General features: G+C 39.3%; 3 protein-coding genes, 1 long non-coding RNA gene and 3 other non-coding genes across 9 annotated transcripts in view; 4 read left to right on the forward strand and 3 right to left on the reverse strand.

Moving 5' to 3' along the window:
- SNX3 (sorting nexin 3) overlaps positions 1-9,310 on the reverse strand; it is a 41,246-nt gene extending 31,936 nt beyond the window's left edge. Inside the window, exon 1 of the mRNA XM_039237403.1 lies at positions 8,892-9,310. Coding sequence (XP_039093334.1) covers positions 8,892-9,053 — 162 coding nt within the window. The 5' untranslated portion in view covers positions 9,054-9,310. The remainder of the gene's footprint in view (positions 1-8,891) is intronic.
- LOC120235243 lies at positions 3,867-3,973 on the forward strand. The gene has a single exon (XR_005529347.1). It is a non-coding gene; the product is annotated as a U6 spliceosomal RNA (small nuclear RNA).
- Positions 9,311-26,558: 17,248 nt separating the features above from the next.
- AFG1L (AFG1 like ATPase) lies at positions 26,559-220,267 on the forward strand. Of its 2 annotated transcripts, XM_039237448.1 has the most exons (13): positions 26,559-26,984; positions 59,250-59,473; positions 86,377-86,428; positions 97,039-97,140; positions 98,314-98,444; positions 108,179-108,278; positions 131,163-131,221; positions 166,785-166,867; positions 186,017-186,087; positions 186,344-186,444; positions 216,106-216,246; positions 219,149-219,262; positions 220,102-220,267. In XM_039237448.1, the coding sequence occupies exons 1-13, from the start codon at positions 26,849-26,851 to the stop codon at positions 220,228-220,230; spliced, it is 1,443 nt and encodes a 480-aa protein (XP_039093379.1). In that variant the 5' UTR covers positions 26,559-26,848; the 3' UTR covers positions 220,231-220,267. The 2 variants fall into 2 exon arrangements, with proteins under 2 accessions (XP_039093379.1, XP_039093380.1); XM_039237449.1 differs by lacking the exons at positions 219,149-219,262; positions 220,102-220,267 and adding an exon at positions 205,688-205,823 and having other exon boundaries at positions 216,106-216,222.
- On the reverse strand, positions 85,447-85,580 carry LOC120235240. The gene has a single exon (XR_005529345.1). It is a non-coding gene; the product is annotated as a small nucleolar RNA SNORA70 (small nucleolar RNA).
- A 25,161-nt stretch (positions 220,268-245,428) lies between the features above and the next one.
- Positions 245,429-256,827, reverse strand: LOC120235233. The gene is made up of 3 exons (XR_005529344.1): positions 256,677-256,827; positions 253,601-253,733; positions 245,429-245,938 (listed from the first exon to the last, which is right to left on the reverse strand). It is a non-coding gene; the product is annotated as an uncharacterized LOC120235233 (long non-coding RNA).
- On the forward strand, positions 250,510-250,613 carry LOC120235244. The gene has a single exon (XR_005529348.1). It is a non-coding gene; the product is annotated as a U6 spliceosomal RNA (small nuclear RNA).
- A 698-nt stretch (positions 256,828-257,525) lies between the features above and the next one.
- Positions 257,526-288,358, forward strand: part of FOXO3 (forkhead box O3) — a 125,332-nt gene continuing 94,499 nt past the window's right edge. The window contains exons 1-2 of one of the 2 annotated variants that reach the window (XM_039237377.1): positions 257,526-257,639; positions 260,416-261,161. In XM_039237377.1, the coding sequence (XP_039093308.1) occupies positions 260,544-261,161 (618 nt within the window). In that variant the 5' untranslated portion in view covers positions 257,526-257,639; positions 260,416-260,543. Of the gene's footprint in view, positions 257,640-259,143; positions 259,331-260,415; positions 261,162-288,358 lie in introns of those variants that run through there. The other variant, XM_039237376.1, reaches the window with a different exon arrangement.

Here is a 288,358-nt window from a genome sequence, read left to right on the forward strand (position 1 = left end):
TCTCTTATACTCAGGTGAAAAAACAAAACTGCACTGGTCATTAATATTATTAATCTTGACCTATGTTGGGGTAGCCAAAGTGACTTAATCTTTTAGTAATTTTCTCTTCAGTTTGGAAAAATAATCCTCTACAGCCTATTTAAGGCACCCAACTTTTTTTAAAGTAGACTCTAAGACCAACATGGGGTGCAAATTCATAACCCTGAGATCAAGAGTCTCACACTCTACCAACTGAGCTAGTCAAATGCCCCTTTTTAATTAAACTTTGAAATATTGTTGACTTTATGATGAGTTTACATATCTTAAGTCATTGCATTTGTATGTCTAAGTGGACTGCATTTTTCAAAATATTGTTTTTTTTTAATGTTTATTTACTTTTGAGAGAAAGAGAAACAGAGCATAAGCAGCGGAAGGGCAGAGAGAGGGGCAGACACAGAATCAGAAGCAGACTCCAGGTTCTGAGCTGTCACCACAGAGCCCGATGAGAGGCTTGAACTCATGAACCACAAGACCATGACCTGGGCCTTCGAAGTTGGACACTGAACCGACTAAGCCACCCAGCTGTCCCAAAATGTTGTTGTTTTTTACTATACAACAGGGTAACATACCACAAGGCAGGAATGGGGAAAAATAGCAAGCAAACAATATATAGGTGGCAGGTATGGAAATAATTTAAGGAAAGCCAAGGAAACACAGATGCTACATCAGTGATAAAATCAGTCTAAAGAGCAAAGAATTAGACACTGCCCATTCTGATCTTATGAGACAAAAAGTAATTTTATAACAATTATTTTAGGGGTACCTGAATGACTCAGTCAGTTGGGCGGCTGTCTTCAGCTCAGGTCATGATCTCACAGTGAATTTGAGCTCCATGTTGGGCTCTGTGCAGACAGCTCAGAGCCTGGAACCTGCTTTGGACTGTGTCCCCCTCTCTGCCCCTCCTCCGCTCATACTCTATGTCTCTCTGTCACTCAAGAATAAATAAAACAGTAAAAAAAATATATTTTAAGTCTTCCATGATTCTCTGGTAAGAGATAATGATCTCACTTATCTTTTTGGCTCAAATTATACACTCATTCAATACTATCAATTAAAATGCTAGTCCTAACTACATAGTTTTAAAGAGCCATTAAAGAAAAAAGTTAATCATCTATTTTCAGTACCTCTAATCCAACCCCAATCTCATGGTACACCCCTATATCAGATATGCCATATCTTCATGTTTGTTTCCTTTCTCAATTCATCAAAATTACTTCTCAGGAAGAGATCAAAACTCATTCACATTTAAGACTGTCAAAACTAATGAGAACTCAATTTCATTTCTTACAAATCAAATGAACTTTCTCTAAACTCTGAAGTATTAGGCATAGGCAAAAAAAAAAAAAAAGAAAGAAAGAAAGAATGAATGAATGAAGAGAGATGATAAGAATGTTGCTAAAGCCACACCCTAAAAGGGCTGATTCCAATCACTTATTTGCTTACTGTGGCAAAGCAGAGTGTTCTTTTTTCAGTCACATGGCTGCCCAGATATACTAAACTTCCCAGCTTCCTTTGCGGGAAAGGGCACTGGGCAGGAATATGCCTTCCCCTTGGCTACAAGATGGATGTGATGCTGGAAGCAGACAGTTAAGTCATGATACCAGCCCAGGACCTGCCCCTGAGACCTTTCATGTAAAAAATGAACTACTGTTGAAGTCTCTGTGAGAAAAGTCCAAACTGTATCCTAATTGATACAACCTTTCTTGCAAAAGTTATATCAAATGTCCCATTTTACCACCGTGTCAAAATTCCTAGGCTCTAAATTAAATATTTCCTGGGGCGCCTGGGTGGCTCAGTCAGTTAAGTGTCTGACTTTGGCTCAGTACATGATCTCACGGTTCATGGGTTCGAGCCCCGTGTCAGGGTCTCTACTGACAGCTCAGAGCCTGGAGCCTGCTTCGGATTCTATGTCTCCCTCTCTCTCTGACCCTCCCCTGCTCACGGTGTCTCTCTCTCTCAGAAATAAATTAAACATTCTAAAAAATTAAAAAATTTAAAAATAATAAATATTTCCTTAAGGAAGTAAAACTTTGGTTGAAAGCCTCAAGTCATTTAACTAAGATATCAGTAAACAGCTGTACCAAGATTATAGTACCATATTTCTTATCTGATATTTAAAAAATGCTAGCTCTGCTTATGTGAAAGCAGCACAATATGGTACAACATCAAAATATCTAAAAACAATAGTTCAGCATTTTTTTCTTTTGATTATGAAGGTGAAGAGAGGGAAAAATATTACAAAGAATCACCAAGATAGCTAAAAGTTAAACGCTTTTAGACTCTTCTGCTTTAAAGACAGAATGGCTGTATTAATAAAACATATGAATTTTTTTCTTATATGGAGATATATATATATATATATTACATTTTCTTGACTCCTAGCTTACCTCCATGATTATTATGTAGTGATACAGAGAATAGTACAAGGGGGAAAAGATCTGTCTTGGCCAAATGCAGTAAAAATCCTCCCCTTCTTCCCCAAAAGCTAAGTTGTGCAAGTTGTTATGCTTTCAGCTACTATCTAAATTGCCTCCCCTCCAAAAACAGTTTCTATCTGACAAATGTCATTGGCTTTGCTCTCTGCTTTCAGATCGTCGTCAGGATGCGCTGTTTTGGTTAGTTGGTTGATTTGTTTATTTCTATTTATTTAGAATTTGCCTTTTTAAATCCCATCATGGCTACTAACTACTGTGGTTCCATAGATTTTTCTCATCCTTTTCAGAGATAGAGAGCACGGTACAATGAGGAACAAGCCTTGCTGTGTGTCAGTTAAGTGCTCTTGCTGGGGTACTTTTTAAAATACTATTTCCCAGGGTGCCTGGGTGGCTCAGTCATTTGAGGGTCCAACTCAACTAAGGTCATGATCTCATGATTCATGAGTTCAAGCCCCATGTCAGGCTCGGTGCTGACAACTCAGAGTCTGCTTGGGATTCTCTCTCTCTTCTCTCTCAAAAATAAATAAACATTAAAAAAAAAAAAAAACACCTACCACTTCCTATATCTCACCCCTACCTAATGAAATGAGAATCTGAATGGTTTCCAAAGCTACAGGTAAAATGTTCAGTACAGGCTCTGAAGGTCAGAAAAATCTAAGTACAAATCCCAGTTTTGCTGTTTAATACCCGTGACTTTGGGCAAGTTACTTAACCTTCTTAAATTTAATTTATTCATAACGCCACTATGTGCCAAGCGCAGTGCCGGGTGTCGAGTAAGGGTGATTATGACAGTCCCTGTCCTCTGGGAACTTATAGTGGACGATACAGGAACTAAAGGAAACAACAGACAAACAAACAATGTAATCCCAACAGGGATACAAGGGCACACAGGAAGGAAATCCAGTCTCAATTCCAAGAATAAGCAAAATCTCTAAAAAGGTGACAGTAAGGCTAAGTCCTACAGAACAAGTAATAGTAGCCAGATGAGGCCACTAAAGTAAAGATGGTTTTTTGTTTTTGTTTTTTTAAGATTTTATTTCTTTAAGTAATCTCCACACCTAACGTGGTGCTCAAACCCAAAACCCCAAGATTAAGAGTCACATCTTTCATCAAACCAAGCCAGTTGGGCACCCCAGGAAGACTGTTTTTAGCAGCAGAGTAAGTGTGTAGATACAAGCGGCCTAGATAAAAGAGAATTTAGCTTATTCAGGAGATACAAGTAGTTCAGTAGAACTAGAACAAAAACTAAGAAGAGGCAGGGACAAGAAAGGATCAACAGGGACCCCAGCTTTTACAATTGCAAAGCAGGATTATCTGTTCCTTCTCTTTAGTTACCTCAAAGATCACATGATATCTATATATATCTATACATAGATATATATATATATAGCAGTGCTCACTTTGGCAGCACATATACTAAAATTGGAAAGATACAGAGAAGACTAGCATGGCCCCTGCGCAAGGATGACATGCAAATTCATGAAGCGTTCTACATTTTTATATATATATAGCACAATGCCTTGAACAGAGTAAGTGCTCGTTATAAATCTCTTCAGTTTCAACACACAGAAAAAAAAAATCTCGTCTTTTATAACATCACTAGTCAGCCAGTCAACAACACTTTCTCTTCAGGTCATCTTATCAGAGCACAAAATTTAATAGCAAGCTCTGTGCAGTTGCTCATTTCTCCTGTGTGCATCTGACATACTGTGGATTACTGAAGAGTCAATTCCCAAGTGTCAAGATGGCCAACTATGGGATTTCTTTCAAAAGGTTCAGACACCTGAGGGTGCTCCAACAGCAGTCTGTAGATAACAAAGGTTTTAATGTACTACTTTAAATTAAATGAACTGTGGCTGTGAAGCAGTTCTAAACCAGGACCAGAATACTTCAAATCTAATCTTGGCTCTGACACTAGATAATTTACTTTGGGTGAGAAACAACCTTCTGTGCTTTGGGTCCCTGATGTACTAAAATGAACAGAGATAGAACAGTCCCTAATAACCCAATATAGCAAGGCCACTCTTTAACTGTCACTGCCTCCTTCTCCCCAACTTACGGGATGGATTAAGTAAGAACAGAATCTTCAATGCTAGTTATATACCATTCCTTTAAAAACTTTTTTTTTAATGTTTATTTATTTTTGAGAGGGGGTAGGGACAGCGAGGGAGACACAGAATCTGAAGCAGGCTCCAGGCTCTGAGCTGTCAGCACGGAGCCCGATGCGGGGCTCAAACTCAGACTGTGAGATTACAACCTGAGCTGAAGTCGGTTGCTCAACCGACTGGGCCACCCAGGCACCCCATATGTCCTTATTTAATGGAGATACTGGATATAAGCCATAGCTAGCAGCAAAGATGTGTATCAGATACCTCATGGCCAAAGGATAAAGCTGTATAGATCCTGCAGATGTCCTTTGGCACTAAAATACCTTGATTCTTGAAAATATTACTTTGACCCTTTAATAATACATTCTTATAAATCCTAAAAACAAGCCTAAGAATTAATTTATTTTTCAGCTTCCAATCTGGATATTAATAACTCCCAATTTAAAATGAGAGGACTCACCTAGAGAAAAATCACCAATACAGGATTAGAATGGCAAACACTATCAAGATGCTACTTTTACTGACCATCTTTCTTGTCAAAATGTTTACCAAACTTTACTATTCGGCTTGATGTTTTAATAAGCCTCAACTTTAAAAGGCTATCTCTGTAATTACTTGAGGGGAGAAATGTTAGCTAAACTTATTGTGGTAATCATTTCATAATATATACACAGAGCAAATCATTCTGTTGAGCACTTTAAGCATACATATTATATAGCAATTATATCTCAATAAAACTGGAAAAAATACTAGTACCATCACAGGAAATGTGGTACCTTAAAATATGAAATATTCTATTCAGTATTTTGGGGCTTAATAGGAAATTTACCACCTTCCAAAGGCATCACAACTTTCTACATGGAATCACACAAAAAATAATAAGAAATTAAAACAAAAAAGTTACTTGGTTAAGTACTAAACAAGGCAGCTTCTTTTATGCCACATCTGCCTCAATGAAAGTATACTTCCATGCCAAGAAAATCTAACAATTTTATTAACCCAACTGTACAGTAAGACAGAAAATACAGTTAACTGATCACTGCCTTTTAAATTAGAAGATACTCACATTCAGAAAAAGTTACCTTTCGAATGCTCAGTATGTATCAGTCAATGCTCAGATTTACATGCTTTATCTTATTTAGTCTCATGATGCAGGTGTTATTGTTAGCATATCTATTTTACAGAGTGGAAGTGGAACTTCGATCACGTACCTTATTCTAATAAATGATAAAACTTTTCTTTGAACTCAAAGCTCAAGAAAGATCTTTAACTTCATTCCTGTTTGAAACAACTGTCTGTAGTTACAACAGAAGATCTAAACTAATTTAAAATCCCCAAAAAATTAAGGTTACATTATAGTACAAACTTCATAAACAGTGACTGAATTTCCCCTTTAGACTTCTCTTTAATATAACAAAATAATTCTAGACCCTGAGCTTTCCTAAACCTTTCATCATTTATGGTGCTCTCTGCTGTACCTACCCATTAGAACAATTTTTAAAAACATTAACAATGTACCAATTATTTTCAAAAGCCCAGAGATACTAATCAAGTGATCCTAATGGTCTTAAACACTACCCTCAAACCGAAAGATAAATGGAGATTGGGAAACTTGCATTCTAAAGTGCTACCATCTAGATAAAATTACTCCGTGAATTAGAGTAATTTCAATCAGATCCTATAAAATTGAACATTTTCCTCAAGACCAGAATTAGAGAGTAACTAGAAGATAGTTTAAGGGCCCAAACTCCATATGGCAATTCAACAGCAAAAGGCAGGCAGCAGGGACAGCAGCAACAGTTTAGAAAAGTAATAATAAATAAATTTACAAAATGATTTACCTATTCACCTCGCTGGTCTTTCTCCCTTAATAAAAGATTGTAATTACTCTCAAAAATCAGGGGCGCCTGGGTGGCTTAGTCGGTTAGGCGTCCGACTTTCGCTTAGGTCATGATCTCGCGGTTAGTGGGTTCGAGCCCTGCGTTGGGCTCTGTGCTGACTGCCAGCTCAGAGCCTGGAGCCTGTTTCAGAGTCTGTGACTCCTTTTCTCTCTGACCCTCCCCTGCTCACGCTGTCTCTCTCTCTCTCTCCTAGAACTAAATAAAACATTAAAAAAAAAAAATCATATGCTCCTTGGGGCACCTGGGTGGCTCAGTGGGTTGAGTGTCTGACTTCAGATCAGGTCATGATCTCGTGATTTATGAGTTTGAGCCCCAGTTGGGCTCTATGCAGACGGCTCAGAGACTGGAGCCTGCTTCGTGAATTCTGTCTCCCCCCTCTCTCTGTCCTCCCCAGCTCTCTATCTCTCTCAAAAAGAAATAAACATTAAAAAAATTTTTTTAAGAATCATATGCTCCTGAAAACCTATTGTCTTTACTATACGGTATCCTAAGTTTTAAGGTAACACATTATATATCAAGAAAAACCCCAAAGGCATTTCATAAGCATTAAAAACCCACATCTTTTTAGAGGATACCTGCAATTCTGACTATAAACATCATTACCCACCCCAACCCAATGTGTGTGTATACTTTGTTAATTCCATAACTCATTAACTAATATTAAAAAGCATTATTCTTAAACATGCAAATGAACACATTTGTAAGTACTACATCAGCTATTCAGTAAAGTATCAGATGTATTTTTTTAAATAATTAAGTTATACTAGTATAAGTAAATACTAGTGTATTTAACACCATGCACTCAACAACATAAACACAAAGTTATTAAACAGAGGAAGTGTAGGCAGGAGATTTTGCTTCACTTGCATGACAGGAAGTACAAGCTATGGAAGTTTAGAAACAGGAATACCAAGTTCTGTTTTAGCACAAGAAAGAAAGACATGGTGGTGAATAAGGGTAAAAGAGGAAGTTCTTAGTGAACAATCTGTCATATATCTAAAATCATTCCAAAAGTAAAAAAAAAAAAAAAAAGAAAAGAAAGGAAGGAAGGCCTTTTTCACTAGGTTTATGTGGTAAAGTACTTCCCTAAGTATGCTGGAGTCTGGAGTTTGCAATTTCACTATAATAAGACTGCTGATGATCCACATTTTATACATCCATAAGGACACAAGGGTGGCTTGTTAACATTAAACAGTTCGTTTCACATCTTAAAGTATGACTATTAACATTTCCTCAGCAATACGTGATATATCATTTTTATGTGCATAAGTGTCACAACATGAATATACTTAACACTACTGAAGTGTACACTTAAAAAGAGTTTAAGATGGTAAATTATAGGTTTTGTTTTTTTAACCACATACCCCAAAATGCACAAGTTAATGAGAAATTACTCCATTTATTTATAGTAACTTGTTATGTAAATTTCGATTACTCTAAAGTGAAATTCTTATTATACTTAATTTTTAGTAAAACAGTTTGTTGTCGTTAACAGCTAGATTCGTTTTATGTAATTAATTTTTAAAGATACTTCCATACACGAGCAAGTTCTTTACTCCTAAACTACAGTGAATGTGAAGCACTATTCTCAATTAGCATCTTTCAAATCATCTGAATTACTTATTGCCATCAAATACTAGTTATGAAATTATAAGTATGTTTCTACTTCAGCTGATTCCTTCATTCAGTGAAGTGCAAATCTCGAAATTAAGAGAGCAAGATCCCTAAGTGATAGGTTTTCTCAAAGCAGTTGTAGTTTTGGATTGTGAGGTAGACAACACTTGCCACACCTCTGCCTTTAGCACGACTGTGGGCCAGAATGCTTAGGTCAATCTCCGTCCTCGCCAGGCTCAGCCCTACCAAATTCGTCAGGCTTTTGTGAACTGCCACTAGATTCTGATCAGAAAAGGTACAACCTAGGTTACTTTGGTAGCTAAGGAAGGGTCTGGAACCACCAGCTTGGCCATCTCTGGAAAAAGTCTCCAGGAAAAGAAAACTGGAAAAACTTCAACTTTGCGCAAACCCCCTTTCTTAGTTACATGTAGCTCCCCTCCCGATAAAACACAGTGTTCTCGAAAGATCTACACCTTTCCAACTCAAATGTCATTCCCAGATCAGCTGCTTGAGGGGCAAGCGGCGCTCAACCCACGCCCTCTTCTTCGAACACCTTCTTCCAGGACCAGTGCTGGGCTGAGCTCACACCGCAGCCCCCTTCCAAACCCTACACGAAGAAGAGCCCTGGCCCAAGACCCCGCCCATGGACAAGGCTGCCCGACCGAGTCAGCGCGGGGATCCCGGCCAAGGCGGCTGTAGCCACGAGGGGGAATCCGCTAGTGGGTTGGCTGGGGGAGGCCACGGACAGCGGGGGGTGGGGGGTGTCTCCCTGGAAGGGGAAGAGACGGCCTCACCTTGACTCTGATTTCGTAGGTGGTGAAGCGGCCCCGGCCGACCCCCACCGTCTGCGGGTTGCTCACATCGATCTCGAGGAAGTTGCTGGGCGGCCCGTAGGCATCATTCAGGTTCTGGGGCTTGGTGATCAGCCGCCGGGTGTCCGCCACGGTCTCCGCCATTTCGCTGCTGCAGCCGCCGCCGCCGCAGACTCCCTCCGCCCCCTCCGAGTGCCACCGACGCCGCCGCTGCTGCCCGCCGCGGGGACACCGGACTCGCGCACAGCGGTCGCGAGGCGAACGAGCACGTAGGACGGGCGTTCACCCCGCGCGCGAAGCCCCTCCCTGCGTCCTTTCGGCTTCCGCCTCTGGTGCCCAGGGGAGAAACAGCTGACTAGCCGGGACGCCGCGACCTGGGCCCGGGAAGCCCGGCTGAGGCCGCGCAGAGGGACTGCGGGCTAGACGCCGGAGGAGCGGCGGCAGTCACGGGACTTGCGGTCGCGAGCCAGTTCCGGTCAGACTACAGTACCCACAATGCATCGGGCGCGCGCGTCGCCGCCTGGCTGCGGCCGAGGTGCTGAGGGACCTAGGGGTCCGGGGGTGGGCGTTTCCTGTCTTTCTGCCAGCGGCCTGGGCCTGGAGCGGTGTGTGGAACAACGGAAATGGTCTTCGCGGCCTTGCTGCGGGGACAGAAGTTAAACGGCGAGTATTGAGGGGTGTGCGCGCAACCGAAACAAAACTGCTTCCTGTAACTCTGTCAGCCTACCAAATGTCTCACCGTGAACCACTGAAAATGCCTTTCTAGGTAACCATTAGCAAGTGCCACACGTCATGATTCTGATGTCATCTTGAGAGTTTGACCATACATGTGTATGGATTGATAAATGGAAGAAGATAAAAAAGTAGCAGAGTGGCATACAGACAAAAGACCTTGGCAGATCACAGCACTGAGGTCAAACCATATGGGGACTGGTCGGCTCTCCAAAATAATGTAGTAGGCTGAAATCTGCCTTTAATGACTTATGTTTGGGTGACCTGCAATTTTCTTCCCTCATTTCCCACAAAGTTCCAATAGGGAAAGAAAAAAAAAAAAGTAAACGTATTTTTATAGCATTTGAAATGAAACTCAGATAAGCCTTTATAAGAAATGAAAAAAAAAAAAAGCTAAAACAAGTAGATAGTAGTTCATCTCTAGCAAATGCAGATTTCGAACATTAAAGTAGGATAAATTTCTAGCTAGAGAGTTGTCTCTGTTTATGTCATAGTTCTGCAACTATATCGACATTTTTAAAATTATGTTGAGTTTCAGAAACCTCATTCACTTTAAGTAATTGGATCTGTCCCTTTAGATGAAAAATCGCCCAGATCGTTGACAACCTAATGACACTAGGAACAGTTGGAATAAAGAAATTACTCCAACATGTTATAGACTATTTTCCAAAAAACTCAACATTCTTTGATTCAACAATTGTTTATTGAAGGTCTAGTAGGTGTTTTTCAGTTGTACGTACTAGAGAGCTAAGGGCAAATAAGACTGGAGATTCTCTAAATTCATCAGGTTTATAGTGTAGTATATGGTCTACCCTGGGGGGACATAAGTCAATAAATGAGTCAAATAAATAATAAATTTGCCAATATGTTTGGTGCTATAAGGAAAATAAAACTGCAAAAAAAAAAAAAAAAGAAAGAAAAGAAAACTGGGATAATGTGATAGAGAATGAGACAAGCTCTTTAGGCAGGGTGGTCAGAGAAATCCTCTCCAAGAATATCCCTCTTTCAGAGAGTAAGGGGACTATCAGAATAAGTATGCTCAGAGAGGACTCCTTTCTGGGCCTATCTCCTGTTGCCAGAGACCAAATGGGAACTTGGCTGGTATTATCACAGCAGTGAGTTCAAGAAATGAGTATAGATTGTGGGGGAGGAAAAAATTTCTTTCTACCCTTTAAGATCTTCCAGCTGGTTTAAGAGTCAAATTGACATGAGACAGATTAACAGGAAAAAAACCACGAAAGTTTAATTACATGCTCACGGAGATCCAAAGCTCATGGAGATCTCAATAATGAAATTGAGATCCAAAGAATTGACCAAGGCAGGCAATTTTTATACTTTTAAGACAAAGAGCCAATAAATCTGTGAGGAATTGACAAGATACAAAGCTTAATTAAGGCTTGTGAGCTTTAATTAGTAAGGAATTCTGAGCAGAATTGGGGCTGGGATGATAGATTAGTAAAAAGAAACAAGGTTTTTTCTATAGTATTCTAGGCTTTAAAATCCCTATCTCTGGTGATAAGGATTTTTTTTTTTTTTTTTTTTGCATTTAGTGTAAGAAGGATACGTTTCAATTGGGAGATTTATTTCCTGCTTTCAGGGAGCAGAGAGAAGGGTCTGACTGTGCTTGCACCCACTGTTTCCCAAGTAACTTTTATTTAAAATAACATGCCAGGGACGCCTGGGTGTCTCAGTTAAGAGTCTGACTCTTGATTTCAGCTCAGGTCACAATCTCACCAGTCACGAGTTCAACCCCAGCTTTCTGCTGTCAACACAGAGCCTGCTTCGGATCCTCTGTCTCCCTCTCTCTGCCCCTCCCCTGCTCATTCTAAACAAACAAACAAACAAACAAACTTAAAGTGAAGTATTTTGGGTGGTGTGCTCTTGGCCCCTACAAGATGACACTTTGAATTAGAGTATATGAGAACTAAGAGACCAGGAACCACTGTATTGTCCTGTCATCTGTGACACTTGAACAAAATATGGGATATTCTTATAGAAAGCTTCTTTCTCATTCATTGAAGGCCACTCAGAGCAGCTTTGGGCAGCAACAGCAGTTGCCTGCAGTGGGAAGTAGTCACAGAGGATAGTAGCCCAGCGATATAGTAGCCATGCAGCTAAGAAGAGCTTCCTGGTATAAACATTGGGAGGAAAATTGTTTTTTAGGAGATATGATTGTATTGTTAGAAAGACCCAAAAAGAATAAGCTACTAGAATTAACAGAATTTAGTGGCTGAATGAAAGTAAAGACCCTATTTATAGTTTATCTCCGTCCAGGTAATGTCTAGTCAGAATGAAGACTATATCTATTCTTAGTTATTGGAATTAGAACAGGAACATCCATGCTCTATTGGTGAAGATCTTAGAAAAATCTGTCCAATATATCATCTCATTTCGGTAAACAAATGGAACAAAAAAAATACAAAGATCTGTACATCTGTATGTGCATATTTTTATATGCTCATGGGAAAAAGTCTGGAAAGACCTAGAACTAGGGTATTAAGACTGGTAACTCAAGAGAGAGTGGCAATTCCGGTGGAGATAGGAATGGGAAGACATCAGCATGTTTCAGGGATAGGCTAAGATGTTAGAAATCTATTACCAATTTTTTATCTCCCTAACTGCCTAATATTAGAAAGATAAATTGTTAGCATGCTTGTATTACTATGAGGCCACAAAAGATGAAAATTGTGTCCTTTGAGTAGTATATTAGAATGTATATAGCACCATAGGATGCAGAGTTTTGGATCTTATTTCAGTTAACAATGTATTTTGAAGATAGTTCCATATTTGTTCTGCAGCAAAGTATTCCATTACATGACATGCCATAATTTAACTTGTCCCTTATTAACAAATATATGTGGGTTCTTAACCTTTCATTATTACAGTGTTGTGAATATTCTTGAATATACCATCATTACACACCCGGTACTGTATTTGTAGGATAAATTGATGTAAATGGAATTACTGGGTCAAAGGATATGCAGGTATATATATTTATCAGAGATACTGCGAAATTTCCTCTCTACAGGTTTAACCAGTTTACACCCTGTTCAGCAATGTATGAAGGTACCTCTTTGTCCATAGGTTCACCAACATAAAGTGTTAAAAAAAACTTTAATCTTCAGTAATCTCAATGGTATTTTTATTTGCATATTCTTTATTCAGCTGAGCATAGTTGAGCATCTCTTTACAAGCTTTTCATATTTCCTTTTTTTGGTGATATACATGTTCAGATTCTTTGCCCATTTTTTCATTGACTTGCCTTTTTCTTAATATGTGGAACTTATTAAATATTAAAAGGTAGCCTTTTTATGTGATATAAATTGCAAATATCTTCCCCAGTTTAACTTTTGACTCTGCCAATAATGATTTTTACCATGTAGTTTGTAACAGATTTATGTAGTGGAATTTATCAATCTTTTATTGCTCTGAGTTTTGAAGCATGCTTAGAAAACACCCCCTCCTCTTATTAAAAAATCCATTTTTTTCTAGAATATTTATCATATTTTTAAAAAAACATTTGGTCCATCTAGAATTTCTTTTAGCATAAGAGAAGTATGGCTCTAAATTTTCCCATTTGACTACCTAATTGTTCCTACACCATTTATTAAACAATCTACTTTTTATTTATATATATGTATATTTATTTTTTTTTAATGTTTTATTTATTCCTGATAGAGAGAGGGACAGAGTGTGAGTTGAGGATGGGCAGAGAGAGAGGGGGACACAATCCGAAGCAGACTCCAGGCTCTGAGCTATCCGCACAGAGCCTGATGCAGGGCTCAAACTCACAGAATGTGAGATCATGACCTGAGCTGAAGTCAGCCACCCAACTGACTGAGCCACCCAGGCACCCCAACAATCTATTTTTTAAAAATCTATTCTTTACTCAATGATATGAGATGGTTGGATTATTAATTTTTGTTCATGTTTATTTATTTTTGAGAGAGAGCACAAGGGGGAGAGGCAGAGAGAGGAGGAGACAGAAGACCCGAAGCAAGATCCACACTGTCAGCGCAGAGCTGGTTGTGGGGCTGGAAGTCATGACCTGAGCGGAAGTCAGATGCTTAACCGATGGAGCCACCCAGGTGCCTGGAGATGGTTGTATTATTACACTTAAAGTCACATGAGAATTGTATTTCTCATTCAATCCTGTTTCTGTGACTGTATCTGGTATAATAAAAAACATACTGATTTTTATCCCTGGATCCTAGCACTGAGTTCCTAAAACCTTTGGAATTTTTGAGTGGTAGGAGTATCTTTTGTTATTTATTCTTAAGGAGCCCCTTTTGACCACACCCGAGTTTCTGCTAAGGAGGCGACCCGGGGCAGATCTCCTAGATAGCTTCAGGATGGGAGCTGGTCACCAGAAAGACCAAGTACTTGCAGAGAGGTGGGAAATTTCACCCTCCTCCCCCACTCCCACCTCCTGGAAGGTGGCAGGCAGGAGAGGTAATAAAAAAATTCCACACATCCCTTCCCCAGACCTCACCCTTTGCATCTCTTCCATTTGGCTGTTCCTGAGCCAAATGGAAGAGACAAACTGGCAAACATAAGTAAAGTATTTTTCTCATATCTTTGAGTTGAATTATCAAACCCGAGAGGGAGGAGATTATGAGAACCCCCCAAATGTGTAGTTGGCTGGGTAGAAGTGGATAGCTTTGGCACCCCATTTGAATAGGCTGGTGTCTGAAGTGGAGACAGTCTTGTGGGACTGAGTCCTTAGTCCGTCCCGTCTGTGCCAACTTCAGGCAGTTTGTGTCAGAGTGGATTTGAATTGTCGGACACTGAATTGGTGTTGGAGAATCAAAGGCTTTGGAGATGATGTTACTCTGTTCTAGCAGCATGTCAGACAGACCCTTCCCCTCTCAAAGGTTAACCTCTCTACTTCCACAGTCAGGGAGATCAGCATGTGGTTGCTTCTTAAACAGTGTAAGAGTTTGGAGTCTCTGGGAGGCTTATACTTTAGCTAAATACATCTTCACACTGATTTTCTTTGTCTATTTGTTTACAGTTTTATTTAGAGGCTAAGTGTTGCTAGAGCTGGAGCTAGTGGGGCAGGCCCCGGTCGCATACCCCACTCAGCAAAGAAAACCTACCGGTACAGTGACTCTCAGTGTCAGCAGGCAGGTTAGTGAGCACCTGCTGGATTGTAACCATGCTGTTTGAGGAGTCTTAATTCCCACCCTGAGGTCCTGTACAAAATATCTCTTCCAAAACAAATAATTTTGCCTTTTTTTTTTTTTTTAGTGCCTCTTTTGTTTTGGTAAAGCAGGCAGTGTCCAGCTGGTTGTATTACCATCAGAACCACTCTCTCTTGTTTTGGGTTTTGTTTTTTTTCTTCCAAGTTCTTCTCCACTAATTATTCCTTTTTCCTTGTATCTTCTCCATACTCTTTGTGGTAGCCATGCGAATGTGCCTCTCAGATCTCCAGCCTCAGGAAACATAATTAACCCATGGCCTCAGCTGCTGTGCTCTGAAATTCATTACTGCATTTGCTCTAAGGCCCCATTTCCCACGAGCTGCTCCCAGCCAATGGCTGAGGACTGCACAGACATCAGGGATATAAGTCCTATTGCTGAGAAAGGAGGGATTCTTCTGACAGATAGCACTAGATTCAATGCCTAGAAGTCAAAAGCAGCCATGACAAGGAGCTATTCCTGTTTTCAGTTGAGTGGTTGATTTCCGGGGGGAGGGCGGAGAGGGGAGGCAGGCACAGGATACCTTTTGAGATAAGGCCCCTGACATACAAAGTAACTTATTTCAAACACATAAGGACAGGCAAGCTTGGTATACCTCTGGATCAGGGCAAAAGTAAGTCCTCAGCTGTGGGAGCACTAGAAACCAGACATTTGCATTCCTTGTCTTAAGAAAATGGGTTACTGACTTTCTGAGTAAAGAACTACCAATTATCTAGAGCAGTGTTTCTTAAATATTAATGTGCGTACAGATCACCTGGGGACCTTGTAAAATGCAGATTCTGATCCAGGAATTCCAGGATGAAGTCTGAGGTTTTATATTTCTAACAAGGTTATATTTCTAACAAGGTAATGTCCTTGCTGCTAGTCTCCAGACCACAATGAGTAGCAAAGATCTAGATAATTTCAAGAATGTAAGATACATTGATGAAATGGTGGGGTGGGGAGAGAGTCCCATTCCAGAACCAATGACATCATGTGGTTTCTTTAGGTGAACAGATAAATTCCTCTTAGGACTTTTAGGCCCTTCTGGCCATTCATGTGACCAATATGTACCGAGCATCTACAATAAATCAATGTTTTTGGTGCTACGGGAAGGAGGAGTATGGGGAAGAAGGAAGGTGGTACATAAGACACAGTTTTTCTTCCAGGATCTTTTAGGATGATCATAGAGATATAAAAATGAACAAGCCATGTCAGTGGAGTGTGATAAGAGCCGCATTGCTCATTCTTGAGGGTAGTTAGGGAAGAAGAATGCCAGAAGGAAGCAGCAAGAAAACTAAGAAAGTTGGGGTTTAACGGGCAAGGTGCCTGTGATTGGGGTGTGCATATGTGTAGGAGGTGCCTTCTGGAAATAGAGATAAACACATGCAGGGGCCCAGAGGAAAGAAAGACCATGGCATAGCTAGGGAGCCACACGTAGTTCAGTACTACTGGGATGAAAAGGAAGTAGAAAGGAGTAAGGCCAGAGGGACAAGGCTGTGAGGACCATACAGTCCATGTATATGGTTCTGGGTGTTATCTAAAGACATTCTACAGGAAACCACTGAATAGGAGTGATTTGATTTGATTTTTAGTTTAGAAAGATCACTCCAGCAGAACTAAGATGGTTAACAGTGGGAATGTAGAAAAGTGAAGAGACTTGAAAAATATTGGCCCCTGCTTGACCCTAAGAAAGTACTGGACTAAGCAATTGAAAATTGTTCAGACCAAAAATCTGTGAGATTCCAAGTCAAAGGAGGATGTCAGGAGGCAAACAGCACCACAACTCCTATTGGGACATGGAGAGCCAGGCAAATATCCGTGAATTGGTGCTAATGTTCTAGTGAAAGACATTAGCCACTGGGACACACACTCCCAGGCATACCAGGTTGATTCCTAATTATATTTGCAAAGGAAGTAAACTCTTCTAACTACTCATTTGGAAACATATCTGCATAAGAGATGTATTTGTCCAGAACCTGTGGTTTGCCTTTTGTAGAGAGCTTGACCAAACCTGCTGGAACAGGGCTTGATCCACTAAGCTGTCTAATGCTCCCAAATCTATAAAAATCTCAATTCGGAGTGGGTGTATCACTACAATACTTACCACTCATCACACCGCACACTCACACAGATACCCATATACTATTTGTTGTCTTATTGGCTAATTCAAACTCAACGTGTCTAAAATCAATCTCATCCCATTTACCCTTAAGCAGCACCTCTAATATTTTAATCCTTTTTCTGTAAATATTATTTTTTGCCCACCCTTCACCTCCCTGCCATAGCTTAGTTTTGGTTAACGTTAGATTGCAGAGATCTTGTACTTCCTTTTTTCTCTAACCTATCCTATCCATTATGCATAATTCTAGCATGATTTAAATATTACCATTCTGTTATATTTTTATATTATAAATATCCCTTGGCTGAATTTTATATAAATGTCTCTGACTAGAAGACGATACTACAAGCAAATCAATTTAATCAGGGCTCAGAGGAGATGGGCAAAATACCTATAGCTGTGTAACCCTGGAAAAGATACTTTGTTTGTCTATGCCTCCATTTCTTCATGTATAAAATCAGGAAAATAATAGTACCTACCTTACAAGGTAGTTATGAGCGTTGAAAGAGTTAATATTTGCAAAGCATTTAAAACAGTGCTAGAAGAAAAATAAAATAAAACAGTGGTAGAGACTTGCTAAGCCTTAAAATCTATGTAGGAGTCTATAAGGAAATCAATTTATCTGGAAAGAAAGAATGTGGGTGGAAAGTCATAGGATGAGGCCCTGAACACCATTCTCAGGAATGACTGATTGCATGTAGCTAGGTTTGTGAGCAGAGGATAGGGAATGTTGTATCTAGATGAAATCTAGGAGTGGAAAGCTTGATGATCCTCTTGACCAGAAACCAGAGCTTAAATCTACTGGCTGAAATTTTCAAAGCCTTGATTTATTTACTGTTGTTTTAGATTCAAAACATTGGTCACAGGCATTTCAGTGTAATGTCAGTTAATTAGGTCCCAAGTAAGACAGCTGTCACAGGAGGTTTACATTACCAATAGCTTACATTTGAGAAAGTCACAATTTTCAAAATATGATTGGATCCAAAGTATATTTTTGATAAACCAGCTTGGATACCGCATTGTGGATAACAAGGTTAAATAAAGGTTCTAATAAGACAAACAGCGACAATTTAAATAAATCAGATGTTTTTGCCGAAGATTACTCTGTGATTTTCTCCAATTATTCATGACATTTCACCCATTCATATTGTGATCTGCTTTAATAGTGGAAAGAAAAAAAAAACCTTGTCTCCTTGTTTATTCTTTGTTCTCAAGGAGATAAGCTGTTTATAAAGATATGTTATTTGTTATTTAAATCACTTTTACTGAAGTTGTTTATTTCCTTGTTTCAGTTTCTAAAAATATTGCAACAATTGTAATGCTTCATAGAGATGTCTATTCAATTCAAAAATGATTTGTACTGAAATTCTTTGCTAAATGGGCACAGGTGCTGATGTGTATAGCATGCTAGAGTGAGTCAAAACTAATAAATGCTAAAAAAAAAAGATAAGGGGGATATATATGGGTCAACTTTTGAAATCTGCAATTAAAAACATTTTAGACCTAAAGTCTCAAGTATTTGTAAAGGTTATCTCTATATTTGCCACTTCATAACTATTTAATAATAATAATAATAATGATAATAATAAATTAGATAACACCAAAACTCTAAGCAGAAAAGTTGCATAATTTAAATCCAGAAATCTATTTAAAGAAAGATTAAAGAAAATGCCCTTTAATCACTTCATAGACTTTCAAGATCATAATTATTATATAAAAGTAATTACATTAGAAGATAATTTACCAGGTAGTAAAGTATCAAATTAAAGCTGGAAAACAGTACTTGTAAACAGAATTATATTTTTAAAAAATTGTTGAACAGCAAACATGGTAAATTGTATCTCCTGCTTCTCTCTTTGCTATGCATAAAATTATCTCCAGAATAAATTTTGGTAATAGGATATTATAATGCTACAGAGTAGTATAGTATATAGCTGTGTACTATTACAAGTTTTGCGTATCAGTATATAAACTCAAACTATGGCATATCCTAGGTAATCAACAGGACTAATGTGTAAAATAAAACCAAGTGGATTTGATATTTTAAGGGACAGTTGATTATTTGTAAGAACTCAAGCTTCAAAATCCAGCTGAGTTGATTTGGACTAAAGAAATGAAGCCTGGTACCATAAATTATAGTATGTATTCCTGCTGAGTAAGCCCTGGATACTGCAAACTTGGATCTGTGGATGCACATCTCTCCCCTTGAAGCTGATGAGAATTGCTTGGCCTAAGTGAGATACATGCTGGGAAAATTGGGCCCTTACAATTGGTGTGTATAGACATTAGAGGTCTCATGACACTTTCCACATCTGTTCCCTTAGTTTTCCACACACAGTCTTGGTTTTGGCGGAAGATACTCAACTTTGGAATGAACCTTCTTGAATTAGATATGTCCCATGATTAAAAGATACTCAGGTTTTATCATCTAGAGAGTCTAGATTAGTCTGTTGTCAGTAAAGTTGGGTAAATAAAAACTCACCTTGATTTAGACCTTATCCAAGTTATCTCCCCAAGATGTCCAATCGAAAGCAAAACAAAACAAAAGAAATACCCAGCTGATTCCTTTGAAGTCTAGGCCGAATCATTGCTAATTATGAGACTAATCACCTGCTACAAGTACTAATATTTATTTAAACAAATGAGCTCATAGAATATTATGATTGCATCTTTGAGTTTTAAAGCTTGGCTGCATTTCAGGCCAACTTGTATTCCTCTGAATAAGCAGTCTATAGAACCGAAAAACATTTGGTGTATTTGATTGCCTGCATGCATTGCATCAACCACCTAACCAACTGACAAAACTACATATGTTATTACCATCACTGAGTGTCAATCAAAATTCTGTGTAGCATTGTCTACCTTTTTGTCTGTATATAGATCGGATTTTAGGTCTATTTAAAGAACTATCTCATTGAATAGACAAGCTTTCAGCCTCTATTACTACTCAGTTAACTTTTTTTTTTTTTTAATTTTTTTTTTATTTATTTCTAGGAGAGAGAGATAGACAGCGTGAACAGGGGAGGGTCAGAGAGAGAGGGAGACACAGACTCTGAAACAGGCTCCAGGCTCTGAGCTGGCAGTCAGCACAGAGCCCGATGNCAGACTCTGAAACAGGCTCCAGGCTCTGAGCTGGCAGTCAGCACAGAGCCCGATGCGGGGCTCGAACCCACGATCCGCGAGATCATGACCTAAGCGAAAGTCAGACGCTTAACCGACTAAGCCACCCAGGCGCCCCTACTCAGTTAACTTTAAGAAGGAGTAATACCTGTGTTATCCTGGGTAAGTTACTTTTTCTCACTAAGTCTGGATATCCATCTATGTGAATATTTTGTGTATGTGTGTGTATGAGAGAAAGAGAGAGAGAGAGAGATGAATTCTGAACACGTATGCAATATTAAACCTGGAACATCCTTGGAGTTGTCTGGAAGTACTCAATTTCAATTTTTTTGGTAAATTAATTGTGTAATTATTTTATTAATGTGATCTTTTTCCAAATTACAAAAAATACCAGAACATACTTTATTCGAAAATAAGGGAAGCAGGTAGGGAGTTGGGGCTGGGATCAGTTTTCCAGTTTTTCTAAAATAATGTAGAGAGAGGTTCATGAAAAAAAAGGAGATATTTAGTAAATAACCCAGTACATGTTTTCTGAGTCTAAATCATTTGACTGGTACGAGAAAATGGTAAGTTAGGTAGGAGCCAGAGTTTGATTTTCCAAAAGCTTATAACAAAGAAATTGTGTTTTATTCTGTAGATGGTAGGAAGGCATTGCGAGTTTAGATTCTATGATGGGATGTGGTCAGATAAGTCATATTTTTGGAAACATTTGACAACAGGCTGGAATAGAGGAGAAAGATGTAGCCAGTTGGGAAATGACTGCATTTAGCCTTGGAAAGACAGGAGGAAGACCCAATGTTAGTGGATGGATTTAAGTCATATTAAGATGATAGGATTCGGGCATATCTGGTGAAAGACTGGATGTGAGTGCTTGAGGAACAGAAAATAATTGAAGGTGGCTACCAGATTACAAATTTGCATGTGGAGTTGGGGGAGGTTAAAATTGGTTGGGAGTCACTGCTCTTTTAAAAAGAAAGATGACAGAGAGGGCATGTGGAGAAATTGTTTAAGGAAAGCTTCCACTCTACCCTCAAAGTTCGGGTTTGGAATATTTAAGGAGGAAAGATATAGGTAAATATATACCTATATATATGTTGTCATGTGGTTCAAATAAAAAAAAAAGAATATCCCAATATAGGATATTGAAAACTGAAAAACAGAACCAGTTTTTTAAAAAAGTTTTTTAATGTTTTTATTTATTTCTGAGAGAGAGAGAGAGAGAGAGAGAGAGACAGTGTGAGCAGGCGAGGGTCAGAGAGAGAGGGAGACAGAATCTGAAACAGGCTCCAGGCTCTGAGCTAGTTGTCAGTACAGAGCCCGATGCGGGGCTCGAACCCAAGAACCATGAGATCATGACCTAAGCTGAAGTTGAACGCTCAACTGACTGAGCCACCCAGGCGCCCCAGAACCAGTTATTTTTACTCTGTTGTTAAAAATAAGTAGAAAGGAAATAAAGATTTGAGCACTGGACTTGACTTCAAGTGTTTTGTCTTTTGGTAGTCTCTCGTTACAGGTTCAACAATGTTTCAATAAAGGAAAAAATAGTAACTTTTGTTGGCAAATAGTTGGCAAATAGAGTTGGCAAAGTTAGCAAATATAGAATTCATACCTATTAGAAAGAATGGACTGCTTGCAACAAAATTTATACTTTATGTAAATTTATGTTACTGAAGTAGGTACTGTATATCGTGTTTATAAGTTTCCATAGTTAATAAAGCACTTAACTGTATTTGATTAGTTTGTTGAAATTAAGTAACTGAAATTATATTAAACATTTTTTTAAATTATTTATTTTTGAAAGAGAGAGAGAATGAGCAGGGGAGGGACAGAAAGAGAGGGAGACACAGAATCTGAAGCAGGCTCCAGGCTCTGAGCTATCAGCACAGAGCCCCGGTGCAGGGTGCAAACCCACGAGCCTAGCTGTGAGATCATGACCTGAGCTGAAGTCATATGCTTAACAACTGAGCCATCCAGGTGCCCCTGAAATAATATTTTTGGTTCAGAATCTGTGTGTGTGTGTGTGTGTGTGTGTGTGTGTGTGTGTGTGTGTTTAAGTTTATTTATTTTGAGAGAGAGACAAAGCGAACAGGGGAGGGGCATAAAGAGGGAGAGACAGAGAATCCCAACCTGGGGGTCAAACCCATGAACTAGGAGATCATGACCTGGGCTGAAATCAAGAGCTCAGGGCTCAACTGACTGAGCCACCCAGGCGCCCCTTGGTTCAGAATCTTTTAAATATGAATGTTGGAATTTAGAAGCTAGATATTTAACTGTACTTTATAAAATGAGAGTTTTAAATCATTCCTTATGTGTCTTTGAATGAATCATAGTGTTTCTTATAGCTCTGAAGTATTTCTTTATTAAATTAGAAAAAAACCGTAATTATGAGGAGTTGTAGTTATGAGGATCTATGTGTAATTACAAATCAATGAGTAAATAAGTGGAAAATAAGAGCTCTTTGGTTATATTCTACTTCTGTGATACTGAGTTTGATGGTGGTTTTAATAAATCTTTAAAATGGGCTCAAAATCTGAGTATCATTGATTTCATGAAGCAGGTTATTTGCTTTTTTGCAGAGACTAAAAAAATAAATTTTGTATTTTTACCAAGACTGCTTACTCAGTCATTCAACAAACACTGAGTGTCTGCTAACCTAGGAACTCTCCTAGACTTTGGGGATACAACAGCAAACAGACATAAAGCCCTGTTCACGTGGAGCTTAAATTCTAAGAAGAGCAGATAATAGACTAATAAATTAGGAATGTATGTATTATGCCATGAGAGTAACTGTTATGGAGAAAATAAAGCTGGGAAGGAGGAAAAGGAGTGCTGGGTGAGACTGTAATTTTATATAGGTAACTAGGGAAGGCCTTAACTGAGAAGATATAAAGAAGTAAGGACATGAAGAAGTGAACTAAGTAAATATCTGGGAGGAGAGCATTCCAGGCAGAAGGCACAGGAAATACAAAAGTTTTGGGGTGGTAAGCAGGCTTGTGAGTTCCAGGAATAGCAAGAAAGCCAATGTGGATGAACTGAGGGAGAGTAGGGGAGAGGGGCTTGAGATGAGATCACAAAGCCAGTTGGGGTCCAAGTCATCAGGCCTTGTAATAAATATTATTTATTTAAATAATATTTAAAAAATATTTTAATAATTGAGTGACCAGGGAAGTCACTCTAGTGGATGTTAAACACAAGAATGGCACGATTCAACTTAAAATTTTTAAAAACATAAATCTGGGGGTGCCTGACTGGTTCAGTCAGTAGAGCATGTGATCCTGATCACATGGGTCATGAGTTCAAGTCCCATGTTGAGTGAGGAGTTTGCTTAAAAAAATAAACAAAATATTTGAAATAAAATAAAACATAAACCTGGTTGCTGTGTGGAGGATGGACTGTAGGGGACAGGAGTGGAAGCAAAGACACCAGATGGAAGGCAACTGCAACAATCCAGGAAGGAGATGATGGTGACTTAGACCAATTTTGGTGGTAGCAATATTGACGGTGTAAAGTAATGGGATTCTGAATACTTTCTAAGGTCAAGTCATTGTTGGACTGGATGTAGGATGAGAGAGAGAGAGAGGATCACTCTCTTACGATAGAGAAGAAAGTAGCCTTCCATTTGTCATCTCTTGAGATGGAGGGGGCTACAGATAGGATAGTGGAAGTGGGAATCATGTATCAGGGTATCCTCTTCTTCCAAAGGAATTGGTTTTAGAATAACAATAATAACTGTATTAGATTTATATTGGTATCCTAGCTGGTTCCTGCCAGTGGCCTATTGGCAGTGGCTAAAAGGCACTCTCTAAAATGGCAACTCATGAACTTAGGGTTGGAAAATTATAGTGTATTAGAGTTGGAGAAAAACTGAATATTACAAAACACCCATATTTTTTATGGATTATTATCTCATTTATTTAAATCCTACCTGATTTTTTTTGTTTTAGTAAGTTTCATAGATTTGCTACTTGAAGTATTAAGGTTCAGTAGAACTTTCTTCTATTTATTTTAAAAATTCTCCCTACATTTTGCAAGCTTTAGAATACATTCCTTATTTTTACAATTCTTGGATGTCATGAATCCATGCTGTCCTAGACTCATTGTTTTATTTTGACCTTATCCTCTTTCAGTTTCTGTTTAAAAGTGTATTTGATTAACCCTTTGTGTATATTCAGTCTCACAAAACCTCTGGATGGTAGCTAGGATAGATGTTATCTTAATTTTATAGATAAGGAAAACAAAGGGAGAGGCTAATTTAGTGACAAAATCAGAACCCAAATATAACTTCTGACTTCTGCTACAGTATGTTTTCTATTGACTATTTTCTTTCCCATTTTCTTCATTACTTTATTTGTCCTCTGGATACTTTCAGTTTGGTTTTGACCTTGAGATTAGATGCCAACACCACTTGGCATGTTCCTTAGGGGGATTTTAAAAATAAAGACACAATAGGGACACCTGGGTGGCTCAGTCAGTTAAGCATCTGACTTCGGCTCAGGTCATGATCTCATGGTTCCTGAGTTCCAGCCCCGTGTCGGGCTCTGTGCTGACAGCTCAGAGTCTGGAGCCTGCTTTGAAATCTGTCTCCCTCTGTCTCTGCCCCTCCCCCACTCACATTGTCTCTCAAAAATGAATAAAAGTTAAAAAATTAAGAAAAATAAGAATAAGGACACAATAATGCTTTCTGATTTCCTTCTATTTTTCTGATAATGTTCAAAAAATTTCTTTCAAGTTATTTTTGCTTTTTTATTTGTTTTAGCAATTGCAGGAACTGCAGGAATACAGGATTGATGTTTTAATAAAATGGTTTATAATGGCTACTTAATTAGTCTTCTGGTCATAATGAATTCTCTTGAATACAACAGATGTAATCTAAGTTACCTCATACTGGCACACAATACTGGCACACAGTGAAGTTTATTTGCCATGTTTCTGTTCACTTGCACAGCCATGTGAAAATTTCCTGTAGATCTTCCTGCCAATTTGGCATTAAACCGTCTACAAGTGCTTATTTCACTTCCATAATTGTTAAGCTGTTGGAATCTCTAATAAAAAGTAATTTCAGGGGCTCCTGGGTAGCTCCATTGGTTGTGTCCGACTTCGACTTGAGTCATGATCTCATGGTTCATGGGTGTCAGCCCTATTCCTGGCTCTGTGCTGACCGCTCAGAGCCTGGTGCCTTCTTCAGATTCTGCGTTTCCCTCTCCGCCCTTCCCCTGCTTGTGCTCTGTCTCTCTCTGTCTCTCAAAAATAAATAAATGTTAAATGTAAATTTTATTTTAAAATTTTAATAAAAATAAATGCAAAATTTATTTTAAAAAATTTTTAAAAAGTAGCTTCATTGACCAAGGGAAGCAACAGATACTCTCTGAAGGTCTTGAATGTGATAAATATGTAAATCAAGGAAGAATAGTTCGATTTTTTTCAAAAAGTCTTTTTTCAAAAGTGTCATACCTCAAATTAATAGCATTAAATGCACAAAAGAAATACTCGTTTTAATGTGGAGGAATAGTTTGTCATATCAGACAGTAGAATTAAAGACATAACAAATACTAAGTGTAAATTGATTTATTTTGAAAGATATAATCAAAATAACTTTTCCATAAATAATTTGACAGTAGGGAGTCTACAAATTAATATTTTATGCTGTACTCTTTTTCCTGTTTCTTTGGAGTCTTCCATTGTGGGTGAACTGTTTGACTTCCTAGAACTCTTTCTAGTGTAGTCTTTTTTAATTTTCCCTCAACTGAAACGTGGCTTTATCCTTCCTGTAATTCAAACTTTCTTGCCTGTCTTAGTTCACTCTATTTCCTGTTCTTGGAATGTCTTCATCGCCCTTAAAAGTAAAGCTTCCAGAAGGTCTTCCTGATTTCCTAGCCAGAGTGTTCTTAAATGCTCTCCTTTCATTGATTCCATAACATCTGATAGAATCTTCTGTTGCTTTTTTTCATGCCTTCTGATGGATTGCCAGCCTCCTCTGGACAGCAATTTGTATTCTCAATACACTTAAAATAACTGAAACATTTTTTGTTTAATCAAATTAGGGCAATCACTTAGAGAAATTCCTCTTCGGATACACTATCCCTTGGGCACTCCATCCACTCATTGTCTATCTTGGGCCATTGGCTTTCCTATGCCAGTTACAAATTCTTTAAAAACATTTGAGTGTATGCCATATTGAAAATGATTTATGCTATTCAAATGTAGAAAGTAAAAGTGGAAGGAACTCATTTCAGGTACTCTGCCAAAGATGAGTCGGACGCCGGAGGCCAAAGAATTAGGGCTACCGTTTAGGGAGGTGTGACCAGGTAAACAATATTTCGTTAAAACATTAAGTGCCCACTGGGTCAACCTACATTTTATTTAGGTTTCGAAATCTCGGTCAGGTACGCAAACTGAAAATGCTCAGGGGTGGTGACGTGACCGCACGTCACTATCGCGTTCCAATTCCCTGAAAACGTTTTGGGATCCAGTGCCACGGACGTGGGCTGGCTCTGGGCGCAGCCTTGCCCTTCTCCCCGAGCCCTTCCCTCCCTTAGCTCTGCTCCGCCTCCGGCGCTGCCGCATTTCATTCTGGGAGTCGTAGTTTGGCCGGCAGCGCCCGGAAGGACGGAAGGGCACCGGTGTCTAGCCGGTCCTCTTGCTACCAGGGGTCGCGTTTCTTCTTCTGCTCCCTTTCGTTCTCTCCTGCGTACCTTCTGTGAGCACGGCTTCCTCTGTCTGTGCCACCGTTTCTCTTTTGGGTTCCAATAAAGTTTTCCTCTTCCTCCCTTTGTACAGAGCTCAAGATGGCGGCCTCCTGGTCGCCCTTGGTTACGCTGCGCTTAGTGCAGAGCCGCCTGAGAGGGAGATGTGTTGGGTGCGGGGCCTGGGCTGCTGCTCTCGCCCCTCCGGCCACCGCCCCTGGAAACACCTTTTGGAAAGGTCAGTGACTGTGCCATGAGTAGGCCGAGCCGACTGCATATGACCGGGGAAGCCTCGGGTCAGTCACCGTCTATCTCCCCCAGTTGCCTCCTGGTTTCACGGTTTTCGGAACTAAGGGTCCCTGGAGAGGAGTTTCAGCCTCTCTTGTCTTTGGGTGTCCATGAAGGAGCCCTGAGCAATGAGGAAGCTGACCCAGAGCGACTTTCATTTTGAGGTCAGAGGTCAACTCAGAGTTTGTTCCTTACAGGCTGTCAGAGTTACCACTTGGTGAGCCCAGGTGTGGGAGTGCCTGGCTGGAATGGGTGCAAATACGGGATCGGGGTCTGGGGCCCCTTATACCTGCGCCTTCCCTATTCTCCAGGCTGGTGACCCTGCACTGAATCTAAAGCCGAACGTGGGACTTAGGCAGGCCCCGCTGGCCCTGGGGATTCTGGGAACGCAAGTGTGCAAGCTTTCTCAGATTGAGGGATCAATTCTTGTTCTTTTCAAGTCACTAGAGGCCTTAGTGGGGTATATTTTGTTACCAGGCTTGCTCATTCATTCATTCATTCATTCATTCAAATTGTTACGTGTTCAGGAGTGAATGAACATATATTATGAGTAACCAGGTCCCAGGAGTACTGATTTTGCTGCTATATTCATATACTCTCATTAACCTACAGCCTACTTAAAAGCAAGGACCAAGTGTCTTGTTTCTTCAGCATAGTGTTAGTTCCTGATGGGCAAGATACATTTTTTTGAATGAATGAATGATTTTATTCTTGTTGTCTCTTCCATCCACATACTGTTTTCTTTTCTCTCATCTCCACCCCTTCTTCTGTGTCTTAATCAAATTGATTCTCATTGGCTCATTTAGCTAAACCCCTATCAGTCTTAAGTTGTTACCATCAATAGAGTTGAAATTAATACTAGAACTCTGATTAAGTCACCTTAGGTGGTTTTTTTTTTGGCAGTTTCACATAATCTGCTTACTACATAATGGAATATTTTGGTAGCATAAAGGTTGGGTCATAATATAAGCTTTATTATTTTTATTTTGGGAATAGATAATAAAAACAGATGATACAAGAAATATAGTAAAATATTAAGACTATTCCATCCCTGTCCCTTAGCCACTTAATTTTTCTCCCAGAGGCAACCTCTAATACTAGTTTCTTATGTATTCTTCCAGAGACATTCTGTGTATGTACAAACATATATGTATATAAGCATCTATATTTTAAAAATAAAATAGAAGTGGTAACATATACACACTCCTCTGTACCTTTCTTTTTCATTTAATATATCTTGGAGATCATTGCATATCAATACATTTAGAACAGCCTGATTTTAAATGGTTGAAATAGAATTCTATTCTGTGCATGTACCATAATTTATGAAAATTAAGATGTAAGGAACATCATCACAATAATATGCAGTATCCTAAGTGCTTTCTACATTCATTATCTCATTTAATTCTCATTATCCTCATTTTGGGGATGATGAATCCACGGTTGCAGAAGTTATGTGGCTAGTTAAGTGTCAGAACTTTTGGTTTCAAGTAAAGGCTGTATTTGGATTTATATCTGACTGCAAAGGCTTTGCTATGAACAAAGCCTGTACTCAAATTTTTAAAAAAATAATAAAATCAAGATTTTATTTTTATTTATTTATTATTATTTATTTATTTATTCAGAATTATCATTTGGAATTTCAAAACTTACCAGTAACCAAGGGGTTAATGGGACTAATTACAGCTTCAGGCTAATAAGTGCTGCTGCAACTTTTCCTCCAGGCCTTTTCCCTTTGCCTTTAAATTTCCCTCCTTCTTTGGGGAAGTGGATTTGAGGCTTGCTCTCCCATTTCCTTGTTTGGTTACCTTTCAAGTAAACCCTTTTCTCGCTGCATACTTGATGTCTCAGTGATTGCCTTTGCTGTAAGTTGGGTAGCCAAATCTGGGTTCGGTTACAGATTTGGCAAGTGAGCCAAGACTTTTTTGCCTGCCCCTGTTTCGTTTGTTGGCCCCTAGCTGGTGATGGGGGCCCGGTGACAGGTTCTTTGCCCTAGGGACTGTCCCTGGGTCCTACTCTACTTGGGTACCTCTGACCTTCGGTGTCTAATTTTCACTCTTGTGGCAAGGAAATGTTTTTTTGGCTTCAGTTTGAATAGATGTCTCTTGGTGACTACTTCGTGTGTGTGACGGACAGCATGTGAGTTTCTCCATTTGGTTTGGCTCTCAGATTTCTTCCTCCCATTTGGTTGCCTTCAAATAGTGGGATTTGATTCTCTTAGCCTCCTTTCTTGCTTAAGAAAAGCCTGACTAGGCAGCCATTTGGTTCAGTCAGTGAAGCTCTGATTTTTAGGGAGGAACTAGAAACTAAGAAGCCATTTGATTCAGTCTGTGAAACCTCAAATTGTGGGGAGGAACTGATGTTCCTCTGGACTTAATTTCTGCTTTTGTTGTTGCTGTAGATTTTGGTATTTTTGAATAAAACCAGCCGTGTTCTAATTGAAAAATTGGAAATGACAATTTGATCCCCACATGCAGCCTTTTGGGCTGGATTCAAAATTGGCCATTCTTCAAACCATGAGAGACTCTTGAATGCTGACAAAAACTGAGGACTGATGGATGTGGGGGGGAGAGGGGGATGGGCATGGAGGAGGGCACTTTGGGGATGAGCACTGAGTGTTATGTGGAAACTAATTTGACAATAAACTATTTGTAAAAAAAAAAAACAAAAAACAAAATTGGCCATTCTTTTTTTGCAACACTGCTTGGCCATATCCATTAATTATAATATCATATTGCAATTACGTTTGGGTTGTAAAAGGGGATATTTGGAAATTGGGCCTTTAAGATTTTGTTGAATCGTGTCTATTTGTATGTGTGTCCATGTATGTTGTACATGTGAGATATTTTGTCTACCTCCGGATGTTATTGCTGAAGTTAATTTGTAAAAGGGCTCTATTTAGTTGGTTTAAAGGCAAGTGCTTATAAGAATTGGGCATTCTAAGACTCAGAAAGATAGACTGTATGCTAACTAACTTGGATGTAAATTAAAAAAAATTAAGGAGCGCCTGGGTGGCTCAGTCGGTTAAGTGTCCGACTTCGGCTCGGGTAATGATCTCATGGTTTGTGGGTTTGAGCCCCACGTCAGGCTCTGTGCTGACAGCTAGCTCAGAGCCTGGAGCCTGTTTCAGATTCTGTATCTCCCTCTCTCTCTGACCCTCCCCTGTTCGTGCTGTCTCTCTCTCTCTCTCAGAAATAAATTAAAACATTAAAAAAAAAAAAAAAAACTCAGAAAGGTAGAAACTAACCCAGGCATCTTTAAAGTTCATGTTATCTTGTAAAATATTCGGTGTTAAGGCTAATTCAAGGTTATTGGTTTAAAAAAAAAACAGACATGTCTTTAGAGTTATCAGATTAAATGTAAACTTTTTTTCTGCCTGTCTTTACTGAAAGTCAAATCAATTCATCCTCTCTCCATTGCAAGACTTGTCAGAAAAGAAAAAATTAAAATTGAACTTTGTCTAATGCCTCATGAAGTTTTATGAGTATTCTAATAAATAGATATAAATAATTTTAATAAATGTAATTAGGACTACTGGAAATAATAAGGTAGGCAACTCTGTGAGGAAAGTGAGACTGGTTATTATTATTTTTTTAATGTTTTATTTATTTTTGAGAGAGAGAGAGAGAGACAGCATGAGCAGGGGAGGGTCAGAGAAAGAAGGAGGCAGAGAATCTGAAGCAAGCTCCAGGCTCTGAACTAGCTGTCAGCACAGAGCCCAGTGCGGGGCTCGAACTGCGAGATCATGACCTGAGCCAAAGTCAGACGCTTAACCAACTGAGCCTCCCAGGTGCCCCGAGACTGGTTATTTTTTTATAAGAAGAATTAAAAATAATTTTTTTAAAGTTTATTTTTGAGAGCGAGGAAGAAAACATGCATGCTAGTGGGGGAGGGGCAGAGAGGGATACAGAAGATCTGAAGCAGTCTCCCTGCTATCAGCACAGAGCCCCATGTGGGTCTCAAACTCATGAACTGTGAGATCATGACCTGAACCAAGATCAAGAGTTAGATGCTTAACTGACTGAACCACGCAGGCACCCTATTGTTATTATTTTTAAATGGTTATTTATTTTGGGTGAAAGGTCGGGGGTGGGGGTTGGGGAGAGCAGGAGAGCACACATGCACTGGGGAGGAGCAGAGAGAAAGGGAGAGAGAGAATCCCAAACCGGCTCCATGCATCAGCACAGAGCCCAATGTGGGACTCAATCCCATGACCTTGAGATCACGACCTGAGCAGATATCAAGAGTCAGACACTTAACTACCTGAATGGATGCAGGCACCATCCAGGTGCCCTGCAAGAATAGTTATTTAAAGAGGGAAAACTTAGGACAAAATATGAATATGAAAAGTTAAGTTGTAGAAGGTTTATGAGAAAGACTTTTTGGAAAAGAATTTTGTGCATGGCCTGGACTAAGATTAGTAGTAGATTAGAATGTAAAGAAGTTTATCAGAGATCAAAATCTGGGGAAAGAGAAGGGACCATAAGAGAGCAAGATTAGGCAGAAGTTGAGCTGTGATAAAACATCAACAGAAGCCCTAACTGATTCTCTGAGGAATTCCAAAAGTTGGATTATCCTTCAGAACCATCCCAAATTGGGACAAAAGGGCTGGACTTTTATAACAGTGATTGAACATGACCACCTGGGGAGAGGGTGTATCTTTGGCAATTCAGCTGTCTTCAGTCAAGGCAATCCCTGGTGGCCTCTGAGAGTTGAGGACTGTTGGGAGTACTCTTACAGCTAAGAGTCCTTCATTCCTGATGGAGATATGTTTATGGATGGTAACAGTTTTAATAACCAAAGACCATGAAGAGCTGGATGCAGCGATGACCCATCAGCTATTGTCCATTGCTGAAGACATCAGAAATTGTACTGATTGCCCAAGCGAACAATTGGGCAGAGTAAGTTGCCAAGTTACCAAAGACTCTAAAACCTTCTATAATGACTTCAGTACCAGACATAGACTTAACTAAATATCAACCTAGTATTCCTGGGAGAATTTCAGAAGAGCTAAGGAATGGGAATTTGGACACTATGTTGCCATAAAACCAGCTGGATGAATCCTAATCTCAGAATATTTTATGGAATGATTAACCATATTCACCGAAGCACCCACTGTAGATAAGGTGCTACTCTTTAGTGGATCCAGAAGTATACTGTGCGTCCCAATCCTCAGAGAGCTGTTAAAATGTCATTTGTGCTAAAAACAATCCTGATATTTGTGTTAAAAACAATCCTAAGACTGGCCCCCACCAGTCCTAAAAGGTGTGCAACAGGCACCAAACCTGGAGAAACCTGGCAAGTAGACTTTACCATTATGCCAAAAACAACAGGTAATTTTTTTTTTAAGTACTAGCTTCATTTATATTTATTTATTTTTTATTTTTGAGAGAGAGGGAGAGAGAGAACTTGTGTGTGCAGTGGAGGAGCAAGTGGCAGGAGCAGAGAGCAAATCAGAATTTTTTTTTTTAAATGTTTTATTTATTTCTAGGAGAGAGAGAGAGAGAGAGACAGCGTGAGCAGGGGAGGGCCAGAGAGAGGGAGTCACAGACTGAAACAGGCTCCAGGCTCTGAGCTGGCAGCACAGAGCCCGATGCGGGGCTCGAACCCACGAACTGTGAGATCATGACCTAAGCGAAAGTCGGACGCTTAACCGACTAAGCCACCCAGGCGCCCCACAAATGAGAATTTTAAGCAGCGTCCACATTCATTGCAGAACCTGACTTGGAGCTCAGTTTCTGACTGAACCACGTAGGTGCCCAAGGGCAGGTAGTTTTTGATATTTGTTAATATATGTAGACGCCTGTATAAGTTGTGTTGAAACTTTTCCATGCTGTTCAGAGGCCTCGTCAGAGTTCGTCAAAAACACTTTTAAGCAAAATTATTCCTAGCTTTGGACTGTCACTAACAATTCAGAGCAACAATGGAGCGGCATTTGTGGTAAAAATCATACAAGCAGTGTTGAGTGTTTCCTTTTAGATCTAAGTGTATCTTCATTTAACATAATGTTTAACATCCTTCTAGTTAAGGGGAAACATTTATTAGTGATTTGAGTGGCCATCGTGTGGGTAAAAAATGCCTCACATTTGCTAATTCAGTTGGAGTCTTGTGTTTAGAGTATGTGTGTTGAGTTGGGAGGAAGTGAATGAAATGGGGTCCCAAGCCCTTGAATAGCTCACAGTCTTGGAGGGGAGATGAAATTTTAAGAGCCAACATTTATTGAACCTTTTCTGTGTTCCAGGTCATCACTGGCCATTTCTTTTCCTCATAGTTTAATCTTCATAAAAGTCCTGTAAAATACTTGTTAGCTCTATTTCATAGATGAATAAATAGGCATGGCCACCCAGCTGAGATTTGAACACAGGTACTTTTTGCTCTAGAAGCACAAACTTAATCCTTATCTTCCAGCTCTTTAACATAACAGTGAACATTAATGACCCATCATTTCGGTTCATCTTAAGTATTGAAGGACTACAGAGGACAAGCAGTTCTGCTTGGAAAGGGGAGGGTGCTGTAGCACAAGCGTAGAAGTGAGCTGTACATGGCCCTTATTGGTTTATAGGCCCTCAGGGAGAGTGGCTAGAGATGAAACTGGGAAGATGGGCTGGCTCTGGTTAAAAGTCCTGTATGGTATGCGAAGATGTCTAGGCTCAATGAGATGCTGGTGGAGGTTTCATATGAAGAAAAGTGATCAGATCTGTTTTAGCATGATTATTCTTATTGCCGCCTGAAAACGGATCAGGAATGCCTAGGTGCGGAACATTGGAAGCATGATGGTTATTTAGGAGGAAATTGTGGTTCGGGAGAGAACCTTTCAAGGCCTGAATTACTGCTGTGGTGAGGTAGAGAGCTGGGCATCAAAGTGGGGGCGGAATTCAGAGGCACTTGCTTGGTAAAATTGCCAGGTTTTGGGGGAGATGAGGAAAGAGAAGGGTTAGGATCAATTCAGGTTTCCTAGTTTGGGTAATGTGATGGCATCACCATCCATCAAGGCAATCAAACCAAACAAAAAGTAGGGCTAGAGGTATTTTAGGGAGAGATTCCATTTTGGACTTGTTAAATTAGAGGTGGTTATGACAGTCCCAGGTAAATAAGTTTAATTAGTTGGTGGGAAATATAGAGGCCTGAGACTGAGAAAGGAAATATGAGGTGTCAAGAACCATGAGAATGTTCTAAGTTCTAATGTTCTAATAATACTAAGCTGGACGTATTGTTTTTGTAGAGTGCAAAGGAGAAAAGTTTGAGGATGAGTCCTCAAAAGAAAACTGACATCTTATGAGAAGAAAATGGCCTTATCAGAGAGCATTAAGAGAGGTCCAAGGAAAACTAGAAGAGAAGCCAAAGAGGAGAATGTGTTTCTAGGTTTTCTAAAACTGAAAATTAGCATGCCTGAAAATTCTATTTAAACTAGCTTTGGAAATTAAGTTTGTTTCATAGAGGCAAGGTAATCTGAGAGTCACATCTTGTGATTTCTTCTTATGATAGAGTCTTTTTGTATCTCAGTGTTGTATTTTTAGGTGTCTGTTACATGATGACTCATATTTACCTTTGGCTCCACAATCTCTTCTTTACTACACGTATACACGAGATCTCCATTAGGGATCAATATGGGAACTAATGTACCTCAGCCACACGAATTGGTATAATTTATTTGTAGTATATATTAGTGATTAAGAAAATGGGCTCTGGACTTTACTACTCAAATAGATGAATACCCTTATGTGAAACTTCATGTTTCTTGGATTTTCATTAACATCTATTATTATATTAGGGAAGAATGGTCATGCCTATTCCTGAGACTAATAACTTTATAATAGTTGTTTCTTCCAAATAGTTTTTAAAAAGCGTAGCACAGCCTATTACATAGGCATAGCTGGTGCCCTAGATGTAGTTCTGGAGTGGTAGGAGGGGCAGATGAAATAAGGTGTGTCTAAGAATAGAACCGATAGAAAGGAATGTAAGAGGTCCAGAAATGGGTGATTGAGCCACTGTAGATTAGCACTGCTTTATACCTCAAGAGCGTCATTGTCTTTGCTTAAGAAAATAATATTTAAATGGGGTATAACTGTTTTTATTGATTTGTCTTTTTACAAAAAGTACCACAGAAATAATAGGTGTTAAGACTCTGGAAACTGGTAGTTCAGTCTTGGGCTCAGTATAGTGATATGCTCCATAAATTCTCTGGCAAGTGACTTAAGCCTCTGCTTAAAAATATCTAACACTTGTTTTCCTAGGTCACTCATATTTTTCATTGACCTGTATCTAATATTCGTCCTAATTTGTCTCTTATAAACCTTTTGAATATGTCAGTTCTTACTCCTGTGTTACGTCTTCCTTACCTAAGGTCCTTGATTGAGGCCCCCTTTCTGCATCTACTCTGCTGCAGGTACCAGATACTTTAATCTCCAGAATCGTTTTTGTAGCTTTTCTTTACTGTCCTGCTCATGCTGCCTTATTTCTTCTCTTCATTGAACCCATTCTGGGAGTTACTTTTTAACATATTATCTATTCATATACTTTTTAAAAAAATGTTTATTTATTTTGAGAGAGACCGATGGAGTGCAAGCTGGGGAGGGGCAGAGAGAGAGGGAGAGAGAGAATCCCAAGCAAGCTCTGTGCTATTAGCACAGAGCCTAATGTGGGCTTGAACTGACCAATCGAACCATGAGATCATGACCTGAGCTGAAATCAAGAGCCAGACACTTAACACCGGATGCTTAACTGACTGAACCACCCAGGCACCTCTATCTATCCATATTCTTCTTCTTTTTAAAAAAATGTTTATTTTGAGAGAGAGAGAGAAATATATAGATAGAAAAAGAACATGAACCAGGCGGGGCAGAGAGAGAGAGAGAGAGAGAGAGAGAGAGAGAGAGAGAGAGAGACAAGGAATCTGAAGCAGGCTCCAGGCTCTGGAGCTGTCAGCACAGAGCCCAACACAGGGCTCAGACTTGTGAACTGGGAGATCATGATCTGAGCCAAAGTCAGACACTTAACTGACTGAGCTGCCCAGTCTATCCATAGTGGGTAGCCACCCAGGTTATTCATAGATACCCACGTGTTTATCCATATTCTTGACTGGGTGGCAGTTTTCAATAACTTTTATTTTTATTATTTTATTTTATTTTATATTTTTAAAATTTTTTAATGTTTTTATTTATTATTGAGAGACAGAGCATGAGCATGGGAGGGGCAGAGAGAGGGGGAGACACAGAATCTGAAGGAGGCTTCAGGCTCTGAGCTGTCAGCGCAGAGCCCAATGCAGGTCTCCAACTCACAAACTATGAGATCACGAGCTAAGCTGAAGTCAGAAGCTCAACCGACTGAGTCACACAGGTGCTCCTTCAACAACTTTTAAAGCCTGAATGTGTAATTCTTTTAGAGTAGTTCTTTCATAGCTTCATAATGCAGCTATATCTTAAATGTAAACCATGTAGATTACATTAAAAATTCTTATATGTATGTGTGTGAGTGTATAAAATTTAAAGTAAATGAACATAACAAATAGATGTTATTTTTCTTTATCATTTGAAAGAAAATAGATCTCTTAAGTCTCATTATTAAATAGTGTATGAACAGGGTGAATATTAAGGAGTTACTCAGTATGCTAGGCCATGCCTATAATTACTTCAGAATAGCTTTATTCAGATTTTTAGGCGGAATTTTACTGATTTGTTATCATGAAATTTAAAGTACTGTTTTTTTCCTTTTGTAAAGTTATACACTGGCACATTAAGATTAACTAGCTTCTAAAGGAAAAGAGTGATAACCTGCAAGCATTTAGTTTTAATTTTCATAATTTTTCTATTTAAATCAAAAGCACCCTTTTAAAGCCCCTAAATCAGCCTTTTATAAATAAAGTAAATCATCTTGTGATGCATTCCTTGATGATGGCTTATGTTGTTTTTCTAAAGAAAGAGTTTAATTAAGATTTGATTTTCTTCTATTCTGCACTTTGTTTATTCATCACTAAATCAAACATAGGTCTTTAATGTCACTGGTAAGTCTGACTTTTAGGGTCATTGATGACCATTGCAGTTTTCAACAAAACAGCTGAATATTTATCTTTCAGATATGATTTAGAACATAATAAAGAATAAGTGGGCTGCCTGATGACCTTAGTATGGGCTTCTGTCATTGTAGGAGAAAATTTCTGGTCAGTGGCCACTGTTTACAATTTGTTAAAATCAACACAAATGTACAAATAACTCATGAATAATTGTGAACACAGTATTTGGTTGTTTAATAAATATGCATTAAAAATCTAATTACAGTAATGAAGTTTACAGCTGAAATTTTAATCCAGCCCTTTAGAAATATTAAATGTGCTTTTCCTGATTGTGCATTTTCCTCACAGCAGTTGGGTAAACATTTTAAACTGGAAATCTAAATTTCTTATATAGTTTTGATTTCATTTAACTAAGCATGTGTTCTTTCTGGCACCAAGCTTCTTCCTCTTTGTGAGGAAGTGAAGCTCCTTTTATTCTATAACTGTTACTTTGAAGAATTTTGATCAGTTCTGTCTTAGGGCTGATGAACATATGGAATACCAGATGAATAATAAAATGTGGCCTGGAAAGACTAGATGGTGATTTTGGTTTCATTTGTTGTATTGAGACAGTCATTTAATTGGTATTTCCATTTTCTCATCTGTAGAATGGGATTAATTATCCTAAATCTACCTTCCTTAAGGTCATTTATGAGGCTCAAATAAGCTACTACGTGAGAAAGTAATTTGAAAACTGTAAGAACGGTTATATAAATGTGGAACTATGCTGGCAGTAATTGAAATATTATTAAAATACCAGAGGTGGTAGATTCCAGTCAGTGAACAGAAATAGAATGAATTCAACTCTCGATAGACTTACTGGAATCATTTTAACTTGAAGGGAAGACTCTGTTATATTAACAATGGCAAAGAACCCAGTCTGATTTCAGTGCTTTGAATTCTAGAAAATAAGTGTTTGATTTTTTTTTTTAAAGATTGTGGAAAGGGCCTCTGTAGGTAATCAGGGATGGTTTTTGTCTTCCTGGACTTAACTACCTTTTCTCTGGATACTCTGAATACCTCAAGGTTCTTTGTTATGAACCTGTTGAAGAAACCTTTTGAAGTTTGATTTATTAGTATGCATGTAAACTGTTGTCATTTAGTAAGAAATTGATACTGTTTTCAAAAGTAACTCAATTAGTTGCAAATTATTTGCTGTGAAGAAGATGTAAAGATAATATTCTATAGAATCATAGAATATTAAAGCTGAAGAAGACCTCTGGGTCATGTAGTCAAAGGATGTTAGATAGCCTTGTAGTTTCTGCCTTAACTGTTTCCTTAATTTTTGGAGAGCCCTACATGTTACAAAATTCTTTTTTTTAAGTTAAATTAAATTTATTTCTTTTAAGCAATCTCTGCACCCAACATGGGGCTTGAACTCACAACCATGCGGTCAAGAGTTGCATGCTCTTCTGACAGAGCAGCCAGGTGCCCATAGAAAATTCTTTAAGTAGACTGGGGTGCCTGGGTGGCTCTGCTGGTTGGGTGGTTGGGCATCCGACTTCAGCTCAGGTCATGATCTCCTGTCTCCTGGGTTTGAGTCCTCATCGGGCTCTGTGCTGACAGCTTAGAACCTGAAGCCTGCTTCAGATTCTGTGTCTCCCTCTCTCTGCCCCTCCCTGGGCTTGCATTATGTCTGTTTCTCTCAAAAATAAACATTAAAAAAATTATTTTTAGGGGCGCCTGGGTGGCTCATTCGGTTAAGCATACGACTTTGGCTCAGGTCATGATCTAATGGTTGGTGGGTTTGAGCGCCACATCGGGCTCTGTGCTGACAGCTCAGAGCCTGGACCCTGCTTCACTCTCTCTCTCTGACCCTCCCCTGCTCATGCTGTCTCTTTCTCTCTCTCAGAAATAAATTTAAAAAAATAAAAAAAATTCTTTAAGTAGACTGAAATTTGAGATTTTTCTTTACTTTCTCTCCATTCATCTTGAATCTTTCCCCAGGTACAACCTGTATAACTCTAGTCCTGATTGCACATGTGACAGTTCTTTAAACATATGAAGACTGATAATATCGTTCACTTATTTACTCATTTTTTCATTTATTCATCAGATTATTGCATGCTTCTTTGTCTTGATTTCATTTGACAACCTTTCAAACATTAAAGACTTAGATTTCCTCCATTCATTCATTTATTCCCCCAAGTATTTCTTAATGCCATCTATATGCTAGACCTAGGATGCTGAGATCTTGTTACTGTCTCTTCTCAATGTCAGCTGTCCCTTGTCCTATTGGTCAACTCTTATGAAATAGTTTCTAGATTCCTGGAATGACTTCCCTTCTTGAGATTACAGTCTACTTTTTTCTTTTTTTAATGTTGTTAATGTTTATTCTTGAGAGAGACAGGGCACAAGTGGGGGAAGGGCAGAGAGAGAGGAGACACAGAATCTGAAGCAGGCTCCAGGCTCTGAGCCATCAGCACAGAGCCCCACGCAGGGCTCAAACCCATGAACTGTGAGATCATGACCTGAACTGAAGTCAGACGCTCAACTGACTGAGCCACCCAGGCGCTCCTATAGCCTACTTTCTGAATGTCACTCTATAAATATGGCCCCTGTATCTCAATATATTCCTTCAGATCTGTCTGGCTGGAGTACTGTTGTAGGTTACCTTTCCTGTGTCCTGTTACATTCATGTCTCCCCTGAAGGCTCCTAGGGCTGTTAAGACCGATCTCCCCAATTTGTATTTGATTACCTTTTTTTTTTTTAAATGATATTTAATTACAAAATATAGTACATGTGCATAGTAGAAAATACAGAAAAAACAACTATTAAGTATACTTAAAAATTAAGTTACTGAGGTATAATATTCATTTAGAAAAGTACACAAATAATACATGTAAAGTCTACTGAATTTTCAAAAAGAGAATAGATCTGAAATAGAGGGCTGAATCAAGAAATAGAACATTTATAGAGCCCTAGGCAATTGTTGTAGACCCTCTTAGTCCCTAGCCTTTTACTTGCAATGGTAATCAACATCCTGATATATACATATATATTACTACTGATTTATTTTGCCTGTTTTTGAATTTTATGTAAATAGAATCACAATTCTAGCTTATTTCACTTAAAATTATGTTTGTGAGGTTCTTCAATCTTTTTTACACATATCAACTTAATTCATTTGCTGATATAACATGATATTGTATGATTATGTCACAATTTTCATAAAGGTCTTTTATTTTTTTAATTGTAGTTAAACATTAACACACAACATTATGGTAGTTCCAGGTGTACACTATAGTGATTAGACAACTCTATATGTTATGTTCACCAAAAGTGTAGCTACTATGTGTCATCATACAATGCTATTACAATACCATTGATTATATTCTCTGTATCTTTCGTCTTCATGACTTATATGATCGATAACTGGAAGCCTGTACCTTCCAATCCCCTGCACTCACTTTGCCCACCTTCTCTCCTTTGGAAACCACCAGTTCTGTGTTTATGGGTCTGTTACTGCTTTTTTTGCTTGTTCATTTGCTTTTTGGATTCCACTCATAAGTGAAATCATATGGTATTTGTATTTCTCTGCCTGACTTGTTTCACTAAGCATAATATTCTCAAGGTCCATCCATGTCATTGCAAATGGCAAGATCTCATTCTTTTTTATAGCTGAGTAATATTCCATTGTGTATATATACACCATATCTTTTTTATCTGTTCATCTATTGATGGACACTTAGGTTGCTCCATATTTTGGCTATTATAAATAATGCTTCAATAAACTAGGAGTACATATATTTTCTCAAATTAGTGTTTTTGTTTTCTTTGGATAAACACCTACTATGGAATTAACTGGGTCAATATGCATTTCTATTTTTAATCTTTTGAGTAACCTCCATACTGTTTCCCACAGTGGGTGTACCAATTTATATTTCTACCAACAGTGCATGAGCGTTCCCTTTTCTCTAGATCCTCACCAACACTTGTTATTTCCTGTCGTTTTGATACTAGCCACTCTGACTGATGTAAGGATTCTACCACAATTTTTAAATCCATTCTATAGTTTTAGATATTGGGGTTTCCAGTTTTTGGCTACTGCTATTCATAGTACTGCTGTGAATGTTTGTACAAAGTTTTTGGTGTATATATGTATGCTTTTTGTTGGGCAGATGCCTGAGAATTGGTGAATCATATATGTTCATCATTAGTAGATAAGGCCAGTTTTTCAAAATTATATCAGTATATATTTCTAGTAGCAGTATATGAGATTTCAAATGAATGCATCCTTGTCAATACTTGGTATTCTTTTTAATTGTAGTCACTACTAGATGTGTAGTGCTATCTCATTGTGGTTTTATTTTGCTTTTCCCTGTTGACTATTGAGGTTGATCACTCTTTTACATATTTACTGGACACTTGGATTTTGTAGGTGCTAGATATATAGTGAATTGAACAGACAACCTACCTGCTTGTAGCTTGCAGTCTAGTTGAGAGGGATAGACAAAATCGATAACAAAAATGTAAGTTAGGCCATGAAGACTTTTTTTTTTAAAGTATCTACTCATTGATCTTTTGGTCATAGTGTTTTATATTTATTTTCACATCCAGCAGGCAAGATTCCCTGCATTAATTTTCATGATTTTCTAAGGATTTTGGTAGAACTGCATTTAACCGACAAATTGTGAAGAATTGGCAATGTTGGTAAACTTGTGTGTGTTTCTAATATTAGCTTTATTTTTTCAAATTTTCATTTATGCCTTTGAGAAAGATTTTTATATGAATCTTACAAATTGATAATATTGTTCATCTTTATTGTAGGCTTTTTATTGTAATTGTAAGTAGCATCCTTTTTTTTCTCTTGTATTTTCCAACTGGTTATTGCTAGCATGTTAAGAAAATGAAACTGCCAAAATATTTTTCCAGTATCCTCCTTTTTTGGCTTAAGAGGGGGCATAATCAAGCTACTACATTCTTTAAAACTCCTAAGTGGCTTCCTATTGTTTTTGAGGTTAAGTTCAACCTGCTTATCATTGCAAGGCCCTGTGGCACCCAGTTCCTTTATAATTCTCTAGTAGCTCATCTCTTGCCCCATTCTGCCTTCTACTATATCTTAGCCGTATTGAACTTGTTTCATTTTCTTTAGTGTGTGCCATACTCTTGTGTTTCAGAGCCTGCTCAGGCCAATGCATCTCATTCCCTTCCTTCCTTCGTTCCTAACCTGGCTAACTCCTATTCATCCTTTTGCTCTCAACTGAAGTATCATTTCCTGAGTACCCTTAACTCCCTAGGCTAGGTTACTAGTTTTGGCTGTGATCTCCTAGCATCCTCCTCTTCCCTTTAGGTACTGTACTGTGTTACAGTTGTTTATCCACTTGTTTGTATCTCTCCCAGTGCACTGTCAGTATTTTGAGTGCAGTTACTGTATCTTTCCAGCTCACCACTGATTGTATAAGAAGTTTTTAGCACAGTGCTTTGTACTCTGGATGCTTTATAAATATTTGTTTATTTGCTGGTGGCTGAATTCTTCCCTTTGATAGGTTTTCAACTGATTCTTTTCAGTATAATTAAGTTTTTGAACTTAAATTCACCTTAGTTAAATTTTATGGTGGTACTTCATCTGATTTTGTAGCACATTAACATCATCTTGAATCAGGATTATGATCCAGCATTGATTTGTCTCCCAACTTTGTGTCCTCATCCTATTTGAGGGCTAGGTCATCATGTCTTTATTTAGTGCCAAATACATTAGTGTTTTGTTATCAAAGCTCAAAAAGGTACATATTTAAACCTGGCTTGTCAAAATTCTTGAAAACCCAACTATGTGAATTAGAAGGGCTTTTAGATTTATAAGGAAAGGAACTTCTTTCTTGTAACACTTTGTTTTGGGGCTTTTAATAGAAAAGGCTGCTGCTGGGACATTTTGGAAATGCCGTTTATTAGCAGAGGCAGGTTGAGCTCTGGCAGGGCCTGAGAGGATAGAGATCTAGGAGGAAGGGGGTTGGTGTTTGCTCCAGGAGGCTTGAGAACGTCATATTAGAGGGCCTGAGAGATGTTTGCGTTTTGATTTTCTGTTGCCTGGTTATGACAAGTGGGAGCACAGCCTTCACTTATCCATAGTATTATGGTTGTTTTAATGAGCGTGACGTCCTGGTGGTTTGGGTCACTTAGCTTCAGATCCTGGGTTGGCCATTCACTTAAGTTTTCTAACCTTTTAAGTTATTTTAGTTTCCTTATTTGTAAGGAATAATAATAGCTACCTCACCTTTTTTGAGAGAAGATAATGTATAGAAAATGCTGCCTGTGTGCTACCTACATAGTAGGCACTTTATAGTGTTAGTTTTCTTTACCATTCAGAATTCTGTCACTCATGAATTTTCAAATGAATCCAAGTTTCACAAAGAAAGCTTGAAGCTGTTAAAATCAACATAAAACTTACAGCTTTTCTGGGTTATATAACTACCTTTTCTAGTCTGTTGATTTTGTACAACTTCTTTGATTATTTTACTGCAGTAAACATACATAAAATATGTTTGGTCAGATTCATCACATTGTATTGAGTATTTCTAGATATATAATTACTTAGGTATGAACAATGCAAAAAGATTGTTACCTTGGAGACCCTGTATTTGTATCGTCGTGTCACCTTGAGTATCTTCGATTCTTTCCTTTAATCATAGGATTTTTTTTTAAATATTTTTTATTTATTTCTAGGAGAGAGAGAGAGAGAGCGTGAGCAGGGGACGGTCAGAGAGAGAGGGAGACACAGACTCTGAAATTGGCTCCAGGCTCTGAGCTGGCAGTCAGCACAGAGCCTGACGCGGGGCTCGAATCCACGAACCGCGAGATCATGACCTAAGCAAAAGTCGGACGCTTAACCGACTAAGCCACCCAGGCGCTCCAATCATAGGATATTTTTGAGCTGAGAAATCTTTACAGAAGGTTTTTGAGCTGTACCCCACTTTATGGACAAGTTATATGTAAAATTTCTGCCCATTAAACCACATTTTTACTGATTTTGAATATAAAGTTAGGGATAGATTCTCAAAAATTATTTAACTTCAAGGATTGAAAAAAGCTAGACTTTTTTTTACTAGATGAAGTAGACTTTTCAAATAAATTTTTTTTATTTTAAATTTTTATTTAAAAAATTTTTAAATGTTTATTTATCTTCGAGAGAGAGACAGAGCACAAGCGGGGGAGGGGCGAAAAGAGAGGAAGACACAGCATCCGAAGCAGGCTCCAGGTTCTGAGCTTTCAGCACAGAGCCTGGCGTGGGGCCTGAACCCATGAACCATGAGATCATGACCTGAGCTGAAGTCAGATGCTTAACTGACTGAGACACCCAGGTGCCCCTTTCATTTTTATTTTTTAAGTAATCTCTCTACCCAAGTGAGACTTGAACTCACAACCCTGAGATCAAGAGTCACATGTTCCATGAGTGAACCAGCCTGGTGCCCCTAAAATAACATTTCTTAAAGGAAAAATGCTTGCCTTCTGCTGAAGCAGTCTGGTCCACCATTTTGCTTAACTATCTACAGAATATCTTTTAAGATATTCTCAACTATCTACCTATGTGTAGACTTAGAAATCCATTCCAATTTAAAGCACCAAAGAATACAAAGGCCACGTATCTCCTCTGCTTTTATCACTCCAGCAGTGTCAGTACAATTAAGCTTTATAACCTATGTATTAATCAAGGTTCTCTAGAGAAATAGAGCAAATAGAGCATATATACATTTAGAAAGAGATTTATTGTAATGAATTGGTTTATACAATTATGGAGGCTGACAAGTATCAAGATCTACGGTCAGCACATTGGAAACCCAGAAACCCAGGTGAGTTGCTGGTGTAATTCCAGTCCAACTCTGAAGGCCTGTGAACCAGGAGAGCAGATAGTGTCGTTTAAGTCTTTAAAGACCATCAGGCTTAAGGCCCAGGAAGATCCCGTATTACATTTGGAGTCCAAAGACAGGAGAAAACTGATGTGCCAACTTAAAGGCAGACAGGAATTGTCTCTGACTCAGGCAGGGTCAGCCTTTTGTTTTATTTAGGCTTTCAGCTGATTGGATGACGCTCATCCACATTAGGGATAGCAATTTGCCTTACTTGGTCTACTGATTCAAATGTTCCATCTCATCTGGAGATACCCTCCCGGACACATCCAGAAATGTTTGACCAAATGTATGGGCATCTCATGGTCCAGTCAACTTGACACAGAAAATTATCAGAACATATATCAAGACTATGATTGTCCTCCATGTGTCAGCATTTTCCCTAATGTTCTTAAGATGCTTGCAGTAGTCCAGGATTCCCCATTTGACAAAGTACAAAGGCAGGAAGGAATGAGTTCTTGTTCTGGTCTCCTTTTAAGAGCACTGGGGGACTTGTTGGGATGAGCACTGGGTGTTGTATGTAAGTGATGAATCATGAGAATCTACTTCCGAAGCCAGAGCACACTGTAACACTGTATGTTAGCTAACTTGAAAATAAATTATATTTAAAAAAAAAAAAAAAAGCACTGGGGGAAACTTTGGCAGAAGCTGACTTCCTGTTAGGCATCAGTCCTCATTGGTTAGGATGGTGATCATGTGTCCAGTCTCCCCAGTTTGCCATCCGTGGTTGAGAGTTGACTCCAGAGCCATCCTGCCTCCCTGATGTACCTGTGGGGACAGATGTTGGCTCTGCCACTACCTTGACTATGGGAACATGGGCAGGTCACTTACTTAGCCCCTTTGTGCCTCAGTTTCTTTGCCTTTATTTATTTACTTATTTCTTATTTAATATTTTCATTATTTTGGGACAGAGAGAGCAAGTGTATGTGAGCAGGGGGAGGGGCAGAGAGAGAGGTAGAGACAGAATCCCAAGCTGTCCCAAGCTGATAGCACATGAGATCATGACCTGAGCTGAGATCAAGAGTCAGACCTTTAGCTGACTGAGCCACCTTGGCATCCCACCCTTCTTCACCATTAGAGGTACTGTTAGTACCTTTGTCATAGAGTAGTTGTGAATATTAAATAGGTTAATATATGTAAAGTACTTAGAAAAGTTCCTTGCACTTAGTAAGTACTTAGTAAAGGTCAGCAGTTCTTGCTGCTGCTATTAGCGACATGATCTTCATTAGTTTACTTAAGTTGCAATGGTCACTCTGGTCCAAAGTATGGGGATTTTTGAACTAGACTATTGTTATAGTTTCCTAACTGGTCTCTCTGCTTCTACTTAAAAATATATAGGTAATAGCTTTATTTTTTTATTTTAATTTTTTAGAGAGAAAGAGAGAGAGAAGAGAGAGGGAGGAATAGAGGAAGAGGGAGGGGGAGAATTTTAAAAAGGTTCCACGTGAAGTGTGGAGCCTGAGGTGGGACTTGATCGTAGGATCCTGGGATCATGACTGGAGCCAAGTTGGAAGCTTAACTGACTGAGCTGCATAGGCACTCCTGTGCCTCTTAAACTTTAATGTGCATATGAAACACTCAGGTATTTTGTTACAATGCAAATTTTGATTCAGACTTCTGACGTGGGGCCCGAGATTCTATATTTCTATTAAAGTCTCTGGGAATGCCCAGGCTGTTGGCCAGAGACTCTAGAATATCCCTTTTATTTTCATCAGTGTACAGATCACTGTCTGCTCCTTTCTTTAATTTTTTGTCTCTTTTCCCCTTGACTGGAGTGAAGGCTCCACAAGGGAAGAAATTTTTAGTGTTTTTTTCCCATCGGTGTCAAGAATACTACCCCAGATGTAGCTGGTTTTCAACAATAAATAAATGAATGAAAAATTTATCCCTAAAGTTTTAATTATTTGTATAATTGTCATTACAGTGAGTGCTCAATAAAAGTGAGCAGCTATTAATAGATTTTCCTTCTAAAATTTTTAAATTTTGGCAATTCTTGAAAACAATGGTTCTTTCTTTTTTTCTTAGTTTATTGTCAAGTTGGTTTCCATATAACACCCAGTGCTCATCCCAGCAAGGGCTCTCCTCCATGCCCATCACCCGTCTTCCCCTTTCCCCCACCCCCCTCAACCCTCAGTTTGTTCCCAGCATTCAAGAATCTCTCATGGTTTGCCCCCCTTCCTCTCCCCAACTATTTTTCCCCTTCTTCTCCCCCATGGTCCTCTGTTAAGTTCCTCCTAATCCACCTATATGTGCAAACATATGGTATCTATCCTTCTCTGCCTGACTTATTTAACTCAGCATAACACCCTCAAGATCCATCCATGTTGCTACACATGGCCAGATTTCATTCTTTCTCGTTGCCATGTAGTATTCCATCGTATAGATAAACCACATCTTCTTGATCCAGTCGTCTGTTGATGGACACTTAGGCTCTTTCCATGTTTCAGCTATTGTTGAGAGTGCTGCTATGAACATTGGGGTGCATGTGCCCCTATGCATCAGCACTCCTGTATCCCTTGGGTAAATTCCTAGCAGTGCTATTGCTGGGTCATAGGGGAGTTCTATTGTTAATTTTTTGAGGAACCTCCACACTGGAAAACAATGGTTCTTAACCAGTTTTCACAAACTCATTTGAAAATCTGCAGGAGGCTGTAGTATGTTTAGAGATCTTGCCTCAGAAAAAATACACAATTAACACATATACACACACCTAATTTGTTTTTAATAGGCTCTCAGACCTCCCCACCCCCACCCCAGTCATGGACCATAAGTTAAGGCCTTATTCAAAAAACAACTGTGTATTCTATAATAGCTCTTGTCAGGACTATTGGCGATAGTTTGCCTTTTTCCAATTTCTTTTATACTTGTGCTGTGCAGTTGCCTCTTCTTTCTGCATTATATACTACTATGTGCCATTAAAACTGGTGTAATAGTAGTTTAGTATTTATTAATGTAGTGGGATTAGTGAAGTGGGGCATATTAGCTTGTTGATCACAGAATTTCAGAAGATGTGTTTTTTTCCAAACATCTCTCTTAAAAACAAAAACTTAAAAATTGGGGAAAATTGTTTTCCCTGCTAATAGTGCCCCAGCAAACAAACATGGTGAACATTCCCCAAACCTGTGGCATTTCCTGTAAGAAATGGGGCACAAAGTGACATGGACAGGAAGGGCAAGGAGTTTTTTGTAAGCCTAGGCAAAGTGGCCTTATTACAGGAAGCAGAGAGGCTATTGTGGGCAGACTAGACAAATTTTCTGAGAAAAAGCTAAAACTACAAAGGAGATTGTAATTGATGCCTGAATGCATTGAATCGAGCTGCAGATCTCGGCAGGCATTTTGAACTGGGAGGCACTGAGAAGAGAAAGGGCCAAGTGATCCAGTTCTAAGCTTCATCTTTTGCTTGATACGAAGACCATAGAATTCTGAGGTTAGGTTCACTTCAAAAACAAAAAGCAAGAAAAGGAAACTTGAGTAATCACAAATGCACTCAAAGGGGAAACTATTTTTTCTTGGGATGGGGATTGATAGAAATAATTGTTAAAATACTGCCTAGGAAGTTATAATCACTCAGACAGAAGGACATCATGATACTAAGTCTTATACTCTTATATAGAGTATATAGTGAGATCTTAAAACTTACTTAAGAGAAAATAAAATACGGTACAAATTGAGGCATTAGAATAGTGCTGGCTTTATGGGCCTCTAACATCATCCATTTATGTTTCTAGATCGCTGTGTAGATCTTCAGAATGGCATTTTCCCACTGTCCATTTGGAGTACAATAAGACAAATTAATACAAATCAAAATACTATGGCAGCAGCATCCCATAATTTGTGTACACTGATGTAGTAACAGATTTAATTTAGTGCAGCTTTTGAGGAGTCTTTTGTGTTTCAATTTATACAGCTGCTATCCAGGCCTAAGCTGGCCAATCTCTCAGCCTTGAGTGTCTTGTCTGATTCTCTCTCTCTTTTTTTAGAATTTTTTTTTTCAAGATCAGTGTAAAAAAAGATCTGTTTTAGGTTCACAGCAAAATTGAGAGGAAGGTACAGAGACTTCCCATATTCCCCCTTGGCCCCACATTGCATTGATTCCCCTATTGTCAATATCCCTCACCAGAGCAGTACATTTTTTAGAACTGATGAACCTACGTTGACTCATAATAATTACCTAAAGTCCATTTGGGTTCACTCTTGAACAATGGGTATGTATGTGTAAGGATGTGTATCCATCATCATTATAGTATCATATGGAGTATTTTCTACCCTAAATACTACCATAACATCCTCTGTGCTCTGTCTATTCTAATACCTCCCCCAATCTTTGTCTAACTCTGGATCTTTTTATTGTCTCCATAGATTTGTCCTTTCCAGAATGTCATATGGTTAGAATATCTGATGTTACAATATGCAGCTTTTTCACATTGGCTCTTTCCCTTAGTTATATGCATTTAAGTTTTCTCCATGTGTTTTCATGGCTTGATACCTAATTTATTTTTAGTGCTAAATAATATTCTATTGTTTAGATGTACCAATTTATTTGGCCATTTGCCTACTGAGGGACATCTTAATTGCTTCCAAGTTATGGCAGTTATGAATACAGCTCCTGTAAACATCTGTGTGGTGTGTGTGTTTGCGTGTGTGAATTTAAGTTTTCAACCTCTTTAGGTAAAAACCAGGGAACATGATTGCTGGATTGTATGATGACAGTATGTTTAGTTTTGCAAGAAACTGCCACACTGTCTTCCAAAGTAGTTGTACCACTTTTATATTCCCACCAAGAATGAATGAGAGTTCCTCTTGCTCCATATCCTGGCCAGCATTTGTTAGTACTCTGAATTTTGGCCATTCTAATAGGTGAATAGTGGTATCTCATTATTATTTTGATTTTCATTTCCCTGATGACATATAATATGGAGACTTTTTCATATGCTTCTTTGCCATCTGTGTATTTTCTTTGGTGAGATGTTTTTGGCCCACTTTTAAATTAGATTATTTTCTTGTTATAAGAGTTCTTTGTATATTTTGTATAACAGCCCTTTATCAGATGAATCTTTTGCAAATATTTTCTCCTGTTCTGTCTCTTGTCTTCCAATGGCACCATGACATTGGCTTTCACAGAAGTTTTAAATTTTGAATGAAGTCCAGCATATCAATTATTTCTTTCATGGATTGTGCCTTTAGTATTGTAGCTAAGAAGTTATCACCATACTCAAGATTATGTAGGTTTCTTCTATGTCTTTTATAATTCTCCTGTGTTACCTTCTAGGAATTTAGTATTTTTGTATTTTACATTTAAGTCTGTGATCCATTTTGAGTCAATTTTTGTGAAGGGTATATGGTCTTGGACATTTTTCTTGAGATTTCTTCCTTAACCCATATGTTAGTTAGAAGTGTATTGTTTAATCTCTGTATGTTTTAGAATTTTCCCGTTATTTTTTGCTACTGATTTCTGGTTCAATTCTATTGTTGTCTAGAGCAGATGATTTCTGGTCTTTTAACTTTCTTAAGATGTGTCTAATGGCCTAGATTGTAGTCTGTCTTGGTGAATGTTCCATGTGAGCTCGGGAAGAATGTGTATTCCCTTGCTAGATGAAGTATCCTGTAAATGTCAGATATAGCTAGTTAATTGTTAATGTTGAGTTCAGTATGTCCTTACTGAGTTTTCTGCCTGCTGGATCTGCCCATTTCTTCTAGTGGGATGTTGGAGTCTCCTACTGTGGTAGTGGATTCATCAATTTCTCCTTATATTTCTGTCAATTCTAGCATCCTGTAGTTTAGTTTGATATTTTGCTGTTAGGTACATATGCATTAAGGATTGATTCTTCTTGGAGAATTGACTCCTTTATCATTATCTCTCATAACTTTTCATGCTTTGAAACCTCCTGTGTGTAAATTAATATAGCCACACCTACTTTCTTTAGTGTTAACATGTATATTTTTCGCCATTCATTTACTATTAATCCATATGTTTTTATATTTACAGTGGGTTTTTTGTAGATAACATATGCTTGGGTCTTGTGTATTTGATCCACTCTGACCATCTCTGTCTTTTAATTGATACATTTATACCATTGATATTCAAGATGATTATTGATATAGTTGGATTAATATCTACATATTATTATTTTCTAGTTGTTGCCATTGTTCTTCTTGTTTTTGTTGTCTTCTTTTTTTCTGTGTTCTGTGGTTTTGAGTATTTTATGATTCCATTTTCTCTTTCTTAGCATGTCAGTTATATTTCTTTTTTTATTTTTGCAATATGCATTCATAGCTGATCCAGGTCCACTTACAAATAACACTACACCACTTCAAGGGTAGTGCAAGGACTGTATTATAATAACAAAATAATCCCAACTCCTCTCTCCTGTCTCTTGTACTATTGTCATTTATTTCACATATATATATATATATATATATATATATATAAGCATACATAAGCATATATATGACCTATGGCTAAGCATAAATGATTGAATACATTATTGCTGTTATTTTGAACAAATTGTTATGTGTTAAATCAATGAATAATAAAGAAAGTAGGGGCACCTGGGTGGCTCAGTTGGTGGAGTGTCCAACTACGGCTCAGGTCATGATCTCACATTTTGTGGGTTCGTGCCCCATATCAGGCTCTGTGCTGACATTTCAGAGCCTGGAGCCTGCTTCAGATTTTGTGTTTCCCTCTCTCTCTCTGCCCTTCTGTCTCTGATGCTCTGTCTCTCTCTCAAAAAAAATTAAAATAATTAAAAAAAAAAGACTAAAGAAAGTAGGGGCATGTGGGTGGCTCAGTCAGTTCAGCATCTGACTTCAGCTCAGGTCTTGATCTTGTGGTTCATGGCTTTGAGCCCTGCATTGGGCTCTGTGCTGATAGCTCAGAGTCTGGAGCCTCCTTTAGATTCTGTCTCCCTCTCTCTTTGCCCCTCCCTGCTTGCACTCTGTCTCTCTCAAAAATAAATAAACATTAAGAAAAAAAGAATAAAGTAAAAGTTTTTATTTTACCTTAACTTATTCCTTCTTAGACATTCTTTATGGATCTGAATTTCGTTTTTAAAAAAATTGTTAAGCTTATTTATTTATTTTGAGAGAGAGAGAGAGCGAGCGAGCAGGTAGAGTAGGGACAGAGAGAGAGAGGGGAGAGAGAGAGAATCCCAAGCAGGCTCTGCATTGTCAGCACAGAGCAGGACACAGGGCTCAAGCCCATGAACTGTGAGATCATGACTTGAGCCTAAATCAAGAGTCAGACACTCAGCCAACTGAGCTACCCAGGTGCCCCTATGGATCTAGTTTCTGACTTACGTTATTTTCATTCTCTCTAAAGAGTTTAACATTTCATAGGGCGCCTGGGTGGCTCAGTTGGTCAGGCGTCTGACTTCACCTCAGGTCATGGTCTCACAGTTTGTGAGTTCAAGCCCCACCTTGGCTCTGTGTTGACAGCTCAGAGCCTGGAGCCTGTTTTGGATTCTGTGTCTCCATCTCTCTCTGTTCCTTCCCCACTCACACTCTGTTTCTCTCTGTCTCAAAAATAAACATTAAAAATTTTTTTTAGAAAGTTTAACATTTCAGGGTGCCTGGGTGAAAAATTATAATATATACTGAAAGACCAACAATTTGGAGAGATGAAGCATCAGAACCAAACATGGCAAGGATGTTGGACTGATCAGACCAGGACTTTAAAGCAACTATAGTTAACATGCTGAGGGCTCTAATATATAAAGTAGACAGCATGGAAGAACATATGAGCAATATAAGAACAGAAAGGGAGACTTCTCTTACCCTCTGTCCCTGACAGTCCCCAACTTACACCTTCTCTCTCTTCTCCAAATAAATGAATATACTAAAAAAAAAAAAAAAAAGAATTTAGCATTTCTTCCAAGGCTGATCTACTGGCATCTTTTAGTATATCTTGTAATTTTTATTTGTCTGAGAAAGTCTTTATGTCTCCTTTATTCTTGAAAGGTAATTTTGCAGGGTTCAGGATTCTAGATTGGTAGGTTTTCCTCTCAATACTTTAAGTATTTCACTCTACTGTCTTCTAGCTTGCATTCTTTCTGAAGTTAGATGTAATTTTTATCTTTGTTCCTCTATAGGTTAAGGTGTATTTTTCTTCTGGCTTCTTTCATGATTTTTTCTTTACCTTCGATTTTCTGTAGTTATTAAGTGATATGCCTAGGTGTAGTTTTCTTGGTATTTATCCTGCTTAATGTTCTCTGAGCTTCTTGGATCCATGGCTTGGTGTTTGTCACTTATTTGGGAAACTTCTCAGTTAAAATTGTTGCCAAATTTTTTGTTTCTTTTCTGCACAGCAAAGGAAACAACCCACAAAACTAATAGGCAACCAACGGAATGGGAAAAGATAGTTGCAAATGACATATCACATAAAGGGTTAATATCCAAAATCTATAAGGAACTCACCAAACTCCACACCCGAAAAACAAACAACCCAGTGAAGAAATGGGCAGAAGACATGAACAGATGCTTCTCCAAAGAGGACATCCAGATGGCCAACAGACACATGAAACGATGCTCAACATCCCTCCTCATCAGGGAAATACAAATCAAAACCACACTGAGATACCACCTCACGCCAGTCAGAGTGGCTAAAATGAGCAAATCAGAGAACTCTAGATGCTGGTGAGGATGTGGAGAAATGGGCACCCTCCTACACTGTTGATGGGAATGTAAACTGGTGCAGCCCCTCTGGAAAACAGTGTGGAGGTTCCTCAGGAAACTAACAATAGAACTCCCCTATGACCCAGCAATAGCACTGCTAGGAATTTACCCAAAGGATACAGAAATGCTGATGCATAGGAGCACATGTACCCCAATGTTCATAGCAGCACTCTCAACAATAGCTAAAACATGGAAAGAGCCTAAGTGTCCATCAACGGACGAATGGATCAAGAAGATGTGGTTTATCTATACCATGGAATACTACATGGCAACGAGAAAGAATGAAATCTGGCCACGTGTAGCAACATGGATGGACCTTGAGGGTGTTATGCTGAGTGAAATAAGTCAGGCAGAGAAGGACAAATACCATATGTTTGCACGTATAGGAGGATTAGGAGGAACTTAACAGAGGACCATGGGGGAGAAGAAGGGGGAAAATGGTGGGGGAAAGGGAGAGAGGCAAACCATGAGAGACTCTTGAATGCTGACAAAAACTGAGGACTGATAGATGGCGGGGGGGATGAGCACTGGGAGGGCACTTGGTTGAGCTCCTGGAGGTAAAATTCAGAAAAGTGTGGGAGCCCCTCTAGGCTGGAGTTGTGTTTTTTTTTGTTGTTGTTTTGTTTTTTTTAAACTCTGAGTTGTCCACATTGAGCTTCCAGCAATTTGTCAGGCTTTCCTACCCTGGCACTGGTTCCTGGGGTGGTTTCTACTTATGAGTCTCTGCTCTGGTGAGCGATTACTCCCTATATTTACCTGTCTTTCTCTTTAATCTTAGGGGCAGTGGTTTGGCCTGCATTCACCCTTGTCCTATGGATCTAGGAAGAGATACTGGTTTTTAGTCTGTTCAGCTTTTTCATTGTTAGGATAGCGTGGCACCTTTCAGGCTCCTTACATGTGGAAGTGGATAACTGCTATTTCTCTTTTTATGCCTGCTAACACATCAGTGTGCCTTGGTTCTCTTTTTTGAAAAATGCAGGTGAAGTATATATTACTAAATAAAGATGTTAGGCTAGTAAAAAAAAATAGAAGTAAAGAATTCTAAGCCTCTCTACAGACCAAGAGAAACAACATACTTTGCCCACAGCCCTGATCTATCTAATGACTATCTTTAAAAAAGATATTTTATGATTGTGAAAAGGAATATGAAGACTGAAGAGTAGCTCCTGGATTTGGCAACAGTAGGCCTTGGGTGAACTTGGCAACATCTGTCTCAGTAGAAGCTTGACCACAGTGGGTTGAGAACTGAGCAGGATGTGAAGGACTGGCCAGAAAAAGTAAAGGTAACTCAAGTGGTTTGGCTTGTGAAGGAAAGGAGGGTTTTGTTGTTATGACTGGTTTTGTTGTTATTATATAATTTGAAGATAGGAAAGGATTGAATTGGTATGAAACTAATACAACTAAATCTAGTAGTTCTTAGCACATAGCACATATATAGGTCACATATTTATATATAGTAAAATATTATTAAAAATACCAGAGTATATCATGCATAGTTTTCTTTTTAAATCATTTTATACTCTTACTAAATATCTTATTTCATGAAAATTGCTTTTCAGTTATTTATACATGAGTGAATATTGGTTCATGATTATTAAAGAGGTTTCAAAAATTTGAAAGCCTCTGATTAGAGGACAAGAAGGCATTAATATCCTTGATGGAATGAGAAACAACTCTTAGGCTAAGGAGAGAGAAAAGGATGAGGTAAATCTAGGTGAGTTTGGAGGTTTTGATGGTAGGGAGCTGAGGGACTTTGAAGGATAGTGAGGTTTTGCGAGGGAGAGATTAGGCTGGCCGAGGTAGGAAGAGGAGGATGTCCAGCCAGGGAATCTGTATGAACAAAGGCATGACTATGAAATGAAAGACTATTTGAGATGTGGTAAGTAATCCACCTGACTGAAAGGCAACTCCCATTATTGAAGCTGCCTTTGCATTTTCCATTCTAACCAGCTTCCTGACATTTCTACCATTGCCCATCCCAATTTAGGCCTTTATTATTTCTCGCCTGGAATAGTTTCATAACCAGTTTCTCAGTACCCAAATTTCTTTTACTTGCTAGTGCCAGTTGATCTGATATATTACTGCTGCATTTTTTTTGCCCCTCCACCCCCACTTAAAATTAAAAAAACAACCTTGATATTCTCTATTACCCTGCTACCCATTACATGTGATAGATAATCTTTTTTTGTACCAGTGGATGCCTTTTGGAGAGTAGAGGGAGAGTAGTCTGGAAATGCAGACTGGGGGCCTATTCTGGATTTCTTTTTGTTTGTTTGTTTTTAATGTTTATTTTTGAAAGAGAGAGAGAGAGAGTCAGAGTACAGTGGGAGAGTCAGAGAGAAGGAGTCACAGAATCTGAAGCAGGTTCCAGGCTCTGAGCTGTCAGCACAGAGCCTGATATAGGGCTCGAACCCACAAACCATGAGGTCATGGCCTGAGCTGAAGTCAGACGCTTAACCGACTGAGCCACCCAGGTGCCCCCTGGATTTCTTGAACTCTAGAATGGGGATTCTCTGTTTGGGGATTCCCAAGACTGCTTCTAGGTTTGATGACTTGCTAGGAGAATTCACAAGACTCAGCATGTAGTTGTACTCATGACAGCAAAAGGATACAAACAAAGGGGAAAGGCACATGGGACAAAATCTGGAAGAAATTAGGTGCAAGCTTCCAAAAGTCTTCTCCCAGTGGAGTCACATAAGACATGCTTAGTTTCTCCAGTAATAAACTGTGCCAACAGATGTGAAATGTCTGTTAGGGAAGCTCCTTAGAGACTCAGTGCCTAGGGTGAGGTGAGGGCGGTCACATAGCTACTTTCTGCTTAGCATGTACCAAGATTCTAGACGTGTAGAGGGAAACTAGGTGTTCAGCATAAACCGTGTTGCTTGTACATGGTATAAACAGTTCAGGCACAGTGAGTCACTCTTTCCATTTCTGGAAATGTTGGGAACCCTCTTGGAATCCAAGTTCCCAGCCAATGGCCCACCGTGCATGCAGACCTTTCCAAGGACAGTAATCTCAGGCCTGCTGTGCCAACTCTTTTCTGTACTTAATGTGATTCTATAAGCTGGACAAGTGGTTTCAGGGGCTGCTTTGGGAATGGGGGTGGTACAGTTGTGGAAATTAGGGAGATATGAAGAGGGTGGGATTTTGTGCCCCCCTCCCACTTTTCTTTTTAATAAATTTAGGATTCCATGGAAGATTTTATATATTTAAACAAAGGTGCTGCTGTTAAAATTATGTTTGAAAACCATCCTTTAAACAGTGAGATGAATTTCAAGAAAAATATTGATAAAATCACATTGGGATTTTAGCAAGATCATTTCCGTAGTTGATGGAAGATAATTTAGAGATGGTGGTAAATTTGGGGGCAGTGGAGGTGATCAGAGGCAGGGAGGCCAAGCCAGAGACCATGAGAGCCCCAGCTAGGGTGGTGGTATGAGGAAGAGTGGGAGGGAATGGCCTAGAGTATTTCCTATATAAAATGAGTAGTATTGATGGATGATTGGCTGAGGACCTGGTTGAAGAGCGAGACAGAAGTTTATTATTCTTTTCCATAAAAATCCAATAGGTGGTCCAGAGCTGGTTTGGCAGCTCAGCGTTGTTGGAGAACTTTGCTCTGCTTTGCTCAGCATTCTGTGGGCCTCTCCTTGCCAGGTTGGCTTTTTCAGCTGCAGTCGCTATACTTACATTGCAGTTAGAAGAAGGAGTGGGCGAGGAGGAAGGGCTTGCCCTTTCTCTGTAAGGGCATGTACCAGAGCTGCATGTTTCAGGTGATATCCCATTGTTTAGAACTGGTCATACGGCCGTGCCTGGCTGCTTGAGGGGCCAGAAATGGGTTATTAAGCTGGGCAGCCTTCTACACAGCTAAAACTTTTATTCAGAAAGGAAGAAGACAGCCCTGCACTGTCCCCAACATTCATGGTTTATTTAGAATTTTTTTCTCTCTTGGGAAAAAGATGGAAATAACCTTGACTATTAAGTTTTTTCCCCAAGGTAAGTAATTTTCATGTTATTGAAACAAAGGAAACATGGTATTCAGTGAAACAAGAATAATACTTGCAGTGTATCTTTGCAAAAGTTTTGTTGGACTCAAAGATGGGAACCAGCCTTATCTAAAAATGTGCCAGTTTGCTGCTGTTTATTGTTGCTTTTACAAAATAGGGAGAGAGATATCTAGTCAATAATATTATAACTTTGTATGGTGACTACACTTATTGTGGTGAGCATTGCACAGGGTACAGAATTGTTGTCTACTTGAAGCTAATGTAACATTGTATCTCAACTATACTTCAATAAAAGAATAAATAAAATAAAAATAGGGAATTTCTGCTCATTGAACCTGCCCCAGATAAGGAATAGTTATGATTGATCTTGCCACAGCCAATCATTTCTCTTCCAGGAGAAGCTAAAAAAAGGATCAGAAAAGCTCACTGCTTTGAAATAGACACTCTATTGTGTTTCAGCTCTTTATGTCCAACTTAAAAGTTGTGGAAAAGGGAAGGAAACTTATAAGCAGAGGGCTGACATCAATGTGGCAATATCTGAATGCTGTGTGTTTTTGGAGAATAAAGAATAAAGGGCCAGTAGAAAACCCTTTGTGACTAGTCTCTGTGTCTCTGGTACTTAAGAGCCACAATTAGGCCTAATTCAGAGGGGCCAGCCCTGCTGTGGGGAAGGATCTGATGAACCCAAGTGACTTATTTAATGGCGTAGAGACAAAGCAGGGACTCTGTGGCAGGTTAAGTTTTCTAGAAGAGAGGTTACAGTGATACTTTATGGGGTTTGGAGTTTATTCCTTTTTATTTTATTAAAAAATTTTTCTAATGTTAATTTTTTTTTATAGTTTTTTTGTTTGTTTGTTTTATTTATTTCTAGGAGAGAGAGAGACAGCGTGAACAGGGGAGGGTCAGAGAGAGAGGGAGTCACAGACTGAAACAGGCTCCAGGCTCTGAGCTGGCAGTCAGCACAGAGCCCGACGCGGGGCTCGAACCCACGAACCGCGAGATCATGACCTAAGTGAAAGTCGGATGCTTAACCGACTAAGCCACCCAGGTGCCCCTCTAATGTTAGTTTTTGAGAGAGGGAGAGGCAAGAGTGCGAGTGGGGGCAGGGCAGAGACAGAGGGAGACACAGAATCCGAAGCAGGCTCCAGGCTCCAAGCTGTCAGCCCAGAGCTAGATGTAGGGCTTGAACCCACGTACCGTGAGGTCACAACCTGAGCCAAAGTTGGACGCTTAACTGACTGAGCCACCCAGGCGTCCCTATTTTATTTTTTTAATGTTTGTTTATTTTGAGAGAAGGAGTGTGATCTGGGAAGGGGCAGAGAGAGAGGGAGAGAAAGAATCCCAAGCGCACTCTGCACTGACACTGCAGGGGCCTGATCTTGCAAACCATGATATCATGACCTGAGCCAAAATGAAGAGTTGGACACTTAACTGACTGAGCATCTCAGGTGCCCCTACTCCTTTTTATTAAAAGGAGATGATTATATTTATTGAACATAATGTGTTTTATTTTCATCAAAAAGAGATTTACAATAACTGCTCACATATACATGCTTGTAACTGAAAGGTTTTAATGGGACCATTAAGAAACATGTGGAGTACTATTAAATACCTTCCTCTAAGAAAGTCTATATATTTTTGTTTATAGCCTATACAGTTCAAGCAACTGAGATTATGTCTCCAACTGCGGCTACAGAGGTTTATTCAAAAGCTTTGGCTGTTTGCCATGGACCACTGGACCACTATGACTTTCTGATCAAAGCTCATGAGCTAAAGGATGATGAACATCAAAGAAGAGTCATACAGTGTTTGCAGAAATTACATGAGGACCTTAAAGGATATAGTATAGAGACAGGAGGCCTGTTTTCAAAGGTAAGGTTTGTATGATATTAAAGACCGGTTAAAAGTGAAGGCATTTTATAAAATGGATTAAGTGCAGTTGGTACAATCATGAAACCGCTTCAAGATGTCTCACCAGTTCCTTTATTTTTTTTTATTTTATTTTTATTTTTTTTCACCAGTTCCTTTAAACAAGCTCTATTGGATCTCTATTCCCGATCTCTTGATGCTCCATAGCTTTCTTTTACCTTTGTGGGGGATTCAGATGGCTTCATATTTAGGTAATGACCGACGTAGTCTAGTCCAAATGACAGCTGTGGAATTCAAAAACTTGCCCTGTCTTTAGCTCAGGCCTGTCCCAGGATCAGCAGTGCAGAAGGTGGAGTGATTTGTTCTTTCCCTTTCTCTCCTTCTCCCCCTCCTCCTTTCTCTGCTTGCCTGGCTTCTCCAGGGTCAGGATGAGAAGGATGGAAGATTAGAGCGAAACAGCGGAGTCTTAAGTGACCTGTTAAGAGCCTTTGGTGTGGTAGACACTGACATGCTAGCTCTTTGTTGAGGGGCACAATGGTGAGTTCTTTTGGACCCTGGGAGAACTTCCCCACTGCTCCATTTTTGGACCTCTTAGGACTCTAGTTGAACACCTTGCACCACTGCTTTCTGCTGGCTCCCCTTGCCTTTTCACTTAACTTTCTTTTTTTTTTTTTAATGTTTTTTTTTTTTTATTTTTTTTATTTTTAGGAGAGAGAGAGACAGAGAGTGAGCAGGAGAGGGGCAGAGAGAAAGAAAGGGAGACAGAGAAACCAAAGCAAACTGCTCTGAGCTGGCAGTCAGCACAGAGCCCGACGCGGGGCTCGAACCCACGAACCGCGAGATCATGACCTAAGTGAAAGTCGGACGCTCAACCGACTAAGCCACCCAGGCGCCCCTTCACTTAACTTTCTTGTCCTTTCAGGACAGCTCTAGCCAGGACACCCTTTATGGTGTCCACTTAGGTCACATCTCCTTTCTCTAATCCATACTCCAGCTTCAGTCAGCCTCCTGGGAACACGTGTCAGGTACTTCCACAAACACTTCCATAGCCTGCTTTGGTAACTGCCTGTGGATTTCCTCACCTCAACAAGCATCCGACTGGGGAGGGGGATGTCCATTTTGTCATACGCTCAATCCTAGTCTTTTTGGATATTTCTCTTAGGGACCACCTCTCTTAGCATGAGGTTAGTCTGGGGGAGATGGATGCCACAGCATTCCTTACTTAGCTAATAGCTTTCCACCTTGATTACTTTCTTTGGTTCCACTTTGTTTTTAGGGAGATTTTTGCCTTTTGTTTTTATTTTTAAAGTAATTCCTGCACGGATATGACTAATACTCTCTTTAGAATGTAGGGGAAACTTGCTTCTCCTTATCCTTAGCTTTGAACTTTTGCAGAAATTCTGAGCCAACAGGAAAACTCCCATTCCTTATCCCATTATAATGTTTATTTTTGAGAGAGAGATAGAGACAGAGCATGAGCAGGGGAGGGGCAGAGAGAGAGAGAGAGGGAAAGAGAGAGAAAGACAGGGAGACAGGGAGGGAGGGAGGGAGGGAGGGAGGGAGAGAGGGAGAGGGAGAGGGGAGAGAGAGAGAGAGAGAGAGAGAGAGAGAGAGAAAGGAGACAGAGAGAGAATCCCAAGCAGTCTGAGCCATCATCCTGGAGCCTGATGCAGGCTAGATCTCATGAACTGCGAGATCATGACTTGAGCTGAAGTCTTCGACGCTTAAACAACTGAGGCACCCAGGTACCCCTCCTTATCCCATTATAGAAGCCATTGTCATCAGCAGTGTCATCTTCAAATTATGAGAGATATTAATAGTAACAAGAATTAGAATATGGTTCAGAGAAACTAGTTTTCTTTTAATTAACTGGCCAAACCATCTTTCCCCCACCAACACAATTATTCTGTTTTTATAAGGCCTTTAGCGAAAAGGTTCTGTATTACATACGTTAGTAGTACTTTATTTAAAAACTCTAGAGGTGTCTGGGTGGTGAAGTTGGTTAAGCATCTGACTCTTGATCTCGGCTCAGGTCATGATCTCATGGTTTGTGAGTTTGAGCCCTGCATCAGGCTCTGTGCTAATGGTGGAGAGCTTGCTTTGGATTCTGTCTCTCCTTCTCTCTGCCCCTCCCCTGCTTGTGGACACACACACACACACACACACACACACACCTCTCTCTCTCAAATAAATTTTTAAAAACCTGTAATCAAAGTAATTTTACTTAAAAAAATCTTTAGCGTATACTTAGTTTTATTTTTATGGAAAGAAAAAGGCTGCCATTGTGTGAATATCTTTTGGTTAAATGGGGAAGGGATTCATTTAGGTTACAGAGAGAAATAGAGATTTAGAGTAAGACTACATATGCAAATAACAATGAAGGGCATCTCCACTGTACAGCCAGGCCTCAGCGGGCTTTGCATCAGTGGCTCTGAAAGCCACTGGTGGCTTGACTGGCAGTGGTAGCCGGTACTTGCCGAGTCTTTCTCCAGTGCTCTGCCATTCATGTCATTCACTTACTTTGTTGTTCCTTTTCCCATGTCCATTCCATTTCTGTTTGTTCTCTCAGCTTATTAATTCTCTTCCTGTATCAGTGGTTTAAATTCCTGATTAAGTACCTGATAGGACATCCAATCACATTATCCCTGTTTGGGCAGAGCTTTCACACCAGGTTTTTCAGAGGCCACTAGCCAGATCTTATACAGATCAGATCTCTGCATAAGGTACCATCCAGGGCTCCTGTGAGCATGGTGGTTCCCCCTCTAGAAGTAGACTGTGAGTGTGGTGGCCACTGTGGCCAGTCCAGCACACCGGTTATAGGAAGTAATAATGAGTTATCCCTTTAGATGGCCACCCCTTCTTTTTCCAATATTTTCCAAAAATTTATAGGTGAGTAAAGAACCAAAAAGTTTGGAAAATGTAGACTGCTTTATGTACTGTGTACCTAATTATAGTTTGTAATACAGATGGTCTTCTAAATAAAATATTGGCATCGTTTTGTGTCATAGCCAGGAAATAGGATGTTTTACTTAACTGGGTTTTTGGTTATCTGAGAGTTAAATTGCTTTCATGAATGTTCTACTTTGTTCTCTTTCTAGTCCTCCCTCTCCCTTTTAGAAATACAGTCCTTTTTTTCCCCCTCTTCTTCATTCTGTATCATCCTTAGGGTTCATTTTACTGTGACTGGTGAACTCACATCTAGTAAAAAGTATCCTTTAAAATCATTAATGTATCTGGTTGCCAATTCAACATGGTTTTGTTTTTTCTTTTAATTGTTGTTTGGCTCTTTTTTGGGGTATTCTCCCACACTTTCTCTTTTGATTTCTGAATTGGCAGTGATGGGTCTGCCTAGTAAATTGACAGCTATTTAGCAGTAAGTAAATGTAATATTTAGTATATAGGATTCCTGGTTTTAAGGTGTAGTTGTAATCTAATAGAAGTAAGAGATTAGACATCTTGGGTAGTTTTAAACATGTCTGCTGAAAGCTTGTATTTGTTAAATCCTAATGCTACCATGAATAAGTCTTTTGTGGACAGATCAACATCTCATTGTGGTTGTATTTGTCCTGTAGTTTCTTAAGCTTGCCAAATCTTTAACGTTGAAAAAGACCCAAACATCTAATATAATTAGAATAAAACATATATAAAAGCTTTAGTTTTTTTTTTTTTTTTTAAGAGCTAGAAGTTTATTGAATAGAGGAGAGGGAAGGGGTCCTTCACCCTCAGACCTTCCAGACCACACCAGGGAGCTGCCCTGGCCAGAGACCTTCAGTCGTCCGAGGAGTACTAGGGTTAGATCACTGAAGATCCGAAGAGAGAAAGGAGAGGGAGGGAAGGATCCCTCCGAAGGGCAAGAGAGGAAATCCCTGATGGTTCCCTCTGGGGCATTGGATCCTTCACTGAGGAGTAGCATCAGCCTGAGGGCCAGTTTTTAAAGACAGTATTTGTCTTTTTCTGACTGACTTATTTGATTTCGCATAATACACTCTAGCTCCATCAAGATTTCATTCTTTTTTTATGGCTGAGTAATGTTCTAGTGTGTGTGTGTATATATATATATATCTTCTTTATCCATTCATCAGTTGAGGCACATTTGGGCTCATCAAGTTGCAAGTATCCCTTTGAATCAGTATTTTTGTATCCTTTGGGTAAATACCTACTAGTGCAATTGCTGAGTCATAGAGTAGTTCTATCTTTAACTTTTTGAGGAACCTTCATACTACTTTCCAGAGTGACTGCACCAGTTTTCACTACCACCAACAGTGTAAGAGGGTTCCCCTTTCTCAGCATCTTACAACACTTGTTTCTTGTGTGTTAATTTTAGCTGTTCTGACAGGTGTAAGGTAGTATATCACTGTGGTTTGATTTCTATTTCCCTGATGATGAGTGATCTTTTCATGTGTATGTTAGCCATCTGTATGTCTTTTATGGACAAATGTCTATTTATGTCTTCTGCCCATTTCTTAACTGGATTATTTGTTTTTTGGTTTTTTTTTTTTATTTTAAAAAAAAATTTTTTTTTAATGTTTTATTTATTTCTAGGAGAGAGACAGCATGAGTAGGGGAGGGTCAGAGAGAGAGGGAGTCACAGACTCTGAAACAGGCTCCAGGCTCTGAGCTGGCAGTCAGCACAGAGCCCGACGCGGGGCTCGAACCCATGAACCGTGAGATCATGACCTAAGCGAAAGTCGGACGCTTAACCAACTAAGCCACCCAGGCGCCCCAGTTTTTTGGGTTTTTGAGTTGTAGAAGTTCTTTATGTATTTTGGGTACTAACTCTTTATTGGATATGTCATTAGCAACTATCTTCTCTCATTCTGTAGGTTACCTTTCAGTTTTGTTGATTGTTTCTTTTGCTGTGCAGAAGCTTTTTATCTTGATGACGTCCCAATAGTTATTTTTGCTTTTGTTTCCCCTGTCTTAGGAGACATATCTAGTAAGAAGATGCTACAGCTGATGTCAAAGAGGTTACTGCGTATGTCCTCTTCTAGGGTTTTAATGGTTTCGTGTCTTACATTTAGGTCTTGAATACATTTTGAATTTATTGTGTATGGTGTAAGAAAGTGGTCGAGTTTCATTCTTTTGCATGTTGCTGTTCAGTTTTCCTAACACTGTTTGTTAAACAGACTGTCTTTTTTTCCATTGGGTTCCTGCTTTGGTGAAGATTAATTAACCACATAGTTGGACACCTATTTTATCTAAAAATAAGCACTGATATGCCAAGTATCAGAGAAGGAAAATTTGGGCTCCTGGGTTTTTTTAGTGAAAGGAGAACTTTATTTTTAAACTTGTTGATTTTGGAAAGTAGGATTTATGATTTTATTTTTTTTCTAAGCATATTAAGAAATTACTTACATATAGCTTATGAAAGTCCAAGGGGTACAATGTGGTGATTTGATACTCGTGTTTTGCAAAAGATGACCACAATGAAGTTAGTTAATATCACCATCCTCTCACATGATTACCATTTTTTTTGTGATAAAAACATTTAAGATCTGTCTTAACTAATTTTGGGTATATAATATAGTCTTATTGATTTTGGTCTCCATGCTGTGCATTAGACCCCTAGAACTTATCCTGTAGCTGACAGCTTGTACTCTTGGACCAATATTTTGCCATTTCTCCCACCCTCCAGCCCCTGGTAACCATTTTACAAATTTCACTTTTTTAGAAGTCTGTGTATAAGTGAAAAAATGCAACATTTTTCTTTCTCTTTCTGACTTATTTCACTTAGTAATACAGGTATTTGTTTTTTATTTAATTTTTAAAAACGTTTTATTTATTTCTGAGAGACAGAGAGAGACAGCGTGAGCAGGGGAGGATCAGAGAGAGAGGGAGACATAGAATCTGAAGCAGGATCCAGGCTCTGAGCTAGCTGTCAGCAAAGAGCCCAATGTGGGGCTTGAACCCATGAGCTGTGAGATCATGAATTGAGCCGAAGTCTGACGCCCAACCAACTGAGCCACCCAGGCGCCCCTGTTTTTTGTTTTTAATGTAAGCTCTATGCCCATCATGGAGCTGGAACTCATGACCCTGAGATCAGAAGTCCTGTGTTCCACCAGCTGAGCCATCCAAGTGCCCCTGGGCAGTTGTTAATGCAGATATTTAAACATTCATTATAGTGGACTTCCCCCCCCCCCATAGTACTCTTAAGAAATTTGCTGTAAAGCTAAGCTATAATATTAAAATAAAATGCATCTGAATTATTGATGAGAAAAAAACTGGTGGCAGTCTATTAGGCTACTTTGATGTACCTGTATAATGATGTTTTCTCTATTAAAAATTTGAAAAAGTTATGAGCAGATGACCATTGTGTAGAAGCAACAAACTATGAAGAATGAGCATTTATGAACACTTTACCTTTGTTATCAAATAAAACCTACCACCAGGTTAATCTGACACATTTAATGTATGCATAATTGTTATTGTGCTGTGAGGTAATTAGGCATAAATGGTAAGTAGTTCATGTAAATCACTATAATTAGAATTACTTTTACACAGCCAAATCAAGCATTTCTAGAGTCAGGGAGGGAGAGAATTAAATAGAGTTGTGGAGCTACTGTGAACATCTCTGTTTCCATTAATCAGGGGTATACAGGCAGCCAGGTTTTTTCATCTCTTGGGAGGAGACATCATAGCCTAAGAGACCTGGGAATAGGAGTGGAAGGCACAGCATTCCTTTCCTTTTCCTCCTGCTCTCTACAAAAATAATTTTCAGGATTTCCCTAATAAGAAGTTACTTCCAACTTCCTCTTACATCCTATCATCTTTTATTTGGCTGCCTGTCAAGAACAATGCATAGATCACATAGAAAAGACCTGCCCAGCCTTTAACGCCAGCTAATCTCAGGTCTTGATGCTTTTCTTGTTCTGGCTTATAGGACCTGGAGGCTATAAGCAGGGTACCTGGAGGGCTGGGCTGTAGCCTTTCCTCCTGGGAGATGTGGGAACCCGACTTGTCTGGATCCAAGACTAGGCTATTTACTGTTTATCCTCAGTTCTTCCCTTCTCTCTTCCACCTAAAGGAGTGAACACTTATCCTCTCCATTCTTCTTCTTAGAACCAGCATTTCCTATAGGTAAAATAGATTGAGCAGTATGATTTGGGGAAAGTTTCCCTGATCCCTTTATTAGAAAACCATAAGCAACATTGAGTACTAAATGGGCAACATCTAAAGCTACGGCTTTTTTAAAGATCAGGAATATTTTTAAATGAATGTTTCTTGTATCAAATTTTTATAAAAGCTGAAGCAAAATCATGTCCTAACCCAATGTTGGCATTGTCTGTGAGAAGTACGATCAGGAGTCAGACCAAGTTGTTTTTTGAGAACTAACACATCTTAGACTCATTTAAAATCTGAAATTCAAGAAACAGAGTGTAACAGGCCTGTTTCCATCTACAGAATAATTAACCAGTACATTCCATTATATTTTAAGTTTTGTCATAATTCCTAAGGTGAAATTATGCCATCAACATAGATGAAATGTCTTTAATAAGTCCCTTGAAATGAATTTAAAGGAAGAGATATAGCCCTATTTCATAATGTTGAGGATTGGAATGTTTTCTGTCTTTATCAACCAAAGCTGACTACTTTGGTTGTGGAAGCAAAATTTCATAGGCCATAAAGAGGAGTCAATACTGTGGGATCTATGCTGAGGTGATAGTCAAATCTCTAGATCACGGGTTGGCAAATATTCACTTTAAAGGACCACATAGGAAACCTTTTAGGCTTAGGGGGCCATATGACCTCTCTCCCAGTTATTCATTTCTCCTGCTGTAGTCAAAGCAGCCACAGAAATACATAAATAAATGTACTCCAACAGACCTTTATAGAAACAGGTGTCGGGCTGAGTTTGGCCCACAGGTCATAATTTGCTGATTCCTGTTCTAAATTAGTGCTGCCTGAGCAGATTTAAAGGCTGGTGGGAGACCATTCATTATATTCACAATTCTAAAGGTGTACTTAGTGTAGCTTTTCTGTCTAATTTCCCATTACTTCTCTTTATATATACCTGCCTCTAGTCAACAGAACCATTCAGTGTTCCATCAGACAGACAAATGGAACAAAGTAGAAAGTTCAGAACTTGCATGAAAACTTGATGTACTATTGACATGGCAGTGAAAATCAATGGGGAAAAAGATGGTCTAGTCAATAAATATGTATGTGAGGCTGAGAACAATTGATTATGTAAAAAGTAAAATAAAATTAGGTAGATTTTGTTTAAACATAAACATAAATTACATAGAATTAATGTCTTAAACCTCTTTAAGAAAATATAGAGGAGTACCTTTATGAACCTGGGAATAGCAAGAATTTCCTATACAAGATAGGAAAGCCTAAATTATTATGATAAAGATAGATACATCTGACTTTACTAAAATTTAAAACTTTTAGCCAAGAAAAAGCATCCTAGAAAAAGTGAAAAGGCAGAACATAGACTGGGAGAAAATACTTGTATTAAAAATAATTGATTATAGGGGTGCCTGGGTGGCTCAGTCGGTTAAGCATCTGACTTTGGCTCAGGTTATGATCTCATGGTTTGTGGGCTCGAGTCCTGCGTCGGGCTCTGTGCTGGCAGCCAGCTCTGAGCCTGGAGCTTGTTTCAGATTCTGTGTCTCCCTCTCTCTCTGACCCTCTCCTGCTCACATTGTCTCTTTCTCTTTCTCTCTCTCTCTCAGGAATAAATAAAACATTAAAGAAAATAAAATAATTGATTATGGATTGTTATCTAGATTACAAAAAGAATTATCAAAAACAGAAGAAAAAACACCTCAGCAGAAAAATGGATGAAGAGTCTGTTTTGTGGGGATAACTAGCAGATGCCACAAAACTGGATAAATGTAATGTATTTCTATTTTTTTTTTAAATATTTTTATTTATTTCTAGGAGAGAGAGAGAGACAGCATGAGCAGGGGAGGGTCAGAGAGAGAGGGAGATACAGACTCTGAAATAGGCTCCAGGCTCTGAGCTGGCAGTCAGCACAGAGCCCGACGTGGGGCTCGAACCCACGAACTGTGAGATCATGACCTAAGCGAAAGTTGGACGCTTTACCGACTAAGCCACCCAGGCGCCCCTAATGTATTTCTAAAATGGACTGTTGCATAGCATGGGGATAATTTCTCTGAGGAAATAGGATACCAAGGGAGGCTTCAGCTGTATCTAATGTTTTATTACTTAAGTTTTGGAGTAAATATGTTAAAATATAAAGATTTGATAAAGCTGGGTGGTAGGTAACTAGCTATTCAATATTTTATCCAGTTTAGCCTATTTATTATATTCTGTAGTAAAAATATTTTTAAGTGTAATTGTTAGATATTTCAGCAGTTTTCTTAAAATCATTTTTCGGGGCACCTGGGTGGCTTGGTCGGTTGAGCATCTGACTTCAGCTCAGGTCATGATCTGTCTCATGGTTCGTGGGTTCAAGCCCTGTGTCGGGCTCTATGCTGACAGCTTAGAGCCTGGAGCCTGCTTCAGATTCTGTTTCTCCCTCTCTCTCAGCCCCTCCCCCACTCATGTTCTCAAAATAAATAAACATTAAAAAATAAACATTAACAAATTTTTAAAAATAATTTTAAAATAGTTTTTAAAAATACAACTTAAAAATCATTTTTAGGAAATTACAACTTGATGATGTAATTTTAGACCCTACTAGTTCATTATTTGCTTCTTACAAATAGACTAAGGAAGGGGAACTATTAGCACATAGCTCAGAAAGGCCTTGAAAATACTTTAGATTTTTTAGCAATGGAAATTTTTTTCTTTTACTGGAGTTCTGTAAGCTGCATTGTCTTGGCTTAGATCTTTTTCACAAATGCCAGATGTTTCTGAGTTGTATATATGTAGTTAGGTGTTCATTTTTTTAATTTATTTTTTTTAATGTTTATTTTTGAGAGACAGAGAGAGACTGAGAGAGAGAGAGACTGAGAGAGAGACAGAGTGCAAATGGGGGAGGAACAGAGAGGGAGACACAGAATCTGAAGCAGGCTATGGCCCTGAGCTGTTACCAGAGCCTGATGGGGGACTCCAACCCACAAACCACAAGATCATGACCTGAGCCAAAGTCAGATGCTTCACTGGCTGAGCCACCCAGGCACCCCTGTAGTTATGTGTTCATTTAATATTGGCTTACTCTTGGGGCGCCTGGGTGGCTTAGTCGGTAAAGCGTCTGACTTTCGCTTAGGTTATGATTTCGCGGTTCATGGGTTCGAGCCCCGCGTCGGACTCTGTGCTGACTGCCAGCTCAGAGCCTGGAGCCTATTTCAGAGTCTGTGTCTCCCTCTCTCTCTGACCCTCCCCTGCTCACGCTCTCTCTCTCTCTCTCTCCTAGAAATAAATAAAAATATTAAAAAAATATATTGGCTTACTCTTACCTTATGTTTGGTAATGTTTTGTCTTTTTCAGGTAATGTGCCCATTTCAAGTACTGGGGAAATAAAGAGCCAAGTGTTTTCTTTTTTTTTTCCCTCTTAGTTTTATTTTATTTTTAATTTAAATCCAATTAGTTAACATGTAGTGTAATAACATTTTCAGGAATATAATTTAGTGATTCATCACTTACATATAACACCCAGTGCTCATTCCAACAAGTGTCCTCCTTAATGCCCATCGTCCAGTTATTCCATCCCCCCACTAAACACCCCACGAGCAACCCTCAGTTTGTTCTCTGTATTTAAGAGTCTTATGGTTTGTCTCCCTCTCTGTTTTTATATTTGCTTCCCTTCTCCTATGTTCATCTTTTTGTTTCTTAAATTCTACATATGAGTGAAATCATATGATGTTTGTTTCACTAATTTCACTTAGCATAATACACTCTAGTTCCATCCACATTGTTGCAAATGGCAAGATTTCATTCTTTCTGATTGCTGAGTAATATTCCATTATGTGTGTATATATATATACCACATCTTTTTTATCCATTCAAGAACAATATTTCTAACACATAATCTGATTATAGCGTTCTCCTACTTAAGGGTTCTTGATGCCTTCGGGTGAAAGTACAGACATATTAGTGTGTTCTACAAGGTGCTTGAGGGCCCGGTCCGTGTCTTTTTTTTTTTTTAAATGTTTTATTTATTTTTGAGAGAGAGAGAGAGAGAGAGAGAGAGAGAGAGAGAGACAGCGTGAGCAGGGAAGTGTCAGAGAGAGAGGGAAACAGGCTCCAGGCTCCAATCTAACTGTCAGCACAGAGCCTGACACGGGGCTTGAACCCATGAACCGTGAGATCAGTGACCTGAGCCGAAGTCCATTGCTTAACCAACTGAGCCACCCAGGCTCCCCGGCCTGGTCCATGTCTTTTGCCAGCCTCATCTGTCTCAGTTCTCTGCTGTTAAAGCACCAGCTGTGACAAACTGCTTGAAGATCCTCGTATAAGATTAGGACCTTCTCTTGCTTCTGGGTCTGCCAAGGCTACATCTCATCCTATCCTTTTGTTTAGCTCCACTCATATTGCCCACCTGGTGACCACATGCTCCTTTAGTAAATACTTCATTTTCTGAATCTTCTGGCTGTCAGCCTATCCATGTGTCTGTGTGAGTGTTGTGTCTCTGTGAATTTCTGTATCCCTATGCCTCTCTGTGGATGTGTTTGTGTTCTCATTTCCTCCTTAGCATCAGTTTTTGATAATCCAGGAGAAGCCTAGAAGGTCACCTCAATTTCAGACTGAGGGATATTTTTCACATTTTTTTTTTTGATGAATTCCAGATTGGTTTGAGAATTATGCTTGTGTCTTGGACATCCCTCTGAACTGGTAGTGGACCGGAATAGATCACACCTAGTATAGCTTTGTCTAAGCCAGTTAGAATCAGACTGCCAGTTAGGAGGGAATGGACAATGTAGATTTGCTGAAGAAATTTCCTCCTGTCATTTGTTTCCTAGTGGCACATGTAGGCACTTATAAATGCTTGTTGTTTGAATGCATGAGGCATTAAAAAGTCATTTGCATCTTCAAACTATGTTATAATCAGAAATGGAGCCATTTCTTTTGCTAGTTGTTCTAGAGGTTTAAGCTCATCCCTCCCCCCACCCCATACACACTTGCTAGTTATTTACGTACTTAAATAAGCTTAATTACAGGAGTAAACTGAACAAATTGGTGTACTTTAGGTTAGGAGGGTTCTTTTGCAATTCAGCTGAAGGCATTTAAAAAAAGATTTTCATTTAAAGAACATTTATGGGTGCTAACATATAGTTCAGCCTTTTAGTTTTTAAAGATCTTCTTAGAAACCTGAAGTGATCTACTTTTATCAGAAAGTGGTCTATGTTGAGAATGATATAATGCTAGTTTTTAAAAGATGTAATTATGCCCAGCATTCCAGCTGGAATCATTGTCCCTGATTCTATCATTTTTGGAGATAATAATGGAATGATGAGGGGAGTGGGGAGAAACAGGAAAAGTAGTATTCCTGCATTTTAAACAAATTGAAAACAATCCTTTTTATTTTAAAGCACCACCCTTATTATCTAATTGTCCTAATGGAAATTATGCTGGAGTAGCAGGTGGGTAATAACCCGGAAAGGTGGAGGACATGCTATTTCAATTTATAACTTTGATGAAAATCACCTTGGATTACTTTCTAATGCTAAAATTTTTATTTTTATTTTTTTTCTTAAATAGTTTATTGTCAAGTTGGTTTCCATATAACACCCAGTGCTCATCCCAACAAGGGCCCTCCTCCATGCCCATCACCCCCCTCCCCCTCCCCCCCCCCCCCGCCCTCAGTTTGTTCCCAGCATTCAAGAGTCTCTCATGGTTTGCCTCCCTCCCTCTCCCCAACTATTTTTCCCCTTCTTCTCCCCCATGGTCCTCTGTTAAGTTCCTCCTAATCCACCTATATATGCAAACATATGGTATCTGTCCTTCTCTGCCTGACTTATTTAACTCAGCATAACACACTCAAGTTCCATCCATGTTGCTACACATGGCCAGATTTCATTCTTTCTCATTGCCATGTAGTATTCCATTGTATAGATAAACCACATCTTCTTGATCCATTCGTCTGTTGATGGACACCTAGGCTGTTTCTATGTTTTCGCTATTGTTGAGAGTGCTGCTATGAACATTGGGGTACATGTGTCCCTATGCATCAGCACTCCTGTATCCCTCAGGTAAATTCCTAGCAGTGCTATTGCTGGATCATAGGAGAGTTCTATTGTTAATCTTTTGAGGAACCTCCACACTGTTTTCCAGAGGGGCTGCACCAGTTTACATTCTGACCAACAGTGTAGGAAAGCGCCCGTTTCTCCATATCCTCGCCAGCATCTACAGTCTCCTGATTTGTTCATTTTAGCCACTCTGACTGGCATGAGGTGGTATCTCAGTGTGGTTTTGATTTGTATTTCCCTGATGATGTGGGACACTGAGCATCGTTTCATGTGTCTGTTGGCCATCTGGATGTCTTATTTGGCGAAGTGTCTGTTCATGTCTTCTGCCCATTTCTTCACTGGATTATTTGTTTTTCAGGTGTGGAGTTTGGTGAGTTCCTTATAGATTTTGGATACTAGCCCTTTATCTGATAATGTCATTTGCAACTATCTTTTCCCATTCAGTCCATTGTCTATTAGTTTTATTGATTGTTCCCTTTGCCGTGCAGAAGATTTTTATCTTGATGAGGTCCCAATAGTTCATCTTTGCTCTTGATTCCCTTGCCTTTGGGGACATGACAAGAAAGAAATTGCTGGGGGTTGAGGTCAAGAAGGTTCTTTCCTACTTTCTCCTCTAGGGTTTTGATGGTTTCCTGTCTCACATTCAGGTCTTTTATTCATTTTGAGTTTATTTTTGTGTATGCTGTGAGAGAATGATCTAGTTTCATTCTTCTGCATGTTGCTATCCAGTTCTCCCAGCACCATCTGTTAAAGAGGCTGTCTTTTTTCCATTGGATACTCTTTCCTGCTTTGTCAAAGATTAGTTGGCCATATATTTGTGGGTCCAATTCTGAGTTCCCTATTATATTCCATTGGTCTATGTGTCTGTTTTTGTGCCAATGTCTTGATGATGACAAGTTTGTAGTAGAGGCTAAAGTCTGGGATGGTGATGCCTCCTGTTTGGCATCCTGTTTTGGCCTGTTCTTCCTCATTACTTTGACTATTCGGGTTCTTTTGTAGTTCCATACAAATTTTAGGATAGTTTGTTCTAGTTTTGAGAAGAATGCTGCTGCAATTTTGATTGGGATTGCATCGAATGTGTAGATTGCTTTGGGTAGTAATGCCATTTTAACTATATTCTTCCAATCTATGAGCATGGAATGTTTTTCCACTTCTTTCTGTCTTCTTTAATTTCCTCCATAAGTTTTCTCTAGTTTTCATCATACAGATCTCCTATATCTTTGGTTAGGTTTATTCCTAGGTATTTTGTAGTTTTCTTCTGCAATTGTGAATGGGATTAGTCTCTTGATTTCTCTTTCTGTTGCTTCATTACTGGTGTATAAAAATATAACTGATTTCTGTATGTTGATTTTGTATCCTGCAACTTTGCTGTATTCATGGATCAGTTCTAGTAGGCTCCTTGTGGGGTCTGTCGGGTTTTCTATGTAGAATATCATGCCATCTGCGAAAAGTGAAAGTTTGACTTTTTCTTTGCCAAATCTGATGCCTTTTGTTTCCTTTTGTTGTCTGATGGCTGATGCTAGGACTTCCAACACTATGTTAAACAGCAGTGGTGAGAATGGCCATCCCTGTCGTGTTCCTGATTTCACGGGGAAAGCTCTCAGTTTTTCCCCATTGAGGATTAATGCTAGAATTTTTAATATAAGGAACAAAACATAAGTTAAACTGATTAAATCAAAATATTCAGAATGAGGATAACAAATGTTTACTTTGCAGCAGTTAAAGGAATAGTTTTGGTAACAGATTTGAAAGCAGTTGTCTAAAATGTAAATATGCAGATACTTTTGGGATTTTTTTGTCTTATTTTTTTAAAAGAAAAAATATTTTGGATTTTATTGTGATTAGTAACTTTTTCATAAATGGACAACATTATCAAGATGGCAAAGACAAACCACATATAAGAGGGTATGAATGATAGATATATTTGACATAGAATATGTATTTCAAATAGATATAGATTTCTACAAATAAATAATAAATAAAACAACATCAGAGATCATTCAAGTGGTTAGATTTGGAGCTGCTCAGCAACACACTCATTAGGAAAATGCAAATTAAAATCTCAGTTATATGCCTATACACACTCACCAAGATGGTTACAATTAAAAGTACTGAAAGTTTCAAGTATTAATGAGGATGTGGAAGGCCTGGAGCATCTATACATTAGTGTAGCTGTTTTGGAAAACTGGATGTTTACAAAAGGTAATACGTTTGGTAGGTGGTCTCCAAAGATGGCCCCCAAACCTAGCATTCAAACCTTATCTTTGTTCCCCTTGATTCGGCCTGCCCTTTGCAACTGGCTGGAACTGTTGAGTAGGCAGAGATAATGTTTTGAGACATCTAAGTCTTGGCCATCAGAAACCTTTGCAACATCCTGTTGGATCTCCTGGAATCCTCATTTTGGGGACGCTTCCTCATAGATCCCACTGTCCATTTTGTGAGAATCCCAAACAACATGCAGAAGCAAAAGTAATGTGTAGATGATTTGTTTGAAATAAGTCCCAGCTGACAAAGAGCATTAACTGTCTGTTACGATTGAGTCATTTTTTAAAATTTTGAATTACATTATTATTATTTTTTAAATTTTAATTTATTTTTTAAATTTATATCCAAGTTAGTTAGCATATAGTACAACAATGACTTCAGGAGTAGATTCCTTAATACCCCTTGCTCATTTAGCCCATCCCTGCTCCCACTACCTCTCCAGTAAACCTCTGTTTGTTCTCCATATTTAAGAGTCTTTTATGGTTTTGTCCCCCTCCCTGTTTTTATATTATTTTCGCTTCCCTTCCCTTATGTTCATCTGTTTTGTATCTTAAAGTCCTCATATGAGTGAAGTCATATGGTATTTGTCTTTCTCTGACTTACTTATTTCACTTAGCATAATACTCTCTAGTTCCATCCATGTAGTTGCAAATGACGAGGTTTCATTCTTTTTATTGCTGAATAATACTCCATTATATATGTATACCACATCTTCTTTATCCATTCATCTGTTGATGGACAATTGGGCTCTTTCCATGTTTTCACTATTGTTGTTAGTGCTGCTATAAACTTTGGGGTGCCTGTGTCACTTCGAAATAGCATACCTGTATCCCTTGGATAAATACCTAGTAGTGCAATTGCTGGGTTGTAGGGTAGTTCTATTTTTAATTTTTTGAGGAATTTCCATCCTGTTTTCCAAGTGGCTGCACTAGTCTGCATTCCCACCAGCAGTGCAAAAGAGATCCTCTCTCTCTGCATCCTCGCCAACATCTATTGTTGCCTGAGTTTTTAATGTTAGCCATTCTGATGGGTATGAGGTGGTTCCTCATTGTGGTTTTGATTTGTATTTCCCTGATGATGAGTGATGTTGAACATTTTTCATGTGTTGGTTGGCCATCTGGATGTCTTTTACAGAGAAGTGACTGTTCATGTCTTTAGCCCATTTCTTCATTGGAATATTTGTTTTTTGGGTGTTGAGTTTGATAAGTTCTTTATAGATTTTGGATAGTAACCCTTTACCTGATATATCATTTGCAAATATCTTCTCCCATTCCATCGGTTGCCTTTTAGTTTTGTTGATTGTTTCCTTTGCTGTGCAGAAGCTTTTTATTTTGATGAGGTGTCAATAGTTCATTTTTGCTTTTGTTTCCTTTGCCTCTGAAGACCTGCTGAGTAAGAAGTTGCTATGGCAAAGGTCAAAGAAGTTTTTGCATGCTTTCTCCTTGAGGATTTTGATGTCTCCCTGTCTTACTAACATTTAGGTCTTTCATCCATTTTGAGTTTATTTTCTTATTTATTTAAAATTTTTTTTAATGTTTTATTTATTTCTGAGAGAGAGAGAGCATGAGTAGGGGAGAGTCAGAGAGAGAGGGAGATACAGAATCTGAAATAGGCTCCCTGCTCTGAGCTTTCAGCACAAAGCCCAATGTGGGGCTCGAACCCACGAACTGTGAGATCATGACCAGAGCCGAAGTTGGACGCTTAACAGACTGAGCCACCCAGCGCCCCCAGTTTATTTTTGTGTATGGTGTAAGAAAGTGGTCCAAGTTCATTTTTCTGCATGTCTCTGTCGTTTTCCCAGCACCACTTGTTGAAGAAACTGTCTTTATTCCATTGAATATTCTTTCCTTCTTTGTCAAAGATTAGTTGACCATATGTTTGTGGGTCCATTTCTGGGTTCTCTATTCTGTTCCATTAATCTGAGTGTCTGTTTTTGTCCCAGTACCACACTGCCTTAATGATTACAGCTTGTAATACAGCTTGAAGTCCGGGATTGTGATGCCTACTGCTTTGGTTTTCTTTTTCAAGATTGCTTTAGCTAATCAGGGTCTTTACTGGTTTCACACAAATTTTAGGATTGTTTGTTCTAGCTCTGTGTAGAATGCTGATGTTATTTTGATAGGGATTGCATTGAATATGTAGATTGCTTTGGGTAATATTGACATTTTAACATTATTTATTCTTCCTATCCAGGAGCATGGAATATTTTTCCATTTTTTTGTGTCTTATTCAATGTCATAAGCTTTCTTACAGTTTTCAATGTATAGATTTTTCACCTCTTTGGTTAGATTTATTCCTAGATACTTTATGGTTTTTGGTGCAATTGTAAATGGGTTCGATTCCCTGATTTCTTTCTGTTGCTTCATTGTTCGTGTATAGTAATGCAACCGATTCCTGCGCGTTGATTTTATATCCTGCCACTTTACTGAATTCATGGATCAGTTCTAGCAGTTTTTTGGTGGAGTCTTTTGGGTTTTCCATATAGAGTATCATGTCATCTGCGAAGAGTAAAAATTTCACCTCCTCCTGGCCAATTTGGATGCCTTTTATTTCTTTGTGTTGTCTGATTGCTGAGGCTAAGACTTTCAATACTGTGTTGAATAACAGTGGCAAGAGTGGACATCCCTGTCTTGTTGCTGACCTTGGGAAAGTTCTCAGTTTTTTCTCATTGAGGATGATATTAGCCTTGGGTCTTTCATCTATGGCTTTTATGATCTTGAGGTATGATCCTTCTATCCCTACTTTCTTGAGGATTTTTATCAGGAAAGATGCTGTGTCTTGTCAAATGTTTTCTCTGCATCTATTGAGAGGATCATGTGATTCTTGTCCTTTCTTTTATTGATGTGATGAATCACATTGATTGTTTTGCGGATATTGAACCAGCCCCGCATCCTAGGTGTAAATTCCACTTGGTTGTGGTGAATAATTTTTTTAATGTGTTGTTGGATTGGTTGGCTGACATCTTGTTGAGGATTATTGCTCAATGTGCATCAGGAAAATCAGAACATTTTTTTTATTGGGCAATTGGCAGTTTAGCCACATTGCTTTTAAAAATTTTAGGGGCGCCTGGGTGGCTCAGTCAGTTAGGTATCTGACTTTGGCTCGGGTCATGATCTCATAGTTTGTGGGTTTGAGCCCTGTATCAGGCTCTGTGCTGGCAGCTCGGAGCCTGGAGCCTGCTTCAGATTCTGTTTCTGGCTCTCACTGCCTTTGCCCTGCTTGTGCTCTTTCGCTCTGTCTCTAAAAGAAATAAACATTAAGAAAAAATTTTTTAAAATATAATAAATAAAAAATTTTAATGACACTCTTTTAACACCTGCTTTTCCTAATCCTCCCTTTCGATTGGGGTTATTACAGCAAGTCTCCTAAACTTAAGAATACTCTCTGTGGAGTTTTTTGTTTGTTTGTTTTGTTTTTTTAGATACCACAGGTAAGTGATATCATTCAGTATATATTTTTCTTTTCTTTTTTTAAAGTTTATTTTTAACTTTTTTAATGTTTTCTTTATTTTTGAGAGCAAGCGTGTGAGCGGGGGAGGGACAGAGAAAGAGCAGGACAGAAGATGAGAAGCAGGCTCTGCACTGAGAGCAGCAAGCCCAATGAGAGGCTTGAACTCATGAACTAAAAGATCATGACCTGAGCCGAAGTTGAGCCGAAGTTGGATGCTCAACTGATTGAGCCACCCAGGCACTCCTGAGTTTATTTATTTTAAGTAATCTCTAAACCCAACGTGGGGCTAAACTCACAACCCCAAGATCAAGAGTTGCATGCTCTGCCAAATGAGCCAGCCATGAGCCCTAGTATATGTCTTTTCCTGCCTGATTTATTTCACTTAGCTTAATGCCCTCAGGGTCCACCCATGTTGTTAAAAACGGCAAGATTTCCTTCTTTTTTATACCTCAATAAGATCCCGTTGTAAATATACACCACATTTTCTTTATCTGTTCATCGATTCATATACCCTTAGATTGTTGTCATATCTTGGCTATTGTAGATAGTGCCACAGTGAACAGGGGGTGCAGATACCTTTCTGAGTTAGTGTTTTTATTTCCTTTGGATAAATATCCAGAAGTGGAATAACTGGACATCTTTGGGGTGTCTTCAAAAGTGTGCAGTGTGACATTAAAATTCACTGTGCGATGAAAAAAAAAAAGATTATAGCAATTCATATTCTTACCAGTTTATGAGCCTGCCTGTCTCCCTACATTTTTGACAATAACTGTATTCTCTCAGAGTTTTAGATTTTTGTCATGGCAGTATTTAATTGTTATATTAAATCACACCTCTTTTACTGTGAATGAGAAGTATTCTTTCAAATGTTTAAGCCATTTGTATTTGTTTTTCTTATTGATTTATAAAAATTCCATTTACTAAGGAAATACATTCTTGTCTCTATTGCAGGATTTTTTCCTTGTCTTTTACCATTAGCATTTTTCCCCCAAGCAGAAATGGTTAATTTCCCTGCTTTAAGTCTTTCTGTCTTTTCCATTATGGTTTTTGGGTTTATGTCTTCCTTGTAGGACATTACACTTGAAGATTATAAAAATGAATTCACAGGAAGGCCTATATAAAGTTGTTAATGAAAAGGATTACTGGAGAAGTGAAACACTGAATTGGGTGGGCATGTTCCTGAGAAGTTGGTGGGGGTGGGGGTAAGGACTGAGATCCAGAAATTGATAAAAGGTGCATAGGAAGAGAAAGCCTCCTCCTTTGTCACAGGAGGGAGAGAGGAAAGGATGGGTGCTGATATGGGTGGTATTGCAGTCTCATATACAAAGTTGAAAGATTTCCACCTCAATACCTTCTGTTTTCTCTCTAAGGAGAAGTAGGAGACATCTGCTGAAAGTGATGGGGGAGGTGTAGTTCAGCTTGAAGGGAGCTGAGAAGGTTCCAGAGAATCATTGCAGAGCTGAGGGGGTTTCAGAGAATCAGTCCATTCCAGAGAAATGGAACTGCTGGAAATATGAAGGGACTGGTGAGAAGCTACACTCTGAAGGGCTTTCAGACTGTTTCAGCAATATTCTGAAGGCTGGGTGAACATGATGGGAAAGTTGATTTCTTAGTATAAGATTTTTCTGTTTTTAGCTATCTTTCCATCATTTATTTCTAATTTTATTTCATTGTGGTCCTACTAAAGTGATTCTTTGGAATTTATTGAGGTTTCCTTTATGGCTTAGCATATTGACTATATTTGAAATTGGGCTACATGCTCTTGAATACATTCTTTATTTGTTGGACGTAGAGTTTACATAGATATAAAATAGCTTGAGTGCACACTGATGTTCAGATCTTTGAGAGAGATGTTTCTCTCCTTTCTTTCTTTCTTTCTTTCTTCCTTCCTTTCTTTCTTTCTTTCTTTCTTTCTTTCTTTCTTTCTTTCTTTCTTTGGTGCAGACGTTTCGATGGAAACAGACATCAGTAAAACATAAAATTTGCAGTCTTCAGCATAAGAGAGTGGACTTTGTGATTAGTTATAGAGAGGGTGGCCAGTGAGTGGGAACTCCCTGTGCTCTGCCCTGTACTCAATAGATAAGGAAATGGCAGGTTATTGAGTTGATAAGTCTTACCCAGGGTCACAAAGCTAATAAGTAGCAGAACCAGCATTTTTACCCAGCCCTTTAGGGTTTATTTCCAGTACTCTTATGCTCTATCTTTTATGCTTATTGGAGGTAGATCATAGCTTACCACTATCTTTCAACCTCATCTTGATTTTTAATTATTTTTAATTTTTTTGGTTAATATTTATTTATTTTTGAGAGACAAAGAGAGACAAAACATGAGCAGGGGAGGGTAATAGGGAGAGAGAGACACAGAATCTGAAGGAGGCTCCAGGCTGTGAGCTGTCAGCACAGAGCCAATGCAGGGGCTGAACTCATGAACTGGGGGATCATGACCTGGGCCAAAGTTGGAAGCTTAACCAACTGAGCAACCCAGGCACCCCTATTTTTTATTTTTTTAAAGTTAATGTTTATTTTATTTTTGAGAGAGGGAGGGGGATGGGCAGGGGAGAGGGAGAGAGAGGATCCGAAGCAGGCTGTACACAATTAGAGCGCAATGCAGGGCTCAAACTCATGAACTGCAAGATCATGACCTGAGCCAAAGTTGAGTGGCACCAACTGAGCCACTCAGGTGCTCCCCAACATCATCTTTAAACTTACCATCTGCACAATCTATAGTATAATGTCATTGGATCCTTACTATAAAGCCCAGTGGAGAAGGTGTCATCATCCTACTTTACAAATTTCTGAAGATACAAGTAGCACAGCAAATCTTACAACTGGTCACTAACGAAACTTGTTCATCTTCACACTTTCAGGCCTTTGTCTAGTGTTAAGTGTGTGCATTTCAAGGATAGAGCGTGTATCAGAGTCCTGGCAGGAAACCATTCACAGCAGATGTTTCAAATAAAGACTGAATCAAGATGACTTAGTCATGGGCAGAGCAGGCCTATGACAGCAAAGAAGAGATTGAGAGCTGACGGAGGAGCCTGCAATAGGGTGGAACTGTGGCCTGAGGACCTGATTGATTGTCCTGAAGGGATGCAGCTCTGCCAGAGACCTAGCAATGAAGCCAGGAGGGAACAGGAAGGAATGGTCTGACTTTCTCTACGCCCTCTCTTCCATCGCCTACAAGTAGTATGTTGCAGGGTCTGAGGCCAGCTAGCAGTCACCTCCTGGGCTGCAGAGCTGGTAGGAGGAGATGGTTCAGGGAGGGGAATAAATGGAGAATATCAGCACCTAAGAATGATAGCAGGGTGGAGTTTTCTGAGACCTAAGAACAAATAATAGAAATGAAAACATAGGGATACGTGGGTGGCTAGGTCAGTTAAGAGTCTGACTCTTGATTTCAACTCAGGTCAGGATCTCAAGGTTCATGGGTTCGAGCCCCACTTCAGGGTCTGTGTTGAGAGCCCGGACACTGCTTGGGATTCTGTCTCTCTCTCACTCCCTCTCTCTCTGCCTCTCCCCTGCTCACGCTTGTGGTCTCAAAATAAACTTAAAAAAATTAAAACATCATAAAGGAAATTTAATGGAACTGAAAAATAGGGTAAATTGTGAGAAAATGTAAATTAGGAGCATGTAAATGATGTGGGTTCCTCTCTAAGTCGTTTTGAAGAAAACTGTGAACCTCACTTTCTGTGAATTCACTGCTATAAATAATTTCAAAACTTCTTTAAGACCTGTTTTAGTCTTACTGTTCACCATTCAATCCTGAGTTTCCTCTTAAAATACAGATTTTCATCTTTTTATTTTTATTTTTTAAAAAATTTTATGTAATCTCTATACCCAATCTCTACTTGGGGCTCGAACTTACAACCCTGAGATCAAAAGTTCACGTTCTACTGAGCAAGCCATCCTGGTGCCCCAAAATATAGATTTTTAGGGGTGCCTGGGTGGCTTAGTTGGTTGAGCATCCAACTCTTGGTTTTGGCTGAGGTCATGATCTCACAGTTGGTGGGATCGAGCCCCATGTTGGGCTCTGCACTGGCAGTAAAGAGCCTGCTTGGGATTCTTCCTCTCTCTCTCTCTGCCCCTCCCCTGTGCACATGTTCTCTGTCTCTCTGTCAAAATGAATAAAAATTTTTAAAAACTTTAAAAAATATAGATATTTAAATCCCTTGAAATAATTTCAGTAATTTTTGGATGACTGAAAGTATATTAGGAGAAAATTAGCTTACCACTACAAGTGAAAATACTTGGAGTATATATTGTTTAGGTAGATGATATCTAACATGTTATAATATGTATATGTAATACATATTATATAATTTAAAAATATGTATGTAATATATAGTGTAATACAACATTTGCCAAAATGCTTTTTCCAAAATATGTTGAGTTTGAGTAAAACAGAAGATAGGACCATATACTATTTTTTTTTTTTTTTTTTTGGTCAGCATTGAGTTCTCTCTGTGTCATCTTTTCCCTCCAATCTTTGTTAAATTTTTGCCTTGAACTCCATTTATTTAGTATATATTGATGATCTCATGTGAATAATACTAGAGTAGATCCTAGACTGTTCCTACAAAATGTGAAGAACTATGAATTGCTATGACCTGTGGAGTTACCTAATACAGAACATTGCTTTCAAAAGATTTTTAAAATTTAAGTTTATTTATTTTGCGAGAAGGTGGGGAGGAGGGGCAGAGAGAGAGGGAGTTGGGGAAAGAGATTCCCAAGCAGACTCCATGCTGTCAGCACAGATCCAGATGCGGGGCTCCGTCTCACAAATCATGAGATCATGACCTGAGCTGAAAGCAAGTGTTGGTAGCTTAATTGACTGAGCCACCCAGACGCCCCTCAAAAGATTTCTAATACATAGAATATACTTAGAGATTATGAAGTTCTATGTAGGCTTTCAAATTTGAAGCTGTTCTAAAATTATTTAAAAGCGTAATGCTTTTTTTCTGGCAAGTTGAAAATAGCATAACCAGTGTACAAGAATGGCTCATGTAAGATCTTAAAACAAAACAAATTAAGAGGTTTTGGCAGGAGTGGAATCTGTTTTCAGTTGAGATTTAAGAATAGATTGAGAGTTAATGTGCAGAGGAACACCGGGAATGCAGTCAGCTCGCAGATTCAAAGCAAAGAACACCCCTTTGCCTCAATGGTTGGGAAGGGGCATGCTAGAGTCAGGAGATGGATTTATAGACAAAGCTGAGAGGGACAGGAAAGCAAGAGAAGTTTCTGAGACATGCTGGAATGAACCCACAGATTAAAAACAACAGCAATATATACTAGATTATATCTAGCCCTTGAGTATGCTCTCTGCCAAACTCCTGACTGCTCTGGTTTGTGCTAAGAGGCATAACCTTTGCCTCTTTCTGCTTTTATCCTACCTGAATTCTCTCTGTTCTTGCTTACCTTGGTTTTTGCACAGGTGTCTAAAAACTGTTGCAGAGTTTGAAGGTTCCTCTTCTAAGTGGAACAAAATTTAGTATGGTTATTTGGGTTAATAACAGTATTAGGCAAAGAGAAGTTCCAGTTTGTTTCTTCCTTGGAGCCCTCCATCCTCCTGTTTTGATCTGGACTTGATTGCTTTCTTGATATGCTTGTGCCTCTGCTTCCGGAGCAACCCTCTCTCTTACCAGTGCTTCCTTCCCAGGACCCTTTGTCTTTCCCGGAGCCTGGGAGTTCCTATCTCTGTTAGGGAGACTCTCTATGTATGGGGACGCCTGGGTGTATCAGTCTGTTAAGTGTCCCAACTTGGGCTCAGGTCATGATCTTATGGTTCATGAGTTCGAGCCCTGCATGGGGCTCTATGCTGAAAGCTCAGAGCCTGGATCTTGCTTCAGATTCTGTGTCTCCTTTTCTTCTGCTCTTCCCCCATTCATTCTCTCTCTCTCTCTCAAAAATAAACATTAAAAAAAAAAAAAACCTTCCATGTATGGAATGTCAATTTCCATTTTCGTACTTGATGGATACATTGGATAGATTAGATTGGAAATCATTGCCCCTCAAATCAATTCCTTATCTGTTTTTTGTGAGCTGTTGCCCTACTCCTTTGTTACTTGCCCCAGTGGCCACCTCGGACATTTGTGGGATGTTCTTTCTATCCCTGGTGTCTAAAATTTCAGGATTATGATTTGGTATTGGTTTTATTTCCCTCCCTGTGCTGGGCACTTACTCTTTCCTCCCAAATCTAGAAATAAGTCCTTTAAATCTGAGAAAAATCTTGGCATTATTCCTTAGATAACTTCCTCCTTTCTTTTTTCCCTCTATTTTCTCTTTCTGGAATTCCTTTTTTGTCAGATATTGGACCTCCTAATGAATTAATCCAGTAATCTTATATTTCCCATTTATTCTTGTTGCTGTTTATTGTAGTTTCATTTTTTAAAAAAATGTTTATTCACTTTGAGAGAGAGAGAGAGGAGGAGGAGGAGGAGAGAGAGAGGGAGAGAGAGAATACCAAGTAGGCTCAGAAGCTGTCAGCACAGAGCCCGATGTGGGACTTGATCTCACAAATCATGAAATCATATTCTGAGTCCAAATCAAGAGTTGGAGGCTTAACCAACTAAGTCTCCTAGGCACCCCTAAAGATTTTTTATTTTTAACTAATCTTTACACCCAACATGGGGCTTGAACTTACCACCCCAAGATTAAGAGTTGCATGCTCCACTGTCTGGGCCAGCCGGGTGCCCCTCTGCTACCATATTTTATTTATGCATGTATTTATGTACTTATGTATTTATGTTTTAGACAGGAAGTAGGATTTATTGATGGTCATGAATAGGGAGGGCTCAGTGCCAACATTCTTATGAGTGCAGAGCCTGCCATTTTTCAAGGGGCCATTATTAGAGATTATTTGACCCCATAGCCATCTGGATGAGCTGTTTTCCCACCACCATGAAATTCATCCAAATTAAACTTAGTAAAGCCCCACTTCTTGGAAATGTGCATCTTCTGGCAGCCAGAGAACTTGAACCTGGCCCTGTGTGGGGCCTTAATCACATGCTCCTTGTTCTGCAGCTTGGTTATGGGTGGACATGATGACTTGGCCAATGTGGATCCTGGCTGCTGTGCCCTGGGGCTTTCCAAGGGTGCCCCACATACCTGTCTGAAGCCTAGATTGGAGATAGGGTGAGGTCAGACATCAGTGTCCACTGGAAAGGACTGTCTCCAAGGTCCCTTAGAGCAACCCATACAATCACCGGGCTGCATACACTACCAAGGAGGCTGCTGTTTGCAGCCGTTGCACACTGAGCCCCCATGGGGAAAGAGCACAGCCTACTTATCTGGCTGCAGATCTGCTACTGTATTTTAAATTTCAAAGTGTTCTTTCGTTCTTAATGCTCCTTTTTAAAAATTACATTTTGTTTTTGGTTTACAGTTTTATAAGCTGCTCTTGTTTTCCCCAGCATCTTAATTATACTGATTCCAGTTTTATTTTGAAGTTTCCTTTTGCTGTCTCTGTAGTCTCTGTTTCCTCTGAGTTTTTATGCTCTCTATACCCTTGCTCTGGTCTCCAGCTTTCATCCTGGACACTTTTCTTTTCAAGTTTCTATTGATTCTTGGCTGTCAATTCATTTTAGAATCTTTTCAGATACTGACAAGTCGATTGAAGGTTCCATCATAAGAGGTTGGTTGGCTGGTATGCTCTGCTGTGAAGTGATCTAATAGGGACCAGTTATTTCTTTGGGAAAAGCCCACACATAAGCCCACACCTTTGGGCTTTTTCTTTTCTGGAGACTATTTAGTGTCTCCATAAAAACTCCCCCGCTCTCTTGCGAGCTGGAATGAGCTAGGCTATCATTGTCTGGGGAGCTCATTTGGGGAAGACGGGGAAGATGGCATAGTTATTAAATGACATAAGGAGTGTAAATTCCAGTTGTGTGACTTCAGCCCTTGCCCTGGGCTACGTGATTCTTGCCTCCTACATTAGAACGGAAGTTGGGCTTCATAGCTTTCACGTCAGGTTTTTTGTACTTACTGTGTATAATAGCCTGTGTTACTCCTGTATGTGATAGTTAGGAACACTATGAATATGGTGACGTTTAATTATTTCCATGTTAGAGATTTATAATTTGTTCTTAATTTACAGCTTTTTTCAAGGAGCAAACCTCCAAGGGGCCTGTATGTTTATGGAGATGTTGGTAAGTGTGTTATAATAAGTTTTGAGTGGTCCAAACAGGAATTTTCCCAGCTTTCACCCAGGGATATTTCCATTTCCAGCCCTCAGTCTGCTGCCAGCAAGGGAATAGGATGAGGCAAAGTAAAACAGGGGGAGAGGATAGGGGAGCGGTGGGAGTTATCTTAGTTTTCACTTTTACTTCTCAGAGTGCGTGACTATAGTTGAAGGCGGGACTAGTTAGCATAGTAAGGTGCAAACGTTGTTTGGTGTGTAAGACTAAGTTGATCTCAGGGAAGGAAATCACCTATAAGTAGGTTATTAGATAAATCAGAATCTCATTGCTCAATGCTATTTGACTCAGCTTAATACTTTTTAAAAAAAGCTGCTCTTTTTTACTTTTAATTTTCACTAATATTTCTGCTCATAATCTAAACCCTTGTCCTTCCTTAATTTAGTTATTATTACTTATAACTTAGTTTTTAATGGATATTCTTTTTTTAAGTATATTTATTTTGAGAGATGGAATGCATGTGCAAGTGGGGGAGGGGTAATAGGGAGTGGAGAGAGAGAAAAAGAGAGAGAGAGAAAGAGAATGAATCCCAAGCAGGCTGTTAGCACAGAGCCCAGACATGGGCTTAATCTTTTGAACTGAGATCATGACCTGAGCTGAAATCGAGAGTTGGATGCTTAACTGACTGAGCCATCCACGTGCCTCTATTCTTAATGTATGAGTGGTTATGTTTCCTTGGTCTCCCACATCCACATATTGGGCACAAAGACTTACCTTTTCTTGGAAACCTTATGAGCTATTGCTTGCTTTCTAGATTTAACGAATCAGTGAATGTCTTGCTTCTTTTCTGACTTTGTATTGTGAAATTGTCTGTTGTTTGGTTTCTGTTTCCTTCAAACAAATTCTTTTCTCCTACTCCTAAACCTCTCCCTGTTGACCCACATTCACAGATGTCATAAAGGTGGCTCTTACTTTATTTGGTCTTATTGCTTATCAATCATTTCTTTTATTAACTTACTCAAAATGCACATTTACATATAGCAAAATTGGTTTGATCTTCAACTGATAAACCTCAGGCTCCCCTACCACCGTAACAAATTTGTGCTATGAGGAAGTGGTAGCAAAAGTTATCATCTTAGTAAGAACTTTAGAATGAGAAAAATACTAGGAGTTGAATCAGTACTTATAGTGCCTTAAAGATCCAGCTGTTCTTTTCTGGGTCCTCCCTCTTCTCATTTTTAAATGAATGCTTGCAAATACCTGTTTTACACTTAGAGATTTAGCAAGTCTAATGAAAAAGAATCCGTGAGTTCATAAACCAGTGGATAATAAGAGATTGTCCTTTTAGATTCTTCAAGTTCTTGGCGCTTACAGATTTGAAAAATGTCAAAGAAGCTCAAGCCATTCTTTATTTTTTATTTTTTTTAGATTTTAAAGTAATCTCTACACCCACCTTCGGGCTTAAACTTACAGCCCCAAGATCAAGAGTCGCACGCTCTTCCAACCAAGCCAGCCAGGCGCCCCCAAGCTATTCTTTTTCTTAGTTCATTGGCTAATTGGCATTTTTGAGAATAGCATATGCTTGCTTCTTATTTAGAAAGCAATTTATTCCAAATGCTTGACCAGTTTTATCTGTCTACACCTTTGGGTACTGCTCTCATTCTGTGGTCATGTCTTGTTCTTTGCCTCTTTGGAGAACATTTACTTCCTATACCTTCACTTTCATGTTTAGTCATTGCTAAAATCAACATCTTTGTTTCTCCTGTTACCTTAACCACTTAACCATAAATGGAGATGGTTAGTAAAGCACAACTGTTTTCACTTCTGCAAAAGGACTTAAAAAAAAAACCCAAAACCTATAAAAGTTACTGGATTTTAGTTTGGAAAATACAGCCATATGCTAACAAATTGAAGGGAGGTGTAAGAAGCGTCATTCATCTAAGTGCTTGAAGGAATTCGGGAAGATGTGATAACATAGGATGTTCACAGAGCTGGGTGTGTGGCAACCTTTGGTTAAGAACATTTTTATAGCATAAAGAGGGGAAGAGAAAGGAATTCTAAAATAGGAAGGGAGATGAACATTTTGGTGGCTATACTCAGTTTAGTTTAGGATATTACAAAACAGGTAGTAAAAGATAGGTCAATTCTCAGTTTGAGAGGGCTCTCTGGCTGGGAGAATAGCTTCAGAACGCTCTCACAAGCTCTTTTTTTGTTACTGTTTTCCTTTTCTAGACTTGGGAAACAGGTGTCCAGTTTCAGAGAGACTCATGGCAAAGAGAGGTCTGTTGCACACACCCTTCCCCCTCCCCTTATTTCTGCACTTGCCCCAGGCTCTGTCATGCACACTTCTTTCTACTCCTGTGGAGATGACTGACTCAGTTAGACCCTCAATCCAGGGAGCTACAGTAGATTTGATACGTAAATTTTCATTAATAAAATGCTTATTAGCACATCTCCTGCAGAAGCCAAAAGCTGCCATAGATGCGTTTTGTGGCTTCATTCTTACCCTGCAGTTGGCTTTCTTGGGTTTCAGATCTGGCTAGCAGGCCGCAGTCGTGATGGCAGGGTTGATGACGTCTGTACATATGGAGAGAATCAAAGGACATTTTTGTTTATCAGTCCCTTTTCTTCTGCCTCCTGGTTTAACCTCACCTGCTTCTTAGGGTTAGGTGTTGGGAAGCAAAATTCAGGGCTTGGGACAGTGATGGAGGCCACCACTCCCCACCTCCTTTGGCAGGAAGATTGCCCAAAAGGGCACTTTGGGGAAGGGGGGGCTGGTGCATGAGTAGTCCTTTTTGGCTTTATAACTATATGGGCTTGAAAGTTAGAACTTAAAAGGGTTTTAGGTTTTATAAATCACTCCCCTAAAAAGAATCTTCTCTTTGAGAAAAATATGAGTTTTTATTTAGGGTGCTGTAGAGACCAAAGCAGAATTGTGAGGTAGATAAAATTTAGTATTGGTTTCTTCCCCACGTATTTTCAACATCTGCCCTCATTCTTGCATTCCCCTGACAGACGTTGATTGAACGTCCGCTGGGTGCCAGGCACTGTGTTGTTTCTGCAGCTATAATGGTAAATAAAAGCAGACACAGCCTTTGCTCACCCAAAGCTTATAGACTCTTGTGATGTCTCTGAAACATTTTTTGAGTATAATCTATAGTAAAAAAATAATTTTACATTCGACCTACATGTGAATGTGTGTGTGTGTGTGTGCACATGCACATATGTACACACACACCCCTGAAAAATAGTTTTATGAAAGAAAACTTACCCTTACTTGTGGTACATTTTGATTTTCTATTCTGTTCTGTGAAAAAATAATTCTAGTTGTAGAGGCAGTTTTTTAAACACTGGTCTGATGTCTCTCATATCTGTTACTACAGATTGGCATGCTAGGGTTTGTTCCTGCTGTTTCGTCTCTTTGGGCATTAGGATTACTCATGCTGGGTCTTCCATGGAACACAGCTTTCTCCTCTCCTAGTTAAACTAACCTGGTTGGACTTACATTATCCCAGGATCTTCTAGCCTTCTAGCTAAATTTCGGAACTATTTCTAAGCTGTTTTCTAACCTAAACTATTCTAAACTACTTTTTCGGTTTTAAAAAAATTTTTTAATGTTTATTTTTGAGAGAGAGAGAGAAAGAGAGACAGAGAACGAGTGGGAGAGGGGCAAATAGAGAGGGAGACACAGAATCTGAAGCAGGCTCCAGGCTCTGAGCTATCAGCACAGAGCCTGACATGGGACTTGAACCCACGAACTGCAAGATCATGACCTGAGCCGAGGTCAGATGCTTAACCGACTAAGCCACCCAGGCACCCCTACTTTTTAAGTTTTTAATGGGTTCCATTGGATTAGTGGGTTACCTCTCCAGAACATTTGCAATTTAAAGAGAGTCTTCTGAGTGTTAGAATTTCACTGAAACTTCGTGTGTGACATAGAACTGTAGTGATTCAGCTGGCCACTTGGTGATTTGGGGCAGAGAAATCTAACATCTCTGAAATTCCACCACACACAGGCTCTTGCCCACCCATACTAAATCTAGTGGTGCTTATCATGCCACATTTAAAGAATTTTACATTTTAGAAAGATCTTTGCTACCATTTCCCCTCTTTTTTGCTAGTGTCATGAACTTAACATTTTCCTTATATTCTCCCTAAACACTGTTGGTGCTGAGGAAAGTCAAATACTAATAATTACTTGGGTATATTTACTAGTCTCTGTTAGACGTAGAGAAAAAAGTAGATGTTGGTAGAAATTAATAAGAGAACGAATACAAAATAAGTAGAAATTTAAGTATATATAAGCTATACCATTTTCATCTTAATATTTTAAACCTCATTAAGTATTCAGTTACTCAGATTTCTAATTATGTCATAAATGTTTCTGCTTTCAATGTGATATTAATTAAGTCTTTAGTCTGTGTGTGTGTGTGTGTCTGTGTGACACATCATACCACAGAAATGAATCAGCAAAATTCAGGCTGTTACATCTATATGTAACATATATAATGTATGTATAATGTTACATACATATATATAAGCTAATTTGTCCTGTACTATTTCCTACAACCTGGATCCTGCTGATGCATCCCTGTGGTGTAGTGTGAGAGTCTTCCAACTTTGTCTTTTTCAACACTGTTTTGGCTGTTCTATGGCCTTTGCATTTCCATATACATTTTATTTTTTTATTTTTTGAGAGAAAATGTAAGTGTGAGTGGGGGAGGGACAGATGGAGAGGGAGAGAGAGAGAATCTTGAGCAGGCTCCATGCTCAAGGAGGAGCCAGACGTGGGGCTCGATCTCACAAACTACGTTATCATCACCTGAGCTGAAATCAGACCCTTAAGCCACTGAGCCACTCAGGCACCCTGTTATTTTCTTCTTAAAAAAATAGCGGCCATCCTAATGAGTGTTGAGTGGTATCTCATTGTACATTTCTCAAATGATTAGTGATGTTGAGCGTCTTTTCATTGTAGGTTTCTTTTTGTATTTGTCCTTTATGTGTTTGAACGTATGCTGCTTTTCCTAGTTTGCATCATAAATGTGTATTGAATTTTTTTCAAATGTGATGATTATATGGTTTTTATATGTTGAATTTTATTTTGATAGGGAGTTAAGTTACTTACATTCTAGCTTGATTTATTTGAAGTATTTTTTAATTGAAAATTTTATTAAGATAATTATAGATTCACAAATACTTGCATGAAGTAATATGGAGATATCTGTGCACACGTTACTCATTTCTCCCCAAAGGTAATATTTTACAAAGACTACAGTATAAGTTTCACAAACAGAATGACATTCACTGATCTCATTCAATATTCTGGTTTAACTTATCCTCATTTATATGTGTGTATTTAGTTCTATACAATTTATCACTTGTGTAAGTTCATGTATCCACCACCACAGTCAAGAGACTGCACAGTTCTGTCACAAGAGTCCCTTGTGTTGCTCATAATTTTATGACAACACCTACTCACCTTCTACTTCTAAGTCCTGGCAACCACTAATCTGTTCTCCATTCCTAAAATTCTGTCATTTCAGAAATGTTACATAAATGGCACAGTAGGTAACCTTTTGAGATTGGCTTTTTTTTTTTCCCATTCAGCATAATTCCTTGGAGATTCATTCAAGTTGTTGTATGAGTTCAGTATCTCTGGAAATTGTTCATTTTACAGTTCCCTGGTGGCCATTCTTTGCCTCCCATAATAGAGGATCACCCTATGCATGAGCAGCTGGTATGCCCCCAAAGACTCAAGAATACCCATGTGTTGATTTCTAGAGCTCTTTCGTAGATGGCTTCCTCCTCCCTGGCACTTTGCCTTGCAAATTTCCCCTGCGTGGGACTCCCATAATCCTCATCTCTCATAGCCGGTCTTAGCCAGTCCTGGGCGTTTTGCTTGGATTCCTTCGTTCTGTTCAGCAGTCTGGAGGCTGCCTCCAAGCCCAAAGCTGGAGTGATAGAGGGCTTATCTTGTTTTTCCCTTCTGTCATGGATCAGAGTCGTGTACTGTGATTTTCCAGTGTCTGAAAACACTAGTTTCATGTATTTCGTCCAGTTTTCTGGTTCTTTATGTTGGGATGGCAAGTCTGGAACCAGTTACTCTCACATGGTCTCTCAAATGTTTTCATTTTCTTGGTACACATTGCTAAGCTTTTCTTGCTCCAAGGTGGTACAAAGGTGATACAAATGTCCACACATATTATCTTCTGGGTCTTTCATATTCTTTAGCACTTTGGATTTATCTGGAAATAATTTTGGTGTGAAATGTGATGGTAGAGGTCTGGTTTTATTTTTTGCAAATCGTTGAGCATTTATCTTTAGCAATTACTATTTTTTTCCATATACAAGGTTATTATATGTATGTAGGTCTGCTTAATTGGTTTAGTTGATTTTTTAAAAAAATTCGGGACCGATCAAATACAATTTCTCTCATTTCATAATACATTTGCATTATGTGTTTTCTCTTCTTCTCCTTTTTGCCTCTCCCAATCTCTGTTATTTGCCACTTACCTTGTCTTAGAATGTTTTTGACATTTTTTAAAGAAATTAGCTGCTCAGGAGAATTTTTAAAAGTGTGTTTTTGTTTTACTCAAATGTTAAGTACTTTTTTTTCTTCATTAATTGTGCATTCTAGATATCATACCATATCAGAACATATAGATTTACCTCATTCATTTTACTGGGTATAATATTTTATTATATGAACTTTCCACAATTCTCTTAACCAGTTTCTTGTTGAGAGGCATTTGTTTATTTATTTATTTTTACCAGGAGAGTGACTTTAGGATCATGTTGTCAAATTATTCTTAAATTGATTTTGGTTGAGGTTCCATTGAGCTCTGAAATAATTTAGGGGAAAATAACTTTATAGTATTGATCTTGGTTCCGAGTATTTTTAAATACTTACCTACCTTTTGATAGATACTGCCAAACTGACTTCCAGAAAGGCTGGGTTTTTGTTTTTTGTTTTTTAATTTTATTTATTTATTTGGGGGGGGGGGAGGAGAGTGCGTGCACATGTGCAAGCGGGGAAGGGGCAGAGAGAGGGAAAGAGAGAATTCTAAGCAGACAGTGCAGAGCCCTATGCGGAGTTCGAACTCAGGAACTATGAGATTGTGACCTGAGCTGAAACCAAAAGTCAGGCACTTAACCCACTGAGTCACCTGGACACCCCCAGGAGGGCTGGTTTCATACTACCACCAGAAGTATATCAGAAATGGTATATCATTGGTGTTTTAGTTTGTATTCCTTTTTATTTATGGTAGAATTAAACTTTTAAAAATATGTTTAAAGCTATGTGTTTGTATTTTTGTGCCATTTAAATACTCATAATTTTAGCACATTGATCATCTTTTTTTTCTTTCCCCTGTTGAGTCTGTACTGTTTAGTACTCTTTCAGTTGTAGTGGGAGAAAAAAAAGCCAGTTGAATTAGCTGAACCAGGGGAGGAATTTAATGGTTGGTTTAATTACTAAGTTGAATAATTAATTAGTAATAATTATTAAGTTGAATGAATGAATGAATTAAATTGATTTAGCTGAGGGTAGATCTACATTTAAGATCTTAAATGATATTTTAGGGCGCTCTCTCTCTTTCCTTCTGTGTCTCTTTTCCTTCATCTTTTTGTCCTGCTTTCCTTTTTGGCTTCATTCTTGTTCACAGGTTTGTCATTGGCTTCATTCTTGGTCACAGTTTTTTGCTCTTATAGAGATTTCTGGAATTTTCTAGGTTGCTCTTTAAAAAGAGAAGAGATGATGGTCATTCTCAGAACCCATTTTAACTGCCCCTAGAGAACATTGACCTAACCTGGGTACATGCTGATTATAGGGCCAACCACAGTGTATGTGGTAATTGGGTATTTTGATTGGTCCATCCTGTGATTAATACCCTCATAGAATCATGCTAAGTAGAGAAGTTTGCAGAAGGAAGAGATTTAGGACAGACCACAAAACAGAACAAAACAAAATATTACAACTCCGTTGTAGTTTTTAAGAGCTCTTTATATTTTAAAGATATGTAAGGTTAACCTTTCAGGTTTCATGAAGGCTGGGATTTTTGTCTGTTTTGTTACCAGATCCTGAGCCTGGATAAAGCCTCACACATGGTGTTCAGTAACAATATATTGATTACATAAATAAGGATATTAATTTTATTTATAATTATTTTGATATTCAGAAGGTTGAATTTCATGTAGCCTAATTTATCAGTTTTTTCCTTTTCTGATTTTTTTTCCCTTTTGCTTTTATCTCCAGAAACTTTTTATATGACAGTCTTGTTATATTTTAAGCAGTTTTCAAAGAGTTAGCACAAAGATTACATTCAAACATATATTATTCACATTTTTGGTTAGATAATTTGTGACTTTTTCCTGGATCTACAAGTATACTGTGCTTCATGCAGCAGAATTTGAAACTTCATTTTTTACATAAATGTAATGATTTAAAATCTGCTGCTCACTGTATCAAGAAATGTTATGCTGAATGGTTTAAAAAAATTATTTTTTAATCCAATTGGTCTCTTTGTTAATAACCAAATGTGTTTGGTGAATTGTATTTTCTTCTTCTTTTTTTTTTTTTTACATTTTTTCTTAATTTATTTTTGAGAGACAGAGTGAGACAGAGCACGAGCAGGGGAGGGGCAAAGAGACAGGGAGACACAGAATCCGAAGCAAGCTCCAGGCTCTGAGCTGTCAGCATACAGCCTGACATGGGGCTCAAACCCACAAACCATGGAATTGTGACCTGAGCTGAAGTCAGAAGCTCAACTGACTGATCCACCCAGGCACCCCAAGTGAATTGTATTTTCATATACAAAAGACTTTCGGGTAATTCCAGTGACATAGGTTCAAAGTCCTATGAGATGGAGGAAAGCTAAATAGATATAAGACTCAGATCTTACATCCTGAGCTGCCTATCAATACTCATAGCTCCAGCGAAGAGACGATGGGCACTGTGTCAGGGTGGTGGCAGAGGAAGTGGTGAGGGTGAGAGAGAGCACCAGCCTGGCCTGGCCTGCTGAGGAATGCTGGGTCTGAACAGAGCTCAGTACCGCCAATGTCCCTAGAGTGCTGGACTTTCTGTGAGGGAATAAGACTTTCTGTAAATACGTTGTTAAACGTGACTCTTCGATTACTAAAACAATCACAGTGATTAAAAACTTCAGTGTGGGGCACCTGGGTGGTTCAGTCGGTTAAGCATCCTACTTCGGCTCAGGTCATGATCTCACAGTTCATGGGTTCGAGCCCCGCATCGGGCTCTGTGCTGACAGCTAGCTCAGAGCCTGGAGCCTGTTTCAGGCTGTGTCTCCCTCCCTCTCTGACCCTCCCCTGCTCATGTTGTCTCTCTCAGAAATAAATAAAACATTAAAAAAAAAAAAAAAAAACTTCAGTGTGTTGAATATTCGATAATTAAATGATAAGGGTTTATTGTATCAGAATTTCTTCAAGTAGGCCTCCTTTTGAAAGACTTTTGTTCTGAGTTTTTTAAGAAAGTGTTATATTTTGAGAATACTTTCTTAAAAAGCTGAAACAAAACAAAGGGGGGGGGAGAGACAAACTGACAAAGAGACACTTAACTATGAAGAACAACCTGATAGTTACCAGAGGGGAGGAGAGGTGGGAGGATGGGTGAAATAACATAGGGGATGGGGATTAAGGACTGTGCTTGTCATGATGAGTGAAGGTGATGTCTAGAATGGTTGAATATTGTACACTTGAAACTTAACACTATGTTTACTGGAATTAAAGTAAAGCACTTATAGAGAACATGATATCGACATTTATAAAGGAAATCCTGGGGGCGCCTGGATGGCTCAGTTGTTTAAGCATCCAACTTGGGCTGGTCATGGTCTCATGGTTCGTGGGTTCGAGGCCCGCGTCAGGCTCTGTGCTGACTGCCAGCTCGGACAGAGCCTGGAGTCTGTTTCAGATTCTGTGTCTCCCTCTCTCTCTGACCCTCCCCTGCTCATGCTCTCTCTCTCTCTCTCACTCTCTCTCTCAGAAATAAATAAAATATTTAAAGAAATAAAAAAAAATAAAGGAAATCCTGTAGGATATGCAAGGAGAAATAAAGATAAACCTACCAAAAAAAAAAAAAAAAAAAAGGTTCCAATTGGCAATTCTCCAGCTCTAATCTACATCTATTATTTATTTTCAGTATTTATGTTAGGTACTAATCTTTTTTTTAACTTCTAATTTTTGAATTCCCTCAGTCCCCAAGACCACTCCTCATGCTTATGGCCCCAATAAAGCAATAAATATTTATTTAATTGATAAAGTTATTTTATTCATATTGATGTCTTTTGGAAGAGAAACTGAAGTATGAATAATCTGCAAGTCTTGCCAGTTTAATTATGTAATTCTCTGGGGAAAATAGACCTTGTAATGTTAACTAGATGTCGTATTTCCTAATAACAGGATTTTAACAGAAAAGAGCAATGTCAACATTTTATTTTTAGCTGGTTTAACATAAAAAATAAACACTCCTTTCTAAAAAAGTAACATAGTCTTAAGCTTTCCAGAGGAGTGTGGTTTCATTATCCCAAAGCTAATGAACAATCATTAGAGCAATCAGTACATACTATTTAATAGTTTGGTTTTTTTTTTTTGTTTTTTTTTTTTAGGTACAGGGAAAACAATGGTGATGGACATGTTTTATGCTTATGTGGAAATGAAGAGGAAGAAACGGGTTCATTTTCATGGTTTCATGCTAGATGTTCATGAAAGTAAGTTAAATGATCCAAGAGAAGGGGTTTTTAAGTGGACAAACATTACAATGTACTTTTCATCTTTTAAAATTATTAATCTTTTAATATTTTAACTTATTAGATTTTACTTAAGTAAGATTTTATTTGGTTTCATTTGTTTTGTGTTATATTGAAATGATTTGTAATGTATTTAGAGTTGATCCTAAAGACAGATTCAAATTCAGTAATTTCCCATAAGAGAAGAGAGGTTACTATATGAAGTTCAGGTATTTTCTCCTTCTACTAAGTATCAATAAGAAATGTTAAAAACTCACTTATTTCAAGTTGTTCTTGATAGGTCCTTTCCTCTGTGTTACCTTAGCATGCAGGCATTCATGTACTTGTAGGTATGCTTTATTGCTTTGTCAATGTTCCTTTTTAAAAATTTTTAATTTTATTTTTTGAGAGAGGGCACTGTGTCCGAGAGAGCGCATGCAAGTGGGGGAGGAGCAGGGGGAGGGGTGAGAGAGTATCATAGGCAGATTCTGTGCTCAGCATGGAGCCTCACGTGGGGCTCCATCTCACAGTCCTGAGATCATGACCTGAGCCAAAATGAAGAGTAAGATGCTCAACCAACTGCACCACCCAGGCTCCCTGCTTTGTCAGTGTTCTTAAGTTATTTCATTTTTGCATTACTTGTCTCTACCTGCTGTCCTGTAACCTCTCCAGGGCAGGAACATTGTGTTTCTCTTCTAATACTTTCAGCATTTAGTAACGTATAATAAGTGAAGTGGGACTGGCTAGAGACGAGAGAGCATCCTGATTACATATGCTAGACATAGGGCAGGATCACCTCCTCTGCCCACATCTCTGAAATCCTCAGCAGTAAGACTGGTCTGTTGATCCATCTAGTTATCATCTTTTCATCTAGCCTATCGATTTCTCATCTCTGAAGTGACTGAAAAGAGTAGGGATGGAATGACTACAAAGTGTCCTTGCAATCCTGGAAATGTATTAATGTGTGAACAGCTTATTTGAGGTAGAGAAAGTGCAGCCAGTTTTCAATAATCGCATTTGATTTTATGTGGCATTTAAACTTAATTTTTATGTTCACACTAAGATTTCACTTAGAGATTTAAGAGATACGTTATAGCTGTCTAAAATGTACTATTAATACAATATTTGATTTGTGTTTCATTGTATCCATTAAAGGAATACACCGCCTTAAACAGAGTTTGCCAAAAAGGAAACCAGGATTCATGGCTAAATCATATGATCCAATAGCTCCCATAGCTGAAGAAATCAGCGAAGAGGCATGTCTCTTATGTTTTGATGAGTTTCAGGTAAGGTAGAGATATATCATAGATGTAGAATGGTATGCTGAATGATACGTGAAGATTTAAATTCTGTTCCTGATTTTATCATTGTTGTATAAATTGACCTAATACATTGCCTCTTTAAAATTTTTTTTTTAAATGTTTATTTTTGAGAGAGAGAGAGAGAGAGAGAGAGAATGCAAGCAGGGGAGGGACAGAGAGAGAGGGAGTCACAGAATTGGAAGCAGGCCCAGCCTCTGAGCTGTTAGCACAGAGCCTGACACGGGGCTCAAACTCACTAACCATGAGATCATGACCTGAGCCAAAGTTGGACGCTTAACTGACTGAGCCACCCGGGCACCCTGACACGTTACCTCTTATGACTTTATTTTATTGTCTAGTCCAGGGGCCAGCAAACTATGGCTTGCACAGGGCAAATCTGGCCCATCTGCTTTTGTATGGCCCATGAGAAAAGAATGATTTTTATATTTTTAAAGGGTCTTTTCAAAAAGAAAAAGAAAATGCAACAAAAACCATAAGTGGCTTGCAAAACCAAAATATTTACTACTCAGTCTTTTATAGGAAAAGTTTTCCTTCCCCTATATTATAGTCAGTGGATTTACATTTCCCCTATACCACAATGGAGATAATGTCATGATTACACAGTAATGTCTAAAGATGTTTGAAGTTTTTTTTAATGTTTATTTTTGACAGAGAGAGAAAGAGTGCATGCACACACTAGGGAGCATGAGCGAGGGAGGGAGAGACAGAGAGAAAATCCCAAGCAGGCTGTGTGCTGTCAGCACAGAGCTGGACTCAGGGGCTCGATCTCATGAACTGTGAGATCATGACCTGAGCTGAAATCAAGTATCAGTCAACCAACTGAGCCATCCAGGCCCCCTGAAGTTTTTTTTAAGTGTCAGATAAAAAACCAAATGATTCATTCATCTCATTTAGACATTACAACTTATTTGTGATGAAGGGAGGGAGTTGGCCCTCATTGAATGTTTAAAGTTTCTTCTAGATTTAGGATTCTCTGAAATTGTGCGTTAAAATTGGTGATATGTTGCTTTCTGTTCTTTGTTTTCTATGAGAGCAAATATGGCCTACAGGCAAATACCATGTCTTATCTTTTTTCTGTATCCCAGAGTTTAATAACTCTGTAACCTAGAGTAACAACAGATGCTCTAGGTGAAGAATTACTTCCTCCTTATTTCACTGCTTTCTTTAGTAGTTTTGGAATGTAGTAGTTGGTTTTTCTATAATGCTTATCATAAGAGCAATTTATTATTGGAATAAAAATAGAAAAACTCACAAGTACTGAATATAAGTTTAAAAATAGGGCTTCACTGGGGTGCATAGGTGGCTCAGTTGGTTAAGCGTCAGACTTGAGCTCAGTCATAATCTCAAGGTTCATGAGTTCGAGCCCCACATTGGGCTCTGTGCTGTCAGCACAGATGCCTGCTTTGGATCCCCTATCCCTCTCTCTCTGCCCCTTCCCTGCTCGTTCTCTCTATCTCAAAAATAAATAAACTTAAAAATAAAGGCTTTACAGCCAAAGCTTTTGAATAATATTTCTGCAGCTGAGTGCAGACACTCCCATGTCTGATTGCCTAAAATAAAGGCCCAGAGAACTTTCAAGGGTAGGAAGTTAACATTTGTTTTGTGCCTACTCTGAGGTGGGCTCTGGGTGAGTCACACATTTTATTTAAACCTCCCAACATATTTGTGATGAAGTGAGGGAGCTGTCCTAGTTGAATTGTAAAGTTTCTTACAGTTTTAAGATTCTCTGAAGTTATGCATTTAAATTGGTAGTGAGTTATTTCTTGTTCTTCTGTGTTTAAAAACCTGGGTTGGTGGGAAGATAAGATGGCCAGAATGCCTTTATCTCAAACAAGACATGATAAGTCTCCTTTAGCAACTTGATACACTTATCTAAGAGCAGTCTCGATTTATGAGAGATGCGAAGGAAGAATTTTCACCAGAAATGGTGTTACACTGAGCCATCTAGCGGGGAGGAATCTTTATTTCTTTTTCCCTTCAGTCTATTAAGATAGCCTGGCATTCACTTGTACTGTACAACTACAAAGGTCTTCAAAAGAAAGGCTCATGGGCAAGAAATGCTCACTTTTACTACTCTGAAGAAGTGTACTAAGTACACCAATGTGTTGCAGAAAGAAAAGGCCCTCGTTTAATTCTTTTTGTTTTTTAAGTTTATTTATTTATTTTGAAAGAGAGAGATCATGTGTGTGAGCTGGAGAGAGGCAGAAAGAGAGAGAGAGAGAGGGAGAGAGAAAATCTCAAGCAGGCTCTGAGCTGTCAGCACAGAGCCAGAAATGGGTCTTGTTCTCATGAACTGTGAGATCATGACCTGAGCCTAAACCAAGAGTGAGAAGCTCAACTGACTGAACTACCCAGGCATCCCTAGTTCTAAAAGTAGTGCCAAGTTGACAGTTATCCTGTCTTCAGTAACAAAAGTCAGCAATAAGTCAAGGAAAGCCATTTCTCTTGTTTTCTCATTATGAGTCCTAACCACATTTTCACTAAATAAAATTGAGTTGGCACAGTTAACTTAAAAAAAATTTTTTTATGTTAATTTCTTTATTTTGAGAGTGAGAGAGATAGAGACAGCACAAGCAGGGGACTCAGAGAGAGAGGGAGAGGGAGAAGGAGAGAGAGAGAGAGAGAGAAAGAATCCCAAGCAGGCTCTGTGCTGGCATGGGTCTCTAACTCACGAAACTGTGAGATCATGACCTGAGCCAAAACTAAGAGTTGGAAGCTCGACCGGCTGAGCCCACCCAGGTGCCTCTGAAGTTAAATTTTAAGAAAGTGTACTAATACCCAACCTGTGTAAAATGATTCGTGGTTTACAAATTGTTTTTATATCCTTACCTCATTTAATTCTATAAAATAGTTATGATATTCATTATGTAGATGAGGATATAGAGACATCAGAATTTCCTCAGTATCATATGAAAATCATTACCCTTAACTTAAAAAATGTAAATTTTAAAACATTCAGAGCAAAGATTGGCCTGTATCTGTGACATGATGACCATTGACAAGATTATTTAAGAAGCTAAGGAGGTGATGAAAAGTTGGTTGTGCAAAAGAAACCCTGAGAAGATTAATAGCAAGCAGGCTCAACTACCCATGAGGAACAGTAGATACAGTACTTAGGGTGCATGATACTTTTAGGGCCCCATGAAAATATTTTCATTTCTTTTAAAATTTGAAGAAAAAATGAATGTATCATAGTGAATTCAGCCGGTATCTCTGTATCTGTATATATTTTATACTAACATAGTCATAAAATACAACTTAGATATATCAACACACATATTTTCAAATGTATTTTCTAGTTGAGGAAGGGGCTCATGAAGGTCAAGTGCCTAGGACCCATGAAATCATAATGCCGTCCTGATAGTGAGGTGCTAATGGAATCCTCTCTGGTTGCACTGGGCATTCTCCCTGGAGTTCAGATTTCAGAAGGTTGATGCATGGGTGAGAAGAAGGAAACAAAAGCAACTCTCAGGACACTTATGTTCCAAATGAGTGAGTCTTGCAAAAGAAAGACAGGCAATAAAAATGATTTTTCAAATTGTGTATTAAGTATAAAGGAGATCAAGGGGGAGACAGGCCCCTCGCTTGTAAAATGTTACCTGTCAACAAAGAGAGAGTGGATGTGATGGAGCTGTCATCGCCTGCCCTGACCAGAGCTGGTTTGGTGTTCATTCATTCGTTTACTCATCCATCCCTGTTGCCTTAAATAAAGACCCTTATCCCATGTTATGACACCCTATCTGACCCACAGTCAAATGGACCATGTCTGGACATCTGGTCTATGAGTAGCCCACACGGTTGCCAACAATACTGCACTTGTGTCGTGTGTTCTGGGGATTTAGCCAATTGTATACTCTGTCTCATGTCTTTGAAGTAAAAGGCACCAAGGGCAGTTCTTGCGCAGTAATGAAACAGGAACAAAGAGACCTAGGAAATAACTGAATCCCATTAAGGGGAGGACCACAAGGCTGTTCCCTGGAGAGCTGCTGAGCTCTCCAGAGCTACCTCTGCTCCCAAGTCAGTCTTCAGCCCCAGTTCCTAGTAGGTACTAACAGTGATGTTTCTATCCTGGAGTCTTATTTATTTATTTATTTATTTATTTATTTATTTATTTATTTTTGAGAGAGAGGGAGAGATAGAGAGGGGGAGAGAGAGAGGGAGAGGAAAACATGTGCATTACAAGCTGGGGAGTGGTAGAAGGAGAGGGAAAGAGAGAGTCTTAAGCAGGCTCCATGCCCAGCAAGGAGCCCATGCAGCCCATTTCAGCCCTGAGCTGAAATCAAGAGTTGGACGCTTAACTGACTGAGCCACCCAGGCATTCCATGCATCCTGGAGTCTTAAGTAAACCCCTTTTCTTTATCTGAATCTCCTGTCCTTCTTTCTTGCAAGCAGTCTTGGTGAGGATGGAACTGATCAACTCCTGTTTTGCTCTTATCTGCCTTATTAGTAGGGATTTCCCCATGGTCTGTAAAAGCTAGGAGTACTGTCAGGAAATGTCACCTTGCTTCATATAAAATGCAGTACCTCCAATGGAAGGAGAATTACCTGATGAACTAAAGACAAAAGATTCCAGAGATGAGGTATCTCTTAGGATGCTTTTGGCTGCGGGTAACAGAAAACCGAATTTAAAAAGGCTTATACTCTAAGTGGGGGAGCTGGGGGGTGGGGTGGAATACAAGAAGATAGTGTCATTCCTTTTATTCAAGTCCGCCTCCTTCCTCTCTGATCTTATGTCCTATACTTTCAGCCTTGCTCATTGCTCCCTACTATTTCCATCTCTCTTGTTTTCATAGGTCAGGGAACCATAGCTAATAGATTTGGGTGTTATACCAAATGCTTCTTTCCCATCAGGTCTCTGAAGAAAATATGCACAGAGATGGTAAAACAAGACTGAATACCAAATTGCTTGGTTTTATTTACTCCTTAAGGTTACTAGAATGAAGCATTCTAGTATGTCAGAGTTGACAACATGAGAGACTGTGCTTTTAAGAAAGTTAGCCTGTATGTCTTAGGATGAAAAATATTAGTAGCTTTGCTCTTTTGTTTCCTCTACAATGCCAGACTCGAACCCTAGAGCGTGTATGCAGGAACCCTGTATGCAAGAAAAGGCAATATCTGCATATACCCACTGTTGAAGAACCAGGAATGCAAGAGTATAAGGGCAAGAATACGTACCCTAAGGCAGAGGCTATCACTGAGCAGAACCTGAATTGCCTATATTTTTTTAAAATTTATTTTTATTAAATTTTTTTTAAACATTTATTTATTATTGAGAAGACAGAGCATGAACATGGGAGGGACAGAGAGAGGGGGAGGCACAGAATCTGAAGCACGCTCCAGGCTCCATGCTGTCAGCATAGAGCCTGACGTGGGCTCGAACTCACAAACTGTGAGATCATGACCTGAGCCAAAGTTGGATGCTTAACCGACTGAGCCACCCAGGCGCCCCTGAATCTCCTAGTTTTAATATCCAGACTGTGTTGCACTGATCTGAGAGAAGCTCCTCCAGCACACCCAAACTGGATTATTGCTGGTCCCAATCTCTCCTTGTCCCTCATTCTAAAATTCAAGAGGGTAAAAGGATCCCTCCAAAATATTGTACAGCAGCATTCTGATCCATACAGTTAAACAACTAAGCAAAGCCTTTGCTCTGAACTTTCTGCCTGGGATAGTCTGTCTAGAACAGTGTTTGAGGATGAATGAATGAATTATAGTGAGTGAATGAATGAATAAATCTAGTACCAAATGGTAAATATTGAGCTAGTCTCCCAACTAAGTCCCACTCCCCTATGTATAATAAGAACACACAATTTTTCCTGTCAACATTCTGAATTATCTTAACATTTTTTGTCTAATGTAATAGATGAAAAGTTGTATCTCATTGTTTTAATGTGTATTTAAGTAATAATACAGTTGAATTTTTCTATGTTTACTAATTAAAATCTATCTTTTTTGAACTGTTTGAGACAATGCCATTTATTGGAATGCTTACATTCCATCTATTATCTGTAATAACATTAGCTATTGTTTGTTGAGTACTATGGGACTATGTTCTTAACTACTGTACTATGCTATGTATCATTTCCATCTATAGCTAAAATTCTCTACAGCTAAGTGTAAATAATATGCAATTATACTAGCATATATACCATACATAGATAATAGTCACAGCTGACATTTCTTGAGGATTTACTCTAAGGAGCATAACAATTTTGCAAGGTAGGTATTGTTACTTCCTTCAGTACATTGATGAGGAGATTAAGGGTCAGTGAAGTTAAGTAACTTGTCCAAGGTCACACAGCTGGTACTCCAGTTTGAATTCATCATCAGTGCTCTAATTCATTAGTAATAACAGCTATGTTATATGTTCTCTTTATGTGATGTCTTGTATTATATATTTAAATACAGAAATCTAGAGCTGAATTGACTTTTAGTAGATATTTTAATGACAGAACTTAAAAATTATCCTTAAGCCTATTAAGTGTAGTATAACACATTGCTGATTTTCTAGAAAAGAAATTTTTAGGTACTTTTCTTAACAGCCATATGTCTACAATCACAACTTCAGACTTTTAAAATTGAATCCTACTAGCAGTCTTGATTTTTAACTAGTTATTATTGGCCTTTTAGGTTGTGTTAATTAATATAATATTTATTTTATGAGGGAGCTGGATGGGAATTAATGCTGCTTAAAATCAAGAATATGTGTGCTCTTGAACTTGAGGAATTTAAAAATTATGTTTTGGTAGCATTCAGATTACATTTCCAGAATATATTCCTCATCAGCTTGGTCATTTTAACTAAGTATAGCATTTCAGGCTTGCCTGTGGTATCAAATATACTATTCTTATTTTGTTTGAGAAATTAGGGTAGGTCGGTTGTTTTTATGTGTTTTAGTTGCTAAAATAAAAGAACATCTTTTCCTCAGAGTTTTCTGTAGCGTCTTCATTGTGTTGACTTTGAATGTTTATGTTTCTCATTAAATCATTTATGATTCTGAAGAGATACAATACTGAAGGAACCGTTAAAAATGTTATTTCATCCTGTCCCTTTTAGGGACACTGGATAGATGTTTTACGAGTATGGTCTTTTAAAAAAAGGATTCTGATGAGCAGAATATAACGCAAAATTCTCCTCTATAAGCTATCAATATCATTTAAAAAATAGTTTTGACCGTTTTTGTAAAACAGAAAAGCTATTAAAAACTGCTAATAAAAAATAGGTGCTTATTTTTGTGCTAATACTAATTACTGATAATGCATGCTTATGTTTGTCACTCATTACATGGCACTGTACCAATCAGTGGGTGACTGAGACTCGAGCACTTACATATGTAAATTAACCATTAGATTTTTTTTTTCCCCCTTTTTTACTTAAGTGAGTCATAATGGAAAGCAACTCTAGGTCATAAAAAATCTTTTCTCTTTAATGCTAATGAAATGTCTCCCCTCTCTGTATTAGCAGACTACCCTTATTGGTAATCTGTAGCCTTCTCTTTTGTTCCTGGTGGTAATGAAATGCTGGGTGCTAAAAAAGCCCGCTCTCCAAGAATGTGTGGCCAATTGTCTTCTGTTCACTTATACTGTAAAATTACTTTTCCCCAGCAAAGCTGAACAAGTGTGGGGACAAGATCAAAAGAGTATACATTTGGCACCCGGCTACCCCAAGTGACTCCTGCTTTATTAATTAGCCATAGCTTCTCCAAGTTAATTTACTCTGATAGAGCAAAAACATTTCGTAGTACAAAAACAACAAATGATAATTCAACCACAAGTCTTTAATAGTTTGCTTTCTTCAACTTCCAGTTTAAACCTTTGCACAGTGTTGTAAGCTAGATGTCTCTCCACTTTTCTGAATCTTAGGGCACAAAAGCTGTTTTTAATTTTTTTCGAAAACATTAGTGAGATAGTCAGATGGCAATTTTTATTTTCTAAAATTGGGTAACTTTTAATTGATACCATTCTTTTTAAAAGTCAGTGTATTGGGAATCCAATTTAGAAGCGCGCTTGCTTCTGAAATTTGTAGGCTTGTTTGTTCTCTCATCAGAAATGCCACTGGTGTTTAAGCATTTGAAAAGGGCCTTCTCTGTGAGTATTTTTGCGGAAGCAAAATTTGACAGTGATCCTAAGCTCCAAATTTAATAAAATCACTCTCTTCTTAAGTAATTAAATAGTACTGCTTTTCATTTTAATTACCACTTTGTGAGTTCCTGAAGTCTTTTGAATTTAAGAAGTCTCCAGTAGTTTTTTTAGCTAATGTTTTAAAGTTAGAGCTTGAGACAGCAAAAAAAAGAGATCCGTCTGCGCATCCCTATTTTCTAGTTTGTTTTTGTTTTTGTTTAGGTGGGAAGGAAATAATGTAATGTTTGTATAAAATAATCACCTGAAAAGAGAAAAGTAATTGAGACCTGTGTAGCCCAGGTGGCTATTGTCAGTTATGTTACAACTACTTAGTTGGTAACTTTCAGTATTTTGATTTAATTTGAAAGAATTCCCCCAGTTTCTATGCTCTAACATGGTTTAAAAATAACAATGTGATATTAATTATGTGATATATTTTGTGAATATAAAACAAATTTTATTATCCAAAAAGCTATTAAAGAAAGATCAAAATGCTTTACCTAAAAACCATATTTATTATGTTTATAAGGGAAGGTACAATCATTAACATCTACTTTCACTGTACATTTGTTTTTGAACTCAACTTCCTTCCCTCCTTAATTTCTGTATTTCTTTGTGATTTTAAAAAGCTTTTTTATAAGTTATTAAGCTTACTTGTTAATTATGGATGTTTAAAAATAATTTTAGAAAAGATAGCTCTATGTATCTCTAACATAGGTGGAACAGTCTTATCTATATTATGCATTCTGCTTTTGTCAGAAGTAATTTTTTAAAGCACTGTATTAACCATTCTTGTAAGGTTTTTGTTTTTTTTCCTTTTTAATAGAAGGAATATTTGTGTTTGCGAAGGTTAGCAGAGGCTGGCTGTGCTGGAAGTGACTGCAGTGCCTTTTGATTATTCATGGACAGTAATAGAAGGCACTTAAAAAGAACAATGAAATTGCTTATTTTTGTGATGGGCCATCTGTTGAATTGTTTTGTGCAACAATTGCACAATAGTATCTATGTCATATCATTCTATTTTCAACAGCAGCTGATTATGTCTCACTGGCTATTTGTCCTTATTTCTAAAGTCTCATGACCATTTAAAGTCACCTTTTCAGGGACCTTTGCCAGAAAGGTATTAGAAATATCAACCAGCTTGTTTATTATTCTTTTTTTCTTTATTCTTTCTCTCTCTCTCTCTTTTTTTTTTTTTTTTTTTTTTGGTGGTGGGGCGGTGGATGGGGTCCATGATGGGAGCAGGAGGAGGGATTTGGTCATGTTAGCTCTAATTAATTAGACTTCCTAAATGTTTAGGACAATTATCTATGCTTTCCACCTGTAGTTTATAAAAGAAGTTAACACAGAACCATCTGATAATTTGGGTAGAAATGATAGGCTTGCAAAAAAGAGTCAAGTTTAAAAGACTACTTTACACTCTTTCATGGTTTTAATTGTCTCCTCTTTTCTTCATGATGGTAATTAGAATTTTTCTCTTGGAATTCACTTCCATCCTTAAAAAAAAAAATGAGCCATTAGCAAATTTGTTAGAGCAGAAGTGAAATTAAAATAAAACAAATGTGTTGTTGTCCGTAGGTCACTGACATTGCTGATGCCATGATTCTGAAACAGCTTTTTGAAAATCTGTTCAAAAATGGGGTCGTCGTTGTGGCAACATCCAACAGGCCACCGGAAGGTAAAAACAAACATTGTGCTGGTCTCATGCAATTAGGTGGAAAATAACAAGCTTTGAAAAATCCATAATTTTATACTCAAATTATTGTGTTAATAAAATCTGATGACTTTGCTTACTATTGATTTTATAACAATCTAAAAAATCAGTTGGTATTTGTATTTGAAAAATGTTTATATTCTCCTCAAGTTAAACCCATGTGATTCCCTGTGTTTGATGCACTTGCTGTTTTTTCTGAGTATTAGAAGATCATATATTCGTATCCAAAAATGATGCTGGGGGGCGGCTGGGGGGCTTAGTCGGTTAAGCATCTGATGCTTAGACTCTTGATTTTGGCTCAGGTCATGATCTCACAGTTTGAGCCCAACGTCGAGCAGGAGTCCTCATGTGGAACCTGCTTGGAATTCTCTCTCTCCCTCTTTCTGCCCCTCCCGTCTATATTCTCTCTGTCTCTCTCCCCCCGAAAAAAAAAAAAATAAGGAAGAAAATGATGCCAGCAGGCAGGCCAGGTCTCAGGATCCAGAAGGGGCCCTGCGGGACCAGCCAAGAGGGTCCTTGGCTTTGTGCAGGATGGAAATCAAATGCAAACACCAGGAAGTGAGAACAGCTTACTAAAGACATAGAGCAGATACAGATGGAGCATCTGGGAGACTCAGAAGGGAAAGGAACATGAGTTTTGTCTTGGTTGAGGGCCTGGGGTTTATTAAGGATTGTGGTCTGCTGTACGTGTCCTTTCACGCATCCAAAAACTGATTAGAACAAAGACGAGGGCACAGGTGTTAGTCCTTGGAACCAGGGGGTCTTGGCATTGAGATGTCTAGTGTGGGTGGTCTGGAATGTGCATATCATCGGTCATTCTCACCTGGTCCTTCCTTAGATGTTATCTATTCTAAGAAATCGTTAACTCCTTGTCCCTTACAAGGAGGGCCTACACCTGCTTGCATTCTGAGGCCTGGGTAAAGTGGGGTGCAGGTCCTAGCAAGAATAGAACCAGGAAAAGGAGCAAAAAGCAGATTTTTATGGAGTTCTTCAGTTTCTCAGTTTCAAAAATACAAGTGTTTCTAATTGCTTTTTAGGGGCCATAAAAGAAACTCAATGAAATGAAAAACAAAACTTCTAATTGAATCTTAGAAAAAAGAGTTAAATCTTCCTTGCATAAGTAGTTTCTAATACTTAATTTTATTTCTAAAAAAACCACTTGTGGCTTATTTGACATTATTTAAGGATTAAAATACAAGTAATATTTAGATAAAAACAAGTTTAAAATGTTTTATCTTTCAGCCCCATGATGTGGTCATTTTAAGGTCAGAGGAGCCAAAATCATTATTTAATGCATTATTAAAGTTAACATCTTTCTACCCTGGAATGCTCTACCACCTGGAATTCTCTGTATGGCTAAGTCTTTACCTTTTATCAGGTCTTTACTCAAAAGTTATTTTGTCAAAGAAGTCTAGACTTTCTATTTGAATCTATAACCCATCCCTTCATTTTTCTTTCCTTGCTTCTCCTTTCCTCCTTTATTTTTTCCCATCACATGTATAGACCCACCATATAATTTACTTATTTACTGTACTGTGGTTTATTGTCTGTCCCCTTCCAGGATGCAAAGGATTCATGAAGGCAGTGACTTTTATCTCTTCTGTTCCTGGGTATATACTAAGCAACCAAAACAGTGCCTAGCACTTGCATGGATCTCAGTAGTCTTAGAATGAATGTTCAATGAATGCATGTGTTTAAAGGTTCTCCCTGGCTGCAATACTGAGAATAGATTGTGGGGATGAGATTTCAAGGTTGGAATTAAGGATACCGTTTACGAGATCATTGCTGCAATCCTGAGGGGAGTTGATGGAGCAGTGAGGGTGATGAGAGTAGTCAGAGTTTGGATATATTTTGTAAGCAGAGCCATGAGGATTTACTAATGCGATGAATATACGGTATTGAAAAAAAAGAGAGAGGGGTAAAGAACAACTCAAAGGTTTTGGCTTGAGCAGTTAGAATGATAAAGTTGAGGTTTCCTGAGATGGAGAGGACTAGAGAACAAGCAGGTTTGGGTAGGGAGGGGGAAGTACTGAGGCAGATGCATATAAGTGTTTGGATTTTAGTGGAAAAGTTTAGATTGGAGATGAAAGTTTGGGCGTTCATTGGTCCTAAAGGAAGCTGGTAAGAGCAGCCAGTGAGGTAAGAGGAGAACCAAGAAAGTGTCACTTGAAGAAAAGGAAAGTGGTACAAAAGGATGGATGGTCACCTTTGTTAAATGCTGCTAGGAGGTGAAGATCGACCATTGAAATTAGTAACATGGAGCTTATTGGTGAATCTGAAAAGAGCAATGTAATAGTGATAGTGTGTTTTCTCCTTAATGAGCCATGTCATGTGGATGACTTATATTGAGTTTGTAATCTGTTATTACCTAGATCTTATTTTGTGAGCTGCTGTCAAACTAGGTCTCTCTCATTCTATGGTTGAGTAGTTGATTTCTCTTTTCTTCCTGTTACATTGCAGCTTATGAGTCTGTCTGCATTGTTCAATTTTGTGATTTATGTTTGATTATATTTGATTTATGTTTATATCTTTTTTATGTGATTCTAGCAGATTATTTTTAGCTATCCCTACTATGACATTTATATAATGGTAATCATGCTGTTATATCTTTAGCCACTCATTAATTAAAATGTGTAAATAGGGTAAGACCAAGTTTAGGCCCTCATAGCATACCATTGGAGGCCTTATTTTAGGGAGCCATCAGTTAATTAATACTATTAAATCCAGTTATTCAAACAACTGTAGTTATGCTTAATCTGTTATACTATCAGAGAACTGTGAATGATTCTATCAGATGCACTTATTAAAATGTATATACTGTTATAGATAGCATACTTGTGATTTACTAGGGTGGTAACTCTATGAGACACAGCAGTGAGTTTTTTCATATGAGCTCATCTGTCAAGACTGTGATTTACCTGACTGTTGACTTAACTGTGTCATCAGTATTGCCTTTAGACATACGGGAACGAGCAATGTCCATAAATAGCAAGGTGGTAGAATGAGCTTGAAACACCGCCCCTACCCCCACCAGCGCAGTTTGCTGCTCAGCCAGCAGTGTAAACTGAGGAATGACAGCCATAGGGAAAGGTTAAGGAGTATTCTGGAACTCATAGCTTTGTAGGAGTGAGCAAAGTTACAGGCCCATCAAGGTAGCCTGCAGAAATCCAAAGTGGAGCCACTTTTCCAGAGAAGACTGAAAGTTCAAGATGTGGGATTACAAAAATTGGACATTAACCACAAACTTAAAGCCTTTTCTAAATATTAACCATTGAAGGGACACGGTCATACATTCGTTTTGTTTGTTTGTTTGTTTGTTTTGTTTTGCCATGGCAGACAATCATCATAAATGGCTTAATATTTTAATATAAAGAAGATGACATATACATAAGTGCCAGGAAAAGATAAAAGTATAGGACAAAGAATAAATAGGTCAGTGGTTGCCAGAGGCTACTGTGGGAAGGTGTAAGACTGCAAAGGGGTAACATAAGAGGATTTGGGGGGTGTTTTGTATCCTGGTCATGGTTGTGATGACATGTATTCAAACTAATAGAACGGGAGACCAGAAAAGTTAGTTAAAATGGAAAACAAATCACATGGATAAGAAATGGCAGAAAAGAGGTTAGAACCTAGGTTTTGTGACTCTTAACACATTATCCTCTATCATTTCTCCTTGTTGATCTCCACTGATCTTTGTCTACTACTTTGTCCTAGATAAAGTGTGTTCTCTTTTCCAACCATCAAAGTGCATTCAACTTTTTCTTTAGGTCACAGCTTTTAATCTAGAGCCTCCAGATAGGTTGTTATTTATTTTTTTAAATAGCATCTACTTATCTGAGTGTTACAAGAGGTGGGAGAAGAATCTTCTTCTCAGAGGGATGAGGCAGCCCAATGGCTGGAGAGAGAATGACTCATTTGAGGAACTGAAAGGTAGCCAGACTGGCTGGAGTACAGTAAAGGAAGGAAAGTAGGATGCGAGGAAGTACATACAACATGAATCTGGAGAAGACAGTTAGACCTTATAAAAGTCATAAGGATTTTGGATTTTATTCTAAGAGAAATGCGAGGACTTTGGAGTACTTTAAGTAGGGACTGACAAGAACAGTTAGACTATCATTGGGTATAGTGTGGAGAATGGGCTGCGGAGTGGGGTGCAGTGATACAGTGGATTCAGCAAAGGCATATTTGGAGGCTCCTACAGCACATGGTAAGAAATGGGGTTAGTTGGGCATAAGGCAGGGATTGTCACCTAGGGGGCTAATTTGGCAGTGTTTGGGACATTTTTGGTTGTCACAACCAGACAGAGTAGAGGTGAGTGTTGCTATTGGCCTCTAGTGGAATTCTTGGTGGAAGCCAAGAATTCTGCCAGAATAGCCTATAATGTGCAGGACTGCCCCTCCAGCAAGGAATTAGCTAACCAAAAATGTCTATCGTTCTGAGTTTGAGAAACTCTGATACATGGTGATATCAATGGATATGGAGAGGATAGATCTGAAAGATATTCAAAAAGTAAAATGGATAGTACCTGGTTATAGGGTAGATATTAAAGAAAAGGGGAAAGAAGATTTACAAATTGTTTTAAAATTTTAGGCTGGAAAATTATAGGCTTGTACAACTAGGTGGTGATGCCTGTCATTCAATAAAGATAGAATAGTCTGGAGGTTAAAGGTCCTGAGGATAGTTCTCAGTGGAGAAAAACCAGTTTTTCTCTTCATTAATTTTTTTAGCCTCTCTCTTTAATTTTCTTCCACTTCATTCATCTCATTCCCTCCATTTCTAGTTGTGAAGCATCAACTTCATAAACAAGAATGGAGATTATTGTTGTTGAGGGAAGCTGCTATCATACCCTAACCTTTCAATAGCTTATAACTTGTCAATTAATAGACAAATTAAGTTTAATATAAAATGATCAGAACATTTAGTAAGCAATTAATAATTTTAGTGAAAAATAATTGATAGCCAAGTGAAAGTAGCACCAGAATTTAGAAACCTAAGAGAGAAAAATCCTGTAGAAGAGAAGAAAGGGAAGTAATATTTGAGGGAGAGGGTGAAGGGAGTAAGGTAGCAAAGAGTTACTACCTGTATGTTACTTTTTTCTAGTCCTAATTTTTTTTATGTTTATTTTTGACAGCGAGAGAGAGAGTGTGAGTGGGGGAGAAGCAGACACAGAATGTGAATCAGGCTCCAGGCTCTGAGCTGTCAGCACAGAGCCTGACGTGGGGCTTGAACCCACGAACAGTGAGATCATGACCTGAGCCAAAGTCGGACACTTAACCAACTGAGCCACTCAAGCACCCCCTAGTCTTAAATTTGAATTCCTCTCCTTGCTTGGCTCCAAGGTCTCACCCTCTATCCCCCATATAGTTGCTAAAACCCCAAATCATCATCAGCTCATGATTACTGCTTTAGCTTTTAGCCTCCTGGTTGTTTGCTGGCCTGTAGAGATTTTTCCACTTTCTGGCAAGCTTAAAATATATTTAGTATATTCTATTTTTAATTTTTTTAAGTTATTTATTTTGAAAGAGACAGAGCGAATGGAGGAGGGGCTTAGAGAGAGGGAGAGAGAGAATTCTAAGCAGGCTGTGTGCAGTCAGTGCAGATCCCGACATGGGGCTCAATCTCACAACTGTGAGATCATGAACTAAGCTGATATCAAGAGTTGGACGCTTAAGCTACTGAGCCACCCAGGCAGCCCTATGTTTAGTATATTTTAAGCAACAGTTGTGCAACATTTGTAGTACTATTGTTTTATATTTTCTGGGATAATCTGATTAAGGCTTTTGAAAGAGGATCTTGGATCAGATCTGTAGGAATAGGAAATTGCTAGAAAATTTTCAGATAAAACGTATCTAGATATAGTTTTTATTTAATTTCTTATTATTATGAAACCTCAATTAAATGGTTTATTTATCATTTTTGTCATTTAGGGAAATACTTTATATGGCCCATATACAAATAGATATAGTTGACTTTTCAAAGATTATACTGCCAGGTCATTAGAAAAGCCAAAAGCAAAAATCCACAATTAAAATTTCATATATATGCTACTCAGTTTTTAGGTTCTGAAATAAAATGTTGTTAATTACATGATATTCTAATAGAGAAAAAAATATTTAAGAGCATGAAGACCCTAACAACAAATTGATAATAGACAAATAGATTACATTAATTAAAATGTGAAATTAATAAATAAATTTAAGAACTTATTCAGTCAAAAAACAATGAAGGTTTTCATTTTTTTAATGGGGAATAGAATATGCAATTTGAACTCAGCTGTGTTTCTTTGACAGTAAGACACAAAGTGGTAAAAGGAAAAAAGTCCCCTATTGACTGAAGTTATCTTTCTAGTTTTTAATTTACTGCTTATTACAATGAAAATGCTATAGACAGTATTAGAATGCCCAAGAATAATTATTTTTTATTTTTAATTATTTATTTATTTTTAAAATTTACATCCAAGTTAGTTAGCATATAGGGCAACAGTGGTTTTAAGAGTAGATTCCTTAATGCCCCTTACCCATTTAGCCCATCCCCCCTCCCACAGTCCCTCCAGCAACCCTCTGTTTGTTCTCCATATTTAAGTGTCTCTTATATTTTTGTCCCCCTCCCTGTTTTTATATTATTTTTACTTCCCTTCTCTTGTGTTCATCTGTTTTTGCATCTTCAAGTCCTCATATGAGTGTAGTCATGTGATATTTGTCTTTCTCTGACTAATTTTGCTTAGTATAATACCCTCTAGTTCCATCCACATAGTTGCAAATGGCAAGATTTCATTCTTTTTGATTGCCAAGTAATACTCCAGTGTGTGTGTGTGTGTGTGTGTGTGTGTGTGTGTATGTGTGTGTGTACATCACATCTTCTTTATCCATTTATCTGTTGATGGACATTTGGGCTCTTTCCTTACTTTGGCTATTGTTAGTAGTGCTGCTGTAAACATTGGAGTGCATGTGCCTCTTCAAAACAGCACACATGTATCCCTTGGGTATATACCTAGTAGTGTAATTACTGGGTCGTAGGGTAGTTCTATTTTTAACATTTTGAGGAATCTCCATTCTCTTTTCCAGTGTGGCTGCACCTGTTTGCATTCCTACCGGCAGTGCAAAAGAGATCCTCTTTCTCTGCATCCTGGCCAACATGTGTTGTTGCCTGAGTTGTTAATGTTAGCCATTCTGACGGGTGTGAGGTGGTACCTCATTGTGGTTTTGATTTGAATTTCCCTGATGATGAGTGATATTGAGCATCATTTCATATATCTGTTGGCCATCATATTCTTCTTTGGAGAAGTGTCTGTTCATGTCTTTAGCCCATTTCTTCACTGGATTGTTTGTTTTTTGGGTGTTGAGCTTGATAAGTTCTGTATAGATTTTGGATACTAATCATTTATCTGATATATTGTTTGCAGATATCTTCTCCCATTCCATTGGTTGCCTTTTAGTTTTTCTGATTGTTTCCTTTGCTATGCAGAAACTTTATTTTGATGGGGTACCAATAGTTCACTTTTGCTTTTGTTTCTCATGCCTCTACAGACATGTTGAGTAAGAAGTTGCTGTGGCCAAGGTCAAAGAAGTTCTTGCCTGCTTTCTCCTCAAGGATTTTGATGTCTCCCTGTCTTATATTTAGGTCTTTCATCCATTTTGAGTTTATTTTTGTGTGTGGTGTAAGAAAGTGATCCAGGTTCATTTTTCTGCATGTCACTGTCCAGTTTTCCCAGCACCACTTGCTGAAGGGACTGTCTTTATTCCACTGAATATTTTTTTCTGCTTTGTCAAAGATTAGTTGGCCATACATTTGTGGGTCCATTTCTGGGTTCTTAATCCTGTTCCACTGATCTGAGTGTCTGTTCTTCTGCCAGTACCATACTGTCTTAATGATTACAGCTTTGTAATACAGCTTGAAGTCTGAAGAATAATTCCGTATTGCTTAGATTTCCAGGCAAGAATACTATGTGATCCTTTCTCAAGCCAGCATATCCACAGTAAATAAAAAACTGGATATCTCTAAAAAGATGGCTAATAGTTATGCGCACACACACCCAACAAATGTAATTTATCATATCAGTATTTGTAGGGAGAAAATATCCAATTGTGGTCATAAAAGTTACAAAACTTTGGTAAAATTCAGCATACTTCTTGATAGAATCACTCCCTAAAATCTAAACAGATGAGTAATTTTTTGATATGATACCAAATATGTGTGTATCAGTTCAAAGGTCAGAATTATGCTTAGTGGGGACACTGCTATTTCTACTACAAGTATGAACAAAGGAAGGATGCCAACTATCACTGTTTAACATTGAACTACATACAGTAAAGACAGAAAGTGCGTAAGAACAAGTGGGAGGGTAGGGAGGGGAACCAGGTAAAAAACATGTATCTTGATTATAGAGATTCTCCAAGATTAGTCATACCACTCCTTTTTCAAGGTCATATAAAAAGAAAATACCATAATATGGGAACAATAAGTAGAAAAGAGAGAAGTAGGTATTAGGAATTTGTTTTATATTCTTTGAAAATCAGGAACACATAGACTGTATAATATAGAAGATCTAAGCTGGGAGAAGACAGTTTGAGTTGATAACCTATTTACTCAGAAATCAACTGAAACAAAAGAAAGCTAAAGATTAAGTTAACTAAATTAAATCAGTAAGAGTCAGCATTAGAAGCACTAAAATGTACAATTGAAACTACAGAAAATGAAAATCAGTGATGTAGGAAAACAACTTAAGAAGTATGTAGAAATAGAATAAAGAAAATGATGAAAAAAAAAGTTCGTGCCCTGGAGGAAATAGGTCTTAATGTGAATTTACAAAAAAGAAATGTTTGAAATAAGATTGATGATACCAATGAATTGAGTGTAAATAAATGTTTCTAGTTACTGCTTGCTTAGATATTTGTAGATTTTCTTCCCCTTGGAGAGAGAGTTTACTGATTCTTAGTGACAGTGTCATACTTTGTGGTACTTATCATTAGGGAAATATACAGTCAAGTATTTTAGAATTTAAGATATACTTTCTACTTTTCAAATTACTAGAAATAAGGTCAAATAAAAAATATTTCTCAGAGCAAAAATGAGAAAGCAGAAGAAACAGAAAAAAATATGGGTAAAGAGCTTGAAACAACATCAGGAAATATAAATGGGATACATTTCTCAATTAAAAACTAAAACTTCTGATATGGCTGAGTAGGCTGCTAGCCAAATGGCCTTCTTGCAGACAATAATAATAAATTCTGAAAAAAAATACTAAACACAATTATCTGAAAGTCTTAGAGAGTAAAAAGAAAAAAAAGAAAAAGAGTCTGCCAGGTTCTAGAGGGCAGATAAGACCTGGAATAAGGTTCAAAATTGGAGAGAATATCTTTTTTAATGGTTGTCACCTTTAGGTCAGGTAAAGTCAGTACTGCACAGTGACTGAAATTCTGAGAGAAAACCCACAGTGTTTCTGGCCTGAAGAACCATATGGCAGAGTTTGGAGCAAGCATTACTGCAGGGAAATGAGAAGTGAATCCCAGAGTGAACTTGATGGATGTAGCTCCAAGTTCTATGTATAAATCCTACCCAAGTCTTTGACTGACCATTGAAGCACATTTGCATAGTAGATCACAAACTTCCCAACTAAAGGTAGGTTACTGAACTGAGATTTCCATTTGTAATTTGAGTCCATCTAAGGTAATTTTTTGCTAAAACAAAAATATTGACAGTCTTCAGAAAATGAAACAGAATCCACAAGACCCAGGATACAATCTCAAAGTGAAGAATGAGTAAAGAATGACCCATCCTCAAGAGGAAAAACAGACCAACCCCAATAGACTTTAAAGCAACAATTATGATAATAATTGTTAGAAAAATGAGGTAAATAAAATATATTCATAATGAATGAAGAGATAAGAAATTTCAGCAGAGAAATAGAAATCATAAAAAATTTCCAAGTTTAAATTTTAGAATTAAAAAAGACAGTATCTTTTTTTTTTAATTATAATACATACATAAAGATATTTTATTTTATTTATTTATTTATTTTTTACAAATAGTTTATTGTCAAATTAGTTTCTACATAACACTCAGTGCTCATCCCCAAAGTGCCCTCCTCCATGCCCATCCCCCCCACCCCCCCACATCCATCAGTCCTCAGTTTTTGTCAGCATTCAAGAGTCTCTCATGGTTTGCCTCTCTCCCTTTCCCCCACCATTTCCGCCCTTCTTCTCCCCCTTGTTCCTCCGTCAAGTTCCTCCTAATCCTCCTATACGTGCAAACATATGATATTTGTCCTTCTCTGCCTGACTTATTTCGCTCAGCATAACACCCTCAAGGTCCATCCATGTTGCTACACATGGCCAGATTTCATTGTTTCTCATTGCCATGTAGTATTCCATGGTATAGACAAACCACATCTTCTTGATCCATTCATCTGTTGATGGACACTTAGGCTCTTTCCATGTTTTGGCTATTGTTGAGAGTGCTGCTATGAACATTGGGGTACATGTGCTCCTATGCCTCAGCATTTCTGTATCCCTTGGGTAAATTCCTAGCAGTGCTATTGCTGGGTCATAAGGGAGTTCTATTGTTAGTTTCCTGAGGAACCTCCACACTGTTTTCCAGAGGGGCTGCACCAGTTTACATTCCCACCAACAGTGTAGGAGGGTGCCCGTTTCTCCACATCCTCGCCAGCATCTAGAGTTCTCTGATTTGCTCATTTTAGCCACTCTGACTGGCGTGAGGTGGTATCTCAGTGTGGTTTTGATTTGTATTTCCCTGATGAGGAGGGATGCTGAGCATCGTTTCATGTGTCTGTTGGCCATCTGGATGTCCTCTTTGGAGAAGTGTCTGTTCATGTCTTCTGCCCATTTCTTCACTGGGTTGTTTGTTTTTCGGGCGTGTAGTTTGGTGAGTTCCTTATAGATTCTGGATATTAACCCTTTATCTGATATGTCATTTGCAACTATCTTTTCCCATTCCGTTGGTTGCCTATTAATTTTCTGGGTTGTTTCCTTGGCTGTGCAGAAGCTTTTAATCTTGATGAGGTCCCAACAGTTTATTTTTGCTCTTGATTCCCTTGCTTTTGGGGATGTGTCAAGTAAGAAGTTGCTGCGGTGGAGGTCAAGGAGGTTGTTTCCTGCTTTCTCCTCTAGGGTGTTGATAGTTTCCTGTCTCACGTTCAGGTCCTTTATCCATTTTGAGTTGATTTTTGTGCATGGTGTGAGAAAATGATCTAGTTTCATTCTTCTGCATGTTGCTGTCCAGTTCTCCCAACACCATCTGATAAAAAGACTGTCTTTTTTCCATTGGATATTCTTTCCTGCTTTGTCAAAGATCAGTTGGCTGTATACTTTTGGGTCCACTTCTGAGTTCTCAATTCTGTTCCATTGGTCTATGGGTCTGTTTTTGTGCCAATACCATACTGTCTTGAGGATGACAGCTTTGTAGTAGAGGCTGAAGTCTGGGATGGTGATACCTCCCGTTTTGGTTTTATTTTTCAGTATTACTTTGGCTATTCGGGGTAAAAAAGACAGTATCTTAAATAAAATTCACTTGGTGAGCTTAATAGTAGGATGGAAATAACTGAGCAAAGAACCAGAGAACTTGAAATTATCCAATAAGAAGAATGGAGACCAAGTGATAGAAGAAAAGAAATAGAGCCTTAAGAATTTGTAGAACCCATAACAAGCCTTCTAACATATTTCTAATTGGAATCCTGGAAGGCAAGAAGAAAGAATGAGGCAGAAAAACTTTTGAAGAAATAATGACTGCACATTTCCTAATCTGAGACATAAATTTACAGATTCAAGAAGCTCAGTGAAATTCAAGCAGAGTAAATACAAGAAGACACTGCTAGGCATATTGTAGTCAAACTGCTAAAAACCTAATATAAAACAGTATGGAAAGCATCCAGAGAAAAGTAGCATGTTAAATACAGGGGAACAATGATTACCTTCTGATGACTTCCATTAGGAACTATGGAGGCCAGCAACCATGGAACTGTATCTTTATGCTAGGGGAAAAAGCCCATCAACCTAGAGTTGTATATGAAGCAAAAGTTTCCTTCAAGAATAAGGACAAAATATTGGAACTACACCAAAATAAAAAGTTTCTGTACAGTAAAGGAAACCATCAACAAAATAAGAAAGTTAACTGAATAGGAAAAGATATTTGCAAATGATATATCCAATATCCAAAATCTATAAAGAACATATGGAACTGAACACCACAACTCCAAGTATTCCAATTAAAAAATGGGCAGAGGTACTGATAGACATTTTTCCAAGGAAGATATCTAGATGGTCAATATACACATAAAAGTGTGTTCAACATCACTAATCATCAGGGAAATGCAAATCAAAACCACAATGAGATATCATCTTATGCTTGTCAGAATGGCTAGTATCAAGAAGACAAGAAATAGCAAGTGTTGGCGAGTTTGTGCACCCTTGTGCACTGTTGGTGAGAATGTAAATTAGCACAGCCACTGTGGAAAACAGTATGGAAGTATCTCAAAAAGTTAAAAGTAAAAATAGCTTACAATCCAGTAATTTCACTCCTGGGTATTTAGTGAAAGAAAATGAAAACACTAATTTGCGAAGACAATTGTACCCTGATGTTCATTGCAGCATTATTTATAATAGCCAAGATATGGAAGCAGCCTAAGTGTCCATTGATGAATGAATAAAATTTGATGTATATATATGCATATGGCCTGCACATATGCACGTACACACACACACACACACACACACACACACACACACACTGGAATACTACTCAGCCATAAAAAAGAACAAGATTGCCATTTGCGACAACATGGATGGAACTAGAGGGTATTATGCTAAGTGAAATAAGTCAGACAGAAAAAGAAAAATATCTTATGCCACTTATATGTGGAATCTGAAAAGGAAAACAGACAAAAAAAAAAAAAGAAAAAAACAACCAAACAGACCCATAAATACAGAGAACAAACTGGTGGTTGCCAGAGGGGAAGATGGCCAAAATGAGTGAAGGGGAGTGAGAGGTATAGGCTTCCAGTTATAGAATGAATAAGTCATGGGAATGAAAGGTACAGCATAGAGAATATAGTCAATAGTATTGTAATAGTGTTACAGGTGACAGATGGTTGCTACACTTGTAGTGAGCATAGCGTTATATTTAGACTTGTAAAACCACTATGTTGCACACCTGGAACTAATATAACATGGTATATCAAGTAAAGCTCAGTGAAAAAAAGGAATAAAGACAAAATAAAGAAATTCTGATATTAAAAAAAACTAAAGAATTCACCATGGGCCTGAACTATGAGTTTTCTAAAAGAAGTTTTTCAGGTAGAAAGTAAATGATAATAGATGGAACTTGGATCCTTAAGAAGAAATGAGGAACATCAGAAATGATAAATATTGGAGTAAATATAACTAGTTTTTCTTCTTAATTAAAAAATAGTAGAATTGATTTTTATGAAATTATAATATTGTCTTCTAGGATTTATTATGTAGATATAACACATATGACACCCATCACATAAAGTGGGGAGTTTAGATGGACTTATATTCATATAAGTTTTCTACATTTTTTGTGAGGTGATATGATATTGATTCTAAGTAGAGTATGAGAAGTTCAGGATATATATCATAGCCCATGGAATAACAAACAAAAAAAATAAATAAAGCCCAGTAGATAAATGAGAAAGGAATTTAAAAATATATACAAATAATCTGAAAATGTCAGGAAAAAATGAACAGAACAAAAAACCAGGGAGGACAGAAAGAAAACTACTAATAAAATCAAAGACCTAAATATTATGTATATACCCTTACTTTCTCGCTGCTTGGTGGCGCCCGGCTCACTTTTCCAAGGTGGTCTAGTGCCTTTGTAAAGCTGCCTTTGAACCATGATAAAGTGAATAGCTTTGTGCTCTGTGTATTATGTTTATACCTTCTGTCCCTTTTTACCTTGAATCATGGTTATGGTCTGGTTGTGTCTGTCGGCTGTGATAAGCTGAACTGGTCACAACATGGTTCTGAAAATGTCCACAAGTTTTAGCCTCATTAAAGACCTTGACTCCTTGGTGTACCAGTCACTGGCTGGAAATTCAACGAATTATCTGAGACTCTCAGTATCAGTTTCTTTATCTGTAAAAGAAGGTAGAAATATCTGCTTTGTAGTATTACTGTGATTTGTACACATTGCCTAGAGAATTGCCTGACTTCTAGTAAGTATTCTGTAAGTCCTAGTTAATTTATTTTATTTATATTTTGTCTTTAGCACTCATTTCAGCATAACTATATAGTAGGAATTCATGAATCTATGTTGAATGTAAAACAATAATATACCATTAAATGGGAACATTTAATTAGCTGTATTATCAATGCATTTAATCTCCAATTAGGTGTTTTTATTTTAAGGAAGCTACATAGTTCTTGCTTCTTAAATGGTCTAAAGGTGCCATTTTCTTGTAGTCTGTACTAAAATAAGAATCTCCTGGAAGAATAAATCAGATTGGTTCCATAAAGCCATGCACTTTTTTTGTGTTAATTTATAGGAATGCTCCTTTTAATTATCTGTCCTAAAAGGTTTCTTTTTTTTTTTTTTAATGTTTTATTTATTTCTGAGAGAGAGAGAGACAGCATGAGCCGGGGAGGGTCAGAGAGAGAGGGAGACACAGCATCCGAAACAGGCTCCAGGCTCCAAGCTGGCAGTCAGCACAGAGCCCGATGCGGGGCTCGAACCCACGAACCGTGAAATCATGACCTGAGCCGAAGTTGGACGCTCAACCAACTGAGCCACCCAGGTGCCCCTGTCCTAAAAGGTTTCTCAACTCTCAACAGATACGTGCTTATATAAATAAGCATTACACCCTGTTAGTTTTGACACTTGGATTTCTTTTTTAAGTTTTTATTTTAATTCTAGTTCATTAACATACAGTGTCATATTAGTTTCAAGTATACAATATAGTGATTCAGCACTTCCATTGAGCACTTCAATGCTCAGTTTGACAAGTGCACTCCTTAATCCCCATCACCTATTTAGCTAATCCTCCACCCACCTCCCCTCTGGTAACCATCAGTTTGTAATTAAGAGTTTGTTTCTTGATTTGCCTTTCTCTCTGTTTTTTTTCCCCTTTGCTTGTTTGCTTTGTTTCTGAATTCCACATTTGTGTAAAACCATGGTATTTGTCTTTCCCTGACTTATTTCACTTAGCATTATACTCACCAGCACTATTTGTGTCATTGCAAATGGCAAGACTTCATTCTTTTTTATGGCCGAATAATATTCCATTGTGTGTATATGCAACATCTTCTTTATCCATTCATCAATTAATGGATACTTGGGCTGTTTCCATATCTTGGCTATTGTAAATAAAGCTGCTATAAATACAGAGGAAGATGTATCCCTTTGAATTAGTGTTTTTGTATTCTTTGAGTAAATATCCAGTATTTATGTGATTGCTTGTTTATAGGGTAGTTCTATTTTTAACTTTTGGTGGAACCTCCATACTGTTTGCCACAGTGGTTGCAGCAGTTTGCATTCTCACAAACAGTGCAAGAGGGTTCCTTTTTTTCCACATCCTAGCCAATACCTGTCGTTTCTTGTGTTGTTGATTTTAGCCATTCTGACAGATGTGAGATGATATCTCACTGTACTTTTGATTTGCATTTCCCTGATGGTGAGTAAGTGATGGTGCACATCTTTTCATGTGTCTGTTGGCCATCTGAATGTCTTCTGTGGTGAAATGTCTGTTTGTGTCTTCTGCCCATTTTTTAATTGTGTTTTTTGGGGTGTTGAGTTGTATTAGTTCTTTATAGTTTTAGAAACTAACCCTTTATCAGATGTGGCATTTGCAAATATCTTCTCCCATTCCTTAGATTATCTTTTAGTTTTGTTGATTGTTTTCTTTGCTGTGCAGAAGCTTTTTATTTTGATGGAGTCCCAATAGTTAATTTTTGTGTTTGTTTCCCTTGTCTCAGGAGGCGTATCTAGAAAAAGTTGATACAGCTGATGTCAAAGAAGGTACTGCTGTGTTCTTTGCTACAGTTTTTATGGCTTCATGTCTCACACTTAGGTCTTTAATCCATTTTGAATTTTTTGTGTAAATGGTATAAGAAAGTGGTCCAATTTCATTCTTTTGCATGTTGCTGTCCAGTTTTCCCAGCACCATTTGTTGAAGAAAATGTCTTTTTCCCACTGGATATTCTTTCCTTCTTTCTTGAAGATTAATTGACCATATAGTTGTGGGTTTCTTTCTGGGTTTTCTATTTTCTTCTATTTAACTGTATGTATTTTTGCCTATACCATACTTTGGTTACTACAGCTTTATAATACAACTTGAAGTCTGGAATTGTGATACCTGTAGCTTTGCTTTTCTTTTTCAAGATTTCTTTGTTTTTTTGGGGTCTTTTGTGACTCTATACAAATTTTATAATTGTTTGTTTCAATTTTGTGAAATATACTGCTGGTATTTTGATAGGGATTGCGTTAGATGTGGAGATTGCTTTGGGTAGTATAGACATTTTAACAATATTTGTTCTGCCAATTTGTAAGTATGGAATGTCTGTCCTTTGTGTCATTTCAGTTTCTTTCATCAATATTTTATAGTTTTCAGAGTACAGGTCTTTCACCTCTTTGGTTAGGTTTATTCCTAGGTATGTATCTTATTATTTTTGGTATATTTGTAAATAGAATTGTTTTCTTAATTTCTCTTCTGCCTCATTATTGGTGTATATTAAATGCAGCAGATTTCTGTGTATTGATTTTGCACCTTGCAACCTTACTGAATTCATTTATCAGTTCTAGCATTTTTTTTGGTGGAGTCTTTCAGGTTTTTCTATCTGCAAATGATGAAAACTTTATTTCTTCCTTACCAATTTGGATGCCTTTTATTTCTTTTTATTTAAAAAATTTATTTTAATGTTTGTTTATTTCTGAGAGAGAGAGACAAAATGTGAGTGGGGAAGGGGCAGAGAGAGAGGGAGACACAGAATCTGAAGCTGTCAGCCCAGAGCCCAAGACAGGGCTCGAACCCATTAACTGTGAGATCATGACCTGAGCTGAAGTCAGACACTTAACCTACCCAACCACCAGGCACCCCAATATCTTTTTGTTTTTTTGTGTGATTGTTGTGGCTAGGACTTCTAGTACTCTGTTGAAAAGTAGTGAGAGTGGACATTCTTGTCTTGTTGCTGACCTTCCGGTATAAGCTCTCTGTTTTTTTCTGATTGAGGATGATGAGAACTGTGGGTTTTTTTCCATATATGGCTTTTATTATGTTGAGATATGTTCCCTCTAAACCTGTTTTGTTGAGGGTTTTTATCACGAATGGACATTCTACTTTGTCAAATGCTTTTTCTGCATCTATCGAAATGATATATGGTTCTTATCCTTTCTCTTATCAGTGTGATGTATCATGTGGATTGATTTGCAAATATTGAACCACTCCAGCAACCTAGAAATAAATCCCCCTTGATCATGGTGAATGATTTTTTTAAATGCATTGTTGAATTTGTTTTGCTAGTATTTTAGATTTTTTACATCTATTTTCATCAGATATATTGGCTTGTAGTTTTTTTTGTGTGTGTGATGTCTTTAACTGGATTTGGTATCAGGGTAATGCTTGCCTCAATAGAATGAATTTGGAAGTTTTCTTTCCTTTTCTAGTTTTTGGAATAGTTTCAGAATTATAGGTATTAGCTCCTCTTTACATTTTTGGTAGCGTTCTACCAAATGTAGGACCAAAGGTCTTGGACTTTTGTTTGTTGGGAGTTTTTGATTACTGATTTAATTTCTTTTCCGGTTATATGTCTGTTCAAGTTTTCTGTCTCTTCTAAGAATATATACATTTTCTTAGGTTGTCTAATTAATTTGTTGGCATATCATTTTTCATTATATTCTCTTATAATTGTTTGTATTTCTGTGGTGTTGATTGTTATTTCTTCTCTCTCATTTGTGATTTTATTTCTTTTTTTATTCATAAATTTGGCTAGAGTTTTGTCAGTTTTACTGATTCTTTTGCTTTCATTGATCTGTTCTTTTGTATTGGTTTTAGTTCCATATCATTTATTTCTGCTCTGATCTTTATTATTACCTTCATTAGAGTCATTTGCTGCATCCCAAAGATTTTGAACCATTGTGTTGTCATTTTCATTTGTTTCCGTGTACTTTTTAAATTTTTCTTTAATTTCCTTCTTGACCCATTCATTATTTAGTAGCATGTTATTTAACCTCCATGTATTTGTGATCTTCCCAGATTTTTTCTTGTGGCTGACTTCTAGTTTTATAGCCTTGTGGTCAGAAAAGATTCATGGTATGATTTCAGTCTTCTTGCATTTGTTGAGGCTTGTTTTTATGGAATAAAATGAGATCTATTCTGGAAAATGTTCCATGTGCACTTGGCTAGAATGTGTATTCTGTTTTAGGTGGAATGTTCTAATTATATGTTAAATTCACTTGGTCCAGTGTGTCATTCAAAGCCATTGTTTCCTTGTTCATTTTTTTGTGTAGATGATCTGTCTATTGATGTAAGTAGAATGTTAAGGTATTATTGTATTATTATTATCTATTATTATATTATTGTATTATTATATTATTGGTTAATTCCTTTATGATGTTACTGTAATTATGTTTATTATCAACTGTTTTATGTATTTGGGCCCTTGTATGTTAAGCACATAAATATTTACAATTATTAGGTCTTCTTGTTGGATTGTCCCTTTTATTAGTATATGGTGTTCTTCTATGTTACAGTCTTTGTTTTACAGTCTATTTTGTCTAATATAAGTATTTTTACTCTGGCTTTCTTTTGACAGCCATTTGCATGATAGATGTTTCTCCATGCCCTAACTTTCAATCTGCAGATGTCTTTTGGTATGAAATGGGTCTCATGTAGGCAGCATATAGATGGGTCTTATGGTTTTCGTCAGTTCTTTCGCCCTGTGTCTTTTGATTGAAACACTAAGACCATTTACATTCAAAGTAATTATTGATAAGTATATATGTATTGTCATTTTATTACTTGTTTTGTGGTTGTTTCTAAAGATTTTCTCTGATCCTTGCCATTTTTTCATGTTTTGCTGAATTGTTTAGTGATTTGTTTGGATTTCTTTCTCTTTATTCTTTACATATTTATTAGTAGTTTTTGATATACGGTTACCATTAGGTTTTATAGAAACTCTTCTGCTTGGATTTTTAAGGAAAATATCTGTATATCCATGTACATTAGATCCTTGTAATTACATTAAAAATCCTCTTTGCATCTATTTTATCTGTAAGTATTATTATAGTTATTCACTGTGGGGAATGTAGAGGTCCTTATAACCATTCTCAAAAAATGAATGTGCCATAATTCCAGTACTCTCTCTTATATGACCAAGTGCTCACTTAACTCTGTTTAGAGGTCATTAAAAAATCGCAGGCAAGAACTTCTGCTAAATTTTTAAATAGTATTTAGTAAACAATGACAAATGTTGATATAAATGTATCATAAAATCTTTATATCTAAGAAAAATAATATTAAACAACTAATATGAAAAAATTGGTAGCTAAATAACATTTCAGGAGATGGATCTACTGCATTGATAATTAGCATAATATTTGAATTGCAAAAAACTCTTCAATTTAATGACTACAGCTCTTTTTCACTTAAGTGTCCTAGAAAAACCTAAAGGTTTTCAAGCCAAATGAATTTTGTTTAGAATTCTGTTTGGAAAATACTTTTCAGACCATAAAGTTTGAATTGTATATCCTTATAAAGACAGATTTTTAAAAAGTTAACCCTTTAAAAAATTAACCCTTGAAGACTTAAAGGTATTACTATTTGACTTTGCTCATGAGTGGAAACTTTTCATCAAAAATATTACAAGTGGAGCTTTACATCCCACTTTACAAGTGGGTACATTGTCATGGACCCACTAAAAGGTTCACGCTTGTTAGGTCATAACTCAGAGCCTTATGTGTCCATAACAAAACTAACTTTCATTAGTGTAATATCTTAGTGTTAATTCTATAACATTGTGTTCTTCCTTATTCCCTTTGATATTTTTCCCAATATATTTTAGAAGAACTTATTAAACTATATATAATATACAGTAAATTACACATATTTGAAGGATACAATTTACAAAATGTTGGCATGTGTATACATAACCACCAAAGTCAATATAATGAACATTTCCATCACATTCAAAACTTTCCTCTTTCCCTTTTTTCATCTCTCCGTGTTCTCGTCGATGTCCTGCTTGCCCCTTCTCCTAGGCAGCCACTAATTTGCTTTCTGTTACTGTAGCTTCAGTGTGCTTTTTCTGGAGTTTTATATAAATGGAATTACACAGTATGTACCCCCCTTTTTTCTCCTGGCCTCTTACTCTGCATGATTATTTCAAGATCCATCTATTTTGTGGTATGAATAGTTTATCCTTTTCATTGCTAAATAGTATTTCATTGTATAGAAATGCCACAGTTTATTTATCCATCACCTAGTGATGGACATTTGGATTGCTTCCAGTTTTTGGCTATTATAAATAAAGCTGCAGTTTGTAGCTTTTATGAATAAAGCTGCTATAAACATTGAGTGTATTTAAAATTATTTTATTTTATTTTACCACTTATATGTTATCATGGCTGTCAACTCTTATCATTCAGCATTATTTCTGTGCATCTTCCCCAGCAACTTAGTAATTAGGGAAGACTCTGAAAATAGCTAACTTTATAACCCTTTTTCTGCATTTTAGCCATTTTGCTCATTTCAGGTATTGATTATAGGAAAGTTAAGCTCTTACTTTGAATTTTGAAATTCCAACAGTCTGGCCAGCATTATCTTACCTTTTATAATATCTCTAAATAAAAATATTAAATGTAACTGAATTAAAGCCTCTGGTCCTTAATTAACCAAAGAGTTTTGCAAATACATTTGCAAATACACTCTAAGATGGATATTTTTTCTATAGAGAATAAATGTTTCCTAATGACCATGTTTTATTTCCATAAGTAAATGTGGCAGTTGAATCTTTCTCAGTTTTCAAATTTTCTCTAAACAAACCCTATAATGCAATATTAAAAGAAAATTGAGACACATAATCTAATTCATGGGTTTTATCATTGAGAAACTTTTTACTGTTCACATTTTTATACTTTAAAAAATCTTATTACTTTAGATTTTACTTTTAAAAGGAATGTTTTATATGCAATAAAATTTCAATCTCTTGACTGAAATTCCAAGTCTCTTTTTAGAAAGGAAGAGGGGCGCCTGGGTGGCTCAATTGGTTGAGCGTCCGACTTTGGCTCCGGTCATGATCTCACAGTTTGTGGGTTCGAGCTCTGTGTTGGGCTCTGTGCTGACAGCCAGCTCAGAGCCTGGAGACTGTCTTTGGATTCTGTGACCCACTCTCTCTCTTACCCTCCCCTGCTCACGCTGTCTCTGTCTCTCTCAAAAATAAATAAAACATTAAAAAGAATCTTAAAAAAAAAAGGAAGAAAAAAGGATGAATAAAGAAAAATATGCAAAGTTTAAAATTTGTTGCCTTTCTACTTTTTTATTTTTGCTCTTGACAGTGTGTGTTCATGTGTATGAAGATGTGTCTGAACATACATGCACTCTGACACATGCATGTATGAAAACTATCATTGTAAAGCACAAGATATTAGCAATTTATTATTTATAAATGCAATAAATTTACATTCTACTGATGGAGCACCTGGGTGGCTCAGTTGGTTAAGCATCCGACTTCGGCTCAGGTCATGATCTCATGGTCGGTGGGTTTGAGCCCCACATCGGGCTCTGTGCAGACGGCTCAGAGCCTGTGGCCTGCTTCGGATTCTGTGTCTCCCTTTCTCTCTGCCCCTTCTCTGCTCATGCTCTGTCTTTCTCTGTCTCTCAAAAATAAAGGTTAAAAGGGGCGCCTGGGTGGCTTAGTCAGTTAAGCGTCCGACTTTTGCCTAGTTCGTGATCTCGCGGTTTGTGGGTTTGAGCCCCTCGTCGGGCTCTGTGCTGACTGCCAGCTCAGAACCTGGAGCCTGTTTCAGAATCTGTGACTCCCTCTCTCTCTGACCCTCCCCTGTTCACGCTGTCTCTCTCTCTCCTAGAAATAAATAAAAAATATTTTAAAAAATGTTAAACAATTTAAAAAAATAAATTTACAGTCTATTGAGAATGGAATGTTAATTTGGGGGTAATTTCTTTTAAAGTAAAATGGCCTTAGTTTTATTCACCTTCATGGTAAATATATAACCTTGGTACAAATATATGCACAGCTGTGTTGGTGTATCTTCTTCTTCTTTTTTTTTTTTTTCAATATTTTTATTTATTTCTAGGAGAGAGAGAAAGAGAGAAAGTCAGCACAGAGCCCGACGCGGGGCTCGAACCCACGAACCGTGAGATCATGACCTAAGCGAAAGTCGGACGCTTAACCGACTAAGCCACCCAGGTGCCCCTGTGTTGGTGTATCTTCTTAAAACACTAATCTTGTTACACATTTTTAATTGTGTACTAAGAAATTTTAACTATAGGTTGATATTAAAGACAATATAATTCCTTTCCTAGTAAAATTCTATATTTTCAAATATTAAATACTTTTAAGTATATATGTTTTGTTGAATTATTGACTTGGGAATATTTGTGATATCTTCAAAACTCTTTCATTGCTTTTTATTATACTTTAAAACTGATTGAATGTCTTTTGATCTTCCTTCTATAATTGGTAATTTTTCTTCTTATTAAGATATAATGAATTTTGTGTAGTTCCAGAATGGGAATCAATTTTGGTTTGTTTTCTTTTGCATATCCTTTTTTATAAATAAAAGCTTTATTTTCCAGGCCAAAATATGAGTTAACATTAGTTTTAGGCTAAGTAAAAAGCTAATATCAATTTTTTCTTTCAGATCTCTATAAAAATGGACTCCAAAGAGCTAACTTTGTACCATTTATTGGCATCCTAAAGGTAAGGAAAATCACTTACTTGTGTTCACTTATTAATATTATATTGGTTGAAAATTAAGGGCTTTTATAGGTTGCCTATGGTCTTGCATTCAAGCAGAATTCATTTTGATATTAGATAGTTATAGTCAAAGACACTTAAGGAGAAAAGAATGTTTTTTTATATAGTATTCATCAATGTGTACACAGGAGAAATTATAAAATATAGTCTAAATTATTGTCTAACTGAAACATTTGATAGTTTGCATTTATAAATCTTAATTTGAGGTTTGCTCATAAATATTATAGTGGAATGTTTAAACTTATACATTGATTTCTGAAAAAAATGTTTAATGTTCTCTATTTCTTTCAGGCTAATGGTCTTTAACGTGTTTTCTCAGCTATTAAAGTTGCTATTCTAGAGTAGCATTATTACAAAAATATTCTAATATATTTAAATGTGATTGCCATCAAGTTATGAAATTATGTCAAGTTGGGGCACGTAAATAGTTTAAATATTTGTGTGTATCATCACTGCATGGAGTTTGAAATAGTCTTCATTATCAGATGATTAAGAATAAAATAGCCTCTTTTTTCACTGTTAATTTAAATAAATTTTTATACAACTATTCAATAATTCTATATTTTACTAATATTTATTAAGAACCTACTATGTGCAAAGTGCTACTTTGGGCATAATGGGTAATGCAATCATGAAATAGGCTATGTTTCTTTCTCTCAAGTCATTTATAATCTAGGTGGGCATATAGTACATACACAAATATCTATAACACAAAGCTAAATGAAATACCAAAAAATATACCAAAAAGAAGCATATGTGCCAAAATATAATTCCCATAGTTCTTAGTAGCATAATTTTTCCCGGTCTATAGCAATATAACTAAAGAAGGGATGAAGTTGTATTATTTTTTAAAACCTAAAACCTCAAAAATTCTTACCAAGAAGGAAAAGCAAAACTACTTTTTTCTGCAGATATTCTAAAGATATAGTCAGACAATCTTTTTCATATTGTTGTTGGTACTTTATTCCCTGTGCTATACTTGGAAGAATTAAAACATGTATTTCCTTGAACAATTTTAGGTTCTCAGAGGCTTTTAATTTCTCTGAGATATTTATAGATGTAAGGAAAAGTACTCTTTGAAGATTTATGCTTTAGTCATTTTTTCCCCTTTATATTCATGTTTTGTGTTGGGGGGAAGGTAAATCTACAGTGTTTTCTTCATGCTGGGAATCCAAAGTAATTTCATATATGTAGATACCAAAATATAAACAAGGAAACTAAGAAAAATGGGTACTAAAAATAGTGTCTTCATGTAGCATAGAATATATAAAATGTAAAGAGAGAGGGCTCACAGGATAAAACAAGTTAAAAATTCTCAGGGAACTTTGTATGTATACTTTTTTTTTAAACCACAAACCTTATTTTTTGGCCAGTAACTTGTCATACTTTAATATATAATAGCATTATTAATAACTAAATTGGCCAGATTGGGTTTAATTTTTTCGCTTTCTTACCCTCATTTTTTTTGAGATGAAGGAACCTAAAGAGATAAATTATCCAAATTTGAAATTGAACAAGAACTAAGATAAATAATGTACAATTTGAAACTGAACACAAAATTCCTAGGAAACCGAATACTGTATTGGATAAGAAAGTATTTAAAATGTCCCATTTATTCAAAAGATTTTTCACATGTAACAAAACATCAGCCAGGTAAATACATGCTGTGGCTGGTTTCGCTGGCATATGAGGTTTCCTTTGTAAGGAAAATTTGTTTCATATGTATTTAAATGACATTTTGCCTCTTCACATATGCTAGCGAGCGTTACCCTTGTATTTTATCCCTGCTGAGAGAAATAGATAGAAGTCAGTCTTAAAATAAGTAGAGAACCTTGGTTTAATAAAAAGAGACTATAAACCAGATAGAAATTTAATTGGGGAAAAGGTACAGTGTATATTCACTTTTTCTGTTATGTTCTCTCCTATAAATCAAGTGGTAACAAATTGGTAATTCACTACAAGAACTTGTGATTTGTTGCTTGTAGTATATAACAAGAGCCTATATAAGTTCTTGGTAAATAATAATGTTTTTATAAGATAGTAGAAATGATGAGGAGGACTAATATGCTATTAAAAAACAAGATGTATTATATTCATACAATGAATTATTGTTTTGCCATTAAAACAATGAAATTTTGACATTTGCTATATTGTGGATGAACCTTAAAAACACACTAAGTGAGAGGAGTCAGAAACAAAAGGCCAAATATATGATTCCACTTATATGATGTGTCTAAAAACAGCATATTCAGAGAAACAAAAGTAAAATAGAGGTCACCAGGGGCTGAGAGGAGAGGGGAATGGGTAGTTATTATTTCATGGGTGAGTCTGTCTTTGGGATGATGAAAAGGTTCTGGAAATAGACATTAGTCATGGTTGTATAACATTGTGACTGTACTTAATGCCATTGAATTGCACACTTAAAATGATTAAGATGATAATGTTTTTGTTATGTATATTTTATCACAATTTATTAAAGAATAGAATAGAATAGAAAAAGTAATAGTACTGGAAAGGATATAGAAAATGTTCAGGTACATCTCCTCTAGGAAGCCCTCCTAGAGTAACTCCTTCAAACAAAGCAAGGCAAAACAAAACAAAACAAAAAACTAACCCTTACATATAATTTCCACTGCCATTTAAGTAGGGAGGCTCCAGTTTTGCTCTTACTTGCACTTTGTTTGAATTTATCTTGCTCTTCATTTTCTAATTTACTAAGATTAATTTTTTTAAAATCTCTTTTCAATCTTCTTTCCTAAATGCATTTAAGGCTATGTATTTTCCCCTAAATGGCTGCATTCATTACATTTTTATATTTAGTATTTTCACTGTTAAGTTCAAAGTATTTTCTAATTTCTATTGTGATTTCTTCTTTAACCCATGTATTACCTAGAAGTATGTTTCTTAATTTCCAAACAAGCATATGAAATTTCCTGTTGTTACTATTGTCTTAACAAATGCTTAATTGCACTGAGGTCAGAGGATATGTGTGCAACTTAAATCCTTTGAAATTTGTTGAAATTTGCTTTATGACCTAATATATGGACGATTTTTATAAAAATATTCTCTGTATTCTTAAAAATAATGAGTGCTCACGTACAGTTGTATGGGATAGTATATATAACACAGTATACCCATTAGATTAGAATTGTTAATTGTGTTATTCAAATTTTTATTATTTTTCCCCATCAATTATTATGAAGCTTATGGAAAACATCTCTCACTATGATCATGAATTTATCTGTTTCTCTGATAATTCTGTCATTGACCTTACATATTTCCAGGCTATGTTATAAGTTGCATGCAGATTTAAAATGATTAAATATTGCTTGTGAATGGAACTTTGATAATGAAGTTTTTTACTAAGTAGTGATACAAGTTTCTTTGTTTCAAACGTAGTCATAATTGTCTGTTGAAGCATTTGTGTCATGTCTGCTTTAAATTGCACATGCATTGGGTAATTTTATCAGATCATTCTAACATTTCTGTCATCTTGATGTTGGCATCTAGTGATTGTCTTTCTACAGTGTTAGATCTTCCTGGTTTTTAGTATGAATGAATTCCATTTCAGATTTGGGCATTTTCATAATCTGTCATGAGACTTTGTACCTTATTTTTTAAATCATTTTTTATTGTGATAAAATATATATAACATAAAATTTATCATTTTAAGCATTTTTAAGTGTACAATTCAGGTCCATTAAGCACATTCACATGGTTGGGCAACCATCATCACCACCTATCTCTAGAACTTCATCTTCCCAACTGAAAGTCTGTACTCATTAAATAATAACTCCCCATTCTCCTCTTCTCCCAACTCCTGGTAACCATCATCCTTCCTATCTCTGTGAATTTGCCATTTTTAGGTACCTTACATAAATGGAGTCATATAATATTTGCTCTCTTGTGTCTGGGTTTTTTCACTTATCATAATGTCTTCAAGGTTCATCCATGTTGTAGCATGTGTCAGATTCCATTCCTTTTTAAGGAATAAGTTTCCATTATACATATATACCACAATTTGTTCATCTGTTCGTTTGTGGATAGACATTGGGTTGATTTTACATTTTGGCTTTTGTGAATAATGCTGCTCTGAACTTGTGTACAAATATTTGTTTGAGTCCTTTTAATTCTTCTATGTGTAATCATTGTAGTTTTGATCCATGTTTCTAAAGTGATTAATGATGTGTGTGCTTATTGGCCATTTGTTTGTCATCTTTAAACTTGAGTTTTAGATGGCTTTTTGGGGCACTGTTCTAACAGAAAGCTAGGTAGTGTCTAATTATTGCTAGTTATAGATAAAAGTTCAGGTTCTTTATCAGCATCTATTGAGCAGCTGATCCTTGTTTCTGCTGACAGAGAGGTTCCACTGACATCACTGGCATAGGGAAGGTGGGGTGCTCATTATAGACTGGCAGGGATGAATATTTTTTTTTAAATATTTATTTATTTATGTAACCTGTACCTGTACATGGGGCTTGAACTCACAACTCTGAGATCAAGAGTTGCACATTCCACCGACTGAGCCAGGCAGGTGCCCCAGGGATGAAAGTTTCAGTTCCCTACTTAACCTTCTCTGACATCACTGGAAGGAGAGTTGGGGTGTTGCCTAACAGCCTTGTGAGAATGTATTTCTAGGCTCCACTCAGCCTTTGTTGGAATGAGTGGAGGTGGCACCAGAGTTTTTTCCCCACTCTGGTGTTTGCTGCAGTACAATTTATTGTTGAAAAGTTTCCTCTTTGCTATGCTGACTATTTCCTGGGTCCTCCTTTGTCCATGTCCACTGGTATTTCTGGGTTGCTGGCTTCTTCAGCTCCAAGTCTGAAATATATAACTTGAAAAGAAAAACAGATAACTCACCATTCTGTTGTTTCTCAGGTCTTGAGATCCCTACCTCTTTTTTGATCTTTCCACTTTTTAGTATGTTCCTATGTTTATTTTATATATGATCTCCAGGATTTTAAATTGTACATGTCAAAAGGGACAGAGAAAGGATATTTACTCCATCTTCCCAGAAGTAGAAGTCAGTTTATTAAATGTCCTTGTTTGCTAATTCCTTCATTTCTGTCATTTCTGGTTTTGTTTTTGTGTTCTGATTCTCCCTCACCCACCCCCGGTTATGGTTCTTACTTTCCTGATTCTTGGCAAGTTTAATAATTTGTGATTGGATGCTGGACATTGTAATGATTATATTGAATGTTACTTCCTTTAAGGCTGTTGAATTTTATTTTGGCAAGTGGTTAAGTTTCTTGCAGATCAGCTTTGTTTTTTCGAGGCTTTTAAATTAATGTTTATTTATTTTAAGAGAGAGAACACGAGAGTGGGAAAGGGCTTGATCCCATGAACCTGTGAGATCATGACCTGAGCTGAAATCAAGAGTGGGACACTTAACCAACTGAGCCAACAAACCCCTTGAGGTTTGTTTCTAAGCTCTGACAGTATGTCTCAAGTAGCCTTTACTCTACAATAATTTACCCTTACTTCTAGATGTGACCCTTCTAGGGTCTCTACTGAATCCCCTTAGTGTCACTGACTTCTCTGTACACTGGCTGTTGAGAATGTTTATATCTCCCAGCTTTGTGTGGATTGTTCTTTCCCCAGTCTTTGAAGTTTCACCTTATGCACATGCAATTTAATATTTAGCCAAAGGTTACATGCATTCCTGATGCAGATATTCTAGAGCTCTTTCTCTGCATAGCTTCCTTTTTTACTGAACTCTGCCATGCAAATCCCAACTACCTCAACTTCCTAAATCTCTGATCACTTGTCTCCCCAACTCATTTAGACTGCTGTGTTGCAGGCTAGAAATTACCTCTAACAGAAAGCCATGGGAAATGTAATGCTTTCTTGACTGCTTTATTTCCCACATCTCAGGGATTGTGTCTTCTTCTTGTATTATGTCTGATAGTAGATGTTTTATATTTTTTGTCCAGTGTTTAGTGCTTAATGGCAGGAAGGCAAAATTGACCTCTAAATACTCTGCCTTGACCAAAAGTAGAAGTCTCTGTCTTTTTTTAAAGGGTGTTCTTTAACCTCTATATTTTTGGAGGTTTTCCAGACTTCTTCCTGTGATTGATTTCAAGTTTCATAGCATTGTGATCTGAAAGGGTGCATGGTATGATCTCAATTTGTTTATATTTATTGAGGGCTGCTTTATGTCCCAGTATGTGATCTATCTTGGAGAATGTGCCATGCACACTTGAGAAGAAAGTGAATTCCATGGCCTCAGGATGTAGAGTTCTAAATATAGCTGTCAAATCCATCTGGTCCAATGTGTCATTCAAGTCCATTGTTTCTTTAATGCTTTTTCTGTCTGGTTGATCTATCCATCGCTGTAAGTGGAGTATTAAAGTCCCTGCTATTAGCACATTCTTATCTATAAGATTGTTTCTGTTTGTGATTCATTGTTTTAAATATTTAGGTGCTCCCATATTTGGTGCATAGACATTTATAATTGTTAGTTCTTCCTGATGGATAGACCCTGTAATTATTATATAATGCCCTTCTTCATCCCTTGTTACTGTATTTAATTTAAAGTCCAGTTTGTCTGATATAAGTATAGCTACTCCATCTTTCTTTTGACTTCCAGTAGCATGATAGATATTTCTCCATCCCCTTACTTTTAATCTGAAGGTGTCTTCCAGTCTAAAATGTGTTTCTTGTAGACAGCAAATAGATGGATTTTTTTTTCCATTCTTCTACCCTATGTCTTTCGATTGGAGCATTCAGCCCGTTGACATTCAGTGTTATTATTGAAATATATGGGTTTAGAGTCATTGTGTCCTTTGTGGGTTTCATGCTTGTGGTGGTGTCTCTGGTATCCTGCATTCCTTGCAACACTTCCTTTAGAGAGTCCGCCTCAGGATTTCTTGTAGGGCAGGTTTAGTGGTGGCAAATTCTTTCAATTTTTGTTTATTTGGAAAGACTTTTATCTCTCCTTCTATTCTGAATGACAGGCTTCCTGGATAGAGGATTCTTGGCTGCATGTTTTTTCTGTTCATCACATTGAAGATCTCCTGCCGTTCCTTTCTGGCCTGCCACATTTCAGTAGATAGGTCTGTCACCACTCAGATAGGTTTCCCTTTGTATGTTAGGGCCCTTTTCTCCCTAGCTGCTTTCAAAATTCTCTCTTTGTCCTTGTATTTTGCCATTTTCACTATGATATGTAGTGCAGAAGATTGATTCAAGTAATGTCTGAGGGGAGTTCTCTGTGCCTCTTGAATTTCAACATCTACAGTCCTCCCCAGGTTGGGGAAGTTCTCTGCTATAATTTGTTCCAGGACTCCTTCAGCACCTTTCCCTCTCTCTTCCTCTTCTGGAATTCCTATGATATGGATATTGTTCTGTTTGATTGTATCGCTGAGCTCTCGAACTCTTCTTTCATGTTCCTGGATCAGTTTATCTCACTTTTTCTCAGTTTCCTCTTTTTCTATAATTGTGTCTTCTAAATCACTTATTCTCCTTTCTGCCTCTGCAATCCGTGCATTGGACACCTCCAGTTTATTATGTATCTCATTTATTGCATTTTTTAATTCATCATAACTATTTTTAAGCTCCATAGTGTTTGTAGCCATAGTTTCTCTGATTTCCTCCATGGTTTTTTCAAGCCCAGCGATTAATTTTATGATTATTGTTCTAAATTCTTGTTCAGTTACATTGCTTTTATCTGTTTTGAGCAGTTCTTTAGCTGTCATTTCATCCTGGAATTTCTTTGGAGGAGAGTTCTTCCATTTTGTCATTTTGGTTAGCTTTCTATCTCTTGTTAATTTTAAAAGCTTGTTATACACTCTGCCCCTGCAGGTTCTGCTGTATTAAAAAGGGATCTTTGACTGTACAAGGCCTGTCTGTTCAGGAAGTGTTCTTTGAATGGTGTCTCTTGGTTTCTCTTGTTGAGTGTTTAGTTATTTTTGTTTCCCTACTCATAGAGGTATTTGGGACTCTCCACCATGTGTAGTTTGGCTTGTTTCTTGAGACAGCCCTGTAAAAAGAAAACAGTCAACCACAGTGGGAACAAAGGTACACAAACACACAGATAAGACCAATAAACACTCAAACCCATGCTCAGGTAAAAACAGCAACAACAACAACAACAACAACAACAAAACAGCTCTCTGGAGGGGATGGGCATGGTTTGGTGTAGGCAGGTCTCACCTCCACTGTGTCTGCTGGCTGCTCCCTGAGGCCCTGCCTTGGTGGTTGTGAGGAGAAGAATGATGTCGCCCCAGTCCCTTCTCAACTAAGAGTTGCAAATCCCTGCTTTGGGTCCGATCTCCCTGTACTGAGGATGTAGCCAAGGTGGGCTGAGTTCTATGTCCCAGTCCACGGGCTTTGTTTATACCGCCCTAAACAGTCCTGCAGATTGCTGCTTCCCTGCTGAGGGGGGGTTGGGGGGGTGGGGCTGAGTGGGGGGGGAAAGTGTCACAGCCTCAGATCCTCGGGGTTCAAGCACCATACAACCCGAGTGCATTTGGGAAGGTAGCAACTTCAGGTCCGCAGAGTCTGCGCCGCTGCTGTGGGCTGCTGGCGCCACAGCTGCCGAGTCACCAGGCTGTCGCCTCCAGGGATGGTGCCTGGAGCACTGCAGAGCAGTTTTTTCTGGCACCTTCTGGGACCGGGGGCACCTTGTTCAAAGTCAGCACCCCAGCCAGAACTAAAAAACACTCTTTCCAAACCAAGGTTTTTCTCTTCTCCAGGGACATTTCTATGAGCAATCTCACCTTCTCTTTTCTTTCCCTTGAACTCACAGCACCTCACCACCGCTGCAGGTTTATCACTCACAGTGGCTGCACACAAACTGGGTTCCCTCCCCTCCCTCTGTATCTCTGGGTCCCTTCCCGCTTTTATCTTCCCCAGTTCACACTCACACACTTATGAGGTTTCCTTCCCAGTGTACTCTGTCTCTTTCTCTTCCCAAACTCCTGTGGCTCAGTGTCCTATGACTTCAGGCCTTCTCTGTTTGAGAGATGAGTGCAGGCAAAATGCATGGAGCTCCCTACTTCTCTGCCATCTTGCCAGATCTCGGGATTCTCTCTCTCTTTCTCTGTCTCTGTCTCTGTCTCTCTGTCTCTCTCTCTCTCTCTCTCTGTCTCTCTCTCTCTCTTGCGCGTGCCCCCCCAGCTCATGTGTGCACGAGCGTGTGTGAGCTTTCTTATTCTTGCTCTCTCTCTCAAAAAAAAATTGTAAATACATATATATAATTTTTTAAAAATGAAATCATTGTGGTTGAAAGGAAAAGAGGACCAATTGATATTTTGAGCAGAAGAACAGTTTCTTAGGTTAATTTCAGCTAGACTATTATTATTGGCCTTCTTGACACATGAATTGCCTGGGAAGCATTGTTGCTCTTCTCATCTGATCAAGTTACAGCAATCTATGATATTTTGGACAGCTGTTTTATATTTGGGTAAAAATCTGTCTCTTTACCCCATCTCTTACACTTAAACAAACCATTGCGTCTGATGCATTCCATAATGAGCCCTTAAAGAGATAAATACTATTCATAATTTTTAGACTTAAAAAATAATTCTCCATGTGATTTTATTAACTTTCTTTTATCATTTTCTTTGCTTTCTTAAGATTTTATTTTTCAAGTAATCTCTCTACTGAACAGGGGGCTCAAACTAACAACCTCAAGATCAGGAGTCGCATGCTCTACTGACAGAGCCAGCCAGGCGTCCCTTTGTCTGATTTCCTTAATTACTTTAACAATGTGGACAGATCTAAAATAATCACCCCATAAGAAATGTTCCTTTGTAATATTGTATGTAGTGTTTTGCTATACGGTGATAGATTCTGTGATTGGTAATGTGGCATTTTAATTGGTTATTTATTTTTATTAAAAAGTTTTTTTAAACATATATTTATTACTGAGAAACAGAGAGAGGGACAGAGCACAAGAGCTTGGGGAGGGAGGCAAAGAGGGAGGGAGACAAAGAATCCAAAGCAGGCTCCAGGCACTGAGCTGTCAGCACACAGTCAGACAAGGGGCTCAAACCCATGAACCGTGAGATTATGACCTGAGCCGAAGTCGGACATTTAACCAACTGAGCCATTCGGGTGCCTCTATAATGTGGCATTTTAACTTTTATTCACACTAATGTTTTAGCAAACTGTCTTCTTTATTAAGTTTAAAATTTTCTATTTATAATTAAACGGTTAGAAAAGAAATTAAATGAGTTAGGTGTTTAATAGATTATGAAAATCACACCTATAAGCCGGTCAGAAATAACCAACAAGGCGTTCTACAGTATAATTTTCTCTTTGATGAATGTTAGATGACCAAATTATAGAAAAATAAGATACTAGCATTAACTCATAAATATGAATTTTCTTTTTCCTGATAAATAGTTGCCCATTGGGAAAGCATCATAATCTGATTTGGTTTAACATTTGTTGGGGTTTAAATATGCAACAAATAAAAATATTTTATAATCTAAAGTAGTAATAGTTTTATTATTAACATTTTTATAATTTTTTTAATGTTCAGGGAATACATTCATTTCTTCTACTTGATTGTTAATATTTCTCAGTTGTTATGCATCCTTTATCTAAAACCCCCCACTCCCCTCAAAATGTTATGTATTAGCTTTTGTTTTTGTTTCCTGAGGATTTTTTTAAAAGAAATCTTACAACTATAGTGAACTCTGAGAATATTCCCTTATTGCGATTTCTAGTTATAAACATTAAAAAAAATTGTTTATACCCTTAGGGTAAAACACTTTAATGCTTAGACAGCCCAGCTACCTGCATTGGGATTTATAGGATTTGCTAAGTTTATATTTGCCATTTTTTCCTGCCATAATTTTCATTTCATTAGTGAAGTTGATTTGTCAGTTTGTTCATTATAACTTTTAATACTAGAGCTTTCAGAGGGCTCAGTAATCAGAATCAGCTTTTGAGGTCAGTGTCAACCCCACAGAATGACCTCCACTATGTTGTCACCTGAGTCAGTGTAGCAAAGATTAACCCTTTGTTAGTGTGATAATGTCTTTACTTAGGAGTTAGCTTTTTATCCCTTAGGATGGAAAGAAACAAAATATGGAAAAGTAGTAGACTGAAATCCAGAATTAAAAAGAGTTATGACTTTTCCCTCCAAACCACAAAGTGTTCATTTGAACTTTAGTATTTCATGTTTTAAGACAAAAATATGAGTTATTGACTTGCAAAACATTCCTATAATTTGCCAATTTTTAGGCTAAAGAAATTAAGGAAATCTATTTTCATAAACCTATGTCGTATATGTTTGAGAAAATATATTTAAGCAAGTTGGCAATAGTAACAGGCATTAAACTTTGTGACGGTGTTTTTGTGCTGTGTCCTTGAAATGAATAAATATCTAGATTAAGAGTTGTAATGTGGATTTAAAATATAATTCTTGTTCATCTTGATACCAGAATGTACACCTTATGTTAGTCATGGCCTACCTATGGAATAATAATTTTGGGTGTATGCTTTTTAAAATAATACTTTCTGTAATTGTCTTATATAAGATGAAAACATGGATTTCCATGAAATAGACAATACATTATATTTATAAAATCATAAATAAAATATATAAATGGTATATTTATCAAACTGGACTAGAGCAGACTATTGCTTATATGTAAAATGTAGACTATTAGGTCTTGAATTCTCTTAGAATAATAAATAGTTCTTTTTGGCTAAATTACAAGAAATCAGTTCTTTATTGGTGAAAATGGTTGAAAGGAAGTGTGTCTTAAATATGAATTAGTTGTTTGACTCATGAGATAAATTAGTTTAATTACACGTGGCAGTTTTCTCGGATAGTGATGTAATGTGAAATAAAATTCTCCCTTTCCCCTCCATGAAAACTGAAGGCAATTAATAGAACTTTTAAGCTCTTTGTCGTAGGCCACCGTGGAGGTCTGAAGAGAAGAACTTTAATCCAATAAACATTTCATTTAGATCATGAAAAGAAAGCATGAGGAGACACTCCTGTAAGAGAGGGTGTTACTATGATTCCAACCATGAAGAGATGTGAGGAATTTGCCAAATTAACCAAGAAGTCCTCATATTTAATGCATAAATGTGTCAAAACTAACAGAATAATTATTTAATTTGCTTGAACTTTATATTGAGAAAACTCTAAAAAGCCACAACTGTTTTCTTCAAAGCCTTCACTGTTGGGCTGGATGGACAGGGCAAAGGGAGGTTGTGAGAAATCCAGATAGCAAATAACACTGGCCGAAGCTGGTCAGAAAAGGGAATAGATAATTAGACGTAATTAGCGTGTATGAATTGTTGTCTCTCTGCCCTTAGCTTGAATAAATTTTGAAGAAAAAACCCTGGTGGTGAAAATCCTTTGATGTAGGAAGAGTCATTGTGGCTTGGCAGCATAAAGGCAGTGTTTTATACTTCTTACATAATGGTTGTGATACAGAAAGAGTGAATGGACTCTGCACCCCCCTGTCTGCTTTATAGCAAGGACTTTTGGATTCTCTTGAAACAAAATGCATCACAAGTTTTCAGTTGTTAGTAATGAGGTAGCAGACCTCATCAGTGCTCGGAGGAAGCCATCTTTAGCTTTTGTTTAAATCTTAATCACAGTTTTTTTCTTTCTGGGAAATCTGTTTTTTTAAATCAACACTTCTTTTCCCTTCTTTGCTTGTACCTCCAATAAGAGGAAGGAATAATGATCAAGAAAGCTAAACAGAAGAGTTCAACAAAAATTATCACATAAAAGACTTACACATTTTTGTGATTTTAGTCCCATATGAAAAAGATGCTTGTTATATTCCTTTTTGCCTCAGATCGGTAACATTCTAGGAAGGTTGTTTTATAACAAAATATATAAGAGAACACATGGGGAATGATTTTAGATTAGTTTTAGAAGGAACTTAGTTTTCAAATTGAAATTATACAAAGTGGTTAAATACATTCTTTTTTCACCATAGTTAAGTTTTTAAATGGAAATCAGTTTGGTTAACAATATCACTCAGTAGATTTACTGTAAACTTTACTTATTTGAGGGACATAGGGGAAATATAGGCTTGGAAACCTAGCCCTGTGTGGATATTCTGTGACCACTACTGAGAGGACAAATTATTCTTGAGAAAGCATTGCATTTATTTAAAAATCTTCAAAAATCTGAAACAATGAATTATCTAAAATGCATTATCAATGTATTACGATACTGAATTATGTTCACTTTGACTGTCTAAAATATTTTTAACAGTTGGTCTTCAGGAAAAAGAGAAATAAACTATTTCAAGGCTTTAAAGTAAATCATGTATTTTGGGGGGGAGGGGTGTTGCTGGTGTCAAAAGAGTTTTGTATATTATCCTCCATATCAGAATAATACCTCCTAAATTTTATATTTCTGATAGATTTTCACCCTCGTCCGTCAACTATTTTGGTATTACGTTAAAAAAACTACCCTTTAACTATTCAGATTTCCTTCTAATTAATGTTCTTCTTTTAACATATTTTAATGATAAGACTTTCTGCAGTAGTCACCAGGATCCCTCTCTTAATGTTCAATCTATGAATCTATTTTTATAAGTGTCACTTTGCTTTAGTGTATTTTCGTTCTGACGTTTTGATTCTGGATAGACTTCTTTCAAGCCAGAATGCTCTGAGATGCTTTTGGCTACTTAACCCATTTTGCATATTGTGCCATTTGTAGAATAAAGTAGCCTTTTATACTTGAAGTTGATTTGAACTCTGAAAGGCAACACCTGAACATCACACAAAACTAGATAATTATGGCTGATTGTGTTTTTCAGGTATAGGTCACAGGAAATTCATTTGGGGTAAAGTATGTACAAAGCTAAGAAATATGCAGATTTTCTGTTGTAGGATTGTGTAAAAATTATTTACAGTTAATACTTGCATAAAGGTTAGAAAGGTTGATGAAGTGATATTTAGTTTTGCTTTACTATTCACTGCATGTCAGAATGTAATTATGACTGATTCATGAAACTGTCTTAGAAACGAAGCATCTTTATTAAAATGCTGATCAAGATAAGAGCTGACAGTAATAAAGAATAGAACATTTTAGTCTTGTTGCTTTTGAATGATTGCTAATTACCCCAGAGGTCATGTATAGTGCTTGGTAGGATTCATTGACATTATTTCTTTTAAGTCTGCTGTTTCAACAACATCTGAGCATGAAGACACAAACTGTGTGCACATTGAACAATAGTTTGGCCAAGTTTTTGAGGCTTCAAGATATCCAAGAAACCTTTCTCTGCTTTAGTGAATTTAGCTTTTCCCCCTCAAAATTATAGCATATTAGGGGTGCTTTGTACAAAATACTTTGTATATTCTTTTACTATTGACTCTCTCTACACTTCCCATTTTTAAGTTGGTGTTAAATAGTATATACACAGGTTATTGAGACAGTATCCTCTCTGAATATACACATAAACATTTAAAATAAATAAGAACAAAATGTAGATTGTCACCAAAATTAGAATTAAGAGAAAGGACTTCTTAATGTATAATCAGAATGTACTTCTTACTGCCAGTCGCGTTCAACTTGTTTTTATTAAATGTACACTTTGTAATTTGTCTTTAAAGGCATGTGGAAGTCCTTCCACTTGTAGTATTCCTCGGTTAATAATGAATAAGAATCATTAGGATTCACATATTATAAAGATATGATCGATTAACTGTATAAACTCTGCCATAATATCTAAAATAACTTAAATCTTTAAAATTCTTAACAACTGTAAGTAGAAGAGACTATACAGTCATATCACACATATTTATGTGGTTTCCATGACATAGAAGAAAAATAATGGGTTAAGAAGGCAGTTCTTTGTGAACCTGGCTCTGTCTCTGACTCTTGGGCAAGTCTCTTGAATCCACTTGAGTTCACATTTTTTTTTCATCTATAAATGGTAGGATTGGACTGCAAGATTGCTAAGGCCCTTATTATGCTACAAATTTTCAAAAAAGATTGTTTCAGAAGTTTACTTGTAAATTATTTCTTTTGAATTATGATAGATTTCTCCTCCAAACATTGTTCTAAATGTGGTGTTCAAGTCCTAGGCTTGGTAATCTACAAAAGCCTAATTGCCCAATTAGTGCAAATATTATACCTTTGTAAGATAAAACACAAGAAAACAATATTCAGATTTCAATATGCATGCTAAGTTCCTTTTAGCATTTATTAAGTGCTTAGTCACTGGGATTACAATGATGAAGTTGTCCTGAAATGAATCCTGCCACCAAGGAAATCAGGATGTTCTAGTAGAGGAAATAGACATACCAACAAATAATTATAGGAAAGATATTATACTTCAATATTGAATGGGTTAGGAGTGGTTGATTATGTGTCGGGAGAGTACAGTGCTAACCATGATATAGAACAGTGATAAAACCACACATTTTATTTTTTTTTAATTTATTTATTTAAATTCAAGTTAGTTAACGCACTAATATTGGTAGTGCGGTTTCAGGAGTAGAGCCCGGTGATTCATTGCTTGAATCTAACACCCAGTGCTTTATCACAACAAGTGTCCTTAATGCCCATCACCCATTCAACCCATCCCCCCACCCACCTCTGACAAATTTTAAATAAATTCTCTATCTTCTGTAATGCTGGTGATTATGGAGGATGAATGAATGAAATGGAAACTTAATGTGAATTCTGAATGGACCCCTGTGTATGTCTGTCTGCAAATTCTAGAGGCTGATGAAACTGACCCTTTTGTTTGTTAAGCCTTTTGTTTTCTTCTTTTAGGTGTGTCCCTGCCATCACTCTTGGCTTAGTCATGCTTATGATTTTGTTTTTGCCTTAATTGCAGTTAAGGGAAGATTTTCCTGAAAAAGCTGGACAAGGCTTAGAAGAGATAGATGAGGGCAGAAGGGAAAAGCTAAATATAGTGTCTGTGTATGTGGGAAAAGTGACCTGATGAAACTAAATAAATGACAGCTGAGAAATACAGAGCAGGGAATATATGAAAGGAGCCTTAGAAACATTTATACCAGCACCTTATACTGTAAGGTAACGTTTATACCTTTTTGAGACCCATGCCTACGATTGCCTGGCTAGTGGCAGAGCCAGATCTAGAACCCAGATTTCCTGCTTTTTTACTGAGAGTTCCTTCTACCCATCATGTTGCTCAATATGTATATGCCTGTGTGTGTGTTTACATTATATATTTGTTATACTTACATATTCTAATCTTGTCTTTGCATAAAATTAAGTATATTCTTACTTCCTTTTATCAATAAGGAACTATTTGTCTGTCTTTTATAAAAGTATCATCTACTTTATTAATCTACCTTTAGTTCTACACAATGATAAATATAATGATGTTCAATCTTGTTTTAGCTAAACGCTTAAAATTTATCCTTTAGATCTTTTATCAGATCAGAATAAGTTACAAGATTGACTAAATTCATCTTTTTTCTCTTCCTCTTTTCATCTTTTTTTTTTTTTAAGTTTTTCAAAAATGTTTATTTTTGAGAGAGAGCACTAGCATGCAAGTAGGGGAGGGTCAGAGACAGAAGGAGAGAGAGAATCCCACACAAGCTCCGTGCTGTCAGCATGGGAGTCCCTTGCGGGGCTCCATCCCACAAACAGTGAGATCTTGATTTGATCCAAAATAAAGAGTCAGATGCTCAACAGACTGAGCTGCCCAGGTATCCCTTTCATCTTTATTTATTTTTTTAAAAATTTTTTAAAAACGCTTATTTATTTTTGAAAGAGAGACAGAGTGCAAGTAGGGGAGAAACAGAGAGAGAGAGAGAGAGAGAGACATAGAATCCGAAGCGGACTCCAGGCTTTGAGCTGTCAGTACAGAGCCTGACGTGGGGCTCAAACTCACAAACCATGAGATCATGACCTGATCTGAAGTTGGACACTTAACCAACTGAGCCACCCAGGTGCCCCTGTCCCTTTCATCTTTAAATAAAAGTGCTAATGAACAGTGAAATGACAGAAGGCTGACCAAATACAACACAGGAAGAACAGAACCAGAATTTAGAATATTTATAAATGCTATCCTGGATACTGGAAGTCTTAATGAAGTCTCTGAAAATAGGGATTTTTTAAAGCTAGATATTTTATTAAGATTTGATTTTTCTCTCTCATTCTAGAAGTTGTGATTATAGAGAAATGAATCACATGCATTATGTACTTTGTGTATTTATAGTATGGTTACTTTTTTTAAAATAGAATAGTTACTGTTTACCTCTGATTATTTGTATAGAAGAAGGAAAAGTCTTGTGGTCAAACTTACTGGATTTTCAAAAAAACAGATTTTGCAAAGCTGTAGATACAGTGGGAAGTTCTCTTAGCCTGGGGATATATTACCCATTTCCTTTTTGTGGGAGAAAAAAAGTTTACAGGTGCTGTAGTTATGGGTTGGTAGCATGGTTATAAAAAGATTTTCAAAAGGTATATATATCAACTTATTTCCAGTCTGTGATATGTTATTCTTCTGTTTTTCTTTTTTCTTTTTTTAAGTTTATTTTATTGATTTTGAGAGAGAGAGCAAGCAGGGGAGGGGCAGAGAGAGAGGGAGACAGAATCCCAAGCAGGCTCTGTGTTGTCATCACAGAGCCCCAAATGGAGCTCGAACTTGTGAGATCATGACCTGAGTTGAAATCAAGAGTCGACACTTACCTGTCTGAGCCACCCAGGTGCCCCAGTTTTTCTTTTTCTACCTCAGGAATGAGAACTCTGGTTTTCTTGGATAAAATAAACAGTGGGAGAAGAAATGGAGTATTAATTAAAATTCTGTTGGTTATGACAGGGCTGGAAATGTATAATGGCTGTGATTTCAATAAGGCAGCTATCAGCTTTTTCCAGATACTGCTCTTTTAGGGGCAATACATGGATCTCTCTAAGATCTTTCCTTTTATAAAATTTCATGTGAAATAAATGAATACATGCTAGGTTAAAAAATCAGAACATCACAAAAGTGTATATATTCTAAATATCAAATGCTTCCCCTTCACTACTCTCCTCTCTCTCCATTTCTTCCCCTCCTCCACCCTAATCTCATTCCTACTTCCTTCTTCAGGAGTAGCTGCTGTTAAAACTCTAATGTGGAGAAGTGACATCAGTATCAGGTTGAGTAAGACATCTCATGTTCGTGCCCCCCAACCCCCAACAATAATTTGGCATCCAGTCATAGACAAAAGTGCCTTTGTGAGCAGTGTTGGATTTAGCACCATATGCCAAGGCACCTGGGAGGAAGTTTGCCTACCTATGTGTCAGGTAATAGGAATATAGACCTTGGTCCTGGCTGTGGACCCTGCAGTAGCCTTTGAACCAGCTCTAGCCTCTCTCAGCTGTGGCCTGAGAACCCCTGGAAACACTCTCTTAAACAGTCACCCAAGGACAAGAGAGCCTTTGTAGATGTCCAGGTTTCTAGTAGAGGAGTTCCAGCACACTGTTGGAACAAAAACAAAACAAAACAAACCCAAGGTTGGACACCTTGGGAAGGGTTAGAGAAATGGTTTAACTTTAGCTGCACCCCTCCCCCAAGGCATCATAGCTTAGGGCCAAGAGAGATCTTCTAGGCCTGTAATTTCCCCTGCAGGGGAACAAAAGAGGATGTGAATGATCACCGGGATACTGCCTAAGGGGCTTATTTCTCTTTTGCCCCATCCAGAGTACTGATTCTGACCTGCATGGCTGGAGGGCAGGAAAGAGGCTGGGAGAGGAGCAGAAAGAACTCTTTGAAGGTTTTATAGAGAGGTGGATCCTCTGGAAAACTGTGGAGGTTCCTCAAAAAATTAACAATAGAACTCCCCTATGACCCAGCAATAGCACTGCTAGGAATTTACCCAAGGGATACAGGAGTGCTGATGCATAGGGGCACATGTACCCCAATGTTCATAGCAGCACTCTCAACAATAGCCAAAACATGGAAAGAGCCTAAGTGCCCATCAATGGACGAATGGATCAAGAAGATGTGGTTTATCTATACCATGGAATACTACATGGCAATGAGAAACAATGAAATCTGGCCATGTGTAGCAACATGGATAGACCTTGAGGGTATTATGCTTAGTGAAATAAGTCAGGCAGAGAAGGACAGATACCATATGTTTGCACGTATAGGAGAATTAGGAGGAACTTAATGGAGGATCGTGGGGGAGAAGAAGGGGAAAATAGTGGGGGAGGGGGAGGGAGACAAACCATGAGAGACTCTTGAATGCTGAGAACAAACTGAGGACTGAGGGGTGGGGGGGGAGGGGAAAGGGGGTGATGGGCATGGAGGAGGGCACTTGTGGGGATGAGCACTGGGTGTTATATGGAAACCAACTTGACAATAAACTATTAAAAAATAAATTAAAAAAATAAAATTTCTTGAAAGATAAAAAAAAAATAATAAAGAGAGGTGGATCCTACTAACTGCTTCACACACTTCATCAAGAAGCTTGCACACAAGTGTCAGGGGACACTTTGCCCACAGCCCCCCTGCTGGCTCAAGGACATCACCTGTGCTCAGCATATCTCACACACATACACACACACACACGCATACGCATGCACGCACACACACGCACATACACATGCCCTCATTTTGTGGCTGATGCCCTATGCATGCTCTCAGTGGTGTTGTTAAGAGAGAGCTTTGGTAGATGCCTAGTGAACATGTTCAGAAAGCCAGTCTGAATCTGCACATCACAGAGAGATCATAAAATTGAGCTTTAGTGCCATCTTTGGGAAAATTAAAGGAAAGTTGTGAGCACTCAGCCTTGTGTGTTGCAGGATTGAGAGAAGGCATATATCCTGTGGTCATATTCTGCTTCAAGGGAGAACAGTAAATACAGAGCCACAGAAGGTCCGATAAAGCCTCCAGATCTCTAGCAGGGCTGATGAAAGGTATTTCTCTCCTGAAAGTAATTAGTAAAGATAGGAGGAAGTAACTGCTACTTCAGATGTGAAGACAACAATGCAAAACTCATGAAAACATGATACCACCAGAGGATCACAATAATCTTCCAATAATTGATTCCAAAGTAATGGACACCTGGGGTTTACCCCATCAAGAATTCAAAATAGCTGCTTTAAGTATACTTAATGGCTACAGGAAAACACACAAAATTCAACAAAATCAGGAAAACTATACACAAACAAAATGAGAAATTTAACAAAGAGAGAAAAAGCTAAAAAAGAACCAAATAGTGGCACCTGGGTGGCTCAGTCAGTTGAGTGCCCAACTTCAGCTCAGGTCATGTTCTTGCTGTTCATGAGTTCGAGTCCCACATTGGGCTCATTGCTGTTACCCCGTCAGTGCAGAGTCAGCTTCAAATCTTTTGTCTCACTATCTTGTTGTTCCTCCCCAACTTGTGCTCTCCCATTAATAAATATGTTTTTTAAAAGAACCAAATAGAAAATCTGAAGCTGAAGAATACAGTGAATGAAGTGAAGGAAAAAAAAAAAGAATCAACATCAGACTTAAAAGACTGAAAAAGAGTGAAGAAAGCCTACATAACCTATTGGATCTCATCAGAAGAAACAATCTGTGAATTATTAGTGTTCTAGAAAGAGAAGAGAGGGAAAGGGAACAGAAAGTTTACTTAAAGAAATAGTGGCAGAGAACTTCCCAAATCTGGGGAGAGGTATCCAAGTTTATGAAAATTATAGGTCATCAAACAAACTCAAAGCATCTTCTCCAAGGTACATTACAATAGATCTGTCAAAAGTCAGAGACAAAGAATTTTAAAAGCAGCAAAAGGAAAAGAAACTTGTTACTAGCACGCTATATAGCTGTCAGATTTCTGAGCAGAAACCTTACAGACCAGAAAAGAGTGGGATGATATATTCAAATATAGCTGAAATTAAAAACAAAAAACAAAAAACCCTGCCAGTCAAGAATACTCTATTCAGCAAAGTTATCCTTCAGAAATAAAGTCTAGGTAAACACTTATCCAGACAAAAGCTGAAGGAGTTCATTATCACTAGACCTGCCATATATTATAAGAAGTTCTTCAAACTGAAATGAACAGTAATTAGTAACATGAAAATGTGAAAATATGTAACACATTGGTAAAGGTAAGAATATAGTCAAATTCAAAAATTACAAATTTTGTAATGTGGCAGTTTGTTAGCCACTTAAATATGATATAAATGTTAAATGTCAAGAATATAAAAAATAACTATAGCTACAGTAATTTGTTAATGAATACACAATATAAAATGGTTAAGTTGTGAAACAAAAACAAAAAATAAAGGGTAGTATAAAGCATGGAGTTTTTATATGAGATTGAGGTTAAGTTGTTACCAGTATAAAATACACTATAAGATGTTTTGTGTAAGCTTCATGGTAACCACAAAACAATAAGATGGACTTAGTAAGTCCTTACCTATCAATAATTATTCTAAATGTAAATGGATTAATTTCTCTAAAGGCATAGAGTATCTGGGTAGATTAAAAGCAAGAACAAAAAAGCAAGACCTAACTATATGTTGCCTACAAGCATATAGTGTTAAGGACATGTAGGCTCAAAGTGAAGGGATGAAAAAAGATATTCCATGGAAGCAGGAAGCAAAAGTGAGCAGGGATTTCTATACTTCTATCAGAGAACATAGACTTTAAGTCAAAAATTGCAACAAGAGTCCAAGAAGACCACTATATAATAATAAAAGCGTCAATTTATCAAGAAGGCCTAACAATCATATATGCACTCAGCATCAGAGCACCTAAATATATTAAGCAAATACTAACAATCTAAAGACAGACAAAAATACAGTAATATTAGGGAACTTCAAAAAATGGGCAGAGGAACCAAATAGACATTTTCCCAAAGAAGACATACGAATGGCCATGGGCACATGAAAAGATGTTCAGCATCACTAATTATCAGGAAAATGCAAATCAAAACCACAACGAGATGTCACCTCACATCTGTTAGAATGGTACCCTCAAAAAGATAAGAGATAAGTGTTAGGGAGGACATGGAGAAAAAAAACCCTTGTGCACTATTGGTAGTTCTGTAAATTGATGCACCCACTAGGGAAAACAGTGTAGAAGTTCCTTAAAACATTGAAAATAGAGCTAGCAATCCCACTTATGATCCAGCAATCCCACTTCTGAGTATACATCCTGAGGAAATAAAATCACTATCTTGAACAGATATCTGCACTTCCATGTTCTTTGCAGCATTATTCACATAGCCAAGATATAGAAACAACTTAAGTGTCCATCAATGGATTAATGGATAAAGATGTGGTATATACATCCCATGAAATATATTTTGGCCATAAAAAGGAAATGCTGTCATTTGTGACAAAATAAATGGACCTTGAGGGCATTATGCTAAGTGAAATAAGTCCGAGAAAGGCAAATACCGTATGGTATCTCTTACATGTGCATCTTCAAAAGCTGAACTCATAGAGACAGAGAGTATGTTGGTGGTTGCCAGGAGCTGAAGTGTGGGGGAAAAGGGGAGATGGGTACAAAGGTTCAGTTGTAAGATGGCTAAGTTTTGGGATCTAATGCACAGCATGGTGAATATGGTTGACAATGCTTGAAAGTTGCTAAGTTCTTGCCATAAAAAGAAATGGTAATTATGTGAGGTGATATGGTGTTAGCCAATGCTACTGTGGTGATCATTTTGCAGTATGTTAAGTTTATCTGTTGTACACCTTAACCTTACAGATGTTATATGTCAATTATATCTCAATAAAGCTGAAAGAAAATATGTATCTTTTCAAGCATTTATATTCATACATATCTCTATATATGCTCAAGCATACAGTTTTGTTGTAAATTAATGGGGTAATAGTTACATCTTAATCTAAGTTGTGCTTTTATACCTTGGAGATATCCTGAGGAACTTTTTATATCAGATATAGCTCTACTTTTTTCTTTTAAATGGATGCTTTGTATTTCTATTAATGGCTGGACTGTCACTTCCAACCTAATCTTCTTACGTAAGAAGAAGAATCTACTTACGTTTATTGTGCTTCTTTTCAAATAATGTTTTAAAAAACCTGTTTACAAATGCATTTTTACTCACAGGAGTCAATGTTTTTGTAGGATAGGTTCCTAGAAATAGAATGTCTAGGTCAAAGGTTCTGTGCAATTAATGCTTAATTAGGTTTTGTCAAATTACATTTAACTCGTTTATTAGCTAACATTGAAAATTAAATGGTGAAATTGAACATACAAATAGATGAGTTTTTAAAAGAAGCTACATTAATTCTTCTAGGACATGGTAGGGTATAAATAAATAATGACAAGAAATCATGTGGAATTAATGTGTGGTAACTGAGAATTTTACTGGATGTTGCTTGTGTATATATATTGAGTCAGTATCACATTATTGCAAAGTCATAATGCCAAAATATTTAAGGGTTGTGGAATTTTTGAACTTTTGTTGTATGTCTTTTTCTGAACATAGGAGATATGTGTAGTGGTGAGGAGCACATGGCCTGCAGATCTGAGTTCACAGCTCTGCCCCCCTAAGAGCTAAATAACTATAGACAAGTAGAGATCAGAATATTTGCTCTCTTTGAACCTTAAGTACTGCATTGGTAAATTGAGACTGATAATCCTATGTTTAAAGGTTGTTGTAAAATTAAGTGCTCAGTAAATGGTAGCTGCAGTTATTTTTATACTTTTGTGACAGTTTTATAAATTATAAAGATAACCATCACTAAAAATTTATCTTCTGGATTATATGGCCATGGAGCATCTTCTTTATAACAAGCAGAAAACACGTATAGTCTGTGTAGCATCCTATGACTCAAAGGTTCCCACTTTTCTGATAAACAGAAACATCTCTGCTTACAAACATCGGTATTCTTTGTTTTGTTTTCCATCCCTATGCCAAAACAGTTTGATAGTGTAAGGACACGACTTCATCTGTTCGGACTTGCTCACCATCTTGGCACATAGCTATATAAGATGCAAGTTGGTATCTTAGATCATCCAACTTAATTAAGTCTTATCAGGAAACCAATATACTAACAGCACCCAGGGTCTTGACCAACTTGACAAAGGCAATATAGATTTTTGTTTTTTACAATTTCCTACTTCTTGGTAGTCTAAAGACTATATGCACCATACTTTACTGGAGTCCAAATATATTCTAGGAATCAGTATGTCTGAGATAAAGAATACAGAAGAGAAAGTAAGTTACTGGCTTTTTGAACAAGACCATAGTTGCATCATAGCAGTTGCCACAGTCAGATGTTTCACCTTTCCTCTTAGAGATGGTGAGAGTGGAGGTGTGTTTGAAGGGCCATGGCTTCATCCCAGAGTTCCAAACACTGACACAGAGAGCCTACAGCTGTTGCCCTGGGCTTCAGTGCACACCTGCTCAGTTTGGTTAGGTATGCCACCAGATGCTGGTGCTTTTCCTCTCTTTTGGGAAACTATTTTTAGTGACGTATCCAGAGATACATTATTTTCCAGGAATATTGGAATGTTCCAGATCATAGTGGTGCTCAAAAAGAAAAGGAGGTAGTCTCATTAACAATATGAGATGTGAGTTGAAAACCTAACTCTATAAACTTAGGGTCATTTAGTTTGAGATATTGGAGTCCTCTGATGGGCCAGTCTGTAGTATGTCATCACATAGGTCTTTTTCTATCCTTTCTGTACATTCTCATATTTTTTAAAAATTTCCCTAGGGAAATGTATTCTAAATCCTCTTTTAATCAAACTACTCCAATTTTAGAATATTTCTCCAACCCACATTAAGTTTTATCAATCCTTTGTTTACTTAGTATTCTATTCATTTCCTTTGCTCAAATAGTTCTTGACAACTCATATGCTTTTATGTCTTTACCCACATTGCAAAGTAATGGTGATTTCTTTTTCATCTTGTTTCATCTGAACATAAACAAGAAAGGAATCAATGCTACCAATCTCTGTTTCTGTGACTCTAGGACCATAAAACACCAACTCTGGGTGGTCTTACAGCTTTAGTTACCATCTATGATGGACATCATGGTTGTTTTCTCCACAATTCATTCCACCTCTCTTGTACTGTGTAGTAGCAAAGTGGCTTGGATGGGACCAAATGGAGGTGGAGCCAGATTAGGCTAAGCCAGTGGTTTTCAACCCTGGTTGCTCATTAGAATGACCTAAGGAGCTTAAAATAAACAGACAAAATCAGCCAACCTAAGCCCACCTCTGCAAAAATGTCTGGGAATGTGTCCTGGACATCAGTACTTTCTAAATAATTCCAGATAAAGCTAATGTACAGCCAGTGTTGAGAACTGCTGGTCTACCAACTAGGATATTCCCATCTTCCCTGCCACTTAGCATTGTTAGCTTGTGTCATTTCCCAAGCCTCTTGAGTTGGTTGTAGTGGGTGTAATCAGCCTAATCAGCATATCTCAGGACTTTGGTTTTATGAATGTGGATATATTCTCAGTTCCATCTCTTTGTCATTGAAGAAACCCTGCCTTGGGATGGAGTTCTGATTTGGAGGAAGATACAACTCCTTGGCTAAATTTTCTGTCTCAGCTGAGTTCTGACAGAGACTTTCTCCTTGACCATACTTTAGTTAGCCTCCTCAGAACCCTCTTCTCTCATAGGCCTCAACCTTGTCTATGCCAGTCTTTGTTGAGTCTAGTTTTAGCAAGAATCCTGCTAAGTCAATTCCCATTTTGTCATAAAAGCTCCTTGGGAAAGTGACTGTACTGGTTGGCTTTTTCCTATAGTTTCTAACATATTGACTTGTACCTAACCTTTGCATGTCGATGTTTGCTAATGATTTGTTCAGTTGACTAATATTAACTGAGCATTTACTACGTACTACATACTAAATATTGTGCTAGGTGCTAGGGACACAATGATGAACAACAGACGTGATCCTTATCTCAGAACTTGAAACTAAAATCTGTTTCTATTATCTGTCATTAAAAGAAAACTTCCAATTTTTTATGTGAAGTGTAATGTAACTGGACAAGTTTTCTGAAAAGCTGCTCCATATCATTTTTGTATGGGGTATGGTTATGATAAGTAAATGAATCTGTTTGTTGCAACAAAGCTGCTTCTCAAGATAACCATCAAGACTAAGCCTTACTCGGTTAGTATATAATCAGAAAGCAGCAGAGGTAGGACTTTTTCAAGCAAGTTGATAGAGTACTGCAAGGACTTTCATGTGGATTCTGCATTGCCTTTTATTTCCAAGTAAGAGACCCGGTTGCTTGAACATAGCCTGGGTATGGAGGCAGTATAGCAAAGTAATTAAGAATGTGAACACTGGAGCCAAAATGGTGGGGTTTGAATCCTGGTTCTGTTACTCAAACCCAAGTTTGGCTGCCTGTCACTCAAAAGGTCACTACTCAAGAGACGAGTTTTGACTGGAGAGGAATATGAGCTTTATTCAGGAGGCTGGCCACCTGGGGAGGAGGCAGACTCTTGTCCAAAGGCCAACTCCAAGGTTACTGCCTGACCCAGAGATTTTTAAAGAGGTTTAATCAGTTAAGGGAGTACAGCGATTTGTAACATTTCTTGATGCAGACTGGATGATGCCACCTACAGGGTTACCTTGGTACTCAGTGGTTGTGTAAGAAGTTCTGGTTCCTTGGTGTTCAAGGGTGATTGTGCAAGAAGGTCTGGTTCTTTGGTGCCCAGGAGTGATTGTGCAAGTCTGGTTCCTTGGTACCTGGGGGTGGTTGTGCAAGAGTACTGCTCTGTTCTTTCTGCAAAGGAGGCCAAGGTGTACAGATACACAAAGGGAGGTGAGTAAAGTCATTATGAGACCTTAAAAAAAATGTTTTGCTAAAAGATTACTTGACTAATTAGAAAGCCAAGGAGGCTTCAAGGAGTCTTGCTGGCATCTATGGTCTGGGGACATTCTGGTCCTTTATCCCCCAAGACCTGTGGTCTGCAGATCTCAAAGAAAGTAAATCAGTTGTGTTATAGATCAAGGGCTTTAAGTCAGCAAGCAAGGAGTGTATTAACTTGAAGCAAGTTAAACCTTAAGACCAGCTGGAGTGTTGTTACAGTTTCTTCTCTGTGCCTTAGTTTCCTTATATGTCTGTAAAGTGGGAATAATAATAATGACAATAATGGTAGTAGTAATAATAATAATAATAATACCACCTACCTTATAGAGTGGTTGAGATGATTAAGTGAGAAGAATATATTTAAAGGTTTTGGAATGGTTCCTGGCACATGGGAAGCGCTTATATCAGTGTTTGCTATTTGACGATGTTGATAATAAAGATGGACCCATGTATTTACATGTCAAATTCTCTTACTGAGTTATGGCAGTTTATGGGATCTTTTAAAAGATGTGTAGAGTCTTCATATGTATTTTGTAGAAGAGATTAATCGTCAGAGATTAATTTGTACTTTCCATTTCTGCACCTCTGAGGGAGGGAAAGAAATCATCTGCATCATTGAACTCCAGTCCTGCTTTGTAGGGCTGTGAGTACACAGTGCCGTGCAGTGAGTTAAGCAGGCAGTTCTTGCTCTCTTGGAGTTACCTTCTAAGACTGACAATATCGGTTTAGGTGATCAGGTAAAGGTCATAAATACAGTAGATTATGAGTTGAGCAGACATTTTAAACCTAGAAAATGTCCTATATAATGGAAGTTTACTATAATATAGTCCAGTAGTGTGTAGAATTTGGTATAGGATGCATATATCTCATATACAGTTTTGGACTAAGTACTTAGAGGAAGCCATAATGGAGTTATGAAGTATGGACCTCTAGAAGAACAATTAGGATATTTATGCTGTTCAGAGGTAATTGATTTGAAATGGGGAGGGAGGAATTGGGGAGCAAAGAATAAAGCATGTAAATCATATAAGGCTAAAAACGAATGATACTGTGGCTACTGTTAAATAAAGCAGTGTTCACATGGTGGGAAGACCATGGACTTGGAGGCATGGATGACCTGGGCAAATCATGGTTCACCTATGTGGCCTCACCATGGTAGCCTCACTAGAGTTCTGTGAATTGTGAATTTACTGTATTTTCCCTTCAAAGAGGCAGATTTGTGGCTCATCTTAGAAGCAGGTGTATATAGCTGTGCTTTTTGGCTTCAGGCCTGGCATTCTTTTTACATCACAATTGTTCTTTCCATTTTTTACTGTTTAAAAAAAATGTCTTCCTGTATGCTTATTAATGGAGCAAGAGTATTAGTGATTGAATTAGTTTGCTTGGGCTCCCATAACAAAATACCACAGACTGGTGGCTCACTCACAGTTCTGGAGGCTGGAAGTTCAAGATCAAGACTGGTTTCTTCTGAAGCCTCTCTCCTTGGTTTGCAGTTGGCTGTCTTTTCCCCTCTGTCTCTATATGGTCCTTCTTCATGTGCATGTCTGTGTCCTAATTTCCTCCTATAAGGACAGCAGTCATATTGGATTAGGGCCCACCCCAAAGACCTCATTTTAATGTGATCACCTCTTTAAAGATTCTATCTCCAAATACAGTCACTTTCTTGACATGCTGGGGGTTAGGACTTCAACATATGAATGTTGAGGGAACATAGTTCAGCCCATAGCAGTGATTTTTAAAAAGTAGCCTCCTTCATAAATTTCTTCAACTGTAAAATGGGGATAAAAAAATGATTATTCTGCGTATGTGAATATTTTATGAGGTAAGTTCAAGTTATTATACACTAGCCTGAGGGAGACATATAATAGCACTCGGTAATGGTTAAAATAGCTTACTTTCCTGCTTTTTAGAAGGGGAGAGAAATTCTGAAACTGCTTGGTAAAACGAAGGGGTGCAGATGTTATCTGCTCAGGTGGTAGGGTGTGGGTATTTTGAATGAGAGACAAGTTTAGTAGCCAGAGAAGTAGGAGTGGGGCAGTGGGGGTAAATTTTTTTAAGAATTTATTTTGGAATAGATGAGCAAGAAAGCAAAGTAGCCAGGGTGGCTTATAGTAGACTCTGAGTCTGGGATCTACTTCAGAACTAAAGGAGCCTGAAGAAGAACTTAGCTGTGAAGTGTGAAAACTTCAGCAATAATATTAAGAATTTTAGACTGAAAGAGATCATAATTCAATTCCTTTATTTTATGGAGGAGAACAGTGGAGAGGGGAAGTTAAGTAACAGACTAAAGTCACACTTCTAGGAAATTGGCAGAGGACTTCCCAACTTTGAAAAATTATGTCCTTGACTGAAAAGAGAAGAAAATGATAACTTGAGGCAAATATCTGAATTGGACCAGGGTAACAGAGCAAAAGCTTATTCATTATTGAACTTCCAGTAACCAGGGAGATGCCCGGCATATAATGTTCACTGGTTGTTAGATTAATCCAAAGTTAATATTGAATTTTCAAGACTTGTTAAACCTTAAGTGTATTTTTTTGTGTGCTACAAAACAATGTAGCGTATTTGTAAAATATATGGGATGTCTTTAGTATCATCTTGAAAAATCAGTATGCAAAAAATATTACATTAATAATTGAATATCTAAGACTGCAGGCTATAAGGTTAATATTCAAAAATCAATTATATTTCTTTATACTAGTAGCAAACACATACTTAGGAATGCTCATACACTACCGGTGGGGGTATACGTTTTACAGTCACCTTGGGACACTGACAGGGTTCACTATAGCTGAGCAGACTCTTCCCCTGTGGTCAAGCAGTTGCTCTTCTAGATGAATATCCAACAAGAACATGTGCATGTGTGCACCAAAAATCATGTGCAAAGCATGTTGGTGGCTGCATTATAACCAGAAACAGCCCAAATGTGTATCAACAATAGGATGAGTCAATAAATTGTGGCTTATTCACATGGTGGACATGATACAGCAATCAAATGAAGACTACACACAACATATAGGTGGATGAATCTTACTCACATTAAGGAACCTAATCACAGAAGAATACATCCTGGGTGATTCTGCTTACATAAAGCTCCCAAAACAGCCAAAATTCTGTGTGGCTACAATCAGGGCACTGGTTACCTTTGAAGAGGTAGAAGAAGATAGATACCAGGGGAACTTCAGAGGTTCTAGTAATGTTCTGTTTCTTGACTGAACTGGACATTTATGTTTTTTTAAGTTTATTTATTTATTTTGAGAGAGAGAAAGTGCATGGGTGAGCACAAGCAGGGGAAGGAGCAGAGAGAGAGGAGAGAGAGAATCCCAAGCAGGCTCTGGCTGCTATCAGCACAAAGCCTGACGTGGGCCTCAAACTCACGAACCATGAGATTATGACCTGAGCCAAAATCAAGAGTTGGGAGGCTAATCAACGGAGCCACACAGGCACCCCACTTGTGTACTTTTTTGTACTTGTGTTATACTTACATTATAAGAAGCTTAAAAAATATGTACAAAGTTATTATGTACTGAATTTTTAAAAATGTTTATTTTTGAGAGAGCTTGAGTGGGGGAGAGACCCAGAGAGAGGGGCACAGAGGATCCAAAGGGGGCTCTGTGCTGACAGCAGTGAGCCCGATGCAGGGCTCAAAATCACAAACAATGAGATCATGACCTGAGCTGAAGTCCAACACTCAAGCGACCGAGCCACCCAGGTGCCCCTATTATGTACTGAACTTTTATATATCATTGCTTAAGCTTAAAAGTGGTGGTGCATGATTATTTTAAATGAGTTTGAAGCAGGTATCTTAGAATGTATACATATTTCAACATATATATTTGAATGTATACCTGCCTCAGGGAAAAAAAAAAAAGATACCCCCACTTGTCTCCCACTCCCCCTGCTGTTTTTTTTTTTGGTTCAATATCTATCTTGTACTCGTACTTGTCATTTACTTACAGAATTGTATTCTTTTTTTAAAATTTTTTTAAAAATGTTTCTTTTTTGAGAGAAAGAGAGAGAGAATGTGAACAGGGAAGGGGAAGAGAGGGAGACACAGAATCTGAAGCAGGCTCCAGGCTCCAAGCTGTCAGCACAGAGCCTGATGTGGGGCTCAAACTCATGAACCGTGAGATCATGACCTGAGCTGAAGTTGGATGCTTAACCGACTGAGCCACTCAGGCGCCCCCAGAATTGTATTTTTGGCAAACAATATAGTACCATATGCAGTGTAGCTTTCCTGTATTTAAATCTAGTTATTTCTCTCCTAGAACTTTTAAGTTATCAGAAAGAATTAAGCCTAGAACTGTGTGTATAAATACGATCCCAATTTCTCTGTCATCATCTCTATACGTGTAGAAAAAACTTCTTGAAGGATATATGCTATAAGCAAACTTTTTTCTGAGAAGGGGATGATAGACTTTTATTTCTGCTTTTATACTTTTAATATATAAATTTTTTACAGTGAGCATGGGTCACCTTTCTTTTAGCTTAAAAAGATATAGTTTTAAAGCTTTAAGTAAAAAGATCTTAGTTATTTATTTTTTTTTGTTTGTTTTGTTTTTTTTTTATTTATTTCTAGGAGAGAGAGAGAGACAGCGTGAGCAGGGGAGGGTCAGAGAGAGAGGGAGTCACATACTCTGAAACAGGCTCCAGGCTCTGAGCTGGCAGTCAGCACAGAGCCCGACGCGGGGCTCGAACCCACGAACCGTGAGATCACGACCTGAGCGAAAGTCGGACGCTCAACCGACTAAGCCACCCGGGCGCCCCGATCTTAGTTATTTAAATATGGTATTTCCTGGAAGTAGAAAAGCCTCAGCAATTTTTTCTTATATTACTTATTTATTCTTATTAAAAATTTATAAAACCAACCAGTCCAATATTGTCAAGAAAAGCTTCAATAATGTATATCTTTTAAGTTCCTATTTAATACAATCACTTAGATAAGACCTAAAACCTTGATTTATATAGTTTTTCTCTTTTCCCAAATTTTCCATAATAAACAATATTACTTTTATAGTAAAGAGCATTTAAGGTGGGCAAATCTTTATTATTTCAGTCTTTGCTTACGAGGTTGATGTGTTGTGGTTTTAAAGCCTTTTCTCCACAATATTTATTGTTCTTTTGTGCCAACTTGGAAGGGAAAAGCCAGAGTAGAAGCTTTATAAAGTTATTTTGCGGGATGCCTATTTTTCTGATAGTATTATTTGCAGTTGCTAAAAATACACACAATAGATCTTGAGGAAAATGCAAACTGCTAGAATATGGCTTTTTGAGTAGTATGTTTTTCTTTGCAATGTCAAGGCCTTTCACTCATGCACATGCTCCCTTGGGTATGTTAACCTCCCTCCACTTCCTCCCCAAATTTCCTAATTGCATTTTTAGATTGTGTAATTGTATTTGTCCTTTGTATATGTAAATATACAAACTATTTTAAAATAAATTTCTTTTGGTAGCTGATTAATTTTATTCATTTCAAATGGATGGTGATAAGAGGTCACAGGTCTTATAAATACCCCTGGAAATTAGGAAATTAGATCTTACCCTTTTGACTAGATTCACTAACATGGAAACCACTTAGCCTTCACCCTCCTCCATCCTTCTGCAAAGTGTTTTGAAGAACTTAGCTTAAGTGAATAAAATCTGAAAATTTGAGGCTTATTTTTCTTTAAAAATATAAACGGAGTGTTAGTATTTTTCAGACAATTAAGAGCTAAAATCTAAGGGCTTTGGTTGTAGTTCTTTTGCCGCTGATTAGGTATTCCTCGGTGGTGATTAGGGAATGTACAAATGCAATCATTCGATAGGGCTTAATCACTCATATGAGAGAGAAGTTAGTTACCCAGAAAGAGAAATTGAAGCTTGTATAACTTCCATTAGTTTTATTTTTTTAATAGCAAAAAAATAAGGAAGAAAAAATTTTGGCTAAATGAGGAGTATTGGGTCATAGAAGATAAATTGTGGTTTAAAAGAAATAGAGAACCTGGGTAAATATATTTACATGAACATATTGCTGTACTATTTATTATATTGTCTGCAGTACAGGTAGTTTCTGAAAAGCTGTCCCTTAACACAGGACAGATTTCCCTCAGAGAGACAGAGTATGAAGCGCTACCTGAACAAGTCTTTTCCTCTTTGTACTGGATGCTGAGCCCCCACAATTGCAGGATGAGCAAGGGGGAGGAAGTGTCTTTTTTCCCAAGCTTAGTACATTAGTCAAAGTTGAGAAGCCATCTGAGGCAAGAGGAGAGTGTGTGTATTTGGGCAATACCATATTCCTTTCTGGTGAGATGGGTTATGGGGCTTGAGTCCTGAGAGTAAGACTGGCGGGGGGTGGGGTGGGGTAGATTTGAGCAACTTGGAATGGTGAGTTAGGGATGTCTGTGTGGGGAGGCCAACTGGCCACACGGCTCTAGCGTTGTAGGGTGGCATGATGTTGTTAAGGTTACGGCTTTTTTTTGTCACGGGTAGGGTTCAAAAGCTCAGCTTTGGAGACTTCCCCAGAGGAATACCTTCTTCTTGGGGATATAAAATAATCTCTAATCAAATTCACAATTGCTAATATATAAATCAAAATACTCCAGCCTTTCAGCCCAGTTTCTGGGTTATTCCTAAGGTGACCAGGGCTGTCCTGGTGTTAGCACCAAAAGTCCTGCGTCCAGAAAACCCCCCTCAGTCTTGGGGAAGCCCGCAGTCCCAGGGGGATGATTGATTACCCTATTTTACTTTCTTGAGCCACTTAGCAACTGCTTAGCATAGGAGGAGGAGAAATGTATTCTCATTGCCACTGTGTACAATCTCTTCCCTATAGTACGGATGATAAACGGCCCTCAGCTCTTGGATAGCAGTTCAACCCCGAATGCAATTTCAGAGAGGAAGAATGTTGCTACATTTCCATTGTGCCTGATATGACTGTTGTGATTATCTACTGCTGTGTAACTAATGACTGAAAAACCTAGAGGCTTAAGACAACATTGTTTCATTATCTTTCCTGGTTTTCCATGGATTTGAGAAAGGCTCAGCTGGCAATTTTGGCTCCCTTAGTACCATAGTGGCAACAACCAGAACAGGTGGGTCAGACACCTCTGTCTGCCTGTTCTCTCAGGGCCTCTCCAGGTCATGTCTCTGTATGGGCTGCTCTAAGCTCTCTCTGGCACGCTTGCCCCCAGGTAGTTGGATGCTTACCTAGCAGGTCAGGGTTCCAGAGCAAGTGTTCCAGCTAACAAGTAAGAAGCTGCCATGAAGGTCATGCCAGATATTACTGCATAGCATCATCTTATCGTAGTCACAAGATTCAGGGGAGGGGGAGCATAGCCCCTGCTTCTGGATGGTTGAAATATCAGCATCCCAATATTTTGCAATGGAGAGATAGTTGCAGCCATTTTTGGAAAATACAGTTTGCCACGATTACCTTGCCCCCAAAAAGCAGTTTTTCACTAATAAAAGTAATGAAGTTGTTAAAATGTGATTTTTTTCCTCATGAATTTTCATAAAGCAGTTTTCATTTTGGATGAAAACAAGAAGTTCAGCCTGTAAATGTTTCTTGATTTGTTCTCAAAACCCTTCCTCATCATTGTTCTACTGGAATGAGTGTGTGTGTGTGTGTGTGTGTGTGTGTGTGTGTGTGTGTAATATATATGTTTGTCCCCTCTTTGCCCTAAAAAGAAAGCCAATTGACCAAGATAGGTGTAGCAAGAGTTCATAAGCTTCTACAATAAGAGTTTCAGGGTGTGTGTATATGTGTGTGTGTGTATAATATATAATATAAATTTTTTCCCTCTTTCCCCTAAAAAGAAAGCCAATTGATCAAGATAGGTGTAGCAAAAGTTCATAAGCTTCTACAGTAGGAATTTCAGTGTGTGTGTGTGTGTGTGTGTGTGTGTGTGTGTGGTGAGTTTCCATGCACATTTGCAACCTGGGGTAATAGAAACGAAAGAGTAATTGGGAGAATAGAAGGACAGGACTCAGGATGAAGGAAGGTGTCTACTGGAAAGAACTCTAATGACATTCGTTGATGACTGGAAAGGGGACTAATAAGGAACAAGGTGGTGGCGGTCATTTGGAAGTAAAGGTCAGGTGTACATATAGCATCACTTTAGTATGATCATTTGCTTTAAATTGTGGATACTAATGTCTTGGGTCAACTCTCTCCCATTGCAGTGCTGAAGACCCATGAGTTATGCTTTTCTATAGCCTCTAGCTCCTTATCTCCTGGTAACAGAAATTGGAATTTAAAAAATTTTTAAAGGGGGGGGGGGTTCCTGGGTGCCTCAGTCAGTTGAGTGTCTGACTTCAGCTCAGGTTGTGATCTCATGGTCCATGAGTTTGAGCCCCGCCTTGGGCTCTGTGCTGACAGCTCAGAGCCTGAGCCTGCTTCAGATTCTGTATCTCTCTCTCTCTCTTCCCTTCCCCTACACGCTCTTGCACACGTGCACTCTCTCTTTCAAAAATAAACTAAAAAAATTTTTTTTAATTAAACTAAAAATTTTTTAAATTAAAAAATAAAATTAAACAAATTTTTTAATTAAAAAATAAATTTCTTCATGAATGCAGTTATGTGGGGGAGTTTGCTGATAGCACTGTTTTAGCAAAGTTTCAGAAAGGCATGCTGCAAATCTTAACTTTCTTGAACTGACTTTTTGGGGGCTTGATATATATTTAATATTCAACTTTTATGAATCTTCCATGACTTCTGTTGTTTTGTGCTAAACTCATTGTTTTATTGAGGAAATTTTTCAAAACTTAAAAATAAGAAAAGGATAGCAGAGAGATCATAATTCTAAAGCACTTCTTGTTTAAGAAGATATTTATGTGTTTGGATTGTAGGCATACTGTAATACGGTCCAGCTAGATTCTGGAATAGATTACCGGAAAAGGGAACTTCCTGCTGCAGGAAAACTCTACTATCTGTAAGTTTCTTAAGTTCAATTTTTTAAGTTTATTATCTAATAATTAATCAGGAAGATATGAGAAAAACAAGCAGGGTAATTATTAGAGCTTGAAAGGCTAGTTCTGAAGCCCGTGATTTTTAAAATAGAAAATGTTATAATGTTAACTTCTTTAAACTGTGTTTTTTGCCATCCACATTTGCATCATTTATAATGTGTGATTGGATGAAACCCTAATTAGTTTTTTGGGGAGGAGTGATGACAGATGGCTGGGAAGTAATGAGAATCCTCTTATGAGACTCTAGTATTAAGAGAACATCTTTATTGTGTGAAAGTAATTAATTATTTGTGGATATCTCCTGACAAATGTGCCATTTCTTTTCCCCAAAAGTTGTTGTTTTATTTTGTTGGACAATCTGTTTGTATTTGTCATTGTTGATTGACTTCCATACACAACTACGTAAAATATAGATACACAAGTAAAATTGGGATATATTTTATCTTTTGAAAACGAAGACTCTCCTGAGTAGGGGCAATTTATAATAATAGATGTATTCAGCATGTACTATTAATGCTGGAAAACAAATACTTGGTTTTAAAATGTCATTTGTGAGAACCTGAAAAGGGACAAGTGCTTTTACAGATGTAAACTGTTGTTTACTGCAGACCACCAGTGTTTGGCACACAGTGGGTTTTCAGAAAACAGATCTGACTGGGGGCTAATTGCGATTTAACTCAAAGGCATGTTTCTGCTCATTTTAATTTTGATGACAACGTGTATATGAGAGGTTCAGAAAAGTTCTTGTCTCTGCCACCTTGTAAGCAGAAGTACTTTACTGTTTTTGAAGTAGAAATTAGCTGGAAAAATCACATAATTAAAATTGCAGTGTACCAAGGGGAACTATTTCAGTTTATTATTCAGATTCTGATGATTATTATAGGAGGTTCTTCATGTGCCCTTAAGTACTTTGTCTTTAAAGTACTTTATAATTTTAAAAAATTCTTATTTTTTAGCACTTTTTTTTTGCTTTAACTTGGCCTTTTCCCCCCCTCTGTTTCTTTTGTGTTTGTGTTTTCTGGTTTTTTAATATTTCTGGTATTTGCAATCTTTCCCCACTTCTTTGCTACCTATTTCATGATATTCCAGATTGTATGATATGTAGAAATTAGCATCTTATTATTCTCTGCATTATTTTTCAAAGGAGGTAATCCTTGTTCCCCGTTTTCCCACAAAATGTATCCTTGGGTGGAAGATTTAAAACGTTTTCCTAGTGGGATGTTCCTTAAATAAGGGTCTAAATAATGAAATTTGTTTATGTTAGAGAGGTCTCAGTGGAATTTGCAGGAGGTGGAAAGCTGCTTTTGTTTGGAGCATAGCCATTTTCTGTATGACCTTCTCTCTGAGGCTGCCTCTTCCTTTTCCTGATAAAATACAATTATAACACAATGAGATTCAGGTTTATACTTAAAACATGCATTGGAGGAAAACAATATCTAACGGCATCCCAGAGTCCAGGGATGAAACTCTGGATCAACTTTCTTAAAAATATATAAATTCATTTAATCCTCAAAGATAGTAGATTTTGTTCATGCATTTAATATCAAAAGGGCTTTACCATAATCTGATAACCGTAAATAGAGAGCCTAGAGGCACACCTCACTCAGAGGGTAAGGCAGATATATGTTCCTGCAGAGAATCGGGAATTAAAATCATCTCAGAAGTGGGAGAATAATATTAGATACCAGGATGGGGTGCTAGGGATATAGTTTATATTGGTTCCCATGAGCACTTATGTAGAACTTCTTTCATGACAGAATAAAAGAAAATTTCCTAGGGTCATGTTAACATTTCTGATTTAATTAGGTTCATTTTGATCTTGTTCTTTTCTTGTTGTTGTTAATTTTTAAAAATGTTTGCTTATTTGTGAGAGACAGACAGAGCACAAGTGGGGGAAGGACAGAGAGAGAGGGAGACTTAGAATCTGAAGCAGGCCCCGGGCTCTGAGCTGTCAGCACAGAGCCTGACGAGGGGGCTTGAACCCACAAGCCATGAGATCATGACCTGAGCCAAAGTTGCACGCTCAACCACCTGAGCCACCCAGGTGCCCCACTTTTGATCTTGTTCTTATAGGAAACTTATTAGTTTCCCACATAACAGGTTTTTAATGTACCATGCTATATATTGCCCTGTTATAGCATGTGTTTCTCTTTATTACCCTCTGCCTAAACATCTGGCACTCATTCCTGTATATGCAAGTTCAGACTCCTCCTCTGTCAATCTCATTGGCCTCTCAACTGCCTAAAAAGGAAAACAGAATTCTAGCTTCCCTCCAGAGAAACACCAAGCACTATCTCAGAATTTCATACAAGCAAAATCCTCTATATAATTTTTGGTTGAATAGAAATATTCATTAATTCAGTATTTTATTAGTCTAACTTTCAAAAAGCTAATTCAGAATGTCCCCAAACACAATCCAAATAATAAGAAGAATTACCAGAGATTTTAAAAACTACCCCAAAAGTTGACATGGAACACTTTTAAATATATATGTTTTTAAGTTATTTTTTATTTATTTTGATAGAGATATAGGAACAAGCAGGGGAGGGGCAGAGAGAGGAAGAGACAGACAGAATACCAAGCAGGCCCTGCTCTGTCAGCGCAGATCCTGACGTGGGGCTCAAAGTCACAAACCGTGAGATCATGACCTGAGCTGAAACCAAGAGTGGGATGCTTAATGGACTGAGCCCCCCAGGCACCCCTGATGTGGAACACTTTTTATGGTTCATAATATTGTATGGGTTACACAAGAACTAATTTCTATAAGACATTATATGTTTGCATGTAATCTATTTCAGTTGTAGTTTTACATCACATTAAATGTAGAAATCTTACAGTACCTTTATAAATAAGTCCCAGATATTTTGGGCCCATCCAAAGAAGTTTTTAATCTTCTGTAAAACAAACTCAGAAGCTTTAAATTTAGCAAGTTACAAATGATAGAAAGCTTGAGCCAAGATACATGAACTTGTGCAGAAATTAAAACACCTGTGGTTGTCCAAGTTTTCATTGTGTGAGAACTGCATACTCACCTCAGAGATGAGCACAAAGTCATTCTCTTCCTGATTGCTTGGTGGATTGGGCTCAATAGGAATCCCGTGTGTGAAATATGGTTTGCCAAAATCCAAACAAGGTGACTAAGCATTGGGCTTCTTGTTTATATTTGGGTGGTGGCTTAGGCCAGTAATTTTTTTGAACTGCCTGGTATTTACCACCATGCCTTCCAGAGAATTTTAGTGCTTCAGATTAGCTCTCTGCTTGGGGGATGGTGACAGTGAGGTTATCATTTTATATATGCACCGAGCATCTCTTTTCAGACAGGAAATACCACTGCTGAGAGGTACTTGGGAATCAGCCCCAGGCTATTTTGCTCTCACTTCTGTGCTGGATTATGGTCTTTCACAGCTAGAGGTCAGATCTTGTCAGATTCCCTCATTCTTTCTCTCTTTTGCTTTTTCATTTAGGAACTCTGTAGTATAGATTCTTTTTTCTAAGTCTCTTGAAGAAACTGAGGGTTCCTATTCAAATACCATATCTTCATCACACTCACATACAAACACCCCACCCCCAGCACAGAGGCCATGGCCTCAGTGGAAGACTTTAAACTGAACCAAAAGGGGTGGGGAGAAAGTATTGGGTCTGGGACTTGGATTTTGCCCTACTTAAGGGCTAATATGTTTGCCTATTATTGTTTCATGGATGCTGACAGAAGATACTAGAGACTGGGTCAGAGACAAAGGATGTTATTACCCGTGACATAGAGAGCATGTTGTGTGTTGTGTCAGTGCCCTCCTTGCCCTGTAGTCCCACTGTGGGGAGCATGGGGAATTTTGCCAAGGGCCCATCTGAATACCTGCATAGGCGGTGAACCATATTATAGTAGAGGAACTCTGAGCTTGGAGAACCTACCATTTTATAGCCAGAAGTAAGCAAGTCTGTTCTTTGTCTCAAGAGAGACATTGCCTCATTTCTTGAGGTTTCTCATGTGAAACACAAGCTTGAGAAATGGTTAGGGCTTCGCATTCTTGGCATGCTTAGCAAGATGTACAGGTGAGTGAGAGACCCATGGGGACTGTTTCTCCCAACAGAGGACATTAACCAGACTTCTAACCTTAAAGAAACTAGCCTTTCTCCCTTTATTTCTTTTGGCTCCTATCCACCAAGTCATCCACCACTTCTACAAAATTATATCTAAATGCATTATTCACTTATTTAATATTTCAATTAAATTGTCTCAAAACCATTTCACTTTCATGTTTGTGGGAGCTATGGATCATACTGAAATGATGAAAAATGTTACAACTTTTAGGCAAAGCCCAAATATTCACATATTTTCACCTGGCTTGATAATAGTACATGTATTCATCGTTCTCTTGAACCTGTTTCAAAAAGAAGTTTCTTCTTTTACCAAGAGAAGTTTTATGTCTCAAGTACCTTAATCTCCCACTTGGGAAAATATCTATCCCAAATGGGAAATAATTTTTGAGAATATATCTTTGAACATCAAAAAAAAAATGATTTTGCTGCCAAAGACCATATGGCTATAAGGTTACAGCTGTGTTTGAGGACAAAGGTCTGTGAAAATAAAGACTGGTACTCATACATGTTAAAACATACTTCCCTACAATTAAAAACTTCATGTTTCTTGCCTGTGATAGTCCCTGCACATATTCTTACCTCAACTGAAAGAACCAGATCAATGAAAACTGAAAGCATTTCTTAGCTCCGTTGTCACATCTTCTCATGCCTAAAATTTTGGCAGAGAGCTCTCTTCTGTCTGTGAAGTGTCCACCTTCTATTCACAATCTCTAGGATATCCTGGGACCTTCTCATTCCCCCATTATTACCATTCCAGGTGTCTCTGCCTTAGGCATTGGAATTTACAGTGTCAGTCTTGGTTTTTCTTACCAGGTTAGATTACCAACCCAGTCAGTCATTTCCTGTTTCAGTTCCCACTGAAGACCCTCAAAAACATCTGCCAATAGAAGCAACATAAAAGCTGTTAAGACTAGTTCCTTTCCGGGGCGCCCGGGTGGCTTAGTCGGTTGAGCGTCCGACTCTCGCTTGGGTCATGATCTCGCGGTTCGTGGGTTCGAGCCCCGCGTCGGGCTCTGTGCTGACGGCCAGCTCAGAGCCTGGAGCCTGTTTCAGAGTCTGTGTCTCCCTCTCTCTCTGACCCTCCCCTGCTCACGCTGTGTCTCTCTCTCTCTCTCGGCTAGAAATAAATAAAACATTAAAAAAAAAAAAAAAGACTAGTTCCTTTCCTTTTAGACCGTAATTTGTTTCCGTTCCATGTACCTGACTGCCCAGAGTCCCAGTAGCAGGCTGTGTGCATCCCCCATTGAAACAATTTTTCTCTCATCATCTGTAACAAAATTTTTATAGTCGAATGCCAGATATGGGCCCACTGTATTCTTTTCCCTTTAGTTCCCTAAATACCCTTCATATGCCTTTTAGTCTTCTACATTCATATTATTCCTACTTTGGACACTAGTTTTCATGGTGTCACAATGGAGTATTGACATTATTGAAGGGAAAACATCACATAGTTAAAGAGTATAAAATCTGTTTAGCAGCAAAGGCTATAGAAATATATCCATATGGTGACAGTTGCACAAAATCAGAGGATGATATAGCATATTCTCATTTGAAATTATAAGTTTTTCTCATGTTTGAGGGTCCATTAGCTGACAAGAACAAGGATCTCATCAGGTCACCTTTATCATTCTTGGGTTGGTAGGTGGGTGGGGGAGCAGGGAGGCTTACCACCCTCCTGGTGAATCCTGACTGTTGTGGAGACTCGGGCTATTGTACAAGGTTGCTCACCAGGTACAGTGACCAAGCGTAAACTCTAGGATATGCCTGAATGTTCACTGCCAGTCAGTGTGAATCAAAGCTCAGTTTCTAATCCTTCATCAAGACCAGACACTAGGACTTCCTGAAATCTGTTCTTAAAAAGTAAGGGGCAGAATTTCTCCCTCTGGCAGTGAGAGAAACTACTTTCATGGAGTTATGATTGTCGATCTGGCCAATCCTTAAGCCTGGGGAAGGGAAGAAGATGGTTGGGGACATTTTTGATATTTAAAGATTAAACTTTATTCCTTCATAGCATCATAACACAGAACATAGAGGTTTATACACTAAGGAGATCATCATATTCATACTAAATATTTACAGATAGAAGAATACAGTGTGTGGGATTTGTTTCAGAATAATCCAGGGTAGGGAATTGTGGAAGAGAGGTTGTTTAGATGAAACCAACTTTGGCTGTGAATTGAGTGGGTGGTTATTTACATTGAGTTTATTATACTGTCCTCTCTACATGTCTATATGTGTGAAATTTTCCATTGTAAAGTTTTTTTTTAAAGATACAGAATCTTCTCTATTTTTTTCTGATCATACTAGCAGGAATTTTAGTAATTCTTTTGATTCTAAAGAAACAGCTTTTGTTATATTAATTTTCTCCATTGCTTTCTGTTTCCTATGTCATTGATTTCAGCATTTCTCTTTATTATTATTAATTTTCTTCTGCTCAGTTTGGATTTAATTTGCTTTTCTTTTTCTAGTTTTTAAAGATAGAAATTCAAGTCCTTGATTTTAAACCTTTGCTCCTTTGTTTTTGTTGTTGTTGTTGTTTGTTTCAGTTTTTTATTATTTTGAGAGTGAGAGAGAGTGTGCACATGTGCATGAACAGGAGAGGGACAGAGAGAAAGGGAGAGGGAATCCCAAGCAGGCTCCACACTGTCAGCGCAGAGCCTGATGGGGAGGCTTCATCTTATGAACCATGAGATCATGACCTGAACCAAAATCAAGAGTCAACTGTTTAACTGACTGAGCCACATAGGCACCCCCTGCTCTTTTTATATAAGCATTTTAATGCTATAAATTTTCTTCTGAGTACTATATTAATTGCATCTCATACATTTCAATATGTTCTGTTTTCCCTTGTGATTTATTCTTTGACCCATGGGTTATTTAAAAGTGTGTTGTTCAGCTTTCAGACATTTGATGATTTTTCTATACATATATTGATCACCTTTTCTTTTCTTTTTTTTCCTCCGTTCCCCTTCTTTTTATTTTTTTTAAAGTTTTTATTTAAATTCCATTTAACATACAGTTTAATATTAGTTTCAGGTGTACACTATAGTGATTCAGCACTTCCATACAACATCCATTGCTCCATTCTAACTAATTCTTTTTTGTTTTGTTTTGTTTTTTATTTCTTTTTATCTTATGTTTTTTAATTTATTAATTTTAAAAAGCAGTAAGAGCAATTAAAGTAGCTACTGTAATATATACTAAATATAACATCCACAAAGATAACATTAGGATTGTTTTTTTTTTTAATTCACTTGAATTAATATTAAAATACATATTAGTTAATATGTATGTAACTATTATTTCAGGAATAGAATTTAGTGATTCATTACTTCCATTTAACACTCAGTGCTCATCCCAACAAGTAAGTGCCCTCTTGAATGCCCCTTGCCTATTTAGCCCATCCCCTCACAAAACATCCCACCAGCAACCCTTGGTTTGTTCTCTGTATTTAAGATCTCTTATGATTTGCCTCTCTCTTTTTTTATCTTATTTTTGCTTCCCTTCCCCCATGGTCATCTGTTTTGTTTCTTAAATTCCATATATCAGTGAAATCATATGATATTTGTCTTTCTCCGACTGATTTCTTTTGCTTAGCATAATGCACTCTAGGTTCTATCCACATTGTTGCAAATGGCAAGATTTAATTCTTTTTGATTGCTGAGTAATATTCCGTGTGTGTGTGTCTGTGTGTCTCTGTGTACATACATACATACCACATTTTCTTTATCCATTCATCAGTCGATGGACATTTGGGATCTTTTCATACTTTGGCTATTGCTGATAGGTGGTGGCATAAACATTGGGGTACATGTGTCCCTTCAAATCAACACTCCTGTATCCTTTGGATAAACACCTAGTAGTGCAATTGTTGGATTGTAGGGTAGTACTATTTTTACCTTTTTGAGGAACTTTTCCTGTTTTCCAGAATGGCTGTACCAGTTTGCATTCCCACCAGCAGTTGATTGCCTTTTCTACAAATCTTGCTCTGAAGTCTGTGCTTAGTTAGTATCAGTGTAGCCACTTCAGCTTTTTTAAAATTAGCATTTACATGATCTATCTTTTCCCATCCTTTTACTTCCAACCTGTCTGTCTCATTATACTTAAAATGGTTTCTTGTAAGCAACACATAGTAGGGAATTTATTTTTTATGTAATCTGACATTCTCTCTCTTTTTTAAAAGTGTTTATTTTTGAGAAAGAGAGAGCACAAGTGGTGGAGGGACAGAGAGGGAGAGAGAGAGAATCCCAAGCAGGCTATGCACTGTCAGTGCAGAGACCAAGGTGGGGTTCGATCTCACTAACCTGTGAGATCATGACCTGAGCCGAAACCAAGAGTCAGATACTTAACTGACTGAGCCACCCAGGTGCCCTGACATTCTCTTCCTTTAATGAGGGTGTTTAAACCATTTACATTTAATGTGATCATTGGTATGGTTGGGTTTAAATATGCCATTTGTGTTTTCTGTTCTTCCCATTTATCTTTTTTTCTGACTTGTTTTTATTTTTAAGTTTCCATTTTATCTCTTATATTAGCTTATTTTCTATACCTTCTTGTTTTGTTTTTGTTTTTGTGGTTGCTTCAGAGTTTAGAGTAAGTCAGACACTTAGATGACTGAGCCACCCAGACGTCCCTGAAAGTATTTTCTAACTTCCTTTTGATTTCTTTCTTTCTTTTCCCCATTAGTTTCATTTAAGAGTGTGAAGTTTAATTTTCATATATTTGTGAATTTCCAAAATAGCTGTCTCTTATTTCTAATCTACTCCATTGTGATTGAAAAACACACTTTACATAATATAATCTCTTTTTTATAATTAAAAAAATTTTAATGTTTATTTATTTTTGACAGAAAGAGACAGAGTGTGAACAGGGGAGGGGCAGAGAGAGAGAGGGAGACACAGAATCTGTAGCAGGCTCCAGGCTCTGAGCTGTCAGCACAGAGCCTGATGTGGTGCTCAAACTCGCAAATTGCAAGATCATGACCTGATCTGAAGGCAGACACTTAACCAACTGGGCCACTTAGTCACCCCTAATTTAATCCTTTTTAATTATTAAAGCTTGCTTTATGGCCTCGGATATGATCTTTCCTTGAGAATGTGCCATATACACTTGAGAATAATGTGTATTCTGCTATAATTGAGTGGACTGTTTATATAGATGTATGTAAGTAATTAGTGTGTATTGTATTCTAAGTTTTTTTAAATTTTTTTTTAATGTTTATTTTTGAGGGAGAGAGAGAGACAGAGTGTGAACAGGGGAGGGGCAAAGAGAGAGAGAGACACTGAATCCAAAGCAGGCTCCAAGGTTTCAGATGTCACCACAGAGCCTGATGCAGGGCTAGAACTCATGAACTGCGAGATCATGACCTGGGCCAAAGTCAGATGCTTAACTGACTGAGCCACCCAGGCACCTCAGTTGTATTCTAAGTTTTATATTTCCTGTTGATCTTCTCCTTAATTGTTGTATCCTTATTGAAAGTTGGGAGCACCAGCCTGGCTCAGTCCATAGACCATGTGACTCTTGATCTTGGGGTTGTAAGTTCAAGCCCCATATTAGGTGTAGAGATTACTTAAAAACAGTTTCTTTTTAAAAAGTTTGGGGGAAAAGCTGGATATTCAGGTCTCCATTATGTATTTCTCCCTTCACTTATGTCAGTTTTTGCATTGTGTATTTTGGGGCACAGTTGTTAGGTGCATGTGTTTGTAATTGTTATATTTGTCCTTATGAATTGAACTTTATGAAATGTCCCTTTTAATCTCAAATCACATTTTTTCTTTTAAAGTGTGTGTTGTCTGATGTTACTAGTGTTTGCTCTTTGTGTTGATAGGTCTTTTTTTCTTGTCTTCTTACTTTCTACCTAGTTATATATTGAAACCTAAAGCGTACCTCCTATAGACAATATATTGTTGCATCTTACTTATTCAGGCAAACAGTCTCTGCCTTTCAACTGAATTGTTTGATCCATTCACAAATTATATTATTGTTGATGTAGTTGGATTTACACCTGCTCTTTTACTTTATGTTTCATGCCTTTTTTGTTTGTTGTTTCTTCCTTTTGCTGTTTTTATATTAAGTGAATAGTTTCAGTTAAAAATTTTAATCTTTTTTTTACTATTTTTTAAAATTTCTTTTAGTGAAGAACTGTTTATCTCTGAGAAGTATAAAGTTTCATCAAACTGAAATGTCTCAAATTCAAAATGATGCATTGTATGTTGGTATATGTTTTGAGGATTAAAGTCCAGTAATGTTAATAAATCTGTACTCTAAGGCCACCTGTAGAGAAAAGGGCTCTATGAGTTGGTTTTCAAAAGTAGATATATCTTTCTTATAAGAACTCCTGTTTTTATTTCATGAATAAGTAAGGCTCTGTGACATTACAAACTTATAATTGTTCATTAGTAAATAACAACAACTTTCTACTTTATATCCTTTGGGACATAGTCAGATAGGCTGATTATTATGTCTGTTAAAAATCACAAAATTGTCCTATATGACATAATTTAGATGCACATTTAAATATTTATTAATTGATCGTTTATTAACTTAGGGAGTACGAATTAACAATTTCAAAAATTTGGAACGGTTTGAAATACCACCTAAAGTGGTATAGCAGCAGCAGAAGAAAAAGAAGCATCTTGTATAGACTTCAGTATCAGACTCCATTAGTCAGCTCAGCATAACTTTTATCTTCTGTTCTCTTATTGAATGGTAATTTGACAGTAACATATCACAGTGTTTATTTTCCAGCAGTCCAGACAGGACCAGAATAGAGCTGACCCACCATTTCCAGCTAAACACATTGACAAAGTATTCAACTGTATGGGTATACTCATCTAGTAAAGTATAAATATGGTATATATGTAATATATACATGAATAAATAGTATATATGCTTATACATGTAAAAATGCAGAATAAAGTTCTTAGATTTCCATAGAATTCTTATATTCTTTTTATTTCATCTTCAAATAGATCACATTTATAAATAAAGGTCAATCTTCAACATTAGAAAGGCTGATCTGACAAAAGTCCTTGGTCTTTAGCTCCTTGCTGTGTACGTTTTATAAGTGTTAAAACTCCCTTGTCCCCTCTTTCCCAGATGGATAGGACCAGTTTCTTCTTCTGAAGAAGAGTCAGAGCTTCTTACTCTCTAGCTTCTTCTTTGTTTTTATTTATTTATTTTTGTAATCTTCAGTCATTCTAGCTCTTCTTAAATTTTATGAAAAGGAAATATTACTGTCTCTACCAAGTTGCAGCTCTGCATGTTATACCATTGACTTATTTGTGGGGAAATGCAATATTTAGATTTGGTAGAAATTTTATATGGAGTTTGGGGCTGAGAAGAGGGAGTGAAGGTCTGGAATTTGAGAGCAAAAGGTGCTACGTCCCACCTTCTGCATTATACACAGGTCAAGATTAATGGAACCAGGTAAGTTACTCTCCAGGTGATTGAGAACGGTGGGAAATTTAGAGATTGAAATGGATCTCTGAACAGTCAATTCAGCCTTTGAGTGATTGAGAAGATAAATACGAGGACAAAATCCATTCTAACAACTGATTCCGTTATGTAAAACAAACCTACAGGATTTGAAATGCAACCAAGTCTGTTTTATATTAAGGCAAATATAAACCAACCTAATCTTAGACCTGCCTCCAGCCCCAGATTATGTTTGGTAAGAGCACAAAGAGCTGTACAGCATGAATGCACAAGGAATCAGTAGAGTGAGAAGGCTCACTGCCAGGGAAGTTTGGCACAAGAACTCTAAGAGGAAGGGGAAATTTCTCCCTCGTTGAATCAACTTTGGCTCTCTGGAATAGAGAACATGGAGAGAGAGGGACCAAGGAAAGCCAACCCTATTCTACTTGTTGATACCCTAACAAGCTGTTGATTTTAAAAAGGGGATAAAGGGGCAAAGTGTGGGTAGCATTCTGTTCCTCTGAGTCAATCCTAATGAAGTGGGAGGTTCTTGAAGAAATTAATTTCCATTTAAATTCATGTGTGACCCTCTTCTAGAAACCTCCACTTCTTTTTGGAATTTTAGTTGAGAATTTCAAATGATCCCACAATAATAAGGTCTTTTTTGACATGTTCTGTTTCTTCATCTAAGTTTTATGTTGAATGCCTGATTTCAGCTAAAGGAATTTTCTTAAAATTAGAATGACTGATTCCTTTCTGTTTACTAATTTAATATGGAAAAATAAACCATGGTTCTCATACTTCCAAAGCAATCAAGCTTTTAATCCAGGGTACTGTACTCACAGGTTTCCTGTAGGAGTTGATGCCAAATTTCCTGGCAACGAAACAGTGGCCGATTCCAGGGCTCTTCTGACTTAAAGACACAGCGGTACTACTTAGCAGAAAATAGAAACCTGCTCCTCCACTGCAGTTTCCGAGTTTAACAAAAAGTGACAGAAGCAATGAAATCGGTGGATTTTACCAGGGCATTATAGAACAAAGGAAGAATAGTCTGGGTTCTGCTTGGGCCCTGTGTACACTCCACCACCCAAAAAAATCATCTGAAAGGAATGACTTTGCTTTTTCTTCAGAAATGACTGTAATTCTCTGACTTTTGATTATCTGTAGGCAGATTTTCTGTTTCGCATCTTATCTGCCCCAAACGCTGGCATACAGTAGCATCCTACTGGTGGGACAATTACCCAGAATTGAAGGAAGTCACTTAAATTCTTTATCCTTCCTTAGTTGTAGGAGCTTATGTGTCTGTTTCCCCTAGGAGAGAGGGGATACAATTCATAGCATCTGAGCTTAATTCCTTCCTGCATTTTCTCCTGATCGTTTTGATGCCTCCCAAGTCACTCTTTTATATTTATTTATTTATTTATTTATTTATTTATTTATTAACTTTTTGTTTATTTTGATGGGGTGCCTGGGTGGCCCAGTTGGTCAGGTGTCCGACTTTGGCTCAGGTTGTGATCTCACAGTTCGTGAGTTCAAGCCCCCCGTCTGGCTCTGTGCTGGCAGTTCAGAGCTTAGAGCCTGCTTCGGATTCTGTGTCTCCCTCTCTCTCTCTGACCCTCCCCTGTTCATGCTGTGTGTGTGTGTCTCTCTCTAAATAAATAAACATTTTAAAAAGTTTTTATTTATTTTGAGATAGAGAACATGACCAGGGGAGTGGCAGAGAGAGGGAGAGCAAGAGAGAATCCCAAGCAGGCTCTGCTCTGTCAGCGCAGAGCCTTATGCAGAGCTTGAACTCCGTAACTGCAGACATCATGACCTGAGCTGAAATCAAGAGTCAGATGCTTAACCAACTGAGCTATCCAGGCGTCCCAGCCCAAGTCACTCTTTCTTAAGATATGGCACTTGGTGGTTAAAATTGAACTATATGAAGCTGAAGAGAAAGTTTTCTTCCTTGCTCTGTCACATGATATTCTTGTTGAAAGAAGACTGAATTTAGTTTCCCTTTTACACTGGAAAAAAATCATTTAATTTAGTGACGTCTTTAGGCTGCAGCTTTTCCACGCAACTGCTGTTGACTTCCAGGTATTACACCTTCTTCAAATTTGACTGGTTAAGCTGGAATATCTTTTAATTGTGTTTATAACTTAGGTCTAATTTTAATCACTTTATTTATGTATAATCTAGACCCTCGTGTATTTTTTGTACATTTGTTTTCTGAATACACCTATTGCCAACAGTAGGTCTTGTGTCCCAATCACTTGATTTTTTAAAAACTATTTGATCCTGGTCCTTCTTGGAGCTGCCGAGGCATGGTTGTGTTTTTGAGTACAGATTGTTAGGCAAGGTAATGTTGCTATCTTTTTAAATAGTTTCCCTGTAAAACTGACTAGAGGGCCCTGGAGTCATAGACTCATTCCCATTACTCCAGTTTTTCTCCATTATAAATACCTTTCTTTTCCTATTTAGAGGTTAAAGTCATTTTCTCTGGCTGAAAACTTTACAGTAATGTTATGTTCTTGAAATTTCCTACTTAAAAAGTCAAGAGATCTTAGAGTTTTTAAAAATAATTATTGTTTTTTAATTTGAGAGAGAAATAGTATGAATGAGGGATAAAGAAGGAGAGAGGGAGGAAGGGGAGAGAGAGAGAGAGAGAGAGACTATCTCAAGCAAGCTCCACGCTAGCATGGAGCCCAATGCAGGGCTCAATCCCATGACCCCCTGAGATTATGACCTGAGCCAAAATCAAGAGTCAGATTCTCAACCAACTGAGCCACCCAGGCACCCCCTAAGAATGGTTTTTAAAGTTTATCATAATGACATTTTATTAAGCAAATGCTTCTGGATTAACTATTGCATTAGTGATATTTGTATTTTTAAGCCCCACCATTTCCAATAACAATTTGAGGCAACTTACATTAAAATCATTTATACCCACTAAAATCAACTACAAATGGAAGAGATGGGGGACAAAAAACAAGTGTAGGCAAGGATATGGAACAAGTAGAACGTTTTGTATGTGTCAGCAAGAGAGTGAACTGCTACAACCACTTTGGAAACCATCTGGCAATATTTCCCAAGCTGAACATTGGTGTACTCTGTGAGCAGCAGTCAATCTAGTTATATGCCCAACAGATGTGTACACGTAAGTTTACCTAAAGGCACGTGCTAGCATGTTCACATAGGTGAATCCTGACTCCCACTGTAACTGTATTGGGGATATGGCCTTTAAATAGATAATATTGAGTAAACGAAGCTAGACACATGTTAGTAAGGGAAATGAGTTTATGTAAAGCAATATGTACCTGAACACCCAACTTGAAAATGATTTAGGATACACTCTTAATCATTTGATCGATGTCAGTGCAAAATGACATTTTCCTATGTCTGGAATATTTGTCAACCAGCAAAGATCATCACTATCAGATAGGGTGATTAATGCTATGTGTTTTAAAAACCGTAAATTAAAAAAATAACTTTTACATATTAAATATTAGAGATACTTAACTTTTAAAATAATTTTATTTTGCATTGTTTCCTTTTAATATTTTCTATATTATTTTATAATTTTCTATATAATTAAAAGCGTGTATCCAGTAGAGGTCATTTTTATAGTGAAATATATAGCATAATCTATGTTATAATATACATAACATATTTATAATATTCATATACATACAATATACATACATAAATATAAAATATATAATATATTTATAAATATATATAAATATCACAGTATATTGATTTGTAATCATGATAAGCCATGAATTCATTTTTATGCCTTTTTTTAATAGAAAACTGTTGAAGCTTTTAGTAAAACCCTATACAGAAAAATGATTCACTGTTTATTATTATGGACACTCATTATTATTTGAAAATACATAAAGTATTGTGATGAATACAGAATAACTTATGATTTCAGGAATTTTCAAGATTCATATATTTTGAGACTTTGGAAGCACTTTTCTGGGGGCGGGAATTCCCCGATTTTCCACCTGTGTGGTTATCCCCAACTCTCTTCTGGTTCTTCATGCCAGAAAAACGGCAAGTTTTCCATTGGAGTTTTAGTTGCCCTCAACCTTCAGTCTGAAAGCTGTAAAATGGGTAATTCACCCCATTTTTTCCCTTTTCCCAAGTGTCAGCTCTCTCCAGAATCTTCCTGCTTCTGTTCACTGTTCAGTGCTTTCATATGACCTATTTTTTATTTTGTCAAGAGTTTATAGCTGCCGTGGGTAGGAGGGTCAGTGGGGGAGAGCTTATGTGGTTCTACTGGACCAAGAACTCTTCTTGCTCTTCTGAGAGCACACCCTATAGGATTTTGCAAAGAAGGCTGCTTGGGTAATGGGTTTTTTGAGAACTCACTTGTCCAAAAATATCTTTATTTTGCTTGATTAATAATTTGATTGGGCATGGATAGTTTGATAATAGTTTCCCTTTAGAAACTTTTGGCTGCATACCATTATCTTTATGGTTCCATTATTAAAGTTGCAAAGTTTGATGGGAATTGATACAAATCACATACTACATGCATGGAAAGGTAGGGGTAGTATAGGTAAATTAATTGTTACATAATAGTTGCTCAATAAATACAGCTTTTGTTATTCCCTGTGTGACACATTGAAATAGTTGAGAATCATCTAAATTTTTTTACTAAAATTATGAAACATATTCAAAGATGTTTAAACCGGATATGAACCTGGATAATGAGGAACACTCTGTATCTTTTAAGCTAATATGGATAGGTGCATTTTAATTTCTCTTTCTAGTTTTCAAATTCTCATCCTTTTTTAATGTTTATTTATTTTGAGAGAGAGAGAGCACACAGGAGGAGGAGGGACAGAGAGGGGGAGAGAAAGAATCCCAAGCAGGCTCCATGTGCAGCATGGGGGGGCCCAGTGTGGGGCTCAATCTCATAAACTGTGAAATCATGACCTGAGCCTAAACCAAGAGTCAGACACTTAGCCAACTGAGCCACCCAAGTGCTGTGCATCTAATTCTCATCCTTTAAAAAATGGTTAGCTCTGGGGCTCCTGGGTGGCTCAGTCAGTTAAGCGTCCAACTTTGCTCAGGTTGTGATCTCACGGTTTTTGAGTTCGAGCTCAGCTTTGGGCTCTCTGCTGTCAGCATGGAGCCCACTTTAGACCTTCTGTACCCTCCCCTCTCTGCCTCTCCCCTGCACGCTCTCTCTCTTTCTTTCAAAAATAAATAAAAATATTTTAAAAAGTTAGCTCTTATTGATGCATTCTCTTAAATACGGAAATCTGGTTTGAGTGAGCATGAAAAGACTAAGGTTTTTTGGTAAATTACCTGTTAAGGGATTATGAATAAATTCATTTCTAGTCAGGATTTCTTTCACAGAATCCTCATTCATTTAATGTCAATATAAATATATCTAATAAAACCAAAAACACATTCTAGGCCCTCCTGTTTTTAAGACAATATGAAGTTGAGGTTCCTGTCCTTCAGCTAGTCAATAGAACTAAGTCCCTGAGGTCAAGTACAGTTTGGCTTAGATGGAAACAGTCTGTTCAATTGTATGTTACATGAATTACTTTTGTGAATATTTATTTTTAGGCCACTTAACACCAGTAAAAATTTTTATTTTGCATGTTATAACTTCTGAGTAACTTTTTATGATAATATAATAGAATTTTTATAAGATACTGCTATAATAAAAGTAATTGTGTCATTTCACATTATACACATTTCACATTTCACATATAGTGTGTCATTTTACTTAGAGTGAAATCATATATAATAGTGAAATCATATATAGTAATTTCATAGATGATGTAGAAGATGTGGCCTGACTAAAGTCTTGTGAGCCACGTTTTAATGTTACCTTGTATTTGAGCACAGAGTAAAACAGAAATCACCACTGATGAAATTTTCAAGCAATTATTTATTGGCCAAATATGCTTTTAGAAACGTAACCGTGTTCTGCCTGGGTTGTTTTTAGAATTCATTTCTCCCCTTCTGGTGGGTAACATGCCTATCCTAAGGAGAAATTAACTTTCTGCAAGCCAACAGATATCTTGGGTGTCTGGCTTTACTCCTCCTCTCTATCTCTTAAAAAGTACTTGGGTTTCTCCAACAGTTGTATGCATTTATGCCCATTACAAGGTGGAGGCAATTCTAAATGAATTCCCAAGAATAATGTTGGCAAAGTCATCTAAACACACATGTGCTTGGTGTGGGCGTTGACAGTTACATTGGCTTGTGTGATTTCTTTGTACCTTTAAAATTGTCATTTTGTCTCTATAATCATTTTCTGTAGTGCCATTTTTTTATTTGAATGCTACCCTACTCAGATGTCATATAAGGCTTTACTTAAGTCAGATAGCAAGTCCCTGCTAAGTTAACCATTGCAGATGATGTTTTTAAGATCCTTTCAGGTGGAACGGTTATTATATGGAATGTGACACTTCCAAACCCTTCATAATAACTGAATAATAACATAATAAAATGCAAATGCATTTTAAAAGCATTTCCTATAGAACAGTTGAAGTATTAGGTGTTAAATGCCTATCACACCTGGTAATTATCTCAGGGGAGAAGTGAGTTTAGTTTTGTTTACACTTAATCTAAAGAAAAAATAATTTGCCATTTCAGTTTTCAGTAAGACTTTATTGAGATGAATGTCCAGAACTGAGTTTAATTGCTTCCACACCTAGGTGAGAGTGATTTGTGTATCAAAATTAACCATACTGGCAGGTCATCCTGTATAAGATTGTATATAGAGTTGAAGTAAACTTATATTTGCACTTGAAATTTTTTTTAACAGCATTTAATTTTTTTCTGCCACTTATTTTATTTTATTGACAGTTAATTTATAAACCTCCCTTTAAAAAAAAAGTGACAGGAAAAAAGGCCATAGTGTTATCACATTTGTATTTGTGAGTTCCCTAAACCATATGGTGATTTGTAATTAGAATACAAAGGATTCTTTGATGCGACCAAGTTCCTAGTAGCAGCGAAGTGGTAGGCATCTCAGAAGGAGAGAGTTTTCTTGAATTTCTGACAAGGACACTTTTGAGAGAAACTGTGTGGTCTATAATTGTCCTTATACTCGAAGTCTGATAAAGTTATTGATGTGCAGATCAAGTTGGTATTTTGAAACTGGTAATTTAATTCTGGATGTTTGATCCTCTCAGTCAGTGGCTTGACTTGATTTTTTTTTTAAGCAGCTTCAATATTTAATTTCACATGTACCCTCTCAGTAGAGATTTCAAAGGATACTTTGCTGGATGCTTGACTGCCTTGTCTATTTGCTCTTGTTTCGCATGCAAGAGAGAGCCAGAAGCCTTTCTTCTCATTGTGTACACATAGTATTAATGGATTTACTCTGCCTGTTCGTCTCATTACTGGAAACAGCCAGAAGCACAGAAGTCTTTCAGTGTATGCAAATAAGGCAGAATCATCTACCTGAGAGTTAATATTCTCTGCTTTTAAGTGTATTCTAAATCTAATGTTTGTATTTAGAGCATAACATCCTGTTCTCTTTCTTTATGGGCAAAAAGCTAAGCAGGCTCAGGCAGCTGTTTGATGTTGGCTTCAAGTGTTATTAATTTCATATTCTATTATTCTTTTCACTGTAGCACAAGTGAAGCTGATGTGGAGGCTGTCATGGATAAGTTGTTTGATGAGCTGGCTCAGAAACAAAATGATTGTACGTAAGTTAATTTCTCTTGAAAGAGAATACATTTAGAACACAATGCCCAATCTCCACTGACCAATTAATAAGTTCCATTGCTGTATATGGGTTGATGCCACGCTCAAGTGGCAGTCATTGTATCAGCATTTTGTCTAATTTATGTGTTGAATCATGTGCTATTATTCATCAAGCTATGCATTTCCTATCTGTAAGAGATGAATTTTATAGTAATTATCCAGACAAGATTGAGTCTTTGTTCATGTTCCCATAGTAACTAGACCAAGGATTCTAAAAGTGCAAGGCAGAGAGCTGCGGCTGAATAAAGCCTGTGGAACTGTTGCCGACTGCACATTTGAAGAGCTGTGTGAGAGAGTAAGTATCCAGACACGTCCAGACTCATTGGCCTTTTCACATGTTAAAATACTTCATATTTTCCTCTCTGCCTATTTCAGATTTTAAAATACCATTCACAGAGTCGGACTGATTTAAAAGTCTCATTATGGGAAAATACTCATCTGTATATGCCCTGTGCCTTTTATAGATATTGGCTCAAAATTTGCATTTAGAGGGATGCTAAAGCAAAATTAGAAATACAGAAAGAACTGTCAACTGTTGCTGGAAGCAAAACAAAAATCAGTTTTAGGGATGTTTTGTAAAAGTCAAACATAAGAGAATTTTTTTTTTCTAAATTGTGGTGAGGTTAGTATGTGGAACAAGGAAAATGAAGTAATACCACCATGATCCAAGGAAGTAGGACATAAAAGAATTTTGTCCCTCGTTCGCATTGCCCACCTGTTATTCCCATAACTGACCTATTTGAGTGACGGTCAAAGACAGTGAATTTCTACAACCGTGGCATCTATATTATATAATAACATTCAACACAGAAAAAACTGTTTATATACACGCGCATTCACATAAATGAGAAAGACCTGGTTTGCAACTTCATTATAGATATGAATTGTGTCTTTTAGAAGCTCTAAAATTCTCAGTACTCAGTGAATATTCAGTGTATTTATTGATGGTAAATATTGAGAAAAATCCAAATTATACATAACTTGAAGCATAATTCCTCAGTTGCCATGTAAATGGTCTCTCACTTATCTTAAGTTTTAGGTAACTAAAAAAGAATTTTTCGGTGAGTGGGAAGTTACCAACCATTTTATGAGTACTTTTCTTAAAAACTAATGACTTAATTACTTTTAGCCAGTGTAAATTTGTTATTTTTACGTCAGAGAGATGAATCTACTCTACAGTTGTTATTACAGAAATAAAGCACTTCAGCAAGGTTTACGATCTAGTAAGATCGTCTGACAATGTGACGACATCATCCCTGTTAGTGAAAGTCATTCTGGGTGATGTGGACCCTTCGTCCTTCTATGGGATCAGTTTCATCAAGGTCCTAATAACCTTTTATCTCTAGATAAAATAGATAGATAAAATTCTATGAATGCTTCCATTTAAGTTTTACTTACTTTGCCAGAGAAATAAACTTGAGAAAAATCCTATGTATTGAAAAGATGAGGCTCATCTTTCTTCTATAGAAGGAGACCTAGTGAGGAGAGGGGAAGATCAGACCTGTTGTGTTGGGAGTGTGGGGGAATGGTCTCCTGGAGCAGATACTGAGTATTTGGTTTTTTTATGTGCTCATTGTTTCAGGCGATACTTAGTACCAGGAAACTCAGGGATTCAGATCTTCATAGTCCACTCTGTGGAGGTGGTAGGGAAGAAGCTGTTGCAGAGAATTCTTTTTCCTTTATTTACAAAATTTCAGAACAATGAAATAAATTCAGGTAAAAAGTTACTAGTATACATCTTACCTCCTTAAATCAAGTTATGGTCTGAGTCAATGATGAGATTTTATCCCAACCTTTTCTTAGAATTCTTTTTTTTAATTAAAAAAATTTCTTTTAATGTTTTTTATTTATTTGTCAGAGAGAGAGAGAGAGAGACAGCATGAGCAGGGGAGGGTCAGAGAGAGAGGGAGACACAGAATCTGAAGCAGGCTCCAGGCTCTGAGCTGGCTGTCAGCACAGAGCCTGATGCGGGGCTCGAACCCACAAACCGTGAGATCATGACCTGAGCCGAAGTCAGCGCTCAACTGACTGAGCCGCCCAGGCGCCCCTTCTTAGAATTCTGAGGGCCCATGTGAAACAAGCTAGGTCTATTGCATGTGTGTTGAAATTTTACATGTAACTGCATATGTCCTAACTTCCTTATCACGCATTCAACTGCATCCCCTGAATTGGCGTTGCAAGGCAGCTGAAGGACCAGAGTTGTCGGGAGGATTCAGCATTGGTTGAACAAGTGGGTAAGATGATTTTCAAGAGGCCTTTCAACACCAAAACGGTGACTCTTTAATTTAAGGGTTGATGAAGAATGTGAGGAGGGAAAGAGGACAAAAAGAGTTGGGGATAATCTTTGACATTGGATTCACACCCTCCCTGAAGGAATCTGACCCGTTCTCTACCGAACTCTTTGTAGTCTCTCTCCTTCCCTGCCTGTCCCCTGTCCTTTAGCCAGGCTGGCTCCTTGCCTCATTTGGACATGGTATTGCCAGAGGTCAGCATATTTGGGAAACGGCACACACAAATCAGCAGTGCTGCAGGCATGGTTTTGCTGCTGAGAAGGTAAAGGGCCAGGGAGATTCCTGGGCTGCCTCGGCTCTGGTGATTAATGCCCTTATTCCCTGATGCTAATCACCACTGTTGGCATCCAGACACCATCAGCCTTGACTCTTGGCCAAATAGTAGAGATAAAAGCTATTCATCCTTTAGTATTTACTCAGAGTGTAGCAAGCACAGGACACAAACCAGAAGTAGTTCCCAACCAGAGGTTTCGTTTGGAATACATGAAGTGAAATAAAGCATTAGATGGAGAAGCAAAATGTTTTTTTTTAACAACTCCCCAAGAGATACCGTTAGGTACAGTTATAAGTCTAACCATATATGAACTAATGCACCATAATCAAGATTAATAGACAGATGAAGACCAAAACACATAGCTGATGAATTTCCATTCCTTGAATACTAAAAAACAAAAAAAAGGAAACTAATAAACAAGAAGTTGACAGTGAACATGTGTACACCCATGCATATGCATCAACTGATATATTTTGCTGCATAGACTTTGCAAACACACCTGGCTACCTGTCATTATTTTTAAGACACAAATAACTAACTACTCTTGCAAATAGTTACTTGTGAGCACAGTTGTCAGTTGAGGAAACAATTTTCTGCAGGTGTAAGAATTACATTTTTCAATAAGGGAAATTTAGGTATAGTCAGTTTACTCATTAAGCCTTTAGAATTCAGTTTTGGCTCACTTTCCTTGAACAGAGTTCTTTCATTTTTGGTCCACAAAAGTTTAACCCTAAAGCAAGCGTTTCTCAAACTACTTGGTTTCAGGAACCCTTTACAGTCTTAAAAATGATTGAGAGACCCAAAGAACTTTTGGTTTATATAGGTTATCTCTGTTGATATTTACTCTATGAATTAGAAATTAAAACTGAAAAAAATTTTACAATGTTTATAATTTATTTAAAATACAATGATAAAAACCATTATATTCAACCCATCAAATTAGCATAAGTAACATTTTTATGAAAAATAACATTTTCCAAAGTGAAGATAATTTAGTAAAGAGAGTGACATATTTTTTGCAGAGCTCTTTAATGTCTGGCTTAATAGAAATTAAGGACAACTTCATATTTACTTCTACATTCAATCTTTTGTCATAGTTTGGTTAAAGTATGTAAAAAAATTTGGTCTCACATAGATATGTAGTTGGAAATGGGAAAAATATTTTAATAGCCATATCAGATAATCGCGGATACTCTTTTTTTTGTAAGTTTATTTTTACTTTTTTGAGAGAGAAAGTGAGAGAGAGCAGGAGAGAGGCAGAGAGGGAGGCAGAGAGAGAGAGGAAGAGAGAGAATCCCAAACAAGCTCTTCACTGTCAGCACAGAGCCCACGAACCGTGAGATTATGACCTGAGCCAAAATCAAGAGTCAGATGCTTAACCGCCTGAGCCACCCAGGTGCCCCATGAATACTCTTTTTTGAAGATACATGAAAATTCAACAAGAACGTCCTTTCACAGAGCACACTATGAAAAGGGCGGGGGGAGGTAACGTTATAGTAGAGAAATCTGACAGACACTGCTTCAGACACATGTGATCAAGGTTAACATCAACAGCAATAATTCATGTTGAAAGTTTATACCCTTGATATAACAAATATGCCATACTATGTAAGATGTTAATAATAGGGGAAACTGGGGGCTCTGAGTGGCTCAGGTGGTTGAGCATCCAGCTCTTGATTTTGGCACAAGTCATGATCCCAGGGTCGTGGGATCAAGCCCCACAACTGGCTCCATCCTAAGTGTGGAGCCTGCTTAAGATTCTTTCTTTCTCGCTTTGTACCTCTTCCCTGCTTACATTCTCTCTCTCTCTAAAATAAATATAAATATAATAATAATAATAGTAAATAGGGAAAACTGAGTTTGGAAGTATATGAAAACTCTCTGTACTGTCTTTTCAATTTTTTTGTAAGCCTAAAACTATTCTAAAAAAAGTCTATTTAAATTTTTTAAAAAACTTGACAAGAAGATTTTAAAATGTTGATTACAATGTAGCATCTGAAAGAGTATAAGTGTATTTTTGGCATTCTATTATTCTTCTTGAACTTTAAATGGATCTTTTGTTATGCATGATTTTATAAGAGAATGAATGCACTGGCTGTTAGAAAATATTGATTGAGTTATATAGATCTTCCAAATGTTGGCACATTTAATTATACAGTATCAAAACATTAGATTCATTAATATCACCATCAGTCTCATCAGGAAAAAAACACATGTTTAAGAATTGGGAAGCTGTTAAGTTCATGGTGGAAGCAACAAGCTTTCCAAAATTCCAATTTTCATTTGTTTGCTCAATTTTATCACTGACAACAAATTACTTTTAGTTGTTTTCCTTGAAGTGACAGTCTTACTTGTTCCTTTTCAAGAAAATGTCTGTGAAATATCATAAGAAAATGTCTGCCCAGTGTAAATAACCATAGTTTGCCTGTAACTTATTCTTTCAAATAAAAATTATGTTCCATGATAAAAGTGGCTAGTTCAGCTAGCAACTCAAACAACTGCACAAGTGCTTTTCCTCCAGATAACAATTATATGTGGTATATAGTGGAAGTGCTTTATGTGTACTTCCTTCACCACAAAGAATACTAAAAAGATGTGTTCTCAAGAGTTGAGGTTTTAAAAAATCCTCTTTACTACTTCTTCAAAGACATTCTGAAGTGGAATTGGATTTTTTTTTCTGTGAGTACATTCACAGTGAAGAACACCATATGGTTTGGTGCCACTGCATTGATTCATGCTTAGGTACCAGCAGTTTTACCTACCATTGCTTTTGCACCACTACTGAAAATGTCAGCACAGTGAAAAAGGTAAATAGTGTCCTAGTATTATTATTACAAGTTTTGACCTCAAAGGACCCCTGAAAGTATCTCAGAGACCCCTAGAGATCTTCAAACTGCTCTGTGAGAGCCACTGACTTAAGTAACAGTATTTCTGACTTCTGCTATGCCCTATAGTTAAGCCAAGTACCTGTGTCAAGGTAAGGAAAGGAGACCTGAAAGCTCATGTCACATCCACAGAGATGACTCTGCCTCACTTCCCCATACTGTAGCTCTGATGTGCAGGGAGTGACAGGAAACAGAGACCACCCAAATATATTCTCCTTTACCCTTCTATAGTTCCCTTTCTTCATATCATGACAGGGAGAGAGACATGATAATATTCTTATTAAAGAGTAAAGATATGAGGCCGCCTAAGGTTGGAGGTCCCTCACCTGGAGGTGTAGGTCCTTTACGGCTTTCAGGAGGACCCAAGGGTCGTGTGAATATACCAAGCCACCTTAGTTGGACAGGTCTGTACTAAGGTTCTTAGCAGGGAGGGGCGCTCTCACACTGCAGGATGTCTGTGCTACAGCCAGCTTCATGCTCCTTAAAAGGCTCAAAAATTAGCTCAGAGGTGGGAACTCACAAAGTATCTGACTATACGGATTCATGGTAGAATCAGAATTAAAGATTTGTTGTAACCTGTCCAGAACATTTTCAGATAGAGTGTAGTGATTAAGAGCACAGAGTCTGATTCCCAGACTACCAAGGAGTTCAAGCCACTTGCTAACTATATAATCTTGAGAAAGTAACTTAACATCTTGGTACCTCAATTGGTGCCTACCTATTATAAATATTAAGTGAGTTAATACATATAAAATATTTGGAATGACACATGGCAATGTTTGCTTTATTGTTATGCAAGTGCTATAGGCTCTCCTAATTACATTTGCTTTTCTTTTTTTTTTTTAATTTTTTAATGTTTTTTATTTATTTCTGAGAGAGAGCGGGGAGGGTCAGAGAGAGAGGGAGACGCAGAATCCAAAACAGGCTCCAAGCTCTGAGCTAGCTGTCAGCACAGAGCCCGACGCCAGGCCTGAACCAACGAACTGTGAGATCATGACCTGAGCTGAAGTTGGACACTTAACCGACTGAGCCACCCAGGTGCCCCTGCATATGCTTTTCTGAACTGACCATATTGAATTGTAGATTTGCAAAGAAAGAATCCCAGAGATATCAACAAACTAGATGTTAACCTACAGGGTTGTAGATGTGAGGAAATGTGCTTGGAGCGGGGAGAGAGAGAGTTGTGAATAGAGGGGAATGATCTGGGCCTCTTTAGTTTTATTTATGGCTTATAGTCAAAACCTTCTTTTATCTATGATGGCACTAATAGACAAATTTCTACCTAATGTATAGGTCTATATATATATTATTTTTTCTTTGAAGGGGCCATGGCTCAAAAATAATCATTACAGACTATCAACCCATTCATTCCTTGCCAAAGATTTTCTTTTATGGTGGTGTCAGGTGTGGTAGTTGGGTCAGTCTCAAGCTTTAAGAGCCTCCCAGAAAACCAGGCCATCGACAGCTGGGACTGTCCCAGCTATACCACATGCCTGCTTTTTTACTTGGGGTTGGATGTGTTTTTATATTTGCTCAATGGTTATTGTTTACTGAACTATTTAGCCTGACTCAGAAGATCATTATAATTAATTAAGAATTTTAGGTTATATCTGAAACCAAATGATCTCAGGAGTCCTCTTCATGCAAGTATTCAGTATCTGAATTGGCATAGTTATATGGTTGCAAAGAAATGAAAACTTATCATAACAAGAAAATAGTCACAAATGAACTAACCACTTAAAAATGTAGCTCATGGGTGCTTGGGTGGCTCAGTTGGTTAAGTGTCCAACTTCGGCTCAGGTCACGATCTTGCAGTTCATGGGTTCAAGCCCCACATCGGGTTCTGTGCTAACAGCTCAGAGCCTGGAGACTGTTTCAGATTCTGTGTCTCCTTCTCTCTCTGCCCCTCCCTTGCTCACACTCTGTCTCTCTCTGTCTCAAAAATAAATAAACATTAGGCGCGCCTGGGTGGCTCAGTCGGTTAAGCATCTGACTTCGGCTCAGGTCATGGTCTCACAGTTTGTGGGTTTGAGCCCTGTGTCAGGCTCTGTGCTGACAGCTCAGAGCTGGGGGCCTGTTTCAGATTCTGTGTCTCCCTCTGTCTCTGACCCTCCCCTGCTCACGCTGTCTCTCTCTCAGAAATAAACAAAATAAATAAATAAACATTAAAAAAATTTTTTTTAATGTAGCCTTTCCTCAAATGTCATGTCACACCATGTCTAAGTCTTTTGCCAGTCAGTCACTGCTTGTCTGATGTATAGTAAACATCCCACCGTAACAATATAGATAAAAAAGCAAGCCTGTCCATGCAAATGAAGATTGGTCAACTTGATGAAGAAAAAAAAATGAAGGATAATAATATCATAAAAACTTCAAAAGAAAATAATGGAAATATTTATGAATTAAAAGAGGATTTTGAGTGGTGCCTGAGTGTCTCAGTCGGTTAAGCATTTGATTCTTGGACTTTGGCTCAGATCATAATCTCACAGTTCATGAGTTTGAGGCCCATGTTGGGCTCTGCACTGACAGCTACGAGTCTGCTTCAGATTCTCTCTCTCCCTCTCTTTCTGCCCCTCCCCCGCACATGCACACTCTCTTTCTCTCAAAATAAGTAAATAAACCTAAAAAGAAAAAAGAGGCTTTTGAAAAAACCGATGAACTCCTTAAATATTTTTGTAAAAATATTTTTCTGTGTAGTTGAACAACCAAATTGTGAAATATAGGATGTGCTATTTTATCATCCTAAAATTTTATCAAGAAAGTTATTCTGAAAATGAATAGTAATTTGTTCATTGCTTATTCTAGGAACTTATAGTTGCTATTCTCATCCATATTCTGTTAACTAAGCCAAAATGACATTTTTATAAGCATTGTTTGCATTTTTCAAGATAAAACAAGATTAGAGGTTGAACTGAAGGATCAATTTTTACTAATTATAGATGATGATTTGTATCTTCCAAGGAAATAACTGTATGTTGGGTTACATGTTATATTTTTTGTATTTTGCTGTTTTAAAGGGAAAAAGAAAAAAGACCTTTAGAGAAATGCCCATAAAAGAGGGTGGACTAGAAATTTAAAACCTATAGCCACTTGAATGTGGCCATTTTCATGATGTAAAGGGGGTTGGGGTAAAGAAGAATCGGAAAGAATGAAGAAAAACTGGGTTGAGAGAACGCCTTCCTACTCTTCACATGACAAGCTTTCTGTTCCAGTACTCATTGTGAGGCCAATCTTGCTCACCTTCTGTTCCCAAAGTAGGGCAAGAATAGCTTCTTAGGTGATGCAGCGTATAGCCAAAAATGTTAAAGTCTGTAAGCCATTGGTGACTTAGATTCAGCCACCTGAAACTTCTCTGAGGGAGAAAGCTTGCTTTCATTTTCTGTGAAAATGTGCCTGGTCGCCCTAATGGGGAGAAAGCACCTAGGGATTCCCTGAGTGTCTCGAGGGAAAGATGAATGTGGTATACACCCCCAAGGTGTTATCTGTCTTAAGAGTACAATTATTTTGAGGGTCTGGTTTAGTATTGGACACAACTTCTCATATTCCCTTTAAGATTACTTCTGTAAGAAAGTATGACAAACCAGTATTTAATATTTGTTTTGGTCTTTGAGAGGAATGTATCATTTACCTGCTCAAGGATTAAGAAGTATGAAATAAAATTTTAAAAATTAAAGTTGTTATTAGCTTTTCAAAATTAGGATTTTTGTAAAATTTTAAAGTAAATGACCTGGGGCACCTGCATGGCTCAGTCACGTAAGCATCTGAGTCTTGATTTTGTCTCAGGTCATGATCTCACAATTCATGAGATTGAGCCCTGCGTTGGGCTCTGTGTGCAGAGCCTACTTGAGATAGTCTCTCCCCCTCCTTTTCCCTCTCCCCTGCTCACATGATTGCTCTCTTGCTCTCTCTCAAAATAAAAAAATAAATAAAAATAAGCTGAATTATCTGACTTGTAATATCACAACCCTAAACTACAGAATTGGATTCCCAAACTACTAAGGAGTTCAAGTCCTTGCTCTGCCAGAAACTAGCTATGTGATCTTGGGAAGATAACTAGCATCTCAGTGCCTCAATTTCTCTACGTGTAAAACAGGAATAGTAACAGAAATAGTTCTCTAAACATAAGGTCTAGACAAGAAAAGATTGATAAAGGTTTGAGGAAATGTAGATCAAGCAATTAATTAGACTGTAAAACACTTATAGGGTATTTAAAATTTTTTTTTCTAACATTTATTTACTTTTGAGAGAGAGAGAGAGAGAGAGCACAAACTGGGGTGGGGGAGAGAGAGAATGGGAGACACAGCATCCAAAGCAGGTTCCAGACTCTGAGCCATCAGCACAGAGCCCGACGTGGGTCTCAAACTCACAAACTGTGAGATCATAACCTGAGCCAAAGCCTGGCACCTAACTGAGCCACCCAAGCGCCCTACACTCTTTAAGTACTTTAAAGGTACTTGTTTGATTTTAAAAATTTTTTAATACTGTGGCTTTTCTAATGCTTCCCTACCAACTGGCTCTTTTTTTTTTTTTTTAACAAGTTTTATCTATAAAGTAATTCTGTGATTTTTAATTTTCAAGTTTTTCTATTTCCCACCATAAAATACATGATTTGATATACTCCATAATATCTTTCCCCTGGATTAGATCAGTTGACTCAGAATTGGCAATTACTTAGGACATTGCTAATTAAAATATTTAGTAAAATATATTCCAATAGGTATATTATCACTTTGAAATGTATTTTATAAAAAAGTTTGAGAATTGTTAGAATACACTATTTTTGTTTCTTTTGTAAAAAAAATTTTAATGTTTTATTTATTTTTGAGACAGAGAGAGATAGAGCATGAGTGGGGAAGAGACAGAGAGAGAAAGAGGGGGATACACAGAATCCAAAGCAGGATCCAGGCTCTGAGCTGTCAGCACAGAGCCCTACATGGGGCTTAAACCCATGAACTGTGAGATCGTGACCTGAGCTGAAGTTGGATGTTTAACCAACTGAGCCACTCATGTGCCCCTATTTTTGTTTCTTAAAATAACCTAAAGATTCTAAGGCAAAAGATTGTGAGAAAAAACTAGAAATAAATTACAGTATTAAAAAAACTATAAGATTTCTATGTATTTTAGGATGAAATGTTACTTAGCTCTTTTATCTTTTTATTGTTAACCAAGAAATAAATGTTGTGTAAGATTCCCCCCTTCCAAAGAAGTTTACAATTTAGTAAAGGAAATAACATGAACAAATGCCACACAGTGTTGTAGAGTGGAAAGAGGCCCAACCAAATCAAGAGATAGGCATTCTAGTCCTTAGTTAGATACCATGTAGCTGAGTGGCCTTGGGCAAACCGCTTAACATCTCTGGGTCCAAGTATCTCATTTGTAAAATGTGTGATATGATCAACTGATTTCTTTCATTCTTTTGAGCTGTAACAGTCTATTTTAAGGAGTTGTGCTCATTAGTACATCTTATGAGTACATCAGGAATTAAAAGTGAGGATAGTAAGGATTGGGAAGACTCTGAGGAGACATGAGATTTAAGGAAGAAGTTGATCTTGACCTTGATAGGTGAGTAGAATCTAGATGAGCAGAGTGAATGTATTTCAACCATAATCTGAAGCCAAGCACTGAATGTTTCAGGAGGAACAGAAGATGCTTTCCTAATGAGAGCAGAATACATGTTAGAAAAGATGAATAAGAATGAAAATTTTAGACAGATCTAGCATAAAGACCAGGCAGAGAAATGTAGACTTCTAACCATGGTCCACAAAAAGTCATTTTATATTGAACAGGACCATGGTACATGAAGTAATAGGATGATTAATGAGGCAGTACTTGCTAAGAAGGGTGGTAACTTACCAGCATGTTCCAGTGGGTCAGCAAATAGTAAGTATTCCCCTTGGAAATGGCTGTCTTTCAAGAAGGAAAACTTGGGCAAATAAACCAACATGCTAGGTAATTGATTGTTACCTTTTATGCAAGGTAATAGCAAGAGCCCTACCCTTTTTATATTTTATGATACTTCTCTCTAGTCATTCAACAGATATTTACTGAGTACTTAATGGAAGGCTGGCATAGTTCTGGGTGCTATAGGGGGTACCAACGTGAATAAGAGTTCATCTGTACATTCACACAACCTTAATTTAGAAGAGAAAATATGATCATTACATAGATCACTAGAATGTGAGGCAGATTATAATTAGTACTATAGAATTAGTGTGAGCAGAAAGTTGTGGTTAATTAAAAAGGAACTAGGCCATAAAGGCTGGAAAGTTGAAGATTATGCTGGTATGGGAGAGGAGGGAGGGAGTGTGGGAGTGGCTGTTTGGTTGTTCCTAGGAATAGAGCATCATGGGGGGAACCTATGATCTCTTCTTCCTCTGAGGTTTTCTGTTTTTATGAAAAATACAGAAGTAGGAAATCGCAGAGTATATTCAGAGAATTGAAGGTTCAGGAGGGTTCTACTTCCATTAACGACAGAGTAGCACCTATTTGGCCAACCCACCGTTAGATCAAAGCTATAACTGGACAAAATCTAAGAAATAACTGTCTGGGAGGCATTGTTGAGCAACCAAAAGCAGGGAGAAATTGGAGCTCAAGCACCACTTGGAAGAAAGGAAAGACACTGGTGAGTTTCTTATTATTATAGGATTATTTGTTGTTGTTTTGGGTGGTTGTTTTGTTTTGTTTTGTTTTTTGCCATATGGAACATCTAAAACTCAGTAGAAACCTGAAATATTCCTGGCTTGAGGAATGAGAAGAGGGCTAGAAAATAAGAAAAGAAATGATGGAATGGAGAGAACCACAGAAGAGCCCAAAGTTCTTCACAGAGACTGCCCAAATCTTGGGTTGACCTGTGAACTGCACATGCACAGCACCAAGCACACTGAACAAAGATTTCAGTCACTGCTCATCACAGAGGAGACAGAGTTTGGAGTTTGAGACTAGCCAAGTTAACTACCTGCTAAAATAGCAACAATAGAAAATCAATATATCTTGGTGGAATATAAAAGAATTCCAAGTCTCCAACAACATATCATTCTAGATGATATCTAGAATACAATCCAAAAATTGCTAGGTGTGTGCTAGAATAATATCTAGAATACAATAAAAAATTGCTAGGTGTGTGCAGACATAGGAAAATATCCATTTTAAAAAAGAAATGATAATCAACCAAAACTGATCCTGAGGTGATACAGATGTTGGAATTAGAGAGAAGGATTATAAAGTGGCTTTTTTTATATCTATACTCAAGGGTATGAGGGGAAATATACTGGTAATGAATAAACAAATAGGAAATCTTAGCAAAGAAATTGAAACTATAAGAAAAACAAGTGGAAATTCTAAAACTAAAAGTTGAGAATTCTAGACCTAAAAATCTTTTAGTTTACTGTACTTAATACCAAATTGTAGAAGAAAGTAGAGTTAGTGAACTCGTGATCAATAGAAATTATGCAATGACCTGAAAAACAGAAACATTATGGGGGGGTGAAACAAAACCTCATGACATAAGTCTATAACAAAAATCAACTATATCATTAGAGTTCTAGAAGGAAAAGGGAGAATGGGATAGAAAAATTTTTTTGGAGAAATAATAGCTGAAGTTTTTCCAAATATAAGAAAAGATATAAATTTACAGATCCCAGAAGCTCAACAAATCCCTAGCAGATACAAAGAAAATTACTCCTAGGAACATCATAGTCAAATGGTTGAAAACCAAAGATAAAGAAAATTTCAAAGCAGCCAGGGGCACAACAGTATAGTTGAAGACTTCCTATCAAGAAGCAATGGATAAACAGTGCAGTATCATCTTTAAACTACTGAAAGGAAAAATCACCCAACAATCAAGAACTCTTTTTCCAGACAACTTAAGGGTCATGGCTGGAATTTGGATAGTATATAGGAGAATGGAATGCACTCAGGCAGAATAGATGGGGTGAAGTCGGTACAAAAGGGCTTGCATATCAGGTGGTAGAGTTTGAATTAGAACCTTCATCAGTGTAAAAAAAAATACAAAAACAGGGGCCCTTGGGTGGCTCAGTCGGTTAAGTGTCCAACTTCAGCTCAGGTCATGATCTCACAGTTCGTGGGTTCGAGTCCCGCATCGGGCTCTATGCTGACAGCTAGCTCAGAGCCTGGAGCCTGTTTCAGATTTTGTATCCCCCTCTCTCTCTGACCCTCCTCTGTTCATGCTGTCTCTCTTTTTCTCTGTCAGAAATAAATTTTAAAAAATCATTAAAAAACTCCCCAAAAACAAATGTGTCATTCTTTAACAGATCTATATTGGATAATCTGGCAAAGTTGTATAAGATTGGCACTGCTGCTACCGTATATGGAGCCTTTGTGTGCATTAGATAAAGCTCCCCAAGAGGGGCATGGAGCTAAGTGAGCAAATCATGCCTTTATGTGTCCCTTCCTCTAGTTGATGCTACCCCTCATCAAGGTCTGTGGCTTGGATCGCTTCTTGGCCTTTTGGCTAAGATCAAGTGAAGGTCTGTGGCTTGGAATACAGAACATAGATTGAATCTCTGCTCCCAGTTGCCCCCCAGGTATACATGATAGATTGGAAAGAACAAGATTAATATGAGGGAAATATGTACGATCGGATGTAGAGAGGTCTCAGGGCCAAGGACATGCCACCTAGGGCTCTGATGTTTTCAATTTGGATGACCAGAGGAATGGCAGGATCCTTGACAAATACCTGATGTAAGGGAAGGGGACTTACAAACAACTGGAAATCTAAGACTGAAGATACACAGCTGGAAGTCATTTATGGAGATGTATTAGTTTGAAGTTGAAAGGAGTCCATGAAATCACCTGAACTGACATTGAAAAAGGAAAAGGTGGGACACCTGGGTGGCTCAGTTGGTTAAGCATCCGACTTTGGCTCAGGTCTTGATTTTGCGGTTCTTGTGTTCAAGACCCGCATCGGGTTCTGTGGCTGGCAGCTCAGAGCCTGGAGCCTTTTTCAGATTCTGTCTCCCTCTCTGTCTCTGCCCCTCCCCCACTCATGCTCTGTCTCTCTCTGTCTCAAAAATAAATAAAACTATAAAAATAAAAAAAAAGAGATGAGGGGTGTGGATGGGATTGGAAAATCTTACCATGGGATGTAGTAGAAGGAAACAGAGTCAAGGTTGTAGTACAGCTGAATCAAAGGGACATTAGAAACAACTAAAATCTCCCATCATTTCTTGAAGAATTTTTTTAAATGGAAGTAATTTACTGGATTGGTAACATCTTGGGATTTAGAGGTTACTATGTAAAATGTCTTAATAGATATATATATATAAAACAAGCCTCTGCTCTTAACCTAATCTTACTGTTTTCCAGCCTTATTATATGTGGAAAAACTCTGTGAAATGGAAATTATTCTTCACATTTACATGGAGATACAAAAATTATCTTATGTACCTTCCCCCAGTTTTTTTAAACCCATTTGCAAACTTCTCCTTTTTATTTCTTTTTTCTTACATAATTTATTGTCAAGTTGGATTCCTCCCCAGAGTTTTATTGAGAAATAATTGACATACATCACTGTATAAGGTTTAAGGTGTACAGCATGTTGCTTTGATTTATGTATATTGTGAAATGTGATTACCCACAATAGGTTTAGTTAATATCCATCATTTCATATAGATAAAAAGAAGAGTGATTGCCTCATAACTAGAAGTTTGCACCTTTTAACCACCTTCCTCCATTTCCCTTCCAGCTCCCCACCTTTGGTAACCACAAATCTGATCTCTTTTTCTGAGTTTGGTGTTTTTTGTTTTTTAGATTCCACATATAAGTGAGTTTAAGTTAGTTAACAAGCTTAAAAGAGGTACTACTGTTTAGTATCTAAAGTTCTTAACATTTTATTTCCCTGATTCTCTTTTGCTTCCTATATAATTAAAGCAAACTAAATAACAAAATAAGCCTTAAAAAGAAATAGAAAAAGAATAATTTAGGCATGTATTTATTTATAGCAAAAAGTATTACAGATACAAACATATACTCACAAATAGAATTATGTAGATTTTTTTAAAAAGCAAGGTAAAGAGAAAATAGGGAAGAAGTTGAAAGGAAAAGATAGTATATATAAATCCATATCATAAACTTCTATAAAGTTCTTACACTGAACAATTATATCAGCTGTCAGCTTCTCCCAAAGAGGGGGAAAGATGTTCAGTAAGTTAGAAGACAGAAAATTAGTTACTCAGGAGAAGTGAAGCCCTTTCTGGCACTTGGACCTGTAGAGACTTCTAAAAGGTGCCAACAAACAGTTTTTTCAGCACTATTCCTGCTGTAACTACACGTTTGTTCCACACAGATTCTTACATACAAGCTGGGGCCCTAATGACAAAGTACTGTTCAATGAATCTGGTGCTATAAGAGTCAAAAATGCCTCATAAGTAATTTTTTCTATTTATTATCAAGCTTGATCCAGAGAAATTGTTTAGAGATTGGATAAATGCTTGGAGGTTTGGATAGACTCATGTTCAAAGCTTTCACGAATGTTGTATATTCTAATAAAAGTTGAGCAGCAAATAATTCAAGGTTGTCTTTTTGGTAAGAAGATGGAGTGAAGAATTCTATTGGTCTTACTCAGTTTGAAGCATTTGGCCCTTTGTGTATCTAACAGCACAGAGAGGCATTCAGCTGTGCTCTAATTAACTTTTTAGTGTCTTTAGAATATGAATTAGCATTTTCCACCAAGTATTTCCATGATTTTGAAAGCAGAAGAGTGGGAGGAAGAATAATTCTTTGATATCCATTTCTTTTCCAACTGTGATTAGGCTTTTTAGGTGTCTGAGTCTAAGAGGATTCAGGAGAGTCCGTGAACTCTCACAAAGAAAAGCAAAACAAAAATAACAATCTCTGCTTTTCTAAGACTTTAACATGTATAGAAGTCATCATCCTCAAATTTAAAGTAAGTTACTGTGGGTGCCTGGGTGGCTAAGTTGTTAAGCATCTGACTTCGGCTCAGGTCATGATCTCGGGTGAGCACAAACCCCTCTTTGGGTAAAAATATGAACCCTGCTTCGGGTGAGCCCCCTTCTCTCTCTCTCTCTTTGCCCCTCACTCACTTGCACCCCCCCCAAAATAAAATAAAATAAAATAAAATAAAATAAAATAAAATAAGTTACTTGCTATTCCAAATCCTCTTCTTCCTTTTTAGTGTCTTAAATGTCACTTTTCATGTCTCCTTGCTTTGATTTCCAAAGGAAGGAGTTTACATTGATGAACCTTTCTTTTCAAATGCACGTTTTAGACCAGTAGCAATAGTATAGAACCTCATTTAGGGGTAGGCTTTCAAATTTTTTCTGAGTAGATCTCAAAGCCAGGCAAATTTAAAAGTCTTTCCTCCATCAGAGATGTAGCAAATACTGCCCTCTACTGAGGGGATGCTCAGGATGGCTTGAGTATGTTAATGATCAAGTGCTAGTCTTCAATTATTGATTTCAGTGAACTTGGTAGAATCGTGTTGTTACAAATTACTTCATCGTTACTGTATACATTCTTATTAAAATCATTGTATTCAAAAATAGAAAACAGAAGGAATGAAACATATTTCAGCCTTGGCCACGTACACTTATTACCTCTGTCGTCTGCACAATCAAATGTAATGTCTGAGGCATTAATAAGAACGTTTAAATTTCCATTTGGTTTAAAGTAGCTAATAAAATTTTTTTTACCAATGGGAAATTAGAAGGGGGTTGTTACAGTATTGTTTTAATAAATGAGTTTGTAAAATAATTTTAGTAATAGTTGGGCTATTTTTCTTCTCCTGCCAATATTTTTTCCAGTGTCTGCTGGATTTCTAATAGCTACATTAGTCATTTCAAAGAACTAGCTGTTTGTGCAGCTGAAATAAGTGTTCCTTCATTCTTTAGGATTTAATGGGTTAATTATATATGGTTAATTATCAATAGAGGACCATATTAAATACCTTCTACCCAAAAACTCCTTTTAAAACCTAACCAATGAAATTGTTATACACACACCTACACTTGTATACAGAATGTTTTTGAAAAGTGTTGTGCTGTGTTCCTAGACATAGAGAATATGGGTTCTCTTATTAGGCTAAGTGCTTAATATAATGCATTGTTCAGCTCACTTGTATAGTTCCCATTTTTCTAGAACTTGGTTTGTTTAGGATTGGCTTGAAGCTAAACAGATTTTAGAAGCCATAAGAAGTAAAACCTAGTAATCCAAAGTGTTACCATGGCTTCTTATAAAATCTAAAGCTCAAGGATGCCTGGATGGCTCAGTTTGGTGGAACACATGGCTCTTGATCTCAGGGTTGTGAGTTTGAACCCCACATTGGTTTAAAAAAATACACCTAAAAAAATCTAAAGCTTAAATCTCTTGGTACCTTACCTCAGAAATTATAAACACCATGAGAACTAGTAGGACCAGGGTGAAAAAAATCTCATGGTGAAGCTAGATTGTAGGATGAAATTAGCCAAGGTCTATGGAGGAGGCTGTGAAGGCTCATTCCATCAGCCTTAAAAACCAAAGAAGCGGCCCTGTTCTTTGTAGACTCAAGGCTGCTTTCCGACTATACCTTATGCTATAGTTAAGTTGAAAACTTAAGCTGAACAAAATACTTGAGCAAGACTTTCTAATTCCAGAAATATTTAGCGTCTTTCTGAGCAAAGGGATCTGAGCTACACTAATTAATTCCTTTGGCATGGTTGAACCCAGTTTACCCACTTCCAAAAGGAGCAACTTGAATTCCCTCAAGTCTTAGATGTTTGTTAAACAGTTGAATACTCCATCTGAATCAGATGTGAGCTCATCGTTTAACAAATTATAGTCTGGTTTGCTTAATCACAGGTGGTTAGTATAATCCATTCCAATAATTCCTACCATCTCATGGAGATTCTTCTGTCATTTTTATGTATTTTCTTGGAGCTGTATTGATGCTTATATTCAATGGTGCTTGTTAATAATGATGATGCTAATGATTTCCTACTTTTTCATATTCTTCTAAAGTTGTGTTTTTCACTTATCTCCATGTTTTTCATTGTGGTGTTTTGTGCTACAGTCTATAAATCAAGTATTTTTGTGGCAGTTGTTGAGGTTTATATTTCCTAAATGAACTGGAAGTATTCTTGGGAACAAACCCAGCACAGTGCTTTTCATCTAGTAGGCACTCAACAGATCTGATTTCATGTGGTTTGTGTTTTAAGAAAGTTGTCAGTTCTAGAATCTATAGATTTAGATATCTCTAGAATTTGGAGATTTATTACATACAGAAAGCTAGTCAAGTCAGGGGGAGGAAAGAGTGCAATCACCTCTGGTTGCCACATTGATTTTTTTGTTGACCCATTGTTACTATATACTCTATTAAAAATGACACACACTATCCCAAAAGAGTACTGCATTAGCCCATTATTATATAGAGGGGGTAGAGAGTTTACTAAAGATCTGGTAGATTTGGGTAGAACTAGCCTTCCTGCCCTTCAGACTCTAGAAGTCCAGCAGTAAAACTGTTCCTCAGCACACCAGAGAACACTTTCTGAAGGAGAGTGTGTAAGAGATGGTAGTATTTTCTGGAAAAGTGAGCTGTTTCCCAGTTGGATGTTAGGGACTTCATATAAATGAGACTTCTCATATTAAGGTGCCATATTACAAATCTTAGGAAATTATGTGCTCTACAAATACACACATTTCAGTGCTTTGTTTTTCTAATTATTATCTTTATTGATTTGGTGCACATAGTTGTTTTAACAAATTCGTGTGATATTTTTAGTTTGTTTTGAAAAGGATGCATTCATCCTAATTAATTAAAGTGTTTTTCCCCATTAAAAAGCACTTTTCTTTAAGATATGATGTATTGTCATTTCTGTACACACAAAGCAAGATGCCATGCATACTTGTGTAATGAGGGGCTATCAGGGTAACACTACAAGGAATTTATAAAGAGGAGTCTATACAGATAAAGAGTAACCCTTAGGACAATATAATCTAGACAGCGCTTGAAATAATAATCGTCCTACTTGAGCTGAAATAATGGTGGCAGAACAAGCATTAGCCAAGCAGAGAAAAAAGAAACTCAAGCTGACAGCTCATTCGTGTGTGCTCAAGTGGATCAACCGCTCATTGCAGGGCAGAAGGCAGCCTGGTGGTAACGCTCGTGCATTTCACACTGGCGTGGCTTTGAGAAAATCCCCACTCCTGGCACCAGGGTCAAACCGAAGCAGACAGCTGTGCCATTTCTCATACAGGAGAAAGAAGACCGCAGGCAAGCTCTTTATTCCTAAAAGTTTTTTTAGAAAAACTGTGCTACGTATAATCCAGCTGTATACTCCCAGCAATTAAGAAAAACAAATGCTCTTTGCAAACCCATTATGGATTTAAAGTTCTTTAGGTTTTCATCAGGTTTCCACAGAAACAAAGAGTTTGAAACAATAGTTGAGAATGCACAAACCATCGAATAAGTGGATTTTAATTGTCTCTGTTTAGAAAATTATTCAGATAGCCAGCCACATCAAAGACTATTAAACTTTTTAATTGCTCAGGTAGAAAGATGGAGAGTGCCATCATTATCTATCATAAGAAGAATCTGCATTAGATAATGCTACTTGAATTTTGAGCTAGAATAACATACTCAAGGATGCTACTAACTGAAGTGGCATTTAGTACTCGAAAATAATCATATGCTTTAATTATTCATAGGACACAATGCATGAATTTACAATATTAATTATGGTTTCAAAAGGTGTCTTATGCTATGGTTTACTTACATAAGAGGATCAACTAATGCAAACAAAAGTATAAATACTTACAACTGCTATAGAGATCACGTGCATGCAATTTGGTGGTATGTTAGGTCAAAAGAGTGAATGTATCTTCTTGTTTTGCCAAGTTCTTGTACGATTTAGTACAAAACTTGTATGTGTTAAACATTCACTAGTTCCCATTGGTTCTGAAGAATACTTGGTGATAATGTGTTTCCTTGTCTGTTGGTCTTGTCTTGTGCAAGATCCTGCTCCCTAGCCTGTTAGGTGCTACAGTCAGTAAGATAGTACTGACCCTGCTCGGACTGCCAGTCTTGTACAGTGGAGTAAATGAGGTAGCAAGTGCAGCTTTGAATAGATTCATAACTCCTCAAGCTCTTTTGTGTGTGCATTTGTGGTGACTATTTTACACATTCACTCTTCATGATTATTAGGGAAGATGCAAGGGATTAAATAGCTGAAAAGCAAAAACAAAGAGTAAAGATCTTCAACATTGTTTTGCTACATCATTCTGTTTTTACTCTTTTGTCATAATGTATTTTGTTTCCCTTTGGGAAAATACAGAAAAATATAAAAAATAAAGAAGATCATAAAATATTATGAAATATGGAACTCTAAGTCTATCACTATCTATAACAATTGTTAGCATTTTTACATATTTATTTAGCTTTTTCCTACATACATATTTTTAGCAAAATAGGCCCCTTAGTATAATTATAATTTTGAATTATGTTTTTTTACTTAACTTCTCCTCATAAGCATGTTTCCTTATCATAAAATATGTTTCATAAACATTGTTATTTGTTGGCAATATGTTCCTTTATATCAACATACCATAATTTATTGAGCCTTTCCTCTGTTGTTTTATTTTAAAGTTACTTTTAGTTCACATAGTTATAAATAATCCTATATATAGTCTTTGGTTGAATTTCTGATCACTTCCTGTAGATTGATTTCTAGAAACAGAATGACTATGTCAAGTTTATGACTGCTTTTAGGGCTCATAATACAATCCAACAAAATTTTTTTGGAGCATCTAAACTAATTCACTCTCTTAGCAGCAATGGATATCTCATTACTTACTTGCCAACACTGAGTAGTATAATTTATTTTTCTTTGCAGAATTGCTATATGAAAAATGATATATCATTCTTATTTTGTCTTTCTTTGGTTACTAGGAAGCTTGACTAGATTTTTCATTTGTTTATTAGCCTCTTCGACTTTGTTTGCTTTTTGGTCCAGGAATTATGTATTCATATCCTTTGTCCGTTTTCCTGTTGGAATGCTCTTACAATTTTAGTTTTATTGCAGTGAGTCCTTATCTCTCCCAATTGCCTTTTTCATGCCAGTTTGTTTTCTCTCTGTGATTTTGTGTTTTTATTTGATTGGTCCATGTCTTCTGGTATTCTATTGGGATGCCACATAATTTCTAGCTTTTTTCTTCTAGTTCTGGTATACAGTTAATCACCAACTTTTATTTTTAGACAGAAGTTCTATGCTACACCATAAAAATTCCAGAATTGATTAAGAAAAATAAATGAATGTAAAACAAATGACAGTATGTGTCTTTACATATTCTCATCAGTTATGTAAGACCAATCTTGCTACAAAAGCTAGACATATTTTTCTACATGTACTGGACTTGCTAAGGACTTTTAGAATATGAGCTTTTCCTAGTAAGCCTCTCTGTAGCAAGTATAGTGTTTCAGTTAGCTATTACTACAAACAAATCACCCCCAAAATTCAGTGGTTTAATTAAAAACAAGCATTTATTATTGCTTTCTAATCTACAGGATTAGCTGGGAAGTTCTTTGGATGTATTTTGGATTCACTTATGCATCTGCAGTCAGCTTTGCTGATCTTGGTTGGGTTCCCTCATCTACTGTGGGCAGGTGGGGACAGCACGCTGGAGGCTGGCCTAGGCTGCTTTCTCAGCTCTGACAGTTGGCTTTTCTTATGTTCTCTCTCTCATTAGCAGGCCAGTCCAGCTGTTGCAACAGAGTTAGGAGAAGTGTGCAAAGCCTCTTGAGACCTAAGCTCAGAACTGGAAAATTGTGACTTTCACCTCATTCCATTCATTGGTCATGGTAAATACAAGTCTGGCCCATATTGAAAATTTGGGCAGACAGATGCCAAGGCATGGAAGAGATGGAAAGTCACAATCCAAAGAGTGTAGACAAAGAGGCAAGAAAAGTTGGAACCATTATCACAATTAGACTACCCCACACAGGCATTATTCATTTCTCTAAAAATATTTTAAATGGGTTTAAAATCATAATTTTTAAAGAATTTTTAAGTTACACTTGAATGGCCCAAGCACATTCAAATACTGAATACTGGAGGGGAGTGGGGAGGGGGGAGTAGTCTTGTGGCAACATACCATTTGGGGGATGCACAGGGCTAGATGAGACAATTTGTCAGCATCTATGTGTGTTTCGATGAAAGGGTTTACTAAATTTATATTATATAATTAGAAGAAAAATAAACTTACAGAGATATTTTAAATGCATCAAATACAAAACTTTAAAATCTTTTTAAGTTTGTAATGAGAAAAGTTGCCTCCATTAACATAACTTTTTAAAAATCAGCTTTGATTTGAAATGGCTAAGTGCAGCTCCTGATTAAAAATTTTTATTGATAATCTGAAGAAAACTTAAAGAGAAATTTTTGATAGTTACTGTCTTGTGTTAAGAAGAATTCTTATCCACCTAAGAAATGTGAGAAAGTCCTCCACTTCCAATAATGGTGGACTCGGTCATAATTTGCGGCAGTCTCATCGTTAGGATGATGAAGAAAGATGGATGAAATAAGAATTAGGATAGGCTAGCTGCTGAAACAAACAACTCCAAGTCTTGGAGGCTGAACAAACGAATATGTATTTCTTGCTCATATCACCATCCAGTGTACGTTGGCCAGGACGCTGCTCCACATGGTCCTTCATGGAACCAGGCTTTGTCCCTCTTGCACTTCCACCCCTCCTTTGAGTCCTCAGAGCCCTCTGTTCAGTGTGCAAAAGAGTAAAGGCAGTGAGGATTTGTGGGCCAGATCTAGAAGCCATGCAGATCACTTTTTCTTAACATTTCCACTGGCCTGAACATAATCACATGGCCACACCTAAATGCAAGAGAGTCTGAGGAATATACTCTAGCTGTGTGCCCAGGAAGATGAGGTAAACATGGATAGCGGTGAGTGCTAGCAATCTTCTTTAAACAAAATGAGCTGAGTTAAACTGAGCTTCCTTTTGGCAGCCACACTGGCTCAGTGGAAGAAAAGTCGGAGTTTAGGACAGCCCAGTATGGGGACCTAGTAAACTACCCCCACTTTGGATGGAACCTTGAAGGACTGCATGCTAGGAATAAGTGTGAACCTGAAGTCAACCAGCTCTCTCATGGACGTGGGTCAAATTCAGTGAGCTGAGTGACTCAGAATACTTCAAGCCTCAAACTTGGCTTTATTCCTATGAGTGTCTTTTTTTTCAAAGACAAAGTCTAATATACAAAGATAAGCAAACATATGAGGAGCCAACACACTGTGGATGTGAATAGGCAAAAAGAACAAATGATAAAATTAGGAACTCCAGATATTGGAATTTTGAGTCCCTATTTTAAACAACTAAACTTATATATTCAAAGAGATCTTTTTTAATAAGCTTGGAAATTTAAGTGTAGGGATTTAGAGACTATAAAAAGATAACATCAGCTTTGGAAAGAACCAGTAGAAATTCTAGACCTATAACCAAAGCAACTCAGTGGGTGAATTTAAAAGCAAATAAACCATGGCTAAGGAGAAATATAGTGGACTAGAATATGGGTCAGAGGAAGCTATCCACAATGAATCATGAAGAACTGAAAAAAAGAAAGTACAAAATAAAGGATAAAAGCAATGGAGAATACAAAGTTTAACATAGGTTCCCTTAGAGCACCAGAAGGAGAAGAAAGAGAATGGATGACATTATGGAGAAAAGGAATATAGCACACTCATCATCAAGCTTGCATGGAGAAAATTTGCTCAAATTAAAACATGATATAAATGGAAGTATATCAGTCTGGGCTGTGACATGGACTTTGACATCACTAGGCTTTTGATCAGGGAACTCTGGTACTTGGCTGCAAGAGCTTAACGTGTACTATTGGGAGATGCTGCCATTTACCTCATCCCCTCTCTCTGGTTTTCCTAGCGTGAAGACCATAACTATACAACTAAAGTCAGATTTCACCCCAAATATGAAATCCCTTATCCTTTTGTCAGACTGTAAAGGAGAAAATATATATTTAGTTTTACATTTTATTATCTTTTTAAATGTCCCTGAAAAAAATCTACTTCTGTAGATGAAGAAAACCTTGGGGGGGGGGGGATTTTTGTGAAAAAACTGATATTATTATTCCACACATGGGAGATAGGGTATAAGGTTCCCATTATGAAAAATGACCCCCCCCCAAAGAAGTATTATTGTATTTGCTGTTTAAAAGTAATACAAATTCATGGGGCAGGAGTGGGAGGAGGTCAAAAAAGTATAACAAAATTCATCTTTGATTCCACCACCCAAAGATAACCACTATTAACATTTTGATCTATATCTTTCTAGACTTTTCCTACATACATACTAGGATATACAACAAACAAAGGCTTGCCTTGGGAATGGGGAGTTTGGGCCAAGTAAGAAAGAATAGGATTTTTTTTTTTTTTTTTTTTTTTTTGTAGTTGGTTCAATTATTTTGGAGACAAATGGGTGTAAAAAAAGCAAAAGCCTGCTCCTCCGGCTTCACGCATTCGTTTACTAATTCATTCAGCAGGTATTAAGCCCTTCCTGTGTGCCATGGTGCCATGTGCTCTTCATTCTGTGGGCCTGGGGACTTCCCCCACCTGCAGTGCTAATGGTATGGCCAACAAAGTGGGGGGGGGGGCGGGTCTGAGACAGATGCTGTTTTTGTCATCTGTAGATATGACTTCATGGAGAGCTAACATGCGTGGCTGGCAGAGACCGCAGCTTTTACCTCCTGAGTGCAAAGGCAGAAGCAGACTGGAGCCTGGAACTATTCACTTGTTTAGGCAATCCTGGCCTCATGAGCTCAGGAAAAGGTTATATAATAGTTACTAGAAGAGTAGCTACTATTCATTAAGTATCTGTTGTATGCCACATAGGTACTGTGCAGAAACCGCTTCACTTGCTTTTCACATGACCTTTTTAAATTAATTAAAAATTATATTAATAAATGAATAAATTAAAATATATACTTTTCACATGACCTTTTTAAATGAATAACTAACATTTATGGAGCATTTACTATGTGACAGCCACTGTTAGAAGATTTTACATGCAGTCAGTACAGCAAAGCCTCAGGACAAACCTATGAGGCATGTCCTGCTATGATCCCCAGTTTACAGATGAGGAAATGGAGGTTCAGAGAGACTTGCTCAAGGTCGCATGACGGGAAGCAACCAACGATTCCAAATCATAAAGCATGTTTTTGCCCACAACTTTAACTTATTTTATTAATGAAAAATCACATTTCTGAGCAGTAAGAAAACCCCCTCTCACACCAAAAATAATCCTGAAGGCTTATCACTTCTTGGATACTTCAACATTCCAATCCAGTATAAGAAAAACCACTCTGTAAATAACTACTAAAGATTTCACATTTTAGATTAATATTAATCTAATATTGGAGCTGATTTCCTAGGTAAATGATGTCCTACTTCAATTAATACATTTCATTCTCATGTTTTAGTTATTTATTATTTTTAATGTTAATTTATTTCTGAGAGAGAAATAGAGAGAGAGAGACAGAGAATCCCAAGCAGGCCCTGCACTATCAGCACAGAGCTCGATGCAGGGTTTGAACTTAGGAACTGTGAGGTCATGACCTGAACCGAAATCAAGAGTCGGGTGCTTAACTGACTGAGTCACCCAGGCGCCTTTCTTCTTATGTTTGTTTGTTTTAGTGTTTATTTATTTTTTTTTTGAGAAAGAGAGACAAAAGTGTGGGCGTGGTAGGGTCAGAGAGAGAGGGAGACACAGAATCTGAAGCAGGTTCCAGGATCTGAGCCGTCAGCACAGAGCCTGATGTGGTGCTCGAACTCACAAACTGAACTCATGAACTAGAAGTCGGAGGCTTAACTGAACTGAGCCACCCAGGCACCTCTCTTCTTATGTTTTTAAAGAAAAAAATAATATTGTTATCATTCTGTGGCCTAAGTTGGGATTTCTTTGACAACAAATAACCTTTTTGCTAGTTTTAATGTTTTTTGTTGTGGGGCAGGTGGTAAAATAATATGTAATGTAAAATTTGCCTTTTTTTCCTTTCTGGCCGTTTAACCATTTTAAAGAGCTTGTTCAGTGGCATTAAGTCCGTTCACGCTGTTGTGCGGCCCCCAGCACGGTCCATCTCTAGAACTCTTTCATGTTCCCAGACTGAAACTCGGTATCTGTGAAACAGTAACTCCCCATTGCCCCCCATCACCATTGTTTTTAGAGGAGATAGACACCTGTATAAAGCTTAATTTTCGTTTCATGAATGAGCACATAATTTTTTAGGGATCTGATATTTGCTAATATAACGGCAAATGCAGAACCTCCTGACAAAGGTGTATAATTTGTAAAAATAGCTGAGTGGGCAGAATTCTGATTTTCAGTTGCCCTAGGCACTCCAGTGCACTTCTGATGATGATTTTCCTTGGGCATGTAGTTATACTGATAGAAATCACATCATCCGTGCATAAAGAACGAGTTTAATTACACATAACTACATACCTAAGATGAGGTTTTACATTTTTTTACATATACTTTCTGATTTACCAAAGATGAGACACTAAATTCTCACTGATATTAAAAAGTAGTGTTTGTCACCCTCAGAGCTTGAGTGTCTTACCGTATGAGTTATGCGCTTTATCTTGCCTTACCCCTCCCCTTTTAGGGAATTGTTTTCCTTAAGGGGATTCCACAGTCTCAGTTGGTCCCTGCTGTGACTCTGTGGACTGGCAACTGCACAAAGACTGATTCAGGGGTTTGGATATAGTCGGTGGTGGAGTAGAGCTAACTGGTCCTATTCAGAATGACACTTTACATCCTCTACTCATCTGTATTGAGCCTAATCATTTGAGCTCAAAATAATAAAGATAAAAAGCAGCCAAAGTGATTTGAATTCCCCAGGCACTGTGGTAAATGCTTTTGCCTGTATTATTTTCTGCAATCTTCACAGTCCTGTGAGATAGGAATCAAACTCCCATTTTATAAATGGGAAAACTGAAGGAAAAGAGGGCGCGTGGATGGCTCAGTCAGTTAAGCATCTGACTCTTGATCTCAGCTCAGGTCATGATCTCGCAGTTTGTGAGATCAAGCCCCGCACTGGGCTCTGCGCTAATAGCGTGAAGCCTGCTTGAGATTCTCTCTCCCCCTCTCTCTCTGCCCCTCCCCATTTGCTCACTCTTTCTCTCTCTCTCTCAAAATAAACATTAAAAAAAAAACACTAAAGGAAGAGAAAGATTATGTAACTTGGCACAGGTGCACAGTTAATAAGTAACAGACTGAGTGTTCACTCCTGGTTCCTAACAACAGGCTTGACAGCAGGCTTCCTGAAAGACAGCCAAGGTTAAACAAACAAACCAACAAACCCCACACTCTAGTCCCTCTCTGGCTGAGTGAGTGGGGGAATCTCAGCCAAGGCCAGGCACTGGGTCTGGAGGTAAAGCCTGACCAACCAGGGAGGGAAATGGGAAAGGCAAGGGTCCCCTCTTCCAATTTGGTACCTGGTTGGTGAGAGGAGATGGGGAGAAGGGACGTCTCTAAGCAGATTTCCAGAGGAGTCAGGTCATTTTTAGTGCCTTGTCTCCAGTCCTGTGCCCCTTTGCTCACGGTTTCATAATTGCTGCATTCTTTTTTTTTTTTTTAAGTTTATTCATTTATTTTTGGGAGAGTGAGAGAAAGCACGAGTGAGGAAGGGGTAGAGAGGGAGAGAAGGTGGGGAGAGAGAGAGAGAGAGAGAGAGAATCCTAGGCAGGCTTTGCACTGTCAGAGTGGAGTCCGACTTGGAGCTCAATCTCATGAACTGTGATATCATGACCTGAGCCAAAGTCAGACGCTCAACCAACTGAGCCACCCAGGCACCCCAGTTGCTGCATCCTCCTAGATGCTGCTCTCCTTTTAGGGAACCACTTCCCCAGAGCACCACTCTCTGATTTACTGTCACCTCCCCACACTTCCATGAGAGGGCTACTTTCCTGAGTGTGACTGGGTTCAGCTGGTTGCTAGGAGAGTGTAGGCTTAAATGGGATGGGCTCTGCAGTGGAAAGGACTGTCTCCCCTCCTCACAAATCCCTAATTCTCCCAGGAACATAGTCATACCTATACTCCTGGAAGAAGTTTTGATGCAAATGACTCCCTAATGGACAGGGTGGAGTGTTGATGCATTCTGCCCCAAATTGAGGAGGCTCCACCGCCTGGGTCCCAGGGATGGGTCCTGGTGATCCAGGAGCTTTCAGAGGCCCTTCAGAGTAGCTCCTGGTCCTGTCCTGTCTGGTTACTCAGGCCCTGGTCCTGTCCACACCCCAGCCGGGCCAGAAACACTCACACATATGCAGCTTAACATGAAGAGAGGTAACACTTCCTGGGAATGTTCCTACCCCAAAAGATGTGTTTGCAGATAGTTTCCAAGATTCTCATGAGCTAAATTCATGTTTCAGGAGCAAGTGCCTTACATTATAGGTGGAGCCTTTGTGGATAATTTTGTGAGCCTTGAGTGTTGTGCCCTCCTCACACCAAGAGGGAGCGTGCTGCACCAACTTATGCTCAAGGTCTCAGTCTGCTTCTGGTCAGGAAACCCTCTAGTATCTCCTATAGAAGCTGGAAGCGCTCACTGCCTTGCACTTGAACACTTGTACTTGAAATTAAATGGAAATTTTTTTCTTATGATTATTTTATTATATTTTTTAATGTTTATTTTTGAGAGAGAAACAGAGTGTGAGCAGGGAAGGAACAGAGAGAGAGAGACACGCACAAAATCCAAAACAGGCTCCAGGCTATGAGCTGTCAGCACAGTCTGATGTGGGGCTCAAACTCATGAGCTGTGAGATCATGACCTAAGCTGAAGGTGGATGCTTCACTGACCGAGCCACTCAGGCAACCCATTTTCTGATGATTTCATACTGAAACATAGTCTTATTTCAAAATGGTGACATAAAGGGGCGCCTGGGTGGCTCAGTCAAGGTTAAGTGTCCGACTTCGGCTCAGGTCATGATCTCACAGTTCGTGGGTTCGAGCCCCGCGTCGGGCTCTGTGCTGACAGCCAGCTCATTCTGTATCTCCCCCTCTCTCTCTGACCCTCCCCTGCTGACGCTGTGTGTGTCTCTCTCTCCGAAAAAAAAAAATTTTCAAAATGGTGACATAAGAGGTGGCGTGCCACTGTAAGCCAGCCCCATTTAGCAGTAGTGACAGTTTGTGGTTGAGCCATAAGAAGGACTCGTTGGGACATGTACAGTTATGTCACAGAAATATTAAAAAATTGAAGGCTAGGTTTAGGACAGGCACCTCCAAGCTACCAACTGAGGCAGCTCAAGAGATTCTCACTCCCCACCACACTCTTGTCCTCTCTCTTGCCCCTTTCCTCCATCACTATTACAGTTTTGGTAGATACCATTCTTAGCCTGCTGTGAAAACCACTTCATTTGGTCAGGTCACCCTGAACCACCCTCTAGATCAGACCATGACCAGAAAAGGAGGTGTTTTCAAATTAAGCTGGGGCAACCAGAATTGGCTTTAGTTTTCTAGTCTTTGTTTCATTTTAATTACAGCCACTTGGAGCCAGTGACTATCTGGAACTAGCGAAGAATTTTGATACGGTATTTTTACGAAACATTCCACAATTTACTCTGGCAAAGAGGACGCAAGCTCGAAGATTCATAACTCTCATTGATAACTTCTATGATTTCAAGGTAAGGATGTAGTTCATTTTCTCAAGACAACATTTTGGACTGTGGAGCCAGCTTGCTTGGGTTGGTATCCTGGCACACTCTCTGTGCCTCAGTGTCCTCCTCTGCAAATTGGGGATAATAGGATTTACCTCAGAGGATTGTTCTTGAGGGCAAAATAAGCTCATCCATGAAAAGCATTTGAAACGATGCTTGGCACAAACCCGATGCTATATAAATAGTGTTAGTAGTAGCATTGTAATACTTCCATCATAAGATACTACGATGTTAATGATTCCATCCTTCACCAAGACATATCATGTGCTCTCTCTGTGATGATGTATAACAGATTGCCTTATCTCGATCGAGTGCTCAGTGAACTCATTTGTTGCACGAATACATGATTGGACTGAAAAAAAAATGAATGAACAAGTGAATGAGTGATTACGGGACCTTCCTCCATATTGGAGTTCTCTCTCCTTAGGACCCACAAACCCCAGTGACTGGCATTGCATCATCTTGTTTGTTTTAACCATGGGTTTCCACATACATGCGTTGTAGAGCCCTTGTCCATTCATTGGAGGCAGTACAACCCACTGATTAAAGATTAGGCCTTGGGGCCAGGCTGTCCATCCTGAGGACCATCTTCATCTCTCGAGCTCCAGTTGCCTGCTAGAAAAGGGGGGTTAATGATGGTTGTTTTGAGGATTAAATGAGCATGTAAGGCAACTCGAATATTGTGTGGCATATGGTAACCTTTCAAGGAAGGTGAGCCACTATCGATAGTATGTATCTGTAAGTAAACATCTGTATATATCTGTAAATAAAGTGTAAGTACAGCTTCAAAATGGAGTTAAGTTTTATTTTTCTGTTAAATAATACTTTTTCTCCTTATTCCTTGTATGGAAATAAATAGCACAGTGATCCTAAAATTGAAGGGATTTGAGGAGAGGAGGAAAGTACCATAATCCACTGGGAGGGAGAGGTGAGATTTTAATGTTTCATTAATTCATTCATTCAGCAACCTTTCTCCTGCCAGGCACAGTGCTGAGTGCTAGAAATTCAATGACAGGCGAAGCCAGGTCCAGTGCCTGCCTTCATAGAGCTTGTAGTCTAGTGGCAGAGAAACACTAATCAGATATCCACAGAACTCAATGTAAAGTCACCACTGAGGGCTGATCTCTTGGAAGGAGGGAGAGGTGTATGTTGCTCTGAGGGTCTGGGGGAGAGAAGACTGATCTTTGGAGGTGGGGGCTGCGGGGTGGACATAAGGAAGTCCTGCTGTGGACCACCTACATCAGATTCCTCTGGGCTACCTAAGACCCGCGTTGCAGAGCCCACCCCGCCCCCAGCCCAGCAAATGAGCCCTAATCCCAGGGCTGGGGGTTCACAAGCTCCTCAACGCTCCTTATAAATGCTGAGAAGCAATGGCTGATCTCCGGTGCAGGTTGAAAAGGGGTCACCAGGGGGCATATTCGCAGCTTGCCGCCTAGGCCCTATGGTGGGCCTGAGCACAAAGGGCAACCAGCCTGTGTCAGGCACAGTGCTGAGAGGACTCTGCCACCGTGAGTGACTTCAGGATGTGCCACACACTCCCACGGGGCCGGCACACACGTGCTCAGGTACTCAGGAGAGGCGGGATCAAGTCCAATGTCTTGTCTCCTAGATCACTTATCCAGACACTCTGTTCTGAAAGAATCATGTGGGGTCCGGCATGAAGGGAGTGAGCCTGGAGGTCGCCCTCTGCCTTTAGAGGGTAATGTTTCAAGAAGAAGGTGGTAGAGGGGCATTAGTAGGTGGTTCTTAGAGTAGGAGGGTTGATAAACTCTTACTTGCTCATGTTTCAGCTAGCAATACCTCAAGGAAAACATACGGCCCCACCCCTCCCCAGTCCTATCTCACCCCCACTGCTTCACTTCTTAGTTAATGGGAAGGAAGGTTTCTGTGGCAATATGATGGTATACCAGAGCCACTCCCCTAACATTTGCTTTAACTATATATCACACGTGTAGAGTTGATATTCTTTTTTTAGGGAATTGTTGAAATTCTCTTATTTCAGAAGTTGGCAGCATTAAACAGACATTATTCTAGAATGTGTTCATGAAAATTTGTGAAATCAGGGTATTCTTGTCTCAATAATGGAAGAAATGTCATTTATGATTAAAAAGAATTTCTAAGAGGAGGTAGAAGACCATCTGGAAATGGAAAAACTAGTCCCAAATGTCAATACATTATTTTAAAGTATTGGAATAGTTGTTTAAATAATGATTTTTTAAAGGATAGCTGTGAATCCTGAAAACAAATTCAGGACTTGTTAACCATCAAGAAGAGTGTATATTATCTTTAAACTGGTGGACATAGAGTTTAGAAAGACATAAAAGCTGTTTCCAATATATAATCACGTATGCACACTCAAACACTTGCATAATCAACAAATATTAATGTCAAGCTTAGTCTTTTTGAAGGATGTCTTGGTGTAGGATGCTGATATAAATGTAGGTTCTAGAAATTCAGGGTGTAATTAGAGTAGCAATGCATTGAACTTAGCAGTCACATCTGCAAGAGGCAACTTTGATGCACACAGAGACGGGCTCCAGCCAGACAGGTGCAAATGTCAACCTCGAGGTGTGATGGAAAGACCACTGGGCTTCGAATTGGGAGACCTGAGCTGGCATCACGAAAGCCTTTGCTCCCTACTTTACAGGATATTGCAGGCTATATGGAACTATTTGGAAAAGTACTATGCAGTTTTAAGATGTCACTTTAAAGAAAGACCAACTATTAGGAAGAATACGGACATTTTAAAAGCAAACATCTAAACTCCCTGTAATGACAAACAGAATTTTACTTCGTGAGAGATTTGCTCTTACTTTCAACTCGCAAAATGTAAGGAGCCATACCATTTCCTCATCCTTCTCTCTTTCAGGTGCGCATAATTTGTTCTGCATCGACTCCTATATCAAGCTTATTTTTGCATCAACATCATGACAGTGAGTTGGAGCATAGCAGAATACTGATGGATGATTTGGGGCTGAGCCAGGTAGGCGATATTAACATAATCTCTTTTGATTATAAAACAGCCTAATTGTTTTGGGTTTTATACATGGCTACATTTTGAAGAAGGAAGGCGATATGTATTTAACTATTGATTTGCTGCTTTCTTCTAAAGCCATTGTAGCAGACTTTTTCTCAATATTACTAAAGTAGAGAATAGAATCTTAGGGTGGTAGGAATCTTCGTGATCATTTTTTGCGCATCATGAAAACAAAGACTAGAGAAGTGGGCCAGTGGTCTCACTGCTGACGGATGGCAGGCAGGCCAGAGCCAGACATCAGGGCACCTGTGTCTGGTGCCAGACTCATTCTGCTACACCATGCTGCCTTTTGTAGATATTCTTTGTGTCTACTGGACTTGTAGGGAGCAAGATACAGTATCCAAGCATGCGGGCTGGCTATTCCAGGACCGCGGAGTGCCTGGCAAGACCCTTGGCTTTCTGACATGTCCTTTCTTTAGAATTTGTAGAAAACTTCCGTCATGCAAAAACTTTCTTCATGCAAAAATGTTCCTATTTGGATTTGGGGGTATTGTTTCAGCTTTAATTATTCTTCTTATGTTTTCCCTATCATTTTCTTCCTGATAATCTGTTCTGTCTATTGACTATTGGCTTAAATTAGTGGATTCTCTAGTCTAAGAGATTGTAGATGGAAAAAAAAGTGTATGGAACATTTTATAATCTGAACCTAAAAAGGTAAACCTAAAAAGTTGTTTTAAACCTGTACTTAGTTCTGTAAATTTTTATTTGTGGTAGTTTTAACTGGTGCTGGGTTATTTTTATTTTGTTTTGTTTTGTTTTGTGTTGTTTTGTGTTTTGATAACCAGGACTCAGCAGAAGGACTCTCCATGTTTACTGGAGAAGAGGAAATCTTTGCGTTTCAGCGCACGATTTCCCGCCTCACAGAAATGCAAACTGAGCAGTACTGGAATGAAGGGGACAGAAGCAAGAAGTAACCGTGGCTTTTTCATGAATAAAACTCTCGACAAATGATTACGGCAGGGAGAACTCTTCATTATGGAACTTGAAGGAATCGTTTTCTCATCACTAATTATGCACTTTGTCCTCTGGACCATTTTTATCTAAAATTGCTCTCAAAGATGTAGTGGATTTGAAAGTTAAAGCCATTTTTATAGGTTTACTTTTTGCCTATTTATTTGGCTTTATTTCTGCACCACAAAATTAAAATCATCACTCCTGAAGATTAATGTAGGACCAGACCTTTTGGCTTCTTCGTATTAAGCCACTTGAATGAACCTTGAACACACACACACACACACACACACACGGTTAAATGTGGTGTCGTTCTGGAAATCTCCGAGCTTTGGCTGCATTTTAGCCGCTATATACGAATGGATCTTTTATGAGAGGGGAGAAAAAAAAAACCCTATATTTCAATTCAAAGACAAGAAACTTTCTGATCTTATTATAAACTAAAGAGAATAACATTTTAGAATATGGGCTTATACATGTGATTTGGGGGGGCCAAGAATGACACAATCTCCTAGGCCTTCCGGTTTCCTCACAACCGAGGATATGTTTTTTACCCTCTATCAAGCTTGGCAGTCAGGACCACATCTTCAGTAAACACGAAGTTGCCTGAAAAAAATTGAGAATGATTATACTATAGGAGCAAGGGTGTCAAATGCTAACCCGCAGGCAGATTCCCCAAGTCTGACTGCCAGTAGGGGGACAGACGCTGGGAATAGGGGCCAGCGAGAAAGTGTCAGGAGGGGACAGAGTCCTGAGCAGACTCCAGCTCATCTGATGCCAGCAGGAGCCCAGTGGACTTGCCCACCACTCACACGCGTTTGCTCTGGCTGTCAAATGCCATGCCCCACCCTCGCCTCTGCTTCTGTGGTGAGAGGGACTTAACCATAAATAGGAAGGAACACTTGAAGAACCTACTTACATAAAATCTGACTTCAATGTCCTTCATTGTCCTGGACTGAGGTCTTTCCTTCATTCATTCAAGTACAACGTGACTTTGCTAACTATTCTCACAGAAGGGATCTTAGTTGAGGCTGTTAATAGACTCTAAATCCCTCTTCAAGAAAAAAAAAAAAAAGAAAGAAAAAGTAAAACTGTGAAATCTATAACATATTGTGAAAATCAAATACTTGGGGGGGAGTAGGCACAGTTCAAATGATTACGGTTGTCAACACAAGTAAGCCCTTTTGAATCTATTGACTTTATAAGTTAGTCTATCCACATGAGTCTATATTGGACATTAATAACTTAGTCAAGCAGATAAATGGATAGGGTACCCAAGTGTATAGAAAAGTTTGAATCAAGCCTTCTGAAAATTAAATGTGGGTTTCAAAACATTAAATTTTTTTTTTTAATTGCAGCATAGTTGTCACACAGTGTTATATTAGTTTCAATTGGACAGGATTCCACAGGTCTGTACATTATGCTGTGCTCACCACAAGTGTAGTTACCATACGTTACCATATAATGACTTAAGAGTACCATTGACTGTATTCCCTATGCTGGACCTTTTATCCCTGTGACTTATTCATTCCATAACCGGAAGCCTATCTCTCCCATTTCCCTTCACCCATTCTGCCCATCCCCCCAACCTCCTCTTCTCTGGAAACCATCAGTTTGTTCTCTGTACTTATGGGTTTGTTTCTGCTGTTTGTTTGGTTTTTTAGATTCCACATGTGAGTGAAATCATCTGATATTTGTCCTTATCTGTCTGACTTTTTCACTAGCATAATACCCTCTAGGTCTACCCGTGTTGTTGCAAATGGAAAGATCTCATATGTCTGTAGGGCTAAGTATAAAATATCTTCATTGAAGTGAAACAAAAAGAGTACAAAAACAGGTCAGATAGGTTAAGAGGGACAAAGGTGGGACATGACCTCACTGTGTGGCAGGTTCATTGCTAGATATTTATATTATTCAGATAAAAAATTTAGCTTAGAGAGTTATATAATCATCCCTGTTTATAGATAAGGAACCAAGGCTTGGAAAGGTTAAATAGCTGGACCTAAGATTCACAACTACAAAACTCACGTACTATGCTTTATACCACGCCACTTCTATAAAAAAGAGATTATTTTTAATACTGATTTAAAAAAATTCAGTGAAGATAAATTTACAACAGAACCATTGCTTTGAACTCTCTAAGTATAAAATGTGTAACTTGTTTCTATCAATCTTAGCTTTTTGCTTTTCACATTTCTTTGGCAATTATACTGTACCTTAATAAAAAGACCATACAAATGGATGGAGACAGACAGATGGCCAGCCTGACTGATAGAGAAACTGTCTCAGAGGGTGTGGGTATGTGAAATAGTTCAGTTGAGGTCAGATATTTGGAATTAGAATTTCGTTTTTCCATGGAAACAATGGATGTGATGTTAGGGCCCTGACTCACTGCACAGAAGCCCACGGAATTCTCAGTGTAACTGCCCCATAATTTTGGTTCTAAAGAACTTAAACTTTTAAATATTGTTTCTGTAGGGCAAATTGTAGTTCAGGTTTCATCTGAGTACCTAGATCATGTCCCCACCTCTGTCCCATCTCCTACGCTCCACCTCCTCCAGGGCCTGATAGGATAGGCCATAGTGAAGGGGCTGTCTGAGCTGGGAGTGGGGGAGAGGAGGGACTTACATGGTGGCTGGAAATGGCCCATCTTTATCCCCATCTACTCTCCACAGAGTCTGTTTCATAAACAGCCTGCAAGAAAAAGAAACAAGTCTTAAATTAGGAATAGCTGTTACAAAAAAAAAAAAAAAAAGTTGTTACCTGGAAACAATATGGTAGTAAAAAAAATTAATGCCAAAGTGAGACATGAAAAACAATCTTTAGATTGGAAAGCAGTGTTTCGATTCATGTGTTTTTCTTGCAAATCCTGCCCCTATTGCATTCTCAACATTCCAGCCTTTCTCCCTGGGCTTGCATGAAATCTCTCAGAGCAAATGTTCTTGGTTTCTCTTTTTTTAATGCTTTAAATTGATCCTTGAAGATGGAGGTTTGACCTGAGAATTGCTGTGGAACCCTCCCACACACCCAGAAACTCAGACCGAGGAAATCTTTATAGTCAGGAAAATACGCAGGGCACCATCTGCAATGATCACTAATTTCCAAACTTAGAAGCAATCAAGGAGAGAAAAATGACAACTTTTCTTTAAAAAAGAGAAAGAAAAATTTGATCATTGCATTTTTCTTGGATTACCTTAGCAGTGGATAGGCTTATTGGCCAGCATCAGTAATAATGAAACGAAAACCATGGTGGGCCTAGAGAATTTTTAACCTATTTCTGATGTTTATAAAATGTCAGACTATAGTACCATTCTAATCCAATATATGCATTTTCAGTGGGATTTCAAATTTTAGTCATAAGGAATACTTGAATCTTCCTGAAGTAGATTTCTTGTACCTACAAATGTACAAATAACATAATATTTGAATTACTTGGAATTCTGAAAAGAATTTAAGATTTCACTTGTAAAATATGCAAGTGGATGTGCTCATAGCCACTTATTTATTTAACATTATGTAAGAAACACATGGTGCTTACTATATGCTGGGCATAGTTCTAATACTTTATCAATAAACTCTTTTGATCCTTAAGAACAATCCTGTGAGATAGGTTATCATTTTACAGATAGGGAAGCTGAGGTACAGAAAATGGTAAAACAATGTACTTAATTGCAATGATGTCCACTGGAGCCACATACTGATTTATTATCTGTCCTGAAACCCAAGTCCAAGTGCTTGAACCTTCACTTGTAGCCCCTTGTCTGGGAAACAAGCACATGAGAGATAGGGGTCCTGGGGCCCTGACACTTGGGTTCCTGACCGATAGCCAGATTTTGTGTGGCAGCAAGTCTGTAACAAGTGATCTTGTGATCTTGTGAATCACCATCATCAGCTCTACTGATGTATAGGCCCTCCCTTGCTGGTCGAGAAAGATTTTCTTTGGAGATTGGGTTTACACCTTTTCTTAAAGCAGAATTAAGATTTATTTTTCCCATTGGCATAGCAGTTCATTTTCCTGGATCACAAAATTAAAAATAATAGGGGTGCCTGGGTTGGCTCCGTCGGTTCTGGATTTCGGCTCAGGTTACAATCTCACGGTTCACGAGTTCAAGCCCCATGTCAGGCTCCTGCTGACTGTGGAGACTGGGATTCTCTCTCTCTCTCTCTCTCTCTCTCTCTCACCCCCCCGTCTCTGCTGCTTCTGCATGTGCTCTCTCTGAAAATAAATAAACTTTAAAAATAATAAAGTCTGTCTTCTTGTTGAATGTCTGCTGCCTCTGTCCCGCTTCGCACTGGAAACTGCCCGTCTGTTACCTCAGCAAATCACTCAGCCCGGCCACACATGTCTACCGATCTGTTGTCTGTGATAACGTCAAAGTCCAAAGGACCTCCGTCTTTCCTGCCTGCCTTGGAAGTCTTCTAGAGGATGTCCTGAGAAGTTTCCTTTCTCAGGCTGTACTTTTTGGGTCCCCAGTGGTTGACTGCTGGTCTCTGTGATGTGCCTGCTCTTCTCATCCAAGTACAGTGGGAAGCGTTCAGGATCTGGTTCTGCTAACTTTTGCTTCGTGACCTTGAACTAGTGCTCTGAGCCTCAGTTTTCTCACCTATTCTCATCTCTTAGTACAGCAATACCCATTTCTTAGAGTTTTTCTGAGAATATTTAGTGAAAAGAACTTTGCAAATGGTAAAGGTTTAAATGAAAAGTAGCTGTTATTGATACTAATAATTAGAATCACAAAGCAACAATAAATGCCTCCTCTGCTTTGCATTCTAGCCCTTAAGGAAACAAAACAATAGATGACATTTCCCAACCCAATACGGTTTCCAGCTGAAGGGAAAGGAGACACATTAAAGGGCTAGACCCAAGGGCATGGAATTCTGGCTTAATGAGATGCTGTGAAGATTGTTAAATTGAAATGTATTCTTTCAGGACCCGAGAGAAAATAGATTGTTGCCTGTTTGGCGATGATGGAAGATTTCCCAGAAAGAGGGCACCATCTTGTGGTCAGCTGGATGAACTGACAGAAAAAAAGTCCAAGAATCACACAAGCTGCGTGTTCCCAGGCCTAGGTCCCACTCCCGGAGAGCAGGATGCACTTGGTCAGGTGTGGGCCTTGAGGCCAGTACTTGTTAGTGCTCCCATGGGTTCTCATGTGCAGCCAGGGTTAATCGCCACCCATCGGGAGCTTGTGCCCATGACCGCATGGCCAGTAACCACACAGAGTTGGGCCTACAGCTAGCTGGCTCTTCCGACTCCCACACGTGGAGCACTTCCCAGGGAGCAAAGGCTGCTTCTCGGAGGTCCTGGAGTGCAGGTCACTGGCACATCCGGGCATCTCAAGGGCCTCGCTGCTGCCTCCCAGCGCCTGCCCTCTTCCTTCCTCCACTTCTCATCCTTCCTTAGATTCTTCTGCCTTTCATCCCCATTCCCACTAACAACAGAATAGCTAACCCAGCATGCTCCCTGCATCACAAAGCAATCGCTCCTGCCCTGTCATTTGTCATTTCATCCACAGCAATCTGAGGGAGACCCGATTATTCCTACTTTTTTATAAGGAGACGGAAGCCAGAGTAACACAGCTGGGAAACATGTCTTCTGGACCCAGATCCTGTGTTCTGTGGCCTTCCCTGCTCCAGTAGTAACACTAATAGCCCCCATTTATTGAGTCATTGTGAACCCTGGTGTCCGGTCAGGAAAGATCTGGGTGTAGGGGCATGTGTAAAGGGACTATTCCTCACTGTACCATGTGTGATGGCTACGAACTGGAATCACAGTGGTTGGCAAGACTTTGAAGTCCCAACTGACACCATAACTCTGTAAAAGGGGGTGTGATCACTTCCAGTCTTTTTGTTTAATGAGAAAACAGAGAGTCAGAGAGACTGACTAACTGGAGGCCACCAAGGGGAGTCTGTCACTGGGGGAGTGGCTAAGGAGGGTGCACTGCGCCTGCAGGGGTCCTCTGCAACAGTGAGAAGCAAGGAACTGGATTAATGTATGGTATCATGGTCAAGCCCAAATACTATCCTGAGGGAGTATTAAATTCAGGACCATTAATACAAGTTTGGAAACCCACACCTAAAATAACACCCAGTATTTTTCTAGGGCACGCAGAATCTAAATATATTTATGGCAGATAGGTTGGAGAGAAACCACTTACACTAGAATGGATGCTTGTGGGAAGGAAGGAAAGGAGATGGAGTGTGGCAGATGAGAGGCAAAAGGGTGGCCTTGCATAGACAAACGATGTAACTGTGTCATAAACTGAGGAGTATGACCCACACAATTTGATGCACCAGAGGCCCCTAGAAAGAAGACTGGAAGATATTTGGGACAAGGGTTTGAAGGGAATTGAGGGATGAGAGTGTCCCATCGAGGTTGATTGTAGCCACCGTGAAGGCCCAGCCAAGAGGGACCCCACATGTGAATGCTACAGGAGCCAGTGGGCAGGGTCACCAGACTTCCTCCAGCACTGGGCCCCTAGGGAGGGGCAGAGACGACAGACATTTGGGGGAATGGCAATGACTTTGTAGAAATCTGTGCCAGGGTTGGGAAACTGGGGTGCTGGTGAGAAACTGGTGAGGCAGGAAAGGCTGGGGTGTCCGCAGAGCAACAGAGCTGGGCGGGAGAGGAGCCGAAGGAAGGAGGGCATTGACTTTCCTCCACTGCTGCCTTGTACCCCAGAAAAGACTTGAAGAACTAAGGAACCTGATAGACTGTTTACTCTTTTTGTTAATGTTTATTTGTTTATTTTGAGAGAGAAGGAGAGTGAGAGCAAGCAGGGGAGGGGCAGAGAGAGGGAAAGAGAGTGTCAAGCAGGCTCTATGCTGTCAGTGCAGAGCCCAACACTGGGCACAAACTCATCAACCATGAGATCATGACCTTGGCCGAAATCCAGAGTCTGATGCTTAATGGACTGAGCCACCCAGGCTCCCCTGGACCACTGTTTACTCTTAAAACTACTGCAGACTCCAAAAAGCTTTTATTTGTGTGTGTGTGTGTGGGGGGGGTTTATTCAACCATATGAGAAATTAAAATTGAGAAGTTATTGAATGTTAATTCATTTAAAAAATAATAAGCTCATTACATATTACATGAATAGCATTATGAAAAATAGCTATATTTTTCAAAACAAAAACAATCTAGTAAATGGCATTGCTTAAAATGTTCGCAAACATCTGGCTTACTAGAATATAGAGTCTCATATCAGCTTATGCACTCCATCTGTTGTGATGTGATGCATCATGTAGCTTCTGAAAAGTTCAACTGTATACTTGTGGGGGAGTGCCAAGGTAGAGAATGCCTTAGTGGTATTGTGAAAAATAGTTTTGACCTCACGGACTCACGGAAAGAGTCTTTGAACTATATTTTGACAAGGTTGAGTTTATTGCCAAAGGGATAAAGGATTCCTATGAGCCCAGTGGGGCCCAGCAGTTGAGAGCTGGTCTAGGGAGCTAGACTGGGGAGAGGGCACTGAGAATGGGGGAGGCTAAGCCGAATGGGAATCTGAATAAGGAGAAGATGGTAGTCAGTCTACCTAATGAAACCTCTCTCTCTCTCCAGCCAGCCCTAACTTCCTCATCACCAACTAACCGCACAGCGCAGGCTTTAGCCCTCAGTATCTCCTGCTGCTCTGAAGCATTTCGTACTTCACCATCCCAGCCCCTCCAGCTGCCATGCACCAATGCTTGATTCTCGCCCTGCTTCTTATCTCCTTCTTCTCTGAATGCCTTTGGCTCCTTTTCCTTTTTCTCCCCGCCTAAGTTCTTCCTTGAACTCATTAAAAATAGTAAATATAAAGGACCCAATGTTATACAAAATACTTTCACCTCCATAATTTCTTCATATTCTCTTCTTGATTCCCACAGCTACGAATACCACCCGATGCCGGTAATTCCCAAGTGTGTATCCCCACCCCTGACTTTCCCCATCTCCTAGTCTGTACTGCCAACTGCCTATTGGATCTTTCCTCTTGAATGTTCTTTAAACTCAGTATGTCTAAAATGGTACTTATTTCAACCCAGTCTTCCAAGTCCACAGTATCTTCTTGCAATGATGTCATCCCAGGCACTCAAGCAGCTGCAATACTCAATGAACTGGCAATGGCCAGTGATGTTGGGAAAAGAAAAGAAGTGATAGATGTTAGAATCATGTTGACACATGCTTCAGGAATGGTTCAAATAAGTATTTGTACAAAGATTTACCAGACTTGGTAGATCATTAATTATTGGAATGAGTAGCAAATCCAACAATCCGAAGGTGGGAGCAGTTTGAGCAAACATGATCCCAAGCCCTCTGGCCCTGTCCTGAGTTTCTACAGTAACTGAATTAGGTTTGGAGTTTCCGCAGGCCTCATTATTTGCTCTGTGACTAAGGATAGTTTGGAGTCTTACAGAAAGAAAGACGCTGGCCTTCAGGAGTACAACAGATAGTTGATAGTTCTCATTCCTCTCATTCATTCTCTAACTCATCAAATTAAGAGCTTCTTACGGTGAGCACTCTGCCAGATGCCATGGGGAATATAATGATGTGAATGCTAACAAAATAGTGGTTATTTTGGTAAGAGAATCTATATGTTGACTAAACTGTTTCCCTAAGGAAATCTCTCCAGTTTCAATCAAAATAAAACCTAGAATTAGGGAAGGGTAAGTCCTACTTGTTGAGTTTTCTCAAATCTTAGCTAAGACAAAGATTTTCTTCATGTCTGGGGACACAGATAATAAATTCATCTCCCCTTTGTTTCAGCTCTACCTCCACAATCCAGACTCCTTCTCTGTCCCCATCAGAAAGGAATACTCTTTTTTTTTTAATTTTTAAAATGTTTTATTTATTTCTGAGAGAGAGAGAGAGAGCATGAGCAGGGGAAGGTCAGAGGGAGAGGGAGACACAGAATCCGAAATAGGCTCCAGGCTCTGAGCTGGCTGTCAGCTCAGAACCATGAGATCATGACCTGAGCCAAAGGTGGACACCCAACCGACTGAGCCACCCAGGTGCCCCAGAAAGGGATACTCGAATGGACACAAAGATACCTCCAAGAACCCCCTCATCCCCCACCCCGGGAAAACTAAAAAGAACTCCCTTCTCCAGCTGTGGCAGATGTTAGCGGAGCTTATGCGTTGTCCAGTTTGCCTTTCCTTCCAAGCTTACAGGAGGATCACACCTCCTGTCCCCTCGACTGTTAGGCAAGTCCCTGTAGCAAGTTCTAAGCAATTGGTTTTGGGCAGAAATGATGTGCCCTAGTGCTTCCAAGGTGAAGCACTCATCAGTTGGTTTGAAATCTTTTAGACTGTTCTTCTCTTACCATGGAAAAATATTAAGACAGATACACCCAAGATGAAAGTAGCCTGGAAGGCTGAGCCGCCACGTGGAAACCCATGGTGAAAGTTGCATGAGCGAGGAGTACAGTTGCAGTCTGATAAGCCACGGAGGCTTTTGCCAGTGTTTATTTACTGCAGCATAAATGAGCTTATTTTGCCTACGTAGCAGCCATCCCCCAGGCCAGCTCTTCTCATTTTTGTTAATTGTCTGAGGGCCTCACACCTTCCTGGAATTCACACTAAGAATGGCTTCTGTCTTCAGCTTTATGTCCAGGTCCGTGTGCCGTGTCCCTGGGAGGGTGGAGCCACGTCAGCTTCTCTCTATATTCTCCCAACCCCAGCGTACGTACATAAGCCGTAACTGTCCTCACCAGCCCTACTTCATTCCTTAATAAGTACTTTGCTACTTCGCTTTTGTGTTCATGGTCACAGTGACAACAGTAGGTAGACAGGTTTAAATTTATTACATGACTTTAAACCCAACCTTGCAGGGCACCTGGGTGGCTGTCGGTTAAGCATCCGACTTCAGCTCAGGTCACGATCATGATCTCACAGCTCGTGAGTTCCAGCCCCATGTTGGGCTCTGTGCTGACAGCTCAGAGCCTGCAGCATGCTTCAGATACTGTGTCTCCCTCTCTCTCTCTCTGCCCCTCCCCCACTCATGCTCTTTGTCTCTCTGGCTCAAATATAAACAAACATTTAAAGAAAATTAAAGAATTAAAGCATCCTCGCTTGCACTCTAGTGACCAGGAATGCTGCTTCAAGTTCCTTAACGCTTGGAGTTCAGCCACCAGTTGCTTCAAACTTTAAGTAGCTGCAGGTTATAAAAACCATCTGCTGAAGTACGAAGTGTGCACCCAGACAAACCTGCCAACCAAAGATGAAAGGATACGGCCTAAAATCAAAAAGCACTAGAGAGCGTGCTTATGCGAACTCCTAAGGAATCCTGTGATTCATCGGATGAATCTTCATTCATCCAAGGGGGTTGGAATCCAGAGGCAACCTGACCGAAAGACCAGGTGATCCAGGAAGAGCACTGGTTAGGAGTCAGGAGTACACTGGAGACCCTGTATTGCTACTGGCCATGCATACCCCTGGGTAAGTCACCTAACATTACTCTTTGGGACTGACCCATCTCTGAAGTTTTCCTGTGAAGCTCTGATATTTTATAATTTGATTAAATAGTATACAGATATAAGTGGCCGATAATCAGGTGAAAAATCGCTCGGTAACTCATTAGGAAAATGCAAATCAAAACCACAATCACATATCACGCCACACCCGTCGGATGGCTAGGATCAGAGAGGCAGATAATGACAAGTAAGTGTTGACCAGGCTGCAGAGAAATTGGAACCCTCCTATGTCACTGGTGAAGATGTAAAATGGTGTGACTTTTGAAAAAGGGTTTGGCAGTTCCACAAAATGTTAAACATAAAGTCACACCAAGGTGAATGAGACCAACTCCCTAGCCATGATGTGAGCGTGATCTTTCCGGGACAACACACAGACATAATGTCATAAATGCCAAGAGGGCAGCTTGCTCAGGTGTCCTGGGAACAGTGAGGGCGCTCAAGTCAGTGAGGAAGTGTAGTAAAAGGCAGAGGAAGAACAGAGTCACAGACACTGTGACTGTGCTGAGGGAGAGGCTCAGGATGGCAAGACCCATTCCTTCTCTCCAGGAGATGAACCTGATAAGGAGGAAGTACCAATAGAGGGCAGGGTGTGATAATGACCATGAGAAATTACTAAGTGCTCTGGAAATTCAGCAGAGGGAGACAGAATGACTTGAATGTTCTTCCTCTGAGTGTTGAGAGAAATAAGTTGGTCCTCCTAGATTTAGCAATCATTTTTAGAACACCAGAATTAGGGTGCATAGTGTATAAACCGCTGCTTTCCATTAAAACATACCCATATTTTGCACTAGTGACCTATCATACTAAAAAAAATTTTTTTAATGTTTATTCATTTTTGAGAGACAGAGCATGAGTAGGGGAGGGGTAGGGAGAGAGAGAAACAGAATCTGAAGCAGGCTGCAGGCTCTGAGCTGTCATCCCAGAGCTGGATGCAGGGCTTAAACTCATGAACCATGAGATCGTGACCTGAGCCGAAGTCAGACACTTAATGGACTCAGCCACCCAGGTCCCCCGAGTAACCTACCATATTTTTAACCACATTCTGTAACATGCAGAATGTTAAATTCAATTGCTAGAGAAGTATCAGTTGATTTCTGTTGAATAGAGTAACATAGTCTGTAGAATTAAAAATAATTACTTAATGCCTTTGTTGTGCGGACATAATCAGATTTAACAGCACAAAAACAATCCTCTATGATAAGGTAACATTGAGTTTGGGGCAAAGGAGATGCCCAGAGCATGAGTGAGCTACACCCTCGCTTTAGGACACCTGTGACATAGCCCACGCTGTGAGAAGGAGGGAAGGACAGCTGTGGTGTGGCCGGCAGAGCACTCCTTCAGGGGGCGTGCAGGAGGGACAGGACACCAACAACCAGAGCTGTTGTAGCACAAGGCAGAGGGGCCCAGGGTGGCCTTCTGATGCTGGCTGAGGACAGCTCCTTCCGCCCGCCCAGGCTGGTGTGACCAGCTTCCTGGGAAGCCCAGGGCACAGCTCCTAACGCGGGGCTGGACGGGATCTGCAGCCTGTGTGTGGATTCTGGGACCTCCTACCTCAGAGAGAGGTTTCTTCCCCAAGGTTCTGGGCTGTCCCCAGTTTGGGCCGCTGAGCCTCAGCCCCAGCAACTTAGCCTTGAGGCCAGAAGCTGTGCCCCAGGGTTGCGTGGGTGGGGAGAGGTTGTGCTCACACCTGTGCCCTCCCTTACAGCCTGCATCTGCCTGAAGTCCTGGGCAGAGCATACCTTCCGTTTCCAACTTCCATTCCCGGTAGAACGGGTCTGGGCTGGGACCAAGAGACATCAGCTCAGAGCCCAGCGCTGTGTCAGGGCAAAGCCCAGCTCCTAATGGCCTTCCACGGTCTTTACTCATCCGTGGAGGCCTAGCCTGCTGTTTGGAGTCAGACCTGCTCGGCCTCTCCATAGCCGCGGGACCCTGGTGTGTTACCTAAGGTGGCCCTGCCTACATGTTCCCATTGTAAAATGGGGCAAAGCACACTGACCTTGCAGCCGGGTATGGGCATGAGCACGTGGCAAGGTCAGACATCCGTTCGGTGATCATCGTCATCTGTGATTCTCTTCCCGAGAGACATGCTGGGTCACATACCCATTCTGCTCCATTCTTCAGCCTGACATTTCAGTTCCATCGGAAGGATTTGAGAGGGAACCCCGAGGAAGCTGCCCCATGAATTCAGAGGCCCGGATGATGACTGGGTGTCACCTGTCCACTGCAGCTCCCTGACCGTCTGCCTTCCTCCTGTTGCACTCGCTGTCGTCCATCTGCAGCCTGCCTCCAGCCCCGCAGCACAGGTGAGCGGGTGGAGGGCCGGGCTTGAGCCTCCTCGGGGGCACCATGCCTGCAGGAGAGCGCGCAGGGCAGCCGGGCCCATCGACACCGTGATGCCGTGGGAAGCAGTCTCAGCCTCTTAGCGGAGGCTTCACCTCTCCAGTGTCAGGCTCCGACGAGAGCTGAGCATGAACGCCCAAAACCTCTTCTCAGAGTAAGGGAAACACGGCCCATTCTGCACGCAGATCCTCTGAGGCTTAGTGTTGAGACGAAAGTGGAGGAGGTGATGATGGAGAGTGCCAGGCTTCCTTCGATTCGGTCAGAGAAGCCCTTGAGGAGGTAGCATCTGAGTGGAGCCCCAAAAGACAGAGGGCACCAACCGTGTGACCTCGAGGGAGGGTGTTCGAGACAGACGGAAGCTACTGCAAGGATCGTAAGGCCGGACCAAATTAGGGATGTGGGAGGAACAGGAAGAACATCTGTGAGTCTGCATCTAAAGACTTTTTTTAATTCACTAGACAAATATTTTTATTAAAAGCCCAGTGTACCTGGAGTGCTGTAGGGGAGGCTACTGTACTGTCCCTGCCCGTGACCTGTGGATTGTTGAGTTGGTCCTTGCGAGTGCATGGTAAGCTCTTCCTCTTCCATCTGCACTTTCCCCTGACTGGCTCTTCTTGATGACATCTCCTAAAGGCCACTCCATCATCGTCTCTCCATCCTTTCCCCTTGTTGCAATGGTACCAAAACCAGTACCACTGAAGAGCATGCTACCTCCTCCAGGAAGCCTTTCTGGACCCTTCTAGGGAGAATGGACCAGAACCAAGGGTCTTTAGCTTCTTGCTCCCACAGCCCTTTCTTGCTTTTCTCCAGCAGCTCCTACTTCATTCTGCCCTGGATTGTATGCCCTCTCTTATTTACACATCTCTTACCCTGGTACATGAAGAAGCCTCAAGAATGAGGTCTAGGCTTTATTCATCTGAGCCCTGCCCCCACGGCATCGATGGGCACATGAGAGGGCTCATTGTTGGTGGAGCCCCTCATTCCATTAACGCAGGGGCGTGGAGCACCTGAGCTTTGCTCTGCCTGTGCTACTTTCTTGGGGGGACGAATCCAAAACAGGCTCCAGCCCTTGCTTTTAAGAAGCTTAGAAATCTACAGTGGTGGGGGAGGGGCAGGCAAGACTGGCACACTGGAAGTACCATCGGGGGCAGTGGTCTCCAAACTGGGGGGGAGTGCACACCCCCGGAGCACTCGATGAGCACTAGGATGCAGGAAGAAAGCATAAGCGACTCTAGTTTGTTGTCTGGCTTACTACAGATTTAGAAATAAATTAAAAATTTAGAAATAAAAATTGCTTTACTGGTTTTCAGTATCTGGCTTGCCCTTGGCACCTCTCCAGGCCGCTTGTCAGACAGCCACAGTCACGTGACTCTCCGGGGAAAGGTCGTGGCTGGAGTGAGGAGGGGCCTCTGTGCCTTCACTTGTCCTTGCTAGTGACGACTCACCTCCCACTCCAGTTTAGGTGTTACAGGATGTCATTCATGGCTACTTTTATAAAGACAAGACCTTTAGGGACGTCTGGGGGGCTCAGTTGGTTGAGTGTCCAACATTGGCTCAGGTCATGATCTCACGGTTCATGGTTTTGAGCCCCGTGTCAGGCTCTGTGCTGACAGCTCAGCCTGGCGCCTGTTTTGTATTCTGTGTCTCCCTCTCTCTCTGCCCCTCCCCTGCTCATGCTATGTCTCTCTCTCAAAATTAATAAACATTTTAAAAAGTTATAAAGACCTTTAAATAATAGGAACTTTAGGGGCAGCTGGGTGGCTCAGTTGGTTAAGCGTCCAACTTCGGCTCAGGTCGTGATCTCACAGTCCGTGAGTTTGAGCCTGACATCAGGCTGACAGCTGACAGCTCAACCTAGGGCCTGTTTCGGATTCTGTGTCTCCCTCTCCCTCGCTCTCTCTCTCTCTCTCTCTCTGAAAAATAAACATTAAAAAAATAAAAGAACATAATAGTAACTTTATGACATTTTGTAAATGAAATGGTGGGGAAAAGGAGTTGGCCATGAAAATCTTTTGTACCTCAGAGAGGTTCTGGGGTTAAATTAAAAGATTTGTTGGACTTAAAGATGAACTACACATTTTTTCCTTAAGAAACAGACAAATAAAAGAAGAAAATGTAATCATTCCAACTGTGCCCACCTTTCCCGGGATCAGTGGTTTAGTAATGGGCTACCAATGAGTGTGTTTTCATGCAGTACCTTCAAGGGATGGGTGATGTTTTTTAAATAAGTGTGAGAAAGAAGCAGCCTTCCAACAGCGGTGGTAGCTGTACAGAGAGCATTTTGAACATGTCTGGGAATATTGCATCATGATAGGATTTGTGGCCAAAAGTGATGTTAACTGTTAAGTGTCGTTAGTAAGAACTCCCATATCTGCACACTTAAAAAACAAAATCTTACAAATTAAGGGTTCATTTGTTTTAAAAAATCCCACAAAACACAATATGTTTTGGTGTTAAGAAGGTAGAAGAAACCTTGTAAGTGGTAGATAGAACTGAAATACTAGTATCATGAATTAGTAAGTGCAGCAATTAATACAATTTTCCAAATTTGGATCTATAAACAATATCTTCTTCTGCAACAAGAGCTTTTAAAACCAAGTATAGAAATTAGCCCGGGAATGGGCCTTTGAATCATAAAGTATTAAACTATGGTTTTAAAAAGAGAATAAAGCATTTCCAGTCACAGTCTTATTTTAAAATTGAGATATAATTGACATCCAATATTATGTTTTAGGTGTACAATATAATGATATTTGTATATGGTGTGTTGTAAAATGATCATCATATTAAGTCTGTGTGTGTGATGAGAGCTTTTAAGATCTACTACTCTTATGAACTTTCAAATATGCAATACAGTAGTGTTAACTATAGTTTCCATTCTGTACATTACATCCCCTATAGTTACCGTTTTGTACATTGTCTCATAACTGGAACTTTGTACCTTTTGACCACCTTCACTCATTGCCCCCGTCCCCAAAACCCTTCCCCCTGGCAACCACCAGTCTGTTTTCTGTATCTGTGAAGTTGGTTTTTTGTTTATTTGTTTTAAACTTCCATATATAAGTCAGATCATATGGTATTTGTCTTTGACTTATTTCACTTAGCATAATGCCTTGAGATCCATCCACATTGTTGCAAATGGCAAAATTTCATTCTTTTTATGACTGAATAATTTTCCATTGTACATGTATGCCACATTTTCTTTATTCGTCTGTCTGCCAATGGACACTTATATTGTTTCCATGGCCTGGCTATTGTGAATAATGCTGCAGTAAACGGGGGTGGGGGGAGGGTTGCAGGCATCTCTTTGAAATAGTGACTTTGCTTCCTCTGGCTATATACCTAGAAATGGAATTGTATCATGTGGTAGTTATATTTTTATTTTGGGGGGAACCACCATACTGTTTTCCATAGTAGCTGTGCCAGTTTACATTCCCAGCAACAGTGCACAAGTGTTCCTTTTTCTCCACATCCTTGCCAATGCTTGTTACTTCTTGTCCTTTGATAAGAGCCATTCTGATAGGTGTGAGGTAATATCTCATTATGATTTTGATTTTCATTTCCCTCATGATTAGTGATAGTGAGCAGCTTGTCATGTATCTGTTGGTTTCATGTAACTGTATATGTTCTTTGGAAAAATGTCTATTCAGGTCTTCTGTGCAGTTTTTTAAATTAATTATAATTAATTTTTATTTTATTTATTTTTAATTGTTTTTTTTTACATTTATTTCTTATTGAGAGACAGAGAGAGACAAAGCACAAATGGGGGAAGGGCAGAGAGAGGAGACACAGAATCGGAAGCAGGCTCCAGGCTCTGAGCTGTCAGCACAGAGCCCGACGCGAGGCCTGAAAACATGAACTGTGAGATCATGACCTGAGCAGAAGTTGGTCGCTCAACGGACTGAGCCACCCAGGCATCCCAATATAATTAATTTTTAAATTTACATTCAAGTTAGCATATAGTACAACAATGATTTCTGGAGTAGATTCCTTAATGCCTCTTACCCACTTAGCCCATCCCCCTCCCACAACCCCTCCAGCAACCCTCTGTTCTCTGTACTTAAGAGTCTTTTTATGTTCTGCCCCCCTCCCTGTTTTTATATTATTTTCCTTCTCTTCCCTTATGTTCTATGTTTTGTATCTTAAATTTCTCATATGAGTGAAGTCATATGATATTTGTCTTCCTCTGACTAATTTAGCTTAGAATAATGCCCTCTAGTTCCATCCATGTAGTTGCAAATGGCAAGATTTCATTCTTTTTTATTGCTGAGTAATACTCCATTGTAAATGTATACCACATCTTCTTTATCCATTCATCCACTGATGGACATTTGGGCTCCGTCCATACTTTGGCTATTGTCGATAATGCTGCTATAAACATTGGGGTGCATGTGCCCCTTTGAAACAGCACACCTGTATCCCTTGGATAAATACCTAGTAGTGCAATTGCTGGGTTGTAGGGTAGTTCTATTTTTAATGGTTTTGAGGTACCCACATACTGTTCTCCAGAGTGGCTGCGCCAGTTTGCATTCTCACCAGCGGTGCAAAAGGGTTCCTCTTTCTCCACATCTTTGCCAACATCTGTTGTTGCCTGAGTTGCTAATGTCAGCCATTCTGACAGGTGTGAGGTGGTATCTCATTGTGGTCTTGATTTGTATTTCCCTGATGATGAGTGGTGTTGAGCATTTTTTCCTGTGTCTGTTAGCCATCTGGATGTCTTCTTTGGAGAAGTGTCTATTCATGTCTTTTGCCCATTTCTTCACTGGGTTATTTGTTTTTTTGAGTGTTGAGCTTGATAAGTTCTTGATAGATTTTGGATACTAACCCTTTATCTGATATATCGTTTGCAAATATCTTCTCCCATTCTGTCAGTTGCCTATTAGTTTTGCTGATTGTTTCCTTTGCTGTGCAGAAGCGTTTTATCTTGATGAGATCCCAGTTGTTCATTTTTGCCTTTGTTTCCCTTGAGTAAGGGAGATGTGTTGAGTAAGAAGTTGCTGCGGCCGAGGTCAAAGAGGTTTTTGCCTGCTATTTCCTCCAGGATTTTGGTGGCTTCCTGTCTTATGTTTTGGTCTTTCATCCATTTTTAGTTTATTTTTGTGTATGGTGTAAGAAAGTGATTCAGGTTCATTTTTCTGCATGTTGCTGTCCAGTTTTCCCAGCACCACTTACTGAAGAGACTGTCTATTCCATTGGAAATTCTTTCCTGCTTTGTCAAAGATGAGTTGGCCGTATGTTTGTGGGTCCATTTCTGGGTTCTCTATTCTGTTCCATTGATCTGAATGTTTTTGTGCCCGTACCACACTGTCTTAATGATTACAGATTTGTAATACAGCTTGAAGTCTGGGATTGTGATGCCTCCTGGTTTGGTTTTCTTTTTCAAGATTGCTTTGGCTAATTGGGGTCTTTTCTGGTTCCATACAAACTTTAGGATGGTTTTTTCTAGCTCTGTGAAACTTCTGCCCAGTTTTAATCAGATGTTTTTGCTATTTCAATGACAGCCTTGAGAGAGAAAAAGCTTTTTCAACACTGTTAATAAAATAAGATAAAAAATGTTTATAATTTTACCTTAACTTCAGCCTTTAAAATATATCTTTCTGAAACTAATATGACATTGTATGTTAACTAATTGGAATTTAAATAAAAACTTAGAAGAAAAAATCATACATACATAAATATATATTTGTATTATAGTGTACAAATAGATGCTATGTTAGTGTAAATCTATATTTTATGTATTAAATATACATCATGTTTATTGATTGGGGGTATATGATGAGAAAAATTGGAGACTGCTAGTGTGGTACTTCTTTAAAGTTTTTGTTAGTGTTACATTAATGTTATATTAGTTTCAGGTGTTCAATATAGTGATTCAACACTTCCATCACCCAGTGCTCATCACAAGTGCACTTGTTAGTCTCCATCACCTATTTCACCCATTCCCCCACATACACTTCCCCTCTGGTAGCCCTCAGTTTGTTCTCTATAGTTAAGATTCTGTTTCTTGGTTTGCCTCTCTCTTTTTCCCCCGTTTGCTCATTGTTTTGTTTCTTAAATCCCACATATGAGTGAAATCATATGGTACTTGTCTTTCTCTGACTTATTTCACTTGGCATAATACTCTCTAGCGCCGTTCTTGTCATTGCAAATGGCAAGATTTCGTTCTTTCTCATGGCCGAGTAATATTCCACTACTTGGATACTTGGGCTGTTTCCATAATTTCGTAGATAATGCTGCTATAAATACTGGGGTATATGTATCCCTTTGAATTCGTATTTTTGTACTCTTTGGGTAACTGCTTAGTAGTGCGGTTGCTGGATCATAGGACAGTTCTATTTTTAACTTTATGAGGAACTTGCATACTGTTTCCCACAATGGTTCCACCAGTCTGCATTCCTACCAACAGTGCAAAAGAGTATGGTACACTTTTATTGGCTACCTCCCTAGCATCTATTCCTGTTCTCCCATCAAAATTCAGCATCTAGTTTTCTTTGGAGAGTGCTCCCAGCCCACTCTGGCAGTCATATGTGCTGTGTGAGACTGATTCCACCCTAACTCCAGAGTAGACCCTGTTTGGCTTACATTAGTCAGAGAATCCCACCCCTGCCATGGGCATTGTGATTGGCTTAGTGATAAGAAGATCTAGGCCCAGTCTGGTCCTCACGAAGATTCAAGGAAATACTTAACAAGGGCTTTTGACCAGGAAGCTTCCTTGATCTTCTGGGCACTACCAGAGGAGATAACTTGTGTTGGTCTGGACTATGTCACATGCAGATATGAGGCCTGGCATTGCTACAGTGAGTTCTGCAGCCTGCAGATGATGCCAACATACCAAAGGGCCATGGTAGAAAGAATCACACAGACATGGACCCAGAACCATGAACACAACATGAACTTCGGGGTCAATCATGCCTGAAGTTTTCCTTGCCCTTGTTTTTTGTAGTTATCTGAGCCAAGAGGTTCCTTTTATTGTACTGGTATTTTATATTACTCAAAACATGAAAAGCCCCAGTCAAAACATTTGGAGAGTAGTAAATTTTGCTGAATTATGGAAAGGAAGCATCCATAGTGTTCTGGAATATCACTAATGGCAGCGGCGGCGGGGGATGGAGGGTTGCAATGATGGTTAAATTAAGACTCGTTTGTCAAGTCTGTTCTCAGGCATAGCTGGCACTTTAGAACCAAAGCTGGATTAATGGGAAGGCTCCCATTCTTAGGGCACCTCATCTACCCAATATCAGCAAAAGTTCACCTTGGTAAAAGTTGGCATCTGACATTTTCTGCCTCCTTTTTTGATATCTTAAGGATGCTCTCAAGCAATCAGTTTCTTTCTCCCTGTTTCATACTAAGGGGTAAATGAATCATGTGTCTAGTGGATTCTTCCTCCTATGGTATAGATTACAAGGGATAGAAACTCACTCTGGTTATTCAGAGAGCCTGGGAAATGAAGATTGGAATTTGCATGTACACTTGGCTCGCAGCCACAAGATGGCAGGAAGAGACCAGTAAACACAGGCAAAGACCTGGCTCTTCCCAGCTCTGCAGAGGACGGCCCTGGGGACCCTTGTTCCACCTTGAGGAAAACAACCTGCCGATGTCTGGCGAACTCACCCTTCTCGGTAAATTGGTATGGACAGAAATAATTTTCTTTTCTCTTGAGTTCCCTGTAAAACAGTGAGAGGTGCTGAGTAAAACAAGAAGAGGCTGTGAAGTTTGATGGTGAAGGTACCCAGTAGAGAGGGATGAGTGTTTCTGCTCTTCCTCTCTCTCTCACTCCGCCTCTCTTTCTCCCTGTGCAAAATAGAGGTGCTGACTGTGACCTTCCTGACTGTGATAAAGCAGGTAAGGAATACAATGCGCAAAGTGCCCTGAGAGCCACAGAGGAAAGATGTTTTTCTAGAAAGATTGGCATCAGTCCACCATGTGTGTCTGACCCTCCTGGAGCCTTCCGGGTGCACATAATGTGCCCTGGTACAGGGTGACTATAGACCAGGATTGTTTCTAAATGTGCCTCCCATTCTGACATGATTGTCTACTTACGTAAGACAGTGATACCAGTGGAGTTACAGACACTTGCCAGAAAGAAGTGCCAGAGGCAGAGGGAAAGATACTTTGGTCATATGGGAGGATTCTGGGGAGGATCCTGTCCAACCCTGTTCTCACCAAGCCTGGTTCTTGGTCTCAACTCTCCCACCTGGAGATAAAGGACTGCCTATTGCATAAGCCCCTCCCAAGGATCAGCGGAGATGACAAGAAACGTTAATTCTGATCCGAATCAAGTTTGCATATAACCATGTGTGGCAGTTAGAGATGGCCTCTCCCTGGTCCTTTGTGCTGAATTTCACCATGTTCTGAGCATACCTGCTTGTCATCTTGGAGTCTAGGTACCTCATCGCATTAGCCGTGGTGGGAGGGCACTGTCTATGGTCAGCTGGTCAGCCAGTTTTGATTTCTTTCTGCTTCTACGGAGTCACTTCATCCTATTTCATAAATATCATTGTAATTTCTTGGCATCTGAGGCTGGGAAATGAGCAACAGAACTGGGGTCACTGTGTATTTTCACTTTAGTTAAGAAATGCTTCTTGAGACTTTACTAAAGCTCCGTCTGTCCCCACCCCGACCCTCCAAATGTGTTGTACGTGGTGGCTGGCAGGAGAGAATGAGAGTGAACTGTGGAAGCCTTGGGAGTGACTAGGATGAAGGCACTCAGGGAGGAGGGAGCCCACTCGGGCCTTGGCGAGTAGGTTCTGTCCAGGGATCCTGTCCTCTCTAAGTACAGCGGTGGCAGCTTCATGCTGGCTCTTGGGGAAACTGGCCTAAGAACAAGCCCTTCTTTGCAGGGAGCATTTTCACCAGGAGAAAGTCTGGAGGCTGCAATGAAAGGAACTTGAGAAGGAGAATTAAAGTGGAGACAGGTCACTGGTACCAAACAACTCTGGAACATGCGGGCATTGGTGGGGCTCTGCTCTGGGAGCACTGGGGGCATGGGGGCTGCAAGCACACGCAGAGCTCAGCTGCTGGCCAGCCTGAGGGGCCTGCTGGGCCGCTGAATGCACTCAGGGGCTGCCTGATGGTGGCCATTTGCCCGGGTCTAGGGGACCACGACAGCCCGACAGCCCAGACGGCAGCAGCAAGAGTTAGGGAGCCCACAGCAAGTGGGTTCATGACAATGCACAGTGACCCCCGCAGAGAGAGTGATGTCAAACAGCACCGCTCAGATGCTTTCAGCAAGGGTGGCGGCGGCAAGGGGTATCTGTGCCAGACCAGGGATACCAGGTCCCCACTCGGCTCAGGACGCAGAGTAGACCAGCCCACCCCGGTTCACGCAGGGTTCGTGCAGACAAACAACGGCGCAGATACGGACAAGGGTCTCCACAGGCAAGTCCAGGCTTCAAGATTATTCTGAAAAATTACCCTTTTGGGAGAAAAATGTTCCAGAATTGGGTCTCATCCCTGAAGTTGATTCATTTACTTTTCAACAACTATTCCATTTTTTAGAGATATGCAAGATTAGAATAGGGAGTGGTGGTTATAAAACCCAGCTCATCTCTTTTTCAAAAGGGATTTTTTTCTCCCCAAGCAGAATCTTTGCTATGACAACAGTTACAGGCAAACTAAGGCATGAGTGTAAAGACATTAAGCCCATCATCCACTCAGGCAGGATCCCCTTGCTGATGAGAAAATGTTGCCATCTTTCCTTGGCCTAATCCCCAAAGAACAGGAAGCCAGGCATCTCAGAATGTGGCTAAAGGGCCATCAGTCAGATACAAAATATCTATTGTTATCTTTTGCCCACCTTTCTATAAATGAGGGCTTCCTTTTAGTGTCAAAAGGAACTAAAGCATCTCCCATGATCATGGCTCTACTGCATTATCCATTGAGAATAATTCATAATGACAAGCATTTGTGACAGTGCTTAAATACCATTCGAAAATCGTAACACGTGGATGTGTGAGGTAGTATTTTTCAGTCTCAGGCAAAGGTTGGAAGATATTGGCAGAGCCATCATAACCGCTCCTAGAAATGCAGGAGGGGAAAAAGCTAAGAAGTTTATTATTCAGTTTTAAAAATGGGAGCTTGACTTCACAGAATTGGAATTAGCATAGCACTGGGAGACTGAGAGCTTTGGGACAAGTCAGGGATTTACTTAGCACTTGACACAGTACTTTTCACCCACAGAGTCCCTTCGGTAGTGTGGCTGAATAACTGGGGATTACTAAGGGAGCTGTGGAGGGGAGGGGCCGCCTGTGTTCAGAAAGTGTCCCGGGACCCCAGCTCCTCTGCACATGAGAGAAGCAGGTGGCTGTCTAGAGGCTCAGCACCTGGGACCTTCCCTCAGAACCTCTCCGAGTCTCAGCTGGCTTGGGAAATGTGAACCTTGTAGACAGAAGCTGCCTGAAATCAGCCTGGCTCTATTCCAGGTTCATTTTGGTGCTTCGAAAAGTAGAGTCCATTTTTCTACCTAGAGAGTGGTTCTCTTCCCCTGGATATCTTAGAGGGAGATGGTAAAGGAAACATAAATCGGCAGCCTGATCCTCCAAGACTAGCCTGCAGTCAGACCTTTTCGTGGGGGTGGGGGGTGGGGGTGGCAAGTCTGTTTTGCACCCCTGCCTCCCAGGGAGAGGTCTGGAAGTCCAAAGACTTCTTTCTCAGATGGCACAGGGTTGTGATGCAAGAGCAGGAGAGCACCCTGGCTAAGCACAGGAGAACTAGGTTGTATTTTGTATTTTACACTTGAGTCAGGGACATGGATCTGGTGACTGTGGGCAGGAAATGCAATTGGGGCATATTCATAATAAGTCATGGGTCCCCAGGAAGTTTGGCAGAGCCCACCTAAAGAAAATTAGATCTTCCTAAAGAATACCTCTAAAACATACTAACAAAAACTAGCAGAAAGCAGGTTGCCTTATGCTAACAAAAATCCAGCAGAAATAAAGGATCTCTCAGAGTGGTCAGCTTTCTATGGTTAAAAGCCAAATGAGTCTGGTAACTTTATTACAATACTTTTCTTGTCTCCTTTGCATTCAGGGACACTTGGCATCCTTTATCACAGCCACGATACCATTAGGTACCCGTGAAAGGCTTCAGTTAAAAAAAAAAAATGTGATTTTGTAAGCTCTAATGATCTACTGGTTCAGTAAATGGTCAGAGCTCGCCACCAAAGGCACCCTGTATGGACAGGGACTGTTGTTTAAATAACAACCATCTCTGTGCTCAGTGACATCACAAGTGTGGGGAGATTCTAAACATCAGTCCTCTTTTTCTCCCTCTTGCCCTCCCTTGCTTGCTTCCTTCTACATTTATTGAACATCTACTATGTGCTAGAGATACAAAGACAAATCAGACACAATCTCTGGCCTCAAATCCCTGGCCTCAATGAGCTTCTGGTCTGGTGGAGAAATAGCAAAGATGGTTCTTGCTAAAAAAGACCTACATCTAATGGTTAGGAATAGGTAAGCCATGAAGAGATAACAAATGTCCCCAGCACATAAAGAAGGAAAAACACAACAGCTCTGTGGCATTTTATCTGAATATCAATGATACGGGCCAGAGTTTCATTTGTAAAAGGATGCAAACAGAAGGTGTTAGATAAGTGCTTTCTGAAGAAATTAATTAGCACAGTCACAGATGCTAGCACCAAGGGCTCCTGAGGTTGTCCTCTAGGCTAGCCCTTTCATTTTATAGAAGGGGACACTGAGCCATGGGAAGGTCAGATGGCCTGTGTGAGCTGAGAATGGAGCAGGGAATGGCAGCCATGTCCCTTGGTCCTTGTGCTTTTTCTCCCATGTTGCTTCTGGTCTGAGTGTTCAACAACTAATTTTTTTCTTTTTTCTTTTCTTTTCTTTTCTATCATTTCATTTCGTTTTACTTTACCTACTTGACTGAGGGATGATTGGTATACAAAAAGCTGTAAATATTTAAGGTATACACCTTGATGAGTTTAGAGATAAGTATATGCCCTCCCAGACTGTCACCACCAAGGCCATAAACTTATTCATCATCAACTCTTCTAAAAGTTTATTTCTGTCCCGTTTCTTTTTTTCTTTCTTTTCATTACTTTTTTTTTCTTTTGTGGTAAGAGTATTAACATAAGATGTCCCCTCTTAGCCAAATTTAAAGTATACGATACAGAATTGTTAACTACAGGTCCTGTGTTTGTACAGATCTCCAGAATTTACTCATCTTGTGTAACTGAAACTTCATACCCTTTGACACCTCCTCAGAACACACGATTTTTTAAAAGGGATTAAAACACAGTCTTTGTATTCAAATAGCTCAGAGTCTGGGAGGGAAGATTCCACTGCAAAAGGACTAAGGCTAAGCTGAAGGAGAAGGAAGTGGGGTTCTGGGCATTAAACAGAACAGAATAAACTAGTTTTAAAAGAATGTTTAAGAGAAATCCTTTATAACAAGAGAAATGTGGTTCCGCTGGGTCAGTGTAGTGTGACCTCCGTAACGTTCACTTCAGGTGGTGGAGTCTGTGAGGTGTGTATGAGGTCAGAGCCAGGGCCTGATGCCCAGCGAGGGCCTGCGGTAGATTCTGGGCCACATACTTCCAACCCAGCCATCTGTCTTCCAGATGCTGATGAGGAGAAGCAGAGGTCAGGATGGAGACTGCGTAGGAACGTGGAGAGTGTGTGGTCTTCGTAAGTCAGCCAGACCTGGGTCCTGGTCCCGCTTCTGTCATGGCCTCTGCTGAGAAACTTCCAGCTTGAGGCTTTCATTTTCCTCATTGATGAAATGGAGAGAACATCGTCTCCTTTCAGGGGCAGTTGTGACTTTATGATGATTAAATACACGGAGAAGCTACTAGTATAGGCATGCTTCTTAGCAGATGCTCAGTAAATATCAGTTAAATCCAGATTGTTTAAATCCAACATCACTAAAAGAAGAAAATAACAAAATTAAACGGTTCAGCGATTTTAAGTGCTAGTGGGAATGTGGACAAGGAGCACACGCATCCAGTGCTGGTGAGAGTGTAAATGGTACAACCACTTCAGAGAACAGTCCAGCATTCAGTGAAGCGGAAGATGCCTATGACCCAGAAACTCCTTGATTAACTATAGACCAAAGTCATGCCCATACACCTAGGAATGCCAGAACAACAATGTTCTCAACTGCCCTGAAATGGAAACAACCCAATTAGCAATCAATGTTAGAATAGAGAAACTAACTATATAGAGATTATAGATAGATGGAGAGCTATTCATTTGTATGAATGACTATTTGGCAACAAAGATGAATGAAGCAGAGCACCATTATGGGTGAACCTTACAGTATCAAGAGAGAAAGTAAGACCCAAAAGAACACATAGAGATCACATGCGCAGTGTGATCCCATTCATATAAGGATCCAAAAAAGGGCAAAACCAAAGGAGAGTGTGGGGTGCCTGGGTGGCCCAGTCAGTTAAGTGTCCGACTTCCGCTCAGGTCACGATCTCCCGGTTCATGGGTTCGAGCCCTCTGTCAGGCTCTGTGTTGACAGCTTGGAGCCTGGAGTCTGCTTTGGATTCTGTGTCTCCCTCTCTCTCTGACCCTCCCCTGCTCACGCTCTGCCTCTCTCTCTCAAAAATAAAATAAACATTTACAATTTTTAATAAAAGAAAACTAAAGGAGAGTGTGTAGGGATGCAAACAAGGTAGAAAGCTATAAAGAAAAGCAAAGAAATTACCACAAATTTAGGAGTGATGACTTTTAAGGAGATAGAGGAGAGCTTTGATGGAGAAGGGCACCTCAGAGACTTTAGGGTGCTGGTAATCTTCTATTTCTTCTTTAAATATATTTTTAAATGTTTATTTTTGAAAGAGAGAAAGAGAAAGGGAGGGAGAGAGAGAGGCAGAGAGAGAGGCAGAGAGATTGGGAGACAGGATCCGAAGCAGGCTGTGTACTATCAGTGCAAAGCCTGATTCAGGGCTCAAACCTATGAACTGCAAGATCATGACCAGAGACAAAGTCAGACGCTTAACCAACTGAGCCACCCAGGCGTCCCTTCTATTTCTTGACCTTAATGGTAGTTAAATGATGTTCTTTTAACAGCCATTCATTAAACTGTTCTGTCACATAAAGTGTAAACTCTTCTGTGACTTTCTATAAGCATGTTATATTTCTCAAAAAAGCGAAAAAAAGAAAGTATATGTTGAAAAAGAAGATAGGCATATCATCCTCACAAATATAGGACAAGTACAAAATATAGATGTCTTTTAAAATATTTTAAGTGCCTTTGTTTCATATTGGATAAGTTGAAAGATTCAAGGTCAATAAACTTTTTTTTCTTTATAATATCTGAAAAAATGAAAGCATTAGGCGGGACCACATTCAGGACTTCTAGAAGGGATTTTCCAAGCATTCTCATCTTCTGAGTATTTCTTGAATCCAGAAGTTAAGCAACAATGACGTAAGAATTCTGAGTGGCCTGATTTCAATATTAATATACTACAACTGTGGGAAAGGGGAGGAGGACTAACTTAAAACATACACAGAGAAACTAGATCTGATACTTTTGAGAAAGGAATGCAATTCTCATTGTTCACTTGGGGATCAATTTGTTAAAAGGAACGACTTCTTGGTAATAGTTTATAGGGGGAGGGAAGAAAAAGTCAAAATGACTTTTTTCAGACTGAGCCTTATGGAATTCTTCCACCTGTGGTTTCCCCAGCTCAGCTCTGATTCTCTATTCAGCAGGTGAAGAAAGTTGATTTCACCACTTAACACAAAGCTGTCAGATCCTGGGGGACAGCTGAGAATGGTCTCTGAGGCCACTGACTGTCCCCGGCTGTTGGAGTCTCCTCTCTGCTGCCTGTGCACTGGTGAAAGGCCAGCTGTCGGGGCCGCAGGCTCTCCCACTTCTGGGCTCCTTGTGGGTCACAGCCTTCCAGTTGGTTGTCATGACAACCGATTCACTCCTCAACCACATAGTTTCATCGCACAACAAATGAGGAAAAAAAGGGTGGGGGCCTTGGCTCAAACGTTATCTTATTATTGGTGGGCCAGATCCCTACAAACTCCAAAGCAAGTTTCACTCTTCATAGTGAAGAGGAGAGCCTGACCCAAAGTGACCGGGTTTGCTTAGTTCCCTAAACAGGACAGGTACCCTAGGGATTGTATTTTTTTATGGAATTATTCACTTGGCTTCATCATTTGTTTCCAAAATACAGATTTTATAAAAGTTTATTTTGAGAGTGAAAAATTTTTTTAAAAAGCCCTCACATTATACATTTGAGAATTGAAGTTGCAAAAGAGCTCCAAATGCTATGCAAATATGTGCCGTTCAGATGTTATGCTTTCATAAAATGACGTGTGTTTGGAGGCCTGGATGCTTCTTCCTCACATATAGTCTCATTTCGCAGTTTTGTCACCTATTTTGTTGGCATCAGTGGTCTCTCCAGAAATGAGCACAGGTAACCCTTGAGAGGGAGCAGAAATGTGACTGAGATTAAAGGAATGTGAACTACCCAGAGAGTCAGGCGACGGAATGAAGGTGAGGCCTTTCCAACACGTGGACAAGAGTGGATTCACCAGCAACCAGAATTTCCTCTCTGGTGAGAACGCAGGTGCTCAGGCCAGAGGTCCAGAATGCTTCGCGGAGTGGGCAGCCTGGACTCAGAAAGCAGGTCCCGCTAATGGCACAAGGACCCCCTACTCAGGCCACGAAGAGTGGGTCTGCCAGGACCTGAACTGAAAGAGAAGTTCCTCTGGCAAAGGGAAAACTTTCTTCTAAGACATTCAAACCATCACTAATGAATAACATTCCAACTCAAATACACCATCTTTATAAGGCAACCGTGGAAGCTTACTCAGTACTTTTGTATGCCAGGCTTTGCTGTAGCATATGCTCAGGCCTCATACCTTGCTTGTTTGAGGATTTTAAACTGTTTACATCAGACTTGCAAAATTTGATTGCAAAAATTGTCCAACTTTTATGTTTCCTCTGCTGCCTTCCTGTTCCACAGATTTACTCCGCTTCCTGCTGTAGATGTAGGAGAGGCAATAATCATGTCTCGTGAGCCCTGAAACATACCCTGGGGGGGTTTTAGATTATTCTAGAAAGCTATACACTAGTGGACATGCCATATTGCATCAGGTAGATGTAAGTCTGAGGAATAATGAATGGTTTCACGTGGCCTTAATTTCTTTAAAGTACCACATCAATGTTTTAAAGCAATTTGTATGTAAGATTCTAATTACTAGGCATTTAAAATAGATTTCCCAATGAGTAGACATTGATACAGGCCTACTTTATAAGTCTTCCCCAAATAAGAAATGGAGTGGATGGACCACTTACAAGGTCCAATGCCATCTGCCGCAGGCCAGTCAGTGGGCAGCATTGCGTTAATTCTAATTTCCTTTAGAAGGGATTTGTTGGGGGTCACCTGGGTGGCACAGCTGGTTAAGCATCCAACTTCAACCCAGGTCATGGTCCTGCGGTCTGGTCTGTGAGTTCCAGCCCCGCATTGGACTCTGTGCTGACAGCTTGGAGCCTGGAGCCTGCTTCGGATTCTACATCTCCCTCTGTCTCTCCTTGTGCTCTGCCTCTGTTTCTCAAAAATAAATAAACATTAAAAAAAATTGAGAAGTGATTTTTTTTTTGGATCTTATAATAGAATTTAGAAACTGTGGTCACAAACTCAATCCTTATTGCTGGCTTTCAAAAGAAGAGTTGAGTACTTCCTTCAAGTGGCAAACAACAACCTATAAGGCAATCAGCCTGGCCCCGAGGTCTTCAAGGACCTAAACTCTAGTTGGGAAGAAAAAATTAAAAATAAACAAGAAGACTTTGATTTCAAATCTATTTAGCTTTTGTGGGTTTCTTTTGAACTCTGTTCTTTGCTTATATTTTCAAGCTTCTCTTTTATTTCTTGAAATATATTAAACACACGTATTTTCTGTGTCTGCTTATTCCAATATCCCAATTCTTTGTGTATCTGATCTTTTTTGTTTCTATCTGCTCTTACTTATGGAGGCTTGCTTCCTTATTTGTTTTGTTTTCTGATTGTAAACATCTGTTCTTGAAACTTTATCTGGGGGCATTCTTTGGGGCCGAAGTTCAAGATCTTCTCCTCCAGAGAGGATTGTGTCTGCTCTTGCCAGTTGTTTGGAGTATCCCAAACTTGAACTCATTAAGTTTTTAAAATTCCATGGTATCAGGAATTTAGATCACAATCTTACATGCAGATAACACTGTAGCAATGAACTCTCAAGGAAGATTCATATATCTTTTTGGTTTTTCTCCATCCAGCACCAGGATCAATCCAGACAAATTTGGGGGGTGCAGTCTTCTTCTGCAGAGCAAGTCACTTTCACATTCATCTTTACTTTGGCTCTTTGGAATCCCAGTTTTGTCAGAAAGGTTCTTTTTTTAAAAATACATATATGTGTTTTATATGAAATTTTTTCACCCAATTTTACTAAGGTATAGTTGACATGTAACACTGTGTAAGTTTAAGTTGTACAGTATGTGCTCACTTCAGCAGCACATAAACTAAAATTGGAATGATACAAAGATTAGCATAGCCCCCATGCAAGCATGACATACAAATTTGTGAAGCATTCCATATTTTTTTTAAAAAGGTACACAGCATGATTATTTGATATATGTATATATTGTGCAATGATTATCACCATTATGTTAGTTAACACATCCATCACTTCACATAATTACCCTTGTGTGTGTGAGTGTGGGGGCGGGGGGATAAGAACATTTAAGATTTACTCTCTTAGTAACTTTCAAGTATACAGTGTTCTTAACTATAGTCTCCATGCTGTACATTAGATCCCCAGAACTTATCTTATAACTGAAAGTTTGTACCCTTTGACCAACATCTCTCCATTTCCTCACAAAAAGCCCCTGGCAACTACCAACCTACTCTCTATTTCTATGAATTCAACTTTTTTAAGATTCTACATATATGTGAGATACTACAGTCTTTCCATCCAACATGGATGGAACTTGAGGGCGTTATGCTGAGTGAAGTAAGTCAGGCAGAGAAGGACAGATACCATATGTTTGCACATACAGGAGGATTAGGAGGAACTTAACGGAGGACCATGGGTGAGAAGAAGGGGAAAAAATAGTGGGGGAGAGGGAGGGAGGCAAACCATGAGAGACTCTTGAATGCTGAGAACAAACTGAAGGCCGATGGGGTGGGGAGGAGGGGAAGGGGGGTGATGGGCATGGAGAAGGGCACTTGTGGGGATGAGCACTGGGTGTTATACGGAAACCAACTTGACAATAAACTATTTTAAAAAAAAGTTTCATCCATGTTGTCACAAATGGCAGGACTTCTTTCTTTTTTATGGCTAATATTCCATTGCATATACACTACATCTTCTTTATTCCTTTATCCCTCAGTGGACAGTTGTTTACATGCCTTGAGAAACATGCCCTGGATATTGTGAATTATGCTGCAATGAATATTGGGGGGTGCAGATATCTTTTTGAGATAATTATTTTGTTTCCTTTGGATCTCCAGAAGTGAGATTGCTGGATCATATTGCTGTTCTATTCTTAATGTTTTGAGGAACCTCTTTACTGTTTTCCATAGTGGTTGTGCCAATCTACATTGGGATAGGTTCTTACTATGCTCATGATCTTGGATAGGCTTAAGGGTTTATCTTCTGTGTCTCCACCATTGCATACCTGTCAATGTGGAAGCTCAAGGACACTGCTGACGGATTTTCTAGGAGCTTGCTCACTTTCCAGGGGTCCCATCTTAACTTTGTTTTTGACTTCTTTGGTTTCCCTACTTTCTTGCCAGTTCAATGATTCATTTTATTTTATTTTATTTTTTTAAATATTTTTTTATTTATTTCTAGGAGAGAGAGAGAGAGAGAGAGACAGTGTAAGCAGGGGAGTGTCAGAGAGAGAGGGAGTCACAGACTGAAACAGGCTCCAGGCTCTGAGCTGGCAGTCAGCACAGAGCCCAACGCGGAGCTCGAACCCACAAACCGCAAGATCATGACCTAAGTGAAAGTCGGACTCTTAACAGACTAAACCACCCAGGAGCCCCTCAATGATTCATTTTAAAACCTAGTAAAACATCTTAACCATCTTTAGTTTCATCAAGAGGCTTGTTTTGGGTTTTTACTCCATCGCAGTAAGTTGAAGTGCTTTAAAAATAAGGATAGACAGGGACACCTGGGTAGCTCAGTTGGCTAAACATCTGAATTTTGGCTCATGTCATGATCTTGAGATTTGAGGGTTTGAGCCCCTCATTGGGCTCTGAGCTGGTGGTGTGGAGCCTGCTTGGGATTCTCTCTCTCTATCTCAGAATAAACTTTAAAAATAATAAAAATTATAAAAATTAGACAATGAATAATCAATTGCTTAGCAGAATTGAAGTAGTTTCTCAAATGCTTCGGTTTCCTTCACTTTCTACTGAGAACAAATCTTTGTCTTCAGAACACCAGACAGTGGCTAAGGGTAGTGGGGACAATGGTGTGCTAGCAAACTGACTTTCAGGAAAAACAAAAACTTGACAAAACTCACAAAAGACTTGATTGTTAGCATCGCCAATTTCTGTGGGGGTAACAACTCCCACAGCAATCCATTTCAAGCAACCAATTTGGTTCACTAAACAGAGTTCAGAAGGGATGTGCACAGTTGTTTCTCATGAGCTGGAATGAGCCAACTCCACTGTGCCCGTGTAGAAGCAGAAGATACAAGTTAGGTGGCTAAGTCCAAAGTCTAGAGGTCTGTCAGGAGACCTAAATGAAGAGGGCCTGATGATATAGAGGTGCGCTGGCGAGCACATACCAGCTAATTGTTGCCTTGTGTTACCAGAGTTTCTTACTCTTCAAGAAGAATGAGAAATCTTGACTTTCAGGTGAAATATCCTCCTTTTCAACTGTTGCCAATTGACTCAAAAACTTTAAGAGCACATGAGAGACCCAAGAAAACAACCTGATGGGTGCAGATTTGGCAAAACACCAGCTTTGGGTTGACTGGGTTTGTACTTGGGGGTTATGTTTGCTTGTCTGGTTCCAGCTCTGTTTCTCTAGGCTAAATGGCCCATCTAGATAAGAACTGCAGGGTTGGTGAAGGAGCACATGCCATGGGCCCACGCAGGCTTTGGTTCAAATTCTGGGCCTGCCATTCATTGTGTGACCCAGGACAAAATGCTGTAAAATGAGAGGGATGGTCCCTGCTGGGGTAGGTTATCCTAGAGACAAACTTAGATGGGTATGAGACCTGCCCCCTTGTGCATACTTAACGGTCTGTCATTATTCTTGAGCAGAAACCAATAGTCACAGCTGAGAGCAAACACTGGAGTGTAGAGAAGAGAGACCTCAAATTCAGTGTTCTCAGTTTTCACTGCTGTAGAGTCACCTGGCAAACATTAAAAAAAAAAAAATCAATGCCAGACCATACTCTTCAGTTGGTCCAAAATGAAGCCTGGGCATCACTGTATTAAAAGCTCGCCTTCCCCAGTATTCTAATCCTAAATGCTTTAGAGTCATCTCATTTAATCTAATCTTTCCAATATTATTCTCATTTCATGAATGAGAAACTAAGGTCAAGGGTTAAGTAATAGCCCAAGGTCACATACCTGGTAAGCGAGGGGATCCGGCTTAAGCCCAGAGGCTGAATTCTTAACGCCATGCCATTTAGCATTTAGTATATCTATCCCATATGGTCTTTGTGAGGGCAAAGTGCTGCAAATAAAGTGCTTAGTTCAGGACCTAGATGTGACAAATAAAGGTTAGCTATCATTATCTCATAATACCCAAACAGAGAATCCTTTCCATTTCCTCTTCTCTATGCGATTCCCTTTCAGGTAAACCTTCAGTCTTTTTTGGATCCCCCACTTCTTCCCCGCTGTAAATATTTCTAGTTGTCCTCCAAATGAATCCTAGGACAGTCACTATAATGCCTAGGGGAGGCTCGGCCTGGGTGTGTCATGCCTGAAGGAGGCAAAGAGGAGGAGAGAGGACAGGAGCTCCAGAGATTCTTGGAGAGGGTGGTGATGAAATCTGCTGCGAATGATGCTTCATTATATAACGAAAATTCAACTGAGTAAAATTGAAGATCAAATGGGTTTTGTTAAACCATTATGCACTGAGCGGCATCCTATCCAGCAGTAGAAAGGAGCTCCACCGAGCTATAGAGAAGGAAAGGTTTTTAAAGGTGGCAAGGGGGTGGAAAAAGAAATTATTAGCAAAGAATGCATTGTTTCTGCAAGGTTGCCTTCCTAAGGGGACTGGACAGGGGACTTCCCATGGAGTCGGTTATCTCAGTAGTGCTGACCAGGTAATTCTATGCTGACTGGTTACAGGTTACATCCCTGGGGGTGGGATGGGGTGGGTGTTGGAACTGCGGTTACGGTTAGGGATAAAGTCTTGGTTTGTTGATGTGGGACTTAGCATAAGTAACTCCATCTTAGACCTGCTGTCTCCTTAACACCCTGAAAGACAAGGCAAAGTTCAAGCTCTTTCGTACATAGTATTCTGTATATTTTCCCTGTGAGGACTTTGCTGAGGAATGGGGAAACGGAGGAAGGGACTAATGGGGGTGTCAAAGGGTGGGGAGCAGCTCTAGACCTGAATATTCGGGATCCTTCTTTCTTACCGGCTGGGTCACACATTTGTTTGGAGGCTTATACCGTATTTGTTTTCTGTCTTCATTGTTGAGATGGATGTAGAAGCCAGTCGTAGAGGGAAATGAACCTTTGTTTGATGGACAGCATGCTCAGTCCCTGGAATTTAGGTTCTGGGATCAGAGGAGTATGCAGCTGACTTAGGTGCAAGAAGCATTGGGCGAGGACACAGGTGCTGAATAGTGGCCCCCTCAGAGGCAGAGCTCTAGCATCTACCAGCAATTGCCTCACATTTAGATGTTGGAAATGGTGAATTTACTTAGATTATTCGGGTAAAAAACTTTGTAAAGTTTTGTTCCTCCAGTGACTGAATTTACAACGGGGTGAACAATCACCACCTCAACTCAACTGTAAAAATTAACAAGAAGTGAGTTAAGAAGTGGGGAAAGTTTTGAGGCACCTGGATAGCTCAGTTGGTTAAGTATCTGACTTTGGCTCAGGTCATGATCTTGCAGTCCTTGAGTATGAGCTCTGTGTCGGGCTCTGTGCTGACAGCTTGGAGCCTGGAGCCTGCTTCAGGTTCTGTGTCTCCCTATCTCTCTGTCCCTCCCTCTCTCTCTCAAAAATAAACCTTAAAAAAAAAAAAAAAAGATGTGGGGAAGGTTTTGACCAAAAATTCTACCACAAAGGTAAGGCTGGCATTCCTTCTCCATCAATGACCATAACTTACTCAGCTTTCCTATACAGATCTTCCTTGACTTATGATATGGTTATGTCCGGAAAATACCCAGTGTAAGTTTAAAATGCATTTAATGTACCTAACCTACTAAACATCAGAGCTTAGCCTTGCCTACATTAAACATGCTCAGAACACTTCTATTAATCTACAGTTGGGCAAAATAATCTAACAAATCCTACTTTATAATAAAATGTTATCTCATGTCATTTATTGAATACCATACTGAAAGTGAAAAACAGAATGACCATATAGGTATCAAACAGCTCTAAGTATATTGGTTGCCAAGGCCAGTGATCAAGTGGCTGGCTGGGAACGGAGGCTCAGTGCTGCTGCCTGGCATCACAAGAAATGATCTACCGCATATGGCTGGGGGCTGGGGCAAAAGATTAACACTCACAATTTGAAGTAGGGTTTCTACTGAATGTGAATCGCTTGCACATCACTGTAAAGCTGAAAAATCCTAAATCGAACACTTCTAAGTTTGGGATTACATGTACTAGAAAGAGGTAGGGAGAAAAAAGGAGTGAGTAAGAAATAAAGGAGCAGAGAGGCCTTTGTGGGGAAAGCAAAGGTCAAAGTAATTTCCAGCTAAAATGTAACAATCACTGAGATTCAACCTTTTAGTCTTCCAAGGTTTGCCCATAGGGACAAATTACAAGGGTAAATTCTCTGAGTAAGATGCACATTTACCAAGCTGAGAATGTTTATGGTCATTTGAAGTTTTTGTTACTTTATTTTTTTCTACTTGAATTTTGACCTCAACTCATTTGAAGCTTACCCAACACTATACATGACCTCTTGCTTTTATCTTGTACTGCTTTGCAACTCTTGAAATACCGAATTTTTAAAGTCTTATCCCAAGGCTGTGAGCTTTTTGAGGGACATAGCTATATCATGTCCCCAAGCCCCCATTCCTCACCAAGGGGGTCACAAAGAGCTCAATTAATCTACTAGACCTTTAACACTTCCAGTTTTTTAAAATGCCCTTGGGGTATGCATTCTGTAAATGGACACTCAACAGGTTTATAGTAAAAAGCTAAGAGAGCCCAGCCAGTGTAAACATATTCTAAGTCTGCATGTCTGTACGTTAACGACAAAAGATTGCTTAGATTCAGTTTTTTTTTTTTTTTTTTTTTTTTACGGTGAGTTATAAAGATTAAGCAGGAACAACTGAAAGTTCTTTGTATTTTATGCTGTATCACGATGCAAAACACTGGGCTCTGGGTTCCTCCCAAAACGCTGAACACGCTGAACAGGACTCCTGGTAACATGCCCAAAGCCCCCCCTCCCCCCCATGTGCTCTTTGAAGCCCCAGTCCACCACCTCACCCCCCCCTCCCCCCCGGGACACCTTCAGTTGAGAGTTGTCCCGCATCACGGTCCACATTGCCAGGCTATAAACCAAACGGAAGCTCAGGGCTCTCAGGACAGGCCCACAATGAGAAAAGTGGAGCAGCAGGCACAGGAGCAACACCAGGAAGCAGTCAGAGCCCCCTTTCCCAGAGTTCCCTTCCAAAGACATGCCAAAGTAGCAAAAGCCCATTTGTACGTGGCAGAGCTGTATGCCCAAGTGACGGGCGCATTCTGGGGACATTGTGAGCAAGAAACCGAGGTCACGAACTACGCAAGGTGATACGTCTACCTCGCGGCCAGGGTGTAGTGTGGCAGGGAGTATGTGAGCATGTGAAATCGGCTCCGGAACCTGTGGCCGCGGAGCCCGGCCGGCTTTGTTCCCGAAATGTGATTGAGCGAGCCAAAGCCGGGCTTAAAGAAGGCAGCGTTCGGTGGCGGGAAGTCGTCTTTTCCGTAGGGGCTTTCGCAGCGCGCGAAAGTCGCCATCAGGCTCACCGGCCTCAGCCAGCCGCTGCGCTGGAATCCTGCAGCGGAGACAGCCTGCCCGGCCCGTGAGCGGAGCCCGGAGAGGTCGTGGCGAGGGCCTGCCGCGTCCCCCAGCCAGCGCGGGCTGCCCCACGCGCCCGCCACTCCGCAGCGCGGCCAGCACAACATTCCATTTAAAAATAACACCCACGTGCGCTGGTAAACAAGCGCGCGCGGCTACTGCTGCCGCGCGCCCCGGGCGAGCCAGTTCGGCGCGCGCCCGCCCTCCTCCCGCACGTGTCTGCCGGCTCCGCCCGCGCCGCTCCGGCGTGTCTCACTCTCCACCCCCTCGGACGGCCGCGCACCGCCCCGAAGCCCCAAGCCCGGCAGCTCCCGGGCCCTAGCGTCCCCCGACTCTGCCAGGCGCGCCCCGCAGGGTGCTCTCCAACTTTCTTCCCCCGACACCACCACCTCGCAGCAGGACCCATCGCCCCAGGTCTGCTCCCCTTCTTCCCTCCTCTGTCCTCCCAAGTCTCCGTCCTCTGAACTCTCCTCAGCGCGCGAAGAATTGGCTTCAGGTTCGCCCTCTCTCTCTCTCCTCTCCTCCCTCCCCTCCTTTCTTCCTTAGAATTTTACTCGATTGTTTATTATTTGCTGGGGGCGGGGGCGGGGGGCGGAGAGGGGTGTCTGGGGCCTGGAGACTGGTGTCCGCGGCCAGTCAGCGCGCGGCGTGGTTTGACGAGTAGGCGGTGCAGCGAATGGGGACGCGGCGCAGAGCTCCCGGGTCACGCGCGTGTGGATACAATGACATCATCTGTTTGTACGCGTCGAACTAGCTTGGTGCAGGGGCGGGGCCGTGCGTCACTTGAGTGACGGGCCCTGCGCAAAGCCCGGAGCCTGGAATCCGCTGGGTGGGCGGACTCCTGAGTACCCTGGGTTGGACCTTTTTTGTGTATTGGGTTGTTGAGGAGCGAGCTCTGGACTCTCAGGTATCTCCTGTGACTGAGAAGGATTTAAGAAAAAAGGGGGAAAAAGATATTTATGAACCAAAGCGAATAGAGCTTTGGTGTGCGTATCGCACGTAGTGCAAACTTAGTGTATAAATGAACAGTTTAGGCACTGATGATAGGATAAGGACTTGTTAAGATGTTTTCCTAAGCCTAAATCAGTAGCTTAAAAAAAAAAACTTAAAAATGCACAATTAGCCGTTCTGGAGCCATTTTCAAATTAGAATCAATTTAGTTTCCATTCATAATTGTTCAACATCTGCCCTTGCGTTTAGGAATGGGGGATAATTTGCATTTTCCTGAGTTAGTTACACTTCTCCCCTCATTTGCCGTGAAATCCCCAAGTCGAGCGTCCTAGGTAAGAGACTCCACTGCAAACCTTCCGGTGCCTGATCAAATCTGAGGGCATCACTTTATCGAAGTCCCGTATGGCACCAACATCTTCGCTTGTCAGTATTTCCACGCCGTGGCAACCTCTGCGATCTGCGGTCAGCGTCTTATCTCGGGTGTTACCTGGTGTCCGATTCTAACGGGGAACCGGACACCAGGGCGGGCCCAGAGCCTGGCGGACGGACGCGCCCGCCGGGGACCCCCGGTACCAGGCGCCCTGCTCCGAGTCTGAGAGGCCACGCGACCGCGCTCGTGGAGCGTTCGGGGCTCTGCTCTCCCCCTCCTTCTCCTAGGCCGGCGCCGCGCTTTGTTGTTGTTGAGACTCTCGGGAGGAGGAGCCCAGCGGGGACGGCTGCGGGAGCCCGCCTAGTCCCGGCCCACGGCGCGCGCCCCGACACCCACGCCCGCAGTCCCGCGGAGCCGGGCCGCGCAGGCGCGCGCGCGAGCACACATATACACACACGCACGCACACAGCACACCCGGGCCCGCCGCCCAGCCCTCCCCCTGGGCGGGGACCCGCCCGCCCGCCGTCAGCTTAGGTTGAGGCACCCTGCGTGTGTCTATAACTTTGTGCTGCTGCCGCGGCCGCCCTGCTCGTGGAAGGGAGGAGGAGGAGGAGGAATGTGGAAGGCGGCGGCGCGCAGGCTGACAGGCGTTTCCTCAGGCGGGCTGCGGCGGCGGCCGGAGCGCCTCTCTCTCGCCGAGGTTGCGCGCCCCCTCCTCGCCGTGCCCCGGGCCCGCGCGGGATTGTGCGTCCTCCCCCCTCGTCCCTGAAGGGAAGGAACTGAGGTAGGCGCCGGAGCTGTGCAGCGGGGCGGCCGCCTTCCCGGTGACTCCGGATCTGCTTCCGAGCTGGGCCAGGCGCTTCCCTTTTCCCTCCCCGTGACTCGGTGTGCGCGCCCCCCTTCCCTCCCGCTAGTGTTTTTAAAGGACTTGAGTGAAGGGGGGAAAACTGTCAAGATGGCAGCAGCGGGAGCAAGGAGGTGATGAACGTGCTAGTCCGGGTTTTCTGGCAGCCCGGGAGACTTGGCGCTTCCTGACCTGTTGGAAGATTTATGTTCCGACTTGTCCCCTCCCCGCGTTCTTTACAGGGAAGGGGGTGGAGAGTACAACGTCCGCGAGCAAATAAACCACACAAAACCCCAAAGTGGTCGTTCCTGCTTGGCTCGACCCTTTGCAAACACCCGCCGAGCTGGTTGCCCCCCTGCTTCCCGTCTGGTCTTTTTTCTGGAAGTGACAAGGGCCCGTCCGCGCTCGGACTCGTGTTCGCCCTCCGGGTCCGCGGGCCAAGAGAAGAGAAGGTGGCTACCCGTGCCGTTCCCGGGCTCGCGCCCCTGAGCTAGGCGAGGGGGGACAAGGGGGTGCAGAGGCGGCAGGGCCAGGGGCGAGGAGCAGAGGAGCGGAAGACGCCACAGACTTTGGCTGCGGCGCCGCGGGAAGCACTTGAACGGGCCCGAGCGAAACATAAACAAACGCACGCCCGCTCGGGCTCCGACCGCCGCTCGGCTGCGCCAGCTCCGGCCGCTGCCCGCTTTAAAGGCGCGGCCCGCGCCCCTCCCCCGCCCCCGCCCCTCCCCCTTCTTCCCCGCCCAGCCACCTAGCCCTGGAGGGACCTGCAGTTCTGGCGGCCGAGGCGGCGGGGGGAGGGGGCTGCCCCGTGCGAGCCCGTCGATTCGCTCCCGTCTCCCCCGCGGCCTGGCCGGGGGGCGGTGTCTGCTGCGCCAGGTTCGCGGGACGCACGTCTCCAGGTCTGCCTGCTTCGGGGAGGCGGGCGCCGTGCGGCCGGGAAGCGGCGGCAGCGGGCGAGGACTCGCCGAGGACCTGGCTCCAGCCCGGGATAATCAACTCTTCTCTCTCCTCTCGTGCTTCCCCAGGCGGCGGCAGTAGCGGCAGCGGCTCCCGGGAGCCCGAGCCTTCGCGGCGCCCCCGTCCCTCCCCCGCCGCACCCCGCCCCGGCGCGAGAGGAGAGCGCGAGAGCCCGAGCCGCGGGCGGGCGGCGAAGATGGCAGAGGCACCGGCCTCCCCGGCCCCGCTCTCTCCGCTCGAAGTGGAGCTGGACCCGGAGTTCGAGCCCCAGAGCCGGCCGCGCTCCTGTACGTGGCCCCTGCAGAGGCCAGAGCTCCAGGGGAGCCCGGCCAAGCCCTCGGGGGAGACGGCCGCTGATTCCATGATCCCCGAAGAGGAGGACGATGAAGACGACGAGGACGGCAGCGGTAGGGCCGGCTCGGCCATGGCGATCGGCGGCGGCGGGAGCGGCACGCTGGGCTCCGGGCTGCTCCTTGAAGACTCGGCCCGGCTGCTGGCTCCCGGAGGGCAGGACTCCGGGTCCGGGCCAGCCCCCGCGGCGGGCGCGCTGAGCGGGGGCACGCAGACGCCGCTGCAGCCTCAGCAGCCGCTGCCACCGCCGCAGCCGGGGGCGGCTGGGGGCTCCGGGCAGCCGAGGAAATGCTCGTCGCGGCGGAACGCCTGGGGGAACCTGTCCTACGCCGACCTGATCACTCGCGCCATCGAGAGCTCCCCGGACAAACGGCTCACTCTGTCCCAGATCTACGAGTGGATGGTGCGCTGCGTGCCCTACTTCAAGGATAAGGGCGACAGCAACAGCTCGGCCGGGTGGAAGGTGCGTACCCACCTCGGGCGGGCGGCCGGCCGGACCCGCCGGGCCTCCTGCGCAGTGCCAGACGCGCCTTCGATTCATCGGAGCGCGCCTGCCGGCGCTGGGGAGAGGGGTTGGCCCCGAGAGCCTCCGCTGTGAGGTTTCGGGGGATCTGTGTGACCCCCAGAGGAGGGGAACCTGGGGTCGGCCGCGGAGGGGGGTTGGGGAAAGGAGGCTTCCAGGGAAGCCTCGGGCTTGGCCAGGTGAGGAGAGGGGGCAAGGGATGCCGGCGAGGGAAGGACTGGCGGACGGGAGTGCGTTTGCTGGAGTCCCCGGACTGCGCGGAGGAGGTAGGTCTGCGACTAACTTCGAAGTAGAAATCACCGTAGTGGGGGTGCGGGGAGGGCCCTGCGGGTGGAGTGAGAGGATGTGGGGGGAGTGTTTGGGACTTGGTGCCCAGAGAAGGGGTTGGTTTGTGGCTCTCAAGTCGGTCACAGGAGTATGGTCGTTGTCACTAGCTGGATGAGAACCCTTACGTCGAAGTTTCTAGCTTGTGGGTGTTAATTCCCACAGGCATACCGGTCCCACTAGAAAAAGCAGTGGTTGTAAACCTTTTCCTCTTTTCTTGCGTGTGTTGACATCCTTATTCCTTAGAGATGTTTTCCCAGTTAAACGTGCCCCCAAACTTCAGATGTTCTGGGTCCGGGAACCGGCCAGCCCTTGCACGTCAAGGCGGACTTGCCACACCAGCTGCTTCCGCTGAGGCCTGGACTCTGGCGCTGTTTGAGGCCGGGTCCAAGTGTAGAGGATTGGGGCCTGGAGCCCGGCCTAGGGGAGGGAGATGTAGTGGCATAGCTGGGCCGTAATAGCTTCTACCTATAAGTGAACCAGAAGGGAGGCTCTCTCCTGTTCCTTTTCAGCCTCTTGGGGCACTGAGCACATGGTAGGGAGAGAGGTGTGGAAAGGCCTATGATGTAATGACTTCCTGCAGTTGGGCATCCAAACATTAACTCCTGTGCCCCTGCTGGGCTGCTGATACCCAGCTGCTCCGCTCTTCCTGGCACCTCATCCTCCTGGCCTCTTTCCCCAAGATATGAATGTGACATTACCAGACAAAAGAGTCCTGTACAGGTGGAAATAGATATCACTTATCAGTTACTTCTGTTTGCAAGTTAGCTTTGTTTTTTTTTTTTTTTTCTTTTAAATTAAAGAGATGGTTGCTTCCTCCTTCACTCCTTCCCATCACTGTCTTTGGGGAGCCCTATATCTTCCTGGATTCCAGTATGTGTGTACAGCAAGAACGGTGTAATCTTGGTGGAGAACTGGAGCCCTGCAGAGGAACTTGTGTATGAAAAAACTGAAGGATTTAGTGTGTTTAAAAAAAAAGTGTGTTGAGTTTTAATTTACTTAAAAAAAAAAAACCCTTGTAAAGTGTTTTGTTTTTTTTAATTTTTTATGGCTAGTATTGGAAAGGACTTGTGGAGATACTTTTCTAAGTTTATTAATCATGAGACACAGAGTGAGGGAGGGGCAGAGAGAGAATCCCAAGCAGTTTTCATCCTGTGAATGCAGAGGCCAGTTTAGGGCTCAAACTCACGAAACCGTGAGATCATGACCTGAGCCAAGGTCAAGAGTTGGATGCCTAACCGACTGAGCCACCCAGGTACCCCTTGTTGAGATACTTTAAGAGAAAAATGTGTGCTTAGAAATTATTCCACATATCTGTCTCATTTCCTTTACAGATGCTGACATTATGAGTCTTACATTTGATTTAATTTTAAAGCTTTGCAAAGGAATGCCAGTTGTGTGATCCGAGGGCCATTTACAGAAAGCATGAGAGGGAATTCCATTTCAAAGCAGTGCTACTGTCATATCTTTTAAAACTGAGTTTCCAAGTGAATAGCAAGGGTTGATCACAGTGTACAGTGTCAGGAAGGGGTGGGTTTCAAGATCTAAGAAAATGGATATAGGGGTTTGGAATATTTTTCAAATTTCTCACACTTGACACGAATCCTGTATATTTTGAACTTCATGCAGAGGATCTGCTAGTTAAAAGTTAGCTAGTTAAAGCTAAAAAGTTAACGCTGGAAGGGTTTTCACCTTTCCTATGACTTTTAAGTTTGCAAAAGTAGTTTAATTCTACAAATATTTCTTTTGTGCTTATAGTTAAAGATAGTAACAGTTTTGATTTTTTTAGAGATCTAGGTGAGAAAGTAGTATTATCAAAAGTAGCCATGAATTGTGATGCAGATAATTATATTTTCATGTAGCTTGCAGGACTTGCAATAGAGATTTTGGGCCTAGTCATAAACTTTGTGGTTTCTTGTCCTTATCCTTATTTTGGTCTCATGGTTTCTTTTTCCTTCTCTGCTATCTCATTTCTCTCTGTCCCTCTCTTTTTTTGTTGTTGTTAGAGGATATTCAACGCACAGTATTAGATTAGTTTCTATCGTATCTCTAACTAAAATTTGTGAAATTTATAAATTGAAACTTGAGCCTTAATAGATTTAGCACAGGGCATAAAGTAAAATGTCTTTGTATGTAATGTAAAATTATTTTTATTTTAAGATTTTGTACTAGTTCTATTTTTGAGTATCACATGGCAACTGGTGGGGATATAATTTAGTTAAAGAGTTTTTGTAAGATGACCTTCATCAGAAGATGCACCCATGCAGGAACTTCCAAATCTTTGATGAGGGAGAAAGCCCTTTGAAACTGGGGCTGGTTTCATATTCTGATTATGACTAATAGCCAACCATTTTTTGTGCTGTGGTTCAGTGGGGGTGGCAGAAGAGGGAAAAGGGAGAGGTCAGGAGCTAATTGTGACCCATTTCCCTGCCTCCAGGTTTCAGGAGTTGATTCCTATCATGATTAGTCATTTTGAGAGCATGTGCACTTAAACCACACTGCTTTCATTCTTAGTTATGCATTAGGGTTTTTAACTTCTAAAAATGTCTAGAATTCAGGTTAACCGCTCCTAGTCCTGTGTGCACACAGGCACAGCATGCAAGGTTTAGGCTTTACTTTTTTTGTGGCTTTTTTGGCCTATTGCATTCTGAGATCCTATCACCAGAATTATCGCTCTAAGATCAGAGAATGAAAGAATAGGGAAAGAAGCATTGGAGATCAGAACTGGGACTAGTGGTTTGAAGCCCTCGTTGCATATTAGAATCACCTGGGAGCTTAAAAAAAATGCCAATATCCAGAGAATTGGTTTTAATTGGGCTGGTCTGGGGCTTAACATTGTTTTTGTTTAAGTTTCTCACATTGTTCTAATATACAGCCGGGATGAGGTTTGCTGAGATAGTTTAACTCCCTTATTTTGTAGGTGAAGAACCTGTTTCTTCAAGTTAAGGACTTCTCTAAGATCACATAGCTAATTAGTATACAGGTAATTAATAGCTGCAGTTCTGGAGATTTGTTCTTTATCACGCTATTTTCCTCTTTAAATCGAGGATCTATTTTTAAAAAGTCATTTACTAAGTAACAAGTAGTCTTATATAAATAAAAGATGCTTTCCTAAAAAGCATTATTTGCCTCTCAATCTAAAAATGTCTTGGTTATTATTTTAGCATTAGAAACATAGATAAACTCACTCAGCTTCCATCAATACTTATCATATTTGTATAGCTGTCCAGTGTCGATCAGTATGGATACCTAGGAACTATGAGGTGATAAAGGTGGCAGAAAAGATAGCATTTTAACAAAAGGAGGAAGTTCCTGGTTAACTTTAGGTTTGAAAGATGCATATTGTGCCAGAGAGAAAGGTGATGGCTATCTCACAGGCTCTCTTACCTCAGGCAATAAGTAGAAACGAATAATCAGATGTGGTTAAGAGGGGAAAAGGTTACATTTCCTTTAATTCAGATTAAGTTTACTTGTACTGCACCACCCCAAATTAAACTGGTTTGTTCTCTCCATTCCTTCTGGGGTGGGGGTGGGGGGGGTAGACCTCTAGGACTCCAGGGTTTACCTGTTAAGGACTATTTATTGCTTATCCACCTACTCACACCCACACACCTGCATTTCCCAGGGGGTTAGGACATGCTTGCATCGGGTAGCCGTGTAGCCAGTGAGTTTCTCTGCTGGTTCTCACAATTTCGCAAATGGAGAATCTTGTGTGTGTGACGATTTCTGTTGCTGCTGTGGAGGCTAATTCTGCAAGACTAGTCTCCTTTCATGTGAGAATGTATACTCCGACGGCTTCTTCCCAGGGTAAAAAGATGAGGGCCCACCTGCCATGCAATACTTGTTTAATTTCTCACCATTCTGGTTCTTTAGATTAATGCATCCGGTTCCTTACCAACATACTGTATTAAGAAAATGTTATTTCAACTGCAACTTTTATGTTTAAAAATATTTCTTAAAATTTCAAAATGACAGAGTTGTGATAATTCCATGTTAGCTCGTAATTTCCCCCTCAGTCACCTTTTGGAGTAACTCACCAGCGGGCCGGTTGTAGTCGTGTGCAAGGAATCTGTCTTCTGCTTGGCCCATGTTGCCAAAATGCTGTTTTGTAATTTCCTTTGGCAGTACTGTCTTCGTCAGGGATTCTCAACGAATACACTTCCTCTTCCTACAGCAGCAGCACACTAGAGGCACTGGGGGACTGTTTTTCCTCTTTTTCAGAGCTGTGTCATCGACCTATGAAGTGAAGAAATTGGCCCTTTTAAACTTTGATCTGTGAGCCCTGTGTAGCAGAGAGAGTCTTTAAACTAAGTGTTTGTTTTGATATGTTTATCTCCTTCTTAGAAAATGAAATGAAACTATGCAGACTTATTTTTAGGAGATTTTAGGAGGGTTCTATTTTAAGAGAATGACACCATAGAAGAACATCTTGTAGTTAAACTTTTTAATACGCGTGATTCTTACTTAAAAGCTGCAAGATATTTTTGTTTAGGAAATTAATGAAGAGTCCTTGGCCCACTAAAAAGTCATTTATTTGGTCTGGAAAAAGTTTAACAGACACCATCTGCTAAAAAGATCGTCATAAATATGCAAAGATAAGACTGTTTTGGTCTGTACCTTCTGGCAGGCACCCTGCTGACCCCCACCCCCCACCCCCCCCACTGCTTATCAGATCAGTTTCCCAGGGCTGGAGAGAATATGGAATTTATTTTGTTTTCATACCTTACTCATCTTGCCTGTAGGGAACAGACTTGGTCTTGTCCTTGAGTAATTTTTCTCCTCGCCTATTCCTGTAGCACACATTGAAGGGTCCTGAAGAGCTGCTATAGAAGTTGGGAATGACATACATAGGTAGGTTAGTGTCTGTGGACGTTATAGCTGGTGTACAGTAAGTGACTAAAGATCATAGAAAGCCTTTCTACTCATTTTTATCACATGCCATTTTATTCATGCTACAAATACTTAATCAAAGGCATACTGTTCACAGAGCTTTCTCCAGGGCGTAAGGGATATATAGTAGGAGCACAAGTCACATAAGGTTCCAGTTCACAGGATTCATGTTCTATTGGAGGAAGACAAAATATAAACATGCAAATCTGTGCTCTATGAACTTGTCATTGTTGTTCATTCACTTTGCTTTCTTTCACATCTGCACTTCTCCTTTCCTCAATACTTCAGCTCTCTGCAGAGAAGTTCCCGGCAAATTGCAAAGTTGGTGTTAAACTCTGGCTTGGTGCTGGTCTTTAATTCCCTGCAGATTATTTTTTTCCAGCTTGCTTTGGAGCTGCAAGGCCACTGTGGTATGGCTCCTGCAGTTTGGGTCTGTTTGGGAGAAGCTGGGGCTTTTCCAGGTGTGCCCAGATTAGGGCACACCTGTGGTCCTGGCCTGATCTGGGATCTCCAGTTCTGTCTTGTGGGGCCTGGTAGAGGACTGACCTCCCTCTGGAGTGGAGGTGGAGCCTTGATACAGCTGACTCATCCACATTGCTTCTTGCCTCAAATTTAGAACTAAAAGAGGTTTTAAAGATCGTCTAACTACTTCATTTTACGGGTGAGGAACAGACGGGAGCATGTGAGTGACTGGCTTAGGAGCTAAGAGTGTGTCCACGTGAGGCACCACTGTTCTGTAATGTCTGCTGTTAACCATGGTGGTTTCACAGCTGTTCGTGTCATTGCTTCCATTTCTGCAAACTCTTACTTCATTTGCTTGCCTCTGCTTCCCCTCCCCCTTCCCTTAGGCTGGTTTGTGCTAAAGTAACTGTGTTGCTCTTTTAGCATTCTCCATCAGTGCTTTCAGCTAACCTAAAAGCCATCTGTTTCAACCCTACCCCACCCTACTGTGCCCACCCCTGACTCCCACCTACTTCCTTTGTCATTTTTCTGTGACTCTTCTTTATTCTCAAGGACAGTGTAAGAGCCTCCAAAGCACAGAATGTGTCTACCAGACGATAACACATCTGATCCTTGGAGCTGCTTTTTGGATCCTTATGTCCACAGTCCATGAAGATAGCCTTGTTCTGGGATTCTGACACTGAAAGAGATGATGTGATGCGGGAGTGAGGTGATACCACACGTGGAGTCTTTTGGACACTTCCAGCTATGAAGTCTGAGACCTCCTAGCATTGATGTTGATAGGATATAGTGTAATTATGAAAGGATACTCTGCTATTTAAGGCATTTCTTGTAGTGCCTTATCTCCTAGTGTAGAAGTCCCTGAAAACTTCCTTAGTGCCAGTCACGACCCATCATAGAAACGGAGGGGAACCTGATCTTGGAAAGACTTCATTTAGAGAAAGTTGAAATCAAGTTTGTGTGTGTATGCCGCACTGATGCAGCATCAATAAGCACCATCTAGAGAGAGTCACCATGGGATTATTCAGCCTAAAACTCACTTACCCACTTCTTACAGGAGCAAAGCTGTTGTGTAAAACTAAGTTGTCCATAATGTTCTGCATTTGGAGGTAGAAGTCTCAGATGTGCTTGAAGTTTTATATCCATGGACTGGGAAATAGAAGTCATGTGTGAAGGAGGAAGAGATAGCAAGCACTGTTGGAGATGGATCTTTTAAGGGCTAGTCTGTAGCTCTTCCGAGTTCAAGTTTTCTAAATAGGTGGCTTGGCTGTGATTATGATAGAAGAACCCAATTCTGATGGCATCTCTACTTGGACAGACTCCGTCCTTTTAACCATCTTATTCTTGACCGAACAATATTTGTTTCTCAGCATCACAATTTCCCCAATTGGAAAAATAAGCACAGTAGCAAGCATCCATAGAGTATTGTGATGTATCATTCCTTCCTGATAAAAGGCAAGTGTGTGACTGGTGCATGTTTCAAGCTGGGTTTTTCTAGGGAGTGTGTCTTTCACTTTCCATTCAGGCTCCCCCGCCCCCTCCATTATAATGGGATAACGTTATAAAATGAAAGAGACTAAGTTCCCTTGTGGGCTGTGGTCCTTTCAGTATTTGCTACTCTAGTAATTGCCTGTGAAGAAGACGACAGGTTATCTTCTAGGGGCTCACCATTCCTGGGTGTCAGATGTGTCCTCGTCCTGGAGTGGAGAGGTGCACGCAGAGCAAGGAAAACTTGGCACACTTGTAGGGGGGCAAGGCTGATGCAGGAAGTGACTCCTGCTACAAACAAATGCATTAGCTTTCCTGTGAGTAAACCTGTGATAAATCCAGTGAGGTGCCTTTCTGAAATTTCTTATTTCTTTGAAGATCTTTGCATGTGTATGTGTTGGGGGAGAAACCGTATCATATTTTTCATTATGTTTTAGAGGTCTAGTGAAATTAATAATTTAGGCTCCTGAAGTCATTGAGAATTTACTTTAAATTCAGAGCCAGCAGAGGGAGTACACAGGTCTTTAAGCTCGTCTCAAGTATGTTTTCCCCATAAAGCTAAAATAATTGCTTGATTAAAATAAAAAGAACTGTGATATAGAGTGCTTCCGTGTAGGTTTATGTCCCCATTAGAAAAGGATAGTTTGTAGAGGGGACTGTTAAAAACCTTAAGGTAACTTTTTTTTTTTTTTTTTTTTTAAGGAAACCTTGATCTTCTGAGACCCATGGTCCACTTTCCATCCCCAAATAGTTAAATGAAAGCACTTTTAACGGAAAATTATCTTTCCTTGTCTTTCATCCTTTTTGTTGCTTCTGATAATATACGTGAGTGTTTATGCCTAATGGCAAATTTTTCAGAGTATTCAAGTCTCTGGACTTGTGGAATGTCCTATGTTTTCGTGCTATTTAGATTGGGACTTATGATATTTTCCAAGACTTCACGGTTTCCCACAGGTAAGAGAAAGGTGAAAGCTATATTATTTCTAATTCAGTTTGGCAGTAATTAGTAATTATAAACTGGCGATTATACTTTGAATTTTTTAAAAAAACATTTCTGTATTGCTGTGATTTGTCATCTCCTTCCTCTTTGTCCCATACTTTGGTAGTGGTGGTGGTTTAATTTGGGAGTTGTAGTGGGTTAAATAGTATTCCCCCCCAATTCATGTCCACTTGGAACCTCAGAATGTGACTTTATGTAAAAATAGGGTCTTTTAAGGGGTGATTAGTTAAAATTAAGTTATATTGGATTAGGGTGGGCCCTACACCCACGACTAGTGTCCTTATAAAGAGAGGAGATGACATACTAGACGGAGTAGATGCGGCGAAGCCTGCATGAAGACTGAGGCAAAGCTTGGAGTGATGTAGTTAGTAGCCAAGCGCACTAGGCGTTGCTGGGAGCCACCTGAAGATGGCAACCGTCCCCGCCCTGGCACCTTCAGAGGGAGCATGGCCCTGCTGATGCCTCGATTTTGGACTTCTAGCCTCCAGCACTGTGAGAGAATAAATTTTTGTTGTTTGAAGGTCACTTGTTATGGTAGTCTTAGGAAACAAACACAAGAGCATGGAGATGGAAGAGAGGGACAGGCAGATAGAGGAGAAGAGTACAAAGTTTTATTTATTATTGAGATTTAATTGCCATATGATATTGGTTTCAGCTGTACAACATACTGATTTAACTTTGGTATATGTTGCAAAACGTTGACCACATTTAGCCTATTTTAATTAACATCCATGGGTGCATGCAGTTGCATATTTCTGTTTTCTTGTAATTTAGAACTTTTAAGATCTCTGATTTTTGTGCCTTTTGACCACTTTCATCCATTCTGCCCCTCCACATTTTTAATTAGATTAAAATTAAAATGTTAATCATTCACAGGCCACTTGTAATTTAAATTTCTTCATTCTGCTGTGGGAGACAGAAGGAAGGGATGAATTTACCTGATTTCCCAGTTAGAACTACTAGAACTTGCTCCTCCCTCTCATTTCTAATGTGTCCTGGGCTCCCTCTCGTCTCCCCTCCCCTGTCCCGCTTACTGAATTTATTTCTTGAAGCTGGTGGAATGGCTGCAAGTGTGGAGTGTGGGCTTGAGGTTTGCTTTGAAACCTGTGAATTCTGGCTGAGAGCTTTGGTTCAGAAGAGTCACTCTTTGAGGAGAGAAAGGAGACTAGGGTCCTCAGTGGAAGGATCCTTTCTTTCCCGTCAGGGTTTGAGAAGATGGAGCCCAATCAGGTCCATTGTCATTGACTATGGTAGTAAGGCTAATGCAGAATCTCTCTGGAGTCCCCTCAGCTCCTCCTGTGCTTGCTTCGGGGACTTTCTAAGTCTCTCCTACCTGAGCCTTCAAGCTCTTGTCTCCTCGGAACTAAAACCAGTTATCCTGATGAAGCATAGAACATAGAGTGATTGTCCTTGTAGAAAAAGCAGCAGTGCTGAAGTATTTAAGAATCAGAATTGCACTGTCTAATATTCTGTTTCAAAATGATATTTTTGGGAAGGGGAGCCAGGAGAGGGAGTTTGATTTTTACAATAAAAAGGAGTCTGTACAACCACATTCTCAGACCTAGGTATAATAAAAATTTTTATAATAGTAGCTGATTTATTGAGCACTAAGCACCAAGTGCTCAGGTAGGTTTTTACATCTAATGTTGATCCTACAAGATAGGCATTTAAATGTAAATCTTAACTTTTTAATGTTTATTTATTTTTGAGAGAGAGAGACAGAGAACAAGCAGGGAAGGAGCAGAGAGAGACACAGAATCTGAAGCAGGCTTCAGGCTCCAGGCTGACCGCACACAGCCCAGTGCAGGGCTCAAACCCACAAACTGGGAGATCATGACCTGAGCCAAAGTCAGACGCTTAACCAACTGAGCCACCCAGGTGTCCCTGTAAATACCAATTTAAACATGAGGAATTGGTTCAAGGAACTTGTTTGGGATCAGACCCAGGTTTCTTGGACTCTGGAACTTTTGCCTTTTCTACTGTCACCTGAGTGCAAGTGGGACTTTGGGGTGTGTATGTACAACGATAAATTAAATGGCTGCCATTTCACTTATATATATTATTCAGTTGGCAAGGAGAGTTGAGTTTTTATGTGTGGGTTTGTGGGGTTTTTAAAATTTAGGTATATTTGACATATAACATTAACTTCAGGTGTATAATGTAGCAAGTCAGTATTTGTATATGATCACCACAAAAAGTTTAGTTAACCTCCATCACCATTCATAGTTACAGAATATTATTCTTGTGATGAGAACTTCTAAGATTTACTCTCCTAGCAATCTTCAAATATGCAATACAGTATTATTCATATAGTCACCATGTTGTACATTATGTCCCTGTGACTTATAACTGGAAGTTTGTGTTTTTAGAAAATAGCTTCCATTTTAAAAGTTGCTGCTGTGTCCCATATCTTTACATATATTACCACTAATCCTCATATTAATCCACTGGAATACTGTCTTGAAGGCTTGTTTTCCAAGTTGTGGCTGACTGGGGTCACCCCTCTCTGTGTGGTGCTAGGGGAGTGGACTTGGACCCATTATTTAGGCTCTTTTCCTTGATTTTATTAGCATGAGCTAATAACTTAAGAATTGAGTCAGTGCCTCTGCTTTTAGTGGGAGAGTAGAAAAAGTGGCTTGAGCATTCTTTAAAAAACCTGCTGGTGTGTGGGTTCTCATTTCTGACTGGTCACTTTTTTGCAGAATAGCGGTTTACTCTGGGTCAGATACAAAGTGTACTATTTAGAACTAATAGAGTGATACATAGTATGTAGAAATCCTTTGGGTTGGGCTATTATCTCTGACAAATTTTTGCCTTGGGAGAACAGATTATCTGTGCTATTATTATATTGTAGACTTTAGGTAGGTACATGAAGGGAGACAAGACCACCAAGAAAACCAGATTTTAGGGGAATGAAATTTATAAGAAGCTCCTGGCAGCAGTTTGGCTGCTGAATCAGATCTCATAACTAAAGGTATTAAAATATCTTGTGAGGTGGTTGACTCTTTGCTATGCAGTTACTCTTGGGTTTAAAGGCAGGTTGCCAACACAGAGACCAAATACGTTGCATAATGCAAGTTGCTGGCCAGGTTAAGGTATTTATCTCTACTGGAGAGTTTATTGCTTTTATTTTTAATGTAAAAATATGTATGGGTAGGACCTAAAATGGTTTTAATTGGCCAGGGAATGCAGTACTCATGTGCCCTAAGATTAAATGTGGCTAGCAGCACACTAATCCTATGTGTTTGAAAAAACTTAAGAACTCTCAGTTTCATAGTAAAGATAGGTGAGTAGTGTCTGGATAGTGTCCAAAAGATAGACTGAAACACTATGATAAATGTGGAGTCAGCAGAATGGTTCTGCCTGATAACTGAATATAGCAGGGTGCCAGGGAGGGTGATGGGGCTGGAGGCAGCTGCAATAAGGTGGTAGTGGCCACAGTGGACTTTTAAAGGTACAACTTTGGGTTATAAACCTGAAGTTTAGGGTGGGCATAAAATTATATCCAACAGAGTTCGTTAGAGGTCTCCTTGAAAATTTGTACTACTTAAAAAGATCAAGTGGACAGTTGAGTCATTAATTCACATAATTCAAATTTTTTTTTCTTTGTTAAAATATACCTCGTGCCTTCATTAGCTTTTTTTTTTTTTTACAAATAGTTTATTGTCAAATTGGTTTCCGTATAACACCAAGTGCTCATCCCCACAAGTGCCCTCCTCCATGCCCATCTCCTCCCTCCCCCCCACATCTATCAGTCCTCAGTTTGTTTCTCAGCATTCAAGAGTCTCTCATGGTTTGCTTCTCTCCCTTTCCCCCATTTCCCCTCTTCTTCTCCCCCATGGTCCTCCGTTAAGTTCCTCCTAATCCTCCTATACGTGCAAACATGTGATATTTGTCCTTCTCTGCCTGACTTATTTCGCTCAGCATAACACCCTCAAGGTCCATCCATGTTGCTACACATGGCCAGATTTCATTGTTTCTCATTGCCATGTAGTATTCCATGGTATAGATAAACCACATCTTCTTGATCCATTCATCCGTTGATGGACACTTTGGCTCTTTCTGTTTTAGCTATTGTGGAGAGTGCTGCTATGAACATTGGGGTACATGTGCTCCTATGCATCAGCATTTCTGTATCCCTTGGGTAAATTCCTAGCAGTGCTATTGCTGGGTCATAGGGGAGTTCTGTTGTTACTTTCCTGAGGAACCTCCACACTGTTTTCCAGAGGGGCTGCACCCGTTTGCATTCCCACCAACAGTGTAGGAGGGTGCCTGTTTCTCCACATCCTCGCCAGCATCTAGAGTTCTCTGATTTGCTCATTTTAGCTGCTCTGACTGGCATGAGATGGTATCTCAGTGTGGTTTTGATTTGTATTTCCCTGATGAGGAGGGATGCTGAGCATCGTTTCATCACATAATTCAAATCTTAAAACTGCTTTTTTTTCCCCTGAAGTGTCCTACTGATGTTTAACATCATGTTTAACACTTCCTGCTGCATTCCTCTCCTTTTTCTTTTTAAAGTTTTACTTAATATTGTTAAAAGCTTGATGCGTTTTAATTTTTTCTAATACTATAATGGTTTTAAAAGTAAAACTCTTTCTCTACATTTCTCTATTAAAACTTGTCCTGCTGGTAAATTCTTTAAAAAATTTTTACCTAATATAAAATTCAGTGTTGCTGTAGATCTTCTAGAGTTTTTACCTAATAGGATAGCTGTCCTGGGGCTTCCTGCCAGCATTTATTTCCATATCAAAGAGTTGTTGTTAATCTCACCCTCACACCCTGTATATATGTGCTTTTTTTGTCTGTGGGGTATGCATGTGCATATGTATGTATATATATTTTAATCCTCTAGTTGGTAGAATGAGAAGGGATGTATTCACTAGTTTTCAGTAATCTCATTAACAGCATTAATTTGCCACATGTGTATATGCCCATCCTGCAAATAAACAGTGATCCACAAACTAAATTTTCAGCAAAATACTTTTTTAAAAGTAAACATTGAAACTCTGAACCCAAACATTCTTCTGAATTTGTTTAAAAGAATAATGAGCAGTTAGATCAGGTGTACCATTTGTGTAACCCTGAGAAGCCTAGAATGGGCTTATGAAAATTATGGGCCTGATTAATTTAAGGTTTTCTTCAAGCTGATTCCAGGGTGATGTGCTTGCTTTGGCACACGTAGATTCTTAAGCTCCTCATAGATAACTTCCTAGGTGAGCTAGTATACCATTTCTTGAAATTAGTGGCCTAGATCAGGCCTTCTATCGCCAACCCTGTCCAAGAAGATAAGTTTACAGCCTTCTGTTTGACTAGATGCATGTCCTCTGTTGAACTGAAATATCTAAAGCAGTCCTATTTAGTCTTCTCCTTTTGGACTGTTAGAAGTCTTTGACAAATGTGGGCAGTTCATTGATCGTGTAGCCATTTCTTATTTTTGAATCTCGGACAGCCAGCAATGCTGCGTTGACTTTTATATCAGTCTCAGAATCTAAGAGCCTCAGTTTTACCTGTTGTAGTCACCCCCAGCTCCTTTCCCACTTTTTCTCTTTCCTTCTATATCACTAAGACATTATGTAAAGGGGACTCACTGCCCTTCTTCTCTTTTTCCCATCCACCTACTATTGCTCTGTGATCTTTCTCCTACATCAGTGGTTTTCAACCTCGGCTGTATTTGAGAATCACCTGGGGATCTTTGAAAAACACCTGTGTCTCAGTCCCATCCTACATAATTTAGAATCTCTAGATACGGGGCCTGGGCATCTATATTTTTTAAAGCTCCCAGGAGGTTACAGTATGCAGTTAGGGCCAAGAACCATTGTCTTAGAGAAATGAGTTATGTTTTAGAGTTGACTTTTAGACCTATTTCTACCCTTTCCTCCATGGGAAGATCACTGAGTGTGCTCCCTGGAAGCTCCCTATAAAAGGGAGTGCTGTCTAGTTGGGCTGGAAGAGAACAGTTGGTTTCTAAGACAAGGGCATCCTTATTTAACAAACTTTTTTTTTTTTTTTAATGTTTTATTTGTTTCTAGGAGAGAGAGAGACAGCGTGAACAGGGGAGGGTCAGAGAGAGAGGGAGTCACAGACTGAAACAGGCTCCAGGCTCCAAGCTGGCAGTCAGCACAGAGCCCGACGCGGGGCTCACACCCACGAACCACAAGATCATGACCTAAGCGAAAGTCAGACGCTTAACCGACTAAGCCACCGAGGCGCCCCTTTAACAAACTTTTTAACTAGGATTTCCTCCTCTACGTTCTTTCATAGAAATGAATGTGGTTTCTTTAATGTTTCCAATTCCCACCTGTTTTTCTAGTTTCCACTGGACCCTAGTTAACCTGTTTTAAAGTTTGCAGGAGTTTGCAAAAAGAGATGGTGCTATTTCAAGTCATTGAATGAGACTTGAACACTGAGACACATAAATGTACTATCATTCCTTTGTGCAACCTAACCTGATATACCAGTGGGATCTACCATATTCTGGCATTAAGCTAGTGGTTCTCAAAGTGTGGTCTTCAAATCAGCAGTATTAGCATTCATCAACTTGGGAATGCAGATTCTTGGGCCCACCTCAGACATATTGAATCAGAAACTCTAGACCCAGCGTTCAGTGTTATAATAAGGCCTCCAGGTAATTCTGGAAGCTGAAGTTTAAGAACCGCTGCTTAAGTCACTTGCTAAGATTGGAATTCCTCTGGTAACAGATTGGGAGTCAAAAATAAAAATTTGCATGCCACCTTGGCTTCAGAATCCTGACAAGAGTGGGAAAAGATGAACAGCCATCTCATGGTGGTCTCTGTTGAAATGGAATGAAGACCCTAGCCCCTTGAGTGTTCTAGACTTGCCACAGATCTGCATTGTTGTGTAGCTTTCTGTGAAGGCAAGAGTACCCCTCCCTCCTGGACAACCATAATGAAGGATCTGCTCAGGTGCACAGAGGAGGCCAAATGTGCATTCTGGGGCATATATTGTGTTAAAAGGACTTGTATGTAGGTTGGATTCTTGTTGTTTTGTGATCTTTTCCCTTGTTTGTTTTGATCTTTGGGGAATGTTCTTAGATTTAAGACTAGCATCAGACGGGAGTAGTCGCAATGACTCATCCACCGACGACATGGGACATGTGGGAGAAAGATAAGATGAAAATGTGCTGGGTGTAATCAGTGTGGAGGGTGGGTGACGCGAAGGGGAAAGTGATGCAGCTTTCATGATGAGGTCAGAAGCAACGCCGTGGTGGTGAGATGGCGTCCATCCTGGCTGAGGTGCACAGCCTCTCCCACAAGGTGAAGCCAGGTAAAGATCAAAACAAGTTACTCGTGCTGTCAGTATCATTGGATTCTGTAGTCCATTAAGCTGGGCCTCATGATCAGCCATATCAAACATAGCTGATGGCTTTAGGAATATAAATAGTGCAAAGAACAGTGGGTTGGCCAGACTTGGAAGTTCATTTCAGGACCTCTTAGCAGCTGCTTCAGAATGCTGCCTGAGATTCATAAATACTCTTATATCTGACACGTTAAAAAAACAACAACACAGGATTAGTTTGGATTACAAATTCTTCTGCTGTTAGTAGCATACCTTTTCCTTCATGAAGCCCTGTTGGAGGCAACAGGGCTTGCTTGGGTACTCAGCTTCAGAGGCGTGGTGACCTTTTCTTCCTGGGAATGGGGAGGTCAGACAAGTACTTTTCTCAGATTCACCAAGATTCTTGAGAATGATTAGGAAGGCAGATTCAGATCTTGAGACATCAGAAGGTTCACACAGTGGTGGAGAAAGCTACATTGAGATACTTATGTCTGGGGCCAGAGTTTGGAGGAGGGTCCTAAAAAGTGCCATGAACACTGTAAGCAGCGTTCAGAGTTGGACTCCAAGTGATTACTAGGGACTTTTAAGATCAGAAGTGAGCCAGAGACAGCTGGTGGGATACTTCCAAAGCTGCCACTGCTCACAGATGAAATGTGTATATGTGTTAATTCACTTCCATTTTGTTTTTCCAAAAGGATGGGCCACTGCTTGCATGTTTTGGGGACAGGGAAAGAGGAATATCCTGAAAAAATTCTGGCATTAAGGATGCATTTGCAGAGGAGTAAAGTGCCTTAAGGAACAGTTAGGCTCAGAAGAAAAGCCTGCCTGGCAGCAGTCTACAAGTCTTGGCTCCCAGCCCAAGGATCAGAGGGATCTGAGTCCATAGCTCCTGTGGCCCAGATCTGAAGATGGTAATAAGGGACATCTGTCTGGTTGACCCCTCTTTCAAAATCCCCTCTAGGAGACTATAGAGGAGGCCTTTGGTTTTGAGAAGAAGGTCTCTATTCCCTGACTTCCACATGCAGCTGAACTGGGGAGAGTTGATGATGCTAGAAAGCTTTTATCCCCTCCCCCCAAAAAGGGAAAAACCATTATATCTTTGGTGCAAATGGGAGATATGTGCAGTCTCAACCTTAAGGTTTACCCATCATTTTCATGGCTATAACTACAAGCTACCATTATTTGGCATTTATTATGTGCCAAATACTGCTAAGAGCTTTATGCATGCTAACTCTTCCTCTTTACAGATGAGGAAACTGAGGTACAGGATGATTAAGTGACCTGGCTAAAGCCATACAGTTGGGCAAGTGATAGAGTTGAGATACCTGCGTCAGTATGTCTCTACTTTGACTAAACAAACTCTAAAATCAATAATTTATCTAAACTTTAGGGAATTTTGATTTTATAATACTGCCTGAGACCTCACTGGGCTGTTCAAACCTTATCACATCTCTCATTTGGGTTTAAGAGTAGAGATAGGAGGGGAGTTTGCATGATCCTCTGTTAAGACAGATGTGTTCTGCTTGGCCTAGTAGAGCCCATAAAGAACAGGCTTCAGTGTTAAGTTGTAGACAAGCATTTGTGTTGAACACAATGTTTTTTTTTTTTTTTCTTTTTTAAGATTTGCACTCCTGTTAAGTGTAATTATTTTTAGGGATGGGACTGCAAACTGCCTGTTTTCTCCAGGTTGCAAAGCAGATAGAAGTGATATTTCAAGAAGGGTGACCCAAGTCATGTTTTGCACATTGAGAAATGAGACACAGAGATGCTCTGACTTGAACTGCATCTAAACTTTCCTGTGATCACTGCTTTTTCTCTCTCCCTCTCCCCTGGGCAAGTGGAAGCAGCCCAGTTGTGTTCTGCCACCTGGTGAACAGCTAGCTACATCTGCGTGGCCTGGCTTCGGAAGTCTGTGGATCATTTAGGTCTAGCTTTCATCCTTTTCTTGGATCTTTTTCACACTCAGGCCCAGGATATTATGTGTGTTGGTTTAAGAAGATGAACTGAACAGGTGTTGAATTATGGAAGCATCAGGAGGAGGATAAGTTGTAGAGGACATGGGTGATTACTTGGCAAAGAGGGATCTAAGAGCATGGGTGATGGCCGAGTAAAAATACCTTGGCTGAAGCTGGAGCGGGGGGGGTAGTAGCTGTGTTGATTGTGATGAAATATTAGGAGCAATGGCTGGGTTTAGGACAGTTTAGCCACTATGTAATTTCTTCAAAGAACGTGATCAAACAACACGTACATACCCTCAGTTAAGTGACATCATTAATAAACACATTTTCTGACTAAAATGTAAACAATTTGCTTTTAGTCTCTGCCATGGAACCATTGAGACTCCTTTGGGGAGAAAAGTGAACCATAGCAGTTCTTATTCTGGAAAGAAAAAGAGGAAAGCAAAGTTATATGTGGTTCTGGAATGGTAAAAATGTAATAATGTTTTATGCTTTGATAGTATCTTTTTGGGAGTGTTTCAGAATTCTGAATAATTTTTTCTTTGTCAAAGTGGGAGAAGCATTCTTTCCGTAAACCCAGTCTCACAAAGTCCCTGGTGCTTCAGGGGCAAAGGAGAGAGAGGAGAGGAGAAGGAAACTCTATGTGCCATCCTTTCCCCGTTATCACCTCGTCATGAAAAATGATCTGTGACTTGCTGCCAAGACTTTGTTAAAAGAACTTGGTTGTCTGGTATTTCTCATCTGCATGAAAAATAAAGTGTCTCCATTTTTTTCTGAGATTAATGATAAAGATAAAAGTTTCTCAATACTTTAAAATATAGGCTGCACACTCTCTGAGAAAAAGCTTACTAAAAGTAATTGAGGCTATTTTTTGAATATTTATTATACAAACAGAGTTTTCACTGTCATATAGAGACAGAATACTTTCCTTGCACTTTTAACCCCCTTGGGAAAAAGGAGAAATCAGCCTTCTTTGTTGGTTTGGCATAGGCCATTTATTTACCAGCTGCTTAAGCAAGTGCCTACCAGCTTCTTTAGATTAAATATAGGGACCATCATAAACCTCTTGTTTTCCAGATGTGGGGAGTGGGTCCAGCAGGCTCATGACTTGCCCTAGAAGTAGTGAGAGAACATGAAGGTGAAGCCATGTGCTAAGAAGTCTGAGATTCCCAGCCCTGTGTTCTAGTGGGAGACAGTTAGCTTTTCATCCAGAAAGTTGCACAGAGATCTTTATATCTTGTAAGAACTCAGAAACCTCTCTTTCTCAATCATTGATTACTATTTTTAAAAGAAGGGTTTTTTAATGAAAATTTTGCTTTCTGCATGAAAACAGAAATGTCCTGAAAGACCTAAAAGAAAAGGAGCTGTTTGTAAGGTAATGCATTTACCCTATTTAATTTAATACCTGTTAGTTAGGTTTTTGTCATGTAGATGTGAGTGGCTCTTCTAGAAGAGGGTAAGGGGTGAAGTTCTTTCTTTTTTGAGGAGACTGTTTTCAGGACAGACTTGACATTTGGTTTCTTTTATATATCAGGGTGGGAAAGCCAAGTCTGACCCAGAAAAAAATAGTACAGTAGGTCCATCCATTGTTACTCACTACCTGCATTAGTGAGAGTCACTCCAGACCACCCTTCTCGGCAGTCCGACTTTGTATATCTAGCATTCCCCTGTCCATCTCACCTGGGCCCTGTTCCATGAGGGATTTTCTAGGGGAAGGACTGATAGGAGAAACAAATTAATGCTAAATTGATGATGGAACCTCTGAGTTCCAGAACTAAAGGGCCTTCGTTGTCGTCATCCTGTTTATCCCTTTATTTTCTGGATGAGGAAATTAAGGATGAGAGATGTGTAGGAGCTCAGCTGAAAATGCATAGTGAGGCCACTCTTAGTTTTGAACTGCCCAGTGGTCACCCTAGTCACCACCACTTTTATGGTAGACGGCCTGCGCACGTACCTTATGGGAGTGTGAACATGCCCATACCTGCCTGGACATGTTCCTCACTTCAGACACCACTACATTATTCTCCAGGGAGGAACAAGGCTTTTTATTTCACTGTGGCCAGTGTGGAGGCATTCTATGGAAATGTACCTGTGAGAGACTTTCTCAGGTGACCAAATGTTGTCTTCTGAGTCTCCAGACATTGAAGAATGATTGATGATTGATGGGCGGCAGTCTTATAATCCAGAGTGATGGGGCCTGAATATTCTATGTAGTCATAAGAGGGTTGTGACTTGGGGTCACTTGGGGTAAGAGTTACATTGCATATAATGTTTACAAGAATAAGTGACTTCGTGCCAGAGGAATGGGCACAGTTAGCTGGATCAATGCTTTTAGTTATCAGCAGTTTGCTGCAAAGGAAATTTGCAGTTCTACCAGTCTTGATGCTAGAGAGCCCATACTTAAATGTGTTTGGTAGATTTGGATGTCTTTTATTGGGAATTAAGTCCCCAAAGCAGCTTTCTATAACTATTGAAGTCTGATTGATATGCTCAGCTCTTTTGATGGCACTGAAAAAATTTGGTAGTCTTTGGAAGGAGCCATTTCTTTGACACTGAAAAGTACCACTGCTAGTTGAAAGGTTTGTGGCAGATGGGATTTCTAATGCTATGGTGAATTAATCTGTATGTCCTTTACAGGTGAAATAAAAAGATGGCAAGTTATCTGAGTCAAACTCCTATAAACACATTTTTTTTTTTTTTTTTTTAAATAACAAAGTGGTTGGATGTTCTGGTCCTTCAACAGTGTATTGATAGGCCAGGGTCTAGATCTAACCCCAAGGTCCACATGATGTACTTCTTTGGGGACAGGCCATGGGAGTGTGCTGCCTGGGCCACAGCCATGATTATTTATTCATCTGATTTATCCTTCTGCTTTCATTCATCAAATGTATTGAAGTGTTGAAGATCAAGATGGATGTAGAAGAAGGCATTGCCTTTGATGAGTGTATAGTGTGGTAAATGATAGGAATGTACACTCAGAAATGTACAACATTTCTTGGGAGACAGCATTAAGGAAGGTGTGCGTGGGCCCAGATTCTACCTTGCCTGGAAAGAAGGGAAGTCTTGCTGAGCTGTGCATCCTGGCACGGATTTCTGCCCATCCTTCATTGTTTTCACTTGTGATAGTGAAATTTCTGTCAGTGTAGTATGTTGTCGGAGTTCATTTTCTTTTGTTGATAAAAGTATTACAGTAATCAAAGAATTCCTTGCAGAACTTTTGCAACCTTCAAGGAAAAGTGATAAAACACAGACCCTGCTTGATAAATTGCAGGGTACAGGGAGGGGAGGGAGTTGTCCTTCCTTTCACTTTGGCTTTGCTATTTGTTTGTGTAACCGTGAAAGAATACTGAGTCTGCTTTTTGTAAAGGAGATAACTTGGCTCATCCCTAACATGCAGAGTGTTGGGTGAGTTAATGAGTGGAAGGCACGTAATAATATGTGGCACTTATGTAGTCTTTTGATGATTTCACCTAAAATCTTGCCATCTGGAAACTTGCATTTACTAGGATGCAGAGCCAATTTTGGATGATACTGTGTCCAACGTGTATTTAAAGTGGTTTAGATTTTCATTTGGCTAAAACTTAGGAGGTTATGGACTAATAGAATAATAATAATGATTGCTTTTCCTAAGGCGCCTTGAATAGGCTCAGAAGCACTCTAATGGGAGATAAAAGGCAGGAATCTTATTCTGTTTCCTAGCCATGAAATTGAAACATGGTAGCCTGCTCTAGAGCTGGTCCTGGAACTGTCTTTTTTGAAATGAAAAGTTGAATTCACAATCTATGGCTTTGGCTCTTGCTTTGCTACCAAGCATTGCTGACTGCAAAGTCTCTAAGCCATGAAGAATCTTTGTCATCGTAATTTTCCAGCAGGGGAGTAGAGGTTTCCCACCTAGAATTTAAATTCTGCTGAAGGTGCCTAAATCCAAGCCTAATAAGATTGCAAAGCTGGTTAGGGCTCACAGGCCCCTTGGCTTGGGAAACAGCTGCTGACTGTTGAGTTAGGAGCCCAGTTGGCAGTGCGTCCATAGCTCCTTTGCTGTCTGGGGGGCCCTCTGCACTCTCTCAGCACTTCAGTAGAATGAGGCTGGGCTCTTCTTCCCAAGATAGCTGATAGCCTCCGCAAGGTGTGCCCCACACTTTCCTGTAATTTAGACATGCCTTTTACCTCCCATTAGAGTGCTTCTAAGGCTATTCAGGGCACCTTAGGAAAAGCAATCATAATTATTATTCTATTAGTCTACAGTCTCAAAGATTTTAGCCAAATGAAAATCTAAACCACTTTACGTACACTTTGGATTCAGTATCATCCAAAATTGGTTTCTACAGAGTGATGGGATATGTTGCCCCAGGTATCTGTGCCCTTTGTTCTGGCTGCTGTCCTGATGCATCCTTCAGGGTGCATGGGGGAGAGGTGAGGAGCACAGGCCTAGTTCTGCTTCCACCTCATTCCTATCCCACATTCTCAGCAGGTTCCTTGCTTTTTTAGTGCTTCTAAATATCTGCATAGGCCTGCCATTCCTGGATAGACCCAAACCTATGGAAAAGCAAAGACCACCTTTCCTTAAAGATGTTAATTTCAAATTGGTGTTTGTTTATGCTCCTCTACTGTGGCAACTTAAAAAATTTATGCTGTATAAAAGGATGAACCTGAGGGTGAAGGGCAGTATAGTGCTTGGTAGGTGCTAGAGTCAGATCACAGACTTTGCTCTTGAGTTTCATAGCAGCTGAAGCAAAAAGGGATATAAGATCAGCTTCCAAATTTATAATTGCCTTTAATAAAAACAGATCAGTTTCACAGAAGAACCATGACTTTTTCTGTTACTGAGAAGCTTTTTCTCTTAGGACATAATAAACAGAATGCTGATCTAATGGATGACATTCTCATATTTGAAATTTGGTTCTCTAGAGTAATGAGCCAGTCCGTTTGAGCATTCTTCCCTCAGTGGTTTATTTATTTCTGTCTCTCTAGCCTTATAAATCCTTTTTTTGACATATCAGGAGATTGGTTGAGTGTGTATTGTGTCAGGCTTAGGAAGTGACTGGGACTTACATATGAAGCAATATGGACGATGTTCTTTGGGAAAGTTCTCAGAGTTACACATGGAGAAAACCAAGGCTGGTAGGAAAACTGTGGAATCAGAAGAGATGGGCCAAAGGCAAAAGTGGACAAGGAATTGCCTGTACCAAGAAGTAGCAGCAGAGACTCAGCAGGAGGGGCTGGAGTTGAGGGGAATGCCAGGGAGCTGGTGTGTAGTTGGTGCTCAGCACAAGTGCACTGGCATAGTCCAGCCTCCAGCAGGACTTGGGGTGTGAGACAAGACTGGTTCTCAGGGAAAGCACTAGGGAATCATTAAGGAAACTGTATCAACATTTATTGAGTACCATCCTCGCAGTAAACTTGAAGGTAAAAAAAAATTTTTTTTTTTCCAGTTTCTGAGGAAGCAGAGGCTCAGATTTGGGTCTGGCCCCTGATTGGTTTGGCAGGGGTCTGGTGCACCCAGTGGATCAAGCTCAGCCCGGTTCTGAAGGGCAGAGTAATACAGACCCAGCCTGCCTACCCCACTTCCTACTTCCTCCTCCTCCTATCAGAGGTCTCTATCACTTAGGATAGTTTCTCAGGGCTGAATACACCTCCACTCACAGATGAAGGGATCCTGAGACTGCTTCTCCTTGGGCAGAATTGGTCCCTACACTGCTCAAGGGAGTGGAGTGAGGTGGTTCCAGTGAGGGGAATTAGATGTAGAGATTGATGGGAATGGGGTGTCAGGCAGCACTAGGATATTTGTGTGCCCACCTGTGATACATATATTTTGCTATTCATAGAAATGTGTATATACAGTATATGTGTGTGTATATGTGTACGCACACACACATACACACAATGATTCCTCAGTTTGCCTTTGAAGTGAAAGCTGTGACCCAATACTGCCCTTGTGTTTTCTCCCCTCCATTTTAGGCCAGTCCACGTTCCTACAAACAGACAAGGCATTGTTTAAAGTACAATGTACTCTGCTGCTTTTGCATTGTCATCAGAAACCCTTGACAAAATGTTTAATTTCTCTCTGAGGTTATCTGCTTAGTTGACTTGCCTGATGGTACATTTGGTTCTGAAACCTGGAACTTTTGCCCACCTATGTTGTATTAAGTCTGTCATAGGACACAAACATTTTTATAGAAAAATTAAGGATTCCTGAATTCTGAGATGACTCAGGCCAGTATTTCCAAAGTATTAACATTAAGTAGGACACAGGCTGGAGAAGGGCTTCCCCGCTGGCCCTTGCAGACTGTTGCTGGTGCCATCCTTCTGAGACCTACGTATATACGGTAAAGAGAAGGGACCTGCCTCCTGGATGGAGGGTTCCCTCTTATGATGGAGACTATTTTTAAGGCAACTTTAACATAGTTAAAGCTCTAATTGTGATGATCTAACCAGTTGCATTCCTCATGACCTTATTTAAGAACGTGTTTTATTTTATCATCTTTAAATTGATAAATTCAACGAAGGTAGAGATGATAGGAGTGAGTTGTTTTTTGAGTAGTTACCTTTGAAGTGTTCTTTAATATATTAAAATGGTTTTTTTTTTTAATTTTTGAGAGCGAGTGAGCGAGCATGGGAGCGAGTGGGTGCGGGGCAGAGAGAGAGGGAGGGAGGGAGACACAGAATCCAAAGCAGGGCCAGGCTCCAAGCGGTCAGCAGAGAGCCCAATGCCCAGCTTGAACCCATGAACCGCAAGATCATGACCTGAGCTGAAATCAGACTCTCAGTCGACTCAGGCACCTCCTTTAATGTATTTTAAAAGTTCAATTCATGTTTCTCTTCTGCACTTGGGCTTATTCTCTTGCTGGTATGCTGATTCATTTGCACGAACCATTACCTGGATATAATAGTATTACTTTTTTAAGCTAAGCTATATGAAAAATTAAGATTTAACAAAACGATATAAACTGAGGTCGGTATTCAACCCTTTCTTTAATGAGCTGTCACATTTTAAAGAATCAGAGTTTAGAAATTCAGTTATAGTCAACTTTACAAGAATATATTTGTGATACAAAATGAAATATATGTGCAAAGACACAGAATAGCCTTCCTCTTTCTGGTCAGAACTGCTTCTATTTTATAGCTTTATATTCCCTAGTCCCTCACCCTCACCCCAAAGATGCAGGATAAGAAGAAACTTAGAATATCAAGATGCACTGAGACTGCGATGAGTCAAGATGAGGTATCCTGATGGCTGCGAAACCACGGTCTGGGCCTCAGAGTATAGTAGAATAGAGAAACAGAGAAAATACAGCTTGACTGGGTCTTGCCCTCACACTTGAAACCTCAGCAGGATGCTTTCGGCTCTGCTGGGATTATTTTCTACAACTAGGCAAAAAAAAAAAAAAAGAGGAAAGAAAGAACACAGTTTGTTCTGGTGGGACTGGAAAAAGAAAAAACTTGAAGGAATATTTAAACAGTTTTTGATGGAAAGTAATGATAGTATCTTAGTTCCTTAGCATTTATTAAGTAAACATAATGTTGTAGGTTCTGCAGTAGAACATTTCAGAATTGACATTCCTGAGGCTATTTTCTAAGACAGAAAAGTCAAACCTGTTTTTGGTCTGGTGGAGTTGGAGTACTTTGATGCAAATGTGTCTTGAGAAAAATGGACGGCATCAAGGTGCCTGTGTGTTTGTAAACAGTCCTGTGGACCATTCCGCATGTGGCTGCTTCCTATGTTGCAGCTTTACTTAACTTTCTCAGAAAACTATTGTTTTTGAAAATTAAAAAAAATCTAACTGATAGAAATAGAGGCTGCATTTAAACTGGTCTTTGTAATTTTTCCTGGTCACACACAGCCCACATTTGGGAGCTTCGTGACGTAAGCGCCCCCTGACTGGGAGTCAAGAGTCTTGACCCACCTGGCCTTGGCTGCCTCGGGGCCACACAGACGCCTGCATAACCCGGATCCTTGTTTACTTCCTCTCCAAGTGCTGGGGACATTTAGTACTAAGAAGAATCCTGCGCCTCCACAAGCGCCCCTCCAGCATTTTCTCAGCCCTGCCATTCCTGACTGTCCTGGAAAGTGCCTCATCTGTGAGGTGGGCTTTTGCTCTTCGAGTGCAGCCATCGGTCCTTCTCCAGATTCCGGTGAGGACCTGCAGACCCACTCCCCTGCAGTCTGGCTGCCGAAACAGGTTCAGCTGCTATTATTCACTTTAAGAGCGAGAGGAGGAATCAGGCAGGGGGTGGATCTTACTGGAGCCCTGTGGCTGGCTCTACTGCAACAGATTCTGTGACTAATATTTGAGAAAGCAGTGCTTTCTTTAGACACTTATGGGAAATTTAAGGGGCTTTTGGATTATACAGTGTTGCCTAATGAGGACTCTAAGACACAGCCTTCTAATTGTGAGTAAAAAAACTTTCATACTGAATGTTAGGCTGAAGTGATCCTTTGCAATTTCATGAAAAATCAAAAGGACATTGCCTGGAAAGAAATTATTGTAAAATGAAGTGGCATTTTTTTTTCCCCAAGGAAACTTTTCACCTTCTAGAGATTTATTCTTAACCGAAGGATGTCATGTTCTGTTCAGTGTGCTAATAGAAACTCTTAATATTGGTATTCAGACAAGAAGAGGCACATAGATGTGTAAAGTTAAATGTGAAGACTGCAACTTATTGTTAGGATTTAATTTTGGTGTGTGTTTTTGTTTTAGATCGTGCACCCACAACAAGGGAGAGGGGCAGAGGGACAGGGTGAAAGAATCCCAAGCAGGCTCCATGTTCACTCTCAGAGTGGAACCTGATGGGGGGCTGGATCCCATGACCCTGGGGATCTTTACCTGAGCCACCCTGACCATCAAGAGTCTGAAGCTCAATAGACTGAGCTACCCAGGTGCCCCCCTGCCAGTGCTTTTTTTTTTTTTTTTTTTTTTTGAGGGATAATGCTCAAATTAGAGCAAGGGAAAGAGGTAATGGATAGACAAAATAAAAGTACTTATTTAAAGACTGTAATAGCCAGAATTATAAATGGAGAATTGAGACTGCTGTTTCTGTCAGAATTTTGGATGCCATGTTCATAAATGCTATTATGGTTCAAAAAATACACAACTCTTCTCCTTTTAGTTTTGGGATTCTTGCTCTTTTATGAGACTCCTATTATACCTTTCAGACTGGAAGGTACATTAGAGCTCATTCTAGGTCAGCTGTCTCATTTGATAGGAGAAAAAAAAAAACAAAAAAACTGAGGCCTAGAAGTTGGTGATAGGCTCAGTGCACCCAGCTGGCTAGTTAGGCAGTGTGGACAGGAAGTAGCCTTCTCAGTCCAGGACTGTTCCTTTAGAAGATGTTGCTGCCTACCTTTGTGACTGTTCTAAAGACCTGCTTGGTCATGGGAAAGGCAGTGGGGGCTGAGGGTACACGGATTTCCTTTGCTTCTAAGGATTAGAGTTTTCCATTTCACAGGTGTGGCTGGGACTCACTGCAGTATCTTGAGAAACTTTTTTTTTTTAGGTTTATTTATTTTGAGAGAGAGAAAGCGTGCACTCAAGTGCACGAACAGGGACGGAGCAGAGAGAGAGGAGAGAGAATCCTAAGCAGGCTCCACACTGTTAGTGTAGAGCCCTACACAGGGCTCACGAACTGCAAGATCATGACCTGAGCTGAAATCGAGTCTAATGCTTAACCGACTAAGCCAGTTTCCAGGTGCCCCAAGAAACTCTGATTTCAGCTTT

The sequence above is a fragment of the Hyaena hyaena genome, unplaced genomic scaffold (assembly GCF_003009895.1).
Source record: "Hyaena hyaena isolate Hyena2069 unplaced genomic scaffold, ASM300989v1 scaffold_123, whole genome shotgun sequence".
Lineage (NCBI taxonomy): Eukaryota > Metazoa > Chordata > Mammalia > Carnivora > Hyaenidae > Hyaena > Hyaena hyaena.

Excerpts from the sequence above, each read along its gene's own strand:
- AFG1L (XM_039237448.1), top strand. The coding sequence starts at position 26,849 with ATGGCGGCCTCCTGGTCGCCCTTGGTTACGCTGCGCTTAGTGCAGAGC. Across the intron at positions 186,445-216,105 it reads TTGAAGAGCTGTGTGAGAGA|CCACTTGGAGCCAGTGACTA; the intron begins GTAAGTATCCAG and ends TTTTAATTACAG. Across the intron at positions 219,263-220,101 it reads ATGATTTGGGGCTGAGCCAG|GACTCAGCAGAAGGACTCTC; the intron begins GTAGGCGATATT and ends TTTGATAACCAG.